Below are 288358 nucleotides of genomic sequence, written 5' to 3'. Positions count from 1 at the left end.
AGTTGTTGACTGTTGTGTCACCACATGCTAAGGTAACTATGGCCATGTGCTCACAATAGGAATGGGCAATGATTTGGGTCCGGTAATGAGGCAGCCTCAGGCGAATCATCAGAGGCAGAGGCCCAATGTAGAGTACTCCACGGAAGAGGGCAGCCAAGCCCAAACGACCCACTGCTGCATGAGTGAGCACCAAGGTGTGGCGTAATGGGTCACATATGGCCACATAGCGATCAAAAGCCATGGCAAGGAAGATTCCTGACTCAACAGTGGCAAAGCAGTGGATGAAGAACATCTGAGCCAAGCAGGCATCCAGGTCAATGTTGTGGGCACCAAACCAGAAGATGGCTAGTAGTTTGGGCATGGTAGACGTTGAAAGGACCAAGTCAATGACAGCCAACATGCACAGGAAGAAGTACATGGGTTGGTGCAGGCTGCGTTCCACCGTTATCACTGCCAGGATAGTCACATTCCCCACTATAGCCATCAGGTACATAGAGCTGAAGGGGATGGAGAGCCAGATGTGCAGGGATTGCAGCCCTGGAATACCAGTAAGCCAGAAAGAACTAGGCACCAAACAGGCATTATTAGACATGAACATGTTTCAGGCAGTGGAGTATCCAGGAGATAGGAGCTCTTGGATTTTTGCTCTTATGAGAGGTATTGTTTCTGGAAACTGTAGACTACTAGATTCTTATTTTCATCCTGTGCAACTGGTGGAACCTATAATAAAGAAGTCTCAAAGTCTGCTTGACATATTACAGATTTTATTAAACTATGCATGAAAACACTCATTGCTACATGTAGAAACAGGCATGCTCATGACTTCTAATGCTAAAATACCCTACTCCACCCTAGAGGTCTCCAACTTCTTTATCACTTTTCAGTATTTTTGCTTTGGGAAACACTTCTTAAAGGAAATGGAAACTACAGAAAAGTTCTATGTGCAATGATTAAATGTAAACCCATGTAGTGTGTTTAGCTCAATGTATATGTACTTTGTATAAATAGCAACATTAATAACATCAATAATACTGATTTCCTATTTGCAATTACTGATTTTATTTTTTTTAAAAAGATTTGAGAGAGAGTATGCAAGAGTGGGGAGACAGGGGTGAGGTAGAGGGAGAGACATCTCCAGCAGACTGCCTGCTCACCATGGAGCCTGACTCAGGGCTTGAGGTCATGACCCTGAGATCATAACCTGAGCAGAAATCAAGAGTCAGATGCTTAACTAACTTAGCTACCCAGGTGTCCCTAAAATTGATTTTATAATGAAAAATTGGAAGTTATGTGTGTTCAAAATAAAGCATTGTTTAAGTTGTAGGACATCCAATGAGTTAGAATTATGTTTATAATATTTTTAGATCTATGTATTTACCTGGGAAAATGTATACATCATGCTACAGTAAATGAGGGGATAGCAGGGGGCAGATTAAACTATGATAGAATTTCATTAAAATACAGGTATGTGTCATAGTTGTAAAAACCCCTTTTTAATTTTCTTTCTGTATTTATGTATATTCTGGCTTTTAAAGTGGACAAGGACTTTAAAAGTAGTCTTAAAACTATTAAAGCCCAAAGACAGAGTGACTATTTACCAAGGAAAATATATCCGTGAGGTACAATTTCTTTTTCTCTGGATTAGTCAGATTGCCAAATCTAACTGGCTTCTTCAAAGAGATTTGGTATAGGATCTTATTTCTCAAAGAAAAGAATCTTTCATTTAAGGTTTCCCAGATTTCATGGTTAAAAGATAAAGAGACAAAGTTCCTTAAAGGTTTACTCTTAGGACAGAGACTATTAAGCTTACTGAGTATCTGGGTATCTATAAGATAGGTAAAAGAAAAAATGCATCTTTCTATAAGTATTTCTCACTCTAAGTTTTGCCCATTACCTGGTGATAATTAAGAAGAATGGATTGAAAGAAAACAGTTGATAGGATTCTTCTTTCTGACCACATCCCTCTTGGTCTCTAAAGAGACAGATAAGCACTAAATCACTGGCCATTACTTGTAAAAGTCTACTTTTTTTTCTGCCCTTCAGGCATCTCTCACTAAGAATTCAAGAGTGGCTCCTGTTGTTTCACATCCCCAGGGTTCAGAACCTAAGAGTACCAAGTTTAATTTGAGTCTTGTCCTGTCTTAGGGTTGCCATCCTGCTGTTTCCCATCAGATTCTCAGCAATAGTCTCAGACTCCCTGTCCTCACAATGGTGACTTTCTTCATACAGCCACATTTTTGCTGAGATGTTTCATCATTTTTTTGTTTTTTACTGGGGCAAATTTCCCCCATTCTTCAAGGCCATCACAGACCATCTCCCTTCTACAAAGCCTTTTTTGGGAGCTCCAGTCTATACCAGAGTGGTTGAGTAGTCGTGAAATTCCTAATTGTCTCAAATGAGCCCAAGAACATTTCAAATACTCTTGTACAAAATATAAACAGCAATTACATTTCTGTGACAAAAAGTATAAGAAATGGACTTATGTAACCTCAGGGATTCCTAACACTAGCTCCCATACAAGTTTTTATAAGTTTGCTTACTTCTTGGTCAGCAGCCATTGATTGGGTGCTAAAAAAATTTTTAAAAAAGTTTTGTGAACTTTAAAGTTTTCCACAGGTGTTCTTGTTACATTAACCTCACCAACTTCAGCAATTATGTGAATCAAGTACTTTAATATGCTAGTAAGTGATCACATGTGAAGTTATTTCCTCAACTCAAAAATGAGCTTTCCTGGATCTATTGTGTAGATCCAAAGGCAGCTCAGAACATGAGCTTTGCTGTCTAATAAACCAAATTTCCCATTCCAAACTTTTATCTTACTCTGTATCTGGGCAAGTAGCCTAATCTCTTTATGTGTCAGGCTTTTTTCCATATAAAATATGGAGAGAATATCAACTGCAAAGGATAATTATAAAGAACAAATGAAATAGCTATGAGGTTCTTGGCACAGGGCAGCAACTTTCTCCCCCTGAATTCTTACTCTTCACTATGGGAAGCAGATCAGAACTTTTAGATTCTGCAAATTGGCATAGTTTCCTATTTGTCTTACATGGGACATCATTGAAGTACTCCCAAAAGTCTAGGAATTACAAAGATGGGACAAGGATATAAGGGGAACACAAATCAATATACAATTTTATCTCACACTGAAGAGAATGTCTGAAGTGTTCTCTAAAAATATTGTGATAGACCACCAATCCAAAGCAGAAAGAGGCCTGATTACTCAATGTAGGGTAAGCTAATTATCACAGAAGGAATTAATGTTCATTTGATAGACTTAAACCCAGATTTCTATCTTTGATTTGTGCGAGACCCAGTTTATCCAATGAAACTGTAACCAAATTTTGAGTTGGGACAAACAGAATATGAATATATTTACAAAAAAAAATCCACCAAGTTGATAACTGGCATATATTTTTTCAAGATTTTATTTATTTATTCATGAGAGACACCGAGAGAGAGGCAGAGACATAGGCAGAAGGAAAAGCAGGCTCCATGCAGGGAGCTCAATGAGGGACTCAGTCCCGGGACTCTGGGATCACGCCCTGAGCCAAAGGCAGATGCTCAACCACTGAGCCATGCAGGGATCCCAATAACTGGTGTCTTAAGCCATGGTTTGAACTAGGTTTAGCTCTGGAATTGTGTCACTTTACCTAGAGTATTCCAGAGAAACATTTTGCAAGTCCTATAAGAAGCATCCTGGTGGGTCTGAGACTCCAAAAGGTTTTGTTATGGTAAAATTAACATAGATTAACAGCAAGATAAGCTTAGGTTCAAATACTAACTCTGCTGTTTCTGGCTGATTTAGGGAATATGTACTCTCTGCCTCTGTTTCCTAGTCTGAAATGAAGGAAGTAATAGCTACCTTCGAGTTGCTTCATATAGTAAATAAACTGTTTATAAATGTGTGCATGAAGAAGCTCAAGTGTTAGGAAGCCTGTATTCCCTCCTTACCTACTCCTCCCCTCTGTTCTTTGCCCTCTTCCAGAGAGCACAGACACAGCATTATTTCCATAGGACCTTGGTGAATCCATATCCTAAGATAAGTAGCTTTAACATGGGAATAGTCACAGTTGAGGAGACCTGCTGATGGTATAAGGATCAACTCAGAAGGTTGTCTGACTGTGCAGCAAGAGACTGTAGGCCTGACAAGGCTAAAATAGTCAATTTTTCGTCTTATGTTCTGATGGACAGTATTATGCAATGAGATTCTTGCCCTGGGGTTTCTTCTTTTTCTTCATAACTTAGGCCAAATTATGCTTTATTTATTCTACTTTTGACTAGACCCAGGAAAAGCGAAGCTCTGGTTGAACCAGAAAACAAATGTTTCTAGAACTTGGAGTTTTCTCCCAATGACTGACTCCCTTCTCTGGAATGTACTTACCCACTGAGAGTGCTGTTCACAGAGCTCTAGGCTGTGTTCTATACAGTGGTCACCTCTTATTTGGATGCTTCGACAAATTTAGAGTCAAGGGGAGGGAGGCCATAGCCCTGATCTTTTTACAATTTTGTCCTGTGTCTTCTTTATCCAGGGCTGAAAATAGCCAGTTATTTCCTAATGGCTGCACAAAGAAGCCTGAACCTTTCCTTCTGAATCTTCAGTTACCCCTCCCTTGGGAGCACTCTTCAACTCTTAATCCCACTCCACTACCAGGACTAGATCATAGACTCAATCTATTCCCTTGAGTGGGGCTCTTGACTGGCCCCAGGTCTCTGACTACCCAACCCTCAAGTCTGAGGTATTTTAAGGACTCCAAGAGGGACACTGGGAAAGAGTTCACAAGAGAAGTGTGGAAAACTACCAGATGCTGATATAATCATATGGATACTTTATTACTTATATTTTAAAAAAATCTAAGCTATGCCTAGATATGTTTTATATACTATGTATATTTCACCTACACTAATTTTGCCTTTTGCTTTTTAGAAGTTCATGTTTATGATTACAAATCTTATTTTTAAGCAAACTGCAATGTGTGTCCAAGTCTGTGGTTACTTTAACTTTCACTTCTCAGTAGTGGACTAGTTTCAGTTTTTATATGCCAAGTGGTACATAGTTATCAATATTTTTTCTGTTCAACCTTAGGATAGGATCCCAAAAGGTAGATTACTGACCATTGGTGCAGGCCTCATGAATCCTGTTGCCAAACAGCTTTCCAAATCATTCTTCCAGTTTGTGTTTAACCCAGTGTCAAATGAGCTCATTTGCTAAATTGCCCTTCAGTAATTTTTAAAATACCCATTATACAGATGAGCAAAGCAAAACCTTGTTTCATTTTTTTTTTATTTCTACGGAGAAGATATTTTTCTGTATTTGAACAATTTGTAACCAATTTTGAAGTTTCTTTTCCCTTTTTTTTTACATAGTATTCTTAAATGAAGGAGAATGATTATTTCAGAATATATGGGAAATATGGAAATGTTATTTAAGTTTTTATTTAAATTCTAGTTGGGGGTAGAGGCAAGATGGTAGAAGAGTAGGGGTCCTCCTTTCATCTGGTCCCCTTAACTTAGCTAGATAACTATAAAATCATCCTGAACACCTATGAATTCACCTGTAGAATGGCTTGAATTCTACAAATAGAAAAGTAACCACTTTTTGCAGGATAGGAAGAGAAGAGAAATGGAGAGGACATATGCATAGACAAGCAGCAAGAGGAAGACGCCTGCATAAGCTGGTTACTGGAAAGCAATATAGCCCTGGAGCTTAAAATTGGGACCTTAGAAATGTGCTCCAGTGAGACTTCCCTGCCTGAAGGTGCTGAGTAGCAAAGCAAGGCAGAATCACAGGTAGGATAGAGAGTGGGGTCTCAAGATCCCCAGATCCCTCAAAGAACAGGGGTGCCTGAGGCAGCGGAGTTCTCAAGCATGGAATGTGGAAACTGGTTTAAGTCAGAGCCAGGGAGAGGACTTGCAGCTTTTTTCCCTATAAACTGAACTTGGAACCATGATCAGGTGACCACTTTCTATGTTGGGTACCTGCAAAGGGCTGGAACACAGCAACCCTCTGCCTTCCCCCTGGGAGAAGCAAAGCAGGCGAGTACTTGACAGGGCAAATGCTCTCTGTGCCAGGGCCCTGTACAAGAACAGAAACAAGGGGACACTCCACTTCCTTTGGGAGGGCCAGAGAGAGTGCATGAATAATAGGGCAAAAGCTCTCCCTGCCCGGGCCCTGCAAAGTACACAAGGCAGCATCTCTCTGCTTTCCCCCAGGACTATCAGAGTGGCTGGGCACCATAAGAGTCTTCAGACTTTGGCATGCACCAGGAGGTTTTAGCTACAGGGCTGGAGATCTCCCTGTGGCCATTTTTATTTTCACCCTCTAAAGAGGTGCAGAAAGTGTTTAGGGAACATAAGCCACGCACAGCAAGCAGCTTACACAGCCTGGTCCCCTGGGCTTACTCTGCCTGGCCACAAACACCTCAGAATCAGCTCTGCAGGCCCCTCTTACAAAAGACCAGCTGGAAGTACAGGTGAACAGCAAGTTCACTGACCAAACAGGACTGCAAAACTCCAGTGTTAGAGGAACATAGTATATAGGACTTGAGGGTTTTTTTCTTAGGATTTATCCTTCAGTTTAAATTTTTTTCCCATTTCAGCTAGTTTTTGAATTTTTTTCCCATTTCAATTAGTTTATTTTTATCAACTATTTACAAATACATGTTATAGATATGTTCTTCATTTTTGACTTCCTTTCACTGTATTCAATTATACATACATACGCACACACTTTATAATTTTGGAATTTAGTATCTTAGCACACAGGCCAAAATACACTTAACCAAGTGGATCACCCTGTTTTGTCCACTCATATTCTCTCTTCCTTCCCCACTCCCATTTCCTTTTCTTTCTTTCTTTTTTTTTTTTTTTTTTTTTTTGGTCTTTTTCTTTTCTGATTTCTGACCTGTTTGGATTGGTCTAGTGTGTATTTTGCTTGGGTCATGGTTGATATTTTTGATTTTGTTCACTTGTTCATCCATTCTTCTCTGGACAAAATGACTCAAAGGAGGAATTCACAAAAGAATGAACCAGAGGTAATGCTCTCTGCCATAGATCTAATTGACATGGATTTAAGTAAAATGTTAGAGATGGAATGAAGGATAACAATTATAAAGTTACTACCTGGGCTTGAAAAAAGCATAAAAGACTCTAGAGAATCTCCTAGGCTAAAGTTAAAAATGCTCTGATATGCAGTCTAAATTGGATGCTCTAATAACTAGGGTAAATGGAGAAGAAAGTGACATAAAAGACAAGTGGATGAAAAGGAAGGAAGTGGAAGAAAGTTAAAACATTGGAGAATCTTGAGGAGAAGCTTTGAGAGAGAAGTGATGCCATGAAAAGAGGCCACATCAGAATTACTGGAGTGCCTGAGGATGAAGAGAAAGAGCACCAGAAGGTGCTCTAACCAGTTAGGCTACCTGAAGAAATGGATGCATTCCTAGAGAGATATAAGCTTCCAAAACTGAAAAGGAAGACATATAAAACCCATATTTGAGCAAATAGTAGCTGAAAAATTCCCTAATCTGGGGAAGTAAATAGGCATTCATAACCAAGAGGTAGAGGATCACTCCCAAAAATAAAATAAAAATAGATACACACCCCAACATAATAGTGAAGCTTGCAAATTTCATAGATAAAGAGAAAATCTTGAAAGCAGCTGAAGACAAGGGATTCCTAACATACAGAGGTAGAAATATTAGATTGACGACAGACCTATCCACAGAGACTGTCAGGCCAGAAAAGGCTGGAAGGATATATTCAGGGGACTAAATGAGAAAAACATGAAGCCCAGAGTACTTTATCCAGAAAGACTATCATTCAGGATGGGAGGAGAGATAAGATTCCAGGACAGACAGAAACTGAAAAAATATGTAACCACCAAGCCAGCCCTGCAAGAGATATTAAGGGGCATCATGTAAGTGAAGAGGGTCCAAGAGTAACATGAACCAGAAAGAAAATCTACAGAAACAAGGACTTTAAAGGTAATACAATGGCACTAAATTAATATTTTTCAATAATTACTCTGAATGTAAATAGGCTAAATGCTCCAATCAGAAGACACAAGGTATCAGATTGAATAAAAAAGCAAGACTCATCCATATGCTGTCTACAAGAGACTCATTTTATACCTAAGATACCTCCAGACTGAAAGTGAGAGGGTAGAGAATAATTTACCAAGCAAATGGACCTCAAAAGAAACCTGGGGTAGCAATCTTCATATCACACAAGTTAGATTTTAAAACAAAGACTATAATAAGGGATGAAGAGGGACACTGTACCATACTTAAAGGGTCTATCCAACAACAAGATCTAACAATTGTAAATATTTATGCTTCCAATTTAGGAGCAGCCAATTATATTTATAAATTAATAACCAAAGTAGAGAAACACAGATTATTAATAGTAAGGGACTTCAATACCCCACTCACAGCAACGGACAGATCTAAGCAGAAGATCAAAAGAAAACAAGGACTTTGACCCACTGGATGAAATGGACTTCAGATACATTCAGAACACTCCATTCTAAAGCAACAGAATACACATTCTTGTCGAGTGCCTATGGAGCATTCTCCAGAATAGATAACATACTGGGTCACAAATCAGGTCTCAACTGATACCAAGATATTGGGATTATTCCTTGAAGTATTTTCAGACCACAATGCTCTGGAACTTGAACTCAATCATAAGAGGACAGTTGGAACTCAAACACTTGGAGGTTAAAGAGGATCCTACTGAAGAATGAATGGGTTAAGGAGAAAATATTAAAAAGATTCATGCAAACTAATGAAAATGAAAGCACAATTGTTCAAAATCTTTGGGATACAGAAAAGGCAGTCCTAAGAGGGAAGTACATTTCAATACAAGACTCTCTCAAATTAGAAAAATCTCAAATACACAAGCTAACTTTATACCTAAAGGAGCTGGAGAAAGAACAGCAAATAAAGCCTAAACTCAGAAGGAAAAGAGAAATAAAGATTAGAGTAGAAATCAATGAAATAGAAACAAGAATAGTAGAATGGATGAAGGAAACTAGAAGCTGGTTCTCTGGAAGAATAAGATTGATAAACCCCTAGACCAGACTTATCAAGAGAAAGGACCCAAATTAATCATGAATGAAAGAGGAGAGATCATGACCAACACCAAGGAAATAATTTAAACATTTTGAGCAACTCTAGGCCAACCAATTAGGCTACCTGAAGAAATGGATGCATTCCTAGAGACATATAAGCTTCTAAAACTGAAACAGGAAGACATAAAACCTGAACAGACCCCTAACCAGTAAGGAAGTTGAGGCAGTCATCAAAATCCTCCCAAAAAACAAGAGTCAAGGGCCAGATGGCTTTCCAGAGGAATTCTAAGTTTTTAAAGGAGGAATTAATAATTATTCTTATAAAGTGGTTTCAAAAAATAGAAATGGAAAGAAAACTTCCAAACTCATTCTATGAGGCCAGCATTACCTTGACCCCTAAACCAGACAAAGACCCCACCAAAAAGGAAATAAAGGCCAATATTCCTGATGAACATGGATGCCAAAGTACTCACCAAGATACTAGCCAATAGGATCGAACAGTACATTAAAAGGATTATTCATTATGACCAAGTGGGATTTATTCCTAGGCTGCAAGGGTGGTTCAACACTCAAATCAGTGTGATATAGTACACTGATAAAAGACAAGAACCATATGATCCTTTCACTTGATGTAGAGAAAGCATTTGACAAAAACACAGCATCATTTCCTTATTAAAATTCTTCACAGTGTAGGAATAGAAGGAACATATTTCAATATCATAAAAGCCATATACAAAAGGCCTACAGTGAATATCATTCTGAATGAGAAAAAACAGCTTTACATCTAAGGTCAGGAACACAACAGGGATGCCCACTCTCACCACTGTTATTCAACATAGTACTAGAAGTCCTAACCTCTGCAATCATACAAAATAAAAAGGCAAACTGTCAAACTCTCATTCTTACCAGATGACATGATAACCAATGTGGAAGACCCCACAGACTCTACCCCAAAATTGCTAAAACACATACAGCAATTCAGCAAGGTGCCAGGATAAGAAAAAAAAAAATCAATGCACAAAAATCCATTGCATTTATATACACTAACAATGAGACTGAAGAAAGAAATTAAAGAACTATTCTCATTTACAATTGTACCAAAAACTGTACAATACATAGGAGTAAACTTAACCAAAGAGGTAAAGGATCTGTACTCTAAAAATTACAGAACAGTTATGGAAGAAATTGAGGAAGACACAGATATGGAAAAACATTCCATGCTCATGGATTAGAAGAATATTGTTAAAATGTCTAGGCTACCCAGAGCAATCTACATATTCAATGTAATCCCTATTAGAGTACCATTAACATTTTTCACAGAGCTGGAACAAATAATCCTAAAAATTGTATGGAACCAGAGAAGACCCTAAGTAGCCAGAGGAATGTTGAAAAAGAAAACCAAAAGTGGGGGCCATCGCAATGTCTGACTTCAAACTATAATACAAAGCTGTGATCATCAAGAGAGCATGTTGTTGATACAGACATAGATCAATGGGATAAAATATAGAACCCATAAATGGAGCCTCAACTCTATGGTCAACTCCTCTTCGACAAAGCAGGAAAGAATATCCAATAGAAAAAAGACAATCTCTTCAATAAATGGTGTTGAGAAAATTGGACAGCCACACGATAAAGAATTAAACTAGACCCTTCTTTCACCATACACAAAGAAACTCAAAATGCATGAAAGATCTAAATGTGAGACAGAAGTCCCTCAAAATTCTAGAGAAGAACACAGGTGGTAACTTTTTGCAAGACACATCTATAAAGGCAAGGAAAACAAAAGCAAAAGTGAACTACTGGGACTTCGAGATAAAAAGCTTCTGTACAGCAAAGGAAAGTCAACAAAACTAAAAGGCAACCTATAGAATGGAGGAAGATATTTGCAAATGACATCTCAGATAAAGGGCTATAAAAAACTTCTCAAACTCAGCACCCACAAAAACCAAGTAATCCAGTCAATAAATGGGCAGAGGACATGAACAGATGTTTCTCAAAGACAACATACAAATGGACAACAGATATGAAAAAATATTCCCCATCACTTGTCATCAGGGAAATACAAATCAAAACCACAATGAGATGCCACTTTATACCAGTTAGAATGGCAAGGTTAACAAGACATGAAACAACAAACGCTGTCAAGGATGTGGAGAAAGGGGAGCCCTCTTACACTGTTGGTGAGAATGCAAGCTGGTGCAGCCACTATGGAAAACAGTGTGGAGGTTCCTCAAGAAGTTAAAAATAGATCTACCCTACAACCCAGCAATTGCACCACTGGGTATTTGCCCCAAAGATACAGATGTTATGAAACAAAAGGGTACCTGCACCTCAATGTTCATAGCAGCAATGTCCACAATAGCCAAACTGTGGAAGGAGCCAAGATGTCATCCAACAGATAAATGGATACAGGAGATGTGGTATAATATATATAATGTATACACACACACACACACACACACACACACGCACACACGCTGGAATATTACTCAGCCATCAGAAAGGATGAATAGCTACCATTGTAAATGGTGGATGGAATTGGAGGGCATTATGTTGAGTAAAATAAGTCAGTTGGAGAAAGAATTTTCATATGGTTTCACCCATATGTGGAATATAAGAAATAGTGAATGGGACTACAAGTGAAAGGAGGGAAACTGAGTGGGGGAAAAACTAGAGGAAGATGAACCATGAGAGATGCCTAACTCTGGGAAACAAAGGGGAAGGGGAATTGGGTGGGGGGATGGGGCAAATGGGTGATGGGCATAAAGGAGGGTGCATGAAATGAGCACGGAGTTCTATATGTTGGCAAATTGAGTTGAATATTTAAAAGATTCTTAAGTAGTTCAGGAGAGGGTAGTAATGTCCTTGAAGTTTCAAATTAAGTAATTGCTAACATCTTAGGCAAATCTGGAAGGATATAAGACTTTGGATGTAAGAGAGGAATCCAATCTGATTTTAAAGCTCTTCCCCTCCCCCTCCTTCCACCAGATTTGAGATATAACTGGCATATTACATTTGTGTGAGTTAAGGTATACAATATGATTATTTGGTACACATGTATTTTCAAATGTTTACCACAGTAAGATTAGTTTACACGTCCACCACCTCACATAATTACCAATTTTTGATGGTGAGAACGTTTAATACCAACATGCTTAACACCCTTCAGGTATAAAATACAGTATTAACTACAGTTACCATGTTGTAGAGGATATTCGCAGAGCCTATTTTTCTTATAACTCCGAGTTTGAACCCTTTGATAAGTATTTCCTTTCCTTCAACCCCCAGCTGCTGACAACCACTGTTCTACTTTTGCTAGGAGTATGGCCTTTTAGATTCCATATGTGAGGGATGCCTGGGTGGCTCAGCAGTTAAGCATCTGCCTTTGGCTCAGGTTGTGATCCCATGATGTAGACTGAGTCTCACATCAGGCTCCTTGCATGGAGCCTGTTTCTCCCTCCACCTAGGTCTCTGCCTCTCTGTCTCTCATTAATAAATAAAATCTTAATAAAAACTTTAAGGCTTCAAAAAATAGATTCCATATGTGAGATCATGTAGTATTTGTCTTTGTCCACCTGATTTATTTCACCTTGCATAAAGCCATAAGGTTCCATCCATGTTGTCAAATGGCAGGATTTCTTTTTTAAGGTTTATACCGTTTTCCCTGGCTGCTATGAGGTATTCATTCTTCAGTCAATCCTGATTGTCAGGACTTATGAGTACTAAATAGCAGAAAGAAACCACTCCTAGGTATATGAAACTACTATCATATGAGCAAAAGTATGGTAAGGCTATTTTCCCAACAAGGGGCAGGGTAGGGAGAGAGAGAGAATGAGAGTGAGCCACCACCATAACACACTGTATGGCTCAGGCACATGTTGTCTTCTCTGTATGAAGTAGCCCCATGGGTGAAAATATGCTATTCCTAGATCAGTTCTCTTATTGATAGATTCCTCATACATGTCTAAAATGATTTATTAGTCCCTATTTTGGATGACACCATTTTAACTATCTTATTGTAGCGTTAGGGAAGGAAGTACTTTTTAAAGATTTTATTTATTCATGAGACACACCAGAGAGAGGCAGAGACATAGGCAGAAGGAGAAGTAGGATTCCTGTGGGTAGCCTGATGTAGGACTTGATCCCAGGATTCTGGGATCTTGCCCTGAGCCAAAGGCAGATGCTCACTGAGCCAGTTCTCTTAGAGCTGAACAAAAATTTTGGTAGGTTATGCATACCACTGCTAAATAATGGGTTACATGATCAGAAGATAGATTGGATGGTGAGATAGCTAGAGCTCTAGAACAGGTTTGTGATAAAAACAACAAAACAGGACACATATTATGGAGGTTCCTGAAATGGCTAAAGATAGACCTACCATATGATCCAGCAATTCTACTTCTGGGTATATATACACAAAGTAAATGAAAACAGGATAGCAGATGTAGGTATTCCCATGTTTACTGCAGCATTATTCACAATTGCCAAGATATAGAGACAAAAAAAGTGCCTATCAATGGATGAATGAATAGAGAGGTGATCACATATATACACAGGATAGTATTCAACCATGAGAAAGGAGAACATCCTGTCATTTAACAGACATTATTCTTAGTTAGGTAAATCAGAAAGAGACCAATACAATATGATATCACTTATATGGTAACTATAAAAAAGCTAAACTCATAAAGAGTACAGTGAAGTTTGATAATTACCAGAGAATGGTGGTTGTGGGGTGGGATGGAGGGGAGAGGTGGAGGAGATAAGATGGGTATTTAAAAGGTACAAATTTTCAATGAGCAGTAGGGTCCTAGATACAATGTCTATATTCCACTACTGTACATTGGGTATTATAATCAAACCTGCTAGGAGACTGCATCTTAATTATTCCAACCACTGAAGAAATTATGTGATGTGATAGAAATAGCTAATTATTACTACAATGACAGTCATAGCAGAGCATATAAATGTATCAACATGTTGTATACCCTATGACAAAACATGTAAACTTCAATTAAAAAATTGTTATCTAAGTGTTTTGTGAAAAAAAAAATCTGTCAACCAAGATACCTTCAGCCAAACTATTCTTTAAATATGGAGAAAAAATACACACATTCCCAGATGAATGGAGAGATTCACTGATAGCAGAGTATAATTATAAAGATTGTCCGTCAGGGCAGCCCAGGTGGCTTGGTGGTTTAGCACCGCCTTCAGCCCGGGGCCTGACCCTGGAGACCCAGGACTGAGTCCCACATCAGGCTCCCTGCATGGAAGCCTGCTTCTCCCTCTGCCTGTGTGTCTGCCTCTCTGTGTCTCTCATGAATAAAATCTTTAAAAAAAAGATTGTCCTTCAGGATGAAAAGAAAAGATACCAGAGGGTAAATCAAGCATATAAGAAAGAATGAAGAACATTAGAAACATTAGAAACCTGGGAGATTTCATGACAACCATTATATCTTCCTCGCTTATTGATCTATTTATGTATATTATATATACATCTAATAGAGTACCAAAAAATAGGGGGAAAAACAGAATTGAAGGGAAAAATAGTTGGAAATTTCAATACCATATTCAGTTTACATAACAATTAGCAAGGATATAGAAAATTTGAACACTATCAACCAAATAAAAATAGTTCAATCACATATGGAATATTCTCTAGGAAAAAACTATGGTATCCCATAAAACAAGTCAATAATTTAAAAAAAAATTCCCCTGGCTATTTGGAGTCTTTTCTGATTCCACACAAATCTTAAAATAATTTGTCCTAACTCTCTGAAGAAAGTCCATGGTATTTTGATAGGGATTGCATTAAACGTGTAAATTGCCCTGGGTAACATTGACATTTTCACAATATTAATTCTGCCAATCCATGAGCATGGAATATTTTTCCATCTCTTTGTGTCTTCCTCGATTTCTTTCAGAAGTGTTCTATAGTTTTAGGGTATAGATCCTTTACCTCTTTGGTGAGGTTTAATCCTAGGTATCTTATGCTTTTGGGTGCAATTGTAAATGGGATTGACTCCTGAATTTCTCTTTCTTCAGTCTCATTGTTAGTGTATAGAAATGCCACTGACTTCTGGGCATTGATTTTGTATCCCGCTACGCTACCAAATTGTTGTATGAGTTCTAGCAATCTTGAGGTGGAGGCTTTTGGGTTTTCTATGTAGAGTATCATGTCATCTGGGAAGAAGGAGAGTTTGACGACTTCTTTGCCAATTTGAATGCCTTTAATGTCTTTTTGTTGTCTGATTGCTGAGGCTAGGACTTCCAGTACTATGTTGAATAGCAGTGGTGAGAGTGGACATCCCTGTCTTGTTCCTGATCTTAGGGGAAAGGCTCTCAGTGCTTCCCCATTGAGAATGATATTTGCTGTGGGCTTTTCGTGGATGGCTTTTAAGATGTCGAGGAATGTTCCCTCTATCCCTACACTCTGAAGAGTTTTGATCAAGAATGGATGCTGTATTTTGTCAAATGCTTTCTCTGCATCTAATGAGAGGATCATATGGTTCTTGGTTTTTCTCTTGCTGATATGATGAATCACATTGATTGTTTTACGGGTGTTGAACCAGCCTTGTGTTCCGGGGATAAATCCTACTTGGTCATGGTGAATAATTTTCTTAATGTATTGTTGGATCCTATTGGCTAGTATCTTGCTGAGAATTTTTGTATCCATGTTCATTAGGGATATTGGTCTGTAATTCTCCTTTTTGGTGGGGTCTTTGTCTGGTTTTGGAATTAAGGTGATGCTGGCCTCATAGAACGAATTTGGATATTTAGGGCTGAAGCTATATAAATATGTTTTCTAATAGAATTTAGAAATCAGATATTCAGAAACTCTCAAATATATGTAAATTAAACTTCCAAATATTCCACAGCTCATAGAAAAAAGTCACGAGTGAAATTAGAAAATATTTTTAACTGAATGAAAACGAAAACATAGCCTATCAAAATCTTTCGGATGGAGCTAAGGCAGTGCTGTGAAGGAAATGTGTAGTTTTAAGTGCCTAAAGTATAGGAAGAGAGATTTAAAATGAAGTGTATAAACTTTCACCTAAAACTATAACTAGAGCAAACAAAACCCAAAGCAGGCCAAAGAAAGGAAATAAGAGTTAGAATGGCTATCAATGCCATTCTTTGCCTTCTATTAAAACAGAAAAGAGGGAAACAAATAAGACCAAAAGCTAGTTCATTAAAAAGAACCATTGACAAGTCTTTAGTTAAGACTGAAATGGTAAAAGAGACAAATACTAAAGTCAGGAATTGAAGATGGCGGGGGGGGCTCATTGCCATCCCTGAATTTTGTGGGTATGGAGAAGGCATGATATTATAAAAGTTATTAAGCTTCTTAGAATTTTGGAAAAATGAGACATAAGATAGGATTGGCATAATTCAACTTGGGAATGTATGTAACTCTTTTAGAACTTCTAATAAAGGACAGACCTAATTACTAGAAAAGGAATCCATTTCCCCCAGACATCTGCTTGAGTAAGACTAGGAAAAATTATGAGATCCTTCTGGATAGAATGCTGTACAATTTATTCTCTCCTGAGTTCTTACCAAGTCTCATCTACTTCCCAGGTATTTTAAGTCATTCTATTTTCCTTCAATCACACTGCTTTCCCTAGATTTGAGCATAGTTCTTCAGGAACCCACAAATGAACAACTTTATCCATCTTTCCCACGTCTAAAGATAAATGATGAGGCTCGTGTAAGATAACTAATGAGGAGGAAAATTATAATTTTGAGGAGAGGAGGTTATCAAATGATCACTGACAAAAATAAGATGAATCAGCCTGCCCTAACAAAATACTGCAGACTGGTTAGATTAATAAAAACTCTCCGTTCTAGGGCCACCTCGGTGGCTCAGTGAGTTAAGCATCTGTGGGGGTGACCACGAACTAGCTGGAGTAACTGAACCAAACCAGGCCCAGACTTGTGTCCCTCATTCACTCAAAAACCTCGAGAGCCTAAAGGGTGAATAGTTGGTAGACGCTTGAGAAAGGGCTTGAGCAATGGTTCTCAGGGCTCGCTTGTACGTGATCGCCCACATAACATAATAGATAGACCCTTATTTACATTTATGACCACGTCAGAATAAGTTGTGTCTGTCCCTGCTGGTCTGTTTACCATACCTAATATTCCTTTGAAGTATGCACATCTGGAGCAACAAGCTTATCTATTTACCAAGGTCTTCTGGCACCCGTGAGTCTGTCTTGCATGCTGAGAAAGGGGAACTTTGGAGGGTTTCACAAACCTGTTAAAAATAAACCCCTTCTTGGCTTTGTTTTGCTCATGCTATAAAATGTAAAACCTTGAATAAAGCTTGCACTGCTTGGACATCATTCACTGTGTCCCTCCTGTCCCCATCTCTTTTCTTTATTTTCCTCATCCCCTTATCCTCGGGACCCTGATCGCCGCAGCGCACAACAATCTGCCTTCAGTTCAGCTCAGGTCATGATCCCTCTGCCACTCCTTCTGCTTGTGTTCAGTCTGTCAAATCTTTAAAAAACTTTCAGTTCTGGAGGCTGGAAGCCTGACAGCATAGTACCAGCATGGTTGATCTGCAGTAAAGGGTCTCCTGGATTTCAGACCACCACTTCTTAGCTATGTTCTCATATGGCCTTTCCTTGATTGTGTGTACGTGAATAAAAAGTAAGAGCTCGGGGATGCCTGGGTGGCTCAGCGGTTTGGCGCCTGCCTTTGGCCCAGGGTGTGAACCTGGAGACCAGGGAACGGGTCCTGCATCGGGCTCCCTGCATGGAGCCTGCTTCTCCCTCTGCCTCTGTCTCTGCCTCTCAATCTCTCTCTCTCTCTCTCTCTCTCTCTCTCACTCTCTCATAAATAAATAAAATCTTTATTTTTTTTTTAAGTAAGAGCTCTCTGGTGTCAAAGGACACTAATTCTATAGGATAAGGGCCATAACCTTACAACATCACTTAATCATAATCGATTCTTAGAGGGTCCAACTGCAAGTAGTCCCATTAGGACTTTAAAATATTTGGGGGTGGTGGTGGACAGATACAATCCACAAATTATCTCATGGATTCCCATGACTTTTTGTCATTTACCCAAAAAAACTATTACCAAAAAAATCATTGCCAATATAGCTGAAAGTTTGCATACATTTGCAGATCTACCCCCTGAACTTTGACTTTCAATGCCATCCCTAAGAATGACCCCAAAAGGAATCCCTTCCTGGGGCCTATTTGGCCTCAGTAAAATTCCTTTATTTATTAATTAATTAATTTATTTTATTTTCTAATGAATTAATTTTTTATTGGTGTTCAATTTACCAACATACAGAATAACACCGAATGCTCATCCCGTCAAATGTCCCCCTCAGTGCCTGTCACCCACTCACCCCCACCCCCCACCCTCCTCCCCTTCCACACCCCTAGTTCATTTCCCAGAGTTAGGAGTCTTTATGTTCTGTCTCCCTTTCTGATATTTCCCACACATCTCTTCTCCCTTCCCTTATATTCCCTTTCACTATTATTTATATTCCCCAAATGAATGAGAACATATAATGTTTGTCCTTCTCTGATTGACTTACTTCACTCAGCATAATACCCTCCAGTTCCATCCACGTTGAAGCAAATGGTGGGTATTTGTCGTTTCTAATGGCTGAGGAATATTCCATTGTATACATAGACCACATCTTCTTTATCCATTCATCTTTCCATGGACACCGAGGCTCCTTCCACAGTTTGGCTATTGTGGACATTGCTGCTAGAAACATCGGGGTGCAGGTGTCCCGGCGTTTCATTGCATCTGAATCTTTGTGGTAAATCCCCAACAGTGCAATTGCTGGGTCTCAGGGCAGGTCTATTTTTAACTCTTGGAGGAACCTCCACACAGTTTTCCAGAGTGGCTACACCAGTTCTATTCCCACCAAGAGTGCAGGAGAGTTCCCCTTTCTCCACATCCTCTCCAACATTTGTGGTTTCCTGCCTTGTTAATTTTCCCCATTCTCACTGGTGTGAGGTGGTATCTCATTGTGCTTTTGATTTGTATTTCCCTGATGGCAAGTGATGCAGAGCATTGTCTCATGTGCATGTTGGCCATGTCTATGTCTTCCTCTGTGAGATTTCTCTTCGTGTCTTTTGCCCATTTCATGATTGGATTGTTTGTTTCTTTGGTGTTGAGTTTAAGAAGTTCTTTATAGATCTTGGAAACTAACCCTTTATCTGATACATCATTTGCAAATATCTTCTCCCATTCTGTAGGTTGTCTTTGAGTTTTGTTGACTGTATCCTTTGCTGTGCAAAAACTTCTTATCTTGATGAAGTCCCAATAGTTCATTTTTGCTTTGTTTCTTTTGCCTTCGTGGATGTATCTTGCAAAAAGTTACTGTGGCCAAGTTCAAAAGGGTGTTGCCTGTGTTCTCCTCTAGGATTTTGATGGAATCCTGTCTCACATTTAGATCTTTCATCCATTTTGAGTTTCTCTTTGTGTATGGTGCAAAAGAGTGGTCTAGTTTCATTCTTCTGCATGTGGATGTCCAATTTTCCCAGCACCATTTATTGAAGAGACTGTCTTTCTTCCAATGGATAGTCTTTCCTCCTTTGTCAAACATTAGTTGACCATAAAGTTCAGGGTCCATTTCTGGGTTCTCTATTCTGTTCCATTGATCTATGTGTCTGTGTTTGTGCCAGTACCACACTGTCTTGATGACCACATTTTGTAGTACAACCTGAAATCTGGCATTGTGATGCCCCCAGATATGGTTTTCTTTTGTAAAATTCCCCTGGCTATTCGGGGTCTTTTCTGCTTCCACACAGATCTTAAAATAATTTGTTCTAACTCTCTTAAGAAACTCCATGGTATTTTGATAGGGATTGCATTAAACGTGTAAATTGCCCTGGATAACATTGACATTCTCACAATATTAGTTCTGCCAATCCAGGAGCATGGAATATTTTTCCATCTCTTTGTGTCTTCCTCGATTTCTTTCAGAAGTGTTCTATAGTTTTTAGGGTATAGATCCTTTACCTCTTTGGTTAGGTTTATTCCTAGGTATCTTATGCTCTTGGGTACAATTGTAAATGGGATTGACTCCTGAATTTCTCTTTCTTCAGTCTCATTGTTAGTGTATAGAAATGCCACTGACTTCTGGGCATTGATTTTGTATCCTGCCATGCTACCAAATTGCTGTATGAGTTCTAGCAATCTTGGGGTGGAGGCTTTTGGGTTTTCTATGTAGAGTATCATGTCATCGGGGAAGAAGGAGAGTTTGACTTCTTCTTTGCCAATTTGAATGCCTTTAATGTCTTTTTGTTGTCGGATTGATGAGGCTAGGACTTCCAATACTATGTTGATTAGCAGTGGTGAGAGTGAACATCCCTGTCTTGGTCCTCATCTTAGGGGAAAGGCTCCCATTGCGTCCCCATTGAGAATGATATTTGCTGTGGGCTTTTCGAATATGGCTTTTAAGATGTCGAGGAATGTTCCCTCTATCCCTGCACTCTGAAGAGTTTTGATCAAGAATGGATGCTGTATTTTGTCAAATGCTTTCTCTGCATCTAATGAGAGGATCATATGGTTCTTGGTTTTTCTCTTGCTGATATGATGAATCACATTGATTGTTTTACGGGTGTTGAACCAGCCTTGTGTCCCAGGGATAAATCCTACTTGGTTATGGTGAATAATTTTCTTAATGTGCTGTTGGATCCTATTGGCTAGTATCTTGTTGAGAATTTTTGCATCCATGTTCATCAGGGATATTGGTCTGTAATTCTCCTTTTTGGCGGGGTCTTTGTCTGGCTTTGGAATTAAGGTGATGCTGGCCTCATAGAACGAATTTGGAAGTACTCCATCTCTTTCTATCTTTCCAAACAGCTTTAGTAGAATAGGTATGATTTCTTCTTTAAACGTTTGATAGAATTCCCCTGGGAAGCCATCTGGCCCTGGACTCTTGTGTCTTGGGAGGTTTTTGATGACTGCTTCAATTTCCTCCCTAGTTATTGGCCTGTTCAGGTTTTCTATTTCTTCCTGTTCCAGTTTTGGTAGTTTGTGGCTTTCCAGGAATGCATCCATTTCTTCTAGATTGCCTAATATATTATGAACAGCTATACGCCAATAGTTTTTAAAATCGTTTGTATTTCCTTGGTGTTGATAGTGATCTCTCCTTTCTCATTTTTGATTTTATTAATTTGAGTCTCCTCTCTCTTCTTTTTAATAAGGCTGGTGAATGGTTTATCTGTCTTATAATTCTTTCAAAGAACCAACTCCAGGTTCTGTTGATCTGTTCCACAGTTCTTCTGATCTCGATTTCGTTGAGTTCTGCTCGCATTTTAATTAACTCTCTTCTTCTGCTGGGCGTGGGGTCCATCTGCTGTTTTTTCTCTAGCTCCTTTATGTGTAAGGTTAGCTTTTGTACTTGAGTTCTTTCCAGTTTTTGAATGGATGCTTGTATTGCGATGTATTTCCCCCTTAGGACTGCTTTTGCTGCATCCCAAAGATTTTGAATGGTTGTATCTTCATTCTCATTAGTTTCCATGAATCTTTTAAATTCTTCCTTAAATTCCTGGTTGACCCTTTCATCTTTTAGCAGGGTGGTCCTTAACCTCCACGTGTTTGAGGTCCTTCCAAACTTCTTGTTGTGATTTAGTTCTAATTTCAAGGCATTATGGTCTGAGAATATGCAGGGGATGATCCCAATCTTTTGGTATCGGTTCAGACCCGATTTGTGACCCAGTATGTGGTCTATTCTGGAGAAAGTTCCTTGTGCACTTGAGAAGAATGTGTATTCAGTTGAGTTTGGATGTGAAGTTCTGTAGATATCTGTGAAATCCATCTGTCCAGTGTATCATTTAAAGCTCTCGTTTCTTTGGAGATGTTGTGCTTAGAAGACCTATCGAGTATAGAAAGAGCTAGATTGAAGTCAGCAAGTATAAGTGTATTATTATCTAAGTATTTCTTCACTTTGGTTATTAATTGGTTTAAATATTTGGCAGCTCCCACATTGGGGGCATATATATTGAGGATTGTTAAGTCCTCTTGTTGGATAGATCCTTTAAGTATGATATAGTGTCCCTCCTCATCTCTCACTACAGTCTTTGGGGTAAATTTTAGTTTATCTGATATAAGGATGGCTACCCCTGCTTTCTTTTGAGGACCATTTGAATGATAAATGGTTCTCCAACCTTTTATTTTCAGGTTGTAGGTGTCCTTCTGCCTAAAATGAGTCTCTTGTAGACAGCAAATAGATGGGTCCTGCTTTTTTATCCAGTCTGAGACCCTGTGCCTTTTGATGGGGTCATTAAGCCCGTTGACGTTCAGAGTTACTATTGACAGATATGAGTTTAGTGTCATCATGATATCTCTTCAGTCCTTGTTTTTGTGGATTGCTGCACTGAACTTCTTCTTAAAGGGGAATTTTAAGAGCCCCCTTAAAATTTCTTGCAGAGCTGGTTTGGAGGTCACATATTCTTTCAGTTCCTGCCGGTCTTGGAAGCTCTTTATCTCTCCTTCCATTTTGAATGAGAGCCTTGCTGGATAAAGTATTCTTGGTTGCATGTTCTTCTCATTTAGGACTCTGAATACATCCTGTCAGCCCTTTCTGGCCTGCCATGTCTCTGTGGAGAGGTCTGCTGTTACCCTAATACTCCTTCCCATAAAAGTCGGGGATTTGTCTCTTGCTGCTTTAAGGATCTTCTCTTTATCTTTGGAATTTGCAAGCTTCACTATTAAATTTCGAGGTGTTGAACAGTTTTTATTGATCTTAGGGGGGAATCTCTCTATTTCCTGGATCTGAATGCCCGTTTCCCTTCCCAGATTAGGATAGTTTTCAGCTATGATTTGTTCAAATACATATTCTGGCCCTCTGTCCCCTTCGGCGCCCTCGGGAACCCCAATTAAACGTAGGTTTTTCTTCCTCAGGCCGTCTTTTATTTCCCTTAATCTGTCTCCATGGTTTTTTATTGTCTCTTTTTTCCTCAGTTTCCCTCTTTGCCGTCAACTTGTCTTCTATGTCACTCACTCGTTCTTCCACCTCGTTAACCCTCGTCGTTAGGACTTCTAGTTTGGATTGCATCTCATTCAATTGATTTTTAATTTCTGCCTGATTGGATCTAAATTCTGCAGTCATGAAGTCTCTTGAGTCCTTTATGCTTTTTTCTAGAGCCACCAGTAGGTGTATAATAGTGCTTCTGAATTGGCTTTCTGACATTGAATTGTAATCCAGATTTTGTAACTCTGTGGGAGAGAGTACTGTTTCTGATTCTTTCTTTTGAGGTGAGGTTTTCCTTTTAGTCATTTTGCCCAGTACAGAGTGGCCAAAAACAAGTTGTATTGGGAAAAGGAGAAAAAGAGAGAGAAGGAAAGAAAGGAGATAAAGAAAAAAGAAAGAAGAAAAAAAAAGGAAAAAAGAAAAAAGAAAGAAAAAGAAAAGTGAAAAATAGGGTGGGGGAAGCAATCAGAAATAAAAAAAAAAAAAACACAACACGGGGGAGTATCTTCTGATTCTTATACTTTAAGTCCTTTGACTTCCCCTGGAACTTGTCTGTCTAGCTGGTCTTCTGGGGGAGGGGCCTGCTGTGCTGATTTTCAGGTGTTAGCACTTGGGGGAGCTGCTCTGCCCCCTGCCTGGTGCAGGGCTCAGTGGGGGTTGTTTACCCCGTTAGGCCCCAGGAGGAACAAACCCAGTGGCTGTGGCAGCTCTGGAAACCTGGATTCAGCCCCCGCAGGAACTACTCCGTCTGCAGGGCCTAGAGGCTCCAGGGCGGGGCCGCTGTTCTGCTCAGCTAGGGCAGGAGCGTCCTTGCTGTCCTGGGCCCTCCCGGCCTCTGCCTGTCCCGGAGGGAGGCCAGATCCTGGGCTCTGTCCCGGCGCCCAGTGCTCCTGGTCTGCGCTGTTGGATTCCCGCTCCCAGCTGCGCAGCCCCCTCCGCGGAGCCGCCGCCAGAGCCCTCTGAGCTGCTCCGGGAGCAGCGCAGCCCCCTCCAGGGAGCCGCTGCCCGAGACCTTCCGAGTTGCTCCCGGGTCAATGTGTGCGCGCTGCAGCCCTTAGGGAGCTTGGCGCACTCTCCTGCCCGCGCTGCAGGTGTCTGTTAGTGTCCCCGGGAGCCCGAGGGCATCCCCGCCCTTCTGGGGTCCTGCTCTAACTCCCTGCGAGTGCCTTTCCGCCGGGAAGGTTGGTGCAGCTCCTGCTTCTCCGGGAGGGAGTTTTCCTGTCCTGGGGACACTCGCCCCGGCCTTAGCCTGCTCCTCGCGGGGCCCCTCCCCCTTGGATGCCTTTTGTTTATTTCTTTTTCCCTCGTCTTCCTACCTTGATAAAAGCACGAACTCTTCTCACTGTAGCGTTTCAGCTGTTCTCTTTAAATCTCAGGCCGAATTCGTAGATTTTCAGGATGATTTGAAGGTTATCTAGGTAATTTGATGGGGACAGGTGATTTGGGGACCCTACTCTTCCACCAACCTTCCCCTCCTCCCCCTAAAATTCCTAAGTATTGGTGGATTGAGAGAAACTTCAGGATTGCTTCAGATATTGAGCAATCACAGAGATCCCATGTCTCCACACTCTGGTTTTGAATTTTAGTAACATTTTAGCTTCTTTAAAGTCGAAATTAAAATTGGTAGCCTATCAATTTATAAGGACCACTTTGGTTAAAAAGAACTACAGAAGTCCTGTTGAATCATGATCTGTACAAATTAGTGTTCTGAAGGAATGCACAGCCTGCAGGCTTGTTATTAAGTAACACAGAGACCATGACCCTGGTACTGTGTCTCTAGTTCAATGACAGACTGTGGTAGTAGGGCAGGAAGAGTTGTTTTATTTCTATAGGTTGTATGTTCAATTTGGTGGAGCTAATGGCTGACAAATTACTTGGAATATGGCAGCTAAAAGTCAGCTACATGTAAAACCAGCAGCGACTACTTTGATCTCTACTCACATTCTCCAACACTATTTTTACACTATTTTTGAATCCAGATTTCTCTCCTTTTGTTATTTCAGTTAGTAAATTTTCATTGCCCTAATTTCATGAGGAATTCATAAGAGAGAGAATCTGGCCTACCCTTCAAATTTTGGACTTGACAGGTCCCTAATGGCTAATTTCATAAGCCAATTCCTTAAAATTGCTCCTACACACACACACACACACACACACACACACACTCACACAAACCCACCCCACCCCACCCCCTCTGGTTCTGTGTTTCTCTGGAAACCCCTAATTCAGTTTTTGGAAACTAGAACAGATCCATAAGGATAGGTTTTCTAAATTGATTTTGGTGTCTAGAATTAGTTCTTTACTCTGATTAGATTTAAGAACACCACTATTGCCAGCAGTAAAGAATGAGCAGTTCATGGCATGATAGGGCAATAGATATGATGTATTACCATTGGATACTTGTAATCAAATACTTATAGGAGGCAAAGTTATGGGTGACCATGGATGATAGCTTCAAACATTTATCAAATTAATGAATAGAATGGACAATGGACAAAGTAGAAGGGAAAAAATTTGAGCTCAGATGTTCAAATTCCCAGCTCAAGAGCTACATAAGTGAACTGAAGGTGTCTATGTGTGCCCTATAGTCACAGAACTGAGACTGCTGGAGGGAAAAAAAAAGATGCAGAATCTTATCCTAGGGCTGGATAAATCACAATGCAAGTTGAACTCAGCCTTGTAGAGTCTCTATGAAAGTACAGGTCTTGATTGAGAAGAAATGGGATCCTAGAAGTTGGAATGGGGATATAGGAGAAGACCCTGAAAGCTGGAGACATTGAGGCCCTTCATTCTTATGAATCTTCTTTGCCAGTTGAAGTGGCCTCTCCAAATGTCTGAAGGGGATTAATCCTGAATTGGCTGAGGAAGCTATTGACTTCTGCTAAGGCAGCTATCATAAAGGACAATGCAGATTCTACTTAGAATCTACTTCCACTCACTTTACTTTTAGGCCCATTACTATACTTAAGTCCCAGCAAGAGCTCTAAAAGTTGGGGAATAAAGTGACCTATTAGAAAGAGCACTACCCTCCAAAAGAACCCCACTTTTCTATTTCATACAAACAAATCCAGAGAATATGTGTGGGAATGGACATAAAGGGTGTTGGGTAATAGTTGAAGGAAGATAAAATCCGATCTGGTCAAGTTTATTGAGGGGAGTCCAATAAGTAGAGTTTCTAGATTTAATATTGCAACTTAGGGAGTTAGAAAAGGTCTCTTAACAGTTTGGTTTTTGGGCTGAAACATGGACCAAATGGTGGCCCACAGAAATTAACTTGAAATGCCAAGTGTGCTTTGGAAAACTGTACAGAAAGGGATTCAGAGACTGGAGATGGAATTTTAAGGTAGATTTGTCACTTAAGGTCTGCTCACATACCCTTAGAGGATCCAAAGAATACACCTTCCACTACAATTATGACGGAAGAGTTTGTGAAGGGAGCTCCAGCATCTTTGAAGTGTTCTGTGATTGCTCTTTTCTGTAGGTCAGACCTTATAGTCTACATGGAATGGTTGTAATTGTTTCCTGCTGTCCCAGTATCCAAGTAGTAGGGTTTAATTGCTAAAGACAAGGTGGGCATGGTTACTGTGATGGACAGCACAAAGTACCAATTAGGATATTCTGGCTAGTATAGACTTAGGCCTTGACTAGTTGATTCTGGTAATTCTAGAACTGAGATAGAAGTCCATTAAATTCTTATTTGATCTGTAGAAGCAGGAAATCCTGGGTGAAGTCTAACCAGAATCTCAAAAGCAGTCTTGGCTCCTCAGTCAATTCCCAGACCTGAACCAATTTACAGACCCACAGCCTCTTGAATGAATCGGAGTCTGGGGCCCTTCAGGGGACAATACATGGTACACGACTGGAAGTTTATACTGTTAATCTTTTGCCCAGTCTTTCCCAATATATCTATTGTTTGTAATTGTGATAATTGTACATGGGGGAAAGTAATCAGACTATAGACACTAACTCTGAGTGGTCACCAGTTCTAGTACACCCCAAATGTCACCGTGGTCCAATCAGAGTAGGGTCTATAGAAGTAATGGGAGTTCTATCCCAAATCCACCTTACACCAGACTAAATGGGTATCCAAATCCATCCTTTGGTTATCTCCCAGTTTCATAATGCATAATGGAAATACACACTCGAGGACCTAGGCAAGATGGCAGAAGAGTAGGGTCCTCAACTCACCTGGCCCCACCAACTTACCTAGATAACTTTTAAAACATCCCGAACATCCATGAATTTGACCTGAGATTTAACGAGAGAACAGCCAGAATACCAAAGAGAAGGGTTTTAGCTTCTAGCAAGGTAGGAAGGCGGAAAAAAAAAAAATAAAGAATCAAGTTGGGGAGCGTCCCCATGAGAAGCTGGGTTAAGGCCGGGCAGCAAAAGCCTCCAGGATAGGAAAGCCCAGCCCCAGAGAAGCAGGAACCTTAAAAATCTGCACCAGATTCTTCCCAGTGGGAAAATTGATCAGCAGGGAAATAGAGCAGAATCGCAGGAGGGGCAATGGAGCCTCCAGTCTCCCAGAGTCACTAACAGAGGAAGTGTGCCCAGGGGAGAGCACACCACACACTGTGGGCCAATCTCTGTAAAGGGCTGGAGCATGCGCCTGGAGGGGCCTTGGGAGAAACCGGTTGGTCAGGTGGGGGCTCTGGGTGGAGGGGGCTGTGCCCTGCTGCCGTTGGGAGCTACAGCCCTGGGAGCACGATTCCAGCAGCACAGGCCCCGGATCCCAGGGCGCCGGGTAGACACAGCCCACAATCTGGGGGGACAGGTGGAAGTGGGGAAGGCACAGGATAGCAAAGACTCTCCTGCCACCGGGTGCCCCCAAGCTGTGCAGATCAGCACACTCAGGGGGCCTGGAATCATCTAGGCCAATGTGGACTGGGAGACTGCATTAGTTACTGTGAGGAGTTGACTCCAGAGCTGGAATTCTGGTCACTGACGTTGTTTTTCCTCCTTGTGTTGCTGTGTCCCTGGGAGAGGTGCGGCTACCAGGGAACAGGGGCCTCATGGGGTAAACAGCTCCCACTGAGCCCAGCACCCAGAAGGGGGCAGGATATCACCCCAGGTACACACACCAAAAAAAAAAAAAAAAATCAGCACAGTGCATGCCTCCCTCAGAAGACCAGCTGGAAGAACTGGGGAAGAGCAAGTTCTAGACCAAACAGTGCTGGAAAGCTCCAGAGGAAGTCGAGGGATTTATAGTGTATAGAACTAGAGAGTACCTACCCCTTTTTCTCCCTTTTCCAGTACAACTCCTTTTTATATCAAACTAAAATTTTCCAGTATTTTTTCCCTTTTCCCGCCTTAACTACAATATTTTACCACCTCTTCATTTTTAAGTTTCTTCCTTTTTTACTTTCGTATTGCTACAATTACAGGTCATAGATATATTTTCCACTTCTAGATTCCCTTCAACATACTCATAAAGGACATACTCCTATGTCTTTTGAGACATAGGTTTTTTTTTTGTTTTCTGTTTTTTATTTTCTCTGCCTTATTTTGTTCTACAATGGCAAAGTTAATACCTTATAAAACATGAACAGCATGGACTTAGAACCAAGTGGCATACCACACTGGTTTATTCTGTAAGATTATATTCTATCTTAGTTGACCACAAAGTTAAGGGTCCACTTCTGGGTTCTCTATTCTGTTCCATTGATCTATGTGTCTGTTTTTGTGCCAGTACCACACTGTCTTGATGACCACAGCTTTGTAGTACAACCTGAAATCTGGCATTATGATGCCCCCAGATATGGTTTTCTTTTTTAAAATTCCCTTGGCTATTCAGGGTCTTTTCTGATTCCACACAAATCTTAAAATAATTTGTCCTAATTCTCTGAAGAAAGTCCATGGTATTTTGATAGGGATTGCATTAAACGTGTAAATTGCCCTGGGTAACATTGACATTCTCACAATATTAGTTCTGCCAATCCATGAGCATGGGATATTTTTCCATCTCTTTGTGTCTTCCTCGATTTCTTTCAGAAGTGTTCTATAGTTTTTAGGGTATAGATCCTTTACCTCTTTGGTTAGGTTTATTCCTAGGTATCTTATGCTCTTGGGTACAATTGTAAATGGGATTGACCCCTGAATTTCTCTTTCTTCAGTCTCATTGTTAGTGTATAGAAATGCCACTGATTTCTGGGCATTGATTTTGTATCCCGCTACGCTACCAAATTGTTGTATGAGTTCTAGCAATCTTGAGGTGGAGGCTTTTGGGTTTTCTATGTAGAGTATCATGTCATCGGCGAAGAGGGAGGGTTTGACTTCTTCTTTGCCAATTTGAATGCCTTTAATGTATTTTTGTTGTCTGATTGCTGAGGCTAGGACTTCCAGTACTATTGAATAGCAGTGGTGAGAGTGGACATCCCTGTCTTGTTCCTGATCTTAGGGGAAAGGCTCCCAGTGCTTCCCCATTGAGAATGATATTTGCTATGGGCTTTTCGTAGATGGCTTTTAAGATGTTGAGGAATGATCCCTCTTATCCCTACACTCTGAAGAGTTTTGATCAGGAATGGATGCCGTATTTTGTTAAATGCTTTCTCTGCATCTAATGAGAGGATCATATGGTTCTTGGTTTTTCTCTTGCTGATATGATGAATCACATTGATTGTTTTACGGGTGTTGAACCAGCCTTGTGTCCCGGGGATAAATCCTACTTGGTCATGGTGAATAATTTTCTTAATGTATTGTTGGATCCTACTGGCTAGTATCTGGTTGAGAATTTTTGCATCCGTGTTCATCAGGGATATTGGTCTATAATTCTCCTTTTTGGTGGGGTCTTTGTCTGGTTTTGGAATTAAGGCAATGCTGGCCGCATAGAATGAATTTGCACGTACTCCACCTCTTTTTATCTTTCCAAATAGCTTTAGTAGAATAGGTATGGTTTCTTCTTTAAATGTTTGATAGAATTCCCCAGAGAAGCCATCTGGCCCTGGACTCTTGTGTCTTGGGAGGTTTTTGATGACTGCTTCAATTTCCTCCCTGGTTATTGGCCTGTTCAGGTTTTCTATTTCTTCCTGTTCGTTTTGGTAGTTTGTGGCTTTCCAAATGCGTCCATTTCTTCTAGATTGCCTAATTTATTGGCGTATAGCTGTTCATAATATGTTTTTAAAATCGTTTGTATTTCCTTGGTGTTGGTAGTGATCTCTCCTTTCTCATTCATGATTGAGTCTTCTCTCTCTTCTTTTTAATAAGGCTGGCTAGTGGTTTATCTATCTTATTAATTCTTTCAAAGAACCAACTCCTGGTTTTGTTGATCTGTTACAGTTTTTCTGGTCTTGATTTCGTATTCAATAAAGGAGGAAAGACCATTCATTGGAAGAAAGACAGTCTCTTCAATAAATGGTGCTGGGAAAATTGGACATCCACATGCAGAAGAATGAAACTAGACCACTCTCTTGCACCATACACAAAGATAAACTCAAAATGGATGAAAGAGCTAAATGTGAGACAAGATTCCATCAAAATCCTAGAGGACAACACAGGCAGCACCCTTTTTGAACTCAGCCACAGTAACTTCTTGCAAGATACATCCACGAAGGCAAAAGAAACAAAAGCAAAAATGAACTAGTGGGACTTCATCAAGATAAGAAGCTTTTGCAAGCAAAGGATACAGTCAACAAAACTAAAAGACAACCTACAGAATGGGAGAAGATATTTGCAAATGACATATCAGATAAAGGGCTAGTTTCCAAGATCTATAAAGAACTTCTTAAACTCAACACCAAAGAAACAAACAATCTAATCATGAAATGGGCAAAAGACATGAACAGAAATCTCACAGAGGAAGACATAGACATGGCCAACACACACATGAGAAAATGCTCTGCATCACTTGCCATCAGGGAAATACAAATCAAAACCACAATGAGATACCACCTCACACCAGGGAGAATGGGGCAAATTAACAAGGCAGGAAACCACAAATGTTGGAGAGGATGCGGAGAAAAGGGAACCCTCTTACACTGTTGGTGGGAATGTGAACTGGTGCAGCCACTCTGGAAAACTGTGTGGAGGTTCCTCCAAGAGTTAAAAATAGACCTGTCCCATGACCCAGCAATTGCACTGTTGGGGATTTACCCCAAAGATGCAGATGCAATGAAACACCGGGACACCTGCACCCCGATGTTTCTAGCAGCAATGTCCACAATAGCTAAACTGCGGAAGGAGCCTTGATGTCCATCGAAAGATGAATGGATAAAGATGTGGTTTATGTATACAATGGAATATTGTACTCAGCCATTAGAAATGACAAATAACCACCCTTTGCTTCAATGTGGATGGAACTGGAGGGTATTATGCTGAGTGAAGTAAGTCAGAGAAGGACAAACATTATATGTTCTCATTCATTTGGGGAATATAAATAGTGAAAGGGAATAGAAGGGAAGGGAGAAGAAATGTGTGGGAAATATCAGAAAAGGAGACAGAATATAAAGACTCCTAACTCTGGGAATCGAACTACGGGTGGTGGAAGGGGTGGAGGGTGGGGGGTGGAGGTGAATGGGTGACGGGCACTGAGGAGGGCACTTTTCGGGATGAGCACTGGGTGTTATTCTCTATGTTGGCAAATTGAACACCAATAAAAAATAAATTTATTATGAAAAAAAGATTATATTCTATCTTCATTCCCATTCTGCCTCCCATTTTATCTTATTTATGTTTTGGTGGTCAATGTTGGGACTTTCTACAAGTATTGCTGTTTTATATAAATTTGGGAGTGAGCATCTGTAACATACAGAACTTAATACACTCAGAACCAAGAGGATCACCCTGTGTGACCACTCAAGGTAGACTACATTCTCCCTCCACTACAACTTCATCACTACCACCATCTCCGAAGTCCCCCCTTTTCTTCTTCTTCTATGTTTTTCCCTCTTTATGTTAGCTTTCTTTTTTTCTTTTTTGGGATTCTTGGCCTTTTACTTTTTAGTATTTTAGATTTGTTTTTCACTTTAGTGGTCCTTTTGTTTTATTTTGTTGTGGTCTTTGTTTTCGTTTTCTGGTCTCTGACCTCAATCATCTAGGATGAAATTTACTTAGGTCATGGATGATATTCTTGACTCAGCCCACTCATACAGCCATTCTGCAATGAGCAAAGTAACTAGAAGGAAGAATTCACCACCAAAGGAACAAGCAGAAGCAGTACTCTCTGCCAAAGAGTTACAGAATTTGGATTACAATTCAATGTCAGAAAGTTAATTCAGAACCACAATTATAAAGCTGGTGGCTCCGGAAAGAAAGCACTAAGGATTCGAGAGACTTCATGACTGCAGAATTTATATATAATCAGGCTGAAATTTAAAAATCAATTAAATGAGATGCAATCCAAACTGGAGGTCCTAAGGAGGGTTAATGAAGTGGAAGAAAGTGAGTGACATAGACAAGTTGATGGCAAGGAAGGAAGCTGATGAAAAAAAGAAACCATTAAGAGACCATGAGGAAAGGTTAAGGGAAATACAGGATAGCCTCAGAAGGAAGAATCTGCATATAATTGGGGTTCTAGAAAACACCGAGAGGGCCAGATGCCAGAAAGCATATTTGAACAAATCATAGCTGAGAACTTCTCTAATTTGGGGAGGGAAACAGGCATTCAGATCAAGGGGGTAGAGAAGTCCCCCCTAAAAAATAAAAAGTGTTTAACATCTCAACATTTAATAGTGAAACCTGCAAATTCCAAAGATAAAGAAAATGCTAAAAGCCAGCAAGAGACAAAAGATTTTTAACTTATAAGAGGAGAAATATTAGATTAACATCTGACCTCTCCAGAGACCTGGCAGGCCAGAAAGGACTGGCAGGATATATTCAGGGTTCTAAATGAGAAGAACATGCAACCAAGAATACTCTATCTAGCAAGGCTCTCATTCAGAATAGGAGAAATAAAGAGCTTCCAAGATAAGCAGAAACTGAGAGATTATGTGACCACCAAACAAGCTCTGCAAGAAATATTAAGGGGGACTCTGTAAAAGAAGGGAAACCCACAGAAATAATCCACAAAACCAGGGACTGAATAGGTATTAAAGTGACACTAAATTCATATCTTTCAATAGTAACTCTGACATTAATGGGCTAAATGATCCCATCAAAAGACACTGGGTTTCAGATTGGATAAAAAAAAGCAAGATCTATTTGCTGTCTACAAGTGACTCATTTGAGACCTAAGGACACCTACAGCCTGAAAATGAAAGGTTATAGAACCATTTATCATTCAAATGGTCCTCAAAAGAAAGCAGGGGTAGCAATCTGCGTCAGAAAAATTAAAGTTTATCTGAAAGACTGTAGTAAAAGAAGAGGGACGCTGTATCATACTTAAAGGGTCTATCCAACAAGAAGACGAACAATCATGAATATTTATACCCTTAATGTGAGAGCTGCCAAGCTTATCAATTAATAACCAAAGTAAAGAATACTTAGATAATACACTAATAGTAGGAGACTGCAACATTGCACTTTCTGCAATGACAGATCTTCTAAGCACAACATCAAAGAAACAAGGGCTTTAAATGATACAGTGGACCAGATGGATTTCACAGATATATACAGAACTTTCCATCTGAATGCAACTGAATACACATTCTTCTCAAGTGCACATAGAACTTTCCCCAGAATAGACCACATACTGGGTCACAAATAAGGTCTTAACCGATACCAAAATATTGGGATTGCCCCTGCATATTTTCAAACTACAATGCTTTGAAACTAGAACTCAATCACAAGAAGAAATCTGGAAGACACTCAAACACATGCAGGTTAAAGAGCATCCTGCTAAAAGGTGAAAGGGTCAACCAGGAAATTAGAAAGGATTAAAGAGATTCATGGAAACTAATGAGAATGAAGATACAACCATTCAAAATCTTTGGGATAGGGAAAAAACAGTCCTGAGGGGGAAAATATATCGCAATACAAGCATCCATCCAAAAACTGGAAAGAACTCAAATACACAAGCTAACCTTGCACCTAAAGGAGCTGGAGAAAGAACAGCAAATGAAACCTACACCAAGCAGAAGAGGGTTAAGATTTGAGCAGAACCAAATGAAATAGAGACTAGAACTATAGAACAGATCAACAAAACCAGGCGTTGGTTCTTTGAAAAAATAAGATAGATAAACCATTAGCCAGCCTTGTTATAAACAAACAAACAAACAAAAGACTCAAATTAATAAAATCACGACTGAAAAAGGAGAGATCACCACCAATACCAAGGAAATAGAAGCGATTTTAAAAACATTATGAGCAGCTATACACCAATAAATTAGGCAACCTAGAAGAAATGATGCATTTCTGGGAAACCACAAACTACCAAAACTGGAACAGGAAGAAATAGAAAACCTGACCAGGCCAATAAACAGGGAGGAAATTAAAGCAGTCATCAAAACCTTCCAAGACACAAAAGTCCAGGACCAGATGGCTTCCCAGAGGAATTCTATCAAATGTTTAAAGAAGAAACCATATCTATTCTAGTAAAGCTGTTCGGAAAGATAGAAAGAGATGGAGTACTTCCAAATTCATTCTATGAGGCCAGCATCGCCTTAATTCCAAAACCAGACAAAGACCCCACCAAAAAGGAGAATTACAGACCAATATCCCTGATGAACACAGATGCAAACATTCTCACCAAGATACTAGCCAATAGGATCCAACAATACATTAAGAAGTTTATTCACCATGACCAAGTGGGATTTATTCCCAGGATGCAAGGCTGGTTTAACACTTGTAAAGCAATCAACACGATAGATCCAACAAGAGAAAAAACAAGAACCACATGATCCTCTCAATAGATGCAGAGAAAGCATTTCACAAAATACAGCATCCATTCCTGATCAAAACTCTTCAGAGTGTAGGGATGGAGGGAACATTCCTCAGCATCTTAAAAGCCATCTATGAAAAGCCCACAGCAAATATCATTCTCAATGGGGAAACACTGGGAGCCTTTCCCCTAAGATCAGGAACACCACAGGGATGTCCACTCTCACCACTGCTATTTAACATAGTACTGGAAGTCCTAGCCTCAGCAATCAGACAACAAAATAAAAGGCATTCAAATTCACAAAGAGTCAAACTGTCCCTCTTTGCAGATGACATGATACTGTTCATAGAAAACCCAAAAGACTCCACCCCAAGATTGCTAGAACTCCTACAGCAATTCAGCAGTGTGAAAGGATACAAAAATCAATGCCCAGAAATCAGTGGCATTTCTATACACTAACAAAGAGACTGAAGAAAGAAATTAAGGAGTCAATCCCATGTACAATTGCACCCAAAAGCCTATGATACCTAGGAATGCACCTAACCAAAGGGATAAAGGATCTATACCTTAAAAACTACAGAACAGTTCTGAAAGAAATTGAGGAAGACACAAAAAGATGGAAAAATATTCCATGTTCAAGGATTGGAAGAATATTGTGAAAGTGTCAATGCTACCCAGGGCAATTTACACATTTAATACAAAATCTATCAAAATACCATTGACTTTCTTCAGAGAGTTGGAACAAATCATCTTAAGATTTGTGTGGAATCAAAGGACCCCAAATAGCCATGGGAATATTGAAAAAGAAAACCACAGCTGCGGGCATCACAATGCTGGATTTCAAATTGTACTACAAAGCTATGATCATCAGGAAAGTGGGATACTGGCACAAAAACAGACATAGATCAATGGAACAGAATAGAGAACCCATAAATAGGCCTTCAACTCTATAGTCAACTAATAGTTGACAAATCAGGACAGACTATCAGAAAAAGGATAGTCTCTTCAATAAATGGTGCTGGTAAAGTTGGACAGCCACATGCAGAAGAATGGAACTGGACCATTCTGTTACACCATACACAAAGATAAACTCAAAATGGATGAGAGATCTAAATGTGAGACAAGTTTCCATCAAAATACTAGAGAACACAGACAACACCCTTTTTGAACTTGGCCCACAGAACTTCTTGCAAGATACATCCATGAAGGCAAGGGAAACAAAAGCAAAAATGAACTATTGGGACTTGGTCAGATAAAAAGCTTCTGCACAGCAAAAGAAACAGCAAACTAAAAGACAACCTTCAGAATGGGAGAAGATATTTGCAAGTGACCTATCAGATAAAGGGCTAGTATCCAAGATCTATAAAGAACTTAATCTCAACAGCAAAGAAACAATCCAATCCTGAAATGGGCAAAAGACATGAACAGAAACTTCACCAAAGAGGACATCCACATGGCCAACAAGCACATGAGAAAATGCTCCGCATCACTGGCCATCAGGGAAATACAAATCAAAACCACAATGAGATACCACCTCATACCAGTGAGAATGGGGAAGATTAACAAGACAGGAAACAACAAATGTTGGAGAGGATGTGGAGAAAGTGGAACCCTCTTGCACTGTTGGTGGGAATGTGAACTGGTACAGCCACTCTGGAAAACTGTGTGGAGGCTCCTCAGAGTTAAAAGTATGACTCAGCAATGGCACTGCTGGGGATTTGTCCCAAGGATACAGCTGCAGTGAAACACTGGGACTCCTGCACCCCAATGTTTATAGCAGCAATGTCCACAATAGCAGAACTGTTGAAGGAGCCTTGGTGTCCATCAAAAGATGAATGGATAAAGAAGATGAGATATATATACACAAACACACACAAAATGGAATATTACTCAGCCATTAGAAACAACAAATACCATTTGCTTGGACATGGATGGAACTGCAGAGTATTATGCTGAGTGAAGTAAGTTAGAGAAGGACAAACATTATATGGTTTCACTCATACGAGGAATATAAAAAATAGTGAAAGGGGGCAGCCCGGGTAGCTCAGTGGTTTAGTGTAGCCTTTCAGCCTGGGGCCTGATCCTGGGGTCCCAGGATTGAGTCCCACATTAGGCTCCCTGCATGGAGCCTGCCTCTCCCTCTACGTGTGTCTCTGCCTCTGTCTCTCATGAATGAATAAATAAAATATTTTAAAAAAATAGTGAAAGGGATTAAAGGGGAAAGGAGAGAAAGTGAGTGGGAAATATCAGAGAGGCTGACAGCCTGAGAGACTGGGAAACAAGGGGTAGTGGAAGGGAAGTTGGGTGGGGGGATGGGGTGACTGGGTGATGGGCACTGAGGGGGGCACTTGACAGGATGAGCACTGGGTGTTATGCTGCATATTGGGAAATCGAATTCCAATAAAAAAAATATATAAAAACCCCAAAAAGATTATGTGCCCCTTTGAGGAAGACGACAGCTTTACAAAGACAATACTGAGTGAAGATTTTATACTATTGGGTGGGATCTGGTCTGATGCATCCAAACCATTGGCCTGGTGAAGAGGGCTATTGAAGGGACTATCTGTAGAGGCCTGGGAAGGGTTAAGGAAACTGACAAGGGGATTATGGAGGACCAACCTTGCACAGCATTACCACAAAATAGAAGATGCTATTGTCAGAAAACAAGAGGGGTCACTCTTCAGGAGCTGGTCCTTTTGTAGGACACTGTGGCTGTGCTATAGGTCTGGTAGGAAGGGAACTGGGGAACAAATTCCTGATCTCTAGTCTGACTTTATCTCCTGCTAGTGTCTCTTATTGGCTAAGACCAACTAGAAAACACAAGAGAGTGGAATCTGGGTGATGCATCCCATAAACATCAGCTTCTAGGGTCCTAGGATGGTGTTTCAGAGGGGAAAATGGAGAATGATTAGCACACAGGGTGAGAAAAAGAAGACAGGTTCCCCTTACCTGAGCTCCCCTCATCACTTCAATCATGGGCTGCTGGTTTCTGTGTGCTTTGTCTTGCTGGGGCTGATAAGGCCCCACTGACTCAGCCTTCTTACCTTCCCTTTTCACTGCTATTGCCACTACTCTGTTCCCATTTGTAATGATCTAGGAGAACCTTGAGATGGAAGGGAAACCCAGCTCATGGAGAGAAATTCTGTGGGATAAAGTCACTACTATAGTTGTCATCCTAGTACCATGGCTTCCTACAGAGACAGATATCCCAAAGTTTCTTTGAATTTTATTGGATGCATTTTTTGACATTATTCAACAATTAAAAAGAGATAATGAATGCTTAGTATTAAAGTGTCAGACATTGTACTCCCCTTTAATACTCATGCCTCCTTTAGGCCACAACTGTAAGTTTGTTGTCAAATGCAGTCGTGTAATTGGTAGGATAATGTCATTTGCCTCAGGTTCCTACAGCCACAATCTGAAGCCAGATTTGGAAAACCACAAAGCCCAGACTGCTGACTATCCTGCTATATTCAACCCAACAAGGCTCATTATGTAGAAAACAAAGCTTATGTGCTTTTCCATGTCCTTGAAATTCCTCTAATATAAATAGGAAACACATCCTAGTATTCTCCTTTAGATCCTGGAAAAGGAGAAAAAACAACCCAGAACTGCTTCTATCTTTTCAAAATATTAATCTCTTAAGCCAGGTTCTAAAATGTTCTAAATAGGACATTTCTTCTCCAGCCAAATACTCATCCTCTAGGCTTCTTGCCACTCAGAGCTGAAAGTGTTTTCCTTCCTAGAGATAACCGTTGCTTCTGCAATCTTATCCTCTATTTAGCCTCCATCAAGGGTGAAGGCCCTTGCAAGGACTTATATCTAAGACACACAAATGGATCTACATTCAGCAGCTTTCACCATTCAGCAGCTTTCACCATTCAGGAATCCCTTTGTTTCCATCCTCCAAAGTCTCTCTTCTTCACTGGCCCATGTCCCTGCTTTGTGATTTTTGCCCTTCAGATTAAATGTTTCAGTTCATCTATTAGCAAATGCTGGCCTCTAGCTTAAATCTTGATTTACTATAGAACCTAGTCAGTCTCAGGACTCTATCATTCTAGCTTTCAGCATCAACAGGTCTCCTTCCAAGGAGCTCTCATTTTGAGACCTCCTAATAGAATCCTGGGAGATATTACATAGCCTACCTGCAGAGTCAAATGACTAAATAGGTACCAGTCTGCCTCAGGTCATTTCATTTATAGATGCAAGAACATTACTCAGAGTCCTATTACAAAGAGATACTCTTACATTCATTCAAATATGTAGTTAGCATGTGCCTGGCAAATTTTTTCAATACCATGAAAGTAATAACATGACACTTCTAGGACTTTGTTCCATAGTTTTTCTAATAAATTTTTTATTGGTGTTCAATTTGCCAACATACAGAATAGCTTCTTCTAAGAAAGTTTACAGCATCTTATCAGTGAGCCTATTCTTTATTGCAGAACTTAAAAATATTCTTTTTTATTTGTAGAAAAGTTTCTACTGCATTTTGGGGCACGAGTGAAGTTCATTTATAAGTCATGCTCACTTCTCATAATGTCTATTCAATACCTAGTCCCTTCCAGCTCACTGGCTAGAGTCCCTATATATCTGGCTTTCCATCCCCCTCAGCTCCATTTACCTGGTTGCTGTGGTGGGGAATGTCACCATTCTGGCTGTGGTAAAGGTGGAGCATAGCCTGCATCAGCCCATGTATTTCTTCCTGTGTGTTTTGGCCGTCATTGACCTGGTTCTGTCTACTATGCCCAAAATGCTGGGAATCTTCTGGTTTGGCGCTGGGAACATTGGCCTGGATGCCTGCCTGGCTCAAGTGTTCCTCATCCACTACTTTGCCACAGTGAGTCCAGCATCTTCCTTGCTGTAACTTTTAACCACTGTGTAGCCATCTGTAACCTACTCTGTTCCACTACAGTATGAGTGAGCACTGTGGTGTGATGTTTGGGGGTGGCTGCCCTCCTCTGGGGTATACTCTACATTAGACCCCTGCCTTTGATAATCCACCTGTGGCTACTCCTTTACAAAGCTCATGTCATCTCCCACGCCTACTGTGAGCACATGGATGTGAGCACCTTGGTTGTGGTGACAGCAGGGTCAACAATGTCTATGGGCTGAGCTTTGGCTTTCTGGTCCTGATCCTGGAACCAACAGCCATTGCTGCCTCTTATATGATGATTTTCTGGGCTGTGGTGGGACTGGCCACACCTGAGGCCAGGCTTAAAACCCTGGGGACATGTGGTTCTCACATCTGTACCATTCTGATCTTTTATGTTCATATTGCCGTTTCTTCTCTCATTCATCGATTTGGTCACCAGGTGCCTCCTCCAATCCACACTCTAGTGGCCAGCTTCTACCTCCTCATTCCTTCAATCCTCAATCCCACTGTCTATGCTGTCTGCATCAAGCAGATCTGAGAGAGGCTTCTCCAAATCCTGAAGATAGAAACTAAGATCAAATGACTGTTACTTCCTTCTTAAGTAAGCACACAGAGAAGGGATTGAAATATGGGGGGCACCTTGCCAAATGGGAACTTCAAGCAGTCTGAGATGTTAGGCCAGTGTTCTCCAGTTTATGTTTCCAATAGAATGCTAAGAATAGACAACTCAATTCTAAGGGTAGTTGACTTTTTTGTTTAACAACTAAAGGATATTTGAGCTGTCAAGGTAAGATCATGAGGACATCAGTAATACAAGTAGCAATTTGCATTCAATTAGCACTTATGTAATTCTTACAGATGTCCTAACATATTAAAAGGTTGGTAGTATTGTTCACATTTTATGCATTGGGAAGAGGACAGGATATATTTTATAAACTGCATAAGGTTTCTAAGGCATGTAGATCAAATGCTTTAGCATTTATAACATTGTGTTATAGGATACACAGAAAATTTATTGAGTAGAAGGTATATTTTAAATAAATTCTAGAAAACTGGATTTCATTAAAATGGCCTTAATAAAGCATTTTTTATTTAAACCTTTATAGGAGATGCTGCTAAAAATATTTGTACTAAGCAAGCATGGAGTGTTCTAGGAGAACATGGCCTGGAAAAAAATGTCAGCTTAATGAGGCAAGACAACCAGTCTCAACATGACCCTGTACTTCTCCTGTAGACCCACTCCCATCAGGTAGCCTGAAGCATGTGACGACTCCATGAAGAGAGCCTCCCCTTCCCACAGGAGCTCTCCCTGGGTCCATCTGTAGGACCCCTGCTCATGATGTGTTATCTTTTTAATAACTACAAAATAGGGTGAAGTTATGAATTCTATCGTGTCTAGGAACATTGACTTTTCTTTCTAAATTATTAGCTCAGTATTTAGAAGTATAAAGCACTTTGCTACTTAAGTAGCTGCTGTTGAATAATTACTAATGTAATTATAACCACACTGTATAGGCAGGCATTTTCCCTGTTTCACATATGATAAAAACTGACATTCCTAGAAGTGATAGAATTGTCCAAGGTGACTCAGTTTACAAGAGGTAAAGTCAAGAATTCAGCAGTTTAAACCTCCAGAGCTTCTAAGTCCTTCTGACCCTCATTTTAGTCAGCCATGGAAAAGCCAAAAAAGCGTCTTCCAAGGTCTGAATGGTTTTGCATTTCATGTTCCTTATACAGCAGATACTAAACTCCTTATTCCCACCTGGGAATGCACAGATCAGTCTCCTCTCCCACGGGTAGAGCTGCATTTCAATCTAAGTTCAATTACAAATCCTTAACTATAACTGGATGGAAGATGTTGAGTATACGAAGCTTCGGGTGTACAACAAATAATCACAGAGCTTAGCATGAAGGGAAATAGTCAAGTACAAGGGAAAGATCATTACATGACAACCAGACAAAAGGACTTCTCAGTTTGCTTTGGCTATTCCAGTTAATTGCCTCACTATTGTGATATCTAGAATGTGTCGTGTGATCATTTAGGGTTCTGATTATATTCATATTTCTTCTAATATATCTAACTTCTATCCCATTCCATACTTCCATCATGGTGTTTAGCTTTCTTGAACCTTATGTCCAAGTTTGGGAAGAAGTCAAGTACTCTTCTCCATATGAATGGAAAAAGCAAATCATAAGCAAAGTCCTATTCTGCCCATCCCCACCATGGATGGTGAGCAAGGAAAGAGGTTTAAAGTTAGTTCTAAGTATGTTATCACTGGCTCTTAGGCCATCTCATTGAAGGAGTCCAAGAAAGGGCAAAGCCCAAAGACTCCACTATTCCTGAAGCTCTAGCATTTAACTACCAGATTAAAAATTGGAGACTAAACAAGAATTCTAACGTTTCTTCAGTGCAGAACATTTAGGTTTTCTGAAGGAAAATATGCTCAAGTGAGTTAGTCATAAACTTGGACCCAATTTATGGCACCTAACCTTCAGAATTTAGCCTAGCACATGAATTTGCCTTTATACTCCAAAGACTGAGTTCTGTCAGACTGGTTATGGAATACTATAGTCTCTCCCTCAATTCTAAGGTCTTACTTAGATTAAGATTTTATTTATTTATTAAGAAAAAGAACACACACATAGGCAGAAGGGGAGAGGGAGAGAATCTCAAGTGAATTCACTGCTGAGCACAGATCCCAACGCAAAGCTCAATCCCATGGCCCCGAGATAATGACCAGAGTGGGGGGGAGGGGGGAATCAAGAGTGGGACACTTAACTTACTGAGCTACCCCGGTGCCCGTGAGGTCTTAGGTATTTTATTATTGTGAAGCCTAGATGTAGCCTAAGAGGCATTAGGTTGGCTACCTAACCAGAAAGACTAAGTGGTTTAGAGAGCAGAAACCATGGAGATTGTTGTGGCAGCTTCTAAATATGCCTCCCAGATTTACAATGGTAGGAGTATGATCGACTGCCTTAGGTTTTGCTATCTAAAATCCATCACCATATTCTGCCAAGGTCACCATTTCCTCACTGTCACCCTCTAAGCCAATAACTAGGCATTACAACTAGGAATGTAAGGTAGGCCCAATTCCAAGATTCAACCCTTCTGATAGGTAACTATGGTTCCAGGTCTCTTTGCTGGCCTTGCTGATGACCATGAAGTCTGATCCTTTTCCTTCCTTAGTCTCCTGCAGTCTTTTACAGAGATCAGACTGGCATTGCATCTGACAGCTTTCCCAGCATCTGGGTCCCTATGCATTTCCCCTCATAGATATAGCTTCCCAATAAATCTCACCTGTCTAATCCTATCTTGTGGTTTGCTTTTTGGAGGACAAAAAGTGTGCAGAGCAAGTAGAAGGTAAGATGGGGATCTGACTGGCTCACTAACTGCCTTGGGAGGTAATGATGCCATCCTACTTTGTGTACGGTATAGGTAGTCCTTCACACAAGATGGTGGCCCAATTGCTAAAGATTTCACTGGTGGCAAACTAAAACAACATCTTAGTACGGGAAAACATTGTTGCAGGCATGATGACAGCATTTGAAAAACCTGAGGATACAGCCTACAAAGACCCTGGTATTTGGTTTTCCTAAGTTGCACTGATACCTTTTAAAATAGTAAGATTGAGGGTTATTAACAAGCAAAATGGATATGAAGCTGGGGATTGTTACTGCAATAGTCAATCTCTTACTCAATTCCCAAAACTGTGCGAATTTGCAGATCTAGAACTCATTAACCTAAGAAGTACCTGGTTCCCAAAGGGAAGGTCTCTGAAAAATCATGATTCTATTCTATGATCCTCTGAGATCTTCTCTAAAGGTAAATATGGCCATTTGTTTAGGCTGTTTTATACCAGGAAGAGAAAATACCCATACATTAGGGATTATTGAACAGTTTGAATTGACATGGATACTGAGGAACTAAAAGCATAGTTGTAGTACCTTCATTAGAACTGGGGCTCTACTCAAGGTTGTAGAGTCCAGTTAGTAAGGGAGTCCTGGAGAAAGTCCAGTTCTCAGTATGCTCTGTTCCACAAACCCACCTGGCAGTCATTTATTCAACCACTTAGGTTACTGATTACAACTACAACACTGGAGTTGGAATAACTACTAGATGGTATGCCTGACTTGTGAGACATGAGTGAGCAGAGGGGAAGGCTGAATGAAAGTCTCCAAAAACTCTAAAGTTTTAAAAATTGCTTTCCAGGTCCATGGTAGAGAATTTGTAAAAAGTAGCAGATATGTTTGTTTTAGGTCCAGTTATAGGGAAAGGCTAAAAACAGTTTCCATTCACATGGAATAGGCAATAATCCCTATTTCCCTCAGGGGCATCTTAACTCTTTCTGTACCATACTATTATCTAAGAGGACTAGACATCCCATAGAACATCAGAATGATCCACCAATGACATGTTGTGTTTATTGGGCAAAGAAGTAGACAATGAGGCCTTAGTAAGATACATACGCTCCAGAGGAGGAGATACTATTATTTAGGAACCTAGCACTTCAGTGAAGGTTTTCAGAGGGTTCAATGGTAAAGAATCCTGCTTAGTCTCATGTACCAGAAGACATGGAAGGCTTCCCGCTTTGAGTGGGCCCAGAGCAGGAAAAGGCTCCATTGCAGGTTTAGGCTGTGGTGCTCACATTGCTGCCACTTAGGCCTTAGGACCTGGCAGACTCAGATGTTCAAAAGTATCAGTAATAAGAAAAACCAAAGTTTATGGAATTACTACCATAACACATGCCCATGGTATTTGAGTCAGGTCGTGTCATAGCACAAAGTTATCTAACTTCTGATAACTCCTGGTAGGTCTCTACCCTGGTCGAGACAGAACCTGACCATAGGACAAATTGATTGTGCATCCAGAACTGCCCATTGTGAGTTGAGTCTGTCAGATCCACAAAGTCAAACTTGGACAAGTCCAGCATCAGTGAGTGATGGAATTGGTTCATCTAGGGTCAAACCTAGAAAGACCAGAAGGCATAAACTGCATGAGCCGGTATTCCAGACTCCTGTCCTCTTTGGCATTTGCATCAGTCCTTCTCCCCCAGATCACATCAGTGGCCATATGAAGGCATTGGTTAAACTGAAAGAGGAAAAAAGCCAGAGATTGGCTTACATTAAGAGTTAGGAAGACATGGGTTCTGCACAAGAGATTTTAATAGCAGTGTTTTATCTTAGAAAAGGAAATAACTTTGTTATAGAAGTCTAATAGAAGGGGAAAGCAATCTAACATAGAAAGTAATAGACAATAAATGAGAATAAGGCAACATTACATCAAATCAGGTACTTAACACCGCTAACCTCATTAGCTGGGGAAGCACCGTGGAAACAGCCAGGCTGGCATCCTGACTGACTAAGAGGTCTGGGCAGAAGCTCAGTGGTTGAATGTCTACCTTTGGCTCAGGTTATGATCCCAGGTCAGGGGATTGAGTCCTATGTTGGGCTCCTGGCGAGGAGCCTGCTTCTCCCTCTGTATCTCTACCTCTCAGTATCTCATAAATAATTAAAAAAAAACAAAACAGAAAATGAGTGGGAAAAATAAGCGAGGGTAACAGAACATGAGAGACTCCTAACTCTGGGGAACAAACAAGGGGTAGCGGAAGGGGAGGTTGGTGGGGTGATGGGGTGATTGGGTGACAGGCACTGAGGGGAGCACTTGATGGGGTGAGCACTGGGTGTTATACTATGCTGGCAAATAGAACTCCAATAAAAAATATACAAAAAAATTAAAAGGGGAGAGGCCTGAGCAGAGAGCCTCCTCCCCTCAGCGGTGTCTTCCAATAGACCATCTTCAAAAGAGCCAAATTTTTAGAGCAAATAGGGTTTGAAATGAAATATCTGTTCACCTATGTGCAATTTTGGAGTGAGCTGCATTTCCACATTACCATGTTTCTATATTTTCAAGGAGCCTGGGGTATGTGGGTCTTCCTCCCTCTCAGATTCCATTCCAGGGGCCCAACTGAGCCTGGAGTAGGAAGAGATGTGAGACAACAGAAGGGCCAGTTCTGACCTGGTTGCTGGATAATATAGTTTGAACAGTTAGGGTCCCAAGGTTATTCACACAGCACAAGTCTCAACAGTCCTTAGCCTGCTTGTGTACATGCAGTTACAGGTGGTCAGTTATGTGGGACAAATCACAAAAGTATCTATCCATACAGCACAGCATAGTTTAAAATGGCAGACACATTAGAGTTATATACAGGAATATCCCTGAGGCTTTGAAGGAGTAGAGGATCAATTTTCCCAACTGGGACAACTTCAGGGTCAATTCATGCTCTGTGAAAGATTCTCCTCTTGAACCACTTGACCTAAGTCTTTAGGCAGGGATCCAGAAAGTAAGAGAGGAGATTTAAGGCAAAGAGGTCTGAGAGGTATAAAGATGGGCATATGGGAGTTAGGCCCAAATGGAAGACTTTTCTATCTGTATAAACACACATCAGAAGAGGCTCTGAACAACTAAGCCATTGATTGTGCCAATTGACATTCAGTGGTTAGCTCAGAACTGGTATGATGGGTTATTAGAGTGGCAGCAATAACAGCAAAGGAGACTGTGTGAGCCTAACCAAGTAGAGGTCCACTGATCAAGGTTGACTAGCTACTGCTGCCTCTGAAGGTCAGCAATAGAGATCAATGCTGAAAACCCAGACATACAATTATTCCTCAAAGAGGCCACTTGATAGCAAGTCTAATACACTGAATGTTTGTATTTCTAGTGAGATGTACTTTTGGGTGTGGCTTTGCCTTTCTTGTCCACAGAGCCTTGGTCAGCACTATTTTGAGGGCTTCATGAATGCCTGATTTACAAGCAGGCAATCCTGCATGACATAGTAACAAGAATGGACATTCTTCACTGAAGGATATGCAGGATAGGGCTCATGGCCATGGGTATCCACGGGAAGAATTAACAATACTTCACCAACCAGGAATAGTTAGCCTCAGAACCCTGGAGCAGTCTTCTAAAGATAGCTAAAAAGCAACTCAGGCAACACTTCACAAAAGTAGAGTACCATACTTTAAGATGCCTATTTGTAGTAAATCACATCTAACTGGTGCTAAGTCCCCAGCAGAATACAGGAGTCCAGGAACAAGAGGGGAGAATCAGGAATATTCTATAGCCTTCGATCTACTAGAGGACTTTCACTTCCTGTCCCAGAAACTCTTGGTTCGGCTGTATTGGAAGTCCTGACCCTCAGAAGTTTACAGCAAGAGTTCTGTTGAACTATAAGTTACAGTTGTCATCAGTCTGTGTTGAACTCTAGTGCTTAGGGACCAACAGGTTAGAAGAGGCATTCCCATACTGACAAGAGTAATTGATCTAATTGAAAAGGCAGCTGCATTATGCAATGCATAAAGGAAGAAACTAAATGAGAAGCTGGGGGATTCATTTGGGCATTTTCTAGTACCCATGCCATATTATAAGCAGGAATGTACATATGCAATGATCCCCAAATGAGAAGAGTATGATTACCAAGGGTTTAGCCTCCTCAGGGATGAAGAATTGTGTTCTTTCATCAGGTAAGCCAAGATTTGCAGTGGTGAAAGCTGAGGGTAAAAGGAATTCCAAATAGACAGTGGGAGGTGAGGGACAGTTGTGGTTCAGATAGGTTTAGAGACTGGAGCTGCAGTTCTCCCTCCAACCTTCCTGTTCTAATTTACCCTCAGCAAGGGCCCATGGGAACAATGGAGATGTTGCTTCCAAAATCTGAAGGGCAGCTGTACAGTACAAGAATGGATTATGGCAGCCATGAAAATGTGCTGCTCAGATCTGACTGCGGAGAGTTTGACTGAAAGCCTCTATCACTATGCTCAGAAATCCATGGTACTGCCTAGGTTCAACTTTCAGCGGTGGCTTCCAATCAATGAATGAGCATAGCACTAAAAGGCAGACCCACTTTTGAAAGACAGTGGACTCCTTATGGATGCCGTTGGCACAAGAATTCCTTATAGCCTTGCCAAGATGTTCTTAGAAATACACAAAGTCTAAGACCTTCCTTTCCTTCTTACCTCCTTCTCAGATCAGACTCGCACTGTAATCTCATGGCTCTAGTCTCAAGTACAAATGACTTTGTACTTTCCTTCACAGGCATTTCCCCCTGAATGAAGCAACCTCTGACACATCTGTTCCATCTTGGCATCTGTTCTTTGGAGAACCTATTCTAATTCAATTATGGGGAATCTCACTGAAAAATCTTCAATTCACATTCCCAAGTCAGTCCTGTGGGAAGAGTTAATACCTCTAAGGAATATAAAGCCTTCTGTGAAAACTGATTTTCCAGAGACTGCTCAGACATTTGAGAATGAAGGCCACATAACCTTTATGATCTTCAGTATGCAGCTCAGCAGTGCCTTTCTTTCTTATTCTAGAACAGAAGATATGGGGGCCATTCTAGTGCCAATGTAAATCTGAAAGACCTAGTGTCAAATGGGTCTTATACCAACTGAGTTCAAAGTGCAGCCTAAAGGCAGAGCCACTCTTGATGTTAATACAGGCACTCCTCACAAATCAGTGACGTTTTATGGGAATGGCAACAGTGCAAGACTAGCCTAAGACTGCTCTAAAGACACGATTGGAACCCAGTTTTCCCAATTTCTCTGTAGCAGCTTGTTTTTATGTGAAGTCTGGTTATGGATAGAGAATTTAGGTTTCTACTCTAAGCTACTTCTCTCTCTCTCCCTCTCAACTCCTGGAATCAGAATAGAAGAGAATATAAGGGATATATTACCAACTGCCTAGCCCTTGCAAGGATAAAATTCTGAACAACTTCGGGTTCTAAGAGTAAGCAGAAAAAGCAATTTTCCTGGAAGAATGGTAGCCACTCAGCTAAGTGTTCATTGTGTAGATCTGAGTTGTTAGGATCTCTTGTGTGGAGGTTCCATTATCCATCTCTGTTCCCCAAAGCTGTCTTCCCCTCAGCTCTCCTCTATACTCACTCTTAAGAGAATGGCAGTTATTTGTTACCTAAAGGGACATTCTCAGCCCCAAACCAAGGATTTACTATTAGAACATTCATAGCTAAGTTTTTCCACAGCCTTTGTGACATACAATGAGATTTCTGTTTCAAATACAATACAAAATAGCTTCCTACTCAGACTCTACCTCTATCCACAGAGTGTTATTGAAAGATTTGTGTTAAGGTTTCAGCGTGGTTGTAGGTAAATATATACACAAGTAAGAATATTTTTCAAAGTTCTGCAACATAGTATCACACGCAAGTACCTCCAACATGAAGTCCTAGAAAAGCCTGTTAGTATCACAAGGGTAATTGTGAAAGACTGTTGAAGATTGATCATCTTTAAAGGTCTTTCCAGATGTGAGGCCACATTGCTCTTTTTTTTTTTCCCCACATTGCTCTTAAACTCAAATGGTACGCAAGTGGAACTGCCGGCTGCCTTCCCCAAGATTGATCTCAAAGGTATCCTCTATGGGTACTCAAAGACGTTGAAACTCTGAGGAACACTGGAAAGGGAAGAGACCAGAAAGTTTGTCAGTAGCTTTGGTCTGAGACAGGACATCCATGCACTGCTGTGGGAAAATGCAATAGATAATGGACTGTAAGAGCTTGGGTCTTGTTTCTGCCCTGCATTGCGTTGGAATAAGCAGTGCCTAGTTAACACTTGTTTGTGTGGAGTTAGTTATTCTCAAGTCCCATCATAGTAGTAGAGAGCTCTGTGCTGATGAAGTTACATGAAAAACAGGGTACAACTTCAAGAAACAGTTCTCCACCCTCTGACATTCTCAAAACTGTCAAGTGACCCAAGGAGATTTTTACCTCTAAATATTCTCTAGGGATCAGAGAAGGTTTTAATTTTTGTGTGGAATGGAAAGATTTGCTATCTATATTTGTTGCCTTGGGCTCTTGTTCTAGGGCTCATATACTTATTGGTGCTGGGAATCTGCAGTGCCATGTGCATCATTTGGTAGTACCCAAGACTATCAGGGAAATGAACTCACAGGGCAGAAGAGGTTTAAGAAACCATTATTTCAGAAGGAAAACAACTCCATGAATTGAAGTCCATTTCAGAAAATGAGTTATTAGAACAGATGAACCACTATTAGCATCAGTTACATGTTTGAATTAATACGTTCATAAGACAAAATAGGTTTTAACCTGGCATAAATTTGACTTTATAGAAGTATATAAGACAGGAAACAGCAGCTTACCATCCTCAATCCCATTATGACATTCTACAACTGCAGCTCCTTGGATCCCTCATCCCACAGAGATGTGAAGGATTGTTAAGAATGCTAAAATGTGTTATAGTCTGTGTTGGTATCTATCATGGCATGGATTTCCTATGGGAGTCCAATTATTTCAACTATAGAAGTCTAAGACCTATGTCCCAATGCTCCAAGCCCAGGAACAGTCTCACAGACCAGCAGACTCTAAGATCCAGGAATAGTTAGCCTCAGAACCCTAAGATCATGAGCTCTTTGTACACAACATTCTCTTAACCCTGTAAGATAACTTACTGAAAAAAAAAAAAAAAGAGGGCAGTTCAATTAGTCTAGCCGGAAAGGAAAAAAAAAAAAAAGAAATCACAGGAGATAACTAGATGCCTACCTTATTCCATATATAAAAGAGGGTATTATGCTGAGTGAAATAAGTCAATCAGAAAAGGACAAACATTATATGGTCTCATTCATTTGGGGAATATAAAAAATAGTGAAAGGGAATAAAGGGGAAAGGAGAAAAAAATGATTGGGAAATATCAGAAAGGGAGACAGAACATGAGAGACTCCTAACTGGGAAACGAACTAGTGGTGGTGGAAGGGGAGGTGGGCGGGGAGTGGGGGTGACGGGCACTGAGGGGGCCACTTGATGGGATGAGCACTTGGGTGTTATTCTATATGTTGGAAAATTGAACACCAATAAAAAAAAATTTATGAAAATATAAAATTCCTCTGAATTAAAAAAATAAACACATTAAGGACTTATATGTGAGAGTTAACGTTTTAATTCTTGGTAATGAAATATGGATGAATACATTTTAGGCCTGGGACAGATGAATTTTTAAAAACAAAATCTTCAAGAAAGTTAGAAATTAGGGAGGGGCAAGATGGTGGAAGAGTAGGGGTCCTCAGCTCACCTGGCCCCACCAGCTTACCTAGATAACTTTCAAAACATCCTGAACACCTACGAATTTGACCTGAGATTTATAGAGAACAGCTGGAACACTACAGAGAAAAGTTTATTTCTAACAAGGTAGGAAGGTGGAAAAAAAAAGTTGGGGAGGGGAACTGCAACTAGCAGGGCTAAAGCAGAGTGGGGAAAGCCTCTGAGGCAGGAAAGCCCAGCCCTGGAGAAGCAGGAACTTTAAAAATCAATGCCAGAGTTTTCTCTGACAGAAAAGTGCTTAGCAGGGAAATGGGACAGAATCACAGGAGGGGCTGTGAAGCCTCAAGATTCCCGGAGTCACTATAAGAGGAGAGGTGCCTGGGGGAAAGCTTACCACAAACCCCCATCTGATATGGGTAAAGGGCTGAAACACTGCAGCCCTCCAGGGCATTTGGGAGAAACCAGTCAGTTACACGGGCTGGCTCCAGATGTAGGTGGCTCTACCCTGTTGCCTTTGGTGGGGGGTTCCTGGGATCATGGGTCCAGCAGCACAGGGCCCTGGATCCCAGGGAACCCAAGCAGACAAGAGTAGCAATCCCAGATTCCCCCTGGGAGAGGCAGAAGTGGGGAGGGCACAGGAAAGCAAGAACTCTCCTGCCACTGGGCACCCAGAAAGCTGTGCAGATCAGTGCACCTGCACCTGTCCCCAGGAGCATCTAGGCCAGTGAGGACTGGGAGACTGGTTAGTTACCTGTGGGGAGCTCGATTCCAGAGCTGGAATCTGGCCACCACCATTGTTATTTTTCCCCTTTGTTTCGAATTGTGCCTGGGAGGCCTCTAGGGAACAAAGGCCTCACAGGATAAACAGCTCAGCACCTGGCAAGGGTTGGGGAATTTCTGCCCAGGCACAGACACCTACGAATCAGCACAGCAGACCCCTCTCCCAGAACTGCTGAAGTACAAGGGAAAAGCAAGTTTACTGAACAAGCAGCACTGGAAATCTCCAGGACTGAGAGAAAATAGTATATAGAACTAGAAGGTCCTTTTCCTTTTCCTCTTTCCTCTAGGACTCTTAGACTAAAAATTCCAATATTTTCCTCTTTTCCCTCCTTAGCTACGATATTTTACCAGCTCTTCATTTTTAAGTTTTTCCTTTTTGACTTTCATGTTCCTATAATTACATGTCTTAGATATATTTTTCACTTCTAGATTCCCTTCCATGTATTCAATTTTGGTAGATATAGGAGATATGAGTTTTTGTTCATTTTTTTCCTGCCCCCCCCCTTTTTTTTTTTTTTTTTACACAATGGTGGAAGTTAGTACCTTCTAAAACACGACCAACATACAGCCAGAACCAAGTGGAACACCGTGGTGGTTCATTCTATGAGATTATATTCTCTCTTCCTTCCCATTCTGCCCCTGTTTTCTATCTTGTTTATGTTTTTGTGGTCAGTGTTGGAGTTTTAAGTAAGTATTGCTGGTTTATATAAATTTGGGGATTGAGCATCTTCTAACATACAGAACAAAATACACACAGAACCAACAGGATCATCCTCTAGGACCCCTAAGGCTAGACTACCTTCACTACTACTTCCTCACCATTACCATCCCCCTTTTCTTTTCCTTCTTTTTACTTTTGTCTTTTTTTCCTGGTCTTTGGCATTTTATTTTCACTACTCTGTTTTAAAGTTTTTCACTTTAGTGGTCCTTTTGTTTTGTTCTGTTCTTTTTCTTTTATTTTCTGGTCTCTGACTTCTTCAGGGTCATCTAGGTTTTATTTTACGAAGGTTGTGGTTGGTTTTTGACTCAGCCCATTCATACAGCCACTCTGCACTGGACAAAATGACAAGAATTATTCACCACAAAGAACCAGAAACAGTACTCTCTGCTACAGAGTTACATACTTTGGACTTCAATATGACATTAGAAATTCAGTTCAGAAGTACAATTAAAGCTACTGGTGGCTCTAGAAAAAAAGCATAAAGAACTCTAGAGACTTCCTTATTGCAGAGTTGAGATCTAATCAGTCCAAAATTAAAATATATTAAATGAAATGCAATCTAAACTGGAAGTTGTAAATGCTAGGGTTAATGAGGTAGAAGAATGAGTGACAAAGAAGACAAAAACAACAACAAAAAAAAACAATTAAGAGCCCATGAGGAAATGCTTAGGGAAATAAATGATAGCTTAAGAATATACATTCTAATTGGTATTTCAGAAGAGGCTGAGAGAAGACCACAAAGTATATTTGAACAAATCATAGCTGAGAACTTCCCAAATCTAGGGAAGGAAACAGTCATTCAGATCTAAGATAGAGAGGACTCCCCGCAATAAAAACCTTAACACCTCGACATTTATTAGTGAAACGAAGAATTTTCTTTTTGAAATTTGCTGATGTGTGAGACAAGAGATTCTTGACTTATATGGGGATAAATATCAGATTAACAGCAGACTTCACAGAGACCTGGCAAGCCAGAAAGGGTTGGCATGATATATACAGGGTACTAAACATGCAAAGAAACTCTATTCTCAATGACAGACTTGCTGGATAAAGAGCTTCCAGGATAGGCAGACTGAAATATGTGATCACCAAATAAGCTCTGCAAGAAATATTAAGGGGTTTTCCTTCTAGTCCTTTTGCTCTGCAAGAAATATTAAGCGGTTTTCCTTCTACTCCTTTTGCCCCAAAGATACAGATGCAATGAAACGCCGGGACACCTGCACCCTGATGTTTATAGCAGCAATGTCCACAATAGCCAAACTGTGGAAGACGCCTCCGTGTCCATCGAAAGATGAATGGATAAAGCAGATGTGGTTTATATATACAATGGAATATTACTCAGCCATTGGAAATGACAAATACCCACCATTTGCTTCAACGTGGATGGAACTGGAGGGTATTATGCTGAGTGAAATGAGTCAGAGAAGGACAAACATTATATGTTCTCATTCATTTGGAGAATATAAATAGTGAAAAGGAATAGAAGGGAAGGGAGAAGAAATGGGTAGGAAATATCAGAAAGGGAGACAGAACATAAAGACTCCTAACTCTGGGAAACGAACTAGGGGTGGTGGAAGGGGAGGAGGGCAGGGGTGGGGGTGAATGGGTGACGGGCACTGAGGGGGGCACTTGACGGGATGAGCATTGGGTGTCATTCTGTATGTTGGCAAATTGAACACCAATAAAAAATAAATTTATTATTAAAAAAAGGAATTAAGGGGGACCCTGTAAAAGAGGGAGCCCCAAAAAACAATCCACAAAAACAGGGATTGAGTAGGTAATACAATGGCATTAAATATCTTTCAATAGTTACTCTGAACATGAATGCGCTAAGTCAAAAGACTCAGGGTTTCAGACTGGATAAAAAGTCAAGATCCATCTTCTGTCTATAAGAGACTCATTTTAGAACTAAGGACAACTCCCATCTGAAAATGAAGGGGTGGAGAACCATTTACCATTCAAATGGTTCAGAAAAAGCTGGAGTAGCAATTCTCACATCAGAAAAATTAAAGTTTATACCAAAGACTGTAGTAAGATATGAAAATGGACACCATCATACTTAAAGGATATATCCAACAAGACCTAACAATCATGAATATTTATGCCCTTAATGTGGGAGCTGCCAAGTATATCAATTAATAACCAAAGTAAAGAGATACTTAGATAATACGTTAATAGGAGAATTCAACCTGGTACTTTTAACAAATGACAATATAAGAATGTCACCAAGAAACAAGGCCCTTAAATGATACACTGGACCAAATAGATTTCAGATATATATGGAACTTTCCATCTGAATGCAACTGAATACATATTCTTAACTGCACATGGGACTTTCTCCAGAAGAGACTACATACTGGATCCACAAATAAACTCTCAACTGATACAAAAAGATTGGGATTGTCCCCTGGATATTTTCAAACCACAATGCTTTGAAACTAGAACTCAATAACAAGAAATTTGGAAGAAACTCAAACACATGGAGGTTAGAGCATCCTACTAGAAGATGAATGGGTCAAACAGGAAACTAAAAAGATTTATCGAAACTAATGAAAATGAAATGCAACCATTCAAAACCTTTGGAATACAGCAAAAGCTGACCTAAGAGGGAAATACATTACAATACAAGCATTCCTCAAGAAATTGGAAAAAACTCAAATACACACACTAACCGCACACCTAAAAGAACTGGAGAAAGAACAGCAAGTAAAACCTACACCAAGCAGAAGAGAAGATTTGATCATAACTCCATGAAATAGAGACCAGGAGAACTGTAGAACAGATCAACAAAACCAGGAATTGGTTCTTTGAAAGAAGTTAGAAATGCCATTAGCCAGCCTTATTAAAAAGAAAAAAAGACTCAAATTAATAAAATCACAAATGAAGGAGAGATCACAACCAATACCAAGGATATAAAAAAGATTTTAAAAACATTATGATATTTCCCACTCATTTTTTCTCCTTTCCTTTATTCCCTGTCACTATTTATCAAAAAGGGAGACAGAACATGAGAGACTCCTAACTCTGGGTAATGAACTAGGTGTGGGGGAAGGGGAGGTGGGCGGAGGTGAGCGGAGGTGACTGGGTGATGGGCACTGAGGGGGGCACTTGATGGGATGAGCACTGGGTGTTATTCTATATGTTGGCAAATTGAACAATAAAAAATAAATTTACAAAAAAATAAAAACATTATGAGCAGCTATATGCTAATAAATTAGGCCTTCTAGAAGAAATGGATGCATTTCTGGAAAACCACAAACTACCAAAACTGGAACAAGAAGAAATAGAAAACCTGAATAGGACAATAACCAGAGAGGAGATTGACACAGTCATCAAAAACCTCCCAAGACTATTGGTCTATAAATCTCCTTTTTGGTGGGGTCTTTGTCTGGTTTTGGAATTATTTGTGTGGAATCAGAAAAGACTCCGAATAGCCACGGGAATTTTAAAAAAGAAAACCATAGCTGGGGGCATCACAATGCCAGATTTCAGGTTGTACTACAAAGCTGTGGTCATCAAGACAGTATGGTACTGGCACAAAAACAGACACATAGATCAATGGAACAGAATAGAATATCCAGAAGTGGACCCTCAACTTTATGGTCAACTATATTCGACCAAGGAGGAAAGAGTATCCACTGGAAAAAAGACAGTCTTCAATAAATGGTGCTGGGAAAATTGGACATCCACATGCAGAAGAATGAAACTAGACCACTCTTCCACCATACAGAGATAAACTCAAAATGGATGAAAGATCTAAATGTGAGACAAGATTCCATCAAAATCCTAGAGAACACAGCCAACACCCTTTTTGAACTCGGCTACAGTAACTTCTTGCAAGATATATCCACGAAGGCAAAGAAACAAATGCAAAGATGAACTATTAGGACTTCAAGATAAGAAGCTTTTGCAAGCAAAGGATACAGTCAACAAAACTAAAAGACAACCTACAGAATGGGAGAGATATTTGCAAATGACGTATCAGATAAAGGGCTAGTATCCAAGATCTATAAAGAACTTATTCAACTCAACACCAAAGAAACAAACAATCCAATCATGAAATGGGCAAAAGACATGAACAGAAATCTCACAGAGGAAGACATAGACATGCCAACAAGTACATGAGGAAATGCTCCATATCACTGGCCATCAGGGAAATGCAAATCAAAACCACAATGAGATACCACCTCACACCAGTGAGAATGGGGAAAATTAGCAAAGCAGGAAACCACAAATGTTGGAGAGGATGCAGAGAAAAGGGAATCCTCCTGCACTGTTGGTGGGAATGTGAACTGGTGCAGCCACTCTGGAAAACTGTGTGGAGGGTCCTCAAAGAGTTAATAGAGCTGCCCTATGACCAGCAATTGCACTGTTGGGGATTGACCCCAATGATACAGATGCAGTGAAACATCGGGACACCTGCACCCTGATGTTTCTAGCAGCAATGTCCACAATAGCCAAACTGTGGAAGGAGTCTTGGTGTCCATCGAAAGATGAATGGATAAAGATGTGGTTTATGTATACAATGGAATATTGCTCAGCCATTAGAAATGACAAATACCCACCATTTGCTTCATCGTGGATAGAACTGGAGAGTATTATGCTGAGTGAAATAAGTCAGAAGGACAAACATTATATGGTCTCATTCATTTGGGGAATATAATTAATAGTGAAAGGGAATAAACATTATATGTTCTCATTCATTTGGGAAATATAAAAAATAGTGAAAGAGAATATAGGGGAAAGGAGAAAAGTAAGTGGGAAATATCAGAAAGGGAGACAGAACATGAAAGACTCCTAACTCTGGGAAATGAACTAGGGGTGGTAGACTGGGAGGTGGGCGGGGGGTGGGGGTGACTAGCTGACGGGCACTGAGGTGGGCACTTCACAGGATGAGCACTAGGTGTTATTCTATATTGACAAATTGAATACCAATAAAAAATTTTATATAAAAATAAATAACTAAAAGGAAGGTGATGAGTTACTAAACAAAAACAAAGAAAAACAAAAAAACCCCAAAATATTAAAAAAGATAAGCCATGGACAGCAAAACAAAACAAAAACAAAAAAACCCCAAAAAACCAAAAAAACAAAAAAACAAAAAACAGTCAACAAAACTAAAAGACAACCTCCAGAATGAGAGAAGATATTTGCAAATGACCGAGCAGATAAAGGCCTAGTATCCAAGATCTATAAAGAATTTATTCAACTCAACACCCAAGAAACAAACAATGCAATCATGAAATGGGCAAAAGACATGAACAGAAATCTCACAGAGGAAGACATAGACATGGCCAACACGCACATGAGGAAATCCTCTGCATCACTGGCCATCAGGGAAATACAAATCAAAACCACAGTGAGATCCTACCTCACACCAGTGAGAATGGGGAAAATTGACAAGGCAGGAAACCAGTAATGTTGGGGAGGATGTGGAGAAAGGGGAATCCTCCTGCACTGTTGGTGGGAATGTGAACTGGTGCAGCCACTCTGGAAAACTGTGTGGAGGTTCCTCAAAGAGTTAAAAATAGATCTGCCCTATGACCCAGCAATTGCACTGCTGGGGATTTATCCCAAAGATACAGATGCAATGAAACGACGGGACACCTGCGCCCCGATGTTTCTAGCAGCAATGTCCACAATAGCCAAACTGTGGAAGGAGCCTCGGTGTCCATCAAAAGATGAATGGATAAAGAAGATGTAGTTTATGTATACAATGGAATATTACTCAGCCATTAGAAATGAAAAATACCCACCATTTGCTTCGACGTGGATGGAACTGGAGGGTATTATGCTGAGTGAAATAAATCAATCGGAGAAGGACAAAAATTATATTGTCTCATTCATTTGGGGAATACATAAAATAGTGAAAGGAAATAAAGGTAAAAGGAGAAAAAATGAGTGGGAAATATCAGGGAGGGTGACAGAACATGAGAGACTCCTAACTCTGAGAAACGAACTAGGGGTGGTGGAAGGGGAGGTGGGCGGGGGTAGGGGTGACTGGGTGACGGGCACTGAGGTGGGGGCATGATGGGATGAGCACTGGGTATTATTCTGTATGCTGACAAGTTGAACACCAATAAAAAATAAATTTATTAAGAAAAAAAATGCTCCGCATCACTGACCATCAGGGAAATAGAAATCAAAGCTACAATGAGATCCCACCTCACACCAGTGAGAATGGGGAAAATTAACAAGACAGGAAACCACAAATGTTGGAGAGGATGTGAAGAAAGGGGAATCCTCTTGCACTGTTAGTGGGAATGTGAACTGGTGCAGACACTCTGGAAAAGTGTGTGGAGGTTCGTCAAAGAGTTAAAAATAGGTCTGCCCTATGACCCAGTAATTTCACTGCTGGGGATTTACCCCAAAGATACAGATGCAGTGAAACGCCGGGACACCTGCGCCTGATGTTTCTAGCAGCAATGTCCACAATAGCCAAACTGTGGAAGGAGCCTCGGTGTCCATCAAAAAATGAATGGATAAAGAAGCTGTGGTCTATGTATACAATGCAATATTCCTCAGCCATTAGAAACGACAAATACCCACCATTTGCTTCAACGTGGATGGAACTGGAGGGTATTATGCTTTGAAGTAAGTCAGTCGGAGAAGGACAAACATATGGTCTCACTCATTTGGGGAATAGAAAAATTAGTGAAAGAATAAGGGGAAAGGAGAGAAAATGAATGAAAATATCAGTGAGGTTGAAAAAACATGAGACACACCTAACTCTGGCAAACAAACAAGAGGTAGTGGAAGGGGATGTGGGCGGGGGTTTGGGGGCACTGGTGATGGGCACTGAGGGGGACACCTGGCGGGATGAACACTGGGTGTTATGCTAGATGTTGGCAAATTGAATTCCAATAAGAAATATTTAAAAATCAATATCTTCCAAGACACAAAAGTTCAGGACAAGATGGCTTCCCAGGGGAATTCTATCAAACTTTTAAAGAACTAATACCTATTCTTAAAGCTGTTCCTAAGGACAGAAGGGGATGGTGTACTTCCAAACTCATTTTATGAGGCCAGCATTACCTTGATTCCAAAACCAAAGACCCCACCAAAAAGGAGAATTCTAGATCAATATCCCTGATGAACATGGATGCAAACATTCTCACCAAGATACTAGCCAATAGGATCCAACAGTACATTAAGAAAATTATTCACCATGACCAAGTGGATTTATCCCTGGGATGCAAGCATGGTTCAACACTCGTAAGTCAATGTGATAGATCAGATCGATGAGAAAAATAAGAACCATATGATCCTCTATATATGCAAAGCAAGCATTTGACAAAATACAGCATCCATTCCTGATCAAAACTCTTCAGAGTGTAGGGATAGAGGGAACATTCCTCAGCATCTTAAAAGCCATATACCAAAAAAACCCACAGCGAATGTTTTCAATGGGGAAACACTGGGAGCCTTTACCCTATGATCAGGAACAAGACAGGGATGTCCACTCTCACCACTGTTATTCAACATAGTACTAGAAGTCCTAGCCTTAGCAATCAGGCAACAAAAAGAAATCAAAGGCATTCGAATTGGCAAAGAAGAGGTCAAACTCTCCCTCCTCTCAGATGAGAGGATACTGTATATAGAAAACCCAAAGGACTCCACCCTCAAGATTGCTAGAACACCTACAGCAATTCAGCAGTGTGGCAGGATACAATTAATGCCCAGATATCAGTGGCATTTTTATATATTAACAATGAGACTGAGGAGAAATTAAGGAATCAATCCCATTTACAATTGCAACCAAAAGCATAAGGTACCAAGGAATGAACCTAACAAAAGAAAGGATCTATACTCTAAAAACTACAGAACACTTCTGAAAGAAATTGAGGAGGACAGAGATAGAAAAACATTCCATGCTTAGGGATTGGAAGAATTAATATTGTGAAAAGGTCTATGCTACTCAGGGCATTTTGCATGTCCAATGCAATCCCTATCAAAATACCATGGACTTTCCTCAGAGTTGGAACAAATCATAAGATTTGTATGGAATCAGAAGGCCCCCAATAGCCAGAGGAATATTGAAAAAGAAAACCAATGCTGGCGGCATCACAATGCTAGATTTCAAGCTGTATTACAAAGCTGTAATCATCAAGACAGTGTGGTAGTGGCACAAAAACAGACACAGATCAATGGAACAGAATAGAGAACCCAGAAGTGGACCCTCAAGTGTATTGGGAACTCTTCAACAAAGCAGGAAAGAATATCCACTGAAAAAAGGACAGTGTCTTCAATAAATGGTGCTGGGAAAATTGGACAGCCACATGAAGAATGAAACTGGACCATTATCTTATACCATACACAAAGAAACCAAAATGGATGAAAGATCTAAATGGGAGACAAGAATCCATCAAAATCCTAGAGGACAACACAGGCAACACTGTTTTTGAACTTGGCCACAAAATTCTTGCAAGTTACATCTATAAAGGCAATGGAAACAAATGCAAAAATGAAGTCTTGGGACTTGATCAGGATAAAAAGCTTCTGCACAGCAAAATCAGTCAACAAAACTAAAAGACAACCTACAGAATGGGAGAAGATAGTTGCAAATGACATGTCAGACAAGGGGCTAGTCTCCAAGATTTATGAAGAACTTATTAAACTCAACACTCAAGAAACAATCCAATCATGAAATGGGCAGAAGACATGAACAGAAATTTCACAGAGGAAGACATAGACATGGCCAACAAGCACATGAGAAAATCCTCCGCATCACTTGCCATCAGGGAAATACAAATCAAAAAACCACAATGAGATACCACCTCACATGAGTGAGAATGGTAAAAATTAACAAGACAGGAAACATTTTGAAGAGGATGTGGAGAATAGGGAACTCTCTTGCACTGTTGTTGGGAATGCAAACTGGTGCAGCCAGTCTGGGAAACAGTGCAGAAGTTCAAGTAGTTAAAAATAGAGCTACCCTATGACCTGGCAATTGTGCTACTGGGTATTTACCTCAAAGGTAGTGATGTAGTGAAATGCTGGGACACCTGTACCTCAATGTTCATAGCAGCAATATTCACAATAGCCAAAATGTGGAAGGATCCTCGATGTCCTTTGACAGATGGATAAAGATGTAGTGTATATACACACAATGGAATATTACTCAGCCATCAGAAAGGACGAATACCCACCATTTGTTTTGACATGGATGGAACTGGAGGGTATTATGCTGAGTGAAATAAGTCAATTCGAAAAGGACAATCATAAGGTTTCACTCATATGGGGAGTATAATAAAGGGATTATAAGGGAAAGGAGGGAGACTGAGTGGGGAAAAAGACAAACCATGAGAGACTCATAACTATGGGAAACAATGGGTTATGGAAGGGGAGGTGGAGGGGGATAGGATAACTGGGTGATGGGCACTGAGGAGGCATTTGATGGGATGAGTACTGGGTGTTATATGTTGGCAAATTGAGCTTCAGCAAAAAGTTTAGAAATTGACTAAATTCTCAGGAAATGCCTTAAATTGAGACGTTATAAATGAAAATGAAAACTCAATATACACAAAGGACTTAAATAGCACTCCTATGTGGAATGTAAGAACAAAACAGGATCATAGGGGAGGGGAGGAAAGAAACCAAACAAAAGGATATCAGAGAGAAAAAACCATAAGAGTCTTAAATACAGGAAACAAATAGCGTTGTTGGGGTGGGGGGAGGTGGGTAGGGGAATGGAGTAATTGTGTGAAAGGCATAAGGAGAGTATTTGATGTGATGAGCACTGGATGTTATATGCAACTGATGAATTACTACATTCTAATTTAGACTAATAATTCACTATGTTAATATGAATATAATTAAAAACTAGAAATAGTGGCAAATATTAGTGTGGAATAGGACCTACATTCCTTTAATGCCCTTTGAAAGACCTGAGTAGAGATGAAAATTGTGATTATTAATACTAGTAATATTTACCTGGACTATGTTATTTAAATGTATACTGCTCCTGACTGAGCCATATGGGTGATAGCTCAAACAGGTGGTCTCATGAGACTTATTGGGAGTCCAAATACAGGTAGGAGTGAGCCTCAAGAATTTCAGCTTGCGGGATCCCTGGGTGGCGCAGCGGTTTAGTGCCTGCCTTTGGCCCAGGGCGTGATCCTGGAGACCCGGGATCGAATCCCACGTCGGGCTCCTGGTGCATGGAGCCTGCTTCTCCCTCTGCCTATATCTCTGCCTCTCTCTCTCTCTGTGACTATCATAAATAAATAAAAATTAAAAAAAAAAAAAAAGAATTTCAGCTTGCTACTTGCTCACTGGTTAACTGCTATGCATCCTGACATGGGGGGTTCATTTTGGGAAATAAATGCTCATGCAATGAACTTTCATGTGGCATGAAACTTCAGAGCCTGCTCATCTCATGTTTACATGGTTAGATAGTCCTACAAACAGAAGGCTGACTTTCACAAGCAAAGCTAGTTGATCAAATAGTTAAGAAAACCCAGCTTTTTGTTCAGCCATCCTCTTTACTTGGGGTGTTTCACCTTGTGTGTGAATAACCCATTTGTTCACATCCTGGGTAGGGGCACTCATTGTTTTGGCTTTACAGCCCATCCATACTCCTTTTTTCTGTCAGGACTCAGTTGTTAATTTAACAAACATTTACTGAGCATTTATTGAGACGTGTGCTCAGTTCTGGTAGAATAGAGGGAAAATAAAGGTCCAGTCCCAGGCTTCATAAAGCTTTCATTCAAGAGGTAGAAACATATTTCCCAAGTAAAAACACATTTGAGATAATCAGACTGATAAGTACATCAGGACAATTAGAAAGGTGATTGGATACAATATAAGTGGATACTGTATATGAAGAATGAACCCTTTAGAAAAAACAGCTCAACGAGAAATATTCTTCTGTAGGAAAAGGTAGTTGGAGAACATTTTAGGCTAAGGGAATAGTCTGTACAAAATTTCAGTGTCAGACGTTGAGAATTTGCCAATATGGCTCCTGGGTTGCAAAGATCTACTTTGGGGACTCTTTCTTTTAACAACGTTGAAAATTTACTTAACCTTTCTAAGCCTCAGTATCCTTATCTTCATTGCAGAAGGATATATTTTAGTAGTGTTATGTAAGTTAGACAAAACACCTAGGCCTCTATCAAATAACAGGTGTTTAGTAACTGATCTTTAATGGTCATAATCCCCATTAGAGAAAAAAAATGGCAAGGAAAGAACTTATTTTACTACCACAAAAAGTTCACCTTAGGCTGAAATATCCTTGACCAATGCCATTTCAGGAGGCAAGAAACCATACTTCTAATGTTCATCTGAGAATGTTCTTGTTTTAGGATTTCTTTAACAGGTTCAAAAACAAGATAGGAGGTGGAAAATTCTCCAGGAGATTGCAAACCAAGTGCTCAACCCAAGGGTTTGGGTATTGCTCTGCCAGCTCTTAAGGTGGAGAGGTTTGCTGCCCATCAAAAAACCTGCTCAAAATGGCTTTGGGTACCTCACTAGGGGGAAAAAAGTCACTAGTAGGCAAGCATAAGCTTGTTGAATTTTCAGGTAAAATGACTACCAATAGAAGGACATTAAAGCAAATCCTGAAGGAATGCCAGTAGCATGCCTGAGAAGACTAAGGGACAGCAATAGAATTTCTGCTTCAGAAGTGTCTGGTATGGTTAATGTTGCCAAATGGACACAAATTGAAGCCTTATATCAGACTGATAAAAAGCTCTGGGACAAAGTGAGGTGGGGATCTGGAGATGGCTGGTTTCTCAAGGCAAGAGAGGCCAGGAGTAGTCACTTCTCACCTAAACCTATCCATGGTCCTACCATTAACCCTCTTGAAACACCATCTGCCTGTGGGTGTTTGTCCACTTGAGCTGAGGATATGGGAAAGGAGAAGGAAGGGGCTAGTTTATGGATATAGAAGGGTGGGCCTTCTATAGACCAAGGAGTTGATTACTTTGAGAATTGAATTGGGCAGAGTCCATATTTAGTCCTCTTTGAGGAGCTTCATAAGGCTCTATAATAAAAGACCAGAGACTGAGTCCCTAGCTTAAAGAGCACAAGTTTTATTATTTTTATTTTTCTTGACCCATAAAGGAGGTCATGGATTATTTATCTCTTCCCAGCCATACAAGGATTAATCTATTTGAGTCGGGATTCTAAGTATCAGTTTTGAATATTATTTCATGAAATAACATCAAGAATTCTGATTTGACTGGATTCAAGGAGGCTGGGAAACTTGAAGTTTAAGGCCTAAGACACAAGAGATATTCAGATATCCCTTTAAGTGTAGTAGATACTGACATGCCACCCAGACTTTCCTTGTGAAGGACATTGCCCCAACTGCGAACAAACCGCCTTTTGCTGTTGGCTATTCCAGGGATTATCTCAGCCTCAGAAACTCCAAGGCCACATCCCTTTTAGGGCAGCACAGTGACTGAGGGGATGAAACACTGAACTTAATGTGGCCCAATTTAGGCTAAAACTGAAAGGCCATTTTAGAAACAGCTCTTAGAGGAGTTGGTCAAGGCTACCATTGGATCTGCATTCTAGCTTGATTTTTTTTTCTCTGCAAACTTTTTCACTCCCTTCCATGGGGGCACTCTTTAAATATCCTTTACAACTCTAGTGTTTGGTACAGGAGAGATTCAAGAAAGTACACACTAAGGGTAAGATGTTAGAGCTGTAACACGTGCTACCTGTCTGTAAATGAAAACCCCATCTCTATTGTAGGACAAGCACAGTTAACTGTTAGCAGTCTGATCATTAAGATTTTAGTGATGGTGTATTGGGATAATGTATTGGTGAATAGTAATACATTTATTGGCATAGTGTAGCAGGCACTTGTCAAAGTTACTCTAATAACATGTGTTCCATATGAGCCTAGATTGAAGACCACAAGAGAACTACTCCATCTGTATGAAAATCAAGATGGTCAGGAGGCTAAGGGCAGTTTACCCAATCAATACTCAATCCTTTGCCTGGTGTGGAGACATAGGATATACTGATTGACTACCTCCCCCTCCTGGGAGGAAAAACTCAGCAGAGCCTTGGGAATGGTGCATGGTGAGGATTCCCCCAGTTGTCTCCCCTAAGGAACCTACACCATTTATTCAGATTATTGCCACTGGATAAAGGATAACCATTAGAGAACGTTGGACATGAGTCCTAGGTAACCTTGATACCTAGAAACCCAAAGATGCATTATGGCCCCTCTTGTCAGAGAGGAGGCATAGGAGAGCCAGATAATAAGTGGATTCCTGAAAAAAAAAAAAAAAGTGGATTCCTGGGCAGTATATCTAGCTTTAGTGGGTCCTCTGGTTTTGGGATGCATCTTATGATCATTCAACTTACCTGAATGTATAGTCAGAAGGGATATACATATCTATCCAGGAGCTTGGCCTCGGAATCAAGAGGTATAGTGGAGAAGGCTCAACAGAAGCCTTTGGAATCTACCCTTTTCTCTGGATCAGAGAGTGACAATACTGTATACTTGAAAGGATGAAGTTAGTGACACTATAAAATGACCTGAAGGATGCAAGGGTGGTAGTTCCCATCACATCCTCATGTAGTGCATCACTATGGCACCCAAAATAGCTAGATCCTGGAGAATAAGCCTGCAGACTCAAATATTAGCCCCAATTTAACCATGTCCTCTGCTAGAGCATATTACCACCCTCAGGTACATGGCACACAGCCACTGATTTGGTGAATGCTTTTCTACAGCCCTGGGAAAGAGGCTCAGATACAGTTTGTTTTCATCCACCTGAAATCAACAGTGGGCACATTTATAGTTTTGCCTGAAGGCTAACTTTCACTTTGTTACAATGTAGTTCAGTCCTAAATCTGTGCTCTTCAGTGTTCTGTGATGGTGAATGGGATCAATAATCTATGCTGTTCAGTTTAGTATCCACTAGCCACACATGGCTTTTGAGTACTTGAAGTGTAGCTTGTCAGAGGCTTTAGATGACACACACACTTTAGAGCATCGGAGATACTAAGAACATACCTAAGTTTGACTCCTAGATCTACTTGGTATTTCAAGCCAAAGATGGATGGCTCCTGCACAGTCATGCCACTCAAAAGTAACCTTGAAAAGTGGAGAGGGTTAAGTCCTCCCATTGGGTAAAGCTACAGCCAATGCTCCTGGTTACCCATTTTATGTAAAGAGACGTCATTGTGAGGTTTAAATACATACAAATATACTAACAGGCAGTGGCAAATGGCTTGACTACTGGTCAGAGGCATGGAAAGAAGAACTGAAGACAAGTTGGTATAGAATAGAGATAGGTGGGTGGGCATATGGGAGTAGATCAAAGAGTTTTATAGAGCCCACTAACATCCATCAGAAAAGATCGAAAAAGACAAGTAGATACTATATGAAGGTCCTGCAATATTTAGCAGTTCTGAAACTGGCATCTCATTTTATATCACTATAGGCCAAAAGAACAATGTTTCCAGAAAGGTTAAGATAGCTGCCACTTACATGAGACCTAAGTCCATGACATTGCTGTTGTGTCTCCAAAGTTTGAGTCACAGAGAAGTCTATAGTAGGCCCATCTAGGAAACAGGAGTGTAAAACTCTATAGATATGAAGATAAACCATAAATTAATATACAACTGCTAGGTTAACCAGAAAGACCATGATTGGCAGAATAAGCATTTCAAAGTTCGACATTCACTCATGATAAACTCCCAACAAAGTGGGTTGGGGCAGGTGGACATGCCTGTACATAATAAAGGCCATATATGAAGAACACAGCTAGCATCTTATTCAATAGTGAAAAACTGCTTGTCCTCTATGATCAGGAATGAGACAAGGAGGTCCACTTTTATCATTTAATCCACACTGTATGCTCTCCAACAAGGACCGAGCGGGTGGGTAGGAAAATGGGATAATTCTGTTTTCTTAGTGGTAAGTTTATCTATACTTTCTCAAAGATGATAGGCAGCTTAATTTCATGCCTTTTACACAATCACTCCATATATATATTATCCCAATACTGGGTTTGTTCGATTTCCAGTCGTTGATCTTCCTTGGACCCTGTAAATTCAAACTTAAATGAAGTTGCCAAGTTCAAGCATCCATAATGGAAAGAGTCTTCCTAACTTATCTCAGTCAAGAGGCTTCGTCCAACAGAAGCCTCCACAATAGGGACACACTGCCCCTGAAGTAGTTCATTCCAAGCCTGGCAAGATTTAGCCAGCGTCTCTAGTAATGTCTAGTAACCCTCTAAAGAGGGTTCCCATAGCATCTGTCACAGATAAAGGTGTGAGAAATGGTAGATTGGAACTGAATGATAAACACTGCCTGGGCACAAATGAGCAAACTACTGGTAGAGGTAAGTAGGGGTCTTATGGGAGACTCTGGGATTTAAAAACTTGAGGTTGGGACATACCTCAAAGCTGCAATTATATAATTCTAGGTTGGAAGACTGCGCTGATCCATAATTAACTAGAAAACAGGATATCCTGGGTTTGTCCCCAGTAATCATCATGAAATAGATACTCAGTGACGTATTACAAGTGGTTTGGTTAACTTTGTGAGGGTTGAAGCTGAAGTATAAGAAATGATCGTTACCTTCCAAGGTAAGAAGAATCTGGAGTAAAAGAAAAGCATTTCCTGGGGTCAGGAACCCCCCTTCAGATGTAAGTATGGGCAGCCATACTTTCCTAGAGCTTTGAGTCCCACATGGGGAGTAGTAGCCTAGAAACTTCAATACAGGTGTCTTAAGGCATTGGCAGATGGCATTTTTGCTAACAGCTTAGTTTTCCTTGTTACTTCTAAGCCAGGATCACATTTTATGTTTAACCATTAAAAAGTTTTAGATGCATTCATCTTTCGATGGACACTGAGGCTCCTTCCACAGTTTGGCTATTGTGGATATTGCTGTTAGAAACATTGGGGTGCAGGTGTCCTAGCGTTTCATTGCATCTGTATCTTAGGATAAAGAAGATGTGGTTTATGTATACAATGGAATATTACTCAGCCATTAGAAATGACAAATACCCACCATTTGCTTCAACGTGGATGGAACTGGAGGGTATTATGCTGAGTGAAATAAGTCCATCGGAGAAGGACAAACATTATATGGTCTCATTCATTTGGGGAATATAAATAATAGTGAAAGGGAATAGGAGGGAAGGGAGAAGAAATGGGTAGGAAATATCAGAAAGGGAGACAGAACATAAAGACTCCTAACTCTGGGAAATGAACTAGGGGTGGTGGAAGGGGAGGAGGGCGGGGGGTGGGGGTGACTGGGTGACGGGCACTGAGGGGGGCACTTGACGGGATGAGCACTGGGTGTTATTCTGTATGTTGGCAAATTGAACACCAATAAAAATAAATTTATCATTAAAAAAAGTTTTAGATGATCTAGAAGTCCATGGTAGGACATCAGAGACTAGTAAGTTTATAGAGCTATGCACAAGTAGGTAGCATTATGTTAGTTGGTCCAAGTTATTTCCTGATTTGAGAAATTTTTAGGAACTAAAGGAATCAAACATTATGTAAAAAGTAACAATGGATGTTTAAGAAGTAGTTCTATAGGTCATGTTAGAACCAGGAGTAATTGTTACAAAGCTGGGCTCCTCCCAAACGAACTAGCATGGAATTACAATTGATATTAAGCTCAACAGTTGAGAAAAATTCAGAGCTTTGGACAGGAGAGCAGGAGGAAATCCCTGTTCCCTGCCTTTCCTGCTTTCTTCCATGAGAATTTGTCTTATTTTCCAGAAATGAACATTTGTTTCTTGGACTTATTCCTTCCCAGGAAGAAAAAAATTGTGTATTAATAAAGCTGATGTTCCATTCTGATCTGGTTCCTCATGCCTGCTCAATTGTTAGTGACAATTTCAGGAAGGGGAAGTTGTTTTGTGTTTTGGGAGGGCTGATAACATCTATTCCCAACTGTTTAGAGAAACAAGTTACTTACTCTGTGCAGCCCTCATGAAGACTGCTCAACTGTTTTCATTTCCTGTTCCTTTCAGGTTATGGAGCACAGTGAGCTTGGAGTAGCAAAGAGGAGACTATGCTTTGCTCCACTCTCAAGTGGCAGGAATCGCAGGATCCTAGGGTAGTCCTTATCAAGGGCCATCACAGCCTGTCTCAGAGGACTTCATTTGAGTTACACTGGATCCCAATCAGTTTGCCAAAGGAAGGTAGCTGCAGGTGAGGACAGTCTAACTAGCCCCAGTAATGGGATTGTGGGGCTAGCTAGGGATTGTTGTTAGGCATTAGTGATTGTTGAGAGGCATTTGTGAGCTGTTGTATTTAAGGATGGAGTGGTTCTCCGATTTCCTACAAGATACAATTATGAATCTTTGGAGTTTGAAGGTGATGACATGGGTAGACCCTCAAACATTCAGGAAGAATTTTTCATGTACCCCAAGGAAAAGTACTTGGGATTTTGTTGTTGAGAACCCATAAACAGATGTGAAGGCTGAGGAGCAGGAGGCCCAAATTTAGGTGCATAAAATTCCTTAACTATTTCATTTCTCCTGATCCAACTTACTGTATCAATTTTATCTAATTAGATCAGTTCTATAAGGTGGCTGGGTTTTCCTACTAAGTGGACTGTAGAGTCACTACTACATTGTTGCTGTTATGATCTGAGTTGCTTCCTGAGGGAAGAAGTTCTTGGGAATATAGGCTTTTAAGATTTCACTACTGCAAACTCTGGACTGCAAGCATAGCCCTTTCCTCAAGGGATAGAGCAGCTATAGCTCAGCCTTTCCTGGGCCTTCCCTGCTAGTCCAAACTCTGCTGCCCAGATATCACATCAAACATGGATCATTCTTGACCTTCTAAATCTAGGTTATCTCTCATTTCTGGTCTTTTGGTGAGACTCTCCTGCACTGGTTTTCACTTAGTCAAGATGTTGAAATATATTTTGCTGATATAATGTTCCAGCTATTGGTCATACAAAGGGGAGCATGTTCTCAATGTAAGTCTAGCAGAAGAAAGGGCCTCAAACATGGTTCAAACAGATTCCTCTGAAGGATAGCTCATAGCTAAGTGACATAGGATATAACTATGCTAAAAAAATCTTCTAGACTAAAATTGGAAGTGTAAAGATATGGAGAACACAGCTTAGTATTTCCCAGGAAATAGAAACTTGGTGTGGTTCAACTGTTGAAGTGCTGGGGTTCAAGTGCAAATTTCTTTCTCCTATAGGTAAACAATTAAGACCTGGGAGCCAAGTCAATATTTTAGTGCCTGCTATCAATTAGCTAACTCTAAGCTCTTTATATTGGTTTACTCCCTTAGTTTTCATGACCACCTGTGGTTTAAGTACTATTATCCTGATTCTCTAGGCACTGAGGAGCAAAGGTTAGTTTGTTTCAAAGGACATACAAATAAGTAGTAGAGCCATGAAACAAGTCCAGGTAGTCGAATATCAGAATCCAGGGTTTTGACAAATATACCCTATCGTCTCACCATAGGAATTGAAGTATTTGTTTGACTTAAACTGGAGTACAGGACCAAGATCCAAAGCCATTCACTACTTGTCCACTTCTCAATCCAAGGGGATAGTTTGATTGGCTGAGCAGATATTAGCCTACTTCATAGAAGTCACTGGTCTTTCACCTACAGGCTACAGATGGCATAGATTAGAGACAACTACTTAGAACAATGCAGGTAATATTTGGCTTTTGTGATCTCTATGAAGCCAATGGATCAATAAACATCCCTTGTGAAAGGGTCAGTGGGAGATGAAGAGTTACAGGGGTTTCTTCCAATGCTGCTCCCTTCATGGGGAGTGTATTGGTCAGACTTCATGGACATGGAGATTAAGTCCCACAAAATGGTCATCTTTTCATTGATCTAACAGACAAGCAGGAATGGGATTCTTAGAGTATACCAGAGTTTTTGGATTCAGAAAATTAGAGACTGTTAAGCAAATTTCCAATTTCAGCAACCAAATCCAAAGTTCTAAAGGAACCTGGATAAGTCTGGAAATTATCTTTGTGGGTAAGGGTAAGAAGCCTTTTTGAACATTAGCCACCAGTGAGGAAGGTGACTGCTTACAAGAGGCACTGTCAGTAGGATGGGTGTTTGTGGCTTGTTATTTGACAATCAATTGAATACACATTAAATCATTGTGGAGGAGATTACAAGTGTGGCCATGGACCAGCAGCTAGGAGGAAAAAAAAAAATCATGTACTACCTTTGTATTAACTGTATGTTCCAATTTACGACCCCACACTTCATGGCTGTTGATGCCACCAGCTCTATAGAAGCTTAGAGTAAGGCAGGCAATCATAATTCTTATAGGAAAAAGGAGAATAGCTTGCATCATTTCTCCCCTATTCTAGTTAAATATAGTCAAAATTAATTGAAGGTGGTAGGAATAGGTTCACAGATCTGTGCAACTGCAGTCATTAGTAAGGACAGGAAATTCAGGTATCCCTTTGCAGAAAGGCCTTTAGTGTAGCTTCGTAAGAGATTCTGGGCTTTCCTGTTCCCAAAAGGGACGCTTCCTATCTCCATCTACAAATGAAATCTTGGTACACAGGCAATATATGCAAACCCTGGAGAAGGCTTTCATGGGGGCTTGAGATGGTCTGTGACAGAACACAACAATGAGGGCTTAAAATGCAGTCACCACAGCATGATCTTTTCTGAGAATGACCAATATCCCTGCTTTGACCTGGACTGCTTTCACAAAACCAAACAGCACAAGTGTAAGTCTGTTCTAAAGCATTCTAAATTGAACTCCACTCAGGAACCATCAGGGAAGAACTATAAACAAAGCTCCCAGGTGATCTGAATAGTCTTCAGCTGAAGACATTACTTAGGTACATAAATCTAGTAAGCCACCACTGAACCATCAACCTTCAGTTATTAAGGGACAAGCGTCCTATGATAAAACTAAAGTAATACTGTTAGCAAAACAGGAAATAGGGAGAACTCCATTGGGATGTAATATTAGGTCTTAAGTGCCAGCTGCTAAGACACAGGTTAGGTTGAGCAGCAACTCCTCCCATAGCAGTGCTGCATTTCCTCAAGGGAATCCCTGAGGCTACTCATAGTTATGATACACTACAAGGGGTACCTTCTCTTGGATCCAGCAGGTCACAACTGTCCCCTGCCCTCATTTTCCCTGATGCAGACAACTTCAAAATTTATTCCAGGTTTTTACCACCTTCTCTTGCCCTAGAGGTCAGCTGCCACTTTCTATTACTCTAATTGACATTGTTAGGAGGTGGTTGGTTTGCTGTATGACCTCTTTTTTTTTAAGATTTATTTATTTATTCATTCAGAGAGAGCAAAGAGAGAGGCAGAGACACAGGCAGAGGGAGAAGCAGGCTCCATGCAGGAAGCCTGATGTGGGACTCGATCCTGGGTCTCCAGGATCACACCCCGGGCTGCAGGTGGTGCTAAACCGCTGCGCCACTGGGGCTGCCCATGTATGACTTCTTTATCTAGATTTAAGGTTCTGTAAGAATTACTAAGAAACAGATCCTAAGATATCCCTATCATGAGGCACAGGACCTGAAGAGTTTTCATTTTACACTGGATCAACATAAGCACTCCAGAGGATGCAGCCACAGGTGAGGCTATCCAACTCTGCTGAGTGGTCTTGTAAGTGATGAACAGCATCTGGGTTTCTGAGTTAAGGACACAGCTCATTCATACAGGAGTAACTGCTTATACACTTCAAGAAAAAAAAAAAAAGCCCTTAAATCCCCTTTAATGGGTAGACAAAGGAGTCCACCTATAGGAAAGAACACTTAGATTTCATCCCTTAATAGGTGCTCAAAGCATTTCATAGCATCATCTGCTTGTATCAGGATTCCTTCCTTGAATATAGAAACATGAGCATGAGAGAATAAGGAAAGTTTTGAGGATCAGCATCACAATCCCATCTACTGGTCCAACTCCATCCCATACAGAATTCCTACACATTCCAGGGATCTTGTCACTTAGATCAGCAGGTTACTCAGGTGGAGCAAGGTCTAAACAGAAAACCCTATGAGAAGATGGGTTCCCAGCAGGGGTTCTTGAAAGAAAGCATCTTTAGGTTCAACATGAGGAAGTAGGAAAGGGAACTCTTGGGTCTAGGATCCCACAAAAAAAAAAAGTTGAAGATTTGGGTATCCCCCAGTAAAAGCCATTACCTTAGAGCTTGCCTCTCAAGATCCAGCAAGACAAAATGAATCCAAACCTAAATGAACAAAGTATTTCTCAGATTTCAAGCTACCTTATTGAGAGGAAGAATAAGAAGTGTTCAACTAAAAGCCCTGGGGTCTTGAAGAAAAGCTTTGTAAAAGATGAATCTCAGACAAAGCAAATATCCTATAAAGCAATCTAGATACTAGGAATCATGCCTCGAAGATTTGAATGAGTTGGAGGCAGAAAGTAGCTATAAAGTAAGCCTACTTAAGTTACCAGGAGGATAATGGGCTACAGACCTAGCTTCTGACATGGATTGAGTTCCAATAGGAAAGATAACAGCCTGTAACCCTATCAAGGATGGGTGCTGTTATCTTTAAGAAGAGATTATACCAAAGTTAGAACCAAGCTTGGGCCAACTAAAGAAAGTCCTTCCTGCAACTTTATATCATAAAAGACACTAAATCCACAAGCTAGAAATACCCTTACTAATGAAAGAGTTAATTTACTCATCCCAACCAGTAGCTAGCACCATCTTGGAGAGTTCCAGTCCTAGGTTTTCCAAAAAGCCCATAACGAAGTAAAGAAAGCCTAGGTAGGAAGAATGAGCTCCACCTGGACTAAGAGATAGTTTCTACTAGTTGATCAGCTCAAAGCCTTTCTCTCAGCTCAGTACCAAGTTTTTCTCTTTTGTTAGTGAAAGGAAACAGTGGAGTTTACTGCCTAAGTCTCAACTAAATTTTGTGATATAGTGAGATAAAGGTAACTAAATCTAGGTGAAGAGGGAGAGGGTGTAGAGAGAGAACAAGAATAGGTTTGATAGCTGCTCCTACTACACAACACCAACCCTTGCTTTAGTCAGCAACATAATGCCCTAGTCCAGCACGAAGTCTCACTTAAATAGAAGGTGAGGGGACATGATTGGTCAGAGTTGGAAGCTGGATATGACTGGTCAGGCTGGAGCCAATGAGCTTTCTGGGCCTTTTAAACCATAAGTTAAGTGGCAGCCCAGGAATGAGGCTGATTTTCTTAAATTGGAGACCCCTGAGTGTGGACACCTCTATGATAATTAACTCTCCAGCATTTATTATCAGGATTCACAAGGGGAAAAAAGTTGCAACTGTCAGAAGTGGGCTAGAATCTGAAGTTTGATAGTAAATAAAATAAACTCAGTACATAGTGATAGGACTCCATTCCCCATTCCCTTTTTTTTTTGAAAGGAAATATTCAATATTTTATTTTTTAATAAATTTATTTTTTATTGGTGTTCAATTTGCCAACATATATAATAACACCCAGTACTCATCCCGTCAAGTGCCCACAGCCAGTCACCCCCACCCCTCACCCACCTCCCCTTCCACCACCCCTAGTTCGTTTCCCAGAGTTAGGAGTCTCTATGTTCTGTCTCCCTTTCTGATATTTCCCACACATTTCTTCTCCCTTCCCTTCTATTCCCTTTCACTATTATTTATATTCCCCAAATGAATGAGAACATATAATGTTTGTACTTCTCCGATTACTTACTTCACTCAGCATAATACCCTCCAGTTCCATCCACGCCGAAGCAAATGGTGGGTATTTGTCGTTTCTAATGGCTGAGTAATATTCCATTGTATACATAGACCACATCTTCTTTATCCATTCATCTTTCCATGGACACCGAGGCTCCTTCCACAGTTTGGCTATTGTGGACATTGCTGCTAGAAACATCGGGGTGCAGGTGTCCCGGCGTTTCATTGCATCTGAATCTTTGGGGTAAATCCCCAGCAGTGCAATTGCTGGGTCTTAGGGCAGGTCTGTTTTTAACTCTTTGAGGAACCTCCACACAGTTTTCCAGAGTGGCTGCACCAGTTCACACTCCCACCAACAGTGCAGCAGGGTTCCCCTTTCTCCACATCCTCTCCAACATTTGTGGTTTCCTGCCTTGTTAATTTTCCCCATTTTCACTGGTGTGAAGTGGTATCTCATTGTGTTTTTTTTTAATAAATTTATTTTTTATTGGTGTTCAATTTGTCAACATACAGGATAACACCCAATCCTCATCCCGTCAAGTGCCCACCCCAGTGCCTACCACCCAGTCACCCCCACCCCCCACCCACCTCCCCTTCCACCACCCCTAGTTCATTTCCCAGAGTTAGGAATCTCTCATGTTCTGTCTCCCTTTCTAATATTTCCTACTCCTTTTTTCTCCTTTCCCCTTTATTCCCTTTCACTATTTTTTATATTCCCCAAATGAATGAGACCATATAATGTTTGTCCTTTTCTGATTGACTTATTTCACTCAGCATAATACCCTCCAGTTCCATCCACGTCGAAGCAAATGGTGGGTATTTGTCGTTTCTAATGGCTGAGTAATATTCCATTATATACATTGTGGTTTTGATTTGTATTTCCCTGATGGCAAGTGATGTGGAGCATTTCCTCCTGTGCTTGCTTGCCATGTCTATGTCTTCCTCTGTGAGATTTTAAATAATATTTCCACCTCCAGCTTCTTTCATTTCATTCTTTCTTTCATCCTTGAAAGACTATTTCCCTTCAATTATGTTACTAGGATTAACACAAAATTAATATTTCTTTAAGTTATTTAACAAATATTTAACTGTCTATTACATGCTAGGAATTTCACTGGGGGAAAAGGGGAAAACCAGAAAGACACAGTACCTGCCTATATAGAGGACTATTCTAGAGTAGAAGCTTAAGAAGTGTCTTTGCCGGGGTTCTTCTGGAAGGAGAGCCTGAGTCATAGCTTATTTACTAGTGCTTTACTAAGGGTCATAATTTCAGAGACACAGGAGAGAGGAAAAGGGGAAATGATTTAGACAACATAGGTAAGTCAGTATAATAGTGTTTTACCAAGCTGGTCACCATTTTGTAATAAGTGTGACTGAATGTTACCATCATGGCACCGTCTTATCATTTTAGAAAACCAATTGAGAGTTGGGAGAGGAGGAGGAGAATTTATCTGATAACTTCCATATCTTGTTAAAAAATAAAGGTTGGTTGCATTAGGAGTTAATTGGTCCTGCTTCTGGGTTGTCCCTGTATAAGCACCAAGTAGATTCAACATGATCTTATGACTCGGTGTCAACAAGAAAAACTAGAGGTGGGAAGTGAGAAATTAGCAGTTTGGGCATGAGGTGAAGGACTGTCTGGTAGTGCCCAAATGAACTTTTTCAGGCTTCATGCAGAGAAGCTGCCACAGCAGTGGTGGAATGAAACAAAGTTCCAGGGGACAGATGAAGATGAGAGGACCCAAAGTGGTATATATAAAGAGTTAGATATATTGCACTCCTTACACCATACATATCTACTCATGCCCCATTATATCTATCTCCTTTACCACAAAACAGCTGTAATAGAAATTCTGAGAACAATTGGAGAAATTTGAAAATGAAGTGATCACTATGGTTATGTAGGAGAATGTCCTTATGTCTAGGAGATGCATATTAAAGTAAAGGTACACTGTCCTTATATGTGTATCAGGTGTATGTATAACACATGGTTTGTATATATAAATATATATACATACATATATACACTCATACATCTATCCATATGTGCATTTAAAACAAATATGGCAAAATGTTAATAATCATTTAATCTAGATGGTGGGTTTACAGATATTCATTGTACTGTTTCAATGTTAATGCATATTTAAAAGATTTTATGGAGTTGAAAAAATTGTCCTACCACTCAGTCAACTTTGTTTTCATGATTTTTGTCTGAGAATGGATGACACTATCTTTAGAAAAGTTAGAACCCTGACCTTAAGAGACTTAATAAACTGATCCAACCCTAATGAGGATTATTCTACTGTTTGGAAAATTCTGCTTCATTTTCTATACAGAGACACTTTTGTGAAGAAGCAACTGAATTCTTGTAGGTTCTTCATTAGGTGGTATTGTGACTGGTTACTCATGGAACAAAATGAAATTCTTCCCTTGGAAGACATACCAGGGTCCTAATTAATATCTCAATCAAGCAGAAAGGCTGTGTGATTGAAATGGGATTGTGTATCCATGCTTATTTGCCTGCATACACATATGCACACAGAAACACTCATGCATATATACATCTTTTGCATACTTATTTGTCCTTATGCCTCAACTGCATGTTCAAATAAAGCTTTGGCCTAATGAATTATAGACAAAATTCCCTAGTTCCTCCAGTATACCTTCTGAGGTTTCAATGCCTGCAGGCAGTGAAGATTTCCACTGCTGCCAAAAATCCACCACCTGTTAACTAAACCCTCTCTTCCTTTCAGTTCTACTTTGTCTAATATGTGTCCTATACTAGTTAAGTGTCAGATTTCCATTTATAAAAAGACTGTGGAATAATATTCTATTGTATATATACCACATTCCTATCCATTCATCTACTGATGACACTTGGGCTGCTTCCTTAGTTTGGCTATTATAAATAATGGTATAATAAACATAGGATTTCCTTTATATTTTTGAATTAGTAATTTAATTTTCTTTAGTTAAATGTCCAGTTGTGATATTACTGGATCATATGACAATTCTATTTTCAATTTATTTTTTTATTTTTTAAATTTTTTAAAAAAATTTTTTATTGGTGGTCAATTTGCCAACATATAGAATAACACCCAGTGCTCATCCTGTCAAGTGTCCACCTCAGTGCCCGTCACCCCCCCACCCCCGCCAACCCACCTCCCCTTCCACCACCCCTAGTTCGTTTCCCAGAGTTAGGAGTCTCTCATGTTCTGTCTCCCTTTCTGATATTTCCCACGCATTTTTCTCCTTTCCCCTTTATTCCCTGTCACTATTTTTTATATTCCCCAAATGAATGAGACCATATAATGTTTGTCCTTTTCTGATTGACTTATTTCACTCAGCATAATACCCTCCAGTTCCATTCACGTCGAAGCAAATGGTGGGTATTTGTTGTTTCTAATGGCTGAGTAATATTCCATTGTATACATAGACCACATACTCTTTATCCATTCATCTTTTGATGGACACTGAGGCTCCTTCCACAGTTTGGCTATTGTGGACATTGCTGCTAGAAACATCGGGGTGCAGGTGTCCCGGTGTTTCATTGCATTCGTATCTTTGGGGTAAATCTATTTTTGATTTTTTGAGGAACCTTCATACTGTTTTCCATAGTGGCTGTACCAGTTTGCACTTTCACCAACAGTGCATGAGTGTTCCTTTTTCCCCACACCCTTGCCAACACTTGCTATTTCTTGTGTTTTTGATTTTAGCCATTTAAAAAAGTTATTAGCTAGAGTATTAGCCTCTAAATTCTCCTTCCTGGCTGTACTCGGATTTAATGCCATACTCCTGGTGTGATTTTTAAAAAAGAAGTGGTCCATACTAGAGCTTCTCAAATGTTAATATGCATGTAAATCACCTGGGAGGTGTTGTTAAAATGCAGACTCTGGTTAAATGAGTCTGAAGTGAAAGATGGAATTTTGCATTTTTAACAAGCTCCCAAGGTGATACTTGTACTACTGGTTTGAGGATCATCCTTTTGAGTAGCAACAATTTAATAGACCCCAATCATTTCATATAGTATATAAACTCTTCGATCTTGAAATTTTGAAACTCTTATTAAACAACTCTGGGTGAAAAGGAAGAACTAAACAAATGCTGTATTTCAAAAAATGGTTTACACTGAAGATACTTCACATCAGAATATATATAATAAAAGCAGAAGTCAGAGAAAAAAACCTTAATTTTTTTAAATTTCCATTTTCCTTAGACAAGAGAGAGGGAAAGAGTCAGGAGGTAGGGGTCGAGGGAGAGGGAGAGAATCTTAAGCAGGCTCCATACCCAGCATGGAGCCTGATGCAAGGCTCAGTCTAATAACTCTGAGATCATGACCTGAGCTGAAATTCAGAGTCGGATGCTTAACCAACTGAGCCACCCAGATGCCCCAAATACCTATTTTAATAAAATAAGAAATAAAACTAAATTTAGAAAAAAACCCAAACTAAACTAAATTTACAAGGTTAGAACAAATTAAGCTAAAATAAAGCAAAAAGGATGAGGATTAGTGAATAAGTAAATAACATATATAATTTAAAAACAACTAATAAATAAAAATTCTGGTTATTTAGTACAATAAACACAGCAGAATAAACTAGCTGAGATAGGGAGACTTAAGGACTCTATAAAAATCTTTTTGCTCCTTTTCCTACTTCTGTTCTTGCTAGGACCTGCACCCCTACTCTATACATATGAGTAATGTATGTCCTTCTTGTAAGGGACAAAGAATTAATAATTTATTTGGAATTTTCCAGCATAATAGATAACATCTAAGGAATGATCATCATATGCATATTCCAGACCAGTGGCACTAGACATCAAGATGTCTAGATTCCCCGGCTCCAAGGAATAAATAACTTATGAAAGACACTTGGACCTTTCTCCTTGTTCTAACTGATTTCTGGATGTCTGAGAAGACACATACAGTAGCAGGCCACCATCCTCAATAAAAACCCCAAGCTCCAAGCAAAGACGAGCTCTCTTTTTCCTTTCTGAGTCTGTATTTGTTTCATTTCTGTCTGTGTCTACACCCTCTCACCTCATATCTTCAGTAAACTGCTCTCACTCCTTCTGGGCTCATGTTTGGTTTCCATCCTCTGTATAGACAGTCTGGCTGGTTCTGTGGGACCCCTCTGGGTATTTGGACCCAGCCTTCCTACATCATAGCTAATCTAACCAAGGATAAAAGGGATAGCCCAAATAAAAAAAAATTTAAAAATGACAAGAGGAAATAACCACTGAAGCTGGTTAAATAAAAATGACTAGAGATCACTTTGCACAAGTCTATGCAAATAAATTAGAAAGCCTAAATGAAATTGATACTGCACAATGCAATGCATTCTACCAAAATTGATCTCAGTAGAAAGCACAAATTTGCACTTAAAAAAAATAAAGTTAAGAATTACTTCTGATACCAAACTGAGCCCTTGGGGTCTATAAACAATAGAAATTGGTAGGAGGCCAAATGGGAGTTTCAAGCAAGGCTTTATTGGGTTTATGCTAGCACACAAGGGAGGCAGCACAAAGGAAAGAATCCTCAGGCAGATTTCCCAAGGAGAGGTCAGGGAGAGTTTTTTAAAGAAATATGATAAAAAGCTTCTGCACAGCAAAAGAAACAGTCAACAAAACTAAAAGACAACCCACAGAATGGGAGAAGATATTTGCAAATGATATATCTGATAAAGGGCTAGTATCCAATATCCATAAAGAACTTCTTAAACACAACAGCAAAGAAGCAAACAATACAATCATGAAATGGGCAAAAGACATGAACGGAAATTTCAAAGAGGAAGACATAGACATGGCTAACAAGCACATGACAAAATGCTCCGCATCACTTGCCATCAGGGAAATACAAATCAAAACCACAATGAGATACCACCTCACACCAGTGAGAATGGGGAAAGTTAACAAGGCAGGAAACCACACATGTTGGAGAGGATGCGGAGAAAGGGGAACCCTCTTACACTGTTGGTGGGAATGTGAACTGGTGCAGCCACTCTGGAAAACTGTGTGGAGGTTCCTCAAAGAGTTAAAAATAGACCTGCCCTACGACCCAGCAATTGCACTGTTGGGGATTTACCCCAAAGATTCAGATGCAATGAAACGCCGGGACACCTGCACCCCGATGTTTCTAGCAGCCATGTCCACAATAGCCAAACTGTGGAAGGAGCTTCGGTGTCCATCGAAAGATGAATGGATAGAGGGGGAGGGGCAAGATGGCAGAAGAGTAGGGTCCCTAAGTCACCTGTCCCCACCAAATTACTTAGATAACCTTAAAACCATCCTGAAAATCTACGAATTCGGACTGAGATTTAAAGAGATAACGGCTGGGATGCTACAGTGAGAAGAGTTCTCGCTTCTATCAAGGTAGGAAGACCTGGGGTGGGTTAGGAGGGGGGGGGGGGAAGAAATAAAGAAACAAAAGGCATCCAAGGGGGAGGGGCCCCGCGAGGAGCCAGGCTAAGGCCGGGGTGAGTGCCCCTAGGACAGGAAAGCACCATCCCGAAGAAGCAGGAGTTAGAGCAGGACCCCAGGAGGGCGGGGATGCCCTCAGGCTCCCTGGGCCACTAACAGACACCTGCACCCCAGGGAGAGTGCGCGAGCTCCCTAAAGGGCTGCAGCGCATGCACACGGCTGGACCCGGGAGCAGCTCGGAGGCGGCTCCGGCAGAGAAAGAGGCTCTGCGCAGAGGGGGCTGCGCGGCCTGGGAGCAGCTCGGTGGCAGCTTGGGCGGAGGCTCCACAGAAAGGGGTCTGCGTCACCGGGAGCACGAATCCAACAGCGCAGGCCCGGGAGCACAGGGCTAAGGGAAACAGCCCAGGATCCGGCCTCCCCCCGGGACAGGTAGAGGCCAGGAGGGCACAGGACAGCAAGGACGTTCCTGCCCCAACCTGAGCAGATCAGTGGCCCCGCCCCCGGAGCATCCAGGCCCCTGCAGACTGAGAGCTCTGTAGTTACTGCGGGAGCTGAAACCAGGGCTCCAGAGCTGGCCTCTGCCACTGTGGTTGTTCCTCCTGGGGCCTCATGGGGTAAACAACCCCCACTGAGCCTCACAGTGGCCTCACCAGATAAACAGGATAAACATTACTCACTGAGCCCTACACCAGGCAGGGGGCAGAGCAGCTCCCCCAAGTGCTAACACCTGAAAATCAGCACAACAGGCCCCTCCTCCAGAAGACCAGCTAGACAGGGGAAAAACAAATTATTAACCAAGCAGCACTGGAAAGTTCCAGGGGAAGTCAAGGGACTTACAGTATACAAATCAGAGGATACTCCCCCGTGCTTTTCCTTTTTTTTCTTTTTCTTTTTGATTTCTGTTTGCTTCCCAACCCCCTTTTTTCCCTTTCTTTTTCTTTCTCTTTTTATTCCTTTTTCTTTTTTTCTTCCTTTTTTCTTTTTCCTTTTTCTCTTTTCTTTCCTTTCTCCTCTCTTTTTCTCCTTTTCCCAATACAACTTGTTTTTGGCCACTCTGCACTGAGCAAAATGACTAGAAGCAAAAACTCACCTCAAAAGAAAGAATGAGAAACAGTCCTCTCTCCCACAGAGTTACAAAATTTGGATTACAATTCAATGTCAGAAAGCCAATTCAGAAGCACTATTATAAAGCTACTGGTGGCTCTAGAAAAAAGCATAAGGGACTCAAGAGACTTCATGAAAGCAGAATTTAGATCTAATCAGGCAGAAATTAAAAATCAATTGAATGAGATGCAATCCAAACTAGAAGTCCTAACGACGAGGGTTAACGAGGTGGAAGAACGAGTGAGTGACATAGAAGACAAGTTGATGGCAAAGAGGGAAACTGAGGAAAAAAGAGACAAACAAAAGACCATGACGATAGATTAAGGGAAATAAATGACAGCCTTAGGAAGAAAACCTACGTTTAATTGGGGTTCCCGAGGGCGCCGAAAGGGACAGAGGTCCAGAATATGTATTTGAACAAATCATAGCTGAAAACTTTCCTAATCTGGGAAGGGAAACAGGCATTCAGATCCAGGAAATAGAGAGATCCCCCCCTAAAATCAATAAAAACCGTTCAACACCTTGACATTTAATAGTGAAGCTTGCAAATTCCAAAGATAAAGAGAAGATCCTTAAAGCAGCAGGAGACAAGAAATCCCTGACTTTTATGGGAAGGAGTATTAGGATAACAGCAGACCTCTCCACAGAGACCTGGCAGGCCAGAAAGGGCTGGCAGGATATATTCAGGGTCCTAAATGAGAAGAACATGCAACCAAGAATCCTTTATCCAGCAAGGCTCTCATTCAGAATAGAAGGAGAGATAAAGAGCTTCCAAGACAGGCAGGAACTGAAAGAATATGTGACCTCCAAATCAGCTCTGCAAGAAATTTTAAGGGGGACTCTCAAAATTCCCCTTTAAGAAGAAGTTCAGTGGAACAATCCACAAAAACAAGGACTGAATAGATATCATGATGACACTAAACTCATATCTTTCAATAGTAACTCTGAACGTGAACGGGCTTAATGATCCCATCAAAAGGTGCAGGGTTTCAGACTGGATAAGAAAGCAGGACCCATCTATTTGCTGTCTACAAGAGACTCATTTTAGACAGAAGGACACCTACAACCTGAAAATAAAAGGTTGGAGAACCATTTACCATTCAAATGGTCCTCAAAAGAAAGCAGGGGTAGCCATCCTTCTATCAGATAAACTAAAATTTACCCCGAAGACTGTAGTGAGAGATGAAGAGGGACACTATATCATACTTAAAGGATCTATCCAACAAGAGGACTTAACAAACATCAATATATATGCCCCGAATGTGGGAGCTGACAAATATATCAATCAATTAATAACCAAAATTAAGACAGACTTAGATAATAATACACTTATACTTGGTGACTTCAATCTAGCGCTTTCTACACCCGATAGGTCTTCTAAACACAACATCTCCAAAGAAATAAGATCTTTAAATGATACACTGGACCAGATGGATTTCACAGATATATACAGAACTTAACATTCAAACTCAACTGAATACACATTCTTCTCAAATGCACATGGAACTTTCTCCAGAATAGACCACATACTGGGTCACAAATTGGGTCTTAACTGACTAACAGAGAGGGGAGAGAGAGAGAGAGAGAGAGAGAGAGAGAGAATTGTAGAGAAAGAAAATTCTTATTTTTTCTTACAAAGGATTACATTGATGGCAATACCTGATAAAAATTGTACAAAAAAGGAAAACTAAAAACGAATTTCCTCGTATCGATATAAAATTCTTTTTTAAGATTTTATTTATTTATTTATTAATGACAGACACAGAGAAAGAGAGAGGCAGAGACACAGGCAGAGGGAGAAGCAGGCTCCATGTAGGGAGCTCAATGTGGGACTCGATCCTGTGTCTCCAGGATCAGGCCCTGGGTTGAAGGCTGCACTAAACCGCTGAGCCACCCGGGCTGCCCATCGATATAAAATTCTAATTAAATGATCATCAACACAGAATTCTTCTACCACATGAGTTCTTCTGCTCTTTTTATTCCTTTTCAGGCTATGTATGACAGCTTTGTTCAATAATTAATTTCACGAAGTGCTGGGTGTTCTTCCATATAATGTAGTCTATGACATTCTGAAAGTAGGGAAAAAAAGATGCCGAAAACTCTTGCTTCTATACAGAATACCTTTCCTTTATCATATTCCATTACCTTGGGTCTTTGCCTTTTGGGGAGTGCTTATTCTCCTTCTTGGAACTCTTCTGCATGGGACTGGGTACAATGAGCTGAAGGCCACCCCTTGTTTGTGGATCCACTACTGCCACTGATGCCTCAGCAGGAGCCATGGTGAATCCCCAGGAAAAGCAGTCCATCTGTCCCCATTGGCACTGTTGCAGCTTGGCTGCCTCATCTCATGTTGGGGCTACTTGCATTATCATCCCTTCTGAAATGCTTCCTGCATTTCACTGCCCGTCCATTTTTCCTACCTATATTCCACATTGCTGTTTAGATTTACATTCTCGCCTGTTCTCTGACTTATCCTGTAGAAAATGGGGACCCACAGGTTTTAGAGTTTAAACTTTTAAGCAGAGCAGACTAGTTCTCTTGCTGGTGTGAAGACTGGACCTTCTAATAGATGCTAAACCTAGTAAATTGAACTTAAACCACCCTACATCATTATTAGGAATATGCTAGGTCAGGCTGAGGAAGGCATGAAGCACCTTTTCCACTGTCAAAGGCAACAGAATGCCTCTCACCATTCACATTACTGAGAACTCTGTCTCTGATGAGGAATTGGGGAGCTGGGAGCATGTAGCATTGTCTCTTGATTTTTTGTATTTCCATATATCTCTGTATCCTTTGCCATTAAAAAAAGAGAAAAATTATAACTTGTGCCTCTTGGCATCTCTTTTTCTTTATTGGCTTCTTTCTTCTCCATCCTGCCTCACGATGATGCCTAGGCAGAAGTCATGGCCTTTAAAACATGGCCCGTTCAGCTATCTAGCTTCATTTATTTTCATTCTCTTTCAAGTACCCTGCACTCTATCTTCTCTGTTTTTTTGTCTGTTTGGAGAATATTTTGTCTTTTCCTATTTTTGTGCTAAGGTCCATGCCCTTCCCCTAGTTTGAAAAGCTTATCTTCCTTGGTCTACTTTATATTCTTTCCCTTCTCTTTTTAAATAAAACTTTATAACACAGTGACATGAGATATATTTAGCCAGTAAAGCCCACCCCAAGACCCCAGGCAGAACTAAGAAACAGTGAAAGGGACTTTAAAAGATTAAGTATTCTATAGCATGAAGAATTCTACAACAAAGTAAAATGAATTATGACTGCTAGAATTTGAATCCTGATCCTCTGGTTTACAAGCTTTATGACCTTCTATGCACTTCAGTGTCATCTATAAAATGTAGATGTGATGATGGCAGCTGCTTTAGAGGATTGTGTAAATGGAACAAGACCATCTTTCTAAGTTTTAAGAAGAGCACTTGGCACAAAGCAGGCTTTCACAAATCTAACTCATTGTGGGCCTTTTGTTTTCTTTTCAGGATTCACTCTGTATTCTCTGAGATATCCTCTGAGCACTTGAAACAAAGACTCTTCATCCACTAAGCATCTGCTTCCTTCTATAATCTGGAAAGCCCCAGAGACCAGAACACAGAGAAAAGAAAAAAAAAAAAAGAGTCTCTGGAGGAGTCGCAGTATTTGGCTGTTGGCAGAGGCTAAGGGAAGCTGGGGTGTCCAGGGGAAAAGCAGGATGATAGAGAATCTAAAGGGGAAAAGAAGACTCCAGTGGGAGGTCTTTGAAAGTGACAACATTTCTCATCGTGACTCTATGTTGTTCATCTTTGATTTTTTTTGCTCTTCCTGCTCTACCTGAAGGGTACTGAATAAATCTCCTTTATTTTGAGTGAAAGAAATGTGGACACATCAGAGGAAGCTGAATAGAGAATGCAACAGGAATGTGGGTAACTGACCGTGCGTTGGGCTGATGGAGTCTCAAGGCCAGGGTCATCCTAGAAAGGAGGATGTAAGTCCTTCATCATACTGTAAAGGGCTAGCCAGGTCTGATGGGTAGTGCTGATAAGATCACCTCTTGGAAATGATGAGAGGACAGAGGGAGAAAGAGGGAACAAAGAACTTCAAAGCTGAGAAAGGAAGAAGTAAGTCTTACCTTTTGATAGAGGAGAGACAGTTTTCAGGGTCCAAAGTGAATTTTGAGAAAAGAAACTGAGCAGTAGAACGGATTTGGAGCAGGTTTATTTGGTTGTAGAGGGGAGGCATAGGATTATCATAAACACAAAGCCTCATAAATAAGGTATGCATTACTGCTTTTACCTTTAAGACAATTTCAATTTGAGTTGTGTATTTTCCACTCTTTAAATAGGAATAAAAAATCCTCACATATCCTCTGATTTAGTTATTAAAGTTGACTTGTGTAAACTTTTCTTTAGTGATTGGCTTCCATGTATTCATTTAAATGTTTGCAGGATTGAAGGAAGAGATAGATTCTGGGCTGGAAATGTCTTAGGAGAGCTTGACCAGAGCTTTCTGAATAGTGCATCTCAACAATCAGGAAGCAATTGTGTCTGTATATTGCTCTGGGTAGTGGCTATGTGGGTGTGTCCATGTGCTAACTTTATAAAAATTTATCAAGATGTATACTTGAATCTATGCATTTTACAATATGTATGTTATACTTCTTCAATAAAAAGTTAGCAAATGAGGAGCATCTGCTTCCTTCTATAATCTGGAAAGTCCCAGAGACCAGAACACAGAGAAAAGAAAAAAAAAAAAAAAAAAGAGTCTCATCTCAAATGAGGAGCAGGCAGTTATGTTAAATGTTTTAGATAGGGCAAGTAAAATAAGAAGGAAAAATCACTGGATTGGCTACACATGATTGATGGGGACCATTGTTGATCTTAGCAAGAAAATTTTCAGTAGCAATAAAAAGTGAAATAAAAGTGAAAAAAGATGACTAAACCTGTCCTTTGAAATACTAATAAAATATATAAACTTCCAACTATGCTAATTAAGGAAAAGATATATAGTAAAACCCTCAAAGGAATGAAGGGTATGACCAGCTACAAGTTGTGAGGGCTAGACAGAGGAGAGATGAGCAGGGTACCAGCTAAGGTTGCCCTCAGAAGAAAGGTGCATTTAAATAGGGCATTGTGCTAGGAGAGGAGGATCCTGGATTAGAGGTGAGTGGCGTGATAGGAGAAGGCATTCTGGTTCCTCAGGCTCTTTGGCTCTTTAAGCAATGAGTTTGTGGCATCCGGAAAAAAACATGACAATCTTAAGGATATGCTGAACTATTAATTTTTCCCATTCTTTGCTACCATTCTACTTCAAAAAGCTTCCCATTGTCTTCTCATTAGACAACGAAGATGACCTACCCAGTGGCTATACAGAGCAAAGTTCTTTTAATCTGACTATGAAGCAGAGCTCAGCACTTTATTCAATCTGTTCCATTACAAGACATTTCTATGTTTAGGGATTTTTGCTGTTGGTGGTGGTGATGATAGTTTGTCTGTTTCAATAAAGATTAGATAGCAATCATCCCAGAAACCTGGATTTTCAGAAAACTTCTGAAGACTCCCATCAAGCTGCTATTGGTGCCTGGGTGTGAAGTCAATTAGTGCTAGATTCTCCAGGGCGGGTAAATGGAAAGAGCAAATGTATGTTCTATGGTTAGGACTGGGAATCAGGTAAGTGTCTACTGCTTGGTTAATAGAGAATATGTCTACTACAGTCTGGGATTCTGGAGCCAGTACTCTCCATCAATCTGACATACCCAATTATTTAGGGATACATCCCTGATGAGAAATTAAAGGGGAAGGTAGAGATCATAAATATTTCCAGTTTATTATCTCCTATGGAAAGTGGTAATACTGTTCTCTCATGGTAAATGGTAATCTCTAAGTGGTAATATTGTTCTGCTTTTTTCCCTGAATCCATCAATCTATTTCTTTAAGGATGCTTCATTTATCTATTGTCAAGGCACTATACTGAGGACACAAAATGTGACATGTGCAATCTTAAGTTCATTGTCTCATTCAATAATTATTAAGTATCAGGAAGTGAACATACAAAGAAGACAAACTCCTCTGTTTTCTCATTCATTCTATGGAAACTGTTTGCTATGAGTACACATATCTTCCTTTTTTTTTTAAGATTTTATTTATTTATGACAGAGAGAGAGAGGCAGAGACACAGGCAGAGGGAGAAGCAGGCTCCATGCAGGGAGCCCGACGTGGGACTCGATCTGGGGTCTCCAGGATCCGGCCCCGGGGTGGAGGCCACGCCAAACTGCTGAGCCACCGGGGCTGCCCCAAATATCTTCCTTTAATGGACCTGTGCACTCTAGCTATGGGTCACACACTTGGTATAAGGCCATGAACAAGACAACATAGTTGACCTCATACAATGAAGTCATAGGTAGAATATTAGGATTGTCAGTTAGGTCTTTCAGAGGTCAACATGGGAGATTCCATGAAAGCTCAGAAAAAAAAAAGATACCTAATTTAGTCTCAGCCTGGGATGGGGAAGGAGGAAGAGAAGACTCCAGAGAGAGGCAGGCCATGAGCTGATACTTTAATAGTAAACATAAATTAATAAGGCAAAGAATACTGAGGAATATGGAAAGTGAAACAGGATAAATTTGACAGATGTCAGTTTCCTGATCCACTGAGCTGAAAATGCCACCAGGTGTTCCTAGCACTATACAGTTGGGAATAAGTCTTATGGGATTGCATACGTTTCTTACATCATTTTGTGTGTTAACAGGAATGCAGTCTCATCTGTAATGTTGGGGATACCTTATAACCACACAATGGAAACCCCTGCCACCTTCTTCCTTGTGGGTATCCCAGGTTTGCAGTCTTCACATCTTTGGCTGGCTATTTCACTGAGTGCAACGTATATCATATCTCTGTTAGGAAACACACTCATAATGACTGTTATCTGGATGGATTTCACTCTACAAGAGCCCATGTATTGCTTTCTGTATGTTTTGGCTGCCGTTGACATTGTTATGGCCTCCTCTGTTGTACCCAAGATGGTAAGCATCTTCTTCTCAGGAGATGGCTCCATCAGCTTTAATGCTTGTTTCACTCAGATGTATTTTGTCCATGCAGCTACATCTGTGGAGACGGGGCTACTGCTAGCCATGGCTTTTGACCGCTATATAGCCATCTGTAAGCCCCTACACTACAAGAGAATTCTCACACCTAAATTGATGCTGGTAATGAGTGTGGCCATCACCATCAGAGCTGTCATATTCATGACTCCATTGAGTTGGATGTTAAGTCATCTGCCTTTTTGTGGCTCCAATGTGGTTCTCCATTCCTACTGTGAACACATAGCTGTGGCCAAGCTGGCATGTGCTGACCCCATGCCCAGTAGTCTCTACAGTGTAATTGGCTCCTCCATTATTGTGGGCTCTGATGTAGCCCTCATTGCTGCCTCTTATCACCTAATTCTCCGGGCAGTATGTGGTCTGGCCTCAAAGAATGCTCAGCTGAAAGCATTAAGCACATGTGGCTCTCATGTGGGGGTTATGGCTCTGTACTATCTACCTGGGATGGCATCAATCTATGTGGCCTGGCTAGGGAGGGATACAGTGCCTCTGCATACTCAAGTACTGTTAGCTGATTTGTATCTGATCATTCCACCCACCTTAAACCCTATCATTTATGGCCTGAGGACCAAACAAATACGGAAGCGAACATGGAACTTGCTGATGAACTGCCTCTTTGACCACTCCAAGCTGGGTTCATAAACACACATTCTATTCGAATCTTGAGCAATCAAGAGGACTCAAGGTCAAGCATTCAGAGATGCCTTAGAAATCTGTAGAGCTGGTTTGGTTTGCCTAGCACCGTAAAGAGTTCTAAGATGAAGTTGTAGTATTCATGTCGAATTTTCCAAATTCTAGCAAAATACATATTAAATGATTTTCTGATAGTATTTTAATGATTTCAATCAACTAATATCTGTATACGAGGTAAGTCTGGGCAGAGAATATAGATTTGCGGATTTTCTTTCCTTGGCTTCTGAATTTTATTTTCAACTTAGTACCTGATCCCCTGCCCCCACTCCACAGAATAAATCAATTTTTTTGTCTCCCAGCTGACACCTGGCTGCTTTTCTCAGAATTATTCATTTACTCATGTGATTATTATGGAAGGAACTATTCTTATCTAACCCTGCCTTCTGGCCCAGTGATGAATCCACTCAACTTGGGTCATGTGCTTATACCCAGACCAAAGTTCTTCTCTAGCCAAATTGGATCCCAGTTTATCTGAGGAGATATAAACTTGGGATCATTGTCTGTGACCATTTTCTAACACATGAATTTATAATGAAATCTGTTCCACAGTGAGATAACCAGATTAGCAAGATGGGATAAAGAAACAAGAGTCTCTGGTTTTCTGATTCCAGTTCATTTTGGACACCCAGGTGCATCCCTGTTATTAAGTTCTGTAAGATACCTCTATGTCCTTTTAATTTATTCCCTATTGTTAAGCTAGTTGGAGGCAGTGTACTCATAATCATCAGCCTTTTGCTTTGAAGCAATAGAAGCTAAAGCAATGTGAGTTTCATTGTGGACATCTTTCTCTTTGCTTCCATTCTGTTCTGCATAACTTAACTGTAAGGCATAAAAGAAAGGGATCAAATATAACATAGGTCTCTGTCTGGACACCACCATGGAACTGTGCTCTAGAATGGGAAAGTTAATATAAAACAGTATCAATAATGAAGCTGCAATGTCCCTATTCTTCTCTAGTTCACCAGATATGTATTTTGTACTTGCTTTTATTTTCCCTTCAGAAAATCTTAAACTGAATAACCAGTATATGTTAAAAGAAAAAATTTCAAATGTAAAAGATACATATATTACATTTGAAATTCTTAATAAAAGATAATTTCCTAATAGTGTTCTTAACAAGTTATTATATCAGAGTCTTACTATTTCCTTGCTACTACTGATGGAGGATACAATGTTAATTCATAGAGGATATTAAAGAAAATAATGAATAGAAACCACATAACACAACATCTGACATAGTCTGTGCTTAAAAATATCCCTCTCAAATTTCTAATTCCATACTTTAAAGGAGTTCTAGGCACTACTGAAAATGTATTCCTGTGTAGGTCAACATTCATGTGATAGTTGTTCAAAACAGTAGGTTAGCAACTTGGCATCCATACCTTTTGCTAGTACTAACATTATTTACCTACCTAGTATGTATTCTATTTCCAAATACAAGTGAAGTAGGAATCAGTTTCAAAAAATCTAATAGTGATGCACTGAGTTCCCAATGAGTAGGAAAAAGAAATCAAGATCGAAAGACTCCTAACTCTGGGAAACAAACTAGGGGTGGTGGAAGGGGAGGTGGGCAGGGGGTGGGGGTGACTGGGTGGCAGGCACTGAGGTGGGCACTTGACAGGATGAGCACTGGGTGTTATTCTGTATGTTGACAAATTGAACACCAATAAAAAATAAATTTATTTTTAAAAAAGAAATCAAGATCATGAGATTTGGTTAAGTGCATTTAGTAAGATTTCCATTTTGGGAAGTCACACTATCCTTTCCCTATAAGCAACCCAAATAATTGACTATGTTCATCAAATACAAGAATATTAGATGTATTAAAGAATCTGATGGGGGAGGAGCAAGATGGCGGAAGAGTAGGGTCTCCAAATCACCTGTCTCCACCAAACTACCTAGAAAACCTTCAAATTATCCTGAAAATCTATGAATTCGGCCTGAGATTTAAAGAGAGACCAGCTGGAATGCTACAGTGAGAAGAGTTCGCGCTTCTATCAAGGTAGGAAGACGGGGAAAAAGAAGTAAAGAAACAAAGGCCTCCGAGGGGGAGGGGCCCCGCGAGGAGCCGGGCTGAGGCCGGGGCGAGTGTCCCCAGGACAGGAGAGCCCCGTCCCGGAGGAGCAGGAGCTGCACCGACCTTCCCGGGCGGAAAGGGGCTCGCGGGGAGGTGGAGCAGGACCCAGGAGGGCGGGGATGCCCTCGGGCTCCCGGGGACACTAGCAGACACCTGCGCCCCGGGAGAGTGCGCCGAGCTCCCTAAGGGCTGCAGCGCGCACGGCGGGACCCGGCGGGACCCGGAGCAGCTGAAGGGGCTCGGGCGGCGGCTCCGCGGAGGGGGCTGCGCGGCCCCGGGAGCAGCTCGGAGGGGCTCGGGCAGAGGAAGAGGCTCCGTGCGGAGGGGGCTGCGCGGTTCCAGGAGCAGCTCGGAGGGGCTCGGGCGGCGGCTCCGCGGAGGGGGCTGCGGGGCCCGGGAGCGCGAATCCAACAGCGCAGGCTCCGGAGCACAGGGCGCCGGGACACAGCCCAGGATCCCGCCTCCCCCGGGCCAGGCAGAGGCCGGGAGGGCCCAGGACAGCGAGGACGCTCCTGCCCCAGCTGAGCAGATCAGCGGCCCCGCCCCGGAGCCTCCAGGCCCTGCAGACGGAGTTCCTGCCGGAGCTGAATCCAGGTTTCCAGAGCTGCCCCGCCACTGGGGCTGTTCCTCCTGCGGCCTCACGGGGTAAACAACCCCCACCGAGCCCTGCACCAGGCAGGGGCACAGCAGCTCCCCCAAGTGCTAACACCTGAAAATCAGCACCACAGGCCCCTCCCCCAGAACACCAGCTAGACGGACAACTTCCAGGAGAAGCCAAGGGACTTAAAGTACACAGAATCAGAAGATACTCCCCGGTGGTTCTTTTTTTGTTTGTTTTTGTTTTTGTTTTTGTTTTTGTTTTGTTTTGCTTTTTGATTTGTTTCCTTCCCCCACCCCCTTTTTTTCTCCTTTCTTTTTCTTTCTTTTTCTTCTTTTTTTTTCTTTTTTCGTTTTTTTTTCTTTTTCTTCCCTTTTTTTTTCTCTTTCTCTTTTCTTTCCTTCTTTCTCTCCTCTCTTTTTCTCTTTTTCCCAATACAACTTGCTTTTGGCCACTCTGCACTGAGCAAAATGACTAGAAGGAAAACCTCACCTCAAAAGAAAGAATCAGAAACAGTCCTCTCTCCCACAGAGTTACAAAATCTGGATTACAATTCAATGTCAGAAAGCCAATTCAGAAGCACTATTATACAGCTACTGGTGGCTCTAGAAAAAAGTATAAAGGACTCAAGAGACTTCATGACTGCAGAATTTAGAGCTAATCAGGCAGAAATTAAAAATCAATTGAATGAGATGCAATCCAAACTAGAAGTCCTAACGACGAGGGTTAACGAGGTGGAAGAACGAGTGAGTGACCTAGAAGACAAGTTGATAGCAAAGAGGGAAACTGAGGAAAAAAGAGACAAACAATTAAAAGACCATGAAGATAGATTAAGGGAAATAAACGACAGCCTGAGGAAGAAAAACCTACGTTTAATTGGGGTTCCCGAGGGCGCCGAAAGGGACAGAGGGCCAGAATATGTATTTGAACAAATTCTAGCTGAAAACTTTCCTAATCTGGGAAGGGAAACAGGCATTCAGATCCAGGAAATAGAGAGATCCCCCCCTAAAATCAATAAAAACCGTTCAACACCTCGACATTTAATTGTGAAGCTTGCAAATTCCAAAGATAAGGAGAAGATCCTTAAAGCAGCAAGAGACAAGAAATCCCTGACTTTTATGGGGAGGAGTATTAGGGTAACAGCAGACCTCTCCACAGAGACCTGGCAGGCCAGAAAGGGCTGGCAGGATATATTCAGGGTCCTAAATGAGAAGAACATGCAACCAAGAATACTTTATCCAGCAAGGCTCTCATTCAAAATGGAAGGAGAGATAAAGAGCTTCCAAGACAGGCAGCAACTAAAAGAATATGTGACCTCCAAACCAGCTCTGCAAGAAATTTTAAGGGGGACTCTTAAAATTCCCCTTTAAGAAGAAGTTCAGTGGAACAGTCCACAAAAACAAAGACTGAATAGATATCATGATGACACTAAACTCATATCTCTCAATAGTAACTCTGAATGTGAACGGGCTTAATGACCCCATCAAAAGGCGCAGGGTTTCAGACTGGATAAAAAAGCAGGACCCATCTATTTGCTGTCTACAAGAGACTCATTTTAGACAGAAGGACACCTACAGCCTGAAAATAAAAGGTTGGAGAACCATTTACCATTCGAATGGTCCTCAAAAGAAAGCAGGGGTAGCCATCCTTATATCAGATAAACTAAAATTTACCCCAAAGACTGTAGTGAGAGATGAAGAGGGACACTATATCATACTTAAAGGATCTATTCAACAAGAGGACTTAACAATCCTCAATATATATGCTCCGAATGTGGGAGCTGCCAAATATATAAATCAATTATTAACCAAAGTGAAGAAATACTTAGATAATAATACACTTATACTTGGTGACTTCAATCTAGCTCTTTCTATACTCGATAGGTCTTCTAAGCAAAACATCTCCAAAGAAACGAGAGCTTTAAATGATACACTGGACCAGATGGATTTCACAGATATCTACAGAACTTTACATCCAAACTCAACTGAATACACATTCTTCTCAAGCGCACACGGAACTTTCTCCAGAATAGACCACATATTGGGTCACAAATCGGGTCTGAACCGATACCAAAAGATTGGGATTGTCCCCTGCATATTCTCGGACCATAATGCCTTGAAATTAGAACTAAATCACAACAAGAAGTTTGGAAGGACCTCAAACACATGGAGGTTAAGGACCATCCTGCTAAAAGATAAAAGGGTCAACCAGGAAATTAAGGAAGAATTAAAAAGATTCATGGAAACTAATGAGAATGAAGATACAACCGTTCAAAATCTTTGGGATGCAGCAAAAGCAGTCCTAAGGGGGAAATACATCGCAATACAAGCATCCATTCAAAAACTGGAAAGAACTCAAATACAAAAGCTAACCTTACACATAAAGGAGCTAGAGAAAAAACAGCAAATAGATCCTACACCCAAGAGAAGAAGGGAGTTAATAAAGATTCGAGCAGAACTCAACGAAATCGAGACCAGAAGAACTGTGGAACAGATCAACAGAACCAGGAGTTGGTTCTTTGAAAGAATTAATAAGATAGATAAACCATTAGCCAGCCTTATTAAAAAGAAGAGAGAGAAGACTCAAATTAATAAAATCATGAATGAGAAAGGAGAGATCACTACCAACACCAAGGAAATACAAACGATTTTAAAAACATATTATGAACAGCTATACGCCAATAAATTAGGCAATCTAGAAGAAATGGACGCATTCCTGGAAAGCCACAAACTACCAAAACTGGAACAGGAAGAAATAGAAAACCTGAACAGGCCAATAACCAGGGAGGAAATTGAAGCAGTCATCAAAAACCTCCCAAGACACAAGAGTCCAGGGCCAGATGGCTTCCCAGGAGAATTTTATCAAACGTTTAAAGAAGAAATCATACCTATTCTCCTAAAGCTGTTTGGAAAGATAGAAAGAGATGGAGTACTTCCAAATTCGTTCTATGAAGCCAGCATCACCTTAATTCCAAAGCCAGACAAAGACCCCGCCAAAAAGGAGAATTACAGACCAATATCCCTGATGAACATGGATGCAAAAATTCTCAACAAGATACTGGCCAATAGGATCCAACAATACATTAAGAAAATTATTCACCATGACCAAGTAGGATTTATCCCTGGGACACAAGGCTGGTTCAACACCCGTAAAACAATCAATGTGATTCATCATATCAGCAAGAGAAAAACCAAGAACCATATGATCCTCTCATTGGATGCAGAGAAAGCATTTGACAAAATACAGCATCCATTCCTGATTAAAACTCTTCAGAGTGTAGGGATAGAGGGAACATTCCTCGACATCTTAAAAGCCATCTATGAAAAGCCCACAGCAAATATCATTCTCAATGGGGAAGCACTGGGAGCCTTTCCCCTAAGATCAGGAACAAGACAGGGATGTCCACTCTCACCACTGCTATTCAACATAGTACTGGAAGTCCTAGCCTCAGCAATCAGACAACAAAAAGACATTAAAGGCATTCAAATTGGCAAAGAAGAAGTCAAACTCTCTCTCTTCGCCGATGACATGATACTCTACATAGAAAACCCAAAAGTCTCCACCCCAAGATTGCTAGAACTCATACAGCAATTCGGTAGCGTGGCAGGATACAAAATCAATGCCCAGAAGTCAGTGGCATTTCTATACACTAACAATGAGACTGAAGAAAGAGAAATTAAGGAGTCAATCCCATTTACAATTGCACCCAAAAGCATAAGATACCTAGGAATAAACCTCACCAAAGATGTAAAGGATCTATACCCTCAAAACTATAGAACACTTCTGAAAGAAATTGAGGAAGACACAAAGAGATGGAAAAATATTCCATGCTCATGGATTGGCAGAATTAATATTGTGAAAATGTCAATGTTACCCAGGGCAATATACACGTTTAATGCAATCCCTATCAAAATACCATGGACTTTCTTCAGAGAGTTAGAACAAATTATTTTAAGATTTGTGTGGAATCAGAAAAGACCCCGAATAGCCAGGGGAATTTTAAAAAAGAAAACCATATCTGGGGGCATCACAATGCCAGATTTCAGGTTGTACTACAAAGCTGTGGTCATCAAGACAGTGTGGTACTGGCACAAAAACAGACACATAGATCAGTGGAACAGAATAGAGAATCCAGAAGTGGACCCTGAACTTTATGGGCAACTAATATTCGATAAAGGAGGAAAGACTATCCATTGGAAGAAAGACAGTCTCTTCAATAAATGGTGCTGGGAAAATTGGACATCCACATGCAGAAGAATGAAACTAGACCACTCTCTTTCACCATACACAAAGATAAACTCAAAATGGATGAAAGATCTAAATGTGAGACAAGATTCCATCAAAATCCTAGAGAAGAACACAGGCAACACCCTTTTTGAACTCGGCCATAGTAACTTCTTGCAAGATACATCCACAAAGGCAAAAGAAACAAAAGCAAAAATGAACTATTGGGACTTCATCAAGATAAGAAGCTTTTGTACAGCAAAGGATACAGTCAACAAAACTCAAAGACAACCTACAGAATGGGAGAAGATATTTGCAAATGACATATCAGATAAAGGGCTAGTTTCCAAGATCTATAAAGAACTTATTAAACTCAACACCAAAGAAACAAACAATCCAATCATGAAATGGGCAAAAGACATGAACAGAAATCTCACAGAGGAAGACATAGACATGGCCAACATGCATATGAGAAAATGCTCTGCATCACTTGCCATCAGGGAAATACAAATCAAAACTACAATGAGATACCACCTCACACCAGTGAGAATGGGGAAAATTAACAAGGCAGGAAACAACAAATGTTGGAGAGGATGCGGAGAAAAGGGAACCCTCTTACACTGTTGGTGGGAATGTGAACTGGTGCAGCCACTCTGGAAAACTGTGTGGAGGTTCCTCAAAGAGTTAAAAATATACCTGCCCTACGACCCAGCAATTGCACTGTTGGGGATTTACCCCAAAGATACAAATGCAATGAAACGCCGGGACACCTGCACCCCGATGTTTCTAGCAGCAATGGCCACTATAGCCAAACTGTGGAAGGAGCCTCGGTGTCCAACGAAAGATGAATGGATAAAGAAGATGTGGTTTATGTATACAATGGAATATTACTCAGCTATTAGGAATGACAAATACCCACCATTTGCTTCAATGTGGATGGAACTGGAGGGTATTATGCTGAGTGAAGTAAGTCAGTCGGAGAAGGACAAACATTATATGTTCTCATTCATTTGGGGAATATAAATAATAGTGAAAGGGAAAATAAGGGAAGGGAGAAGAAATGTGTGGGAAATATCAGAAAGGGAGACAGAACGTAAAGACTGCTAACTCTGGGAAACGAACTAGGGGTGGTAGAAGGGGAGGAGGGCGGGGGGTGGGAGTGAATGGGTGACGGGCACTGGGTATTATTCTGTATGTTAGTAAATTGAACACCAATAAAAAAAAATAAAAAAAAAAAAAAAAGAAAAAAAAAAAAAAAAAAAAAAAAAAAAAAAAAAAAAAAAAAGAATCTGATGTAAAGTAACAAAGGCATAATTCACCCTGCACTCAAAACAGAAATTCCTTCCCAGTATTTCCCTCAGAAATCTGCTCTGCTTTGTGTTTCATTTACACTGGTATTCCCTGAAACTAGCTGGGACCCACTGTTAGCACTCAGATATTGAATTACATACTTCCAAAGTAAACTAGTTTCCTGCCATGGCTATCCCAAGACAGAAAATCCTGTGCCTCTCCCAATAGATCAGATACCACCCCAGTCCTATTACACTAAGTAATATATCCCAGAGTCTGGGACTCACACAGATTCTGTGTTTGGATTTTAGATTAAAATCAATTTTGTTTGAAAAATGGGAGACTGTATTTCCTATGGAGAGTCCAAGAATTTTCCCTGTCTCTCTGCAGGACTATTTATTTTCTCCTTTCACAGTCTTTCACCTCACAGCTCAGGCATTGCACACCTTGTTTTTCTGCTAGTGAAATAAGGATGGGCAAAGCTCATCCCTGCCTTGTAGTAAGTGATCTCACCAAGATGGAGGAGATACCCTAAGTATTCCAGGGAGTGGTGCAGACATTCTACCCTCTGCATGACCACCTGCTTCCTCCCTTTCTGGAACACTTTTGTAATTACCCATTGAATCAGTATTTTATTTTTATTTTTTAAAGATTTTATTTATTTATCCATGAGACACACACACACACACACACACACACACACACACACACAGAGGCAGACACAGGCAGAGGGAGAAGCAGGTTTCACGCTTGTGGGACTCGATCCCGGGTTTCCAGGATCACGCCCTGGGGCTGAAGGCAGGTGCTAAACAGCTGAGCCACCCGGGCTGCCCCTGAATCATTTTTTTTAAACAAAAATATAATTAAGTACCATCCAGTTGTTCATGTCCCTATGAGACAAGAAGAGCTTATTTTTGTTTTGATTCTAGGCATGAGAATGAAAGGTCCCTCACTTAAATATTTATACACACCAGACAAATAAGATTCTTAAAAAGGAAGTATAAGCAACTATTCTAGAGAAACAGATTTCATATACTTAAGAACTTCAAGATTGTTGCCTGGTCCTAAAAATCAGGCAATATGAAATAAACAGTGTTTAACCTTGTACTTCTCACAAGTAATCATAGCACCATCAGCTTATAAATGTAAAACAAAAACAAAAACAAAAAACCCTCCCCAAAAACCTAATAATCCTTTTTCTAAGAGATTCCAGGATTTGTCCTAGTAAAACCATACTAAACACTGATTTGGTCCCTAGCCTCTTCCGCTAAGTGTCCATGGACATAACTGGGAGAACTTCATAAAAGTTGGATTTCTCAGGGCACCTGGGTGGCTCAGTGGTTGAGTGTCTGCCTTTGGCTCAGGTCATCATCCCAGGGTCCTGGGATTTAGTCTCACATCAGGTTCCCCACAGGTAGCCTACTTCTCCCTCTGCCTATGTGTCTGCCTCTCTCTGAGCATCTCTCATGAATAAATAAAATCTTAAAAAAATCGATTTCTCAAGTCTATAAATAATTCCCCAGGGTGTCTCCCCATACAGAGTGGTCCTTTTAATGTAGGTTAGCTCAGCTCAACCTTTTGCCAAGACCAGGTCTGTGACTTACCAGTTCATTCTTCTTGAAGCAGAAAATGGAAACTTCTCCCCCTTTGTTAATGCTTCTCCCCCTTTGTTAATGCAACTTGGAAGGATGGTGGGCAGAATGAATTTATTTCTTCATTTTAGCCTGTTTTATTTCCTCCAAAGATGAACAACCAATACAATTAAAGTAGAAAGACAATTTCTGCTATTCTTTATTACAGGAATTACTTTGCTTCTGCCTGTAGCTGACCTAGTATCTATTTTGCTGCTCAATCCTGACTCCACAGTCACTACCTTCAAGCTTAAACCACATCAGAAGTTGTGTTCCACAGCATCATGGTGACAACACGTGATGTACCCATCATAGCCCCTCGCAACAGGCAAGGCCACTGGTTTCCACATGTTTGCCTTGCAATTTGTCTCCAGGCACAAGCATTCTGACGTCATACTCTTAAATCCTGTAATGAATTATTTTTGGCACACATAACTGTCACTCTTAAGGCCAACAGCCCAGATATAGTTTTAATTCCCTTTCATTATAACGTATGGCTCCTAAGCTGGATTTTTGTGTCTTGTTCTTCTTCTGTCATAGATTTAGAAGAGAGAAAGGCAGAATATTATATAGATACCAGAGCCATGAAGATTTCCTTGGTGACAAAAAGATCCAAAGTTTAGTCCAACTAGCTTGTGGATGAGCCTTCTTTCCAGTGCATCTGTTTTACATTTTCCTTTTTATTATTTCCATTATCTAGCCTGATGTCACAGTCCTCATTCTAATCTAAACACAGACACATATAACAGTTGTACAACATATCACTGTGGCCCAGAGCCTACCACTGGCATGGGCACCTTTCTCTCTAAATGGCTGAGACTGTCCGCAGAAGTTCTAAGAAACAAAGGCACTGCTCTAAATATGCTAGCTCTAAGGTGAGGCAGGAAGGCTACCGCAGGTGAAATCCACAGCCTACCTTCCTTCATCCCTGAGAAAGGGACAAAAGTACAGGATGGATCTGAGATCTTCACAATAATCCTGTGAGGTAGGAGAGTCTGCAATTACTATACCAATTTTCCCACTGAGGACACCTAAAACCCTTCCAGCATGTGGGATGTTTCAGACCCAACCACAATGAATGATACGCAGACAGGGGACCTGAGAAGCAAGTTTGTCCATCCTGTTTCATTTGAATCTTCTTTCAACAGTTTTGTGAGAAGTAACTTACTGCACTAAGGCCACCTCAGTTTCTTCATCCGTAAAATGAACACAACAATAAGACTCATGGGTTTTCTGATCCTGACACTTGGAGAAAAGGGCAAGCCAGAACACAGGTTTCTTAAGAGTCTGAGAGAGAGTGATTTTACCAGCTTCTGTTCAGAGAGAAGATGCACACTGAGGTGGCCTGGGCAATGTTGCAAGGCATTTCTCTAGTTAAGGGGATCAGAGTTGGGTTCAAAAAGGGTTGCTCAATAGCAGCAAACCTCAGGCAGAGCATCCTTTATTGGTATCAGGACAGCAGCCAGCTCTGGACATGAACAGTTCTATCTTTTGGCTTTTCGGTAAGCCTTATGCAAAGGGTCTCCTGTAGGCTGGATCTACTTCAATCGTCTTGACTGACTTCATCATGGCACCCAACAAGGACTGGGCTTAGAGGAGCATGAGCTACAGAAAGGACAGAGTCCTGACTCTTACACCAACATGTTATCTTACCACTGCTCTGATCCTCGCTCTCAGCCCCATTGTGCTTCCCTCCCAGGGATGCCATGCTCATCTGACTGAGCCTCAGCTTTTTCACTTGAGTAATTTAGTGAGAGATCTTGGCCCAGTAGCAGTAGACTATGGGGTCAGGCAGAGGACACCCTGAATCCTAGACTCAGCTCAGTTCAAGGGGATCCTTATTGGTGGCAGGGCCCTCCAAGGCCCTAGTGGGCCAGGCAAAACTTTCACGGCCTCTAGCTAGGATGGTGTCCCTCTTAGTCCTCCCCATCCAAGGGGCAGATGGCCAGAGGAGCCGTGTTGTTTTCTCCAATGCTGTAGCAAGGACTAAAGTAGGGCAGGAGACGTCCAGGGAAGGGATAGTGAGGGAAAGTGAAAATGTGGGAGCCGTTGTCAGTCACATTGTAGAAGGAGATATCATGGGCCTCATAATCCAAGAAGACCCCCACCCGGCGGGGAGGGACTGGCAAGGACAGGAGAGGGTATTCATCGGTGCCTGCTCGGTACTCCTTTCCCTTCCGCAGCCTGATCACCCAGAATCCGTAGTGGGGAGATAAATAGACCACCTCCTTCCGGTCTACATTTTCCTTACACACTCCCAGGCCCCATTCTGACCTGTCTCCCACTTCCACCTCCCAGTAGTGCCGGCCTGAGGAGATGCACTGGCTTCCCAGGACGATATTGTAGCGGTAAAATCTCTCAGGATTGTCTGGTAGATTCTGCTTGGTGTCTCCATAGTGCACACATTTTCTGTCCTCAGACACAACGAGGCGAGAATAGGCGGTGTCTGGATCCAGGCGCACATCAGCTAGGGAAAAAGACCCCGGTTGGTGATACTGACACACAGCAGAGGGCATGGGTGTGTCTTTCTGGTAAACACAGCCACAGGTTTCTCACAGATGAGCAGGACTAGGGAAAGCTGGGGCATCTAAAGGGCACCGAACCATTTTCATTCTCTAGAAGAGGTCCCTCTCACTGCCCACCATAACCTTTCCTAGCTTTCATTACCTGCATATGTCTTCAAAATCTCTCTTAGCCCCAGCACTCGGCAGTCTGTCTTCAGCTCCAGGGAGATTGTTTCTGGCCTCTGCAGACTCCAAGACTTGCTCCTGGCAGAGAAGGGGTAACGTCTTGGGGCCAGAAGTCCTGGTTCTGCCACATGGACCTTCCCTTACTATAGGAATGTCAAGGTTGGCCAGAGAGATAGTTAATGGGGTACCCATCCCTAGCAACACCAGGTAAAGCAGAGATGTGATGACCATCTGACTGTGCCTGAATGGTGTGTGGCACAGTGAGAATACTCACATTCCTGTGCTGGGGGGAGAGTTAGATGTGCATTTGGCAATGGGAGAGGAAATAGTGTGCCACAAAGAAGGCAGGCCATACTCAGCTAGAGCAGGAATGGAAATACCTGTGGCCTTTTTTTCCCTTTCTTGGGCAATCTACTTGAGACTGCACGTTTTATAACTTTACCTGAAATTTTTATGAGTGATACTTGCAATGAATTTGACCAAATACAAAGAAGGAAAAAGATTCATGAACACAGCATCTTTAGCAAATACAATGAAAGATGATGCTTATCCATCAGTAGCCACTCTTCTGTGCATACTGGGTTTATGTTCCCTCCCCATTTCTGCCTCTGGTCAGGCCCCACTATTCCTTATAGGGGTGCGTAGGGGCTATAAGGATGGGAACATACCTGTTTAAGACTTCCTCAATACCCTGGAAGGAGAACAACAACAAAAAGCAGCACATGAGTATTTACCATTCGTCAGAGGGACCAGACAACACTGAGCTCTGGGAAGGTGTTTCTCTGAGGGAAAGAGAGGCACAGAGCAAGGCTGGACTGCTTGACTTCAGGCTTCAGCCTGACTCCCAGGCCAGAGGGGAGGGACTGGTCTTATGCCAGAGCTGCCCGAGTGCCATCTCGTCTACATAAGGCTACAAAAGGCCATGCCAAGGATAGAGCAGAGAGAGCAGGGGGCAGTATATGGGACCATTATCTGGTGGGCAGAGTGCTGACAGACCCCACCAAAGACTAGCTAATCCTCTCCTGAAGTCCCATACCATCTTCAGCTCTCATCCAAGAGTTCTCAGAAAAACACACCATCTACCTGTAGCATCCAGTGGATAGGCCTCTGAGATCTCTCTTCCAGCTCTGCAATCATCTTCCACAGCGCCTGTCTCTGCTGGATGAGCTCATTGTGATTCTGCTCTAGTTTCTGCATGGTCTCCCCCTCTTCCTGCTCCAGGCTGGCCAGAGCTGCAGCTGCTTCTACTTCCAGTTGCCGACCTGGTGGCTGTTTTTTCTTTAGTAATCTCCGGTATTTCTCAAACTCCCATGTAATACTCTGCTTTCGGATTTCTACCTGTATCTGTAGAGCCAGGGCCAGAAATCAGCACTGACACTGTACTTGTAAGAGCCACCCAGGACTGAGTACACTGGCACTTGCTTACACACACACACTCTGGAATGTTTTGGTACCAATCGTGTATCCAGCACCACAGAAGCCAAGAAAAAGATACTGTTTTGCCTACCTCTGTTCCCAGAGCTCCAGTACATACTTCTGGGTCCCTATCACTACTCTTAATGACCCTAGTAAGGCCCAGGATAGTATCTTGGTACTATATGCTCTAGATTATTTTCTATTTTCAGAATCATATATTCTATTGTTAGAACAATGACCAGAAGGATGACACGTAAGCCTCTAAGGCAATGTAACTTAACTACACTGTGAGTTTTGTTCCTTACTGATATCATATCAATTCAATATGCTTAATTAGACTGGCTCTATGTTATCCTCTATGGATCAAAGTCTGATGGTTTGGCAATTATGGTCCTGAAATTTATTACAGAGTTGATTTTCCAATATTTTAATAACTTAACTTTTAGTAAAAATGATCCACCTGGGGAAAGTGAAACAGAAACCACGTTTTACTAAGCATTACCTAAGTGTTACCACTGTGAGCTAATGTATACCTGAATCACATAGTTCTCCTTTCTCATATATGAGGACATAAACCTAGAGGTTATCCCTTTATCATTAAAAAGCAGCTGGAACTGAGAGGGCACATAGCTTCCTAAGGCCATGCACTTGATAGAGAATACTGGCTGGAGAACCTTGGGCTCTCTGACTTCAACACCATATTCTCTCTTACAGAGACAAAGAAGAGGAAGCTACCACAGGCCAGCTCCAGGAGAACACAGGGACCATATAGCCTCCCTCCCCCAGGTGGCAACCTGCCTTCCAGTTGGCAGTTCGTTTCCTCTCATCAACTTCCAGCTTCCAGGCCTCATCTTGCTCTTTCCTCAGATGTTCCAGAGCCTCGTGGAGTTTCCACTGAAAGAAATAAACACCTTGTGAGGACATTTTAGTCAGCCCAGGTTGATGATGAGGCTTCCTAGTGTTGGCAGGCGATGGGAAAACAAGTGTCCCTTGGGCAATGGGTCAGAATGAATGCTGGAAGAAAAAGGAGTGCCACAGAGGAGAGTGATTTCTGCCCAGATGACATCCAGGGCGGCTCTCCACAATCATTTCAACTTCCACAGTTTCTAAGTTTCTGTAAAGTAGAAGAAAAGGTCCATTTCCAATCTTAGATATTCCCATCCATGTTTATTATTATTATTTTTTAAAGATTTTATTTATTTATTAATAGACACACGGCGGGGAGAGGGAGGGAGGGAAAGAGAAAGAGAGAGAGAGAGAGAGAGAGAGAGGCAGAGATACAGGCAGAGGCAGAAGCAAGCTCCATGCAGGGAGCCTGACATGGGACTTGATCCCTGGTCTCCAGGATCAGGCCCTGGGCTGAAGGCGGCACTAAACCGCTGAGCCACCCGGGCTGCCCCTCCACATTTATTTTTATCCTTACCTGCCCTGTTATCTCATGGCCTCTTATACCTTGTTATTCAAAGTGTGGTCCAAGTGAGTGAACAGCATCCATATTACCAGAGAGCTTGCTAGAAATGCAGAACCCCAGCCTCACCCTAGACCTACTGAATGAGAGCCTGAACTTAGCGAGACCCTCCAGTGGTCCACACATGTATTAAAGAAGCACTATCCTAGAATACTACAAGAGTTTATTGCTGGAAAGCATAAAGTGTTCTGATAAAAATATTAACTATTTCATTAAAGAATTACCAGGTGCCACACGTAGCTTTAGCACTAAACTACTACATTTAGTGCTCACAATCCCTTGAGTATTATCCCTATCTTATAGATAAGGAAACTGAGGCTTAGTGAGTGAACTACCCAGTCATTCAGCTAGTTAATGGTTGGACTGGGATTTAACCCAGCTCTCTAACTGCTATACCTATATTTCACTGCCTCCCTATTTTAAAACTTGAAATAAAATAAGTAAATACATCTAAATTTTTAAACATTACTCTTGCATAGGAAAACACCTAATTCAAAGAATTTGTCTTACACTGTGACCTTCTATTCTCAACTTTGAGAAAGAGAATTAAGACCAGTAAGTACTAGATCAGGGGATCACGGAATCACTGGGATAATGAATCTGATAAAGATATTCAGTATGGACATCTGAGAAAAGAGCAAGCTGGAAGCTGATGAGAGTAGCATGAACTCATCCATGGCACTAAGAACCCCAGCTAAACCAAGTTGGTTTCCTTCAAATTCTCAATATGGAAAGCATGTTTGGATTATACATTAAGCCATCCTGGGATCAGGGAAGGGGTGTGAAGTGGGAAAGAAGGAAATGCAAGGAGAGGTGTGGCTCACTGCATCAGGTCCCCAGGATCTGTGGGTATGAGGAGCCAAAGGAATCAGCTCTCATTTATAGTCCCTGGGATTCCTGGTCAAGTCCTTGATTTAGAGATAGCCAAGAACGGGGCAGGGGAGAGACTGGGGTGGCTGGCCTCCATCTCCCACCTTATATTCCCAGGTGACATCCTCCATGGGCACAACACTGTGGGCCTCATGCTCAGAGGACTGGCTGCAGGTCTCACAGATGATCAGGCCATCCTCTTTGCAGAACATCTTCAGCTGTTCCCCGTGGAGCTCACACACATCGCCCTTCAGCCCCATTCCTGGATGTAGCCCCAGCAGATGAACTTTTTCTACAACATTGGCCAACTGCCAATTAGGCCGCAGGTTCCTTGGCTGGACAGGAGCCCGGCAGAGGGGACAGGTATAACCCCAGTTCTGGGATTCTCCTGGGACCTCCCATAGTCCAGAGAGACAGCTGTGGCAGAAGCTGTGGCCACAGTCGATGCTCACAGGCTCCCTTAGAAAGGTCATGCAGATGGGACAGGCCACTTCTTCCACAATGGCTTCCACCAATGCTGCAGGATCCATGGCTCCTTCTTACTCCTTCCTCAAAACATGAATAAAGCCAGGCAGAAGTAGTCAAGGCTGAGAAGAAAACAAAAACAAAAACAAGTAAGATAAAAATGTTCTTCTGTTGAAGAGCAAAGGAATAATTAGTGACTGAAAAAAGCAACTTTCTCCTTTGGATCTTTTACTGACTCTGTTTAATATATGTGTTGGGGATACATGGGTGGCTCAGTGGTTGAGCATCTACCTTTGGCTCAGGTCATGATCTCTGGGTCCTAAGATTGAGTCCTGTATGGGGCTCCCTGTGGGGAGCCTGCCTCTCCCTCTCCCTATGTCTCTGCCTGTCTCCCTGTATCTCTTATGAATAAATAAATAAAATCTTAAAAAAAAAAAAAAGAACTTCAGTTGGGAAGGCCAGCACTTATGTATATATATTTTAAAGATTTTGTTTATTTATTCATGAGAGACATAGGGAGAGAGAGGCAGGCTCCCCACAGGGAGCCTCATACAGGACTCAATCCTAGGACCCAGGGATCATGACCTGAGCCAAAGGTATCCGTTCAACCACTGAGCCACCCAGGTGGCCCCCCAGCTGAAGTTCTGACTGGGTCATATTATTCATACCATTGTAGAGACATCTGGGGATGCTTACATGAGTGGATATTAGGAGTTTTCAGTTTTCATCAACTAGGTTATCTCTGACTGTCCTGAGTTTGCTTACCAGACCATTCCCATGCTACTTTAATCACACTCTCCAAATCAGCATTATTTCTCTTGAGCTTGGGAAACGTCTCACAAAATGTGGTGCTTCAGTATCCAAAATAAGGCCAGGAATACCCCTAGCATTACTCTCTAGTATGCTTATATGTTTATATACTTTAAGGTTCAGAAAAGGTAATATGCCAGAAGTCCATTGCTCATATGCTGTTTGTTTTCTTGTGCTGCACACTTAAGTATATAGTATAAGGGAACTAGCAATACTTCCTCCACATGCTCTAAACCCCTGCCCATTTCCTGGCACTAACATTCACTAAGATGCCAAGACACTCTCCTCAGCCTTCAGTGATATATTCAAAAGCAGAGATGAAATAACACCCATTGGAAAATAAAAACACAGGTCAACTGATCACAGTCAAACCCACATTGATGAAGTCATTACCCCAGCAAGAAACCTGAGATTTTTGCCAGGGACAGACATAATGTGGAACTTGAATGATCAATAGCAGACTCTTGGCTCAGTAGACAATATTTCTTTGTTCACTTTCCAAGTTTGTGTTAAATTGCTAGAATCTATAAAGGGAAGAGCCATATTGGTCTTGGTCACAGAGGCATCCTCTGCACCTAAACAGCGTGCCTGCCACGCTGTTGTTGTCGAATATCTGTTGAATGAATAAACCACCTAAACATAGGAGATAGCTTCTAGACCCAAAATGCTTTTAAAACTTGTTAGGTAACTGACAGCATATTATACAGTAATAACAACAATAGCAAAGATTCCTTAAGCGCTTACATTGTGCAGCAGGCACTATTCTGCGGCCTTAATACAGATTAACTCAGTTTATTTCACAACCCTCAATGGAAACCATTATTGTATTGTTTTCATTTTACAGATTCTTGGTCCTGGGCTTTACCCTTGTATCTTGGGCAAATTACTTAACCTCTCTAGCTTCAAGGTAGAATAAAAATTCAAGAGAGAGAAATCACTGTAATTTAGGGTAATCCAATAGGCTTCCTGAAGAAACTGGAGTAGTATGAAGATTTTGCAGGACTCTGTTACAGGCCAGCAGCAGGTCATTCCTTCTCACTGACCTATCCCCTGATTTTCCACCTCTCACTATCACTGCCAAACTGTGGGATCCAGTGTCCTAAAAAGTAGTTTTGTGAAATGCCTAACCTACTGAGGGCCTCACCTGGTTCTCGCCATCAGTCCAATAGGGAAGCTCTCTCTCTTCAATCCTAAAACAGCAACTGTGCCCAGTTAAGCAAGGAGAGAAACTTCCACACTTTCTTGCAGACCCCACGGCCATTTATTCTACTCCAACCGGGTTCCTGCTGTTTTCACAGGTTGAAATGACTTCTCCGTGATCCTGCTCTTAACATCATTTGAGGCACACACGTTTATTATCTCACTTCCCACTCTGGAAGCTTCATGATAAGGCTATTCTCTTACTTTGTTCACTACTATATCCCTAACATCAAGAAGAAGGGTTCCTTTAGCATTTTTTTTTTGAATATGAAACAATTAAGCATAAACGTTGAGATCTGATAGTAGGTTAGTACAGCAGGGCACCAAGAGCTACCACATAAAGTCGACATGAGAGAAGTTGATATCCGTGATTTAAAGCTACAAACATCAGTAAGGGAATGTGACTAGAAACCGAAAACTGCGAAGACGGTGATAGTAGGGAGGTGAGGTAAAGAAACATTAAAATGATAAATCAGGAAATGCAGCAAAAGCGTATTTTTAGGTTTCTGAGGCAAAGATTTAAACATGAAAAAGTTCAAAGTGGTGGCCTCTGCAAGAAGAACTTAGGGGCTGGTAGCTACTATTGCTATTCCATATAAGACCAGCTTTATTGATTTACTATTATTATACATAAATTACTTTGACAAAACCGTAATTATTAAACGTTTAATTGCTTCGATCTTGCCTTTGCCAGGGTGGGGGGCTCGTCTGGAAAAGACATCTGACGCAGGAGACGGCGTGGGGAAAAGCCTCGAGAGGAGAGACCGCCGCGGAGAGAGGGGCGAGGGAGGCGGTGGCCCCGGGGGTTCGGGGCGCGGGGGGATGGTAACCTCCTCGCCACACGACGGGGAGCAGAAGAGAGTGAGCCTGCACGACCTCCGACTTCAGAACGCACTTCCCGCCTCAGCGGCGGAAACCGAAAGTGGGGACGCCGGGTTCCCACAGCCGAGCGCCCCGGCGGCCTAGACGCCCGGCCAAAACCCCGCAGCGCTTACCGTCTGCCGGAAGGCGAGGGCTCCCCACGGCCGGCTCTTCCGCCTCTCCCTCAGGCCTCCCAGGCCTCGCCCACATGACCGGAGCCAATGAGCAGCGGGCAGGGCGGGGCACTGGCCTCGCCCGCCGGCGTCTTTGAGGGAGCAGCCAATCACAGACAGGGATCAAGACAACCCTAGCCAATCGGAGATTGGCTCTCGGCGTGCCAATACCTTTTCTCTGCTACGTGGGTTTTTCTGGCTCCTTCTGCGGCTCGGAGTCACTGAAGCTGTGAAGGGTCCCGGGACTTAGTCCCACGACAGACGGAAGCGTTTCGGCTCCCCGATGAGCGCTCGAGCCCTGCATTAGGAGAGGCCCTGCTGACTCTTGACCCAAGGGACGCCCTCGGTCTCAGGCTTCCGCTCTGGCTGTCTAAAGACTCTGCAGAGCGAGCCTTGTTCCTTCCAGGGAATAGCCCCGGACCTAATGCTGTTCCTTTGACAGTTTTCTGTGTTAAACTCAGCAGCCTGTGAGGTCAGTCGCGTTTGGTTCTGTGTCCCAGTGTAGCCTCGGGCCTGGGCACACATGCAGTTTCTGTAAGATGAGTGACCTCTCGGCTTCAGGCTGCACGTACTGGGTTCCTTTTTTTTTTTTTTTTTTGTTTAGATTTATTTTTTATTTTTTTTATTGGTGTTCAATTTACTAACATACAGAATAACCCCCAGTGCCCGTCACACATTCACTCCCACCCCCCGCCCTCCTCCCCTTCCAACACCCCTAGTTCGTTTCCCAGAGTTAGCAGTCTTTACGTTCTGTCTCCCTTTCTGATATTTCCCACACATTTCTTCTCCCTTCCCTTATATTCCCTTTCACTATTATTTATATTCCCCAAATGAATGAGAACATATAATGTTTGTCCTTCTCCGACTGGCTTACTTCACTCAGCATAATACCCTCCAGTTCCATCCACGTTGAAGCAAATGGTGGGTATTTGTCATTTCTAATAGCTGAGTAATATTCCATTGTATACATAAACCACATCTTCTTTATCCATTCATCTTTCATTGGACACCGAGGCTCCTTCCACAGTTTGGCTATTGTGGACATTGCTGCTAGAAACATCGGGGTGCAGGTGTCCTGGCGTTTCACTGCATCTGTATCTTTGGGGTAAATCCCCAGCAGTGCAATTGCTGGGTCGTAGGGCAGGTCTATTTTTAACTGTTTGAGGAACCTCCACACAGTTTTCCAGAGTGGCTGCACCAGTTCACATTCCCACCAACAGTGTATGAGGGTTCCCTTTTCTCCACATCCTCTCCAACATTTGTTGTTTCCTGCCTTGTTAATTTTCCCCATTCTCACTGGTGTGAGGTGGTATCTCATTGTGGTTTTGATTTGTATTTCCCTGATGGCAAGTGATGCAGAGCATTTTCTCATGTGCATGTTGGCCATGTCTATGTCTTCCTCTGTGAGATTTCTGTTCATGTCTTTTGCCCATTTCATGATTGGATTGTTTGTTTCTTTGGTGTTGAGTTTAATAAGTTCTTTATAGATCTTGGAAACTAGCCCTTTATCTGATATGTCATTTGCAAATATCTTCTCCCATTCTGTAGGTTGTCTTTGAGTTTTGTTGACTGTATCCTTTGCTGTGCAAAAGCTTCTTATCTTGATGAAGTCCCAATAGTTCATTTTTGCTTTTGTTTCTTTTGCCTTCGTGGATGTATCTTGTAAGAAGTTACTATGGCCGAGTTCAAAAAGGGTGTTGCCTGTGTTCTTCTCTAGGATTTTGATGGAATCTTGTCTCACATTTAGATCTTTCATCCATTTTGAGTTTATCTTTGTGTATGGTGCAAGAGAGTGGTCTAGTTTCATTCTTCTGCATGTGGATGTCCAATTTTCCCAGCACCATTTATTGAAGAGACTGTCTTTCTTCCAATGGATAGTCTTTCCTCCTTTATCGAATATTAGTTGCCCATAAAGTTCAGGGTCCACTTCTGGATTCTCTATTCTGTTCCATTGATCTATGTGTCTGTTTTTGTGCCAGTACCACACTGTCTTGATGACCACAGCTTTGTAGTACAACCTGAAATCTGGCATTGTGATGCCCCCAGCTATGGTTTTCTTTTTTAAAATTCCCCTGGCTATTCGGGGTCTTTTCTGATTCCACACAAATCTTAAAATAATTTGTTCTAACTCTCTGAAGAAAGTCCATGGTATTTTGATAGGGATTGCATTAAACGTGTATATTGCCCTGGGTAACATTGACATTTTCACAATATTAATTCTGCCAATCCATGAGCATGGAATATTTTTCCATCTCTTTGTGTCTTCCTCAATTTCTTTCAGAAGTGTTCTATAGTTTTGAGGGTATAGATCCTTTACATCTTTGGTGAGGTTTATTCCTAGGTATCTTATGCTTTTGGGTGCAATTGTAAATGGGATTGACTCCTTAATTTCTCTTTCTTCAGTCTCATTGTTAGTGTATAGAAATGCCACTGACTTCTGGGCATTGATTTTGTATCCTGCCACGCTACCGAATTGCTGTATGAGTTCTAGCAATCTTGGGGTGGAGAGTTTTGGGTTTTCTATGTAGGGTATCATGTCATCGGCGAAGAGGGAGAGTTTGACTTCTTCTTTGCCAATTTGAATGCCTTTAATGTCTTTTTGTTGTCTGATTGCTGAAGCTAGGACTTCCAGTACTATGTTGAACAGCAGTGGTGAGAGTGGACATCCCTGTCTTGTTCCTGATCTTAGGGGAAAGGCTCCCAGTGCTTCCCCATTGAGAATGATATTTGCTGTGGGCTTTTCATAGATGGCTTTTAAGATGTCGAGGAATGTTCCCCTATCCCTACACTCTGAAGAGTTTTGATCAGGAATGGATGCTGTATTTTGTCAAATGCTTTCTCTGCATCCAATGAGAGGATCATATGGTTCTTGGTTTTTCTCTTGCTGATATGATGAATCACAGTGATTGTTTTACGGGTGTTGAACCAGCCTTGTGTCCCAGGGATAAATCCTACTTGGTCATGGTGAATAATTTTCTTAATGTACTGTTGGATCCTATTGGCCAGTATCTTGTTGAGAATTTTTGCATCCATGTTCATCAGGGATATTGGTCTGTAATTCTCCTTTTTGGTGGGGTCTTTGTCTGGCTTTGGAATTAAGGTGATGCTGGCTTCATAGAACGAATTTGGAAGTACTCCATCTCTTTCTATCTTTCCAAACAGCTTTAGGAGAATAGGTATGATTTCTTCTTTAAACGTTTGATAAAATTCCCCTGGGAAGCCATCTGGCCCTGGACTCTTGTGTCTTGGGAGGTTTTTGATGACTGCTTCAATTTCCTCCCTGGTTATTGGCCTGTTCAGGTTTTCTATTTCTTCCTGTTCCAGTTTTGGTAGTTTGTGGCTTTCCAGGAATGCGTCCATTTCTTCTAGATTGCCTAATTTATTGGCGTATAGCTGTTCATAATATGTTTTTAAAATCGTTTGTATTTCCTTGGTGTTGGTAGTGATCTCTCCTTTCTCATTCATGATTTTATTAATTTGAGTGTTCTCTCTCTTCTTTTTAATAAGGCTGGCTAATGGTTTATCTATCTTATTAATTCTTTCAAAGAACCAACTCCTGGTTCTGTTGATCTGTTCCACAGTTCTTCTGGTCTCGATTTAGTTGAGTTCTGCTCGAATCTTTATTAACTCCCTTCTTCTCTTGGGTGTAGGATCTATTTGCTGTTTTTTCTCTAGCTCCTTTATGTGTAAGGTTAGCTTTTGTATTTGAGTTCTTTCCAGTTTTTGAATGGATGGTTGTATTGCGATGTATTTCCCCCTTAGGACTGCTTTTGCTGCATCCCAAAGATTTTGAACGGTTGTATCTTCATTCTCATTAGTTTCCATGAATCTTTTTAATTCTTCCTTAATTTCCTGGTTGACCCTTTTATCTTTTAGCAGGATAGTCCTTAACCTCCACGTGTTTGAGGTCCTTCCAAACTTCTTGTTGTGATTTAGTTCTAATTTCAAGGCATTATGGTCCGAGAATATGCAGGGGACAATCCCAATCTTTTGGTATCGGTTCAGACCCGATTTGTGTCCCAATATGTGGTCTATTCTGGAGAAAGTTCCATGTGCGCTTGCGAAGAATGTGTATTCAGTTGAGTTTGGATGTAAAGTTCTGTAGATATCTGTGAAATCCATCTGGTCCAGTGTATCATTTAAAGCTCTCGTTTCTTTGGAGATGTTGTGCTTAGAAGACCTATCGAGTATAGAAAGAGCTAGATTGAAGTCACCAAGTATAAGTGTATTATTATCTAAGTATTTCTTCACTTTGGTTAATAATTGATTTATATATTTGGCAGCTCCCACATTCGGAGCATATATATTGAGGATTGTTAAGTCCTCTTGTTGAATAGATCCTTTAAGTATGATATAGTGTCCCTCTTCATCTCTCACTACAGTCTTTGGGGTAAATTTTAGTTTATCTGATATAAGGATGGCTACCCCTGCTTTCTTTTGAGGACCATTCGAATGGTAAATGGTTCTCCAACCTTTTATTTTCAGGCTGTAGGTGTCCTTCTGTCTAAAATGAGTCTCTTGTAGACAGCAAATAGAGGGGTCCTGCTTTTTTATCCAGTCTGAAACCCTGCGCCTTTTGATGGGGTCATTAAGCCCGTTCACATTCAGAGTTACTATTGAGAGATATGAGTTTAGTGTCATCATGATATCTATTCAGTCTTTGTTTTTGTGGACTGTTCCACTGAACTTCTTCTTAAAGGGGAATTTTAAGAGTCCCCCTTAAAATTTCTTGCAGAGCTGGTTTGGAGGTCACATATTCTTTTAGTTGCTGCCTGTCTTGGAAGCTCTTTATCTCTCCTTCCATTTTGAATGAGAGCCTTGCTGGATAAAGTATTCTTGGTTGCATGTTCTTCTCATTTAGGACCCTGAATATATCCTGCCAGCCCTTTCTGGCCTGCCAGGTGTCTGTGGAGAGGTCTGATGTTACCCTAATACTCCTCCCCATAAAAGTCAGGGATTTCTTGTCTCTTGCTGCTTTAAGGATCTTCTCCTTATCTTTGGAATTTGCAAGCTTCACAATTAAATGTCGAGGTGTTGAACGGTTTTTATTGATTTTAGGGGGGGATCTCTCTATTTCCTGGATCTGAATGCCTGTTTCCCTTCCCAGATTAGGAAGGTTTTCAGCTAGAATTTGTTCAAATACATATTCTGGCCCTCTGTCCCTTTCGGCGCCCTCGGGAACCCCAATTAAACGTAGGTTTTTCTTCCTCGGGCTGTCGTTTATTTCCCTTAATCTATCTTCATGGTCTTTTAATTGTTTGTCTCTTTTTCCCTCAGTTTCCCTCTTTGCTATCAACTTGTCTTCTATGTCACTCACTCGTTCTTCCACCTCGTTAACCCTCGTCGTTAGGACTTCTAGTTTGGATTGCATCTCATTCAATTGATTTTTAATTTCTGCCTGATTAGCTCTAAATTCTGCAGTCATGAAGTCTCTTGAGTCCTTTATACTTTTTTCTAGAGCCACCAGTAGCTGTATAATAGTGCTTCTGAATTGGCTTTCTGACATTGAATTGTAATCCAGATTTTGTAACTCTGTGGGAGAGAGGACTGTTTCTGATTCTTTCTTTTGAGGTGAGGTTTTCCTTCTAGTCATTTTGCTCAGTGCAGAGTGGCCAAAAGCAAGTTGTATTGGGAAAAAGAGAAAAAGAGAGGAGAGAAAGAAGGAAAGAAAAGAGAAAGAAAAAAAAGGGAAGAAAAAAAACGAAAAAAAAAAAAAGAAGAAGAAAAAGAAAGGAGAAAAAAAAGGGGGTGGGGGAAGGAAACAAATCAAAAAGCAAAACAAAACAAAACAAAACAAAACAAAAAAAAAGAACCACCGGGGAGTATCTTCTGATTCTGTGTACTTTAAGTCCCTTGGCTCCCCCTGGAAGTTGTCCTTCTAGCTGTGTTCTGGGGGAGGGGCCTGTTGTGCTGGTTTTCAGGTGTTAGCAGTTGGGGGAGCTGCTGTGCCCCTGCCTGGTGCAGGGCTCAGTGGGGGTTGTTTACCCCGTGAGGCCGCAGGAGGAACAGCCCCAGTGGCGGGGCAGCTCTGGAAACCTGGATTCAGCTCCGGCAGGAACTCCGTCTGCAGGGCCTGAGGCTCCGGGCGGGGCCGCTGATCTGCTCAGCTGGGGCAGGAGCGTCCTCGCTGTCCTGGGCCCTCCCGGCCTCTGCCTGTCGCGGGGGAGGCCGGATCCTGGGCTGTGTCCTGGCGCCCTGTGCTCCGGGGCCTGCGCTGGTGGATTCGCGCTCCCGGGCCGCGCAACCCCCTCCGCGGAACCGCCCCTGAGCCCCTCCGAGCTGCTCCTGGAACCGCGCAGCCCCCTCCGCACGGAGCCTCTTCCTCTGCCCGAGCCCCTCCGAGCTGTTCCCGGGGCCGTGTAGCCCCCTCCGCGGAGCCGCCGCCCGAGCCCCTCCGAGCTGCTCCGGGTCCCACCGGGTCCCCGCGTGCGCGCTGCAGCCCTTAGGGAGCTCGGCGCACTCTCCTGGGCGCGCAGTTGCTCTGTTACTGTCCCAGGGAGCCCGAGGGCATCCCCGCCCTCCTGGGTCCTGCTCCACCTCCCCGCGAGCCCCTTTCCGCCCGGGAAGGTCGGTGCAGCTCCTGCTCCTCCGGGACGGGGCTCTCCTGTCCTGGGGACACTCGCCCCGGCCTCAGCCCGGCTCCTCGCGGGCCCCTCCCCCTTGGATGCCTTTTGTTTCTTTACTTCTTTTTCCCCGTCTTCCTACCTTGATAGAAGCGCGAACTCTTCTCACTGTTGCATTCCAGCTGGTCTCTCTTTAATTCTCAGGCCGAATTCATAGATTCTCAGGATGATTGGAAGGTTTTCTAGGTAATTTGGTGGAGACAGGTGATTTGGGGACCCTACTCTTCCGCCATCTTGCTCCTCCCTCCGTACTGGGTTCTTAGGGAAAAAACTCCCCTGCATTTTCCTGGCAAGCTCTTATCCTTTAATACTTAAGCAGGCAGCTTCTCATCACTTATTGCCACAATCCACTTTAAAATTAGAAACAGAAGGGGTCCCTGGGTGCCTCAGCGGTTTAGCGCCTACCTTCAGCCCAGGGCGTGATCCTGGGGACCTGGGATCGAGTCCCACATCGGGCTCCCTGCATGGGGCCTGCTTCTCCCTCTGCCTGCATCTCTGCCTCTATCTGTGTCTCTCATGAATAAATAAATAAAAATCTTTAAAAAAAAATTAGAAACAGTGCACTTTTCCTGAAGAGCACAGGGTGTTGTATGGAAGGGTTGAATCACTATGTTGTGCACTTGAAATAATAACACTGTTAACTAGCTGGAAGTAAAATAAAAACTTTTCAAAAAGGTTAGAAACAGATCCTGAGATATGATAGAGTGGAAGTGGACTGCCTGGTCACAAACTGTCATTAAATACGTATTTTTAAATTTTTAAATGACTGGTACCCCTCCCTAGCCTAAAGACATACGCTTAGTCTTGTGCACACACAAACTGCTACTTAAGGTAGTGATTTGGGTTTTTCTTTGCATTCACAGCACCTTGTGCTTTTTCTAATACTTAGGTGTTTACTGAATAAGCAAAGGCATATCCTGTCCATGTGGAGAAAAACCAGGAAATGCTCCAATTGAAGCCCAGTTCTGAACGATTTCATTGTTGGGACTGATAACTGGATCCTCATGCTAATGTCAGGGCTCAGTCCCTAGTTGAAATTCTGAAGAGTGAGGACCAGAAAATTCTTGCAAAAAATGGGACAGTGAGCAAAGGAAGAAGAAAAGAGGTAACTGCTGTCTCAGTCGGATCAGCTTACTCACCTTGATCAGGGGAAATGGCTGCTGCAACAGAAGAGGGCTAAATGAAAGAAGCCATTTTAAACATTATTTTTGTTGGAATTACAACTATGAGCCATTCGTTCAGTCTCTGCTCGCAAGAACTCAAGATGAAGTTGGTTGTATTCTGGAGCTTCTGTGAAATTAAAATAGTTAATGAGGAGATCATTTTCATTTGTAACTTCCAATTGTCTATGACCATGAGTGACTCTCAAGGGCCCAGACAAAGGAGCAGCTCAGAGTTGCTGGGGAAGAGGGCTCGTGTTCACCAAGGGAAGGCTAGCCAGAAAGCTTTTGAAGGCCTATCAGCCCATCACCTCTGCAGAGAAGCTGTCCTTCCCAGCCTCACGTATGGTGCCTTGTTTGCTGTGAAATGCAGACATGTGTGTGCAGGCGAGGCTCTGTTTTGGAGACATTCCAGGGCAGTAACTGCAGATCACAACCCTCTACCTGAATCCAAGACAGACCAGGACAATGAGGTGAGTGGCTAGCTGTGAGATGATATCTGTGCTGTGGGTGAGGAATGTTACCATAAGAGAAGTAAAGACTGAGAACTGATTAGGGAAGCAGGGAAGAAGGTGAGGGCATAGAAGAAGTAAGGCCAAGGAATGGGTAGGAAGTTGGTACAAACCCTGGGGCCTCACTAAGCTTCATACAAACTTAGGCTTAAACTTTAGAGGGTAGGAGAGAGTTGCCCATGGTAATGGGATAACAGTTGGAAGAAAAATTTGCAAGGCGTGGAGGCTAGGAGGAGTGCAGCTCAGACAATGGGTAGTTACTCCCTCTACCTCAAAGGTCTCTTTACGGACCTTTTATGATAGAATAAGACTTCCTGTTCTTCCAGTATTCTAGATGGTCTTCAGTTTCCAGAAAGCAAGGCTGATATTTCCTCAGAGTCCAAGTAGGGGAAGTTAGGGCCTCCCTCCCCCATCTGCCCAGACTAAGAGGGAAGAAATCTCAGCATAGAACAGCAAAGCCACAGGCCTTTGTTAATTCTCTCACTTAGGCAGGGAAAGAGAGTCAGGGATAGAGGAGCATGGGGAGCCTAGAAGCTAAAACCTAGAATTCTGTCTAGAGGACGTGGAGAGACTTTTTGGAAGTGCTCCTATGTCACTGGAGGCAAGTGAAAGTGACTGGGGAGTCACTGTCCCAAGAGACTGAGAACAGGGAGTAGAGAGAAGGGAGCAAGTTTAGAAGGTTAAGAAAGGAGCAGTAGTAGGAAGAAGATGTACTTCAATGTGGCTTCACTGTGAAATGCCATGGATGGGAATATAGCAGTATGTATACATGGGTGAGATATTTTCAAAACTAAATAAATATGTAGTATATTATTTTTTATTTATAGTTACCAAGATATGTTTATAGCTTTGTGTATTTATATATGAAAATTTAACTATATGTGACAATAGCAAATGTTAATAGTTATATAACTATAACTATAACTATATAAATAGTTATATGTTAACAGAAGGGTATCTGGATGGTTGGGTGAGGAACTGAGCCAGATAAATACTGTTAATTGGTTTTGATATTAAGTGTTATGTTGGATTAAAAAAATAAGAAATAGCTTTACAGTTCATTGTATTGATAGCTATTTAGATTTCTTTCAACTTTTAACCTCTTTCAGTAAGTTATTATCCTCAGAATGTCAATGTTTCTATGATTTATAAAAGTATAAGTATGCAAAGTTGTAAAATTGTGATTTATAATAAGAAATATATATATATTTGGCCTTCTTTCCTGTGTTTGGCACAGAGCTCCTGAAACCCTTGGAATTTCCTATGTGGTGAGAGCTGTGAGGTTGTCTTTTGTTGTGTTCATGAGATCACTTTTGGGCCTCACCTAAGGATGGGAGCTTATGGCCAGGAGAACCCATATTATGATTAGAGGGTTGTAAGTTTCAGTCATACTCTCCCCCTGCCTCTGATATCCAGGGGAGGAGAGATGGGTTGGAGATTGGATCAGTCCCCAATGGCCAGTGATTTAATCAGTCATGCCTATGTAATGAAGCCTCCATAGAAACCCAAGAGGACAGGGTTGGGAAAGCTCTGGATTAGAAACTGTGTGGAGGTGCTGGGAGAGTGAGTGGTACACCTAGAGAGGGCATGGAAGCTCTGCACTCCTTCCTGTATCTCACCCCAAGTATCTCTTTCATAGGGCTGTTCCTGAGTTGTATGCTTTAATAATAAACCAGTAATCTAGTAAGTATGATGTTCCCCTGAATTTTGTGAGCCCCTCTAGCAAATTAAATGAATCCAAAGAGGAACCTCTGGTTTATAGCCAGTAGGTAGAAGTATAGGTAACAACCTGTTGGTGTGTGTGTGGAGGGGTGTGTGTGTGGGGGGGGTGGAGATCGGGGGCAGCAGTCTTGTAGGACTGAATGCTTAACCTGTGGATCTGATGCAATTTTGGGGTAAATAGTGTCAGAATTGAGTTGAAATCTCACTCTGCTAATGTCTGAGAATTGCTTGTTCACCACCCCCACTCCTTCACAGGATAAATTGGGTCCAGAAACCCAAATTAAAAGTATAACTTATTTTTCTCCATTTCTAGGCCTTTTCTTGATTGTGATCTCTAATATTATGTGTTTACCACTATTTTTTTTTCTGAGAGATTTATCTTTATTGCCAAAGGTACTTATTGTTCTATTCAAGGAATCTGTTAATTTATGATTATTTTAATTTGCTTTTTTTTTCCCCCCTGATTTTATCCTCACTGTATTTTTCTTTATTTTACTTTTGGTCATTCTCTTTTTTTCCCCCTTGTTTCTTGCATTACTTTTCAGTTTATTTATTGAGGAGTGTAAAGTTTTCTCTAAATTTATTGTACATTGTAATGGCACTCTTATTGTATTAAATAAGCTGTTTTGAACTTAGTTTTCTCCAGAAGTTGTTGGGTTAGGTTTTGTTTGTTTGTTTGTTTGTTTGTTTTTGTTTTTTTAATGGAGCATAGTTGACACACAATGTTACATTAGTTTCAGGTATATAACATAGTGATTCCACAAGTCTATATGTTATGCCATGGTTACCACAAGTAAAGTTTTAAATATATAAGTACAGGAGACCTTGAACAACACAGATTTGAACTATGCAGGTCCACTTATACACAGACTTTTTTAGAGTACACTATTATAAATGTATTTTCTTTTCCTTATGATTTACTTAATAATCTTTTCTTTGGCTTACTTTATTGTAAGTACAGTATATAATACATATACAAAACACGGGTTGACTGTTTATCAGTAAGGCTTCTGGGTAACAGTAGGGTATTAGTAGTTAAATTTGAGGGGAGTCGAAAGTTAAATGTGGAATTTTGACTGTGCAAGCTGTATGTGCATACAACAACCCTAGAGGGTGGCTAGTGCCCTTAATGCTTACATTGTTAAAGGGTCAACTGTAATTTTTTTAAGGCTTGCTATTATTTTATGACCACAATGCATAAAAATTTATTTTTAAAATACAATTACAATCTTGCTTTGGGAAAATATTTTGTGCTAACTATATAATTATAGGTTTATTCAGTAGGTGATGGAAAAAGGTATATTTCTAGAAAAGATTAAATTAGTATAGTCTCTTTATCAAAGCATGATAGAGTTTAGACATATTTGGCCAAAGTTAGTGCCTTGGACGTGGGTAGCAGAAGACTGAGTCAGGTGCCAGGCAGCCAAAATAATAAGAGTTGAAAATCATAGAGTTGAGATAAGGTATAGAAAAAAGATAAGAAATAAGATAAGAAATAATAATAAGAGTTGAAAATTCTGGAAACGTAGTTTAGTCAGAAAAAGAAACTTATTAAGTAAGAAAAAGGACTTATTAAGGAATATTAGGTAGCTCATGGATGATGCAGGCAGGAACATCATCAAATGACTCTGTAGGTTCATTCTGGTAGAGATATCACTGCTCCCTCCACTGAGCAAGGTCAACTCAGATCTTACTCCCAAACAAGGGCACTAGAAGCTATCACTAGAATCTCTATCTCTACTTTCTCTAGAAGATGGATTCTTCTATTAATGATTTTCACCAGTATGGTTCAATGTGGCATCTGGTTTTTTTTTTTTTTTTTATGTTATTAGCTTCTGAGTCTTCTTCTTGCTGGTTTACCTTATTGATTGCATTTAGATCACATACTTTCACCCATGGTAGTAGATTGGATTATTGTTTCCATCTATTTTCTTGTAAAGGCAATGTCCAGCCTCATCCATGGCCTTATGACTCATAGTGCCTCCCTATAGGTGGAGGATATGTCCCTAGGCCATTAACAGACTTGGCTATGTGACTGCCTTGAATCATCAGAATGGGAGCTAAGGAAGTGTTTCAGTTCCCTACAGAAGATGTGTGAGATGTGCTTGCACCACTTCTTTATATTTTCCCTCTGCCACAGTAAAAACAGATTAGAAAGAGGAGCTCCTCCTTAAGCTAGTGTCCCAGGTGAGAAGACCTGTGGATAAGAGTCACAGCAGTCTACCTGCAGCTAAGAACATGATGTATAAATGAAAAATGTTTGTGGAAAGCCCCTATGATTTTGGAGTTTTTATTACGGTGGAAAAACTGATCAATTAGCCAGGAACTTGAGTTTATGGCTTCTATCTTGGGGAGATGTAGGATCATAAGGAGGGAAGTTCCTCAAACAAGAAGATCAATCCAAATGCTGAATGGCTGCAGTGAATGACAAATACCCACCACATACACTAACTCTATATTCATAAAATTTAGAAAACACACATAAGCTCTCGGAACGAAGTGTGGCTACCACACTGTACAATAGCGTTTCCCTTGTCGAAAAGAAGTTCAAATGCACATTGCCATCACAGGCCATAGTTCTTAAACAGAAATATAATGTCATCTTTGGAGGGGCAAGGAAGGAAAAACAAGGATTGATGGTTTCAAGTTTTTGAAATTGAAAATTTTCTTTGTTCGTTTGTGCCCATTGTTTGTTGTCTAGAGCCAGACTCAAGAGAGTCTCTAAGAAGTTAGGAGTGATGCTATGATTCCTACACAATGTGAGAAAACAAACAAACACAAAACTTATTTATATAAACAATTTTTTTGAGAATGGTTTATGAAAGACTTGTTTTCTCAATTTGGAAATTTCCAATATCCCATTCTTCCCCTAAGTATTATTATGCGTATTCTAAAACCTCTACATTTTCCTTTCCATCTCCTCTTTGTCCCCATACTTTCCAATCATCCCAAATGCAGCATGGAGAGTATACTTTTTCTGAGGATACAACATCTACTTTCTTTCGAGCAGGATGTATAATATTCAACAAAAACAAATTTCAGTCATAGGTTAGGGCTAAACATTTTCCACACTCCTTATTACCTGTTTTTTTTTTCTTTGTGTTTCTCTGTATCTACTGTGGGATTACAAGGACTCCCACTCTTGCCAAAATGGTTATCACAGCTACTTACTGTGCTGGACTTCCTTATATCTGTGAATCTGTTCTTCTTATGAGGTTTCCCATTGTTTTTTAATATTCATGTGCTAGAAAAATCATGATCAGCTCATTCTTGAACCAGATGCTGTTTTATTCCAGAGCTTAAGTCTTCAGGGACCCAGAGTGGCCTATCCTGGTCTAGCTTTGTCTTCCTATATTCTTGCTTCTTCTCGTTGAGCTTTTAAATTTTCTGGGACTTCTATAAATATTGTCACCTTTTCTTGGTTAGTAAGATATGACTCTAACTGACTTTACTATTGCATTTCCTTCTTTCTTTTCCTGTCAGTTCAAGGAGGTACAGCATTTTTAAAAAGCTTCTAACATTAGTTCCATATTTTTTTTACCACTTGTAGAAGCAATACACTTACTGGATCAGAATGTTTTCCAGTGCTCCCTCACTTGCTTTTTCAACTCAACTCCTGAGGCCTCTTTTCCTTCAATTTCTGACATACCCTTAGTTTATTTATTATTACTTTCTCTTTTTTTTTTGTTTATTATTACTTCTAAAGTTCATAGGTATCTCTCTGTCTTGTCATGAATACAAACCATAATAATTTTACGTGGTAAGATGAACGTACAACTGCCACTGTTGTTTCTATGCAGGGAAAAAAAGAAGGCCATTTTGAAATAATGCTAAGGAAAGGTCAAGATTCAACATTGCACTCAGGAGCATTTTGGGAAGTTGGCAACTTAATTTTGATTTCTGCTTTCTAATTTTGTGTGTCCAAAAAATTCAACTAAGAAGATAAAATTTATCAAGAATGTATAATCCTGTCACATAAAAGAGAGCAAAATTTATTAAAGTTTGGAATTAATGTGAATCTGTTGAGAATAAGGTAGAGGGAAAGCTCTCATGAGACCATGTAGGAAGGCCCTCACTTCAAAGCCTCCAGTATTTGGCACCTGTGGAAAGAGCTCTGCCTCATGTCTCTATAGGTCTTAGAGTAGGGGCTGGCCAGCTCATATGCACTATTCCTCATAACCCTTCTAGGAAGAAGCCCAATCGACAATTCATTGAAAAGGCAGAACATTATGAGAACCTAAGTCAGCTAAGAAGAGTAATTTGTCAAACCATAATTCATAACCATGAACAGATCAAAGGAACCTAATAATGTTCCTAATAATGTTCTGAAAAATATCAGAGCTTAAAAAAAGAACAAATATGAGAAATCAAATCAAATGGCCCAGTAAAAAACAGGGAACAAGTGAGAGAACCTTCAAAAACAAATGCATAACATTAGTTAGACTGAAAAAATCCTGTTGTCTTATTTTTTTAAATTTTTATTTATTTATGATAGTCACATCAGAGAGAGAGAGAGAGAGAGAGAGAGAGAGAGAGAGGCAGAGACACAGGCAGAGGGAGAAGCAGGCAGGCTCCATGCACCGGGAGCCCGACGTGGGATTCGATCCCAGGTCTCCAGGATCGCGCCCTGGGCCAAAGGCAGGTACTAAACCGCTGCACCACCCAGGGATCCCAATCCTGTTGTCTTAAAACAAGAAGATGACTACAGAAGAAAAGCAATGTACAAACAATTAGAAATAATAATAACCATAAAGCATAGTGTGCAAATTTTGTGGGCAAAGTTTGGTTGTTTGGAACGAAGAGGGAGAAGAGATAGGAACATTTTCTTGAATCCCTAAAACTCTGAGGTGTAAATTAAAAAAAAAAAAAAAAGAGAGAGAAACTAAATAGGAACAGAGTAGCCATTGTCTTTTAGCACAGTATTCTGGGAAAATCTCTCAAGTTGATCATGCATATAGTTCTTTTTTTTTCAGCAAATACATAGACTTGAGCAAAAAAAAAAAAGACAATACACGTGGAGGGCAAATATAGACATTCCAGAAGAAAGAAAAAGAGGGGTTGGAGTAGATGGAATGAAATCAATAATCAAGGAAATAACTAGGAAAAATTTCCATAAAGACTCAAATCTTAAGATACTCTCTCATTCATAAAATGAAAGTTCTATACTTAATTTCAGATAAAATTTCTGAACTCTAAGAAAAGTAGACTATTTAGCATACATCTAGACAGATATACCTACAAAGTAATGCTAAATCAGAGTAAGTAGTGTTTAAGCTCCACAAAAGCATTTATCTTTTCTGTTCACTGATGTATTTCCATCAATTAGATGAGCTCCTGTCACATATAAATATATTCATGAATGAATTGGCTGGCATTAAGAAATCAATCTTTACCTGATGTCATGAAAATATTCTTTTATATTACTTTGAAAAGTTGAATTGCTTTGCCTTTTATAATTCCATTTATAATCTATAAAGAATTGATACCCGTGAGTGGTATAACCTGAGGGTTCAAATTTAATTTTTTTCATATGAATATTCAGCAATTCCAGTATCATTTATTAAAAATACCATTTCCTCATTGTCCTGTTGTACTACCATTGTCCTGTAACAACTGGTCCTTGGGGTGCCTGGGTGGCGCTGTTGGTTAAGGGTCTGATTCTTGGTTTTGGCTCAGGTCATCATCTCAGGGTTGTGAGATTGAGCTCTGTGTTGGTCTCTACACTCAGTGCAGAGTCTGCTTGAGATTTTCCCTCTTCTTCTGCCTTTCCTACTTGTGGGGTTGCACATGCTCTCTATCTCTTTCAAATAAATGAATTGTAGAAAACAAAAATGAAAACAGAAAAACCCAACTTGTAAATGAGTAGGTGTGCTTCTGGGCTTTTATTTCTGTTCATTGGCCCAATTGTCTACTCTGCACTAGTATCAAACTTTCATAATTACTATAGCTTTAAAGTAAGTCTTGTATTTGATATATCAAGTTTTCCCATTTGGTTGCATTCTTCAAGAGAGTTGTGGCTATTTTCAGCCATTTATATTTTGCAATAAATTTGTAATTAATCTTAACAAATCTTACAAAATGAGCTGTTTAAATATTATTAAGATTGCATTGAATATGTAGAAAAATTTTTGGAGATAATTACTCACATTATTGAATTTTCCTATAAAAGAACATAGTTTTTTTTCTTCCATTTATTCTTCAGTTTCTCTTAAATGCCTTCTGGTTTTCTGTGTAGAAGGTCCTCTGTATCCTTTGCTAGATTTATTCTTAGATACGTGATTTTTCTATACCATTGTACATGTTTTAAAAAATCATGTGTATTTTATAAAGAAATATAGTGTAATTTTATACATTGACTTTGGATTCAGTAACCTTTATATATTATTAATTCAAATTATCAGTGTTCAGCAACCTTTATATACTTCTTATTAATTTAAATTACTTGTCGATGGATTCTTTGGATTTTTATACATATACAACCACTAATCCATAAATAATGATTAATATTTTTTCCTAAATCTCAGCATATATTTCTTTTTCTTGCCTGATTATTGGTTGTTAATGCAAGAAATCATTTTTATATTCAGGTAAAATCATGCTCTCCTTTCATGGTGAGTATTTGTAGCTTTGTATCAACACATCCATCAGTATCTTTTAAGAAAAATGAATGGCTTTATTCATCTACAAATGGAATTTGGATACCCTTGGAAGTAAGAGTACATTTTCTTAAGGAGAGATTTCCTTGTAGAAGCATCACCTAAAATGTAATGGTTGCTACTGAAAATGGTTAGTATATAGAGGAGAGAAACAAAGGGATTGACCTTCCAGACAAAGCTAGAGTTTGAGCGAATGCTTGATAATGGGTGTAAGAAAAGAGAAGTTGCATTTGAGGAACTGAAAGAATGAGAATGCCAGTGCAGGTCCATATTTATGGACAGTTAGAGTGTTATGAGATGGGACTGGGGAAATATTATTGGTGAGTTCCTATCATTTAGGACCTCCTAAGCCAAGAATTTGAGTACTCCTTGGCCAGAGTTCTCCACTATTGGATGGATCTTTTAACACTGTTTTCATTAAATGATTTTTTCTTTATTTCTTGTGAAAAATATAGAAAAAATACAGGGATATGCTATTATTTTAAAAGTCATACCATGGGGATCCCTGGGTGGCGCAGTGGTTTAGCGCCTGCCTTTGGCCCAGGGCACGATCCTGGAGACCCAGGATCAAATCCCACGTCGGGCTCCCTGCATGGAGCCTGCTTCTCCCTCTGCCTGTGTTTCTGCCCCTCTCTCTCTCTCTCTGTGACTATCATGAATAAATAAATAAAATCTTTAAAAAAAAAAGTCATACCATGGCCCACCTTACTAGAAAGATACTATTCTTATTACTGTAACGAGTGAAAAAATGTTTGAAAAGTTCCTGTGAAAAATCTCTATTCTAAAATTGTGCTGGCTTGTTCCTTCATGTTGTTACCAAAAATTAAAGGGGTCTTGCCCATTAAACATGCCTCAGTTGAAGTATAGAGTTGAGAATTATTAATGAACATCAAGAAGAGGACCACTATTACAAGTGAATGAAGAATGACTAAATATTTTCTTAAACATGTGCATCAGTATCCATCCCCCTACAAAGAAAAGGATGATAAGATCTACTCATAAGTATGAAAATAATCTGATAATGCTAAATGCTCTAAGTGAAACAAAGAGAAAAGAGTAAAGTAGTCTCACCAAGGTTAGGGGTCAATAAAAATCTTCCTAAGAAAGGAAGATCTGAAGGCTAAGAGTTCATCAGAACAGGGAGTGGTGTGAGTATTCTTACCATGGGAAAAAAAAAAAAAACACATGAAAGCTGAAGGATGAGAAAAAGCATGGACATTGGAGTGATGACATAATTTCAGTGCATCTGGGACTTGGTAGGCAAAAAATGGAGATAGAGTAGTTGGAGATGGAGATGGTGAGGTGCACTGAGATGGCATGGTGGCATTATGAACTTCATCTTTGCATTCTAATCTCAATGGAAAGGCGCTACAGAGTGATTCATGTTTGGAAGATCGTGCTAGCCACAGTGTGGACAGTAATTGGTAGGAAAGATCTTAAGTGGAGTTGGTCAGTGAAAGTTATTCTGATCATCAAGGTGAGAGATTATCATGGCTTGAACTGGACTGAAGGCAAAGGAGATGGAGAAAGATCATCTGTTTCATAAGCTCTCCTGAAAGTAAAATGAGGACTTGGTAAATGATTGTATGTGGTTAGAGAGGGAGGTATGAGTGTGTGTGTGTGTGTGTGTGTGTGTGAGAGAGAGAGAGAGAGAGAGAGAGAGAGAAGCAAGGAGAGGGAGGGAGAAAGCAGAGATTATGACTTCTAGGTCTTTGGCTTGGGTAACAGTTATTTTGTGACAGGCAACAGAAAACAGATTGGGAGCATAGACTGGGGATCAGAGATAATGAGCTTAGCTTGATGCATTGAGTTTGTAGTGCCTAGGGAGCATCAAAATAGTGATTTCCAATAGACATTACCGTGTCTGCAGTTCAGAATATTGGTTCTGGCCTGTTTTGGAAATAGAAACTAAGAATAGGCAAGATTCCTCATGGTTACTAAATAGAGGCTGAAGGGTCATAGCCTTGAAGACCCCCACCAGGAATGTGGGGAGAACAGGGAGATTCTCTATTAACTCCGTCACATATACTTGTGTTCAATCTCTTGTAGCTCCAAAAAACACACTTAAAAACTCCTGAAAGCTATCAGTTCTTCACATATTGCCCATGTCACTTCTCTTCATATGCAAACTTATTCGGAGTAATCTACATCCACTTTCTCCCTTTCTTCCCAACATGCTGACTCACTTGCTGCATTCAAGATTTTCTTCCCACAAGCCTTTCTCTAGGTAGCAAGTAATCTTTTCTTTTCAGTTCCTGTAGTGCTTGATCCCTCAGCAGCCTCCTGTACTGCTGTCTGCTTTTCCTTCCCAATGTATTTTCTCCCTCTGGCTGCTGTAGCACTATCTCAACTGGATTTCCTATTTCTTTGGGTCTTCCAGTTGTTTCAAGTAATAAAAATGAACACATTCACTGGAGAATTGCTAATATCACATTAAATTGAGGCTGAGGTGGTCATATGATGAACAAGTGTTTGGACTTCAATTTGGAGACCTCTGTTTCTGACAGAGCCCCACATCTAAATAACCACTGTACACTGTCCCATTTCTGGTACTACAACAGCCTTGGGATTAACGGCCCAACGAAGAAAGAGCTGACTTGAGAGGGAAGAAGAGCTAAGGGGCAGTATACTGCAATGGAAGGAGTTCAAATTCAAGACCATGGAGTTAGGTCCAGGAAGAGACAGTCTCAGAGCTAAGGCTCCATTAGCCATGAGACTGCAGTTTCCCAACATGACCACAAGGGGACAAGGTAAAAAAAAAAAGGAGGCTGTTATTTTTATTTTTTTAAGAATGTATTTATTTATTCATGAGAGAGAGAGAGGCAGAGATACAGGTGGAGGGAGAAGCAGGCCCCATGCAGGGAGCCTGACGTGGGCCTTGATCCCAGGTCTCCAGGATCACGCCCTGGGCTGAATGCAGGCACTAAACCGCTGAGCCACCCGGGGATCCCAAAAGAGGCTATTATTGAGCACAGTCTGGATCCCCTTGGATAGCACTGTTGGGGAGTGTGAGCATAAGTATCCTTGGCTGTGCATGTCCACGCCTTTCTTCCAGTGCAGGTAATCCCTCTTCTCTCTGCCTCATGGCATTCACCTTTCCTCTAGTCTTCTGAACCTTAGAATAGTGTGGAGGCCAAGAAAAGACCATTCCACCTCAAGTTTAGCATTAGCACAAGTACAGCCATCTTAGGCCCCTGTGAATAAGACCTGAACTTTACAAGAAAAACTGCAGAATGTCCTTGACAGGGAATCCCATATCAGAAAGACAGCAGAGCTCAGAATGCCCTCGGCAGAGAATCCCATATCAGATCTTAAGAAACTCCCCCACCCTTTCCCCCATATTGGAATGGGAAAAATTCCTCCACCCCTTCTGAAAATCCCCTAGACCAGCCCATAAAAAACCCAGCTGTAACCCACTTCGGGGTCCAAGCCCTTGCTCTGCTGTGTGGAGTATACTTGGACCCAGGCTCGAGCTTGTAAATAAACCCTCGTATGTTTGCATCGGTGTCGGCTCCTTGGTGGTTTCTCTGATACGTAATCATGGGCACAACAATAGTAGTAACAGAGAACAGCCACTTTGGGTAGGGTCAGGGCTCAGCCTTTCTTGGGCACTTGAGTGGAGTGTGGCTACCAGGGAGCTCAGACTAATTTTTTTTTTAATAATAAATTTATTTTTTATTGGTGTTCAATTTGCCAACATACAGAATAACACCCAGTGCTCATCCCGTCAAGTGTCCCCCTCAGTGCCCGTCACCCATTCACCCCCACCCTCCGTCCTCCTCCCCTTTCATCACCCCTAGTTCGTTTCCCAGAGCTAGGAGTCTTCATGTTCTGTCTCCCTTTATGATATTTCCTACCCATTTCTTTTCCCTTCCCTTCTATTCCCTTTCACTAGCTCAGACTAATTTATTCTTCATCATCCCTCACACTCCCTAGGGCCCGGGAGAAGCTATAAACATGTGGGGACCTAGGTCAGAGGCACTATTGTTGAGTGAGCCAGGCTCAGCCCAGGGAGGGGAGGACGGGACGGGAGGGGAGGGGAGGGGAGGGGAGAAGAGGTGTGGCTGGGAGGCTTGCCCCCAGATCCAGCCAGGAATCACTGCAGGAGAAGCCCAGCTTCTGTTCAGCTCACTGGATTGCTTGGAGAGGTCTGTCTGCAGCACACGTCCCAGATTACAGCGGCCTGGATCCCAGACCTTGTTCAGCCATCTACCAAAGTGGAGTTTCTTCAAACATTGTGAGGCCCATTCCAAACTATGTCTTAGAGCCAATAAGGATTCCTCAGTTCCAGCCTCCTACCCTTCACCTAAGAAACAAGGCAAGGGGAATGAATTTATCCAGGGAAATTACACGTGTGGGACAAATACATGTCCGGTGGTGGTAGTGGTGGTGGTGATCGATAATGAAAAAGGAGACTGAGAAACATGTCTAGTTTTGCTGTTGGAAAAGTAAAATCCCAGTGTGGAGTTAAAAGAGCAGAAAAGTCAAGATGAGACTAGCTGCCCTGACCTGGATAACCTGGGTGAATGGGTGGTACCATTTAGAAGGGGTTTTGTTTGGGGCAAGATGAGTGTGAGGTCTATAAGCTATCCAAGTAGAAATATGAAGAGGGAACAGATTATAAGGTTGGATCTCAGAACAGAAACCTAGAACAGAGTGGTATGTGAGACAAAGGAATTTGAGCCTGGTGGTTATGTGATCACTGGGGAGAGTAGTGAGTGGCAGAGGGGGGCAATGCCTTGTGGATACCACACAGCACCAGCAACAGCATAGACTGCTTTTCTTTCCATGTCTTAGCTGTATCTCCTTTCCATGTCATACCCCAGCCCTGCACAATCTGGGACTGACTCTCATGTGGCTCTCCAGAGATCCTGATGAAAAATGCTGTTTATTGAGGGCTGGAAAAGATCATTTTTCTTCACCCCCATCTCCCCACCTCCCAGAACACCAGAACTGCTTTTCACAAATCTCCCTGATTAAAAACAAAAATCACCTGGGGAGAGGGGAATTACTGTTTTTTAATTAGGTTCCTGGACCCTCTACCCTGGAAATTCTGATACTGTGGGCATGGAGTCAGACCTTAGGGATAGTGTTTTCAGTAACTGCTTCAGATGATTCTATCAGGGAAATTTGGGAATGTTCCTCAGGCCTAAACACAAACCTGTCTCTTGAAACCTAATGCCAGACCAAACCCCTGCTTTCTGCCCTAAATCAGATTAGAGTGGGTCTTAGCAACCACAGTCAGAGTCTTATACTCTGGTCCCAAACCAACTTTGAACTCACATGCACTAGAAGAGCTGGGGTCAGTGTGAAACGTTCTGGGCAGGTCCACTGTATTGAAGAAGAAGTTAAGAGCAATGCCCTGATCCACAGCTTCAGTTCTGGAAAAGCAGAGCTATTGTCATACACTGAGATTAATGGGACTTCTAGGAAGTGTGTATAAGGAGAATCAGAGCACAGAGAGGCTGAAGTTCAGAATCACAAATACTTAATTTTCTATTTGCTACTGTCATCATGACTCCAGTGCCTTGTCCTTGTAAGTCCTTTCTCTCTTCTGAGCTGTGACTAAATGGTGTTTCTCCTTTTCCCCTTCATAGACCCTGGACTTGGCATGCAGAAGCCTCAGCTCATGGTTCCTGTCATGGCCACTCCAAATGGAACTCTGGTCCACCCAGCATATTTCCTGCTGGTGGGCATTCCTGGCCTGGGGCCTAACATACACTTTTGGCTAGCTTTTCCACTGTGTTTTATGTATGCCTTGGCCACCCTGGGGAACCTGGCCATTGTCCTTATCATCCGTGTGGAAAGGCGCCTGCATGAGCCCATGTACCTCTTCCTGGCCATGCTTTCTACCATTGACCTAGTCCTGTCTTCTGTCACTATGCCCAAGATGGCCAGCCTCTTCCTGACTGGCATCCAGGAGATAGGATTCAATGTTTGTCTGGCTCAGATGTTCCTTATCCATGCTCTGTCAGCCATGGAGTCAGCTGTCCTGCTGGCCATGGCTTTTGACCGCTTTGTGGCCATCTGCCATCCACTGCGGCATGCTTCTGTGCTCACAGGGCCTACTGTGGCCAAGATTGGACTAGCTGCCCTTACCAGGGGATTTGTTTTCTTCTTCCCACTGCCCTTCATCCTGAAGCGGTTGTCATATTGCCAAACACATACTGTCACACACTCCTTCTGTTTGCACCAAGATATTATGAAGTTGTCCTGTACTGATACCATGGTTAATGTAGTATATGGACTCTTCATTATCCTCTCAGTGATGGGTGTGGACTCCCTCTTCATTGGCCTCTCCTACATCCTCATACTGAAGACTGTATTGGATCTGTCTTCTCGGGGCGCAGCACTCAAGGCTTTTAACACATGCGTCTCCCATCTCTGTGCTGTCCTGGTCTTCTATGTGCCCCTCATTGGGCTCTCAGTGGTGCACAGGCTGGGGGGTCCTACCTCCATGCTCCATGTGGTTATGGCTAATATCTATCTTCTGCTACCACCTGTGGTCAATCCTGTTGTCTATGGAGCCAAGACCAAGGAGATCTGTTCACGGGTCCTCCATATCTTCTCACAGGGTGGTAGGTGAACAGAATAACGTCCCCAATGCCTTCAGTCCCTGCCAGAGCTGAGAGGATTAGGATCTTGTTCAATGTCTTAGTGATTGGAGCATCCAACCCACTGGACTGTTTCCAGATATCTAAATAGATCTTGGATTCCTCTTTCCAGGAATGTGTTAATACAGAAGTATGGTTCTGAGAAGGTTTTGGCCAGGCCAAAGAAGCAGGCCCAAGCAAAAATTTCTCATCAGAAGACTCCTACATTGGCAAGAATGGGTCAGTACTGTCATTAGCAGGGGAGGGGGAGTAGCCTGGGCAAGTGTGGCCTTCCTGCTAATATGGTGGTAGAGCCAGGGAAGCAGCAGCTGGCACTGTCAATCAGCTGTGCTCCCAGCAGCAGGCTCTTGTGAAGGAGATGAACTTCACACCTCCATGGCTGCTACAGCATCTGACCTTAGACATTTCAACCACTTAAGACCTGTGGAATGGGGACTTAGGTATTTTCAGGTATTTTCTGCCTTCAGCCCCTGGGTGTATTTAGTTTAATCTTTAATAGTTTACTGATGTATAATGGACATACAACAAAGGGCACACATTTAAAGTGTAGAGTTTGATAAGTTTTGACATGTACATAACCATAAAATCACATCACAATCAAGATATGAACATATTCATCACCCCTAAAAATTTCCTTATACCCTTTTACAATCTCTCACATCTCTCTCTCCTGGTCACCCCCCACCCCCGCTCCAGTCCCCAGACAACCACTGAAATGCTTTTTGCTACATGAGTTTGCATTTTTTAGAATTTCAAATAAATATAATCATACAATATGTACTCCTTTTCTTGCCTGGCTTATCTTACTCAGCACAATTATTTTGAGATTCATCCATGCTGTAGCATATATAAGTAATTTAATTCTTTTTATTGCTAGATAGCATTCTATTTGTAATTATATCATAATTTGTCTATCTATTCGTCTGTTAATGGACATTTAGGAGGTTTCTGAATTGACTGTTACAAATAAAGCTGCTATGAACATGTAAGTCTTTGTTGGACGTGTGTGTGTGTGTGTGTGTGTGTGTGTGTTTTCCTGCTGTGTAAATACTTATGAATGACATGACTGGATCATACTGGAGGTATGTGTTTAACTTTTTAACTGCCAAACTGTTTTCCACAGTGGTTGTACCATTTTCCAAAGTGGTTGTACTATTTTACATTTCCACTGATATTATATGAGAGTTACAATTTTTTGGCATCTTAGCTTACATTTGGTTGTAGTCTATATTTTTAATTTTAGCCATTTTAATAGGTCTATAGTAGTATCTCATTGTACTTTCAAAATGTACCTAAGTCACATCTGTTCATGTGCTTATTTGCCTGTAAGTCTTTGCCACTTTTCTATTGTTTTTTTGTTATTATTGAGTTTGAATTAAAAAAATATGTTGCATATAACCACTTTATCAGATATATACTTTACATTTCCCACCAGTCTGTGACTTGTCTTTTGCTCCTCTTAATGGTCTTAAAAAAATAAAACATTCTTAATTGATAAAGTCCAGTTTATCAAGTTGTTATTTCATAGCACATGCTGTGTAAAAACTCATCACCACAATCACACACACATAAAAAATCCATGTTTTTTTTCTTCCGCTAGAAGCATTATAGTTTTGGGTTTTACATTTAGCTCTGTGATCTATTTTGTGTTAGTTTTTGTATCTGGCACAAGGTATGGATCAAAGTTAATTTATTTTCATATAGGTATCTAGTTATTTTAATGCTACTGGACTATCCGTGGTCAACTATATTGTTTTTGTGTCTTTGTAGAAAATCAGTTATCTATATATGTGTGGGTTTCATTCTGATTCTTCCTTCAATTTACTGACCTATTTTTCTGTTTTTATGTCAGTAACATTGTCTTGACTACTGTAGCTTTATAAGAAGTCTTGAAATCAGTATTGTCAATCCTTTCACTTTGTTATTCATTTTCAAGGGTGGTTTCAATGTTTGTACTTTCATAGGAATTTTAGTAGCAGTTTTAAAATTTATACAAAATAGTCTTTTGGAATTTTGATTTGAATTGTACTGAATTGATATAGGTTAGTTTAGAAAGAATTAACATCGTTAAGTTTTTCAACTCACAAACAAGGTATATCTCTTCATTTTAGGGTTTCCCTCAATTTCCTTCAGAAATGTTTTTTAGTTTCATTGTACAGGTTTTTCTTTTTTTTTTTTTTAAGATTTTATTTATTTATTTATTCATGAAAGACTGAGAGACAGAGAGAGAGCGCGCGCCAGAGACAAAGGCAGAGGGAGAAGCAGGCTCCATGCACCGGGAGCCCGATGTGGGATTCAATCCCGGGTCTCCAGGATCGCGCCCTGGGCCAAAGGCAGGCGCTAAACCGCTGCGCCACCCAGGGATCCCTGTACAGGTTTTTCATGTCTTTTAGTAGACTTACCTGAATTTCATATTTTGATGATATTATAAATGGTATTATGTATTTGAGAAAGAGATGGGGGTGGGGAGAGAGAGAACATAAATGGGGTGGGGGCAGAGGGAGATGGAGAAGCAGGCTCCCCACTGAACAGGGCTCCATTCTGGGATCCTGGGATCATGACCTGAGCTGAAGGCAGACACTTAACCTACTGAACCCCCCATATGCCCCTGATTTCAATTTTTAAAAATATCTTTCATGTCTCTACTTAACTTTTTAATCTATTTAGTGCTATTATGATTATCATCTTAATATCTATCTTATAGCTCTAATAACCTGTTTTAGTTCTGGATTAATCTTAATTATTCTTTTCATTATGGGTAATTCTTTCTTGCTTCTTTGCATATTTGGCAATTTGATCAACTATGAGACCTTACAGATTTTATTTTGATGCTGCATAGTTTTGCATCCCTCTAGATATTCTTCTGCTTTGTTCAGGGAATCAGTCAAGTTACCTCTACATAGTTAGGTCATTTGGGTCTTGCTTTTAAGATTTGTTAGGTGGAACCAGAGCCATGCTCACTCTAAGGTTAATTATTCTCTGCTACTGAGACAAGATCCTTCTGCATTCTCTAAAGCTATGTGAATCTTGAAGTTTTCCAGTCTGGCTAGTGGAAACAGTCACTGTCCTTGGCCCTGTGTGAGCACTGGATAGTGTTACCTTTCATCTTTTCAGGTGGCCCTTTCCCCAGCTTTAGGTAGCTTGTTCACATGCATGTGTTGATTGGTACCTCAGCTGAAGGAGGGCCCTCTACATCTCTGGAGTTCTCTCTCTCTGTAGATCTCTCATCTTTGATACTCTCTTCAAATCTAGCTGGCTTGATCTTCCTGAACTCTTCATCTTCATGTCCTTAACTTAGGGTGTCTTCTGGACTCTACCTGGACTCTCCTTCCCTGTACTGTAACATGGAAGCTTTCTTAGGACAGTAAGCTGGGAATCCACAAACAAAACTATTTGTTTCCCTTATCTCAGGGCTCACTGTACTTTCTTGCCTGATGCCCACTGTCTTGCATACCATTGTTTATGTATATTGTCCCTTTCTTGGTTCTTTCAGGGGAATTTTACTTCTTGCTACTCCATTTTAGCTGTTTGGAAGGATTAGGGAAACAACAGAGATAGCTCAAGGATGATGGCAGTGAGTGTCAGGCTATACTTCTGCAGGTACCTAGAGCTCCTGTCATCACTATTTTGACATGGTTTGAGATGGAATGGCCTTATCTGACATGGTCTATTTTTGCATAGTTTGAGTTAGTGTGCTCTGGGTTGTAAATACAAAACTTAAGAGTTGTAAAACTGATAAGTAGACAACAAGGAGAAGCCAACTAAAATTCGCTTGCTTTATTTATAGACTTTTAAAAAGCTTACTCAAATACATAAGGGATTTAGTTTTACATTAAAATTGTTCTCTAGCTCTCTAAAATATTCTCTCACTACTTTTTCTCTTAAAAGAGAAACCAGATGGCATTGGTCTTATATGGTTAGTGTTGGAGGCAGGGGAGGGTTAAGGAAACCACATCCTCCTTCCTCAGCCAGAAGTTCAGAAACCCAAGGCCAGAGAGTAGAAGATAGCATGGTCCCCAGGGATCCATGTTATGAGTTAGCTAGACACAGGGCCCAGAGCCTGGGAGACAAAGATAATGCAGCCCTAGAGCTTTGAGGAAAGGCAAATGGGTCCATTGGGATCCAAACTCAGCAAGGACCCAAGCAGAGGACACCAACAGGAAGAAGGCAGAGGACAGAGAAAGCTCCAGGAAGAAGAGGGGCTGGCACTTAATTATGGGGCCTCACTGAAAGGTTATTCTGTTTTTCCTCTGGCTGATTTTAATGAGCCTGGGAAGAAACTTGGAAAAAAGCCCCTCATAAAGTTCATGGTAACACAAATGAATTTCTTCTAGCCTTTCCTTACTCATCCCCCTGTCTAACTTTACACTGGGAACTGGCCAATATCCAGCTTGGCACAGGGCCCATCTTGGGAGGACTCCAGAGACCCTCTCTACCCACTGCCCCCCCTTCCCCATACCCAGCGTATACTTTCCCAGGACACAGAAGCCAAAAAGAACACCAGATCCACAGTTGGCTATTGAGGAGTACCTGCTAATAGACCCTCTGGGCAGTACCTCCACTCCCCCAGAAGGGAGAAGAAGAAGAAGGGAGGAGGTAAGACAGGGAATAAATAATGTTGATCAGGCTGGCCCAAAGGAGGGGGTGGGGACAGAGAGTGCTGTACTTCAGCACAGTCTGCCAAACCTCTTTGGGAAGAGGACTGGAGAAAAAGACACATTCCTTCTAGGCCATTGAGGTGAGTGCAGGAGACCAGGGGGTATGCATAGGTGTGTGGATTTTTTGCAGCTAAGGGATTTCCCGGTAGACCTGCCCAGTGAAGGAAAAACCAGGCTGTGATGAACTAGAAGTATAGGAATGGAGCCAGGGAGCATGAAGAGGCTCCTGACTCAAAGGACAGTGTTAGCAGTTTCTATGTGGAATGAAGGGAAGCATGGACAGTGGTAGAAGCTGCCTATGGGTAGTTTTTAAGCAGCTTTTTAACTATCAGTTTCCTGGGGTGCTCATGTAGGTCTTACAGGAGTTGGCCTAAATGATTAAGGTAAATGGCGACAGAGAACAGACTGGGTTGGGATTGGGTTAGAGTTAGATTAGGGTTTGTGTGTTAACAGGACCAGTTCCAGGTTGTTAGTGTGGTGGAAGCTCAGTTTGTGATTGGGGGATCGTGCTCATTCTGTAACCTATATCAGGCATCAGACTATGGCTGATATTGGAATTTAACAATCCTCTGGGGCTGTGGTCCTGACTCAGTCTGTGCCTAGGATCAGGGTCCAGTTTTCATCCCATATAAAAAGTGGATTCCCACCTACACCATGACTTCCACTGTTGTGCATTCCATTCCCAGCCCCACTGAACTACCTGCAGCTTTCCAAACAAGGTATGTTCTCTCTGGGTCTTCAAATTTGCCAGTGTACACTTTTAACAACAAATAACATCCAGTCTGTTGCTTTACTTCCCCCCACATCACTCAGAATTAAATCAAAGCCCTTCACCATGTCCTATAAGCTATTACATGATCTGGCCTTTGTCCTCCTTTCTGACCTCATCTTCTAAACCTCTCCTGTGCTCTTGATACTCTGGCTATATTGACATTCTTTCTGTTCTGTTAATCCCCAGAACAGAAAACCTCTTCCTTTCGTTGTCTCCTTTGATCTTTCCCTAGATCTCAGAATGGCTGGCATGTTTTTATCATACAGTTGTCAGCTCCTATGTCACCTCCTCAGATAGGCTGTCACTGATTCCTTCTCAAATATGGGTGCCCTCCTTGTCCTTTTCTGACCTCTCACTCCACTTTATCTTCAGTGCACTTATCTTTACCTGATATGCTCTTGCTTATTTATTTGTTTACTTTTTGTTATTTCCCTCCTAGTACATGAGCTCTATGAAAACAGTGATCTTTTCTGTTTCATCCTCTGTTTTAACTCCAATTTTGGGTACTGGTAGGTACTCAATATGTTTTTATAGTCTAACTGAGTGCTGCTGTTCCTGTACTCCCAATCATGCATGGTTAACTGTGATTGGCTCCACAAGTCTTGGTTCAGAGGTCACCTCCTCAGAGAAGCCCTCTGAGCCTGACAACTTGATAAGATATTGTCTTCTTTGCTCTTGAGGCCCATACTTCACCCTGTCCTAGCATTTATCACATGTTGTAATAGCTGCATGTTTTGTCTCAATTTCTCCCCACCCCTGAAATTCTGAGCTGTGCCTTGTTTATTCTGTGTCTTATTATCTCCAGTGCTTAGCACAGGATCTGGCACATGGCAATCACTCAATCAATAATTACTGGAAAAACATCAGTATATCAATCAAAATCCAAGATCACACTTTTTTATTGCACTGCATTTCCCCAGGTGAAGGCAGCAGAGTAGCTCTGATGGGCACTGATTACCAGTTCAAACTTTGCAAGTCTGTGGGACTTTTATTGACTCTGGTCCTATGTGGGAAGTGGAGGGGCAGGGACTTGAATCCCTGGAACTCTGTTTAGGGGTGGTTTTTGGGGGCAGGCTGACTTGAGTGAATAGAGTGGGACAGGGAACCTCACTCTACTTTTTTTGAGTTCGGAAAAGAGAGAATTTCTGTTCTCATTTTGGCTATTCTAAAATGAGTGGCCAAGGCCCTACAAGGGTTCATCTGCTTTATCAAATCCAAACAAGGTAGGGGGGAACTGAGGATGTGGATGATTTGGGGTGGAAGTGATTCTAGGGCTACCACACTCATGAAGTATTTTTAAAAAAAAATTTTTTTTTTATTTATGATAGTCACACACAGAGAGAGAGAGAGAGAGAGGCAGAGGGAGAAGCAGGCTCCATGCACCAGGAGCCCGACGTGGGACTTGATCCTGGGTGTCCAGGATCGCGCCCTGGGCCAAAGGCAGACGCCAAACCGCTGCGCCACCCAGGGATCCCACACTCATGAAGTATTAAGGAAAGCGCCCCCCTCTCATGAACTGAGTGATGAGATTCTATAGTTCTTGTCCACCACAGTATTGGCTTCATTGCCCCTGAAGTCAGCCTTCCCTCTCTGTGCCTGGGAGTAGGAGTCAGAAGCTTCCAGGTATTCCAGGATCCCTCAAAGGATATTCTCTTCTAGATGTTCCCACAGAGGCTGGCAAGGGCACCAGAGATCCCTACACTGCTGCATAATTTGTCTCAATGCATGGTGCATTCTGTGTGTTTAGCCCAGACAATGGCAATAACTATGAATCCCTTCTTCCATTCTATGCTTGTTTACCTTCCCTGCTGCACCTAAACAGGGAGAGCTGGTTAGGTATCCTGAATCCTGGAGAGGCCTTCTCGACTCATAGGTTCTCAGAGTTTAGATTTCTTAGAGATTTACATGAAAATAATCCTTATAAAACATCGGTCCATTCTTAAGGAGACTGGGAAAGGACAGGGCAGTAGCCTGGTCTATTGGAAAGCATATGGATTTGGCATGGAGAGCTCTAATTAGCCCTCAACATCCTTATTAGTCAAATGGGATTAATAATACCTGCCTATCAGATTGATGAGAGACTCATTATATAAGAAGGAAGTACTTGGTAGAGGATAAAGTTTTTTAATATCCACTGTGGGACCTACCCAGAGTCAGCCAGAGGAATTGGGGCTGAAAGGAAAGTTCCCAAGTCCTAGTTCAGGGAGGTCCTTTTTGCTGCCCTCTTGAGTTCCCTTCCAAGCATCTACCAGGGCCAGCTGTCCTACTTACTAAGCTCTTCTACCCTTCCTCTTGGGAAGATTTTATTACTTTCAGAAAGTGCAGCACAATTAAGGGCAGCCCAGAATAGTAGAAAAAGTACAGGTCTTGATGTTAGACAGTCCAGATTAATTTTCCGCTTTACTAGTCAACTGTTAATAACACTCTGGGAATATTATTTAATCCCTTGGGACCCTGTTTTCTGAGCTTTAATATAGAGAATAGAATTCCTATCATGTAGAATTGTTCTTAGTTTAGAGAAAATCTTTTTACAGTGTCCAACATTTTGTAGACATTGAGTTATTTCTGTTATCATAAAAAGCAATAAAATCAGCATTGAGAATGACCTCATTATTATTCTCTTGGATCAGAAGAAGTAGAGTTTGTAGCCCTGGTCAACCTCCCTGACTGCCTTTCCATCAGTCTCTGAGAAGAATGTGAGGATGGACTGGTCATAAGGGCTGAGCTGCCACTGGGGGACAGAGTCCTGGAAGCCAGGAGGAAGGAATGAGGATTGAAGGACTCAAAGTGTATTTTTACCCTGTGTAGCTGACAGCTTCTGCTCCCTCCATCCTCAAGAAAGATCCAAGATGTCCTTCATAGTTCTCCAAGGTATATGGCTGGGACTTGCTGAGATAGTTTAACTTTTTCAGAGAAAATCCCAGGTCTATTCCCTGGGGCTAGGGGAGTGCAAGCTTTCAGGAAAAAAAAAAAAAAAAAAAAAAGGAAGAAAGAGAAAAAAAAGAAAACAAAGAAAGAAAAAAAAACTTTGTTTATTTTCCTTGAGTATTTTTTATTTCAAAATAGAGTGACGTAGTTCCGATTTCTCTCTGAGTGTGTGCAAATGGTTTTAATTACCAACAGCCCATTTATTTTTTTCACACGTTTTATTTATTTTTTTATTGGTGTTCAATTTGCCAACATATAGAATAAGACCCAGTGCTCATCCCATCAAGTGCCCCCCCTCAGTGCCCGTCACCCAGTCACCCCCACTGCCTGCCTACCTCCCCTTCCACCACCCCTTGTTCGTTTCCCAGAGTTAGGAGTTTCTCATGTTCTGTCTCCCTTTCTGATATTTCCCACTCATCTTTTCTCCTTTCCCCTTTATTCCCTTTCACTATCCTTTATATTCCCCAAATGAATGAGACCATACAATGTTTGTCCTTCTCCGATTGACTTGTTTCACTCAGCATAATACTCTCCAGTTCCATCCACGTTGAAGCAAATGGTGGGTATTTGTCGTTTCTAATGGCTGAGGAATATTCCATTGTATACATAAACCACATCTTCTTTATCCATTCATCTTTCGGTGGACACTGAGGCTCCTTCCACAGTTTGGCTATTGTGGACATTGCTGCTAGAAACATCGGGGTGCAGGTGTCCCGGTGTTTCATTGCATCTGTATCTTTGGGGTAAATCCCCAGCAGTGCAATTGCTCGGTCGTAGGGCAGATGTATTTTTAACTCTTTGAAGAACCTCCACACAGCTTCCAGAGTGGCTGCACCAGTTCACATTCCCACCAATAGTGCAGGAGGGTTCCCCTTTCTCCACATCCTCTCCAACATTTGCAGTTTCCTGCCTTGTTAATTTTCCCCATTCGCACTGGTGTGAGGTGGTATCTCATTGTGGTTTTGATTTGTATTTCCCTGATGGCAAGTGATGCGGAGCATTTCCTCATGTGCTTGTTGGCCATGTATAGACATGCTTCCTCTGTGAGATTTCTGTTCATGTCTTTTGCCTATTTCATGATTGGATTGTTTGTTTCTTTGCTGTTGAGTTTAATAAGTTCTTTATAGATCTTGGAAACTAGCCCTTTATCTGATACGTCATTTGCAAATATCTTCTCCCATTCTGTAGGTTGTCTTTTAGTTTTGTTGACTGTTTCTTTTGCTGTGTAAAAGCTTCTTATCTTGATGAAGTCCCAAAAATTCATTTTTGCTTTTGCTTCTCTTGCCTTCATGGATGTATCTTGCAAGAAGTCACTGTGGCCAAGTTCAAAAAGGGTGTTGCCTGTGTTCTCCTCTAGGATTTTGATGGAATCTTGTCTCACATTTAGATCTTTCATCCATTTTGAGTTTATCTTTGTGTATGGTGCAAGAGAGTGGTCTAGTTTCATTCTTCTGCACGTGGCTGTCCAATTTTCCCAGCACCATTTATTGAAGAGACTGTCTTTTTTCCAGTGGATAGTCTTTCCTGCTTTGTCGAATGTTAGTTGACCATAAAGTTGAGGGTCCACTTCTGTATTCTCTCTTCTGTTCCATTGATCTATGTGTCTGTTTTTGTGCCAGTACCACACTGTCTTGATGACCACAGCTTTGTAGTACAACCTGAAATCTGGCATTGTGATTCCCCCAGCTATGGTTTTCTTTTTTAATATTCCTCTGGCTATGTGGGGTCTTTTCTGATTCCACACAAATCTTAAAATAATTTGCTCCAACTCTCTGAAGAAAGTCCATGGTATTTTAATAGGGATTGCATTAAACGTGTAAATTGCCCTGGGTAACATTGACATTTTTACAATATTAATTCTTCCAATCCATAAGCTTGGAATATTTTTCCATCTCTTTGTGTCTTCCTCAATTTCTTTCAGAAGTGTTCTGTAGTTTTTAGGGTATAGATCCTTTAGCTCTTTGGTTAGGTTTATTCCTGGGTATCTTATGCTTTTGGGTACAATCCAACAGCCCATTTAGACTGGATAACATTGGTTTCTTCTGCGTGCCTTCTGGCAGGACTGTCGGAGATTGGGATGCTTCAGGGCTTGTGCCTTCTGGCTGGTCCCCCTACTACTCTTTCATTTTTCTTTTGCTGGAGTGTTCTGTGGCCTAGCCTGATATTTTCCACCAGTAGTAGGAACCCACTTTATAACACTGAAGTGCCTCTCTTCCCAGACAACTGAGTCCTCTTCTTGTTGTCTGATTTCTCCACATCAGTGCTTAGTCTTTGCCATTGTGAGAGATCAACTGCTAGTTACCGTGTGTGTGTGTGTGTGTGTGTGTGTGTGTGTGTGTGTATGAGTATATGCCCAGGGTGGGGTGGCAGTTTAGGTGATGAATAGGAGGAAATGAAGTTTTTGGAAACTTTGTACATACTCAGGGACCTTGTTCCCCATTTTAATGGAAAAAAATGTAAAAAGTGCTTTCTTTGTACATTGTGATACAGTTTTGCAACATCCTTTGACATGCCTTACCACATAATTTTGCATCAGCAATATAAGGTTGTTATTGTCTTCTGCATTTATTCTGAGCTGAGACTTGAATTTCCAGCCTCAGAATTCTGCTAACCACATCACTTGGCCCTGAGAAGTAATAGGGTGGAATATGCCAATCCATGATTCTTTCCCAGTGTTTCCTAAGGTGGCACATAGTGATCCCATTCTACCATGTGTGCTCATGTGAAATTTTTGGATGGTGTAGATATCTGGCCCTCTGGAGTAGCAGAGCATTCTTGCTGATGTCTGCAGAAAAGGGATCCTAGGTCACCCCATATTTCAAGCGTAAACTACACTGCATGTCTACTTTGCAGACACTACTTTGTCTCTATTTATGTAGAGCCAAGGCTTTGTACCTGCCCCATTCTCTGTGTATTCTCTCATGCCTTCTGGCTCCTTGGGTAAGAAAGGCCTTTTCTGTTTGACCCTAAATATTCTTGTTCCAAAATTAAGGCTACTCTGCACTGACCTTCTAAACATTCTTTCATTCTCCAGAGTCTCTATAGGTCATACAACTGGCAGTCCTTCCTACCTCCTTGTCTGTGCCATCCTCATTAGATGTCTGTTGAAGGATTCTTCTTTTGATAAAACTCACTTTTATTTTCAATAAATGTTAACTAAATACTAATTAATAAATATGGTAGGATTCCTGCCATTCAAGAATCCATAATTCAGGGGAAAACAAACATAGTAATGATTATAGTTCAGGAATGTAAATGCTTGAAAAGAGACCTAAAACACATTCTTGGGGAGCACAGGGCAGTAAATATTTAATTATACCCAGGGGTAGAAGGTTAGCAAAACAGCATAGGAGAAAGACAGTAAACCAAGTTGTGAAAGATGAGTAAGATTTTGCTCAGTGGGAAGTGAAGAAAGGGGATTTAGGAATATCTTGAAGGTATGAGAAGTAAAGAGGACAAAAAGACATAGAAGCATGAGACTGAATGCCACCTTCAAGAAACAGCATGCATTCTACTGTGGCTGGAGCACAGAGGCCATGGTCAGCAGTGGCGAGAGAGAAGCCTAGGGCCAGATATTGGAAGACAGAGTTTTTGCAACAATCTTAATCTTTTTTTCTAGAATTAATTTGGAACTTTGAGAGGTATTTTTTTTATACAATAGATAGTGAGCTGATTTCATTTGGTTGGAAGATTGTTGGAATTGTGCAGATGAAGAAGGATGCACTGGAGGCATGACAGACAGAATCAGAGCATCTGAGCTTGTGTGGCTGTTCAGGCCACCCCTACAGAAGAAAGAACATGCTAGAAGAAAACAGTAAACAACATATGTAATTATTGGCACATTTACTGTGTGTCAGGCATTGTGTTAAATGCTTTATAATCATCATCTGACTGAATCCTTACATTGAGCTCTGTTAGGCAGCAACTATTTTCCTCATTTTAATGATGGGGAAACTGAGATTTAGAAAGATTAAATGGTTTTCCCAGATGGCACAGCTAGTGAAATTGTCTACTAGGATATGAATCCAGGATTAATTTCAAAGTTCATAGTCTTAACAACCACATAATACTGCCTCTGGAAGAGTTGTTTTTTGGACAGGGAGAATTTGATGTGTTTGAGAGACAGAAAGGTGATTCCTTTCAGTAAGACTTGGCACATTGTGATCCTGTTCTACCATGTGTGTTCATGTGAAATTTTTGGATGGCATAGATATCTGCCCCTCTGGCGTAGCAGAGCATTCTTGCTGATGTCTGCAGAAAAGGGATCCTAGGTCACCTCACCTTTTGAGCGTAAACTTTACTGCATGTCTACTTTGCATTTATGTAGAGCATAAATTCTGTGATCCAGAATTATGAATCTGGATCACAACAGACAATTCAAAGCTTGCTAACAAATTTGGGAATCAGTAGTTCATATATAACAAATGGATTTATCAAAAGAAACAAGATGGCCAAGGTGGAGGGTATGTAACAAGAGGAGAATGAGGGATAAAATACTGAGAGCATTATTATCTAAAAGTATACTTAAGGGTCAAGGAGAGGAGGCTGAAGATCCATAAAGGAGACTAAGAACTGGTAAAGAGAGAGAGATTAGGAGCAGCAGGAAGAGGAGGGAGAAATTTTTGAGAAGGAGGGAACTGCTCATAGTGTCATAGATTACAGAGAGGTCAGTAGGAAGATTAAGACACTGATGGCTTTGGCTTCTTTGCCTGAAATTCTAGGTTAAATATGGCTCCTTCTACCATCTCTCTCCAGCAGTTTGGATTAAACTTTCACTATCTGTTCTAAAACTCATGTTCCCAGTGCTTTGCTCTCTGGATGGTTTGAGGAGACCTCTGCATAATAGCTCAATAGTGACACAGAGATTACTGACACATCCTAAGCCCAGTGAATGGTATAAATCTTTCCTGATGCTGGCCATAAGTTCTTTTTCACACTTTGCTGCTCTCTGGCAACTTGTCTCAGTATTTCGCTAGTTTTCAGGATTGATTTTAGTGATATTAGTGATTAGGCTGGGCCTTGAGTTATGAATGACATGCGCACAACTGCTCTCTGGCAATTCCCATCCCAGTTGTCAAGATCTTAGGAATCTGACCTTTCTTTTTTCTTCCCAAGATAAGATTATCTTAGATATATCCTAGCAGTAAGTGACATTATATCCATAATGGAAAGAGGAGATATCTTGTTCCCAGATTATTATTTTCATGTATATAATGAGTATAGTATAAATCTATATAATCATAATATAATAAATCATAGAAGTACATGAATATTTATGGATGGAAAAATGGAAAGGAAGAAGTAAGTTAACTCTATAATTATTTCAATAGAGAGAAAGGATCTGAGAAAACTCAAGTCTGATATTTTCCATCTCAACAGTATCTACTTAGATCCATCACTTTTGTAGCCAGATTCAGGGATCTGCTATAGGATTGGTTTTTCCTGCAGTGCTTCTAATGCTACCATCTTTCAGATTTAGTTTCCTGTGTCAGTCCTACTCTTACACTTGGTGGATCCCCTAGAAACAGAGCTTGAGATGGTGATTCTTTTTTAAATGATACAATGACAAATGACTGTCTTGAGAAGAGGAGTGAGAGAAGCAGGATAGAGGAGAGGAAGAAAGCTAAGCAAGGCTGTGGTCTCAGCAAGGTCTGGTTCTTCAGGAAGTTCTGAAGAACACAGTGCAAGATTTGGTCTTACCTAAAGGCAAAGCAGTTGGCCTTTTGGCCCTTTGAGTCAGACAATCACTGACCTCTAGATTTGTCCTAGAGGATAGTATAACTTCTGGGTGAAGTGTCTCTCATTTGATCAAGGATAATTTTGTGGGGAAAGGGAGAACTGTGAGCCTTTATCACTCAAATGGATATATATATATATAGGTTTGGTGATGGGGATTTAGTGGGATACCAGTGGCATCCAGTGCAGCCATTGTTTGTTTTGTGATATAAACTGGGTAGTCTGGACAATGTAAGACTCCAGATGGACATTTGGGCAAGAGTAAAATGTAGAGTTAGAGTTTAGAATAAAGTTAGTATGTCAGTTTAAAACTGTAGATTAGGGTTTATCATAATAAAATAGGTAGTATTAAGTTTTAGATCAAGTTTGAAATAGCTACCAGAATTAAGTGTTAGATTAATGTTCAAGTTAGGGTAAAGGTTAGAATTGGAAACATCATTAATATTAATGATAAAATTAGGTTACAGTGTTGCTCTGTGTTAGTACTGCTACATTTGGATTGGAATTAGTTTTATAGAATTACAGTTGGTATTGAGCATAGAGGAGCATATGGGTAGGAAAGGGTAGAGGAAGTGATGGGATTTGTTATCATCTAAGTCTGATGTATACTCAGTCAGTATAGTCAATAGTCAACAACCATTTTTGGTGAATTAAATGACTTAAAATATACTTAGAATTTTTGTCCTAGTATTTCTGTTGTTTTTAGAATTGACTTTAGAGGTAGGATTAGTAATTAGAACTGGGTCTTGAGTTACAAATGGTGGTTAAATTGAGTTTAGAATAGAATCAGAGTGTGGATAGGCAATGAAGTTAGTTTGGGTCAGAGAATAGGACATCAAGTTGGAGGGGAAAAAGCATGATATTGAGATCCTGGAGCATCTGACAATGGCTTGTTTTTGTATTCCAGTGTCTAATTGCCTGGCACTGGTTGAGGCTCAGCTTCTTCACTATGGTGGACCCCAATGGCAATGAATCCAGTGCCACATATTTTATTTTAATAGGCCTCCCAGGCTTGGAAGAAGCTCAGTTCTGGTTGGCCTTCCCCTTGTGCTCCCTCTACTTTATTGCTGTATTGGGTAACCTGACAATCATCTACATTGTGCGGACTGAGCACAGCCTACATGAACCCATGTATGTTTTTCTTTGCATGCTTTCTGGCCTTGACATCCTTATCTCCACCTCATCTATGCCCAAAATGATGGCCATCTTCTGGTTCAATTCCACTACCATCCAGTTTGATGCTTGTCTACTACAGATGTTTGCCATCCATTCTTTATCTGGCATGGAGTCCACAGTACTGCTGGCCATGGCCTTTGACCGCTATGTGGCCATTTGCCACCCACTACGCCATGCCACTGTACTAACATTGCCTCGTGTTATGAAGATTGGCATGGCTGCTGTGGTACGGGGTACTGCACTTATGGCACCCCTGCCTGTTTTTATCAAACGACTGCCTTTCTGCCACTCCAACATTCTTTCCCATTCCTACTGCCTACACCAAGATGTCATGAAGCTGGCTTGTGCTGACATCCGTGTCAATATCATCTATGGCCTCATTGTCATCATCTCTGCCATTGGCCTGGACTCACTTCTCATCTCCTTGTCATATCTACTTATCCTCAAGACTGTGTTGGGCTTGACACGTGAAGCCCAGGCAAAGGCATTTGGCACTTGTGTCTCTCATGTATGTGCTGTTTTCATATTCTATGTACCTTTCATTGGATTATCTATGGTGCACCGCTTTGGCAAGAGACATGACTCCTTCCTGCCCATCATTATGGCCAACACCTACCTACTTGTACCTCCTGTGCTCAACCCCATTGTTTATGGAGTCAAGACAAAGGAGATCCGGCAGCGTATCCTTCGTCTTTTCCATGTGACCAACCATACTTCAGATCTCTAGGTGTCAATGAAAACTTCCTTTTTACTCAGTTTTTCAATTCAGATTTTAATATCAACATTTTGGAAGACAGTATTAGGAAAAAAATCTTCCCTAGTAGAAACACAACTGATTCTTTTTTTTTTCTTTTTACAACTGATTCTTTAAATATGAAACTGGTTGGAGAATTTCTCTATAGGATAGGGGCAGAACTATATACTACTGATCCCCATTTTAAAATATTATTTTCCCTTTATAATTCTCTCTATATAATTATTAGAACCCTGAGGTAGTTGTAGCTGGAGGGTTATTATTTCCCACTTAACCATTTAGTACAGATCTCTAATTGCTTTCACTGATAGTCCTTAGCATTCTAAGTTGAAGATGGCATTCTAAGATGAAGATGGCACATCTTTGATTTTGATCAAAGGATTAAGCATGGCAAAGTAAAATAAACACAAGAGCATAATACAGTCAGATAATCTGGCTTAAAACTGTTATTTCTTCTTCAGAATGCCTAACCATATTGGATCCTAGGAAAAGAAATATAGCTTGATCTCCTTCTTCAAGATAATCTTCACAGAGAATAAATACTTTCTGTTCTCTTGGGCACCAGCCCTTAAGAGGGGAATTAGAAATGGAACCTTGAAAAGACTAGTTACCTACAAAACTCTGTTTTGAGAGTTTTCACAGCTCATGGACACTTTTCTATGCTTATTTTCCTTATCAACTTTTTGATCTAGGCAGTAATATGTTTAGTATCACTATTATGCTAGTGGGGAAACTGTTAACGGGGATCAGTGGATTATATGAGGTCACAAAGAATTGTCTTTTGATGCTCAATCCCATACTGTGGGGAGGGACTATCAGAGAAATCCATGAGGTAGTAAGTTAGACATTTCCAGAGTCTTGTATTTTTTAGAGGAGGTATTTAATTTCCTTCCTAACTCATTTAGCATTGCATATAGGAATTTCCTGTTATTTTCCACCTACCTGGGTAGCAGCAGCAGAAGTATGTTTGGGTCATTCCCAAAAAGTGGCTAGTTTGGAAAATAGTGTAGTTAGAAGTGGAGGAACTCACTGGATACCTGGAGAGACACTTTATGGAGAAATGCAGTTGAGAACACCTAGAAGCACATGTCAGAAATGGTGGGTCTCTCACAGACCAGGACCAAGAGCAGGAAGCATCATGAGGCTGAGCAAAGCCAGTGGCCCATGTGGCTAGCCAGAAATCAAGATTAGGACAAGCATGGCTCCAAAGAAACTGAGTAGTTCATATAAATGGACACCACATATCTCCTAGGCTCTGAATGGCCTGCCAGGGAAGCCCAAGCATTAGTGCTTGTAAAACAAGACTGTAGGAGAAGTGCTAGCTATACTTAGCATGAATATGGTCCCAGAGGTCTATGTATGAGCCTCATAAGGTAGACACGACACTTCTAGAAGGAAGCAGAATGGTAAGGAGAAGGTATGGGTGCAGTGGGAATAGACGGGGCAGAAATGAGACTACCACCCATGAGGGTGCCATAGCAGGTCCAAAGAGAAGTACATGAGTGTGAGAAGCAGGTAGTATAGTAGAAAGCATAGTACAGAGCCAGCCAGAAATTCCTGGCTATAGCTGGAAGATTGCTTGGTAGAGAGAGTATGGAGAGAACACATCTGATTTCTTGAACTGGAAACTAAAAGATGAGAATTGTGAGCCATATGGAATCTGATATGCTCAGATGTGTGGTGGCCAGCAGGACTAGGAGTATAAACTAGAGTCAGTGCAGACTTTGGCTGTTTTAGATGGAGAAGTAGCCTCTTACCCAGTAGTACCCTGATACTGGGATTGAGAGAAAGAGAATGAAAGAGAAAGAGACAGATCCTCTTTCTTATTAGGAAAGCAGTATATGATCACTGTAAATAAACTTTTATACTCTCAAGATATAAATGTAAACTTATTACATTAAAAGACGAACACTCGGGATCCCTGGGTGGCGCAGCGGTTTGGCGCCAGCCTTTGGCCCAGGGCGCGATCCTGGAGACTCGGGATCGAATCCCATGTCGGGCTCCCGGTGCATGGAGCCTGCTTCTCCCTCTGCCTATGTCTCTGCCTCTCTCTCTCTCTGTGACTATCATAAATAAATAAATAAATAAATAAATAAATAAATAAATAAATAAAATTTAAAAAAAGACAAACACTGTTAGAATTTTGGTGATTATTTGTCCAGATTTTTGTTTTAAGTAGGTTCCATGCCCAGCATGGAGTCCATCATGGAACCCACTCCAGGCCTGAATCCACCACCTCAAGATCAAGACGAGCTGAAATCAACAACTGGATGCCTAATTAACTGAGCTTCTTGAGGCACGCTTCTCCAGATTTTTTATACATGTTTGTATGCATGCTTCTGTATGGACATATGATGAATGAATGTATGCATGCTTCTGTATGGACATATGATGAATACACTCATATGATGAGTGTATCTGTTTTTATATTTGAAAGCCTATTGGAGACGTGGATAATAAACAGATGAATCAGACACATTTTAATTTTTTTCTAAAGATGCAGCCACTAGATTTTAGAAGGGATTTCAAGTTTGTGATAGTTTATATGTTCAGGAAAAGTTTCATGGCTTTGATCTTAAGTGACATAGCCATTTTGTGAGTATAAACACACATACACCACCACCACCACCCCTACCACCACCTTATTTATGTAATTTCTTAATAAATACTAAATGCCAATTATAGAGACAAAACTATAGAAGGGCTCCTTTGGCTTCTTCCTCACTTATTTAATGAATACTCACTGGGTCACCTAGAAGGGCCTAGAGTTAAGGACTAGAATGAGAGGGATTGGCTGCCACTTTTAGGAGATTTGGCTGGAAGTTACGGTATGTTCTGGACAAAGTCCTTCATCATGTGCCTTTCACATGGGTATCTTTTTACCTTACCCATTTCCTTTGTTTGGACATTGCTATTTCTGTCCCTACCATCTCAGCCACTTGGATCTTTGTTAGGTCCTGGAGAAGTCCGAATGATATTAGATCTCAGTCTATAAGTTACCTGTTTTTTAGGTTTATTTAGAAATGTATCATAAACATGTTTGTGTTCTCCATTTTGACAACTAGTGCTCTAGTCCAGACAATTACCTCTTGCTTAGAGGATTGCTATATCTCCACATTTGTCTTCTTGCCTTGAATATCTTTGGCATAGTCCTAAATCCCATGTAGTTTGCTGGAGTTTTTCCAAACACAATTCTGATTATCTTGCTCCCCTACTTAAAATCCACTGAGGATCTTTTATTGCCTACCATATAGCATAACATTTTAGAATGACAGTAGGCCATTCTTTTTCACATTTACACCTGTTCGCATCTTATTTTTTTCAGTGTAATATCTCTAATTTTTCCATATAGTATGTTTTTCAGTTACCAGCGCTTACTGTCAATGATTTCATTCACTTTTAAATCCTCTGTTTCACTATTTCCTTTGAACTACTTTTTGCCATTTTTTCTTTGTTGTAACACCTTAAATTTTTTTAAATCTTTACTTCTTTAATATTTTTTTATTGGAGTTCTATTTGCCAACATATAGCATAACACCTAATGCTCATCCTGTCAAGTGCTCCCCTAGGTGCCCATCACACAGTCACCCCATCCCCCCGCCCACCTCCCCTTCCACTAGCCCCCATTTGTTTCCAGAGTTAGGAATCTCTCATGTTCTGTCATCCTCTCTGACATTTCCCACTCATTTTCTCTCCTTTCCTCTTTAATCCCTTTCACTACTTTTTAATATTCTTATTATTTCAATTGAATTTTATTTATTTAATTTTTTTAATAAATTTATTTTTTATTGGTGTTCAATTTGCCAACATATAGAATAACACCAAGTGCTCATCCCATCAAGTGCCCCTTTCAGTGCCCATCACCCAGTCACCCCCACCTCCTGCACACCTCCCCTTCCACCACCCCTAGTTCTTTCCCAGAGTTAGGAGTCTCTCAATTTCTGTCTCCCTTTCTGATATTTCCCACTCATTTTCTCTCCTTTCCCCTTTATTCCCTTTCACTATTATTTATATTCCCCAAATGAATGAGAACATATAATGTTTGTCCTCCAATTGACTTGTTTCACTCAGCATAATACCCTCCAGTTCCATCCACGTCAAAGCAAATGGTGGGTATTACTCTAAAGGCTGAGTAATATTCCATTGTATACATAGACCACATCTTCTTTATCCATTCATCTTTCCAAGGACACCGAGGCTTCTTCCACAGTTTGGCTATTGTGGACATTGCTGCTAGAAACATCGGGGTGCAGGTGTCCCGGCATTTCATTGCATCTGTATCTTTGGGGTAAATCCCCAGCAGTGCAATTGCTGGGTCGTAGGGAAGATGTATTTTTAACTCTTTGAGGAACCTCCACACAGCTTTCCAGAGTGGCTGCACCAGTTCACATTCCCACCAACAGTGCAGGAGGGTTCCCCTTTCTCCACATCCTCTCCAACACTTGCAGTTTCCTGTCTTGTTAATTTTCCCCATTCTCACTGGTGTGAGGTGGTATCTCATTGTGATTTTGATTTGTATTTCCCTGATGGCAAGTGATGCAGAGCATTTCCTCATGTGCTTGTTGGCCATGTCTATGTCTTCCTCTGTGAGATTTCTGTTCATGTCTTTTGCCCATTTCATGATTGGATTGTTTGTTTCTTTGATGTTGAGTTTAATAAGTTCTTTATAGATCTTGGAAACTAGCCCTTTATCTGATACGTCATTTGCAAATATCTTCTCCCATTCTGTAGGTTGTCTTTTAGTTTTGTTGACTGTATCTTTTGCTGTGTAAAAGCTTCTTATCTTGATGAAGTCCCAAAAATTCATTTTTGCTTTTGCTTCTCTTGCCTTCATGGATGAATCTTGCAAGAAGTTACTGTGGCCAAGTTCAAAAAGGGTGTTGCCTTTGTTCTCCTCTAGGATTTTGATGGAAACTTGTCTCAGCAATCAGACAACAAAAAGAAATAAAAGGCATTCAAATTGGCAAAGAAGAAGTCAAACTCTCCCCCTTTACCAATTACATGATACTCTACATAGAAAACCCAAAAGCCATTGCTGCTATAAACATCGGGGTGCAGGTGTCCCGGCGTTTCACTGCATCTGTATCTTTGGGGTAAATCCCCAATAGTGCAATTGCTGGGTCGTAGGGCAGGTCTATTTTTAACTCTTTGAGGAACCTCCACACAGTTTTCCAGAGTGGCTGCACCAGTTCAAATTCCCACCAACAGTGTAAGAGGGTTCCCTTTTCTCCGCATCCCCTCCAACATGTGTTGTTTCCTGCCTTGTTAATTTGCCCCATTCTCACCGGTGTGAGGTGGTATCTCATTGTGGTTTTGATTTGTATTTCCCTGATGGCAAGTGATGCAGAGCATTTTCTCATATGCATGTTGGCCATGTCTATGTCTTCCTCTGTGAGATTTCTGTTCATGTCTTTTGCCCATTTCGTGATTGGATTGTTTGTTTCTTTGGTGTTGAGTTTAATAAATTGTTTATAGATCTTGGAAACTAACCCTTTATCTGATATGTTTATGTATACAATGGAATATTACTCAGCTATTAGAAATGACAAATACCCACCATTTGCTTCAACGTGGATGGAACTGGAGGGTATTATGCTGAGTGAAGTAAGTCAGTCGGAGAAGGACAAACATTATATGGTCTCATTCATTTGGGGAATATAAATAATAGTGAAAGGGAATATAAGGGAAGGGAGAAGAAATGTGTGGGAAATATCAGAAAGGGAGACAGAACGTAAAGACTGCTAACTCTGGGAAACGAACTAGGGGTGGTAGAAGGGGAGGAGGGTGGGGGGTGGGAGTGAATGGGTGACGGGCACTGGGGGTTATTCTGTATGTTAGTAAATTGAACACCAATAAAAGATTAAAAAAAAAAGAAAACCCAAAAGCCTCCTCCCCAAGTTTTCTAGAACTCATACAACAATTTGGAAGTGTGGCAGGATACAAAGTCAATGCCCAGAAGTTAGTGGCATTTCTATACACTAACAATGTAACTGAGAAAAGAGAAATTAAGAAGTCAATCCCATTTACAATTGCACCCAAAAGCATAAGATACCTAGGAATAAACCTAACCAAAGAGGTAAAGGATCTATACCCTAAAAACTATAGAACACTTCTGAAAGAAATTGAGGAAGACACAAAGAGATGGAAAAAGATTCCATGCTCATGGATTGGCAGAATTAATATTGTGAAAATGTCAATGTTACCCAGGGCAATTTACACGTTTAATGCAATCTCTATTAAAATACCATGGACTTTCTTCAGAGAGTTAGAACAAATTATTTTAAGAGTTGTGTGGAGTCAGAAAACACCCCACATAGCCAGGGGAATATTAAAAAAGAAAACCATATCTGGGGGCATCACAATGCCAGATTTCAGGTTGTACTACAAAGCTGTGTTCATCAAGACAGTGTGGTACTGGCATAAAAACAGACACATAGATCAATGAAACAGAATAGAGGATCCAGAAATGGCCTCTAACTCTAGGGTCAACTAATATTCCACAAAGCAGGAAAGACTATCCACTGGAAAAAGGACAGTCTCTTCAATAAATAGTGCTGCGAAAATTGGACATCCACATGCAGAAGAATGAAACTAGACTCTATTGCACCATACACAAAGATAAACTCAAAATGGATGAAAGATCTTAATGTGAGGCAAGTATCCATTCATCTTTTGATGGACACTGATGCTCTTTCCACAGTTTGACTATTGTGGACATTGCTGCTATAAACATTGGGGTGCAGGTGTCCTGCCATTTCACTGCATCTGTATCTTTGGGGTAAAACCTCAACAGTGCAATTACCGAGTCATAGGGCAGATCTATTTTTAACTCTTGGAGGAACCTCCACACAGTTTTCCAGAGTGGCTGTACCAGTTCACATTCCCACCAACAGTGCAAGAGGGTTCCACTTTCTCCACATCGTCTCCAACATTTGTTGTTTCCTGTCTTGTTAATTTTCACCATTCTCACTGGTGTGAGGTGGTATCTTTTTGTGGTTTTGATTTGTATTTCACCTGGGGCCAGTGATGCGGAACATTTTCTCATGTGTTTGTTGGCCATGTGTGTGTCTTCCTCTGTGAAATTTCTGTTCATGTCTTTTACCCATTTCATGATTGGATTGTTTGTTTCTTTGATGTTGAGTTTAAGAAGTTCTTTATATATCTTGGAAACTAGCCCTTTATCTGATAGGTCATTTGCAAATATCTTCTCCCATTCTGTAGGTTGTCTTTTAGTTTTGTTGACTGTTTCTTTTGTTCTACAGAAGCTTTTTATCTTGATGAAGTCCCAAAAATTCATTTTTGCTTTTGTTTCTCTTGCCTTCATGGATGTATCTTGCAAGAATTTGCTTTGGCCAAGTTCAAAAAAGGTGTTATCTGTGTTGTCCTCTAGGATTTTGATGGAATCTTGTCTCACATTTAGATCCTTCATCCATTTTGAGTTTATCTTTGTGTATGGTGCAAGAGAGTGGTTTAGTTTCATTCTTCTGCATGTGGATGTCAATTTTCGCAGCACCATTTATTGAAGAGACTGTCCTTTTTCCAGTGGATAGTCTTTCCTGCTTTGTGGAATATTAGTTGACCCTAGAGTTAGAGGCCATTTCTGGATCCTCTATTCTGTTTCATTGATCTATGTGTCTGATTTTGTGCCAGTACCACACTGTCTTGATGAACACAGCTTTGTGTACAACCTGAAATCTGGCATTGTGATGCCCCTAGCTTGGGTTTCTTTTTCCATATTCCACTGGCTCTTCAGGGTCTTTTCTGATTCTACACAAATCTTAAGATATTTGTTCCAACTCTGTGAAGAAAGTCCATGGTATTTTAATAGGGATTGCATTAAACATTAAATTGCCCTGGTAACATTGATATTTTCACAATGTTAATTCTTCCAATCCATGATCATGGAATATTTTTCCATCTCTTTGTGTCCTCAATTTCTTTCAGAAGTGTTCTGTAGTTTTTAGGGTATAGATCCTTTAGCTCTTTGGTTAGGTTTATTCCTAGGTATCTTATGCTTTTGGGTGCAATTGTAAATGGGATTGACTTCTTAATTTCTCTTTCCTCAGTTACATTGTTAGTGTATAGAAATGCCACTGATTGATTGATTTTGTTTCCTGCCACACTCCTGAATTGCTGTCTGAGTTCTAGCAATCTTGGGGTGGAGTCTTTTGGGTTTTATATATACAGTATCATGTCATTGGTAAAGAGGGAGAGTTTGAGTTCTTTGCCAATTTGAATACCTTTGATTTCTTTTTGTTGCCTGATTGCTGAAGCTAGGACTTCTAGTACCATGTTGAAGAGCAGTGGTGAGAGTGGACATCCCTGTCGTGTTCCTGATCTTAGGGGAAAGACTCCCAGTGTTTCCCCATTTTCCCCATTTGCTGTGGGCTTTTCTTAGATGGCTTTTAAGATGCTGAGGAATTTCCCCTCTATCCATACACTCTGAAGAGTTTTGATCAGGAATGGATGCTGTATTTTGTCAAATGCCTTCTCTGCATCTAATCAGAGGATCATTGTGTTTTGTCTTGTGATATGATCTATCACATTGATTGCTTTACAAGTGTTGAGCCAGCCTTGCATCCCGGGGATAAATCCCACTTGGTCATGATGAATAATATTTTTAATGTACTGTTGGACCCTGTTGGCTGGCATCTTGTTGAGAATTTTTGCATCTGTGTTCATCAGGGATATTAGTCTCCAATACTCCTTTTTTGTGGAGTCTTTGTCTGGTTTTGGAATTAAGGTGATGCTGGCCTCATAAAATGAGTTTGGAAGTATTCTGTCCCTTTCTATCCCTCGGAAAAGCTTAAGTAGAATAGGTATTGTTTCTTCTTTAAATGTTTGATAGAATTCCCCTGGGAAGCCATCTTGCCCTGGACTTTTGTGTCTTTGGAGGTTTTTGATGACTGCTTCAGTTTCTTCCCTGGTTACTGGCCTGTTCAGGTTTTCTATTTCTTCCTTTTTTTTAAATAATAAATTTATTTTTTATTGGTGTTCAATTTGCTAACATACAGAATAACACCCAGTGTTCATCCTGTCAAGTCCCCCCTCAGTGCCCACCACCCAGTCACCCCCACCCCACGCCCTCCTCCCCTTCCACCACCCCTAGTTTGTTTCCCAGAGTTAGGAGTCTTCCATGTTTTGTCCCCTTTCTGATATTTCCTGTTTCGGTTTTGGTAGTTTTTGGTTTTCCAGAAATGCATCCATTTCTTCTAGATGGCCTAATTTATTGGCATATAGCTACTCATAATATGTTTTTAAAATCATTTGTATTTCCTTGGTATTGGTTGTGATCTCTCCTTTCATTCATGATTTTATTGAGTCTTTTCTCTTTTGTTTTTAATAAGACTGGCTAATGGTTTATCTAATTAATTCTTTTTTAACTAATTAATTCTTTCAAAGCACCAACTCCTCGTTTTGCTGATCTGTTCTACAGTTCTTCTGGTCTCTATTTCATTGAGTTCTGCTCGAATCTTTATTAACCCTCTTCTGCTTGTTGTAGGTTTTATTTGCTGTTCTTTGTCCAGTTCCTTTAGGTGCAAGGGTAGCTTGTGTATTTGAGTTTTTTTCTGATTTTTTGAGGGATGCTTGTATTGTGATGTATTTCCCTTTTAGGACTGCTTTTCTTGTATCCCAATGATTTTAAACCATTGTATCTTCATTTTCATTAGTTTCCATGAATCTTTTTAATTTTTCTCTAATTTCCTGGTTGACCCTTTCATCTTTTAGTGGGATGCTCTTTAACCTCCACGTGTTTGAGTTACTTCCAAATTTCTTCTTGTGATTTACTTAAAATTTCAACGCATTATGATCTGAAAATTTGCAGGGGGCAATCCTAATCTTTTGGTATCCTTTGGGACCTGATTTGTGACCCACTATGTGGTCTATTTTGGAAAAAGTTCCTTGTGCACTTGAGAAAAATGTGTATTCAGTTGAGTTTGGGTGGAAAGTTCTGTAAATATCTGTGAAATCCATCTGGTCCAATGTATCATTTAAAGCTCTAGTTTCTTTGGAACTGTTCTTAGAATATCTGTTATTTGCAGAAAGTGCTGTGTTGAAGTCTCCCAGTATTAGTGTATTATTATCTAAGTATGTCTTTACCTTGGTTATTAATTTATTGATATACTTGGCAGCTCCCACATTACGGGCATAAATATTCATGACTGTTATGTCCTCTTGTTGGATAGATCCTTTAAGTATGATATAGTGTCCTTCTTCCTTTTTACTGCAGTCTTTGGTATAAACTTTAATTTATCTTATATGAGAATTGCTATCCCTGCTTTCTTTTGAAGACCATTTGTATGGTAAATGGTTCTCCAACCTTTAACTTTCAGGCTGGAGGTGTCCTTACTTCTAAAATGAGTCTCTTGTTGACAGCAAATTGATGGGTCTTACTTTTGTGTCCAGTCTGAAACCCTGCATATTTTGATGGGATCATTTAGCCTATTCATGTTCAGAGTTACTATTGAAAGATATGAATTTAGTGTCATCTTAATACCTATTCAGGCCCTATTTTTGTGGATTATTTCTTTGGGCTTCTTCTTTATTTTACAGAGTCCCCCTTAATATTCCTTGCAGAGCTGGTTTGGTGGTCACATATTCTTTCAGTTTCTGCCTATCTTGGAAGCTCTTTATCTCTCCTATTCTGAATGAGAGCCTTGCTGGATAAAGTATTCTTGGATGCATATTCTTCTCATTTAGGACCTTGAATATGTCTTGACATTTATCCTGCCAGCTCTTTCTGGCCTGTGCGGTCTCTTTGGAAAGGTCTGCTGTGAATCTAATATTTCTCCCCATATAAGTTAGGGATCTCTTGTCTTTTGCTGCTTTAAGGATTTTGTCTTTATCTTTGGAATTTACAAGTTTCACTATTAAATGTCGAGGTGTTGAACAGTTTTTATTGTTTTTTTTTGGGGGGGAGGAACCTCTCTATCTCCTGGATCTGAATGCCTATTTCCCTCCCCAAGTTAGGGAAGTTCTCAGCTATGATTTGTTCAAATATGCTTTCTGGTCCTCTGTCCCTTTCGGCACCCTTGGGAACCCCAATTAAACATAGATTTTTCCTTCTGAGACTGTCATTTATTTCCCTTAACCTATCCTCATGGTCTTTTAATTGTTTTTCTTTTTCCTCAGCTTCCTTGCCATCAATTTGTCTTCTGTGTCACTCACTCGTTCTTCTACCTCATTAATCCTCAATCAATTTAATTGATTTTTAATTTTGGCCTCATTAGATCTAATTTCTGCAGTCATGGAGTCTCTTGCATCCTTTATGCTTTTTTCCAGAGCGACCAGTAGCTTTTTTTTTTAATTGGAGTTCAATTTGCCAACATATAGCATTACACTCAGTCCTCATCCCATCAAGTGCCTCCCTCAATGCCCGTCACCCAGTCACCTCCACCCCTTGCCCACCTCCCCTTCCACCACCCCTTGTTCATTTCCCAGAGTTAGGAGTCTCTCATGTTCTGTCTCCCTTTCTGATATTTCCCACTAATTTTTTCTCCTTTCTCCTTTATTCCCTTTCACTATTTTTTATATACCCCAAATGAATGAGAACATATAATGTTTGTCCTTCTCCTATTGACTTGTTTCACTCAGCATAATACCCTCCAGTTCCATCCACATTGAAGCAAATGGTGGGTATTTGTCGTTTCTAATAGCTGAGTAATATTCCGTTGCATACATAGACCACATCTTCTTTATCCATTCATCTTTCGATGGACACCAAGGCGCCTTCCACAGTTTGGCTATTGTGGACATTGCTGCTAGAAACATTGGGGTGCAGGTGTCCTGGCATTTCATTGCATCTGTATCTTTGGGGTAAATCCCCAGCAGTGCAATTGCTGGGTGTTAGGGCAGATCTATTTTTAACTCTTTGAAGAACCTCCACAAGGTTTTCCAGAGTGGCTACACCAGTTCACATTCCCAGCAACAGTGCAGGAGGGTTCGCCTTTCTCCACATCCTCTCCAACATTTGTGGTTTCCTGTCTTGTTAATTTTCCCCATTCACACTGGTGTGAGGTGGTATCTCATTGTGGTTTTGATTTTGTATTTCCCTGATGGCCAGTAATGCGGAACATTTTCTCATGTGCTTGTTGGCCATGTCTATGTCTTCCTCTGTGAAATTTCTGTTCGTGTCTTTTGCCCATTTCATGATTGGATTGTTTGTTTCTTTGCTGTTGAGTTTAATAAGTTCTTTATAGATCTTGGAAACTAGCCCTTTATCTGATACATCATTTGCAAATATCTTCTCCCATTCTGTAGGTCGTCTTTTAGTTTTGTTGACTGTATCCTTTGCTGTGCAAAAGCTTCTTATCTTGATGAAGTCCCAATAGTTCATTTTTGCTTTTGCTTCTTTTGCCTTCGTGGATGTATCTTGCAAGAAGTTACTGTGGCTGAGTTCAAAAAGGGTGTTGCCTGTGTTCTCCTCTAGGATTTTGATGGAATCTTGTCTCACATTTAGATCTTTCATCCATTTTGAGTTTATCTTTGTGTATGGTGCAAGAGAGTGGTCTAGTTTCATGCTTCTGCATGTGGATGTCCAATTTTCCCAGCACCATTTGTGAAGAGACTGTCTTTCTTCTTTCCATTCTTTTATTATCTCTCTTCTTCTTTAGGATTCCTGGCCTTTTATTTTTTACTACTTTGTTTTAAATTTTGTTTTACACGTTTGTGGTCCTTTTTTTTCATTTCTTTCTGATCTAAGTTTCCAATATCTGGCCTCTGACTTGGCAGAATCACCTAGGGTGAAATTTATTTAGGTCGTGGTTGATATTCTTGACACAGCCCACTATACAGCCACTCTGCACTGAGCAAAATGGCTAGAAAGAAGAACTTGCGACAAAAGAAAGAATCATAAACAGTCCTCTCTGTCAAGAGTTACAGAATTTGGATTACAATTCAATGTCAGAAAGACAATTATAAAGCAATGTCCACAATAGCCACTGGAAGGAGCCTCGGTGTCCATTGAAAGATGAATGGATAAAGAAGATGTGGTCTATGTATACAATGGAATATTACTCAGCCATTAGAATCGACAAATACCCACCATTTGCTTCAACGTGGATGGAACTGGAGGGTATTATGCTGAGTGAAGTAAGTCAATCGGAGGACAAACATTATATGCTCTCATTCATTTGGAGAATATAAATAATAGTGAAAGGGAATATAAGGGAAGGGATAAGAAATGTGTGGGAAATATCAGAAAGGGAGACAGAACATAAAGACTCCTAACTCTGGGAAAGGAACTAGTGGTGGTGGAAGGGGAGGAGGGCACGGGGTGGGGGTGACTGGGTGGTGGGCACTGAGGGGGGCACTTGACAGGATGAGCACTGGGTGTTATTCTGTATGTTGGTAAATTGAACACCAATAAAAAATAAATTTATTATTAAAAAATGAGAGAAAAACGGGGGGACTGGGAGGTGATGGTGGTGATTAAGTTGTTGTGGAGGGAGAATGTAGTCTACCTGAGGGGTTCTAGATGGTGATCTTCTTGTTTATGAGTATATGAAGTTCTGTTGGCTATAAGATGCTCAGTCCCAAATTTATATAAGCCAGAAATACTTGTGGAGGGCCTCAACATTGACCACCATAACATAAATGAGATAAAAGAGGGGGCAGGGGATCCCTAGGTGGCTCAGTGGGTTGGTGCCTGCCTTTGGTCCAGGGCGTGATCCTGGAGTCCTGGGATTAAGTCCCACATAGGGCTCCCTGTATGGAGCCTACTTCTCTCTCTCTGTCTTTCATGAATAAATAAATAAAATCTTAAAAAAAGAGGGGGGCAGAATGGGAATGAGGAACCTCACAGAATGAACTAGTACAGTATACCACTTGGTTCTGGGTGCATACTGGTCATGTTTTAGAAGGTATTAACTTCCACCATTGTAGAACAAAAAGAGGCAGAGAAAACAAAAAACAAAAAACAAAAAAACATATTTTGTATATCTCCCAAAATTAAATTGATTATGTTGAAGGGAATCTAGAAGTGGAAAATATATCTAGGACCTGTTATTATAGAAATAGGAAAGTCAAAATGGAAGAATATTAAAAATCAAGAGGTGGTAAAATAATTTAGTTAAGGTGGGAAAAGAGAAAAAAATTGGAAATTTACAGTCTGATATAAAAACGAGTTGTACTGGGAAAACGTAGGTGAAAAAAAGGAGGGGTACCCTCTGGTTCTATATACTGTAAGTCCCTCGACTTTCCCTGGAGCTTTCCAGCACTGCTGGGCCAAGAACTTGCTCTTCCCCTGTTCCTCAGCTGGTCTTCTGGGTGATGGGCCTGCTGGGCTGATTCTCAGGTGTGGGCCCTTGGGGAGCTGCCCTGCCCCCTGCTGATGCTGGGCTCAGTGGGAGCTCTTTTCCCCATGAGGCCTCTGTTCCCTGGCGGCCCCACTCTGTCCCAGGCACAGGGTGACTGACACCAGGAGGAACAACCCCACTGGCAGTGGCCAGGTCTCCATCCCTGGAGTCAGCTCCTGCAATAACTACCGCAGTCTCCCAGTCCTCACTGTCCTGGATGCTCCGAGGGTGGGGGGCACTGACCTGCCCAGCTTGGGGGCGCCCAGCGGCAGGAGAGTCCTTGCTGTCCTGTGCCCTTCCCGCCTCCGCCTGCCCCAGGGGAGCGCAGGATCTTGGGCTGTGTCCCCCATGCCCTGGGATCTGGAGCCTGTGCTGCTGGAATCGCACTCCCCGGCCGTGGCTTCCGAAGGCAGCAGGGCGCAGCCCCCTCCGCCTGGAGCCCCGGCGGACCGACCATCTGCTCCCGAGGCCCTGCTGGTGCGCGCTCCAACCCTTTACCGAGATTGCCCTTGGTGTGTGGTGCGCTCTCCCCAGGGGCGCACTTCTATTAGTGACTCTGGGAGACTAGAGGCTCCGCTGCCCCTCCTGCGATTCTCCTCAATTTCTCTGCTAAGTGCCTTAAAGTCCGGGAAGAATGTTTTAAAGTTCCTGCTTCTCTAGGACTGGGCCTTCTGTCCCTGAGTCGGGCCTTAGCCTGGCTCCTCGCGGGGGGGGGGGGGGGAGGCTCCTCCCCCACTGGATTATTTGATTATCCACCCCCCCCACCTTCCTACCTTGTTAGAAGCAAAAACCCTTCTCTCTGTAGCGTTCCAGCTATTCTCTCTTTAAATCTCAGGTCGAATTCATAGGTTTTCAGGATGATTTTAAAGTAATCTAGGTACATTGGTGGGGCCAGGTGAGTTGAGGCACCCACTCCTCCACCATCTTGCCCTTCAAACCGCATTCTGTAACATGTTATAAAATGAAGCTGTTTATCATTTTTTGGGGCCAAAAGAAGCCTTTTCCCTTCATTGCCCCCAGACCTCTTGGCTCATACTTTAAAACAGGACCATTTACAGTTCAGAAAAGTTTGGGTGAGACTTCTGCATCATACTTGTTCATATTAATAAGATATCCAATATTTAATTTAATTTAATTAAGTTGAGATAAGACTCTCTTGGGTGCAATGAACATACATGTGAAGGTTTAACCCTCTACTTGTTTGTCTTTAAGATAAACAGACCGAATTTAGGAAATGACCATGTTATACCATTGGTTTAGGATCTCAGAGTTGATGTTTATTGTTTATCTCTTAAGGTACAGTAGTCCCCTCTTTATCCACAGGGGATACATTCCAAAACCATCAGTGGTTGCTGGAAACTGCAGATAATATTGAACTTTATATATATATATTGTTCTGTTTTTTCTATATATACATACCTATACATACCTAGGTTTGATTTATAAATTAGGTACCATATGAGATTAGCAACATAATTAATAATAAAATAGAACAATTATAATGTACCATAATAAAAGTTATGTGAATGTGGTGTCTCTTACTCAAAATATCTTATTGTATCATACTCACCTTTATTCTTGTGATGATGTGAGATGATAAAGTGTCTACAAGATGAGATGAAGTGAGGTGATTGATATAGGCATTATAATGTAGAATTAGGCAACTATTGACTTTCTGATGATGTGTCTGAATGTTATGTCTGCTTCCAGACTGTGGTTGACTGCAGATAACTGAAGCTATGGAAAGTGAAACCATGGGTAAGGTGGGGGTAGTAGCTTCTTGTCCATTCCCCTGACATCTCATAACTTTCTTTATGTTAGACTTGATCCAAAGAGAATGAAACTAATGGGGAGTCAGATTGGAGTCTGCCTTTTCCACTCCTGTGGAAGCTAATGGGGGTGTTAGACTTCACCATGGAAACTGGTAGGCAAGGGAGTCTCTTGGAAAAATGGACATTCCTGAGAAAGGTTACAGGAAGAGTTAGTGCTGAGGCAGGTGGCACCATATCACCATGTCATGAGCCAGCATCAACTAATTAACACATTTATGTATTTACTTATTCAGCATAAAGTAAGAATTATTTTTTGGGAGGGGGTGTTTAAAACAATACAGAAGAATAAGACAGAGAACCTGACCTTAGGGAGCTTTCATTTACTACATATTCTCTTAGCAATACCCATGTGGGCTTTTTCTTTGACCCCAAAGTATCCTTTATAATATCTGTCACTTAGAGCAGAATTGAGGTGGATGAGAGAAAGTCCACTTTAAATCATAGGTTCCAGGGTAGTTTGTATAGGAAGTAGATCTGCTTTTCTTCCAGAGTCTTCTTCCCAGACATGTCCAGAGCCCTGATTTACTTCTGAACCCATTTCCTCCTCTTCCTTTTCTTATTCTTCCTTTCATCTTTTTCCCCACCATAATAATAATTATTTTTTAAATTCATTTATTTATTCATGACAGAGAGAGAGATATTGAGAGAAAGGCAGAGACACAGGCAGAGGGAGAAGCAGGCTCTGTGCAGGAAGCCTGACATGGGACTTGATCCCGGGTATCCAGGATCACACCCCAGGCTTAAGGCGGCACTAAACCGCTGAGCCACTGGGGCTGCCTTCCCCCACCATAATTTCTAGGAAATCTGTTCCCTCCCTTTATTTTTAAGCTGTTCTTGTGAGTTATTTTATGTTAAAATATAGACATATAAATTTAGAGAGAAGCCACACTTTCAAAGGTAAGAAGTATGGAATTTGGGAGTAAAAATTGCGTCTAGTGAAAATCACCAGAAAAAGTATCTTTAGAAAAGATGAGTGATGGGAAGGAAGACTCTAAGAAAGAGTGAAAGATGATCCAGACTTAGGATGTTTTAGGTCTTTCAAGAAGTTTTCCATCTCATCTAAGTTGTGAAATTTATTAGCATAATATTTCTCATAATCCTTTTAATATCTGCAGCATCTGTAGTGAGGTCACCACTCTCATTCCTAGTATTGATAATTTGTGTCTTCTCTCTCTTTTTTTCTTTTCTGTTCAGTTTGGCTGGAGGCTTATCAGTCTTAATTCTTTTCTCAATGAAATAGATTTTGAGTTCATTGATTTTCTTTATTGTTTTCTTTTTTGTTGATTTTTCTCTCTTTATTATTTTCTTTCTTCTGCTTATATTGCTTTTAACTTCCTCTTTTTTTCTAGATTCTTAAGGTGGAAGCTGAAGTTACTGGGATATTTTTTCTTATATAGGTCCTGTACTGTTATACATTTCCTTATAAGTACTGCTTCAGCCTGCATATCACAAATTCAATATATTTCATTTTCATTCAGTTCAAAAAATTAGTAATTCCCCATTTCATTTTTGCTTTGACCTATAGTTATTGTAGATTCTGTGTCCAGGAGGTCTGGCATAGGGCTCAGGACGGGCACTGGGTGTTATTCTGTATGTTAGTAAATTGAACACCAATAAAAAATAAATTTAAAAAAAAAAGAAAGCTATAAATTTAAAAACACTCCATAAATGATTCTAATAGTTAGCAAGATTTGGGAGTCACCAGCTAAGATGGGAAGTATGAGATGGCAGATGGAGATAACATTGGCCATTTGAGGATGACTGGTAGCTGATGAGAGATCTTTCAGGACTTCAGTTTATTTGAGGTCTTGTGTGGTATGGAACAAAAAGACAATCTGGCTATAGAAGCATAGGAATCAGCTCTGCTTCTAAGGGTGCTATTTCCAAGGCTTAACAGGTTTTGTCTTCAGTATGATGTGAAAACAGTCTTAACCAAGAAATTCAAATAACAACCTCTGAAACATGATCTTCTATGTGATTCAGATTCATTTTGCTTCTCAATCTTCAGGTTCCCTGATAGGTATTCCCACAACACACTTCCTTTTTCTCTTGTAACACTCATTATGTTTGGGAAATGTTTATTTAATACAATATTTGCTACTGAGTTGTATGTGAATTTATGAGGACACAGTTTCATTGAACCCCTTTATCATTGCATCCTTAGCATTCCACAGTGTACCTGGGCCATAGTAGGTGCTTATGACAGACATTGACTGTTGTTCCCCAGATCTAATTCCTCCCCATCCTGGACACACAGAGAGGCATTTTCCAGCCTCCTGTGAGTTGAGTATGATTGAATTCTAGCCATTATTTTCAATGTGAGTGGAAGTGACATGTGCCTCTTCTAGGCTTGGCTTGAAAACCCTTCTCTATGCATTCTTCCATGTTGGTATCACATGTGACTTGGGAACCCAAGTAAATCACCAGCAGCCTGAGTTACCAAAAAGTTATGTAGAGCCACACCTTTCTCCCACCAACCTATATTTGCACCAGTTTAATAGATGAAAACTGAATGTGTCAAGTCTCTGAACTTATTTTTGTTGTTCTTAGTTTAGCCTTGTAAATACAACACTGAATAAATAGTTATTGAATAAATAGCTTAGAAACTAATGAAAATAAAACCTGGAAAGTGAGGAACTAAGGTTAGATTGCTATTTATCCTGCCAGAGAAGACATTGGAAGTATGACTTTATCAATTTAATGTAAGGAAGCTTAGATTATTGTTCCTCCTCTCTCTTGGTCATTCAAACCTACCATCTCAATCACTTCTCACATTCATTATTCATTATGCTCAAGTCTCTTCCATATTAAAAGCAACAAGTATAAACCTGCCCAGATCCCGGTTCTCTTTTTTTTCTTAGCCAGATCTCTTAGAGAAGTTATCTATAACTTATCTCCATGTATTCATCTTTTATCTAACTCTTTCATTCCTCCAGTATAACTTTAGCCTCAAACTACCAAAGAGCATTTACTATCATCATTAACTATCTCTATGTATCTAATATTTTAAGTCCTTATCTTCCTTGGCTTCTCAACAACATTCAACACAATTAACCGCTCTCTCTTTCTTGATACATTTTCTTCCTTTGGCCTCCATGGCATCACACTAATGGCTTTCCTCTAATATCATTTAGTACTTCCAAGTTTCCTTTGCCGTATACTTTCTACTCTGCCTTATGAGAGAACATGGTATAAGAGATCCTGGAATCAACCCTTTAATTGTTATGCAGTCATACTTGGGTTGATGGATTTCATTGCCATCTGTATTTCATGACTTAAATTTTATCTCTAGACAGACCATTTGGCTAATCTAGAGTACTGGGCTATAAGTCTAATGGCCTATGTAATCTAGTCATTTGGATGCTTTTAAGGGAGTTCAGGCTCAGAGTGTCCATAATTGAGCTCATAATATTCTTTACCCAACTAAGTTTCTCTATTCATGTTTCATATTTCAGTTAATCACACTACCATTTACCCTGAAGTATTCCAAACTAGCAGTCATGCTTGGCCATTCCTTTTTCTTCTCTTACCCTTCATATTTGATCCAAAATCAAGTTATATATTTTCTACTTATATAAATTTGAGCCCATCATTTTTTTCTTTCTTTTTATCTCTATACCACTGGTCCAAGTTTCCACTAAATTTCATCCCAACTATTTCAATAGCCTTCTAACTGATAAATTTGCATGCCTTATCACTTTAATCTGTTCTCTATAGCACAACATAAAATGCTATTTTTAAAATAAATGTGATCATGTTGAAACCACCCTCATCCACGATTAGCACATTAATAATTTCTCATATTTCCGATTGGTTCTCATTTATGTTTTCATACTGGCCTTGAACCATAGGCTCTTTGCTCTTTGACTTCCAGTCACACTGATTTTCATTCCGTTCCTTCACTGTGCCATGCTTACCCTTATACAAACTCTTTGGAGACAGGGGTTTCTTTTTTTTTTTCTTTTTTTTAATTTATTTTTTATTGGTGTTCAATTTACTAACATACAGAATAACCCCCAGTGCCCGTCACCCATTCACTCCCACCCCCCGCCCTCCTCCCCTTCTACCACCCCTAGTTCGTTTCCCAGAGTTAGCAGTCTTTACGTTCTGTCTCCCTTTCTGATATTTCCCACACATTTCTTCTCTCTTCCCTTATATTCCCTTTCACTATTATTTATATTCCCCAAATGAATGAGAACATATATGTTTGTCCTTCTCCGACTGACTGACTTCACTCAGCATAATACCCTCCAGTTCCATCCACGTTGAAGCAAATGGTGGGTATTTGTCATTTCTAATAGCTGAGTAATATTCCATTGTATACATAAACCACATCTTCTTTATCCATTCATCTTTCGTTGGACACCGAGGCTCCTTCCACAGTTTGGCTATCGTGGCCATTGCTGCTATAAACATTGGGGTGCAGGTGTCCCGGCGTTTCACTGCATCTGTATCTTTGGGGTAAATCCCCAACAGTGCAATTGCTGGGTCGTAGGGCAGGTATATTTTTAACTGTTTGAGGAACCTCCACACAGTTTTCGAGAGTGGCTGCACCAGTTCACATTCCCACCAACAGTGTATGAGGGTTCCCTTTTCTCTGCATCCTCTCCAACATTTGTTGTTTCCTGCCTTGTTAATTTTCCCCATTCTCACTGGTGTGAGGTGGTATCTCATTGTGGTTTTGATTTGTATTTCCCTGATGGCAAGTGATGCAGAGCATTTTCTCATATGCATGTTGGCCATGTCTATGTCTTCCTCTGTGAGATTTCTGTTCATGTCTTTTGCCTATTTCATGATTGGATTGTTTGTTTCTTTGCTGTTGAGTTTAATAAGTTCTTTATAGATCTTGGAAACTAGCCCTTTATCTGATATGTCATTTGCAAATATCTTCTCCCATTCTGTAGGTTGTCTTTGAGTTTTGTTGACTGTATCCTTTGCTGTGCAAAAGCTTCTTATCTTGATGAAGCCCCAATAGTTCATTTTTGCTTTTGTTTCTTTTGCTTTCGTGGATGTATCTTGCAAGAAGTTACTATGGCCGAGTTCAAAAAGGGTGTTGCCTGTGTTCTTCTCTAGGATTTTGATGGAATCTTGTCTCACATTTAGATCTTTCATCCATTTTGAGTTTCTCTTTGTGTATGGTGAAAGAGAGTGGTCCAGTTTTATTCTTCTGCATGTGGATGTCCAATTTTCCCAGCACCATTTATTGAAGAGACTGTCTTTCTTCCAATGGATAGTCTTTCGTCCTTTATCGAATATTAGTTGCCCATAAAGTTCAGGGTCCACTTCTGGATTCTCTATTCTGTTCCACTGATCTATGTGTCTGTTTTTGTGCCAGTACCACACTGTCTTGATGACCACAGCTTTGTAGTACAACCTGAAATATGGCATTGTGATGCCCCCAGATATGGTTTTCTTTTTTAAAATTCCCCTGGCTATTCGGGGTCTTTTCTGATTCCACACAAATCTTAAAATAATTTGTTCTAAAAAAAAAAAAATTAAAATAATTTGTTCTAACTCTCTGAAGAAAGTCCATGGTATTTTGATAGGGATTGCATTAAACGTGTATATTGCCCTGGGTAACATTGACATTTTCACAATATTAATTCTGCCAATCCATGAGCATGGAATATTTTTCCATCTCTTTGTGTCTTCCTCAATTTCTTTCAGAAGTGTTCTATAGTTTTGAGGGTATAGATCCTTTACATCTTTGGTTAGGTTTATTCCTAGGTATCTTATGCTTTTGGGTGCAATTGTAAAGGGGATTGACTCCTTAATTTAAAGGGGATTGACTCCTTAATTTCTCTTTCTTCAGTCTCATTGTTAGTGTATAGAAATGCCACTGACTTCTGGGCATTGATTTTGTATCCTGCCACTCTACCGAATTGCTGTATGAGTTCTAGCAATCTTGGGGTGGAGACTTTTGGGTTTTCTCTGTAGAATATCATGTCATCAGCGAAGAGGGAGAGTTTGACTTCTTCTTTGCCAATTTGAATGCCTTTAATGTCTTTTTGTTGTCTGATTGCTGAGGCTAGGACTTCCAGTACTATGTTGAATAGCAGTGGTGAGAGTGGACATCCCTGTCTTGTTCCTGATCTTAGGGGAAAGGCTCCCAGTGCTTCCCCATTGAGAATGATATTTGCTGTGGGCTTTTCATAGATGGCTTTTAAGATGTCGAGGAATGTTCCCTCTATCCCTACACTCTGAAGAGTTTTGATCAGGAATGGATGCTGTATTTTGTCAAATGCTTTCTCTGCATCCAATGAGAGGATCATATGGTTCTTGGTTTTTCTCTTGCTGATATGATGAATCACATTGATTGTTTTACGGGTGTTGAACCAGCCTTGTGTCCCAGGGATAAATCCTACTTGGTCATGGTGAATAATTTTCTTAATGTACTGTTGGATCCTATTGGCCAGTATCTTGTTGAGAATTTTTGCATCCATGTTCATCAGGGATATTGGTCTGTAATTCTCCTTTTTGGTGGGGTCTTTGTCTGGTTTTGGAATTAAGGTGATGCTGGCCTCATAGAATGAATTTGGAAGTACTCCATTCTTTCTATCTTTCCAAACAGCTTTAGGAGAATAGGTATGGTTTCTTCTTTAAACGTTTGATAAAATTCCCCGGGGAAGCCATCTGGCCCTGGACTCTTGTGTCTTGGGAGGTTTTTGATGACTGCTTCAATTTCCTCCCTGGTTATTGGCCTGTTAAGGTTTTCTATTTCTTCCTGTTCCAGTTTTGGTAGTTTGTGGCTTTCCAGGAATGCGTCCATTTCTTCTAGATTGCCTAATTTATTGGTGTATAGCTGTTCATAATATGGTTTTAAAATCGTTTGTATTTCCTTGGTGTTGGTAGTGATCTCTCCTTTCTCATTCATGATTTTATTAATTTGAGTCTTCTCTCTCTTCTTTTTAATAAGGCTGGCTAATGGTTTATCTATCTTATTAATTCTTTCAAAGAACCAACTCCTGGTTCTGTTGATCTGTTCCACAGTTCTTCTGGTCTCGATTTCGTTGAGTTCTGCTCGAATCTTTATTAACTCCCTTCTTCTCTTGGGTGTAGGATCTATTTGCTGTTTTTTCTCTAGCTCCTTTATGTGTAAGGTTAGCTTCTGTATTTGAGTTCTTTCCAGTTTTTGAATGGATGCTTGTATTGCGATGTATTTCCCCCTTAGGACTGCTTTTGCTGTGTCCCAAAGATTTTGAACGGTTGTATCTTCATTCTCATTAGTTTCCATGAATCTTTTTAATTCTTTCTTAATTTCCTGGTTGACCCTTTTATCTTTTAGCAGGATGGTCCTTAACCTCCACGTGTTTGAGGTCCTTCCAAACTTCTTCTTGTGATTTAGTTCTAATTTCAAGGCATTATGGTCTGAGAATATGCAGGGGACAATCCCAATCTTTTGGTATCGGTTCAGACCCGATTTGTGACCCAATATGTGGTCTATTCTGGAGAAAGTTCCATGTGCGCTTGAGAAGAATGTGTATTCAGTTGAGTTTGGATGTAAAGTTCTGTAGATATCTGTGAAATCCATCTGGTCCAGTGTATCATTTAAAGCTCTCGTTTCTTTGGAGATGTGCTTAGAAGACCTATCGAGTATAGAAAGAGCTAGATTGAAGTCACCAAGTATAAGTGTATTATTATCTAAGTATTTCTTCACTTTGGTTAATAATTGATTTATATATTTGGCAGCTCCCAGATTCGGGGCATATATATTGAGGATTGTTAAGTCCTCTTGTTGAATAGATCCTTGAAGTATGATATAGTGTCCCTCTTCATCTCTCACTACAGTCTTTGGGGTAAATTTTAGTTTATCTGATATAAGGATGGCTACCCCTGCTTTCTTTTGAGGACCATTCGAATGGTAAATGGTTCTCCAACCTTTTATTTTCAGGCTGTAGGTGTCCTTCTGTCTAAAATGAGTCTCTTGTAGACAGCAAATAGATGGGTCCTGCTTTTTTATCCAGTCTGAAACCCTGCGCCTTTTGATGGGGTCATTAAGCCCGTTCACATTCAGAGTTACTATTGAGAGATATGAGTTTAGTGTCATCATGATATCTATTCAGTCCTTGTTTTTGTGGACTGTTCCACTGAACTTCTTCTTAAAGGGGAATTTTAAGAGTCCCCCTTAAAATTTCTTGCAGAGCTGGTTTGGAGGTCACATATTCTTTCAGTTCCTGCCTGTCTTGGAAGCTCGTTATCTCTCCTTCTATTCTGAATGAGAGCCTTGCTGGATAAAGGATTCTTGGTTGCATGTTCTTCTCATTTAGGACCCTGAATATATCCTGCCAGCCCTTTCTGGCCTGCCAGGTCTCTGTGGAGAGGTCTGATGTTACCCTAATACTCCTCCCCATAAAAGTCAGGGATTTCTTGTCTCTTGCTGCTTTAAGGATCTTCTGTTTATCGTTGGAATTTGCAAGCTTCACTATTAAATGTCGAGGTGTTGAACGGTTTTTATTGATTTTAGGGGGGGATCTCTCTATTTCCTGGATCTGAATGCCTGTTTCCCTTCCCAGGTTAGGAAAGTTTTCAGCTATGATTTGTTCAAATACATATTCTGGACCTCTGTCCCTTTTGGTGCCCTCGGGAACCCCAATTAAATGTAGGTTTTTCTTCCTCAGGCTGTCATTTATTTCCCTTAATCTATCTTCATTGTTTGTCTCTTTTTTCCTCAGTTTCCCTCTTTGCCATCAACTTGTCTTCTATGTCACTCACTCGTTCTTCTATCTCCTTAACCCTCGTCGTTAGGACTTCTAGTTTGGATTGCATCTCATTTAATTGATTTTTAATTTCTGCCTGATTAGCTCTAAATTCTGCAGTCATGAAGTCTCTTGAGTCCTTTATACTTTTTTCTAGAGCCACCAGTAGCTGTATAATAGTGCTTCTGAATTGGCTTTCTGACATTGAATTGTAATCCAGATTTTGTAACTCTGTGGGAGAGAGGACTGTTTCTGATTCTTTCTTTTGAGGTGAGGTTTTCCTTCTAGTCATTTTGCTCAGTGCAGAGTGGCCAAAAGCAAGATGTATTGGGAAAAAGAGAAAAAGAGAGGAGAGAAAGAAGGAAAGAAAAGAGAAAGAGAAAAAAATGGGAAGAAAAAAAACGAAAAAAAAAAAAAAAGAAAAAGAGAAAGAAAAAGAAAGGAGAAAAAAAGGGGGTGGGGGAAGGAAACAAATTAAAAAGCAAAACAAAACAAAACAAAACAAAAAAAGAACCACGGGGGAGTATCTTCTGATTCTGTGTTCTTTAAGTCCCTTGGCTTCTCCTGGAAGTTGTCCGTCTAGCTGATCTTCTGGGGGAGGGGCCTGTTGTGCTGATTTTCAGGTGTTAGCACTTGGGGGAGCTGCTGTGCCCCTGCCTGGTGCAGGGCTCAGTGGGGGTTGTTTACCCCGTGAGGCCGCAGGAGGAACAGCCCCAGTGGCGGGGCAGCTCTGGAAACCTGGATTCAGCTCCGGCAGGAACTCCGTCTGCAGGGCCTGGAGGCTCCGGGGCGGGGCCGCTGATCTGCTCAGCTCGGGGCAGAAGCTTCCTTGCTGTCCTGGGCCCTCCCGGCCTCTGCCTGTCCCGGGGAGGCCGGATCCTGGGCTGTGTCCTGGCGCCCTGTGCTCCGGAGCCTGCGCTGTTGGATTCGCGCTCCCGGGCCGCGCAGCCCCCTCCGCGGAGCTGCCGCCCAAGCCCCTCCGAGCTGCTCCTGGAACCGCGCAGCCCCCTCCGCACGGAGCCTCTTCCTCTGCCCGAGCCCCTCCGAGCTGCTCCCGGGGCCGCGCAGCCCCCTCCGCGGAGCCGCCCCCCGAGCCCCTCCAGCTGCTCCGGGTCCCGCCGTGCGCGCTGCAGCCCTTAGGGAGCTCGGCGCACTCTCCTGGGCGCGCAGTTGCTGTTACTGTCCCGGGGAGCCCGAGGGCATCCCCGCCCTCCTGGGTCCTGCTCCAACTCCCCGCGAGCCCCTTTCCCCCGGGAAGGTCGGTGCAGCTCCTGCTCCTCCGGGACGGGGCTCTCCTGTCCTGGGGACACTCGCCCCGGCCTCAGCCCGGTTCCTCGCGGCCCCTCCCCCTTGGAGGCCTTTTGTTTCTTTATTTCTTTTCCCCCGTCTTCCTACCTTGATAGAAGCGCGAACTCTTCTCACTGTAGCATTCCAACTGGTCTTCTTTAAATGTCAGGCCGAATTGATAGATTTTCAGGATAATTTGAAGGTTTTCTAGGTAATTTGGTGGAGACAGGTGATTTGGAGACCCTACTCTTCCGCCATCTTGCTCCTCCCCCCGAGACAGAGGTTTCTGTGCCTAATATACCTTTCCCTAAACACTCTCTTTTTTCCTAGTTAACTTCTCTTCAAAATTTGGATATCCCCATAATTACCACTTTTTGAGAAAAGCCAGATACCCTTATTGTGTACTTTCATAGAACTATCCATTAAATAACCCATTTATTTTGTCACTGTGGTCGGCGGAATTTTAACACCCCATGAAAATATCCTGTTCTAGTTCCCAAAACCTTTGAATATGTGAAATATCACTTCTGTGATTGTGTTATTATATGGCATAGCTGACTTTAAGATAGGTGGGCTTGAGCCCACATGGGTCCTTAGAAAAGAAGAGACTTTTCTGCAACTAGCTGGTGACAGAAGAAACAGAGATATTCAAAATACAAGAAGCTGTGATGCATTGTTGATGGTTTGATGATGAAAGGGCTCATATGAGCAGCCTTTAGGAGCTGAGGAAGGGCAATAGATAACAGCTGCACAAACTCAAGGAACTGGCTGGCTTCTACCAACAGCCCAAATGAACATGGAAACAAATTCTTGTCTAGGGCTTCCAAATAAGAACTCAGTTGGCTGACACCTTGATTCTGGCCTATGGGACTCCCAGTTAGAGAACCTAGCCAAGCCCATCCATATTTCTGACCTGCAGAATGTGAAATAAAAAATGGGTGTTGTTTTAGATACTAAATTACATTTATTTGCATCAATACTTACTCTAATTCCCCAAACCATTGAATATGGTAAAATGCCTCTCCTATGATTGTGTTATGTTAAATGGCACAGTTGAGTTTAATATAGGGAATTTATAGTATTCCTTCCATAAGAATAAAGTTTGATTTTGGTACCTCTGTATTCTCATTACCTAGTAGAGTGCCTGGCACATGGGGGTCACTAAAGAAAAAACTTCTTTTTGTTAATACATAAAAGGCAAAATGCTCCCAAGTTAGATAGCTGGTAAATGTAAGAGACAGGTTTGAGAGATTTTGAATAAGATTTCTTTCTTGACTCTAAAGATTGTGTTCTTAACCACTATAACACATGAGCCTTCTTACCCAGTACAGACACTATTATACTAAGATCTTAAAATACTGAACCTCATACTTTTGGGAGGAGTAGGGGGTGGGTAAGAAGAAAGACACATCCCCTTTTATCTTCACTTTGTAATAAGGTACACTCAAGGGGCTCCTGTGTAGCTCAGCCGGTTAAGTGTCTGACTTGTGATTTTAGCTCAGGTCATGATTTCAAGCCCCACATTGGGCTCAGTGGTCAATACATATTTTCTCTGAGAGACTAGAGGCTCCTTGGAGTAAACATCTCCAGGTTATCTCTTAATTAATCTATTGCCCTTTTCCCCATTCAAATTCATGTATACATTCAAAAGAATTATTAAGTAGCTATTATTCCACAGATGCCACTAGAAACTGAATATATTTTGGCACCTTTGCTTGGGGTTTACAGTCTAGTTAAGTAACTGTTAAGTGACTAGTTAAGTGACAGACTATGGAATATTACATATGTGCATATTTCACATAGTGACACAGTTCAGTGAATAATGTGGAAAAGAGAATTGGGCAGGATTTTCTGAGAAATTAGGTTTCTACTTGACTAATGAGAAGTGAAACTGGAAATATAAGGGGGGGAGATGAGAACATTACAGGCAGAGTAAATGGTGTCTGAGTAGACCCTGAGACCAGATAAGAGCTTAAACTAATAAGTCTTTTTGGCTTAAGTCTTGCTTATATGTCAACACACGTCTCTTTTTTAAGATTTTATTTATTTATTTGATAGAGAGAGTGGCACAGGAGCAGTGGGGAAGAGCTGAAGGAGAGGGAGAAGGAGACTCCCTGCTGAGCAGGGAGCCTGACATGGGGCTCAATCCCAGAACCCAGGATCACAACCCGAGCTGAAGGCAGATGCCCAACTGACTGAGCTCCCCAGGTACTCCTGTCAACACACTTCTATCCTGCAATTCATACTCCTAACTTATTTTATAGTAAAAATATTTAAAAATGATTCATATGTTTTTGGACAAACCAAACTACTCAGCATAGTATGTGCAATTCTGTACAATTCTATACAGTTTGTGCAGCCCAAACCATACCACTTTCATTGTTTCATTTTCTTTCTGGCTTTGTCCCATACCACTCCCTCTTCAAACTCTATGTCACAGTCACACCTATACAGATATAACAAGTGGTAGAGATATAAAGAAGTGCAGGAATGCTTATCTTTACACAAACACATTTACTTCTTTGAAACATGGAGTCTTTTTGTTTTCATTTTGCTCTTTCTTCCTAGGTTTTTCTCTTTTTTACTGAATTCCTATTTTGCCTAGAAAAACCCTAACTTTTTTTTTCAAAATTAAGTAAAAAGTATTCTCTCCTTTGTAGAGGTATATCTGATCTTCCCAGGTAAGTTCTGGCAACTACTATTTGCAGTCCCTCTAATAATCAATTACACAGAACTTTATTACGGTACTTGTATTCCAGTTTTGGATTTACCTGCCTTTGTGTGTTTGTGGAGAGAAAGGATCATGTTTAATATATTTTAAATCTTTAATCCTCAGCACTATTTCCAGTACGAAGTAATGGTAAATGTAAGTTTGCAACATGAATAATCCTGATCATCTTCCCACTAGCCTTGACTAGGAATTTTCAGTACTTGCTGAGGTAGCAGATTCCTGAAAGGTACAGGAAGTTTCTTTTATGGTACCCAGACCCTGCTATATTTCATAGTTTCATCAACCTTGGCCTTACCTCTTTAGCATCCTAATCATGGCCTCCCTGATGGGCTTGGATTTCATACTGTAGATGATGGGGTTGAGCACAGGGGGCACCACCAGGTACACATAGGCAACCAGGGCATGTACAACAGTGGGTAGGTGCCTCCCAAAACGGTGGATCATGGACATAGTAATGACTGGGATGAAGAAGACAAAGACAGCCAGGATATGAGAGACACAGGTGTTGAAGGCCCGGATGCGCTCCCTGGGGGAGGCCAGTCCCAGGACTGTGTGTAGGATGAGAGCATAGGAGAGGATGATGAACAGAGAATCTATGCCACCAGTGGACAGTACCACATAGAGCCCATAGAGGATGTTTATGGTGATGTCAGCACAGGCTCTTCTCATCACATCAGGATGGAAACAGAATGAGTGGGACAAGAGAATCTTGTCAGGGCAGAAGTTCAGACGTTTAAGCAGGAAGGGCACTGGGAAGAGAGACAGGGTAGCACGGGCCACAATGGCCAGCCCAATCCTAATAATGACATTATTGGTGAGGATAGCTGCATAGTGAAGAGGGTTAGAGATGGCCACAAAGCGGTCAAATGACATGGCCAGGAGCACTGATGACTCCACCACAGAGAAGGAGTGGAGGAAGAACATTTGGACCAGGCAGGCATTGAAGCCGATTTGCCGATAATCAAACCAGAGCACAGCCAGGGTGGTGGGCAGTGTGGACAGAGTGAGGCCCACATCAGTGAGGGCCAGCATGGACAGGAAGTAGTACATGGGTTGATGCAAGCTGGGAGTTCTCCTCACAGCCAAGAGAATCAAGCAGTTTCCAGTGAGGGCCACAGTGTACATGGAAGAGAAGGGGATGGAGATCCATCCATGAACAGCCTCCAGCCCTGGGATGCCAATCATCAGGAAGGCATGTGGCTAGAAGAAGGAGATGTTGACATAGGAGTGGGAAGGGAGCATCTTTGGAAAGCAGTTGAGGTCTCCAGAAAGATGTGACCTCTTTAGTCTGGACAGACAGAAAGACAATGACAGGACACTTGTTATTAGGAAGACATTTATTTATGCTCTATAGGTCTTTTCATTAATTATTTCCCACTTTCTCAGCTCTCTGTATTATTAACTGTTCCAGGAATGTACATATGTTAGCTAATATGTCCTCAAACAAATGTAGAATGTAGGGGATACTTTAAATTCCTCATGATTACCAGAAAATAAATGACTGAAATGGACTTAGAATTTAGTTGTTTCTAAATGTAAATTCTATACTGTTTCCACCCTAGCGAGCACTGTCTTCATTACATGAAGTGATGTTTGTTAATACTCTTTAATATGTAAAGCACTTTAAGTACTCATCATCATCAATCATTGTCATCATCACCATCTTTATCTAGATGTGTCCTGATCATTATTGTTATCCCATTGATATTGCATTTTGCAGTATTCTAAGTACCTTCACATAATTATCTCATTGTTGTCTCATAATTACCTTGCTGAAAGAGAAGGGAAATATTTTAGCTAAAGTAAAAAAAGAAAAATTCTGAAGTCCATCTAAAGAAGAAAATACTGCAGCTTTCCCCTGAGCCAGTTATTAGAACTCAAGGTCTTTTTGTGTTTGGAGGGTTTGAATATAAATCCTAGGACATACTCTTTTAATTATGTCCCAGTAATGATAAAGTCCCAGGCTGAAAATTAACATAAGTACTAGGAAAGTTTTGGTAAATGAAGAGACATTTCATTTTCCCCAGGTCATTGAAAACACTTAAATATCTGTGGTTCATCTATGCCTTGTCCAGAGTATTCAGCCTGGGTAATTGGATGTCCTTGTAATCCAGGCTACATGTTGCTTTTCAGGAATAATCCCCTAATTCCATTCATTCAGCAGTCTCCACATCCTTTAGAAATCCAGCCAAACATTTTGTTCAGCTCTCAGCACACCCACCTTGAGGTCTTGACTTGTCCTTGAGTGTGCCTTCCTGTAAATCAGTCAGCAGAGAGACCTGACCTAGCTGTGAGGGCCATAGCCCCAGGGAATATGGACCTGAGATACTTTTCCAAGAGTTAGAATATCCATAGACATCAACTGAAAACATGAATCAAAGACATAAATTTAGTCTCCTTTAGTGTTTAGTAGGATCTGTCCTATTAATGTCACTAATTTTAGTATCTAATACTGAACAAATAAATTTACCAATTATTGAATATCTATTATGTTTCAGATGTTAGACCCCTCACTTATTGTTTGTTTGTAAATAATATCTCTTGGTCTCAAAAGAACCATATAAGTTTGGTGCCCCTGGGTCGTACAGTTGGTTGAGTGTCTGACTTTTGGTTTTTGCTCAGGTGGTGACCTCAGGGTCATGAGATCAAGCCCCATATTGGCTCTGTGCTCAGTCAGTGTGGAATCTACTCAAGATTCTCTCTCCCTCTCCCTTTGCCCCTCCTGCTCATGCTCTCTCTCTTTCAAATAAATAAAATCTTAAAAAAGAACCATATAAGTTAAGTATTATATCTTTTTAATAAATAATATAATAATGATAATATCAAAAAAATAAAACTGGAGGGGAGAGGCTTAATGAGTTCTTATAGGCCATTCAGGAAATGAGTCCAAAGTCAGGACTGTTTGGCTTATACACTTTCAGTGGTTTTACATTGCTTGTATTGGCCATGAGTTGTCCTACATGGTGGAGATTTATAAAGTGTGGGGCAGGTTGGACCAGATTATTTGGAAGAGCTTGTTCTCTTCTGATGTTTCATGGTTACATGTTTTGGAGCCCTGCAAATAAAGCACTTTCTTATTTCTCACAAAATCTACAAAATCATTCTTTTACTCCTCATTGTGACCCTTTGTGTCCTTCTTATAAAGCCCTTTGCCTCTTATTTTGCTAATTATTTCTTTATTCCTGCTTTTATTTCTGCTAATCTAAGTCACATTTCTTCAAAATTCTCATTAAGTCTCATTGTTCTGATTTTGATGATTTCAAAGTTAATGTCTTCTTTTCAAATTTTATTTTTAAAAATTTTTCAAGGATAATCAATAAATGAATAAGAAAATGAATAACTGAGTGAAGGTTCCTTAATTTTATAATTCAGTTCTCCTTTACCCAAAACCTTAATACAGCACCTCTTATGTGCATATATTCATAATTTATACTATATGATTTATATATAGTAAAGATACATGACTCCTTTAGATTAATGCAATTAGTATCTACTTTTATACTACTATTTTAGGATCAATCCAGGAAATACTCTTTGTCATTGGTAGCTTAAATCAGAATAGAGGATGAATTCTGTGCTCTCTCTTTAATTTGAAGGAATCTGAGAATTAATTATATCTAAGAATAATATCACCATTCTCTCTCTTGTTTTATCCTGCGTTGATCTATCTAATACTGAGTAAGTGGCAAATCCTCCATTTTATTGTAGAAATTGCCTTGTCTGCTCATTGATATGTGTGGGTCCTATGCTACTCTGGGAATTTATGTGATCTATTGCTCTTGACTGTGGTGGAAGTATCCAAATGCTAAATTAAACAATATTACAAGAAGCCTAGAGCTCACAAGGGAAAATTAGAGGGTACTATTTAAGACAAGTTGCCAAAAATTAAGGACAATACTTAAACAGTCAAGCCAATTTCACCCTTTCTATCCCTTTTCATGTTTTGGGAATATTATAGTTTTATGAAGAGCCTGACATTGAGAAGGGATTCTCTGTGGTGAAAGGACAGATTTTGGCAGCCCAGGTGGCTCAGCAGTTTACCACCACCATCAGCCCAGGGCCTGATCCTGGAGACCTGGAATCGAGTCCTGTGTCAGGCTCCCTGCATAGATCCTACTTCTCCCTCTGCCTGTGTCTCTGCCTCTCTCTCTTTCTCTCTCTCTCTCTGTCTCTCATGAATAAATAAATAAAATCTTAAAAAAAAGGACAGTTTTTTTTTTCCTGCTCATTTTAGTAGCCAGGTTGGATTGACATGTTTTGTGGCTCTCATGAAGTCCAAAAACATTATATTAAATTACTTAAACCTGGAATTCACACTGGGTTTGGTCTTCTGTTATTATCTCCAGGACATCAAAGGGTCAAAGATACTACAAATTATAGCTCTCCCTTAAGGAAATAAATAATTTCTGTTTGAACACTTTGGGATTCTGTGAACTTGTTACTGGGTGTGTCTGGGAAAGTCAAGTTGCCAGAAAACAAAGGGCTGAATCCACCATGCTTTCTTAACCCAAAGCCAAGTCCATTCCTTTTTTTTCCCCCACAAAAAAGAAATGACAATCATGTGATGTGAGGGAGGTGCTATGTAATGCTATGCTGTAATGATTTTGCAATATATACACCTAGTGCTTTTCTAAAAGGCTCTTACTCAGAAGATTTTGAAGGTCAATCTTATAAGGAGAGTTGGGACACCAAGCAAACATTGAGATCACCTGCAGGATGCTCTCTGGGATAGGATTTTAATATACTGTTATGCTGTTGCCCTACTTAGAGAAGCAAAAGGATACAAATCTGCTTGGACACTGAGTCTGGGTTTCTTTTTTCTTTTCTTTTCTTTTCTTTTCTTTTCTTTTCTTTTCTTTTCTTTTCTTTCTTTTCTTTTCTTTTTCTTTTCTTTTCTTTTCTTTTCTTTTCTTTTCTTTTCTTTTCTTTCTTCTTTCTCCTTTCTTTCTTTCTTTCTTTCTTTCTTTCTTTCTTTCTTTCTTCTTTCTTTCTTTTTTAGAAATTTTCTTAGTCCTTTTTTTAAAGATTTTATTTATTTATTCATGAGAGCCATGGAGAGAGAGGCAGAAACATAGGCAGAGGAAGAAGCAGGCTCCCTGCAGGAAGCCTGAAGTGGGACTTTATCCCAGGACCCCAGGATCACACCCTGAGCTGAAGGCAGACACTCAACCACAGAGCCACCCAGGTGCCCCAAGTCTGGGTTTCTGAATAATTATCTGAATCAGGAAATTTCTGTGCTTTAGGAAAATAGCCACTTACATTTTCTTTGCATTATCTAGGGATGTAGATGTGCTGTCTTTGGAAGTCCTGGCCTCCTTCCTTTCTTTCCTGCTTCTGACATCTGTTCACCCGCATCCCATTGACTCCTCCTCTTGGCAGCAGCTGATGAAAGGGGATCTTACACTAATTAACCAGGCCCCTATCCTTCTAAATAGTGTATAAGGGATTGTATCTAGGGCCTAACATACTCACCTTACTTGTTACAGCCTTCTCTACCTCTCCAGATCCTTAAGAAGCCCAGGCAAACTCTGCAAGTAAGATACTCCCTTTATACCACTGGCTAGATGCCTTAGTGAGTTGCTACTCTCCAGGGATGTCCAAGCCACAGCCACAGAGAATAATAGTCTGTGCTTACTTTTTCCCAGGCAATAGAAAATGTATGGGGATATATGTGTTGATAGAGAGTTATAAGGCAAGTGAGATATTTGAGTAACTGAATTGTGGAGGAGAGGTTTAGAATCATCATCATCTCTAGGTTTAGCCATTCTTTACCACAATCTGCAGGAAGTTTTATTTGGCATTTCAATTTTCCCCTTTACTTACTGTGCTCTTTAATGATATTAAACCAGGCATCTGGAGTCACATTGAATGCTTTCTGGCCTCTCCAAGTAGTACCTTTCAGAGACTCAGGGTTCATTGTATCTCCCTCCACTCTGTCTGTGGCCCCTAGGGTTGTTCATGCAGGTTAAGTACCTTTACTTCCTGTCTATTCTTCATGTAACATCATTGTTAAAGCCCCATTCTGTTGCACAGCAAATGTGTATCAAGTGACCTGAGATGATAGATGGGAAATAAATGGCCCAAGGCAGAGAGAGAGAGAGAGAGAGAGAGAGAGAGAGATGAATGGGAGCACCAATGTTTACTGGGAGCTTCTGCATCTCTATTTTTATGTTTTTAAAGATACAGAATGTCTTCCAACCTAGGAAATTTTCTTTGCTATCTTTTTTTCTAATAGAGTGAAGTAAATTGAAAACATGAAGAGGCCACAGATCTGAAATGCAAAAGTATCTGTGTGTATGTATGTGCATAGCTGGTTTATTGAGGTATAATTGATGTGCAAAAAATGGCACTTAATGTATGCAGTTTAATGAATTTGGACATATGCATACATTCATAAATTTATCATTACAATCAAGGTAATAGACATATCCATCAACTCCAAAAGTTTCCTTGTTAAAAATGATAGGATTTCCTTTTTTTTTTAAGGCTAACTACTATTCTACAATATGTATATACTACATTGTCTTTATCATTCATCTTTTGATGAACATTTGGATTGTTGGATCTTGGCTATGGTGAATAATGCTGCAATGAAAATGGGAGCACTGGGTATGTAAGAAGTGTATCTCGACATAAAAAAAGATATACATGACAAACCCACAGCTAACATCATACTCAACAATGAAAAACTAAAAGATTTTTTTCCTTTAAGATCAGGAACAAGGCAATGATACCTATTCTTTCCACTTTTTTAAACACAGAACTAAAAGTCCTAACAAGAACAATTAAACAACAAAAAGAAATAAAAGCATCCAAAAAAAAAAAAAAGAAATAAAAGCATTCAGATTGTAATGTAAGAAGTAAAATTATTCTTCCTTGGAGGCAACATGATCTTATATATAGAAAACTCCCAAAATGCCATTAAAAAACTGTTAGAACTAATAAAACAATTTAGAAATTACAGGAAACAAAATCAATATTCAAAAATCAGTTGTGTTTCTATATACAAACAGTGAACAATCCAAAAAAGAAATTAATAAAACAATCCCATTTACAGTAACATCCAAAAGAATAGTACTTAGATGGGGTGCCTGGGTAGCTCAATTGGTTAAGCCACTAACTTTGGTTTAGGTCATGATCTCAAGGTCCTGGGATTAAGCCCCACATAAAGCCTCATGTTGAGCTCTGTGCTCAGCAGGGAATCTGCTTGTCCCTTTCCCTCTCCCTTTGCCCCTCCCCTGCCCTCCCTCAAATAAATAAATTAAATCTTTAGAAAAAATAAAAGGGGCCTCTAGGTGGTGCAGTCAGTTGAGTGTCTGACACTTGGTTTTAGCTTAGGTTGTGATCTTAGGGTCTTGAGATTGGGCCCCATGATGGGCTCCATGCTCAGTGCAGAGTCTGCTTCAGACTCTCTCTCTCTCTCTGACCCTCCCTGCTGTGTTCTCTCTTTCTCTAAAATTAATCAATAAATCTTAAAAAAAAAAAAAAAGAATAAAATACTTAAGAGTAAACTTAACCAAGGAGGTGAGACTTATACTCAAAAAACTAAATTATTGATGAAAGAAATTAAGACCCAAATAAATGAAAAGACATTGCATGTTCCTGAGTTGAAAGATTTAATATTATCAAAATATTCATCTTACCCAAAGTGATCTGTGAATTCAGTGCAATTCCTATGAAAATCTCAATGGCATTTTTTTATAGAAATAGGAAAAAATAATCCTAAAATTCATATGGAACTACAAGAGACCCAAAATAGTCAAAGCAGTCTGAGATAGAAGAACAAGGGTGGAGGCATCACATTTCCTGATTTCAAAATACTTTGTAAATCTACAGTAATTTAAAACAGTATTGGTACTTGGCACCTGGCTGGCTCAGTTGGTAGAACATGCAACTCTTGATCTCAGGGTCATGAGTTTGAACCTCATGCTAGGTGCAGAGATTATTTTAAAAATTAAAAAAAATCAGTATGGTACTGGTATAAAAACTGATATTTGGGATAGAGAACCCAGAAATTAATGACATACCTACAGTCATCTGATTTTTGATAAGAGTCCCAAAAATATGCAATGGAGAAAAGACAGTTTCCTTAATAAATGCTTGGCAAAACTGGGTATCCTCATGCAAATGAATGATGTCATATTCTTATCTTATACCATATACAAAAAACAGACTTGAAATTATGAAACTCCTAGAAGAAAACAGAGAAGAATCTTGATGACATTGAACTTGGCAATATTTTATTAGATATAGCACCAAAAACACAATCAATAAAGGCAAAATTAGATAAGTATGTCTACATCAAACTAAAAAGTTAATGCGCAGCAAAGGAAACAACAGAGTAAAAAGGCAGAAAGTATTTGTAAACCATGTACCTGCTAGAGGATTAATATAAAAATATATATAAGGAGCTCTTAAAACTCAGTAGCAAAAAACCAAATAACCTGATTAAAAAATGTGCAAAGGAATTGAATACACATTTCTCCAAAAACATAAAAATAGCCAACAGGTATATGAAAGATGTTCAACATCATTAATTATTAGCAAAACGCAAATCAAAAATAACCCAAAGTGATCTCATGGTTTCCAAAACCATGATGAGATACCATCACATAATATTTAAGGTAGTTATCATCCAAAAAAAGAGAAAGAAAAAACAAATGATAACAAATATTGATAAGGATGTGGACAAATTGGAGCCTTTGTGCACTGTTGGCAGTAATGTAAACTGGTATAGCCTCTATGGAAAACAGTATGCAGGTCTTCAAAAAATTAGAAGTAGAACTACTGTATCATCCAGTAATTCAACTTCTGGATGTACATCCAAAAGAATTAATATCAGGATTCAAAGAGATATTTACAGAAGCATCTTAAGAGAACATTTATATTTCCAAACATTGGCCTCCAAATCCTACTTCAACTTGACAACTCCCTCAATTTTCTGCCAGTGTGCCTGCCAGTGAAGAAAGTGCCTGCCTCAGTGGTCCCTTGGGATGACTTTGGAATGAAAGTGTGTCTATCCCAGAGACATTGAAATTTAAGAGCTGAGGCAAAATAGCGATGCATAGCTAAAGCTTAGTCTCTGATATTATAATCTCCGGCAACCAAGAAGGCCAGGGGAAAGCCATTTTTGAGCAAGAAGAAGCCCTTTATGAGCATAGGATGCCCATTTGCTCCACAGCTGTGAAGAACTAAATCTATAGCTTCCATTGCTTGGAGGGTGGTGTGAACTTAGTAACTAGTTATTAAATAAACATCAGGATATTTGTTCAGGAATTTTGATTTATACATAGATTTATTCAAATAATGTCCCTGAAGCAATGTCTGGGCCAGTCCCTTTTATAGGTAATGAAGGCATTCGGTGTGAATGAGTCAATCAGTAATTGCCTTCTAGGAACAGGAATAGATCAGTACAAAAGATGATTTCAATAGCAAGTGATAAATTCTCTGAAAGAGGTGTGTGCCAGCTTCAAAGAGCTTGGAAGAGAGATTAAGGAATAAAACACAGAAGACAGAATCTTTTTTTAAAAGATTTTATTTATTTATTTATTAATGAAAGAGAGAGAAAAAGGCAGAGATACAGGCAGAGGGAGAAGCAGGCTCCGTGCAAGGAGCCCGATGTGGGACTCGATCCTGGGACTCCAGGATCACACCCTGGGCTGAAGGCAGGTGCTAAACTGCTGAGCCACCCAGGGATCCCAGAAGACAGAATCTTTAATCTCTTCCTGGAAGGATAGAGTGTTCCAGTTAAGATGGAGAAAGTAGTATTGACCACTACAGCAGTAGATGAAGCTGGGAGATCCACTCCCCAGGGCTGTATAGTTATACATTCATCCTCTGTTGCCTACATTTGCACGTAAACTGGGGGAGCAGTGCTAGGATCTGCACCCAGAGATCTTTGTTTCTGACCAGACCTATAAGCTTTGTGCTACCTTCCTTTACTATCTTCTTTCCTTCATTCATTCACTAGAACATTATTTATTAAGCAATGTGTTTTTATGTGCCAGGCCTGAGTTAAGCATTGAGAACACAGAAATAGATAGAACATCATCACTGTTCCCTAGCTTCAAGGATTTCAAAGTCTCATATGCAATTATTTATAATTACAGTATAGTGTATTAAGTACTGCAATTGAAGGAAACACAAGGTACTTAGGGATCACTGTGAAAGCAAACTCCTTACTTGGCTTGGGATGGGAATGGGCAAAATCCCAATTCAAGTCTTAGTGGAAGGTATATTCTAACCAAGAAGAAATATAACTATTTTCCTTCCTTTGCATTCTGATTCTGCATTCTTGACACCAACAGATTAGCATGCCCATGCTTAGTTTTAGGATCTCTCTCAGCATTCATTTAATAATTACTTGAGAGACTAAACTATCTTTCTTGAGGTTATAGGATCAGGGGGTTGGGGTTCACTTGCTTTCTCCCTCCACACCGTCTCAGACATGTATGCACACACACACAAACACACACACACCACATAGTTACACACTTTTTCTGCAGAAAAAGTAGATCGTAAACATTATAGTGTTACTCCAATAAAAATATATAAAAAATAAAAAGTAAATATTAACCATTCATCTTCTAAAAATAGGTCCTCCTACATAATCACAAAACTATTTTCAAATCTAAGCAAATTGTGCTAACCTAATAATGTTATCAATATATAATACATATTTAGATTTCACAATTTGTTCCTAATAATGACTGGTTAGTGCTAGTATTTGGTTGTAATGTCCCTTTAATCTCCTTTAATTTAGATTAATTACCCAACACTGTTTTTGTAAAATTGCATTTTTAAAGATACTGGGCCAGTGTGTGTGTGTGTGTGTGTGTGTGTGTGTGTGTGTGTGGTGGTAGCCATATTCAAGATTTTTCTATTACTTTCTCATGATTAGATTCAAGTTGAACATTTTTTAAAAGATTTTATTTATTTATTCATGAGAGACACAGGGAGAGAGAGAGAGAGAGAGAAAGAGAGAGAGAGAGAGAGAGGCAGAGACACAGGCAGAGGGAGAAGCAGGCTCCATGTAGGGAGCCTGACTTGGGACTTGATCCCAGGTCTCTAGGATCAGGCCCTTGGGCTGAAGGCAGCACTAAACCACTGAGCCACCCAGGCTGCCCCAGGTTGAACATTTTGATAAGAATTTTACATATGTGATTTTTGTGTCCTTATTTTCAAATCAGAAAGTACATAAGGTCAAATTCTTATTATTGGTTAAGCTAAATTTGATCATTTGCTTCAGGTGGCAATTGGAGGTCTCTTTATTGTAAAGGCATATTCATCCTTTTCTATTTAGTAAATGGTATGTACAGTGATACTTTCAGACTGTTTGAATATTATTTTCCAATACTTTTAAGGCTTTGTTGGTTATCTTAAAATTACATTAAAAACTACAGAAAAGTAATTTTTTAAATCTATCAATACTTTCTAAAGAAGAGTTCTTTTTTCCTTTTTTCCCTCTTTGTTTAGAATATCACTATGAACTCACACTTTCTTTAAAAATTCAATTTGTTACAACTGTTTGCTGTCAAAATTATTTTTAATGTTCTGTTTGATCCATCTGTAGCCACTAGCCACTGGTAGCCCTTTCAAATGAGATTCTGTGTATTCTTTTTAAGTGAACTTACTGTCTTTGTGTTCTATATTGCTTTGGATCATAAGCTATTCCACTATCATTTTATGTTTTTTCTGGTTCGTACCTAGAATTAGCCATTGCTCAAAGGATTTTAGGTTATTTGTGGTGGGGAATGGTATGTAAAAACCAATACATAGGCCCTAGCTTTGCTCATTGCTTCCAGCACTTTCAGAGGACAGAGAAGAGAAATATAGAGATAAAATTTTAAAGAATACATTTAGTTTTTCCCATTATCGACTTAACTCTAGCTTCCACTCTTTTTTTTTCCCTAGACTCTTAAAAATCTCTTAAATGCTTTCCTTGTATTCTTTTTCTCCACTTTCACCTTTCAAACTTGTAGCACATAGTTAAACCTATGTAACCTTTTACAAAGCAATAGGCTTTCCATGACTGAGTCTTAAATAAGGAATGAGGGCAGATATTTCCATGAGGTCTGAAAGGCCCCTAGAAGCACAAGGAATGTTCATCATTTCTATCTCATCTCCTGTCGATCTCCCTCCAACATACACACTGATTATGCTGAGCCACATCTGCCTGACTGCTCACCTTTCCACAAACACACCAGATAATTCCACATCTTAGTGTTTTGTTTTTGTTTTAAAGATTTATTTATTTATTTTAGAGGAGGGGTGGAAGGGGCAGAGGGTGAGGGAGAAGGAAAGAGAGAATCCCAAGCAGACTCTGCTGGTATGGAACCTACCATGGGCTTGATCTCACGACCCTGAGATCATGACCTGAGCTGAAATCATGAGTTGGATGCTAACTAACTGAGCCACCCAGGTGCCTCACACTTCATTGTTTCTGTTTTTTACATTCTTTTACCTTTATTAAGTTTGCCTTCCCCTTGCCCACCTTTTCTGTGACAAACTCCTACTCACCTTTCAGCCTCCTTCTTCCCTGACTTTTTTCTCATTTCCTCTTGATGAGACAGGAAACCCTCTTCCAGGTTTCTATAGCACTTTGTGTATATCTATCATAATCTCATTACACTTAATTATAATTGTGTATTTAGAAGTTTATGTCCTATAGTGGAGGGACAAGATCATGTATAATTCATTTTACTATCTCTAGTAATGAGCACAGACTCTCTCACACAGGTAAATACTGAATTAAAAAGATGTACATGAGTGCAGGAAAGAATCAAGACTATTTGCCGCTGGGACACCTGGGTGGCTCAGTGGTTGAGCATCTGCCTTTGGCTCAAAGTGTGATCCCAGGACCCTGGGATTGAGTTCCACATAAGACTCCTTGCAGCAAGCCTGCTTCTCCCTCTGCCCATGTCTCTGCCTCTCTCTCTCCATGTCTCTTATGAATAAATAAATAAAATTTTGAAAAAAAAAAAGAAGACTGCCACCCATCAGTCTGAGGGGATCTATTTGCTTGTCATACTCTTGATAATGTGTCTTGGTCAGGTATCTGAGTAAGGGCTTTCTGGACATAAGACTGGCTATGTTTTTCCTCAGATTCTGTGGTTATTTCTTGGTTTCATCAGCCTTTCCTCTTCTTTCTCAGCAGTCTGAGCATAGCCTCCCTAATGGGCTTGGATTTCACACTGTAGATGATGGGGTTGAGCACAGGGGGCACCACCAGGTACACATAGGCAACCAGAGCATGTACAATGTGAGGCAGGTGCCTCCCAAAACGGTGGATCATTGACACTCCTATGACTGGGATGTAGAAAATCAGAACAGCTAATATATGAGACACACATGTGTTGAGGGCTCGGACACGCTCCCTGGGAGAGGCCAGACCCATCACTGTATGAAGAATAAGGGTATAGGACAGGACAATAAACAAAGAGTCTACACCTACTGTGGATAAAACTACATATAGCCCATAAAGGATGTTGACAGTAATGTCAGCACAAGCCCGTTTCATGACATCTGCATGGAAACAGAAGGAATGGGACAGGAGGATCTTGTCAGGGCAAAAGTTCAGTCGCTTCAATAAGAAGGGCCCTGGAAAGAGGGATACAGTGGCTCTAGCCATAATGGCCAGCCCAATCCTAATAATGACATTATTGGTGAGGGTAGCTGCATAGCGAAGAGGGTTAGAGATGGCCACAAAGCGGTCAAATGACATGGCCAGGAGCACTGATGACTCCACCACAGAGAAGGAGTGGAGGAAGAACATCTGAACCAGGCAGGCATTGAAGCCTATGTGCCGATAATCAAACCAGAGCACAGCCAGGGTGGTTGGCAGTGTGGACAGAGTGAGGCCCACATCAGTGAGGGCCAGCATGGACAGGAAGTAGTACATGGGCTGGTGCAAGCTGGGAGTTCTCCTCACAGCCAAGAGAATCAGGCAGTTTCCAGTGAGGGCCACAGTGTACATGAAAGAGAAGGGGATGGAGATCCATCCATGAACAGCCTCCAGCCCTGGGATGCCAATCATCAGGAAGGCATGTGGCTGGAAGAAGGAGATGTTGACATAGGAGTGGGAAAGGAGCATCTTTGGAAAGCAGTTGAGGTCTCCAGAAGGACGTGACCTCTTCAATCTGGGAAGAAAAATAAGGATAAAATCATTGGAAAATATACCAGCTCTGATATTAGGTGACATTGGTTCCTACATATTAGAAAATATGAAATGTGAAGGGATTTAGAAATGTATTCATCTAAAGGCCAATTAGAGAATAACTATAATTTAAATCTGTTGACAAGTGTCATTTTATAGTGTAAAACACTGATTTCTTCATGTATTGAAGAAAGCAGAGCTTTCTTTAAGAATATGTGATGATCCTAAAAGGTCTCATCAGAAATGCTGTAGAAACATGGTCTCATGGAAATAAATTGCAAACATGTGGTGGAAGCCTGAAGGCTTGACAGCATGAGCTTGTTATCTTTATTTTCTTGAATTCACCTTCAAAATTCCCAGATAAACAAGTAAATAAATAAATAACCCTCTAAAGATAGGTCAATAACAAATGACATAAGGGGAAAAGCTACTGAAATACCTTTTAGCAAAGATTAAAAAAAAAACACTAAAAATAAATCTGTGAGCTAAAATGGCTTTTAATATGAACCCTGGGTATACAGTTATGCTATTGCTAGCCAGTAATCAGCTCAATCTGAAGGTAAGAGTGGCCTTTTGTTTCCTTTGGGGGAGGTGAATTGCTTTTAGAATTGGGTTTTTAAAACAGATTGCACATATTCTAGTAGAGTATTTTAAAAGAGAATATAATGAAATAAATTTTTGACAGTGTCAGTTTTGTCATCCTCTATTTCTTCTTTCTCAGACACTATTTTGAACAAATATTAATCTGTGGTAGAGCTCACCACATTCAAAGATGAGTAGCAGAAAAATTCCAACATAGAATTTGTGCAGACATGTTATGTCAAATTAAAAGGGTTAAAACTTGTTATAGATATGTGAAAATACTCTTTGAGATAAGGAATTATTGGGATGTCTGGGTGGCTTAGTGATTGAGGGTCTGCCTTTGGCTCAGGGTGTGATCCGGGGGTCCTGGGATCAAGTCCCACATCAGGCTCTGGGCAGGGAGCCTGCTTCTCCCTCTGCCTATGTCTCTGCCTCTCTCTTTATGTCTGTCATGAATAAGTAAATAAAATCTTTAAAAAGAGAGAGAGATAAGGAATTATTAAGGAAGAAGAGGAAAATTCTGGGTAAAAATTTTGTAAATAAATAAATGAAAGAAATCATGAACCAAACTAAAATTTTTGGTATTAGGGTATAAAAATGACTTGATAATAAAAAGAAAACAAATATCAAAATGGTAAACCAAAGAAAATAACAAGAGAAAAATAATAAAAGCTAGTATAAAATAGAGAATACTTTTATTACAAAAGGACTACTGTTTAAAACACTCAGAGAATAGAACTGAGAATAATGAACTAAAATGAAGACAATGATAAAAGTAATTAGACTATAATAGAGCTGGATGACGGGCACTGAGGAGGGCTCTTGATGGGATGAGCCCTTGGTGTTATACTATATGTTGGCAAATTGAATTTAAATAAAAAGAATAGACATGTAAAACAGTGGAATTTTAAATATAATAGATATTCCCGAAGAAAAGTAAAATAAAAACAAAAACCAGAAAGATCTTAAAATATAAAGTTTTTTTTTCTGAAAAATGAAAGAAAACCTGTCTACATTTAAGTGCTTGTCATATACTAAGAAATAAATACTAATAAGCAAATTTAGAGTATTTAGGTATGATAATTATATTGCAAGGATAAGCAAACCTATACAAGTGTTCTGATAAAAGTAATAAATCTTAAAATGAAAAAAAGTCACTTATTCTAGAATCTTTTAAGACCACTAGACCACAAAAAATGGATCAGTGTGTATGGAGAGTTGCAGAAAACTATAGGGCACATCATTTGAGTCGTTATTTTAATGCATTTGGGAAGCAAAACTTTAAGGGTAGGAATAGAGGATATGTAAATTCAAACAAGTTAGTTAAAATGCTATAATCATAAATTTGAGAGTATCAATTTGGGAATATCAGAATAAACTCAAGAAATATTTCTCCTTTAAATAATACATATCTCTTAGCTTTATTTATAGAAAATACCTACAAACCAGAACAATTCAGTAGCAAGGAACACACCTAATGCTTAGATGTGGTCTCTAAATATCTTTTTCCCCAATTTCAGGTATCCTTTCATAAATGGCTGTTAAGTCTTCCACTGGAAATATACCAAATGACCTTAGATATCTTTTAATAATAGAAAACAGGGAACCAAAGACAACGGAGATTATTTTTAAAAGACAAGTCAACTCAGAGAGGCTTCCACTTTCCAAATATGGGTCAACGAAGCATCAGTGAGAATAATAACTGGTACAGATGGAAACACATTGAGAGAGAGAGAATGTGTGTGTTTGTGTGTGTGTGTGTGTGTAAAAATGAGGTCAGCAAGGCTAGGCATTCAGTATTCAGTATTCAGTATTCTGAAAACTGGCAAATAACCTACTTTTCTATTCAGTATTCAGTATTCAGTATTCTGAAAACTGGCAAATAACCTACTTTTCTTCTACATGAAGTTAAGAAAGGAACTGATGGAGGAAAGTTTCTTTTTACAGAAGTATTCCAACTAGTAAGAAGTAATAGAACTGAAGTGTTACCTTTTAACAAACCCAATGAAATAATGGCAAAAAAAAAAATATCAGGAGCTGATTGCATTACAAATGAGAGAAAACTAGATACTGTATTTTACCAAAATAACAAGCCTGATTCATATCTGACTACCAACTTCTAGAGAATATAGGAGATACCAGGTAAGCAGGTATGTTAAAAGACATAAAGAGATGTGATGAAAAAAAAATCCAAGCTGCAACAAAAACAAAACCTTCCAGGACAAAATTCCAGTTTCTTCCACAAAAAAATTACAAGAAAATAAACAGGAAAGGGTTAAAACCTATAGATTAAGAGAGATTTGACTCATAGCAACTAAATCAATAGACAATAGAGAAACCTTGTTAGGATCTTGTTCTGAACAAATCAAACATACAAAGTGAGCAAACTAGCATTCAGAAATACTTCCATGGGATAACTGGGGAAATATAAATACTGGTTGAGTTCCTGATGATGATCTTTTATTTTGGTGTGATTATGAAACTATGGCTGTATTTTAAGATTTGAAAATATTTGTAAAATAAAGAAGGATCTTATGTTGACTTCAAAATAATTGAGAGAGTGGGGGCCACCTGTGGCTGGAATCGTGTAGAGCCAAGCTGCCAAGAGTGGCTATGAGCGGATGATTTTGGTAGCTGGGTATGGGAATATAGAGATCAAGTTTACCCTTTCTCTAATTTGGAGAGAGGATTTGATTTTTCATAATAAAATATTAATACTTTTACTCTGGAAAAAGTAACAACATTTAATGGGAAGAGTTTTCCAATTAAAAATGGTGAATTGCATACAAGCCTTTATCTCTGCTTTCTCTAAAATCTCATTTAAATGATCTATAAAGAACTTATTAAACTCAACATCAAAGAAACAAGCAATCCAATCATGAAATGGGCAAAAGACATGAACAGAAATCTCACAGAGGAAGACATAGACTTGGCCAACATGCACATGAGAAAATGCTCTGCATCACTTGCCATCAGGGAAATACAAATCAAAACCACAATGAGATACCACCTCACACCAGTGAGAATGGGGAAAATTAACAAGACAGGAAACCACAAATGTTGGAGAGGATGTGGAGAAAAGGGAACCCTCTTACACTGTTGGTGGGAATGCGAAATGGTGCAGCCACTCTGGAAAACTGTGTGGAGGTTCCTCAAAGAGTTAAAAATAGAACTGCTCTAAGACCCAGCCATTGCACTGCTAGGGATTTACCCCAAAGATACAGATGCAATGAAACGCCGGGACACCTGCACCCCGATTTTTCTAGCAGCAATGTCCACAATAGCCAGACTGTGGAAGGAGCCTCAGTGTCCATCGAAAGATGAATGGATAAAGAAGATGTGGTTTATGTATACAATGGAATATTACTCAGCCATTAGAATCGACAAATACCCACCATTTGCTTCGACGTGGATGGAACTGGAGGGTATTATGCTGAGTGAAGTAAGTCAACTGGAGAAGGACAAACATTATATGGTCTCATTCATTTGGGGAATATAAATAATAGTGAAAGGGAATAGAGGGGAAGGGAGAAGAAATGGGTAGGAAATATCAGAAAGGGAGACAGAACATGGAAGACTCCTAACTCTGGGAAACGAACTAGGGGTGGTGGAAGGGGAGGAGGGCAGGGAGTGGGGGTGTCTGGGTGGCGGGCACTGAGGGGGGCACTTGACGGGATGAGCACTGCGTGTTGTTCTGTATGTTGGCAAATTGAACACCAATAAAAAATAAATTTATTATTAAAAAAATAAATGATAGTAAAAATAAAATAAATTATCTCAGTAATCATAGGAAGAGTGGAAAGAAACAGGCAGAAATAGAAAGTTAAGTTCTTAGAGAGAAGGTTATGCCACATATCCACTTCAAAAAACTAAGGAGTTAGAGTTGATAAAGGTAAGACTAAGCAATGGGGATTGAAAACAATGACTTTTTTAGGGAGCAGCTCTAGATTTCTTCTCCTGTCCCCTGCATTCTTGCAGAAGACAGATTACTTTCTGGAAAAATTGTCCCAGCAAGGCTCTGGATTCAGAGATGCTAGACAGAAATGAAAGATGGCCAGTACTGTAAACAAATGAATTGAGGAAAGGTAGACGTCCCAGCTCTCTTTTGCCACTTGGTTCCCAGAGTCCTCGTAATCAAGATTACTCTGTACCACCATAGGGCCACTGTGGGAAGCCAGGCCAGTGTGACAAAGAATGCCTATGGAGAAATGCCAGTCTGGATAAGGAGAATGATAGCTGAGATGCTGAACCAGAGCTCAGATGACCTCAGAATGCCAGAGGAGAAGAGAACTTAGCACATTTTCTCATCCACTCTCTGGAGAGACTATGAGGGACATCTTTCCCTGAAATGTGGTCTGGGATTCCAGTTCATCTCTGAGCTTTAAACTCCCTGAACCTCAGGCAGGCAGCCCCCTTCAGGTCCTCTTCTCCAAGCAGGAGATGGGACTAGTACCTTGCATAGTCCATGACTGATTACTTCTCTATCTTCTGTGATATTTTCAGACCTTCCACCGATATCTCCATCGGAGGCTAAGGTGCTGGCAATCACCCATCTGGGGAAGCAGAGAAGGGGATGTGTTGGGGCTCCAAGTACTCACCCTGGCTATTGTTCCAGCCTGCTCTGCCACTCCACATCCTACAAGAGCCCAAGATGTCTTTATGGCAGGGGGATTGAGTTTTATCCCATTACATGGGATGTCTTGGCAACAGTGCCTATCTCCAGGGGAGGCCAGGCTTGGCCCACAGTGGAGTCACTATGCTCGAGTCCCTGGGGAATAGAAAAGTCGAGGCTAGCCTGGAATCAAGGGAAGTGTTTGAGGAACTAAATAATAAAAGGGCAAGGGAGAAACACAATCATGGAATCTATAATATCCCAACACATTTAGATGGTTATATTCAGAGACTATCAGCTTCACTTGCCCATCTGCATTTGAGATCTTTCCAAGACAATATTCCTGAATCCTCCTCTTCACCAGGCTCCAGGATAAGTCCTATGGAAGCTCTTAGTTTTTGCAGAGGGAAGAGATATGGAGCCTCGAAATCATGGCCTAATCCAGCCTGAGGAAGTTGGGGAAGGCTTCCTGGAGGAGAGGGAGTGGACTTCTGAAAGGCCTACAGACCCTGTTACAAACTCTTGGCACTCATTCTGAGACAGACACTAGGACTTTTGGCTTGCAGCTCCAGACTGGGGCTGACACATATTCTTCCCACACTTAGCCTGGAACTGACCTACTGAATTAATGTTCAAAAAGGAGGGAACTTGGACAATGGAAAGAACATACACCACAGAGCTAGGCAGGCCAGGATTTGAATTCTTGCTTTGTTTTCCTCACTACATATAAGCTCTCTCTCTATTCTTTCTCACTTTCTGGAAAGTTCTGCCACAAAATTACCTCAGCTCCTGCCTCAATCGGTTTGGATTGTGGTCATTCACCTGGAGCTGCTTTCTAGGGATACACTGACTTTTCTGTTTTGATTTTGTCTGTACTTGCCCATCTGAACTGGGCCCAGCCTGTCTACTTTTCTCCCCCTGAGATGATACATAAACTGGGGGGGAAATCACACACCTTTGAAATCTTCTTTTTTAAAAGATTTTATTTATTTATTCATGAGACACACACACACACACACACACACACACACACACACACACACACAGAGGCAGAGACACAGGCAGAGGGAGAAGCAGGCTCCATGCAGGGAGCCTGATGTGGGACTCGATCCCTGGTCTCTAGGATCACGCCCTGGACTGGAGGTGGAGCTAAACTGCTAAGCCCCCCCGGGCTGCCCCTGAAATCTTGTATCAAAAGAAATTCATGGCTATTAATCTGAGCAGAGATTTTTGCATCCCCCTGTAATTTCTTTCAGTTTTTAAATTATCACCATTCTTTTCAAGCTTTTCACTCAACCTGCTGATCTTCTCCTAGCAGCTAATTTGACATTCCTCCTGACTTCCCATGGGAAATGGAGGCTGTCATGTGTGCTTTCTCTAAGGTTCTTGCCCATCCCATCTACTCTCTTACCCGCTTCCACTCCAACATCCACATCCTGCCAGAGAGACCATTTGATGACATTTCATGTCAGCGCCCTCTCCATCCTCTAACCACTTCATTTTGGGGGAACCCATCACTTACAGCCAAAAGAAAAAAATTCCAAATGCCATAGCATGTAACCTAAGACACTTTAAGATATTTTTCATTACTTATTTATTAAGGTTTTTAAGTTTTTATGTTAATTCCAGTTAGTTAACATACAGTGTTATATTAGTTTCAAGTGTACAGTATAGTGATTCATCACTTCCATATAACACCTGGTGCTCATCACATCAAATGCACTGTTTAATCCTGATCACCTGTTTCACCCATCCACCCCACCTCCCCTTTGGTGACCATCAATTTGTTCTCTATAATTAAGAATCTGTTTCTTGATTTCTCTCTCTCTCTGTCCATTGTTTCTTTGTTTTGTTTATTAAATTCCACACAGGAGTGAAATCATTTGTTATTTACCTTTCTCTGACTTATTTTGCTTAGCATTATACTCTCTACATCCTTCTGTGTTGCTGCAAATGGCAAGATTTCATTCTTTTTTTAAATAATAAATTTATTTTTTATTGGTGTTCAATTTGCCAACATACAGAACAACACCCAGTGCTCATCCCGTCAAGTGCCCCCTCAGTGCCCGCCACCCAGTCACCCCCACCCCCATCCTCCTCCCCTTCCACCACCCCTAGTTTGTTTCCCAGAGTTAGGAGTCTTCCATGTTCTGTCTCCCTTTCTGATATTTCCCACTTATTTTTTCTCCTTTCCCCTTTATTCCCTTTCACTATTTTTTATAATCCCCAAATGAATGAGACCATATAATGTTTGTCCTTCGATTGACTTATTTCACTCGGCATAATACCCTTCAGTTCCATCCATGTCGAAGCAAATGGTGGGTATTTGTCATTTCTAATGGCTGAGGAATATTCCATTGTATACATAGACCACATCTTCTTTATCCATTCATCTTTCGATGGACACCGAGGCTCCTTCCACAGTTTGGCTATTGTGGATGTTGCTGCTATGAACATTGGGTGCAGGTGTCCTGGTGTTTCACTGCATCTGTATCTTTGGGGTAAATCCCCAGCAGTGCAATTGCTGGGTTGTAGGGCAGGTCTATTTTTAACTCTTTGAGGAACCTACACACAGTTTTCCAGAGTGGCGGCACCAGTTCATATTCCCACCAACAGTGCAAGAGGGTTCCCCTTTCTCCACATCCTCTCCAACATTTGTGGTTTCCTGCCTTGTTAATTTGCCCCATTCTCACTGGTGTGAGGCGGTATCTCATTGTGCTTTTGATTCGTATTTCCCTGATGGCAAGGGATGCAGAGCATTTTCTCATGTGCATGTTGGCCATGTCTATGTCTTCCTCTGTGAGATTTCTGTTCATGTCTTTTGCCCATTTCGTGATTGGATTGTTTGTTTCTTTGCGGTTGAGTTTAATAAGTTCTTTATAGATCTTGGATACAAGCCCTTTATCTGATAGGTCGTTTGCAAATATCTTCTCCCATTCTGTAGGTTGTCTTTTAGTTTTGTTGACTGTTTCTTTTGCTGTACAAAAGCTTCTTATCTTGATGAAGTCCCAATAGTTCATTTTTGCTTTTGTTTCTCTTGCGTTCATGGATGTATCTTGCAAGAAGTTACTGTGGCCAAGTTCAAAAAGGGTGTTGCGTGTGTTGTCCTCTAGGATTTTGATGGAATCTTGTCTCACATTTAGATCTTTCATCCATTTTGAGTTTATCTTTGTGTGTGGTGTAAGAGAGTGGTCTAGTTTCATTCTTCTGCATGTGGATGTCCAATTTTCCCAGCACCATTTATTGAAGAGACCATCTTTTTTCCAGTGGATAGTCTTTCCTGCTTTGTGAATATTAGCTGACCATAAAGTTGAGGGTCCACTTCTGGCTTCTCTATTCTGTTCCATTGACCTATGTGTCTGTTTTTGTGCCAGTACCACACTGTCTTGATGACCACAGCTTTGTAGTACAACCTGAAATCTGGCATTGTGATGCCCCCAACTATGGTTTTCTTTTTTAAAATTCCCCTGGCTATTTGGGGTCTTTTCTGATTTCACACAAATCTTAAAATAATTTGTTCTAAATCTCTGAAGAAAGTCCATGGTATTTTGATAGGGATTGCATTAAACGTGTAAATTGCCCTGGGTAACATTGACATTTTCACAATATTAATTCTGCTAATCCATGAGCATGGAATATTTTTCCATCTCTTTGTGTCTTCCTCAATTTCTTTCAGAAGTGTTCTATAGTTTTTAGGGTATAGATCCTTCTTTACAGATGAGTAATATTTCAATATATATATGTGTATATATACATATATATACACATATATATATGTATATATATATAGCCACCACATTGTCTTTATCCATTCATCAGTCAGTGGACACTTGGGCTACTTCCTTATCTTGGCTATTGTAAATAATGCTGGCATAAACATCTGGTGCATATCCCTTTGAATTAGTGTTTTTTGTATTCTTTGGGTGAACACCCAGTAGTATGATTATTGCTGGATAATAGAGTAGTTCTATTTTTAACTTTTTGAGGAACCTCCGTATTGTTTTCCACAGTGGCTGCACCAGTTTGCGTTCTCACCAATGGGGCAAGAGGGTTCCTTTTTCTCTACATCCTTGCAATCACCTGTTGTTTCTTGTATTTTTTTTATTTTAGCCATTCTCACAGGTGTGAGGTGATATTGCAGTTTTGATTTGCACTTCCCTGATGATAAGTGGTGATGAGCATCTTTTCATGTGTCTGTTGACCATCTGGATGTCTTCTTTGGAAGACATCTTTTGGATGTCTGTTCATGTCTTCTGCTTATTTTTTTAATTGGATCTTTTTTTGGGTGTTGGGTTTTGTAAGTTCTTTATAAATTTTGGATACTAACCCTTTATCAGATACGTCATTTGCAAATTCTTCCATTCTGTAGGTTGCCTTTTAGTTTTGTTGATTGTTTCCCTCCCTGTGTAAAAGATTTTTATGAAGTCTCAATAGTTAGTTTTTCTTCTGTTTACCTTGCTTCAAGAGACCTATCTATAAAATGTTGCTATATGTGGAGGTTCCTCAAAAAGTTAATAATAGATCTGCCCTACGACCCAGCAATTGCACTGCTGGGGATTTACCCCAAAGATACAGATGCAATGAAATGCCGGGACACCTGCACCCCGATGTTTCTAGCAGCAATGTCCACAATAGCCAAACTGTGGAAGGAGCCCTGGTGTCCATTGAAAGATGAATGGATAAAGAAGACGTGGTTTATGTATACAATGGAATATTACTCAGCCATTAGAAATGACAAATACCCACCATTTGCTTCGACGTGGATGGAATGGGGGGTATTATGCTGAGTGAAATAAGTTAATCAGAGAAGGATAAACATTATATGGTCTCATTCATTTGGGGAATATAAATAATAGTGAAAGGAAATAGAGAGGAAGGGAGAAGAAATGGGTAGGAAATATCAGAAAGAGAGACAGAACATGGAAGACTCCTAACTCTGGGAAACGAACTAGGGGTGGTGGAAGGGGAGGAGGGCAGGGGGTGGGGGTGTCTGGGTGGCGGGCACTGAGGGGGGCACTTGATGGGATGAGCACTGGGTGTTATTCTGTATGTTGGCAAATTGAACACCAATAAAAAATAAATTTATTATTTAAAAAAAGAAAAATGTTGCTATGGCCAATGTCAGAGAAATTACTGCCTGTGCTCTCTCTTCTAGGATTTTTATGTTTTCACGTCTCATATTTAGGTCTTTAATCCATTTTGAATTCATTTTCATGTATCATGTAAGAAAGTGGTCCAGTTTCATTCTCTTGCATATTGCTATCCAGTTTTCCCAACACCATTTGTTGTAGAGACTTTTTCCCATTGGATATTCTTTCCTGATTTGTTGAGGATTAATTGGCCATATAGTGGGTTTATTTCTGGGTTTTCTATTCTATCCCATTGATCTATGTGTCTGTTTTTGCACTATACCATGCCGTTTTGATTACTACAACTTTATAATGTAATTTGAGGTCTGGAATTTTGATGCTTCCACCTTTGATTTTCTTTTTCAAGATTGCTTTGTCTATATGGGGTCTTCTGTGGTTCCATGCAAATTTTGGGAATTGTTTTTTCTAGTTCTGTGAAAAATTCTGGTGGTATTTTGATAATAATTGCAGTAAATGTAAATGTGTAGATTGTTTTAGGTAGTATAGACACTTTAATAATATTCATTCTTCTAATCCATGAGCATGGAATGTCTTTCCATGTCTTTGTGTCATCTTCAATTTCTTTCATCAATGTTTTATAGTTTTCAGAGAACAGGTCTTTCACCTCTTTGGTGAGGTTTATTCCTAGGTATCTTATTATTTTGCTTGCCATTGTAAATGGGATTGTTTTCTTAATTTTTCTTTTTTGCTGCTTCATTATTGGTGTATAGAAATGCAACAGATTTCTATATTGATTTTGTATCCTGCAACTTTACTAAATTAGTTTATCAGTTCTAGCAGTTGTTTTGGTGGAATCTTTTGGGATTTTCTATATAGAATATGATGTCATCTGCAACTAGTAAAAGTTTTACTTCTTCCTTATTGATTAGGATGCCTTTTATTTCTTTTTGTTGTTTGATTGCTGTGGCTAGGACTTCTAGTACTATGTTGAATGGAAGTAGTGAAAATGGACACCCTTGCCTTATTCCTGACCTTAGGGGGAAAGCTCTTAGTTTTTCTCTATTGAGGATGATGTTAGCTGTGGGTTTTTCACATATAGCCTTTATTAAGTTGAAGTATGTTTTCTCTAAACCTATTTTATAATCATTTTGACAGATGCAGAAAAAGCATTTGACAAAGTACAACATCCATTCATGATAAAACTCAACTGTTTTATGTATCTGGGTACTCCCATGTTGGGTACATAAATATTTACAATTGTTATATCTTCTTTTTTTAAAAATATTTTTAAAAGATTTTATTTTTTATCTACTTATTCATGGGAGACAGAGAGAGAGAGAGAGAGAGACAGAGACAGAGAGAGGCAGAGGGAGAAGCAAGCTCCATGCAGGGAGCCCGATGCAGGACTTGATCCCGGGACTCCAGGATCAGGCCCTGGGCTGAAGGCGGTGCTAAACAGCTAGAGCGACCCGGGCTGCCAAAATTGTTCTATCTTCTTGATAGATCTGCTATCATAAAGAAGAGGTCCTGTAGTCCCCTGCAGTTTAGTGCTCCTTATTCCCCAGAGTCTGGTACTTCTGGGAGTGTCTCCAATGTGTGCTGCATGTGCTCTGCTGTTGTGCCCTGACCCCTTTATCCTTCAGGCCAGTCATTTGCAGAGGCTCTCTTTGCCTGTTGTGGCCAGTGTTGGGTCCCTGGCCTGAATGTGGTGCATTTTAACTTAAGTGTATTCTTTTTAAGTTTTTATTTATTCTTGAGAGAGAGAGAGAGAGAGAGTCTCAGAGACACAGGCAGAGGGAGAAGCAGGCCCACCACTCTGGGACTGAGGCAAGTGTGACAGGGAGGGGCACTTCTGCTGGACTGCAGGTGGGGCTTGGTCTAAGCAAGTATTCTGTCAGCATGGCATTGGTTCCCACTGGTGGCCCTATACTTATGCTGAGGGGCAGGGGAGGGAAATGGTGCTGACCAGTTCCTTTTTTTCCTGCTGGGGTCTCCCCAAGATTGCTGTCTCTCTGGGCTATGATCTGAGAAGAGCAAATAACCTCCCCACTGTGCGCCCTAGGTGCTTTTCAGATCCCTGTTTCCATGCTGTCTGTGGGCTGTTTGCCTGCTTCATCTATAAGAGCACCCCCAGTGCCCTCCAGGCTCCTCCTAAGCCAAACATACTCACCATTAAAACTCCTGGTTCTAAACCATTCTGGTTGTAAGAACTCCTTAAATTTGGCCCCTCTGTCAATCTCTAAGCCAACCGCTACGAGAATTCATTTTCCCCCTGTGTGCACCTCTTGTGCTAGTCTGTCTCTTGCCCTTCTCTGTGACTGCAGCTCCCTTCCGCCTGCATTAGCCATGAGGGAGCTTGTTCCACCAGTCTTCAGGTTGATTCCTGCGGTATTTAGGATGAGTTAATAGTTATCTAGTTGTTGGTGGGATGAGGTGCATCTAGGGTCCTACTTCGACACCTTATAAATTCTTTTTTTAATAAATATTTTGTTTATTTATTCATGAGATGCAGAGCCATAGATCGACGGAGAAGCAGGCTCCCCATAGGGAGCCCGATGAGAGACTTGATTCTAGGGCCCCGGGATCAGCATCTGAGCCAAAGGCAAACACTCATCCACTGAGCCATCCAGGTGTCCCTTATGGGCTCTTCAAGATTTTTTAAAGCTTTTTATTTTGAGATGTTTGTAGATTTGCATGCACTTACAAGATTTAATACAGAGATCCCATGTACCCTTCACTCAATTCCTCCTTGCAAAACAGTAGTACAGTATCAAAATAAAGATATAAACATTACTACAGTGAAGATACAGAACACTTCCAGAACCACAAGATTCCCTCATGTTGTCCTTTTATAGTTTCATCAACTTTTCTCCCTCTCATCCTCCTTTTAGTCTTTGACAATCACTAATGTATTTTATATCTCTTTAATTTTGTCAATTCAAAAACATCATGTAAATGAAATCATATAATATGTAATCTTTTGGGATTTTTTTTTTCCTCACTGCATCATTCTCTGGAGATTTATCCAACTTATTCTGTGTGTGAAGAGTTCATTCCTTTTATGTGCTATAGGCATAGCTATACCACAGTTTGTTTAAGCATTCTCCTGTTGAAGAACACCTGTGTTTCCAGTTTGGGGCTATTATGAATAAAGCTGCTAGAAACATTTGTGTGCAAGCTTTTGTGAACATAGCTCTTCATTTATCTGGAGTAAATGCCCAGGAGTACAAATGCTCAGCCATATGTTAGTTGTATGTTTAGTATTTTTAGAAACTGCCAAAATGTTTTCTAGAGTGGCTAGCTATATCATTTTACATTTCAACCAGCAGTGTATAAGTGATCCACTTTCTCCATATCCTTGCCACCATTTGATGTTTTCACTTAAAAAAAAAAGCCATTCTGGGGGTGCCTGGGTGGCTCAGTCAGTTGAGCCTTCAGTTCAAGTCATGATCCTGGGGTCCTGGGATCAAGCCCTGCATAGGGCTGTCTACCCAGTGGGGAGTCGCTTCTCCCCCTCTCTCTCCCTCTATGCTTCTCTCACTGTTGCTCTCAAGTAAATAAATAAAATCTTTAAAAAATTACATTAAAAGTTTTCAAAAGCCATTCTGATAGATATATAGTGATATTTACTGTAGTTTTAATTTTTATTTCCTTCCAGCTAATAACTTTTAACATTTTATATATTTGTTTGCATCTGTTTCTTTTTCTATGAAATGTCTTGTCATGTCTTTTACTATTTCTAATTAGATATTTTTCTAGTTGAGTTTTCAGAGTTCTTTATTCTAGATACTAGGCCTTGGATAGATATGTAATTTGCAAATATATTCTCCCACTCTGTAGGTTGTTTTTTTTTTTTTTTTGTCCTTTCAACTGAATCTTTGACACAAAAGCAGTTTTTAATTTTAATAAGTTTAATTTATCAAATTTTCCTTGAGGGAATCATGCTTTTGGTGACAAGACTAAGAACACTTTGCTCTAGATCCTGAAGACTTTCTCCTTAGTTTTAAAAAAAGTCTTAGATTTATGCTTACATTGATTTTTTTTACATTCAAGTCGGTGGTCAATTTTTAGTTTACATATGTATTGAGGTACATTTAACAAATAAATTTGTAATATATTTGAAGGCTATAATGTGATGATTTGGTATCTATATACACTGTGAAAGGATTCCCACCATTGAGTTAATTAACACATCCATCATCTCACATATTTATCCTTCCTTCCTTCCTTCCTTCCTTCCTTCCTTCTTTCCTTCCTTCCTTCTGTCCTTCCACCCTTCCTTCCTTTCTTCCTTTCCTTCTTTCTGCTAAGAACACTTAAGTTCTACCCTCTCAGAAAATTTTAATATTATCAACTATAGTGTTCATGTTATACTTAGATCTTCACAATTCAATTTTCTTATAATTGAAATTTTATATTCTTTTACCAACTTTCCTGTTTCCCCATCCACAACCTCTGGCAACAACCGTTCTACTTTCTGTTTCTATAAGTTTCACTTGTTTTCTTCTTGATTACACATATAAGTGGTACTATGCTGTATTTGTCTTTTTCTGTCTTGCATATTTTGTGTAACATCATGCCCTTTAGATTCCTCTATCTTGTTGCAAATGGCAGGATTTCCTTCTTTTTTAAGGCTGAATATTCCATGCCTTTTCTTGTTTCCATGCCTTGGCTATAGTGAATAATACTGTAATGAATATAGGAATAAAGATATTTCCTTGAGATAATGATTTCAGTTCCTTTGGATATATATCCAGACAGAAGTGGAATTGCTGAATCATATATGGTAGTTCTATTTTTAATTTATTAAGTAAACTCTATGCTGTTTTTCATAGAGACTGCACCAATTTACATTCCCACCAAAAGGTGTACAAGTGTTTCCTTTTCTTCACATCCTTGTCAATGCTTGATATCTCTTGTATTTTGGATAATATCTGACACCCACTGTAATATCTTCTATTGTTTATTTTGTATTCCTTTCACCTCTTACAGGGCCTGGAACATTGTAAATGATTCTTGAACATTTAACATTGAATGATATAAAAAAATGAACATTGAGGATGAATTTTGTCATGGGCTGGGAGTACTGGTCGTGATCATCATCGGAAAGAATCTCAGATATGTGATGCTGGTAATCTCTGCTGGTAAATATGTATTGACAGTAAATCTTTTCTTCTAATGACAAAAAAAGCTTGGGGAAATCTCTGTCCCAGAAACATATTTATGTTCTATCTTTATTTCTTGTCAGCCTATCTGGAGTAAATGATTTGCTGCTCAGAGATGAGGGCTAAATGAAATTACTGGAGGTGGGAGCTGTCCTGCTTATTGGGCAACCTCCGACTCTGGCTCTCAAGGGGAATTGGCTACCTAAACTAGTGCCTTCCATTGACCAGGCCAACATAAACATGACTGGGAACAGGGCAGTGTTTTTATGATCCTCAGTCCCTGGAGACCCTTGTTCACTGGGAAAGATACTCTCACTTCGTGACTACTTGTCTGAGACCCAGAGGCCTCTCACAGCAGGGACTGCCTGGGACTACCTCTGTGAGTTGACTCACCTCACCAAGTACCCAGAGGGCCTCCTCCTTGAAGCTCTTCCAGATCAATGGGAGCCACAAGGCAAACACTCTCCCAGAACTGTGTCCTATGTGAACAAGGAATGGCCATAACACCCCCTTTTTAGTTTGTCACCTACTAGAATGAAATCACATTTTACTGAGATAGCTTTGAAAACTATGGCCTTCTGTTGTTTTTCCTCCTTTTGTGCAGAAGATCAGTCATTTCCATCCCATGTGAATTCCAGTTGAATCCTACTTCCCCCATTTACCACACTTAGTCCTAATGTAGGTGAGAGAGAAAGACAGACCCAGTTCTTAGACTCCAGGCTTCCAAGTTGATGTGACTAGATGAATATTTAAGACAAATCTGTAGCTTATTTGCCATGGTCAGAAACTCACATCTCTATCCCCTCAATATCACTATGAGGCAGGGATTATCGCCTGCTATCCCCTCCATGGTAATAATGAGTATTTATTGAGTTTGTACCATGTACTAAAAATTCTGTGCTAAGCATTATGTGTGGATTATTGTATATAATTCTCACAAAACCCTGAGGGGCAAACAATGTTATCATCCATCCCTAATAAACACATGAGGTAAACAAGCCTCACAGAGGGTGAATTGATTGTTTGCTATTTCTGTTGGATTGAGCTTCCTTTTAGAGAGTTTGTGAACATTTTTTTGGGGGGAAAATCCCCATTTTTGAGAGTAGTTTTGGGTTTTAGAAGATCCTTAATTGCAGAATCAGGGGTAGGAGAGCAAGTTGATAAATACTGTGTTTGGGCAGATGGCCAATGTGGCCTCAGGGAAGGGGCTTGGCTTTCATGTGTGGCAGAAGGCAGTTTCCAGGAGTTCCTGTGGGGTTCCAGCCTTGAAAACCTTTAGGATTGTTCGAGGCTTCTCAATGTTCAGAGCACATAATATTCAGAATGGAATGGAATTTGGAGATTATCTAATTTAATCACCACATTTTGTAGAGTTAATTCAGAGAGATTATGTTTATTAGACAGGTCACCCACCTAGAGGCAGAATAGGAACTATAGCTCAGAGCTCATAAATCCCATCCTAGGGCTCTTTCCTTCCCTTAAATTTGGGTACTTTTATAAAAGGGTATTTACTTTTATCGAATATATCCAAAATATAACCATTTCAAGATTTTTAAAAAGATTTTATTTATTTATTCAAGAGAGACACACAGAGAGAGGCAGAGACACAGAGGGAGAAGCAGGCTCCTCCCTGGGAGCCTGATGTGGGACTCAATCCCCGGACCTGGGATCATGCCCTGAGCCAAAGGCAAATGCTTAACCACTGAGCCACCTAGGCATTCCCAACATATCTTTTTTTAAGTTTGTTTATTTATTTATTTAGAGTATGAGCTGGGGGAGGAACAGAGGGGGAGGGAGGAGGAGGGGGAAAGAATCTTAAGCAGACTCTGCGCTGAGTGCTGCAGGCGACACAGGGCTTGATCTCGCAGCCCTGATATCATGACCTGAGCTGAAATCAGGAGTCAGATGATGCTTAATTGACTGAGCTACCCAGCTGGTCCTCAACATGTTCTTGATAAAAGAATTGATAATGATAATAATAATTTTACCTTTTTACTTTGGTGATTATTTATTGTGGTAAAATAAACATAACATGAAATTTACCATTTTTTTTACCATTTTAATTGTACAATTTAGTGATATTAAATTAGTCCCACATTGTTGTGCAACCCTCACCACTATTTCTAGAACTTTCTCATCAGTCCAAATTGAAACTATATACTCATTAAATAACACTTCATCCTACCCCGGCCCCAGCCCCTGGTAACCTCTATTGTACTTTTTATCTCTCTGAATTTGCCTGCCCTACATATTTCAAATAAGTGGAATCACATACAATTTGCCCTTTTGTATGTAGCTTGCTTCACTTAGCATAATATCTCAGAGTTTATCTATATTGTCAAATGTATCTAAATTTTATTACTTTTTATGTCAGAATAATATTCTGTTGTATGTATATACCACCTTTTGTTTATGTTTATCTGTTGATGAACACTTGGGTCATTTCCACTTTTTGGCATTGTGAATATAGTGTTGCTATGGATATTGACAAACAGTTCTCTGGACTCCTTTTCTTTTAAGATTTTATTCATTTATTTGAGAGAGATAAAGAGAGGGAGAGAAAGAGAAGAGAGCAGAAGGGGAGGGAGAGGGATGAGCAGACATGGGCTGGATCCCAGGACCCTAAGATTATGACTTGAGCTGAAACCAAGAGTGGGTTGTTTAACCAACTGAGCTACCCAGGTGCCCCTGAACTACTTTTAAAAAATGAAAATCTTATTTCACTTAGCATAAATCAATCAGAGAAACACAAATACCATGATTTCACTCATATGTGGAATTTACAAAACAAAACAAATGAACAAAGGGAAAAAAGAGGGAGGGTCAAGCCAAGAAACAAACTCTTAACTATAGAGAACAAACTGATGGTTACAAGAGGAAAGGTGGGTGGGGGATGGGTGAAACAGATATTAGGGATTAAGGAGTGCACTTGTGATGATGAGCACTGGGTGGTATATGGAATTGTTGAATCACAACATTGTACACTTGAAATCAATATTACACTGTATGTTAACTAGAGTTACTATACTGAGTGAAATAAGTCAATCAGAGAAGGACAAACATTATATGGTCTTATTCATTTGGGGAATAAAAAAATAGTGAAAGGGAATAAAGGGGAAAGGAGAAAAAATGAGTGGGAAATATCAGAAAGGGAGACAGAACATGAAAGACTACTAACTCTGGGAAACAAACTAGGGGTGGTGGAAGGGGAGTTGGGCAGGGGGTGGGGGTGACTGGGTGATGGGCACTGAGGGGGGCACTTGATGGGATGAGCACTGGGTGTTATTCTATATGTTGGCAAATTGAACACCAATAAAAAAATAAATTTATTAAATAAATAAATCAGTAAATAAATAACTTAAAAATGAGGTTTAAAAGAAAAAAATGAAAATCTTAGGGCACAGGGAAAGGTGGGGGAAATGGCAATAGAATATGAACAAGTTGGGCTACAGTGGGATACTGTAAGATTTGAAAGGAAAAGATACATGCTTTGTTAAATTGTTGATCTGGCTATGCTTTTAGACATGGAGGTAGGCAGGAGCATGTGATTTAAGGTTAAGTAATGCACAGAAGATAGAAGAAGATGGAGGTTGTGGGAAGAGATATATTGAGGTTCAGTTTCATAAAATGAGACTCTAGACCTCATTATTTGGGTAGTCCTAATACCCGGATCTCTATTTTTGCAGAATATAGGCATCTCTTTGTTTCTTTAAGGAAATCACCTATTTCCTACATTCTGTCTCTTTCTCTCAGCCTTAGTTTATGTGTGTTGATTTGCTCCAACTTTGGAAGCCACTTTACTACCTCTGAGCAGGGAATCACAATTGAATGTTCACAGATACATATCCTAGGAGGACACTTCTCCAGGGGAAAGGTTAAGTGTCTGAGGTTTACTTTCCTAAGAAGAGCCCACAGGTTGGAGAGTCTTCCCCATGGTTTATCTACTCAAGTCCTCCACCAATATTTGTTCAGTGAAACTACTAAAGGAACACAATGACTTTAGCTTCTCATGAGATCTGATTTCAACTGTACAATGGAGATAGCTCACCTTGACATATTAAGCGTCTTTGCAAAGCTATAAACAATAGCTGGGGTGGAAAAGTAGCTACAGGACCTTCTGTATTTTAAAATCTGAGTTTATAGGATTTTATAAATATAAAAGCAGTAGGCATAACACTTAGCAAAATTTAAAATAAAAATTTATTATATCTTATACCTAAGTTAAAACCCAGACATTCAAAATGTTTGACAGGTACAGAATATACTTAAAAAAAGAAGATATGATTGAGAAGATGTAAGAGATAAATAGGCAAAAATATTCTTTCTTAATCTGGAAAGAAGCAGGCTGTAGAACATGAAAGGTGACTATAAAACATAAAGAGTAATCAGGGTTTGTTGCCCATGAGGGCAGGGTTATCTCTCAACACAAATATAGTCATTCATCTTTCAAGGCACACTTTAGAGAGAAAACAGAGAATTTGCACAGGCTGAGGAAATAAATGGCAGATGTTAAACAGGAAGCAATATAACGTGGAAATTCAGTAACTGTATTTGATTATCAAGTTCAATTTCAAATCTTGGCACCGCACCCACAAATTGTATGGATTAGTTACCTTGTTAATGAAAGCTTCATTTCTCTCACTTGTAATGGAGGACAAAAGTGGTACCTACTCCAAAAAATTGTTGTGAAGATCAGATAAAACCTCTAAAGCACATAACATAGTGCCTAGAACATGGTAAGCACTCAACACATGTTCCATGGCATTATGTGCAAGGACGTAGATAAATTCCCAGATAATGAATAATAAACCAACAGTGAGGTCTGTGACAAGCTTCATTTTATGTAAATTATCTATTTCATTTCTTCATTTTGAAGGTCACACATCAGCTAAACAAGATCATAATAAATAAATTTAGAAAGTAAAAACAAAAATGAGTCACTACTAACTTGAGCACATTTCCCTCAAGGCATAGGTGCTTTTCAAGTTAGTTCCAATCATGTGTCCTTATTGTTTTATTTTTAACATTATATGCATGTTTCATTTTATAGCAGATTCTTTAAAGGTCACATAATATTCCTTTTATATAGATTATTCCACATAACATTCCATTACATAAGTGAACCATACTTGAGTTTACTATTCCTTACTTTTGTATATTATATCTTAGGATTTTTAATATATGATTTCTCTAAATGATTATGTAACAACATATTTTATGAAAAACCTGCTTTCGGCACTTAGGGATATTTTGTTAGGATAAATTTCCAAAAGTGAGAATATAGCATTAAAGCATGTAACTTTCAAAAAGTTCTTGCTACACATTGCCAATTACACCATTAGCTGTGGTGGTCAAGAATTTATATTTCAACGTTATGAATTTTCATTAATAAAAACTGCTAATAGACAAAAATGCTGCCTAATTATTATTTTAATAAATGGTTTCTCAGATTACTAGTCAGGTAGAATAACTTTTCCCTTGTTAAAAAGTCAGTTGTATTTTTGTCACTCTTCTTTATGTTCTTTTTACTACATATCGGGGCATTGATGGATTTTCTAATTTAACCTTTTTGTACAATAATAATATCAATAACATTTTGACCTATGGAAATCATGATCGCTTCCAAACTTTCACCCCAAGCAGAGGTAGACTTTGGAGGCCACAGCAGAGAAAATCATTGATATGATAGGCAACTAGAATTAAGCTAGCATTAGGAAACCATTATGTGAAGGCATTAAAGATAAGGTAAAGTAGAATGGTAAGGATCATCTGCTCCCCACAGCCTGAGGGTCCTTGTCACAGCTGATCTTGAACATAGCTAGCACCCGAGTTCTGATCTGTTTGGTCTTGGCACCGTAGATGATGGGATTGATCACAGGAGGCAGAAGTAGATAGACATCACCCATGAGAACATGCACAATGGGATCAAGGCTGTTTCCAAAACGGTGTACCACTGAGAGGCCAATGAGAGGAACATAGAAGGCTAATACCACACCGATGTGTGACACACAGGTTCCAAAAGCCTTGGCCCGCTCTGACTTGGAAGGCAGTTGTAGAACTGTTCGTATAATCAGAAAATAGGACAAGGAGATGAAGAGGACATCCACACCCATAACCAACAGAATGGCTGTAAGACCATAGATCACATTGGGCAATGTATCTGCATAGGCCAACTTCATCATATCCTGGTGCACACAATAGGAGTGTGACAGCACATTGGAATGGCAGAAGGCCAGCCGCTTGATGAGCAGAGGCAGTGGGATAAAGAAGAGTGATCCACGGGCCACGGCCACCATGCCAATCTGGGCTGTTACTGTATTGTTGAGCACTGCTGCATGGCGCAGTGGGTGACAGATGGCTATATAACGGTCAAAGGCCATGGCCAGCAGGATAGTGGACTCAATAGCTGAAAGAGCATGAATAAAAAACATCTGGGCAATGCAGGCATCAAAAGTAATCTCCCGGGAATCAAACCAGAAGAGGGCGAGGATCTTGGGCATGGTGGATGTGGACAAGGCCAAGTCAATGGCTGCCAACATGCAGAGAAAGAGGTACATGGGAGCGTGTAGGCTGCGCTCTGTCCTTACGATGAAGACAACGATGCAGTTTCCAAAGAGTGCCACGGCATACATTGAAAGCAGGGGGAAGCCGATCCAGAAATGGGCTTCTTCTAATCCTGGGATACCAATAAGTACAAAGGTGGTATGTGTGAAGTTGCAGGAACTCATAGCTGGCATCGAGAAGGGGGTGCTGGTGAGGGTGAGGTCACCCTGGCAGCCTGCTAGCCTGCTAGGACATGGAGCACAATCAGAGAGGCCAGCCCTGGAAACCTAGGAACTGGATGAACCTTAGATCTCCCCCTCCTACTCTCTCTTTCCACTCTTGTAAGCCATTTAAGCTCTTTCATAAACTCTGAAGCCCTCTTCCAAAGGGAAAATGATAGCTCAAATTCATTTATCAATTGCTACTCTCAAGATCTATCTCATTTAAAAATTTTTTTATATTTGTTTGAGAGAGAGAGAGAGAGAGCTTATATGGGGGGAGGACCAGAGGAGAGGGAGAAGCAGACTCTGCCCTGAGCATAGAACCTAACTCGGGGCTCAATCTTAGGATCCCAAGATCATGACCTGTGCCAAAACCAAGAGTTGCATACGCAACCAACTGAGCCACCCAGGTACCCCTTGCCATTTACATTTTTAAAAGGGAACCTGGGGAGAATAGTGCTTATCCGAAAAATGTATCCTTTCCAAATTCCTTCAGACTCCGCCTGGCCTGCACCTTCATTACCTGGATATTGGGTGGTGCTTTTCTCAGATAGGTATTAAGAGATACCCTATTGAAAACCCTTTCCAGGTATGTTTCCTTTCTTTCCTCCAATTATTAATTCATTTTATAAGCATTTACTTATATGATCTATGTACAAGGCTATTTGTTAGGGCGAGGATCTTGGGCATGGTGGATGTGGACAAGGCCAAGTCATTGGCTGCCATTTTATAAGTATTTACTTATATGATCTATGATACAGAGATAAAAGACACATCTTTTGCCCTTCAGATGCCCTACCTGTGGTGGAAGATAGACAAATAACCAAATTCTTTGAGTTTTGGGATAAGTGTTAGCTTAAGGAGTGCATTTAATGCATGGGACAGGGAGAGGCATGATCAGAGGAATCTTCTTGACAGAAATGATTTTTTGTTCAGTCTTCAAACATGAGTAGGAATTAGAGAAAGGGAAAATGGGTATACTGAGCCAGTGGGGCTAGGGAGTTTTGTTTTGTTTTGTTTCCTTCAGATTTTCAGGATTCTAGGTCTCCAGGCCTAGCAAGGGGAGAAAGAAACACAAAACAACAATTTTTAAAAGAGGAAAAAAAACTAATAAAAAAAGCGACAAGTCAATCTATTAAGTGAAAAAAAGAAACTCTTTTGGGGTCCTCTGAGGAAAGAGAGTAGATCTCTCCAGTGACTTATCCAGAGATGAAGGTGCTGGCAGGGTGTGTGGCCTCCAGCAGATCCTACTTGCATTGTATGGTCCCTTGTGAAGGCTCTTCTCTCTGCTCCTGATGTTTCTCCACACTTGAAATCTGCCTCCAAGCCCACACTCCTTACCCCAAAGAGAACTTGGGTCGAGTCCTGATACTCCCAGGGCTTTCTCTTTTCTGGATTCTCTGGCAACAAGCCATTCATGTTAGGGAAAGCTTTTTGTTTTTGGAAGCCCAGCATTACTCTGCTCCCATCCTCCCACCCAAACACTTAGGCTTTGACTTCATCAAACACTTTCCCTGCTAGGCTCCTTAAGCGCTCTGGTCTCTAGAGCTAATTGTCTCTAAAGAGCCAAAGGCTTGGCTTTAATAAGAAGGACCTCTGAATCTTGGAAATAAATCTGCATGTGTCTTCATTACTGGTGGTACGGTAAACCTGTTCAACTCCCCAGGATTCTTCTTTACTACTAATCTGGGTCCTTACTGCAACTAGAAGATGCTCTTTCATTTGACTTTAGAGGGGGGAGGGGTTGGAGACCAGCAGTCTTAAAATATAGTGTGATAAAATGGGAACTAAGAGATTTGACTTGGACTATCCCCATCATGGATAAGCAAGGAAGAATAAATCTAAGATTCAAAGGTAACAAAATTCACACCTTTGACCACTCTTTGCTCTTCTCCCTATCCTCAGATCTTATGCAAAGAAAATAGCTACTCTCCTTGACAAATATGATATCACAAATTTCCCCCCAAGTTGCCATCAGAGAATGAAAAACCCTTTTCATAGGCAGATAATTGCATCCTTCAGTGAGATAAAAATAACTTATGTCTTGCATCCATCCAACCATCTATGTATCTATCATAGGTAGCTTGAGGAGAGTCAGAAATCTAAGCAAGTCAGGATGAAAGGTATGAGTAATGCTAAGGAAACTTCCCCGGAGGGAGGCCAGCTCACTGGATCTCTGTGTCCAAGAGAAATGGGGCCCGGAATGAAGGAAAAGACGTGGGGAGGGGTGTTACAGGGAGAGCACAGTAATGTATTCCCCCTTTCCCAAAGCCTCTCACCCATTATATTGTATGAGTACCCACAGATATAAGAGTCTCTTTTGGCCACAGAGTTGGACTCTTTCCCCACTTCTCTTTCTGCAAAGCACCTTTTTCTGCTTTGCTGGTAGCAGTCTAAGATTTTGGGCCATTATCTTGTCTCCCCAGTCACCTATCCCAGAAGAACTCAACTCTCTATCCCATGTTGTCCAGCCTTCTACCTAAAGTAACTCTTGGCCAGACCAAATTTCAGCTTCTCTTTGGGTCTAAATGTGGCTATTGCATTCATTCTAACTTGCCTTTCTGGACTGTCCACTAGTACTCTGGGACATTTCTTCTCAGCCCATGAAGATGTGTGTGGGACACAAGGGGGCTTCTCCCTCCTACCATGAGACAGTTGTGGGGTCCTCAAGGTCTCTTACGATGGCAGGGATTTGCCTTTCCCAACCCTAGGTGAAGTTGTACTCACTTGCAAACCATGCAGTCCTACTGAGAGAGAGCAGCTGGAGCTGGCTTATCCTTTCAAGCACAGGCCTATTTATAACACTGCCTAGGAGGCCCCTGGAAACAAGCTATGGACTGAGGCCCCTGGGGCTTGGCAGGCAAGGAACAGCATCTCTATGTTCACTTGTGTGTCACTCCTACAGGCTTCTCACTATTTCTGTCTGGTATATGTGTTGTAGAGGGGTGATTATGATGATCTATCCCCACTCTTAAATATAACTCAAACTCCCCAGGTAGCAACAGTGATTAGAGCTTTTCATCATTAGCCACTTTGCATGACAGACATCATGGAAGTATAGTTATGTCCTTGAGCTCTAGAAGTTCACATCCTTTTTAAAAATCAAGATAGGTGGGCAGCCCCAGTGGCACAGCGGTTTAGTGCCATCTGTAGTCCGGCGTGATCCTGGAGACCCAGGATCGAGTCCCACGTCGGGCTCCCTGCATAGAGCCCGCTTCTCCCTCTGCCTGTGTCTCTGCCCTCCTCTCTCTCTCTCTCTCTCTCTCTCTCTCTGTGTGTGTCTATGAATAAATAAAATCTTAAGAAAAAAACAAGATAGGTACACAAAACCAGTAATTCCCAGAACTCAGAAAAAGGGCAGGCACTTCTTCAGTTTCTCATTCTTGGCTTTACTTTCCATTGATGAAATAGACTTTGAGGTAGGAAAGCCACTCTCTGTAACCTGTGTTACAGATAAGGAATGGATAACATGAAGGCTCTTTGCCTCAGTTACAGAGTTATTAGTGATAATATTGGTTGGAGAACTAGGTATTCTGATTCTATATTTATTAACATTTAACAAATATTATTAGGGACCTACAGTGTAATAAAATATGCAATTTTTTTAAAAGCTCACCCTCATAGATTATACATCCTGGTGAGAGGAACACACAGTCCATGATTAACATGAGAAACAATAGTTTCTCCTTATGACTACCTAAGGAGAAAAATAGAGGTAAGAAGAGAACAACTAAATCCTGGGGTGGGTGGTTGAAATTTTAAATGAACTTGCCAGGTTTATCTTTGTGTATGGTGAAAGAGAGTGGTCTAGTTTCATTCTTCTGCATGTGGATGTCCAATTTTCCCAGCACCATTTATTGAAGAGACTGTCTTTCTTCCAATGGATAGTCTTTCCTCCTTTATCGAATATTAGTTGCCCATAAAGTTCAGGGTCCACTTCTGGATTCTCTATTCTGTTCCACTGATCTATGTGTCTGTTTTTGTGCCAGTACCACACTGTCTTGATGACCACAGCTTTGTAGTACAACCTGAAATCTGGCATTGTGATGCCCCCAGATATGGTTTTCTTTTTTAAAATTCCCCTGGCTATTCGGGGTCTTTTCTGATTCCACACAAATCTTAAAATAATTTGTTCTAACTCTCTGAAGAAAGTCCATGGTATTTTGATAGGGATTGCATTAAACGTGTATATTGCCCTGGGTAACATTGACATTTTCACAATATTAATTCTGCCAATCCATGAGCATGGAATATTTTTCCATCTCTTTGTGTCTTCCTCAATTTCTAGCAGCAATGGCCACTATAGCCAAACTGTGGAAGGAGCCTCGGTGTCCAACGAAAGATGAATGGATAAAGAAGATGTGGTTTATGTATACAATGGAATATTACTCAGCTATTAGAAATGACAAATACCCACCATTTGCTTTAACGTGGATGGAACTGGAGGGTATTATGCTGAGTGAAGTAAGTCAGTCGGAGAAGGACAAACATTATATGTTCTCATTCATTTGGGGAATATAAATAATAGTGAAAGGGAAAATAAGGGAAGGGAGAAGAAATGTGTGGGAAATATCAGAAAGGGAGACAGAACGTAAAGACTGCTAACTCTGGGAAACGAACTAGGGGTGGTAGAAGGGGAGGAGGGCGGGGGGTGGGAGTGAATGGGTGACGGGCACTGGGTGTTATTCTGTATGTTAGTAAATTGAACACCAATAAAAAAAAAATAATTAAAAAAAAAAAAAATAAATGAACTTGCCAGGGAATGCCTCACATAATGGAGACATTTGAGAGCCCTACAGGGAGTAACAAATATATCCATGTGATCACTGAGGAAGACAATTCAAGGAAAGAAGAACAGAAACTACAAATCTTCTGAGAAGGGATGTATCTGGATGTTTAGAATAACAAGGAGGCCAGTGTGCCTGAGTAGAGAGAACAAAGGGATGAGTAATATATAGAGAGAATCAGATACATAATAGGGAATTGGATCATATAGGGCTTTATGGGACTTTATACAGGACAGTTAAGGATTTACTTAGAGTCTGCATTCAGGTAGCTATAAGAGCAGCCATGTTTCTACTACTGCTCTGGCTTTCAGGAAAGTCTCCAAGGCATTGCAAGCTTGTCCACCTTGGTGAGAGGTGACGTCCATCCTGCAAACCACCCATTCCAAAATTGTCCAAAATACCCACTCCCTCATGAGGAAAGCTTGCATATTTTCAGGATAGTGGGGCCACCCATAGGTTAGGATGTGTGTAGGGGGTGGTGAGGTAGGAGAGAAACATCTGTAGAAGTAGTATGAACATCTTGGCTGTCTGGTTCTTTAGTCTAAAGTTCCTTCTTATTCTGATTTTTAGGACTCTGTTCCCCAACATTTTTCTCTATGTTTATCCTTCTCTCCCACAAATAAACAAATATTTAGACTGTAAATCTACAGCATCTTAACTTTTCACTTCTTTCCAACAGTGAATGAATGAGTCATAGACATTCCCTGATCCTGGGAATAAGAGTCTATGGTGAGGAAACAGTTACAGGAGAATCTGAAATGGGATGTCCTGAGAAAAAAGCACTAGGTACTGCAGAAGCACTTGGAAAGGAGTGAGAAGCCAGGAGATGTTTCTGAGAGAAAGTCATTTCTATTCTGAGTCAGGAGAAGGGAGATAGTGAGCGTGCTGAAGAGGGAGGTGATCCAGAGCAATCACAGCTAAGAAATGCAAGTGGTTAGTTGTGTCTGGAGAACTGAACAGAGGGCAAGCAATGAGGCTTGAGAGGTACAGAGAGCCAGCTCATTCAGGGTTGTTATTATTTTATTATGTGGCAGACCCCAGTTTGGGGTCTGGAAGACAGTATGAATGAAACAAAATTATTCCCAAAGAACTTATCTGGTAATGGGGAAACTAGGGAAGAAATAATGGGTATGTAATATTTTGATGGGAAAAGGGAGTGCCAAATATTAAAAATGAGACAGGTAAGGAAGACAGTGAATGCAGACAGAAATTGAAGGAGAGGTGTTGTTATTTTTAAGTCAAGGGCCCTGAAATAAGGTAACACTTAGGCAGAGACCTGCATAAGGTGAAGGAGTAAGTCACGAGGGTGTCTGGGGGAAGAACATCAAAGTAAGGCGGACAGAAAGTGTGAGGTTTGATGATGAAGCATGGTTTAGTGAGTTTAAGTAAATATTTGGAGGCTGGTGCAGGTATAGTAGAATGAATAAAGAGGACAGAAGTAGGAGATGAAGTTGGGATGATAGAGGGGAGTTAAATCATGTAGATCATTGTGAGATATTATAATGACTGTGAATTTTCCTTGGGCAAGACAGAGACACTGGAACATGTTGAACAAATGACGTGGCATGATCTGTTTTATGTATTAAAATAATCATTCTAACTGCCATGGGGAAAGTAAAGCAAAAGTAGATGAAGGAAATCTGCCAGGAGACTATTAGATTTCATATTCAAGATGATGATGGCTTGACACATGGTGGTAGCAGCAGAGGTGATAGAAAGTTAAATTCTAGGTATCAATATCTGGAATATCTGAAAGAAAGAGTCATCAGGATTTGCTGATAGGTTGAATGTGGAGTGGGAGAGACAGACAGGTGTGTAATGACTCCAAAAGTTCTATCTCAGCAACATGAAAAATAGAGTTTCAGAGTTAGGGAAGACATGGTTGATATGAATATTGGGATATGTATGTATGTATGTATGTATGTATGTATTTATTTATTTATTTATTTATGATAGTCACAGAGAGAGAGAGAGGCAGAGACATAGGCAGAGGGAGAAGCAGGCTCCATGCACTGGGAGCCCAACGTGGGATTCGATCCCAGGTCTCCAGGATCGCGCCCTGGGCCAAAGGCAGGCGCCAAACCACTGCGCTACCCAGGGATCCCTGGGATATGTTTTTGGATATGATGAGTCTGAGATGACTATTAAACATTCGAGTAGGATTACTGATACATAATATATTAATCTGGACTATGAATATTAGTTTGGGATTTACCAGCACGTAGATGAGATTTAAATCTATGATGCTAGATGAGATAATGAAAAATGAGAATATAATGAAGAAAAAACAGGTCTGAGAACAAAATTGTGGAACATTCCAACATACAAAGATCAGGGAAATGAAGACCAACTATTGTATTGAGACGAAAATGTTATTGTCAAGCAAACTGAGAATTTTGATGTCATCCTGGTTACTAAATAGTTAGTACTATTGTCACTTAATAAACTTCCTGTAGATATGACTGACTACTACTCCTTCCTTGCTGGATCTGATACCACCTATAGGGCCCATCTTTACTGAATGATATCAGTATGTCATTGAAATACGTACTTTAAATATTTGAGAGTTAATGGACATACCCAGGTGGGAAAAAAATAATTTACTTGCTGGATTAAGCCATTATCTGAAGCATATGCCACAGATTAAATATTTGCAAGTAAATGACATGAGGTGAAATTCATTTGCAATTCTCAATCATTTTTTAGTTTCTGCTAGGACAGAAAGTTCATGGAAGGCAGAGAGAAATTCTAGAATATGTTTAGTTGGGAGAGAACATCAGGTAGAAATACACTTGTATTTTCAGGTCTGAAAATTCTGTTTTGGGCTTTTTCTCCATAATTTGGTCAAAAATTTCTAGAGGATAGAGTTGTGGGTTTTTTTTGTTTATTTATTTGTTTTGCTTCTTTATATTCCCTAGTACAAATTACATGACCCATATATATGTATATATACAAATTATATTCATGTATAATTATACATAGTTTATATTATAGATAGCAATATAGCTAAAGTTAAGAGTGTTGGGGGACCCTGGAGTCAGTTTGCGTGCATGTGAAATACGGCTCTGTTGTTTATGAGCTATTTAAGCAAGTAACTTAACATTTTTGTCCTCAATTTTCTCATTTATCAAAGAAGAAGCTACCTTACAATGTTGTTTTAGATATGTTAATACATGTAAAAAACACTAAGAACCATGGCTAGTCAAAGGAAGTAATACATGCTAGAAAAAATAATTATTGCAGCTAGAAAAATACTAACTGCACTAACTAAAGGAGTGGCTTTCTCATAATGTGTCATTCTAACTGATCTAAAGTGGACAAAGTCAGGAGATACAGTTTGTTGGCAGGATAAATAACAGTTTAGAATAAACAGTGATGAGTGAGATAAATGCTAGATTTGGGGCTTTATACTATTCATCCTTCTATTCTTATGTCTTCATCTCTTCTATTCATCCCTTCTTTTTTTAATTAATTTTTTATTGGAGTTCAATTTGCCAACATCCCACCAAGTGCCCCCCTCAGTGCCTGTCACCCAGTCACCCCAACCCCCCGCCCACCTCCCTTTCCACTACCCCTTGTTTGTTTCCCAGTTAGGTGTCTCTCATGTTTTGTCATCCTCACTGATATTTTCACTCATTTTCTCTCCTTTTCCCTTTATTCCCTTTCACTCTTTTTTAATATTCCCCAAATTCTATTCTATTCTTATGTCTCTATCTCATCTGTAAAATGTCAAGCTAACTGATGTTCTAAATATATGCCAGCTTTAATTTAAAATTTTTGTTTTATGTCACCAGTTTTATTTTTAAATTGATAACGTAGGCCATCTCTAGAATTCTCTGATTCTACATGTCTTTGGAATAGAGAATTTTTATCACAGCTCTGCGTATCTGTTTTGTCTTCACGCTGTAGATGATGGGGTTCATTACAGGAGGGATCAAGAGGTAAGTGTTAGCAATCATTGTATGAACATAGGCTGGAGCTCGTTTTCCAAATCTGTGAACAAAGGACAGACTGATCAATGGAAAATAGAAAATAGCAACAGCCCCAATATGGGAGATACATGTGCTGAAGGCTTTCTTCCTCTCTTCTGGGGATGCAATGCTGAGGACAGTCTTAATAATCAAAATGTAAGAAAGGAGGATGAGGATTGAGTCCACACCAACAGTAGAGATCATGGCTGTCAGCCCAACTGCATTGTTGATCCTGGTGTCTGTGCACGAGAGCTTCATCACATCAGGGTGGAAGCAGTAGGAGTGGTGGAGCACGTGGCTGCGGCAGAAGGACAGTCTTTTAAGAAGTGCTACCATTGGTGTCAGCATTAGTGTTCCCCTGATGACAATTGTCACTCCAATTTGAGCTATTCTGGAATCGGTTAAAATGGTGGCATACCTGAGTGGATTAGAGATGGCCACAAAACGATCAAAGGCCATGGCCAACAGCACCGAGGATTCCATGACAGTGAAGAGTTTAATAAAGAACATCTGTGACAAGCAAGCATTAAAGCTGATCTCCCTGGCATTGAACCAGAATATACCCAACATGGTGACCAGGGTGGATATGGATAGGCCGAGGTCAGTGGTAGACAGCATGGAAAGGAAATAATACATGGGTTCGTGGAGGCTGGGCTGAGTGACAATGGCAAAGAGGATCAGGCTGTTTCCTGAGAGGGCGGTTATGTAGAGAAAGCAGAAGGGAATGGAGATCCAGGTGTGGAAGGCTTCCAGCCCGGGAACACCAGTTAGCAGGAAAATGATGGAAGTAGATGTGGTATTCTGGAAGTTTGGCATGCTGGATTAAAAATATAGAGTTCCAAGATGAAACTCTGGAACAACAACAAAACTATATTTTTTGTATTAATCCAATTATGAATAATTTTATTCAACTAAAAACTGACCAAAGATAAATATTTATATGCTATGTAAAAATGAATTGCTCATTTAAATTGATAAAGGAATTGTAAGTTTTCAACTGCCGTAGTAGGTACCATTCCTTCTTTTTTTTTTAAGATTTTATTTATTTGTTTATTCATGAGAGACACAGAGAGAGGGAGAGAGAGAGAGAGAGAGGGGCAGAGAGAGAAGCAGGCTCCATGCAGGGAGCCTGATGTGGGACTCGATCCCAGGACTCCAGGATCACGCCCTAGGCTGAAGGCAGGCGCTTAACCGCTAAGCCACCCAGGCGTTCCAACCATTCCTTCTTATATGTGCCCCAGCCCATCATTTTTTTTTTTTCTGTGACCCCTTGCTGGTAGTTATGTTTATACTATGTGACCTTTCCTTCCACTTCTCTAGCCAGAGATGACTGGACAAAGTGAAAACACTTTACCTGAGATTGGACAATTATATTTCATCCTTTCCGGATTTTCAAATTGTGATAAGGAGGTAGTAGGTTATTTTTTTCCGTATGGTTGGCATCAGAGAAAAATAAACTGGGACTGTGGAACAGCAATATTACATCAGCCTCAAGTATAGAAAGCAGAGAAGCTTACAAACAAGTTGGGAAGCCAGAAAATATTGAGAAAGGGATACTTATAATACAATGTAACACATATGAAATGCTAATAGATGGCCTAGGCACCAGTACAGTCATGTGCAGATGTGTAAGGTATCTAACCTTGAAAGTGACACCTGCAATGTAGCATCTAGTGTCTCATTTAGGAGGTGGAGTTAGAACACAGACCTATTGCCTCAGGGATAGAGGCCTCTGCCTGCCATATGATATAGCATACTGCCATATTCAGTTAGAGTTCGCTCTTCATCTGCCTAAAGAATAGTTGTTCTCTGTGTTGTGAAGACATACTTCTCAGGAGATATTTAATAGAATTTTACTATTTTGCCTTGGAGAGAAAGATACCTTTTCTGGGAACATCACACTTTGTTTTTTATTGAGTACAGAATTACAGACTATTCAGATGGGTATGTATGAGTTGGAAGAGGGAGTCTTGGAAAAACAGACATTGGGGCTGTGACTGGAGAGGTTCAGTCAGCAAAGTAACTATTCCTCAGGAGAACCTAAGTATTTTCCAGACCACTCAAATTCACCCAGATAAAGTGCCTCAAGGATTCACTAAAGAAATCTTAGTTTAAAAAATTGGGAAATTTTAAATTGAAATCAATGAAAAATTAGAGGGAAAAGATGTTCAAAGTTACATGAATTGACCCAATAAGTAAACCATAACTTTAGACTCTATAGTTTAGAGTCTTGAGAATGTCCTCAGGGAACCAATTAAATTACTATCAGAAATGTTTAATCAAACCTCCTAATGGGAGTAAGAGTTGACAGAAAGGAACCATTAAGAAAGGGCACATTTTGGGGCACCTGGGTGGCACAGTGGGTTAAGCCCCACCTTGGGCTCCCTGCTCAGTGAGGAGACTGCTTCTCCCTCTCTTTGTGTGTGCTGGCTCTCGCTCTCCTTAAAATAAATAAGTCTTAAAAAAAAGGGGAATATTTTCTTGTGGTCACTGTTTCTAGTGACTATTGATTGTCATGAATACAACTGACATTATGCTGAAATGAATTCGATACAGACTTGCTCAAATGGCATGCATTTCAGTTAATTATGAAAGTTTGAGAGTTGATAAGTTTAACAAATCTGATGTTTAACAAGTTCTGTTAGCCCTTTTCATAAATATATTGATTTCTGAAAAATATTTTTAGTAACTATATTTAGTTTTAAAAATACATATTGATCAGAAGTGCAAATTAAAACTCTACTTATTAAATTAATAGTACTTATAATACTTAAAAATGGATTCACCTCTCAAATGAATGGATTCATCTCTCCACAAGTCTTTTTTTAAAAGATTTTATTTATTTATTTATTTTAAAGATTTATTTATTTATTCATTCAGAGAGAGTGAGAGAGAGGCAGAGACACAGGCAGTGAAAGAAGCAGGCTCCATGCAGGGAGCTCGACGTGGGACTCGATCCCAGGTCTCCAGGATCACATCCTGGGCTGAAGGCAGGCACTAAACCACTGAGCCACCCAGGGATCCCCCTCTATAAGTTTTTTTATTTTTATTTTTATTTTTTTATAAATTTATTTTTTATTGGTGTTCAATTTGCCAACATATAGAATAACACCAAGTGCTCATCCCATCAAGTGTCCCCCTTGTCTTTGATCTGTTTATTTACTGTTAATTTCCAGAACCTGGGTCTCAGCTTTTGAAGTTAACAACTTCCTGGATTCCATGGCAGCTAGAGTATTTATGAAAAAGGGAACAGTTCAATTGTGTGTTAAAAGGGTTGAGGTATCTTTTTAGAGAAACTAGTACTTGAAAGATTGCTATGTTTTGTGTAAATAGAAATAAATTATTCCAAGGCTTCTAGAATGGTATAGTGAAAGTATTGAGCCAGAATGAACCTGTAATATATATCCCTTCCTTTGTTCTTGCCTTATACGCTCAGAAACTTTAACTGAGCACCTACTTTGGGCATAGTGTTGTGTTAGAAGCTAAGGCATATGCCAACAAAACCCTTCTTAGTTTAAAATCAAGTGAGGGAGAAAGAATTATAAATAGTTATTTATAAATAACTTTAACATCTAGTATACAGTGGTGAATGACAAAAAGGGTTATTAGGGGTACAGAGTGCCTCCATATGTGTCACTTAAGTCTGGCTATCGTGAAGACTTTCACAATGCTTATCACTATGACATGCACTGATTGAGTTGTAACTTTTGTTATTGAGTGCTAGGAAATTTTATAAAGAAATATTTTTTTAAGTTGCTATCAGAACAATTTCTCTTTCATCCTGACTTCTTCATGGCTCCCTTATTATTTTAAGAAATTTATTCATTACACATTTTCATTCTTGTCAGTTTTTTCCCTTCCCTTTCTTGTTGAGAGAGATCAGAAGAAAAACAATTGTAGGCTGAACTGATCTGAGTCTGGCAGAAGAGAATTCCCTCAAATTCCCTCCTTTCCATTGCTGTACAACTGAGTCTTCCTGTACCCTCTCCTCATCCATGCTGGGTGCAGATGTAGAATATTCCTTATTCCTTTTCCATAGCTAGTAACTCTATCTAAGCTCTTGATCATCCATCATCAACACTTAGTTCATTTCATCATCAAACTGGGAGCTGATTGGGTATTGTGTCAGCACTAAGGATATGAAGCAAATAAAATAACAGTGGTTTGGTGCTTGAGAAACCAAAGTGTTGTCAACACTTCATCTTTTTAAGACTGAAAACTTTATCTCTAATAAGAGCCCAGTGATTCCTATGAAAACGAAAAGTTACCAGTTTGGAACACCTACTACATGCTAGGCACTGCATATAAGAGGAATCAAAGATAAAGAAATACCACTAGCTATAAAAGTACATCAGATAAAGTTTTTCTAAGTTAAAAAGACAGAATAGTGTGGAATGACAGATTCTGAGTATGTGTATACATGAATGTGCCTGTGTGTCAAGAGGAATTAGTTCCAAGAACTCTTACTTGAATAAATGAATTAGAACTGTGTAATGTTTTGATGGGTGGATATAAGTTTATAAGGATGAAAAGCAGAAAAAGGATGTTCTTGACATAAATAAAAAAGTGAGCAGAAACCAAATGAAGTAATAACATGGTTTGTTAGCTACAATAAAATTTAAATACTGGAGCCTTAAATATGATGCTGGGTGACATGGGAGATGATCTAGAGAAATCAGCAGAGCCAGGACATGAACATCTTGCATTCAATGGAAAGGAGAAGGAACTTCAATTTTAGCTGCAGAGCATCAAGAGCTAGGCATTTCAAAAATATTTTATGAATAAGTAAACAAATCATTCTTCATTTCTTTTCCCTTAACTCTAACAAAATTCCTTTCCTTCTTTAGTATCTTAGATAGTACCAGTGGCTCCCTTTCTGCAGCTTCAATTCTCAGGTTTTGCCCCAAACCATTAATGAAAACTTCCCACAAATTTATACAGATGTTTTCAACACATTCAATTCAACCAAGATATATTGACCATCTTTCTTAATTGGTCCCTGGGCTTTGCTAGTAAGGAAAATAAGAGACGAACCATTTTTTCTCCCTCAATTTCCTGCCTTCTCTTTTGTAACAACAACAACAAATATTCTTTGAAGGACAGTCTGCCTGTGTTTATTATTCCTTCACCTTCGGTAATAATCTGGGTTCTTGCTCTAATGACTCTCAGGAAATTCTCCAACTTAGGTCACCAATGACTTTCTAAATACCAAGCCTTAAAGTTTATCTTTAGATTTGTTTTCCTCTCCTTCATTTCAAATTTTTGCAGTTTTTAGGCACCGTTTCTTTGAAACTTTCTCCTTCATTAATTTCAATGATGGTTATTTTATGTTTTTTTTTAAATTTATTTTTCTGTCTTTCAGTTGTGGTATTCTTTAAGAGTCTTTTTCTTTCAAGAAGCCCCTGGTTTTTGTTTTTGATGTTTTGTTTTGTTGTTTTTGCTCTCTGATATACTCTCCTTGGGATATCTTAGTTTTTCCCATGGCTTTAAATAGCACTTATATTCAGATGACAGCAAATCTGAAATCTAATTATAGATTCTCCTTGGTTCTATATTTTTTAAGTTAACAGGATCTTTGAAGCCATGGCAAAATGTCTGGCATGAAACTTGAAGGCAGTAATGAATCCTGGAACTAGAGTGAGGTGATCAAATAGACAATTTGGAAAGCTAATAGGCAGCACTTTGGAGAACAGGACAAAGTTCTCTGCTTAGTGCCAGTGAACAAAAGGTGAATAAACTACTTTATCTACCCCTGAGGGATACTCCCACCCATAATCCATCAGACAGCTCAGCCTCAATATGAGCCAGACAGAACTCATTCCTTCTCCCATTCCAAACCTGGCTCTCTCTCCTATGCCTCATTTTCCAGTAAATTACATCGAACTAACAAATCATCTAACACAGTTACTGCCTTCATGCACACACATACACTCTTCTTCTCTCTCATCTACTACATGCAAATGTTCATAAAATATTTTTTTAATTTACTTCTAAAGTGTCAAAAACTGGAAAATCAGGAGGTTTCTATTTGAGGAATAGCAATGTGATTCAGAGTGGGTGTTTGAAGTTGTACTTTATTGTCTTTCTCTTAATTGAAAACAAAAATACCCACTCATATCAAAGAATAAAGAAAGGCTAATGGATTTATCAGGGAGAGGTACTAAAATTCCCCAAACTACTCTTTGTGCTACCATCACCCTGGAATCTGTTTAATCCATCCTTTCCAATCTGTGTACAACCTTTCTTCTCTCTTGTGAGATATAAGGTATAGTCTCCTAATTAATTTTCCTGTCCTCTCAGATCACAACAATGCTCTTGTTTCGTTGCACTGTTATGAGCTATAGTTCATGGCTATGTCTTTTACTGCTGAACAGATTATACACCATTATCAATATTGTCCAAACCATTGCTAATGGCATCACTGTAATGTCTGACTGATCTGGGTTCAGATCCTTGTTCAACCACTAACCAGTTTTGAGACTTTTTACAGCAATAATAATCAAAAAATATTAGTCATAATAACAGCTACCAATTATTGGAATTTGTTCTGTGAACATTACAGAGCTAAGATTTGAGAAACATTCTTTTAATTCTCACACGGGGACGTCTGGGTAGCTCAGCGGTTGAGTGCCTGCCCTTGGCCCAAGGTATGATCCTGGAGCCCTGGGATCGAGTCCCACATGGGCCTCCCTGCGAGGAGTCTGCTTCTCCCTCTGCTTGTGTCTCTGCCTCTCTCTCTGTGTGTCTCTCATGAGTAAATAAATAAAATCTTAAAAAAATTCTCACTACAACATCATTTGGAAAGTATTATTAAATTCATTTTGATTCCCTTTTTCTGATAAACTGAGTGTCAGAGAGATTATGAAACATATTGAGAATCACACACAGCTAGTGAATGTCAGATTTTAAACCCAACTTAAAAAAAATTCCCACATTCATAATCCCCAAAACTATGGTTTCATGTATAAGTAGTATAAACTTTCTTTGATCCAGTTTCCTTATCTATAAGGTAGATTATATTCTGCACCTAATACAGTTCCTGGCATGCAGTAGGTGTTCAAAATTTGTATTTTTTAAATTTTTAGTAAGAATAATTGGGATTAGAAATGAGATCTTTGGCTCCTGTTAACCTCTTTGGTTTTCTTAAGCACCAAGCCACTATTATAAGTTACATAGCAGCCTGAGTCATTTTCTTAACAAACCATAAGCTATCCAACCCACACTGGGCAGAATAACATGCCCTTTTCTGCAGGTTTCCTGAGAACAAATAATTCTACAAATTCTGCCTCCCACCTCAGCCCACCATCCCGTGGTATCTATCCTAATTCTGCACATTGTGAGGAAAGTCTTCCTGTGAATAAGAAAGTTCAGCTCACCTAGAGTCAAGCCTTTTCACTGAATAAAAGTTTTACTTACAGAGTTTGTACAGCAGTTCTGCTTGTCACTCTCAGGCTACTCAGAAGGCTGAGGAGACTTTAGATTCCAGGAGAGGACTGAGCTTATGAGGAGACTTAGTCCAGCCTGAATGGAGACAGGCACAGAGCTGAGAGACCCGTTCCTGGTGGTGGTTTCACTCACTGTGCCTCCAGGGGTATGCTGGTTCCCAGAGGACTTCTTTTGCCTTATACAGTCTTTGTCTGTCTGTTCCATTACGCAATTACTTATTGTAGCAAAGTGCTTTATAGGCTGATGTATTTTTTTTTGTCCTTGTGCCCTTTTATTGAAGTGTGTTTTGTAAAAACAGTTTTGAGACATAATTCACATATCATAAAATTCACCCATTTAAAATGTACAATTCAATAATTTGTAGTAAATTCACCAAGTTGTACAAGCATCATCATGGTTTACTTTTAAAAAATTTTTATTACCATAAAAAGAAATCTCATGCCCGTGAGCAGTCACTCTGAAGATGATTTTTAAAAATGAAATTCTATGCTAAATTGGTAAAAGGCATTTCCTTTGTTGTATGTAAATCATACTCTACTCCATAGATCCTTAGCATCTATTACTATTCATAACTGTCCTATTTCGTTAACCTACCTATGCTTCTTAGCAGCTTGTCTCTTTCAACTCTTGCATAAGAGTATCCTGTATTCCTTTTTTTTTTTTTTTTTTTTTGAGTATCCTGTATTCCAAACATCATCCTAAGTGCTGGACATTTAAAAAAAAGGGGGGGGGGGAACTGGAGGGTGTTTTGCTGAGTGAAATAAGTCAATCAGAGAAGGACAAATATTATATGGTCTCATTCATTTGGGGAATATAAAAAATAATGACAGGGAATAATGACAGGAGGAAACGAGAAAAAAATGAGTGGGAAATATCAGAAAGGGAGACAGAACATGAAAGACCCCTAACTCTGGGAAACGAACTAGGGGTGGTGGAAGGGGAGGTGGGTGGGGGGTGGGGGTGACTGAGTGACGGGCACTGAGGGGGGCATTTTATGGGATGAGCACGGGGTGTTATTCTGTATGTTGGCAAATTGAACACCAATAAAAAATAAATTTACAAAAAAATAAAATAAAATAAAAAGGGGGGGGATACAACATAGTTTTTACTGTCCAGGGTTTCTTAGTTTAGTTTAGAAACACACTGTTAGCTGATAATTACCAATACTGATAATCAATGATAATGTTTTCTAGCGGCATGAACCAAGTACTTGGAGAACATCATAGTTAAAAATCTCAGTCTACAGTTAGGTGTGCAGAAAATACATTTTTAATTACTTTTTCATAGTTTAACCTGTTTTCTGTTTTGAGTCCAAGCCTACTAGCTGGGAGGAAACTAACAACAATAATTTGGGATTCTCTCCACTTGTGTTTAAATTTTGAGGATCTTGCATTGTACCAAGGGCTTTAAGTATGTGGATGATGGATCTGGCCAGTGTTGCAAGCTAAACAGGTGACAGTTGTTCCCCCTAGTCTTGAGAAAATAGAGTACCCACAGATTGCTATAGACTGTCCATATTCTCTACTTATGGACTCTTTAGGTCCTCAGATGTTTTACCATTTCTGGACTACTCTAGAGCATATGAGTCTTGGAGTCTACCCTTGATTTCTGACTCTTATACTCTTATATAAGCCTGCAGATCTTAATATCTTTGAAACTATAACTGAAATGTAATTATTCTTCATCACCCCCAAGAGTGCCTCCCTTTTCCAAGGATCCATTATCTCTCACTTGGATAGTTTCAGTGGCTTCCTAACTATTCTCCCTGATTCCATCCTTCTCTCTCCCTATTACCCAGTCTGTTTCACCACAGAAAATATCTTGGCCTGAAATATTTTATTCTTTTTTTATTTATCAGAGTTATTTTATTCTTTTTTTTAAATAATAAATTTATTTTTTTTATTGGTGTTCAATTTGCCAACATACAGAATAACACTCAGTGCTCATCCCATCAAGTACCCACCTCAGTGCCCGTCACCCATTCACCCCCACTCCCTGCCCACCTCCCCTTCTACCACCCCTAGTTGGTTTCCCAGAGTTAGGAGTCTCTCATGTTCTGTCTCCCTTTCTGATATTAATGAAAAAATAATTGTAATGATAAGTAATAACAATAAACATTAATAATTGCTTTTTTAAAAAAGATTTTTGCTTATTTATTTGAGAGACAGAGCACAGGCAGGGGGACAGAAGGCAGAGGGAGAGGGAAAAGCAGGCTCCTTGCTCAGCAGAGAGCCTGACATGGGGCTGGATCCCGGGACCCTGAGATCGTGACCCTGAAGGCAGACACTCAACTGACTGAGCCACCCAGGTGCCCCAATATTAACAATTGTTAATAACCTATTATGAGTGAGCACAAACTAAACTGTGGTGACTTTTCTATGGATTGATACTGAGTCACTTTGTTTATTACAAAAAGTAAATGTATGAAGTGGATATAATTATTTTCCCCATGTAAAAATGAAGAAATGGAAGTGAAGTGGTTACATAATTAGCCTAAGGTCATACGTTTGGTGACAGAGCTGAGCTTTGGAGCCTGGCTATCTGGTTCTAAATACTTTGATTTTAACTAATGTTTGTCAACTCTACATGTTGGAAACATCTCTTTGAATTTTCAGTACATTTTTTTTTTCCCATTGAGTCTCAGTCATTTCATGGCAGACTTATCCAGCGCTATGAAGATGTCTGCCCCATCTGTTGAAGCGCCTTCTGTGGGAACACTGTGTTTCTCTTAATTCTGAAGATATCTAAATTGATAGCATATTTATCAGGCTTTTTTTTTTTCAGGCTTTTGATGAACTCCTGGAAAGAACTGTGTCTTCCCAGGCTTTCCTGGGATCTAGAATCTTGTGACAGAAGGAAAAAAAATTAAACAGGATGGAGATCCCTGGGTGGCTCAGCAGTTTAGCTCCTGCCTTCGGCCCAGGGCATGATCCTGGAGTTCCGGGATCAAGTCCCACATCGGGCTCTCTGCATGGAGCCTGCTTATCCCTCTGCCTGTGTGTCTCTCATGGATAAATAAATAAAATCTTTTAAAAAATTTAAACAGGACAGCTAAGGCCTGAAGTATGTTTAATTAGTTATTGTTCTTGAAACTACCAGCCCTCGCAATTTGCCACTAATTGTCAAAGGCTATATTAATGGCCAAAGGCTGAAGGCCACTTATGAGTATCCACAGTTTTAACAGAAGCTATCTGTCAAACATATTTAATGTCTCCACCACAGAGGTGATTGGATTAGTGTCAATTTTAGAACAGTTATCAGAGCAGCCTCGTGCCTTTGTAAGCTTGCAAGGGACATACAAAGGACTCACAAAGCTTTGTAGTCTTTTTAATTGCTTCTTTTAATAGAAATGACAAATACCCACCATTTGCTTCAACGTGGATGGAACTGGAGGGTATTACGCTGAGTGAAGTAAGTCAATCGGAGAAGGACAAACATTGTATGTTCTCATTCATTTGGGGAATATAAATAATAGTGAAAGGGAATATAAGGGAAGGGAGAAGAAATGTGTGGGAAATATCAGAAAGGGAGACAGAACATGAGAGACTCCTAACTCTGGGAAATGAACTAGGGGTGGTGGAATGGGAGGAGGGCGAGGGGTGGGGGTGAATGGGTGACGGGCACTGAGGGGGGCAACTTGATGGGATGAGCACTGGGTGTTATTCTGTATGTTGGTAAATTGAACACCAATAAAAAAATAAACAAAAAATAAATAAAAAAATTTTTAATAGACTATTCTCTAGAGAAGTTTAGATTCACAGCAAATTGACTGGAAGGGACAGAGATTTCCCATATATCTCCTGTGCCCACATATCGATAGCCTTCCCCATTACCAACATCCTTAATTAGAGTGGTTCATTTCTTACAATTGATGAACCTTCACTGACACATCATTACCACTTGAAGTTCATAGTTTACATAGGGTTCACTCTTGGTGTTGTGCATTCTATTAGTTTGGATGAATTTATAATGACTATATTATTCAACATCATAGTATCATATAGAGTATTTTCGCTGCCCTAAAAATCCTTAACATTCCACCTATTAATTCTTCACTCTTCCCTAGCCCCTGGCAAGCCACTTATTTTTTATTGTCTGCATAGTTTGCATTTTCTAGAATGTCACATAGTTGGAATTACACAGTGTATTGCCTCTTCTGACTGGCTTCTTTCACTTGGTAATATGTGTTTAAGTTTCCTTCATGCCTTTTCATGGCTTAGCACCTAATTTCTTCTTAGCACCTAAAATATTCCATTGTGTAAATGTATCATACTTTATTTATCCACACTTATTCAAGGACACCTTGGTTGCTCCCAAGTTCTGAATAAAAGCTGCTATAAATATCCATGTGCAATTTTGTGTACATATAAGTTTCCAGCTCCTTTGGTTATATAAGGGATGCAATTGCTAGATTGGTAAGAATATATGTTTAGTTTTATAAAAAACTGCCAAATTGTCTTCTAAAGTGTCTCTACCATTTTGCATTTCCACCAGCAATGAATGGGAGTTCTTATTGCTCCACTTCCTTGCCAGGATTTGGTGTTGTCAGTGTTCTGGATTTGGGCCATTCTAGTCATTATTGTTTTAATTTGCATTACCCTGATGACATATGATTCACAGCATCTTTCATATTCTTGTTTGCTGCATCACTTTCTTTTAAGTTAATATTTTGTATGCCAGCGTAAAAGTTAGCAACAGCTCCCAAGATATTCAGAATGCCCAGGAACAGTCATGGGCTCTGAACCAGATACTATTACACTAGCCTCAGTGAATACAGTTATTCAGCAATGCTTTTCCTACCTGGTTCAATGTCTTATGATTGCTGTGATATTGGTGAATGACTGGTGATCCATTAATACTACTTCTCCCTTACTTTTACCCTGTGGAAAGCTTTGACTTATAGCTAGCTGTTCAGGGGTCAGAAAGCTCTTCAATGAGAACTGGACTCCTGGAATCTCCAGGATTTTATTTTGGTCCTGTAAGAGTGAAGCTAGACTGCAAAGAAATTGCCCCTCTTGGTCTGTCTTTCATAGAACAAAGGGTTAGTGGGACACAGGTGCCTAGAGTTCTCTCTTAGGAATTTGATTTTCCATTGGGAAAATGGCTCTTGCCAGGCAGCTGCTGGGCCCCTTATATAGGCTTCTTTTTTGAGATCTGATACCTAAATAGTCTTTGTGAGTTCTCTTGGCAAAAGAGAACCTCTTTGGAGATAGTTTAAGGGGGCAGGACTGATGGGGAGTGTTTCCCTAGCCTTAGGACAGAAGGATCTTTCTGCCCGTAAGTTTGAAATTGAGATAATCTCTCTACCTTTGGCTTTAAAAGACTCTGCTGCTGGCTGAGATGACTCTTCAAAGAGCAGGGGGTAGGAGCAAATGACCTCCCTTTCCAGACTCAAGATTTCTTCTTTACATGAGGTCAGTGTTTTAGTGCATTGAAAACTTTTCTGAATACATCAAGGACTGTTCAATCTTCAGATAGTTTATGAAACCAACAGAGAAAATTGGTAAACTTAGTTGTATATATTCAACAAATTCATATACTATGTATATTCATGCATTATATAAATTTAAAGACAATTGATATAATACGCTATACATTAAAGTCATAAAGCCATCACAATGTGTTCATTCAACATATTTTAAAAATTCAGTTCCTTTTAAAATAGTAGTGGTAAATCCTGGCATTTGAAGTCAGAGAGAACAAAGTTTAATTCTTGGATCCACCATTGTCATGTTAGATAAATGTGAAAAAGTAATATGATTCTTCTGAGCCTTGGTTTTCTAACCTTAGCTTCAATTTTCCCATTTGTTAAAAGGAACTCATAATACCAGTGCATGTTGTGATAGTGATGGATGGAAAGCTTTATAGTGGGAGCAGTCTATATATTCTTGGTTGTCTGGTTACAAGGTTGTGTAAGTCATAGACCTTTTCTTAGAATTCTCCATTGGGGAGAAAGAGAAATTTAAGTATATCTTTCCATGGATAGTTATTTAATATTGCTTGTAGTTTTAGTGCAAGAAGACCCAAGGGGGTTAAGAATCATAGAATTTAAAAAAAAGGAATTTAAAAAAAGGTATTCTTTTCCCATAAGCTTTACTAATGGAGTTTCCTGCATTAGAATAGTTCTACTCAGTTTCCCTTTGATTGAAAAAAGAGACCATTAGAAGCATGCAAAGCAGTGGAAAGAGGATTCGGCAAAGGAGATATAAGTAAATTGTTACATAGTAGGCATTTAATACATTATCACTATTATTAAATAGAAGGCTAGTTTGTATACTTAAATATCCATTGGGATCTCTTAATTTATTTAACTATGATAAAAAGAGCATTAACTTGAGAGCCTGCTTTCTCATCTTTAAAGAGGATATGATTTAAAGGTCCTTACAACTTCACATAGAAACATTTATTTTTGTCACCAAGTCTATCTTTGAGCAAAGTCCTAGTATCAAGAATGAATACCAGATTAATCAGAAAAATGTTAGCTGATCTCCTACTTTAATATATGGCAATATTGTCATGAACTTTATTCATCATTTGAAGGAGCTGTCTATTGGGAATCACAATATATGGCTGAAGTTAAGTGTCTAGGGTCTATCACTGCTGTCAGATACAATGAGTTAATTCACTCAACAGATATTCTTAGACAATGTTGTGCCAGACTTTTTCTTGGCTCTGAGATCAGAGGTCTGAGAAAAACTGATGAGGGCCTTGTGTTTTTCTGGGAGTTATTTTCACCTTAGTAGCAGGCCTATGCCATCTCATCACTAGGTGCCTCTTCTGTATTTTTTGAAAATACTACTATTCCCTAGTGCTCTTTCCTCTGACCTTTTCACTGCTCCTGTGACTTTAACCAGCCATCAGTTAGACAAGTCATAAGCCTTACTGTCGAGGCAGGAGTCTCTTTGTTAGGAAAGCAAAGATAAATATATATTCCAATCATTGCATGTAAGTAACAGGTGAAAAAGTAAGGTTTGTTTTCCAACTGAGGTCCAAGCATTGAAACAAAACTCATGAATTTAATTTTGTTATCCATTGCTCCTCAATTCAGATTTTCCAGTCATTAATTTTTTTGTGTCTTTGAGTTCTCAAGAGGTGTCCTATATTGAACATTTTTTTCTTTTCTTCTTTTCATGGGCTGTGTTTTATCTTCATCATACTTCATGTAATGAATTATTTCTACTCTAGCCAAAGCTACTGCTTGTTCATATAGTGGTTAGAATGAAACTCACCAAGTTGACTTACACTTAGATATTTTCTTTCCCAGAGTTACAGACAGATCTTCTTGGTGTACCAGATCTAATTCTTTTTTATTTTTTATTTTTTTAAAAATTTTTATTGGTGTTCAATTTGCCAACATATAGAATAACAGTGCTCATCCCATCAAGTGCCCACCTCAGTGCCCGTTACCCAGTCACCCCACCCTTCGTCCACCCTCCCTTCCACCACCCCTTGTTCGTTTCCCAGAGTTAGGAGTCTCTCATGTTCTATTTCCCACTCACTTTTTCTCCTTTCCCCTTTATTCCCTGTCACTATTTTTTATATTCCCCAAATGAATGAGACCATATAATGTTTGTCCTTCTCTGATTGACTTATTTCACTCAGCATAATACCCTCCAGTTCCATCCACGTCGAAGCAAATGGTGGGTATTTGTCGTTTCTAATGACTGAGTAATATTCCATTCTATACATAAACCGCATCTTCTTTATCCATTCATCTTTCGATGGACACTGAGGCTCTTTCCACACTTTGGCTATTGTGGACATTGCTGCTATAAACATCGGGGTGCAGGTGTCCTGGCGTTTCATTGCAACCAGATCTAATTCTAATTCTGTTCACTGCACATATTGGCATTTTGTAGATGTTCAAATATTTGTTGAGTGAATGCATGCATGAATGAATAGAAAAGGAGCACATACCTTAAAAACCAAGCATTATTTCTATATACAAAAATAGGGGGTGTCAGGAAACTTAGAATAAGAATCAGTACAGAAAAGCTACTTTAATCCTACAGATGTCTTGATCTGGGTGACCACATGCTCATATCCTCAGAGAGAAGATGGTTCATAGTCATCATCCTCCAGCTGAACAGAAATGAATCCAGACTCATGAGGGTTTCTGAAGGGACAACACCCCCAAACCCTCCACTCATTTTCTTATCTTTTTGCAATAATGGAATATTAAGAATCTTAATCAGATAATCCTGCCCAGTTATTAACTGTTCGTTCATTGCAATGAATAGTTCCTTTGTTCTTAAGGTTAACCTTTCCTTTAAAGGGGATTTGGGGATCCCTGGGTGGCTCAGCAGTTTAGCACCTGCCTTCATCCCAGGGCATGATCCTGGAGTCCTGGGATCGGGTCCCACGTCAGGCTCCCTGCATGGAGCCTGCTTCTCCCCCTGCCTGTATCTCTGCCTCTCTCTCTCTCTGCATCTCTCTCATGAATAATAATAATAATAATAATAATAATAATAAAAGTATCAGATTTGTAACTACTACTTGCATAATGAAACACTTTACCAACTGTCACCCATTATAGTCTATTTGCCAGATTGAACTTGTTCTTTTATATTTCTTTTATAATATTTAGTTTTATGAATAGTAATTTTATGAATTAATTTAATGAGTGGTGTTTTTCTAGAAAATATTTAATATTTATGATCCTATTTTCATTGGGTGCATAAGGCCTTATAAGTCTTAAAGGGCTCTTAAGGGCAACTGAGAAGTAAAGAAAAGCAGGATGAGTTGGCAGGGTTGCACAGAAGAGTCCTGTCTGTCCATGTACAAGGAATCATAGAACTGGAAAATATGTTACCATTATCTATTCTAACCTTCTGTTTTATACATTTATATGAGACTATACTGAAGCCTAGATATAGCATGTTACTTTTGCTAAACCCAAGTGTCCTCATACAATTAAATATTGTACAATTGTACAATTGTCCTCATACAATTTAATATTCTGTCTCTTTTCCTAGTTCACTATGATCAATTCTACATCTAAGAAAAGGACTTACTGGGCCTGCATTTCCATGGAAGACAAGACAAGGCTCCCTAGTGATACTAAATTATATGATATGTAGAAGAGAGTGAAAACGTCTTTTTTGCCTATTTTACAGGACATGGTCCTTTTTCTCCTGGGAAGTTGGCTCCCTTTACTCATTATGCCATTTTTCAATCAAAGCATTTTCCACCCTGCAGTCTTCCTTCTTACTGGCATCCCTGGTTTTGAAAGTTACCATGCCTGGCTCTCCATCCCTTTCTGTTGTCTCTATGCCATTGCCATCTCTGGGAATGGTATGATCTTGTTTGTCATCCTCACTGAGTCAAGCCTTCATGAACCCATGTACTATTTCCTCTCCATGCTCTCCTTCACGGACCTAGGGCTGTGCCTTTCCACATTGGTCACCATGCTGCGTATTTTCTGGTTCAATGCTCAAGAAATCAGTTTTGATGCCTGCATTAGCCAAATGTTCTTTATCCATGGTTTCACATTCATGGAGTCCTCTGTACTTCTGGTGATGGCCTTTGACCGCTTCATTGCCATCTGTAACCCACTGAGATATGCCACAATCTTAACCAATTCAAGGATCATCAAAGTGGGCTTTGCCATTGTTATTAGAGGGACAACGGCTCTAGTACCTTTACTCCTGCTCTTAAAGCGTCTATCCTTCTGCCGTAGCCATGTTCTGCACCATTCATATTGTTTCCACCCTGATGTGATGAAGCTTTCATGCACAGATACCAAGATCAACAGTGCATTTGGTTTGGCTATTGTTATCTCTACTGCTGGCATAGACTCTGTCTTGATCCTCCTCTCCTATGTTCTGATCATCCACTCTGTGCTCAGCATTGCCTCCCCAAAGGAGCGGAAAAAGGCCTTTGGTACTTGTGTCTCACACATAAGTGCCGTTGCCATCTTCTACATCCCCATGATCAGCTTGTCACTGGTACACAGATTTGGGAAGCATGCCCCTCCCCTTGTGCACACCCTTATTGCCAATGTTTACCTGCTCATCCCTCCTGTGATGAATCCCATAATCTATAGTGTGAAGACCAAGCAAATTCGTAAGGCTGTGCTCAAAATTTTCCTTTCTAAGCTGATTTAGGAAATTTTCAGTACATTCTTCTTTATATAGTCTTTCTCACTCATTTTGATTTTCTACTAGTGTGAGTTACAACTATACCATGAGAAAGCATGTTTATACAGGATTTCACTCTTTTCTGATAGTCCAGTAATTTATGACTCATACAAAAAAATTAAAAAAAATTTATGACTCATACAGTTCTAGAGTGTGAACATTTTGAGAGCAGAGATCATGTCTTATGTAATTCTAGCACTCCCACAAATACTGCTTTTGGCTTAGAATAAGGCCATAGGTAAAATATGCCTACATGCGTAGATAAATGAGGTCTTTCCTTGGAGCTCTAGAGTATGTACCTACCCAAGGAATGTCTGATGTAATTTAAAGATTTTCTTTATCTATTTAGAGAGAGCATGAGCGAGGATGGGCAGAAAGGGAGTGAAAGGGAGAAAGAATGTGAAGCCGACTCCCCACTGATCCGGAGCCTGATTTGGGGCTTGATCTAATGACCTTGAGATCAAGAGCCTAGCAGAAACCAAGAGTCAGAAGCTCAGCTGACTAAACCTCCCAGGCTCAGTCATCACTGATATAATTTAGATCAGTAGCAAATTCTAGGCTTCGTAAATATCTATTTTGGGGAATAATTTCAAGGTCCTGGGATCAAGCCCCAAATCAGACTCTGAGCTCAGTGGGGAGTCTGCTTCAGATTCTTTTTCTCTCTCCCTCCCTGTCTGCCCTTCCACTCATGAACTCTCTCTCTCTCAAATATATAGATAAATAATAAAATATTTATATCAGACATTCCTTGGATAGCTACACACGCTAGAGATGGTAAAACTGTCTAAATCCCAAAGAAAGACATCACTTGTCTATGCATGTAGGCATATTTTACCCATGGCCTTATTCTAAGCCAGGTGCAGTTATTTGTGGGAGTGCCATAATGATAACTATCCCCCAAAATAGATGATTCAAGGCTGAGGAACATGAATAAGCACAATAAATAAGAAATGTGAATGAAAAGGGTACTTTCTTAATTCTTTAAAGAGTCCTACAGATTAGTTTGGTAAATGTATTATTTTATTATCCAATATCTATTGATTCATAATCTAGATATATGTCTAAAAGGGGAAAATGGGCAGGAATGCAGAGTTGTATTATGATGTTCAATATATCATTATACATTGTAATGAAAATTTGGAAACTGCTTAAACAATTTTTAGGATATTGGTTAAATAAGATATAAACTATCATGCAAAAAAACTAAAACTGATATAAATATACATGATAAATGATTAAGAGATAGATTAGTATACAGAGTACTTTATACTGTTTGTATATAAATTTCATGTGAATACACACATACACACACACACACACACACACACACACACACACATTAAAAAGTATGGTCTAAGGATGCCTGGGTTGCTCAGAAGTTGAACATCTGCCTTTGGCTCAGGTCGTGATCCCAGAGTCCTGGGATTGAGTCACACATCAGGCTCCCTGTAGGGAGCCTGCTTCTACCTCTGCCTATGTCTCTGCCTCTCTCTGTGTGTCTTTCATGAATAAATAAATAAAATATTTTTTAAAAAAATTATAGTCTACCACAGGCTAGCAGTCTGTGGAAAACTGGAAACTCAGTTTGGGCTCACAGATTCCATAGTTCTGCATGTTGGTCAACACAGAGAAAACGGATGAAAAAAATTAGCTGTCAGCTTCCTCTTGGGGAATGAAAGTGTAGAGCCATGCATACAGCACTGCAGTTTCCCCAAGAGGCCTTCCAGAGTACTGGCCTCTGTCTTGCCACTCTTGGAACCTGAATGTGTTGACCACAGCCTGATAACCTGGGGGGAGAATGGAGAGAGCATCTTGGGCTCGAAGACACCATAGCCCAGATCCTTCTCATCACAGAATGAGCGGATAAAAAAGGGACCTCTCAGCATTCTTCTGGGTTGGGGAAGAGTTGAGCTGTATGTACAGTGTCCAAGCTTCTCTAAGGGGATCCTCCACAGGACTGCCCTCTGTCCTGTCAGTCTTAGGACTCAGATGGGTTTTGCAGAGTCTAATAGCATGGGGGAGAAGGAAGCCATAAGGTTGGGCTCTTAGAGGCCATAGCTCCACCTCCTGGTTCCCCACAGAGTGACATGAAAAGTCCCCCAGCCACCTGCTCCTCCCTAGAGAGGGAGAGCTGATAGGACCCCAGACTCGTTCCCTAGGCATATTGGTGGAGGTTGTCTCCTCTATAAGGCCAGTCTGTGAGGACGGGGAAAGAAGTCTGCTTTATCTAATGCGCAAATATCAAGGAAAAAGGAAAATCAGCCAAAGAAATTTCAAACAAAGGAACAAGAAAAAATCTTCAGAAACTGACCAAAATGAAATGGACCTATATGATTTACCTGACAAAGAATTCAAAATACATGTCATAAAAAGGCTTACTGAGATCTAGAGAATAATGCATGAATAAACTGAGAATTTCATCAGAGATAGAACTATAAGAAATACCAAACAGATATGTAGACAACACTGTATTTTTTAATAATAAATTTATTTTTATTGGTGTTCAATTTGCCAACATACAGAATAACACCCAGTGCTCATCCCCTCAAGTGCCCCCCTCAGTGCCCGCCACCCAGTCACCCCCACCCCCCGCCCTCCTCCCCTTCCACTACCCCTACTTTTTTTTATTAGTTCTAACAGTTTTGTGATTTTGAGGGGTTTTCTTTTTTCTTTTTTATTTTTTTTTATTTTTTTTTATAAATTTGTTTTTATTGGTGTTCAATTTGCCAGCATATAGAATAACACCCAGTGCTCATCCCGTCAAGTGCCCACCTCAGTGAGGGGTTTTCTATACAAAAGATCATGTTATCTGCAAACAGATAATTTTACTTCTTCCTTTACAATTTGGATGACTTATACAAAAGGGAATACTATTTAGCTTTAAAAAAGGAAATTCTGCAATATATGACAACATGGTTGGACCTTGAGGACATTATGTTAAATTTAGCAAGCCAGACACAGAAGGACAACTACTGTATGACTCCACTTATATGAGGTGTCTGAAATAGTCACGTTCATAAAGTCAAAGACTGGAATGCTGGTTACCAGGAGCTGATGGGTAGTAGGGGGGGAAAGGAATTATTAATCAATAGGCAGAAAGTTTCAGTATAAATAAGATGAATAAAACTCTATACATAGATTTGTGCTACAACATTGTATCTGTAGTCCACAGTAATGTGTGCTTGGAATTTGTTGAGTATGGATCTCATGTTAAGTGTTTTTATCATATACAAAAAAAGATAAATAACATAAACCAAATGTTAAAAGCATTTATCTTTTAATAGATATTGGTTTACTTATATTTTTATTTTATTTTATTATTTTATTTTATTTTATTTTATTTTATTTTATTTATTTTATTCCTGAGACACACACAGAGGCAGAGACATAGGCAGAGGGAGAAGCAGGCTCCCCTTTGGGAGCCTTATGTGGGACTTGATCCTGGTACCCTGAGATCATGACCTGAGCCAAAGGCAGATGCTCAACCGTTGAGCCACCCAGGAGTCCCACTTATATTTTCTTTATACTTTGCTGTAGTTTAAAAATAATAATGTCTCTTAAATAATGTCTTTAAAGAAAAGCTCGATAATGTCTTAAATTGTTTTTCAGATATTGAAATAATTTCCATTTAATAACCCCCTCAATTCCCCAACACAGCTTTTCTCCCCCACCCCCAGCTTTGTTTTGCTCTTCACCTTCCTCAAGATCTTCATTTCTTTGAGTCTTCATGCTACCTTCTTTCCATTTTTATCCATCACTGGTCTCAGTGTGGTCCAGCACCAGTACATCCAAATTGGTATTTTTTTAAAAAAATATGTATTTATTTATTTGAGAGGAAGAGAGAGAAAGAGAAAGAACACAAGAGCAGGGGAGGGAGAAGCAGACTCCCCACTGAACAGAGACCTGAATGCAGGGCTCAATTCCAGGACCCTAGGATCATCACCTGAGCTGAAGGCAGATGCTTAACTGACTGAGCCACCCAGGCACCTCAGCTGGTAATTTTTTTTTAAGATTTTATTTATTTATTTATTCATGAGACACACACAGAGAGAGAGAGAGGCAGAGACACAGGCAGAGAGAGAAGCAGGCTCCATGCAGGGAGCCTGACATGGGACTCGATCCGATCCGGAGTCTCCAGGATCACGCCCTTGGCTGAAGGCGGCGCTAAACCGCTGAGCCACCTGGACTTCCCCAATTTTTTTTTTTTTCTTAAGCACAGATTCCTCAACTTCATCCCAGAACTGCTTAATCAGAAACTCTTTAGGTGGAACCCAGGAATTTGAATTTTAACAAGCTACCTACAGATTGTACAGATTAGAGTAACACTCTTCTGGGGTCTAGGCTAAGACCTACATTTGAAAAACACCATGAATATCTTGCCGAGTCTTTTATCATTTTGCCCTCTCTAACTGAAATATCTACCTGTTTTGTTGTTGTTGTTGTTTTAGCACTGGGTGTTATTCTGTATGTTGGCAAATTGAACACCAATAAAAAATAAATTTATTATCTACCTGTTTTTTTCTCTTCTGTTATTTGCTTTCATTTCACTAGGAGTCCTTAGTGAATCTTTTATTGTAGGCTCTTAGTTTCCTACTGACTTGAAACTTTCTGTAAACTCACTGTAGTGTTTTCGGGAGATTGGTATATCTTGCAGAGACCCAAGAACTGTGCTTTATTAATAATAGCTAACTTAATATATGCTTATTGAATTAACTGTGTTTACATAATTTTGCAGATATTCTTAAATATTTGAGCATCTTCATTTTGGCAAACACTGTCAGAGGTACTTGGGGATGAAAGAGTGAACAATGATGACATAGATTCTATTCTTAAAAGTAGTAACAATCTGACAAAACACATCTAAATTGACATATTTTGCAGTTGTTTCTTTTGAATAAGAGTCAATAAAACACTGTGGCAGATACTAAAAGGAGTCATAGATGGTGATTTCTCACTTTTCCAGGCAAAGCTTGAACTAAAGGGAAAATCATCAACCTAAAAAATTCATAGCCTGGTGAGAATAATATAGCTTCTAGAAATTTACTGTTTAACAGAGGAGGTTGGACAGCCCCAGCGGCTCAGTAGTTTAGCGCCACCTTCCGCCGGGCGTATGATCCTAGAGACCCGGGATCGAGTCCCACGTCGGGTTCCCTGCATAGAGCCTGCTTCTGCTTCTGCTTGTGTGTGTCTCTGCCTCTCTCTCTCTCTCTCTCTCTCTCTCTCTCTCTCTCTCTCTGTGTGTGTGTGTTTGTGTGTGTGTCTGTCTTGAATAAATAAAATCTTTAAAAAAATAACAGAGGAGGTATAATACACATAAGCAATACAAACAAAACATGATTCCAATTTCATGAATGTGCAGGAATTGTTTTGAAAAAGGAGGGTTTTGAGGATGGGGCGACTATCTTTTGGGATATGCTTTAAAATAAATATATAACAAATATTCTTATGAAAGCTACACCTCTGACTTTTGGTGCAGTAAGAAAGATGATTCATGAAGTGTCACTTACATACAATTTTGCATAGTATAGCCACATATACACTAATAAAAGCCATTTTAAAATACATCCTTTTTCCTTCTTTATAAAGTGATATTATTTACAGAAAGTACATAAGCAATTTTTTTTTAAATCTTACAAGCTATATTTTTTACTTCTCCTCACTAGCTGTGTTACACTGTAAATTCAACACCATCCATTATGGAGGTTGCTTCATGCTGGTCTGAACCTGTCAATAACCAACATATGGATAAACTGGTTTTTATTATGATTGCAAGGCATCCTTCAGTGAAGGCCATCAGGAAACTTAGAAAGTGAGAGGGTTTATTACTTACAAATCTTGGAAAGTACATGGCACATCTGGGGTCACACAGTGAGATTACAGAGAGAAAGTAGGGGCCTGGGGTTCTGCTTTTATTGAGGTCAGGGGTGAGGGCCTAGGGTTTTGTGGGTTCACTTTTTATTGGTGAATTTAAAACATAAGTTTAAGAACTAAAGCACAGAAAGAAAAGAAAAAAGTAGCTAAATATTCAATTGTTTAAATCAATTGATCTCTAAAGCAAAGGAAATATGGGGGTGGAGAGGGTGGCCTGGCTCTTTATCTAGTCCTGTGGCTGGCAATGTGTTTATTTTTTATTTTTTATTTAAATTCAATTTAATTAACATATACTGTATTATTAGTTTCAGGGATAGAACTTATTGATTCATCAGTTGCATATAACACTCAGTGCTGATTCCATCATGGGCCCTCCTTAATGCCCATCACCCCGTTACTCCATCCCCCTTTCTACCTCCCCTCTAGCAACCCTTAGTTTGTTCCCTATAGTTAAGAGTCTCTTAGGGTTTGTCTCCCTCTCTGTTCTTATCTTATTTTATTTTTCCTTCCCTTGACCTATGTTCATCTAGAGGGTATTATGCTAAGTGAAATAAGTCAGTCAGAGGAGGACATATACCATATGATTTCACTCATATGTGGAATTTAAGAAACAAAACAGATGGCAATGTGTTTTTAAATTTTTTTCTGAAATACTCTCTTGAAGTGGATGATGCCTCAGTGATCAAAGCTTAAATCAGGCACTTACATAACAAGAAGAAAAAACAGCTGTCAAGACTTCTACTACAGAAGTCTATATATTTTTACATTTTTAAAGATATCTAGACCTATGAAACAATGCTTAAGACTGTCTGAGCTAATGCTGAAAATAAATCTGGCCAATCTGATGTAGAATTTGGAAGGGTAGGTAATAGAGTATCTGCTAAGACCTTACTAGTACATCAAGATTCTGTTTGAGAGCGTTTTCTGCATTGATATTTTTGTATAATCAGTGTATTGTGGCTGAGAGGAAAATACATTTGCTATTATTAATATTCAGGCTTATATTGATGCCAAGTAAGGAATCACAATAGCTTATGGGCCCTCAAATAAGGTTCCCAACTCCCTCAGTTGCTTCACAAGAAGCTGCAGAAATGTGTGTTTCTAAGAAAGGAGAAAGATTAAATTCCATGCTGAGCAATCTCTGTTGTTATTTAGATTCATTTGTCTTTGAATGCCAGTACTTGGGTACATGGATCTGTTTAGCTTCATCATCACTTGCCACTTGCACCCAGGATTCCAGGCAAGCTGAATATATTATTAGTCTCCGTTCCTTATATGCTCTGTGCTCCCTTGTTTCTTGGTGCTAATCTTTCTACAGGATAAATACATGCCCTTACATAAATATGACCTGTTTTAATCACTGAGTTTTATGAGTGTTTCTTTAGTGGATTTTGAGTGACTATTCTATTTTCTGTAATATCATTGCAAAACCCTTGGAATGTGATCAATGATCAAAGTGTTTTATGAAAGAATCAATGAACCTTTTTGGGGGGCATCAATGAAAATATTTCTTTAAAAAGTACAAAATTCTGAATGCCTGGGTAGCTCAGTCGGTTAAACGCCTGCCTTTGGCTAGAGTCATGATCCTAGGGTACTAGGATGAGCCCCACATCAGGCTCCCTGCTTGGTGGGGAGCCTGCTTCTCCCCCTCCCTCTGCTGCTCCCCCTGCTTGTGCTTGCTCTCTCTTTTTCTGTCTCTGTCAAATTAATAAAATATTTTTTAAAAAATAAAAGGTACAAAATTCATCATAATGTTGGTGGAAGATAGAATTGCCAGCTGGCTTGAGGTAGTGTGGGGATGAGGAATGAGCTCATGCATAGAGCAGGTGTTTTTATCTGGAATTATATACCTACAAATTTACTTTTAACAAAATTTAATCAAGATATAAGATTAATGAGTGGGGTGCCCAGATGGCTCAGCGGTTGAGCATCTGCCTTCAGCTCAGGGCGTGATCCCGGGTCCAGGGATCGGTCCTGTATCAGGCTCTCTGCAGGGAGCCTGCTTCTCCCTCTGCCTATGTCTCTGCCTCTCTCTCTCTCAGTCTCTCATGAATAAGTGAATAAAATCTTAAGAAAAGAGATATAAGATCAGTGAGCTATGGCATCAGTCCCTACAAAAGTAAGTGCAGTGAAAAAGGGAAGGAATCATGAAGTAGAATGAACCCTTCAGAAACTTCATACTCTGGGGACCACAAAAACATCCACTAGGAGTTTTCTGATGTACAGATTTTATGCAGCCTCGGTCTTGGCTCCTTTATATATGCTACATATCCCTGAGTAAAAAAATCTCCCCAGCTCCTCAGTCCCTTCCTGGCAAACAGGGCAAGAAAGAACACATCTCCATGTTTTGTAAGTAATAATGCTGCATTCAGGGAAAACATCAAGCTTTACACACATCTGGTTTCTTTTGAGAACGAGGAAGATTTATTAACTGCAAAAAGCCCAAGGAAAATTGTGGAAATCTCTTTCCTGAAATCTATTTCTGTGAACATTCTATTATAATTGATGTGATACAGTTGATCTATGGGCCATACGTCTTGCAGCTTGGACAGGTTGTTAGCATACTTATGCAATGAATTGGATATGGGTTTTAGCTATGCTACATTTCAAACTGTTGCTTAAGGTCAGCTGGCATACTACTACTGCCCACCGCCACTATCATCCTCATTCTCATCCTTATTTACCATTATTAAATGCTGCCTATGTAACAGCATTTACATAACAAATGCTTTAAAAATGATATATCATTTAACCTGTATAAATTAATGGTATTGGTGAGCTACTAATTTCACAGAAGTAGAATCTAATGTAAAATTATTATTTGAGAACTCTAGCTGTTAATGACAGATCTAGCATTTGAAACTAGTTTTGCTGGACCTTATAACTATGCTGGTGAATTTCCATAATCAGAGGAGAGAGGTGACTCTGTGTAGAGTCCCACACAGAACCTGCAAATGCTCTTAGTGCAGTTAGAATATCATAAGGAGAAAACTACTATCAAAGAATGTGTGTGTGGGGATGGGCATACAAACATTTACTCTACAATAAAAAGACACAGTGTTCTGTCAAACTACAATAAACTTCCCAATTTAACATGCACTCACATGGACACATACACAGGCACAAACACAGATATTACTCAGTCTGTGGGAATGAGGGAGAGCTCAGTAAGATAATTCCAACAGTTATATTGTAATTTCAGGAAACACAGCATGCTTTAAATGGACAAAACTAGGTAATGATATATTTCCAAATCCATGATTTACAACTCATAGATTTAATTTATACCTGTAAGTATATATTATTGTTTCCCACTATACAGAAAATAATACAGAGCATTTGGAATATAATGATGACTGAGCAGTGATTCACTTGCTAGTAGCTGATTTCAGTTGGAGAGGCATGTTTTTGGATTACTTATGACCATGCAATGGCATTAACACTCTTCTAGATGTATAAATTAAAAAGAATGTGACTCCAGAGGAAGAAGTAATTCCTTCTGACTTGACATGGAGAAGGAAATGCCACAAAATTTTTAATAGAGAAAATAAATTAATGTTGAATGTATAAATGGATCCATGGAGCAAACAATAAGTCTAAAGAATGTAGCCTCATTCAAAGAAGAGTGGGAAGCACATGAATTAATAAGCAAAGCACAGCACAGTGAAAGAACTTGCTATCTTTGATAGTTTGGTGAGGTAGGAAAGGTCCAGGCTGATCATATCAAAAGGTCCCTGGCAAAAGGTCCCTGGGGTAGGTGATTGGGCAGCAAGAACAGTAGATTTTTGTCAGATTGGGAAGATCCTTGACTGCTATAATAAAGAGGGAAAGAATTTTTAGTTCATGCTGAAGGCAATGAAGAGTTCTGTGTGAGGAGGGCCATGAAGTGGTATTTTTGAGAGCTCATGCTAGCATACATATGGAGAAAGTGTGTAAACATTTGAAACTCAGGGCAGGGAAATTACTTATGAGAAGATTGCTGTAGTTCCTGCAAAAAACTAATGTTATATAAAATAGAGGTGATACAAGTGGAGGGTAAGGATGGTCAGTCAAAAGATACTTTAGAAGTCAAACCATAAAGGTTTGTAAATTTGCTGACCTAGACAGCTGTGGTAGGCAGCATTCTAAAAGGGCCCTCAGGATTGCTGTCCCCTATGAGCACAGTACAGTATGAAACCCAAGCCTGGAGTGAGTGGACTTATGAATGTGATGGGATATGTTGCATTGTATGTATGGCAGAGAGAGTTTGCAGATATCAGTAGGGTTTGTGATGATTGACTTTGAGTTAATCAAAAGGGAGAGTATGCTAGGTAGACCTGTTCCAATCATGTGAGCTTTTAAATGAGACAAGGAGCAACAGAGAGATTCCTCTGTTGGATTGGAAGATGTCATGTGTCATGTTGTGAGAGGTCCATGTGACTGGGTAGAGGACAGTCTCCAGGAGCTGAGAGCAATGTCCAGTCTACCGCCAGCCAGAAAGCGGAGACCTCACTTCTATGGTGCAAGCAACACAATGCTGCTAACAACCTGTTTGGGTTTGGAAGGGACTGACCTCTGGCTGAGCGCACAGTCCTGGCTGAAATGCTGATTTTAGCCTCGTGAGATCTTGAGTTACGATCCTGCTATTGCCATGCTCAGACATCTGACTTGCTGAAATATGAGATACAGTCTTTTTTTGAACCATGAATTTGTGCTAGTTTTTTATGCAGAAGTATACAATTAATGCAACCGAGTATGCTTCAGACCAAGAAGTAAATTTCAGTGATAGTTGTGAACCATTTACGAGGGAAATGAGAACAGACAAATTTTTAGTAAGTTGTTGGTGAAATGAAGGAGATATGTGCATCAAGAAGGGGGCAGTGTTATGTTTAGGTTGAGAAAGAAGTTGAAATACTTATAGACGGTGGTTATGGTACAAATGAAAATGTCTAAATTTTAATAAAGAAGGAAAATCGAAAAAAAAGAAGGAAAATCATTGGTATTATTTCACAGTATAGAAAAATATCTATGTATTCTCTATTTTTTCAGTGTTTAGAAAACATCCAAATTCCTTACCCTTTGATGGTGATAAAATAATTCTATAATGGATTCCTGTTACCTTTAAACACTCTTAGCACTTTGTATTATCTCAGATCTTCAGTGGCAAAATATCTGAAACAATATATCTTGGATATGCTTAGAGTATCTTCATGGTGATTTTTACCTATCTTTCCCTGATCAAGAAAATTTCTTCCTGTGCTCATGGAAGCCCTTCTTGACCTTTCCCCCTACATGACTTTCTAGTATAGTCCACCTGTATTTTAAACACAAGCTCATTATTGTATATATAAGATTGCATTTTATTTGCTTGTTTACATGTTTGATTTCCTAAATATTTTATCCTTTCCTGAATATATTTGAGGGTGGGTACCATGTTTAACTTGGTTCTGTATCCTTGTAGTATTACAGCATGCACTCAGTAATTTAATGTTAAACTAAACAAATATCCATAATTGATTTAGAAGCTGCATTGTCTTTGGAAGTGAGCATGAGTTCTTCTTCTGAATCAGGAAAGAATAAAGAAGAAAATCAGCTGTGGTGGAAGAAGGGACCACATGAAGAAGTTATTAACCAGTAGTCATTGCCCAAATCATACTTAGATCATATTTTCATCTTTTGCCTTAACTCAGACAGTAAGACCTGTGAATTAGAAGATGGGATGCAAATAGATATGGGAAAGGAAGGAAAAGAAATTATTATATTTTAAATTTATTTTTAAACATATAATAGCTAGTACTTAGTGACCTTCATATACATTAACTAATTTAATCCTTATAGTAATTCTATGGGCTTTATATGTCATTATTACTTTAGAGATGGAGAAGTTCAGGGCACACATAATTTAGGAACTTATCATGTGGGTAACTTAGCCAATAAATATATCAGTCCATGCTTGAATGCATCAGCATGTAGAACATGCAATCCTAAAAAAATTGATTTGAGATGCCAAATAAAAATTTATAACATCAAAATATCCATATTTACTTTTGAGGCCCTTTATGCTCAAATAGTTCTGTTTGTAATTGTCTTGATGGCTTACTCGTTATGTGGTATGAAAGTTACATAGATACAGTTCAAGTTATGACACTACAAATAAACTGTATCCATACAAGATATTAACACAGCTACTAAGAGTAGGCGCTCAGCAAATGTAGGTTATTTATTATGCCTGGAGATATTCAACCTGCTTGAATGGAGGTGTCCAGGAAAAGAGGAGAGCATTGTTTTTGGGCCTCCAAAGCTAGTTTACTTTACTGATATAGTTATCAGAATCTCTGCATATAGTTTGTTTGTTGTTCATCTATGATTTCATACAACTCAATATACACATTTCAAAAAATATTTATTGACTGCCTACTATGTAAAGTGAGGAAATGAAGGGTGCAAGCTACTTAAAAATGAATTAAAATAAAATGGTCATTGTTAGATTTGTTTATATATAAATTCTGTACCCTCACATAATTGTTCAAACTTCATAATTGTTCCTGTTTTCTTCTTTATTAGATGTGATTTTAGTTTTCTTTATTTTTTAACCAATATTCATAAACTCTATCTATATTACAGAGGTTGGTTTTTATAAATAGTTACCTAGTGAAATAATTACTTTCAGGTTGAATTCATTATAAAGAAATATAGTGGGTTACCTGGGTGGCTCAGTGGTTAAGCATCTGCCTTCGGCTCAGGGCATGATCCTGGAGTCCTGGGATCGAGTCCCACATCAGGCTTCCTGCATGGAACCTGGTTCTCCCTCTGCCTGTGTCTCTGCCTCTCTCTCTCTCTGTATCTCTCATGAATAAATAAATAAAATATTTTTAAAAATAAAGTTTATCATTGCAGGATATTGAGTTTAAGATTCAGCAGTTTGAGTTCAACATGCCAAACTTTCAGAATATCATATCATATCATATCATATCATATCATATCATATCATATCCTCTTCCATCATTTTCCTGCTAACTGGTGTTCCCAGCCTGGAAGCCTTCCACATCTGGATCTCCATTCCCTCCTGCTTTCTCTACATAACCACCCTCTCGAGAAACAGTCTGATCCTCTTTGCCATTGTCACTCAGCCCAGCCTCCATGAACCCATGTATGATTTCCTCTCCATGCTGTCTACCCCTTGGCCTATCCATATCCACCCTGGTCACTATGTTGGGTATATTGTGGTTTGATGCCAGGGAGATCAGCTTTAATGCCTGCTTGTCACAGATATTTTTCATTCAACACTTCACTGTCATGGAATCCTCAGTGCTGTTGATCATGGCCTTTGATCATTTTGTGGCCATCTCTAGTCCTCTTAAATATCCTTCTATCTTAACTGACCTTAAAATAGCACAGGTTGGAGTAGCAGTCATCACCAGGGGGACACTAATACTGACTCCTATGGTGTTGCTTCTCAAATGATTGTCCTTCTGCCACAGCCACGTACTCCACCACTCCTACTGCTTCCACCCTGATATGATGAAGCTCTCATGCACAGATGCCAGGATCAATAGCGTAGTTGGGTTGACAGCCCTGAAGTTCACACCATTGCTGGAGTGAACTCCATCTTCTTTATTTTTTCTTATGTTTTAATCTTTAAGGATGTCCTCAGCATTGCATCTCCAGAAGAGAGGAAGAAAGCCTTCAGCATATGCATCTCACATATTGAGGTTGTTGCTGTATTCTGTATTCCATTGATTAGACTGCCCTTTGTTCACAGGTTTGGGAAATGGGCCCCACCTTATGTATGTACTCTTATTGCCTGCACTTACCTGCTAATCCCCCTGTGTTGAACTCCATCCTCTATAGCATGAAGACCAACAGATACGCAGAGCTGTGTTCAAAGTTCTCCATCCCAGTACAACAAAGAAATAGATGGAGTCTACTTTTAAAAGCTTGAAATTTGTTTTGGATTTAAAGTAGATTGAATTTTGGACTAGAAATTTGAATTTTCCAATTCTGGTCACTGTGTAGGTAAGTACAATGCCATCCAGAGAAGTTAAAATGTTGACTCATGCTTGAGCTGAAAGAATTCCAAAAGATCATTTTAGCTTTAAGTATAAGCTATGAGTTCTCTCTCTCTCTCTCTTGCTCTCTCTCTCTTTCCTCAATAGCCACAATATTATTAACATTTACACATTTAGGATAAAATATTTTCAGTGACCTAGACACCAGTGAGCCAGTTTCAGTTTCATATGTGGAATTTTTTTTTTTTGAAGAAGGGAATAAAAAGTGTATTGATTGCAAATCACTGAATTTTATCATCTAAATTTGCACATTCTCTATGGTTTTAGGATTGTTCCAGATATTCTTAATTTTCCTCTTGGCCTTCTGCTCTCCCTGACCTTTAATATAATTGGTAGTAGCATCATCAATACATGTTGTACTGCTTTGTCATCAACCTAACCCTTTTTGGTCAGATATACTTACTTTCCCCCAACTCTTCAGGGAAGATTTATAGCACAAGCATTTTGTGAAAAATGATTCTGCTTAATTCAACTCCAATCTGTATGTTTTTTTTCAGAAGTACTAATGTCATGCTTAACACTTATTAAGTCTGCTTTTGGTTTTGGTAAATATCAACTCAAAATAGTTTTTCTTTGAAGATTCAAGAGTACCAGGAACCAAATGCAGAGATATTTTAATCTGGTTGGATATGCAATGCTTTATTTGGACTTTCTCTTCAAGGAATGTTAAAGTCGGTATGTTAATCGTCTCTAGATAGGAAGACAAATCATACCAGTGGTTAACACTGGGAGGATTTAATCCAAGGAATCTGATAAAGTCTAGGTGAACTGATGGCACAAATGGAATGCAGAAATAATAGAGATAATAACTACAGGATGTCACTTCCACCTGTATGTCTGTGGGAACGAAGAGAGGAGTTTGATGTTATGAAAATCTAGAAACTTGGTGGAAGCTCTTCCCAGAGCTGACACTCATACCTATAATGAGGGGGTGCTATCCTACTGGTTGTAGTACCTAAGGAGTGAGAAAATGGACCACAGGGATCCAAGCTCCAAATCTCAGGGAAAGGGCACTTTGTAGCTGGAGCTCATGCCACTGGAGCACAGAGGAGGACTGCTCATGGACCTGAAAGTCAGACCCCTGAAAAAGCACCCCACTGGTGTGTGGTTCTGTTTTTTCCAAGGGAGCATGATGAAAATTTCCTGGGAGTGTTGGAAAAAATAAAAGTAGAAAGTGGAACCAGTAATGTTGGCATGGTTATGTGGCAATGACAGGAATAGCAAGCAAACATGCTGGGATACTTATCCTTCCAGTAGCTTCCAGTTTCCTTCTCGAATATTTCAGTTAACACAGCTGGCAGAGGATAATTGTGTTTCCTGATTCCCAGCTTACTTATCAAAACAGAGTAGAGAATATTGATTTTAGAGCTGAGGTTCAGTATTTTCATAGCCAGCACAGTTGGGTAACATGCATGTTACACAGTTAAGTTTTATATAGCCATTACAAGGACTTTCTTAGTTGCTCTAATCTAGACTGTTGATCATAGCAACAGTGTCTAGTAAATAAAAGCTATACAAGTGCTTCCACAATTCACCAAGTATTTCTACATTCAATCTTCTGAAAGACTGATAGGTGACAAAGGGGGGATGCTTTTGCTCCTTTAAAAAAAAAAACAAATTTCTAGTTCTTCTAGGACCACCCAGGTGTTTGTTCAATGACGAACAGTAGAGTTCCAGGCTTTGCCTGTGTCAGCTTCTAATTTGGTTTGCTGGCTACTCATGGAGTTTTCTGCAAAATTTTACATGCTCTTTGTTTTTAGGACACTTGTCATCTTTTCCCAGTTACTTTCACTTCTGTTAACTTTGGATAATTTCTGAAGACTGAGCATATGCCATATCTATTCTCATTGATAGATTTTGATTGGAAACCTGTGCTCATTATTCTCACTTCCCTTCCCGGTGTCATAGATCTGCTCATTCTTCTGTGCTTTTCTTGATGCTCTAGATGTTGACTTAAATGTGCTGATATGGTCCAGTTTCTCTTATATACTGACTTCTAATTGGGTTATAAAATGGAGGGCATGAAGAGAAGAAGGAAGGGTGAGAGGAGAGGTCCTACTTTGATAAATATCTTTTATCCTGTTGGCTCCTGGGCTAGTAATGTTTTCTCACTCTCCCTGGTCTCTAGATCTCTCAGCATCCCCTGTTTGTCTCCTTAACCCCGTCTTCCTTTCTGTAATTAAAACTTTCATTAAAGTCTCTTCATTTAAGTTATCCACGTAGTTTTTGTTTCCTGGTGGTTCTGTAACTGATATGTAGTCTTTAATGAGCGAAGATAATGGCTCCTTGATCTGTCTGGATATACTGCTTCTATTTGAACTTCATTTATAAGTCAGTTTTGAGTATGAGATGCATGAGATGGGTACTAATTAATCTTTTTGTCACCTGAGGCATAAAGTAATGCCTTTTTCTGAGCCTCTCATTCCAGGTCTTAGTACCAAGAGCCTTGCTTCAGACACATAGAAGAAACCAAGTCCAGTCCCACCATGGTGATTCCTAGACATAGAGGGTAATATAGGATTTTCCTCTACATCCTCTCAGGGTCTGGACCAGAAAGTTGGATGGAGTAGACATCTGACATCTTGGCTGGCTGGTCTGTGGGAATCTGGGTACACAACCTGGTATATTTTCTCTAGTGCAAAATATATAGATTGCTGTCTGACAGCCAGAATTCCAGACTGGGAAGGGGGAGAGAAGCTTTGATTATTTCCCAAAATTCCTTCTTTGGACTTTACTATCATAAAATTATAAAGTTGAAAGAATATACTCATTGTTTAGTTTGTGCTTAACCTTCTAGAATCCAAAGTTTATAAGATAAATAGCTATTAAGGATGTAATGTATATAATGATAACTATAGTTAGTATTGCTGTATGGTATATATGAAAGGATTTAAAAGTGAATCCTAGGAGATTTTTTGGTATATATTTTTGTTGGAAGTCAATTTGCCAATATATAGCATAACACCCCGTGCTCATCCCCTCAAATGCCCTCCTCAGTGCCCGTCACCTAATCACCCTAACCCCCTGCCCACCCTCCTTTCCACCACCCCTTGTTCGTTTCCCAGAGTTAGGTGTCTCTCATGTTCTGTCACCCTCACTGATATTTCCCACTCATTTTCTCTCCTTTCCCCCTTATTCCCTTTCACTATTTTTTATATTCCCCAAATGAATGAGACCATATAATGTTTGTCCTTCTACGATTGACTTACTTCACTCAGCATAATACCCTCCAGTTCAATCCACGTTAAAGCAAATGGTCGGTATTTGTCCATTCTGATGGTTGAATAATATTCCACTGTATACATAAATCACATCTTCTTTATCCATTCATCTTTCAGTAGACCGTAGCTCTTTCCACAGTTTGGATATTGTGGACATTGTTGCTATAAACATTGGGGTACAGGTGTCCTGCAGTTTCACTTCATCTATATGTTTGGGATAAATCTCCAGCAGTGCAATTGCTGGGTCGTAGAGCAGTTCTATTTTTAACTCTTTAAGGAACCTCCACACAGTTTTCCAGAGTGGCTGCACCAATTCACATTCCCACCAACAGTGCAAGAGGGTTTCCCTTCCTCCACGTCCTCTCCAATATTTGTTGTTTCCTATCTTGTTAATTTTCACCATTCTCACTGGGGTGAGATGGTCTCTCATTGTGGCTTTGATTTGTATTTCCCTGATGACAAGTGACGCGGAGCATTTTCTCATGTGCTTCTTGGCCATGTCTATGTCTTCCTTTGTGAGATTTCTGTTCATGCCTTTTGCCCATTTCATGATTGGATTGTTTGTTTCTTGGGTGTTGAGTTTAATAAGTTCTTTATAGATCTTGATACTAGCCCTTTATCTTGATATGTCATTTGCAAATATCTTCTCCCATTTTGTAGGTTGTCTTTTAGTTTTCTGCACTGTTTCTTTTGCTGTGCAGAAGCTTTTTATCTTGATTAAGTCCCAATATTATTGTTGCTTTTGTTTCCTTTGACTTCATGGATGGATCTTGCAAGAAATTGCGGTCACCAAGTTCAAAAAGGGTGTTGCCTGTGTTCTACTCTAGGATTTTGATGGATTCTTGTCTCACATTTAGATCTTTCATCCATTTTGAGTTTATCTTTGTGTGTGGTGTAAGAGAATAGTCCAGTTTCACTCTTCTGCACGTGGCTGTCCAGTTTTCCCAGCACCATTTATTGAAGAGATTGTCCTTTTTCCATTCGATAGTCTTTCCTGCTTTGTCGAATATTAGTTGACCATAGAGTTGAGGAGGGCATTTCTGGGTTCTCTAATCTGTTTCATTGATCTATGTGTCTGCTTTTGTGCCAGTACCACACTGTCCTGATGATCACAGCTTCGTAGCACAATCTTAAATCTGACATTGTGATGCCCCTGGGTCTGGTTTTCTTTTTTAATATTCCCCTGGCTATTCGGGGTCTTTTCTGATTCCACACAAATCTTAAGATGATTTGTTCCACTCTCTGAAGAAAGACCATGGTATATTGATAGAGATTGCATTAAATGTGTATATTGCCCTGGGTAGCATTGACATTTTCACAATATTAATTCTTCCAATCCATGAGCATGGAATATTTTTCCATCTCTTTGTGTCTTCCTCAATTTCTTTCAGAACTGTTCTGTTCAGTCTCTTCAATAAATGGTGCTGAGAATATTGGACATCCACATGCGGAAGCATGAAACTAGACCACTCTCTTGCACCATACACAAAGATAAACTCAAAATGGATGAAAGACCTAAATGTGAGACAAGATTCCATCAAAATCCTGGAGGAGAACACTGGCAACAACCTTTTTGAACTTGGCCACAGTAACTTCTTGCAACATACATCCATGAAGGCAAGAGAAACAAAAGCAAAAATGAACTATTGAGACTTCATCAAGATAAGAAGCTTTTGCACAGCAAAAGATACAGTCAACAAAACTAAAAGACAACCTACAGAAAGGGAGAAGACCTTTGCAAATGACGTATCAGATAAAGAGCTAGTATCCAAGATCTATAAAGAACTTATAAAACTCAACACCCAAGAAACAATCCAATCATGAAATGGGCAACAGACATGAACAGAAATCTCACAGAGGAAGACATAGACGTGGCCAAGAAGCACATGAGAAAATGCTCTGCATCACTTGCCATCAGGGAAATGCAAATCAAAACCACAATGAGATAGATACCACCTCCCACCAGTGAGAATGGGGAAAATTAACAAGGCAGGAAACCACAAATGTTGGAGAGGATGTGGAGAAAGAGGAATCCTCTTGCACGGTTGGTGTGAATGTGAACTGGTGCAGCCACTCTGGAAAACTGTGTGGAGGTTCCTCAAAGAGTTAAAAATAGATCTGCCCTACGACCCAGCAATTGCACTGCTGGGTATTTACCCCAAAGATACAGATGCAATGAAATGCCGGGACACCTGCACCCTGATGTTTACAGCAGCAATGTCCACAATAGCCACACTGTGGAAGGAGCCTCGGTGTCCATCAAAAGATGAATGGATAAAGAAGATGTGGTCTATGTATACAATGGAATATTACTTATCCATTAGAAATGACAAATACCCACCATTTGCTTTGACGTGGATGGAACTGGAGGGTATTATGCTGATTGAAATAAGTCAATCAGAGAAGGACAAACATACATGGCCTCATTCATTTGGGGAATATAAAAAATAGTGAAAGGGAATAAAGGGGAAAGGAGAAAAAATGAGTGGGAAATATCAGAAAGGGAGACAGAACATGAAAGACTCCTAACTCTGGGAAACGAAGTAGGGGTGGTGGAAGGGGAGGTGGGCGGGGGGTGGGGGTGACTGTGTGACGGGCACTGAGGGGGGCATTTGAGGGGATGACCACTGGGTGTTATTCTGTATGTTGGCAAATTGAACACCAATAAAAAAATAAATTTATTTAAAAAAAGAACTGTTTTGTTGTTTTTAGGGTATAGATACTTAACCTCTTTGGTTAGGTTTATTGCTAGGTATCTTAGGCTTTTGGGTGCAATTGTAAATGGGATTGACTCCTTAATTTCTCTTTCTTCAGTCTCATTGTTAGTGTATAGAAATGTCACTGATTTCTGGGCATTGATTTTGTATCCTGCCACACTGCCGAATTGCTGTATGAGTTCTAGCAATCTTGGGGTGGTCTTTTGGGTTTCCTATGAACAGTATCATGTCATCTGCAAAGAGTGAGAGTTTGACTTCTTTGCCAATTTGAATGCCTTTGATATCTTTTGTTGCCTGATTGCTGAGGCTAGGACTTCTAGTTCGATGTTGAATAGCAGTGGTGAGAGGGGACATCCCTGTCTTGTTCCTGATCTTAGGGGAATGGCTCCCAGTGTTTCCCCATTGAGAATGATATTTGTTGTGGGCTTTTTGTAGAGGGCTTTTAAGATGCTGAGGAATGTTTCCTCTATCCCTACTCTCTGAGGAGTTTTGATCAGGAATGGATGCTGTATTTTGTCAAATGCTTTCTCTCCATCTATTGAGAGGATTCTATGATTCTTGTTTTTTTCTCTTGTTGATAGGATCTATCACGTTGATTGCTTTATGAGTGTTGAACCAGCCTTTCATCCCAGGGATAAATCCCACTTGGTCATGGTGAATAATATTCTTAATGTACTGTTGGATCCTATTGGCTAGTATGTTGGTGAGAATTTTTGCATCTGTGTTCATCAGGGATGTTTGTCTATAACTCTCCTCTCTGGTGGGGCCCATGTCTGGTTTTGGAATTAAGACTATTCTGGCCTCATAAAATGAGTTTGGAAGTATTTCATCCCTTTCTATCTTTCGGAACAGCTTTAGTAGAATAGGTATTGTTTCTTTAGATGTTTGATAGAATTTCCTTGGGAAGCCATCTGGGCCTGGACTTTTTTGTCTTGGGAGGTTTTTGATGACTGCTTCAATTTCCTCACTGGTTATTGGCCAGCTCAGGTTTTCTGTCTTCCTGTTCTAGTTTTGGTAGTTTGTGGTTTTCCAGAAATGCGTCCATTTCTTCTAGATTGCCTAATTTATTGGTGTTTAGCTGCTCATGATATGTTTTTAAAATTGTTTGTATTTCCTTGGTATTGGTGGTGATCTCTCCTTTTTCATTCATGATTTTATTAATTAGAGTCTTTTCTCTTTTGTTTTTAATAAGGCTCGCTAATGGTTTATCTATCTTATTAATTCTTTCAAAGAACCAACTCCTCATTTTGTTGATCTGTTCCACAGTTCTTCTGGTCTCTATTTAATTGAGTTCTGCTCGAATCTTTATTAACTCTCTTCTTCTGCTTGGTGTAGGTTTTATTTGCTGTTCTTTGTCCAGTTCCTTTAGGTGCAAGGTTAGCTTGTGTATTTGAGTTGTTTCCAGTTTTTTGAGGTATGCTTGTATTGCCATGTATTTCCCTCAGGACTGCTTTTGCTGTATCCCAAAGATTTTGAATGGTTGTATCTTCATTCTCATTAGTTTCCATGAATCTTTTTAATTCTTCCTTAATTTCCTGGTTGACCCTTTCATCTTTTAGTGGGATGCTCTTTAACCTCCACGTGTTTGAATTTCTTCCAAATTTCATCTTGTGATTTAGTTCTAGTTTCAAAACATTATGGTCTGAAAATTGCAGGGGACAATCCCAATCTTTTTGTATCTGTTGAGACCTGATTTGTGACTCAGTATGTGATCTATTTTGGAGAAAGTTCCATGTGCACTTGAGAAGAATGTGTATTCAGTTGCATTTGGATGTAAAGTTTTGTAAATATCTGTGAAATCCATCTAGTCCAGTGTAGCATTTACAGCCCACGTTTCTTTGGAGATGTTGTGCCTAGAACATCTTTCATTTGTAGAAATCACTGTGCTAAAGTCTCCCAGTATAAGTGTATTATTAAGTATGTCTTAACTTCCATTATTAATTGATTGATATACTTGGCAGCTCCCATATTAGGAGCATAAATATTCATTATTGTTAGGTCCTCTTGTTGGATAGATCCTTTAAGTATGATATAGTGTCCCTCTTCATCTCTTACTACAGTCTTTGGGATAAACTTAATTTATCTGATATGAGGATGGCTACTCCTGCTTTCTTTTGAAGACCATTTGAATGGTAAATGGTTCTCCAACCTTTCATTTTCAGGCTGTAGTGTCCTTACTTCTAAAATGAGTCTCTTGTAGACAACAAATAGATGGGTTTTGCTTTTTTTTTTTTTTTTTTTTTTTTTTTTTACTTTCATTTTTTTTTATTGGTGTTCAATTTACTAACATACAGAATAACACCCAGTGCCCGTCACCCATTCACTCCCACCCCCCGCCCTCCTCCCCTTCTACCGCCCCTAGTTCGTTTCCCAGAGTTAGCAGTCTTTACGTTCTGTCTCCCTTTCTGATATTTCCCACACATTTCTTCTCCCTTCCCTTATTTTCCCTTTCACTATTATTTATATTCCCCAAATGAATGAGAACATATAATGTTTGTTCTTCTCCGACTGACTTACTTCACTCAGCATAATACCCTCCAGTTCCATCCACGTTGAAGCAAATGGTGGGTATTTGTCATTTCTAATAGCTGAGTAATATTCCATTGTATACATAAACCACATCTTCTTTATCCATTCATCTTTCGTTGGACACCGAGGTTCCTTCCACAGTTTGGCTATCGTGGCCATTGCTGCTAGAAACATCGGGGTGCAGGTGTCCCGGCGTTTCATTGCATTTGTATCTTTGGGGTAAATCCCCAACAGTGCAATTGCTGGGTCGTAGGGCAGGTCTATTTTTAACTGTTTGAGGAACCTCCACACAGTTTTCCAGAGTGGCTGCACCAGTTCACATTCCCACCAACAGTGTAAGAGGGTTCCCTTTTCTCCGCATCCTCTCCAACATTTGTTGTTTCCTGCCTTGTTAATTTTCCCCATTCTCACTGGTGTGAGGTGGTATCTCATTGTAGTTTTGATTTGTATTTCCCTGATGGCAAGTGATGCAGAGCATTTTCTCATATGCATGTTGGCCATGTCTATGTCTTCCTCTGTGAGATTTCTGTTCATGTCTTTTGCCCATTTCATGATTGGATTGTTTGTTTCTTTGGTGTTGAGTTTAATAAGTTCTTTATAGATCTTGGAAACTAGCCCTTTATCTGATATGTCATTTGCAAATATCTTCTCCCATTCTGTAGGTTGTCTTTGAGTTTTGTTGACTGTATCCTTTGCTGTGCAAAAGCTTCTTATCTTGATGAAGTCCCAATAGTTCATTTTTGCTTTTGTTTCTTTTGCCTTCGTGGATGTATCTTGCAAGAAGTTACTATGGCCGAGTTCAAAAAGGGTGTTGCCTGTGTTCTTCTCTAGGATTTTGATGGAATCTTGTCTCACATTTAGATCTTTCATCCATTTTGAGTTTATCTTTGTGTATGGTGAAAGAGAGTGATCTAGTTTCATTCTTCTGCATGTGGATGTCCAATTTTCCCAGCACCATTTATTGAAGAGACTGTCTTTCTTCCAATGGATAGTCTTTCCTCCTTTATCGAATATTAGTTGCCCATAAAGTTCAGGGTCCACTTCTGGATTCTCTATTCTGTTCCACTGATCTATGTGTCTGTTTTTGTGCCAGTACCACACTGTCTTGATGACCACAGCTTTGTAGTACAACCTGAAATCTGGCATTGTGATGCCCCCAGATATGGTTTTCTTTTTTAAAATTCCCCTGGCTATTCGGGGTCTTTTCTGATTCCACACAAATCTTAAAATAATTTGTTCTAACTCTCTGAAGAAAGTCCATGGTATTTTGATAGGGATTGCATTAAACGTGTATATTGCCCTGGGTAACATTGACATTTTCACAATATTAATTCTGCCAATCCATGAGCATGGAATATTTTTCCATCTCTTTGTGTCTTCCTCAATTTCTTTCAGAAGTGTTCTATAGTTTTGAGGGTATAGATCCTTTACATCTTTGGTGAGGTTTATTCCTAGGTATCTTATGCTTTTGGGTGCAATTGTAAATGGGATTGACTCCTTAATTTCTCTTTCTTCAGTCTCATTGTTAGTGTATAGAAATGCCACTGACTTCTGGGCATTGATTTTGTATCCTGCCACGCTACCGAATTGCTGTATGAGTTCTAGCAATCTTGGGGTGGAGACTTTTGGGTTTTCTATGTAGAGTATCATGTCATCGGCGAAGAGGGAGAGTTTGACTTCTTCTTTGCCAATTTGAATGCCTTTAATGTCTTTTTGTTGTCTGATTGCTGAGGCTAGGACTTCCAGTACTATGTTGAATAGCAGTGGTGAGAGTGGACATCCCTGTCTTGTTCCTGATCTTAGGGGAAAGGCTCCCAGTGCTTCCCCATTGAGAATGATATTTGCTGTGGGCTTTTCATAGATGGCTTTTAAGATGTCGAGGAATGTTCCCTCTATCCCTACACTCTGAAGAGTTTTGATCAGGAATGGATGCTGTATTTTGTCAAATGCTTTCTCTGCATCCAATGAGAGGATCATATGGTTCTTGGTTTTTCTCTTGCTGATATGATGAATCACATTGATTGTTTTACGGGTGTTGAACCAGCCTTGTGTCCCAGGGATAAATCCTACTTGGTCATGGTGAATAATTTTCTTAATGTACTGTTGGATCCTATTGGCCAGTATCTTGTTGAGAATTTTTGCATCCATGTTCATCAGGGATATTGGTCTGTAATTCTCCTTTTTGGCGGGGTCTTTGTCTGGCTTTGGAATTAAGGTGATGCTCGCTTCATAGAACGAATTTGGAAGTACTCCATCTCTTTCTATCTTTCCAAACAGCTTTAGGAGAATAGGTATGATTTCTTCTTTAAACGTTTGATAAAATTCTCCTGGGAAGCCATCTGGCCCTGGACTCTTGTGTCTTGGGAGGTTTTTGATGACTGCTTCAATTTCCTCCCTGGTTATTGGCCTGTTCAGGTTTTCTATTTCTTCCTGTTCCAGTTTTGGTAGTTTGTGGCTTTCCAGGAATGCGTCCATTTCTTCTAGATTGCCTAATTTATTGGTGTATAGCTGTTCATAATATGGTTTTAAAATCGTTTGTATTTCCTTGGTGTTGGTAGTGATCTCTCCTTTCTCATTCATGATTTTATTAATTTGAGTCTTCTCTCTCTTCTTTTTAATAAGGCTGGCTAATGGTTTATCTATCTTATTAATTCTTTCAAAGAACCAACTCCTGGTTCTGTTGATCTGTTCCACAGTTCTTCTGGTCTCGATTTCGTTGAGTTCTGCTCGAATCTTTATTAGCTCCCTTCTTCTCTTGGGTGTAGGATCTATTTGCTGTTTTTTCTCTAGCTCCTTTATGTGTAAGGTTAGCTTTTGTATTTGAGTTCTTTCCAGTTTTTGAATGGATGCTTGTATTGCGATGTATTTCCCCCTTAGGACTGCTTTTGCTGCATCCCAAAGATTTTGAACGGTTGTATCTTCATTCTCATTAGTTTCCATGAATCTTTTTAATTCTTCCTTAATTTCCTGGTTGACCCTTTTATCTTTTAGCAGGATGGTCCTTAACCTCCATGTGTTTGAGGTCCTTCCAAACTTCTTGTTGTGATTTAGTTCTAATTTCAAGGCATTATGGTCCGAGAATATGCAGGGGACAATCCCAATCTTTTGGTATCGGTTCAGACCCGATTTGTGACCCAATATGTGGTCTATTCTGGAGAAAGTTCCATGTGCGCTTGAGAAGAATGTGTATTCAGTTGAGTTTGGATGTAAAGTTCTGTAGATATCTGTGAAATCCATCTGGTCCAGTGTATCATTTAAAGCTCTCGTTTCTTTGGAGATGTTTTGCTGAGAAGACCTATCGAGTATAGAAAGAGCTAGATTGAAGTCACCAAGTATAAGTGTATTATTATCTAAGTATTTCTTCACTTTGGTTAATAATTGATTTATATATTTGGCAGCTCCCACATTCGGAGCATATATATTGAGGATTGTTAAGTCCTCTTGTTGAATAGATCCTTTAAGTATGATATAGTGTCCCTCTTCATCTCTCACTACAGTCTTTGGGGTAAATTTTAGTTTATCTGATATAAGGATGGCTACCCCTGCTTTCTTTTGAAGACCATTCGAATGGTAAATGGTTCTCCAACCTTTTATTTTCAGGCTGTAGGTGTCCTTCTGTCTAAAATGAGTCTCTTGTAGACAGCAAATAGATGGGTCCTGCTTTTTTATCCAGTCTGAAACCCTGCGCCTTTTGATGGGGTCATTAAGCCCGTTCACATTCAGAGTTACTATTGACAGATATGAGTTTAGTGTCATCATGATATCTATTCAGTCTTTGTTTTTGTGGACTGTTCCACTGAACTTCTTCTTAAAGGGGAATTTTAAGAGGCCCCCTTAAAATTTCTTGCAGAGCTGGTTTGGAGGTCACATATTCTTTTAGTTGCTGCCTGTCTTGGAAGCTCTTTATCTCTCCTTCCATTTTGAATGAGAGCCTTGCTGGATAAAGTATTCTTGGTTGCATGTTCTTCTCATTTAGGACCCTGAATATATCCTGCCAGCCCTTTCTGGCCTGCCAGGTCTCTGTGGAGAGGTCTGCTGTTACCCTAATACTCCTCCCCATAAAAGTCAGGGATTTCTTGTCTCTTGCTGCTTTAAGGATCTTCTCCTTATCTTTGGAATTTGCAAGCTTCACAATTAAATGTCGAGGTGTTGAACGGTTTTTATTGATTTTAGGGGGGGATCTCTCTATTTCCTGGATCTGAATGCCTGTTTCCCTTCCCAGATTAGGAAAGTTTTCAGCTAGAATTTGTTCAAATACATATTCTGGCCCTCTGTCCCTTTCGGCGCCCTCGGGAACCCCAATTAAACGTAGGTTTTTCTTCCTCAGGCTGTCGTTTATTTCCCTTAATCTATCTTCATGGTCTTTTAATTGTTTGTCTCTTTTTTCCTCAGTTTCCCTCTTTGCTATCAACTTGTCTTCTAGGTCACTCACTCGTTCTTCCACCTCGTTAACCCTCGTCGTTAGGACTTCTAGTTTGGATTGCATCTCATTCAATTGATTTTTAATTTCTGCCTGATTAGCTCTAAATTCTGCAGTCATGAAGTCTCTTGAGTCCTTTATACTTTTTTCTAGAGCCACCAGTAGCTGTATAATAGTGCTTCTGAATTGGCTTTCTGACATTGAATTGTAATCCAGATTTTGTAACTCTGTGGGAGAGAGGACTGTTTCTGATTCTTTCTTTTGAGGTGAGGTTTTCCTTCTAGTCATTTTGCTCAGTGCAGAGTGGCCAAAAGCAAGTTGTATTGGGAAAAAGAGAAAAAGAGAGGAGAGAAAGAAGGAAAGAAAAGAGAAAGAGAAAAAAAAGGGGAAGAAAAAAAAGAAAAAAAAAAACAAAAAAAAAAAAAGAAGAAAAAGAGAAAGAAAAAGGAGAAAAAAAGAGGGTGGGGGAAGGAAACAAATCAAAAAGCAAAACAAATCAAAAAGCAAAACAAAACAAAAACAAAAACAAAAACAAACAAACAAAAAAAGAACCACCGGGGAGTATCTTCTGATTCTGTGTTCTTTAAGTCCCTTGGCTTCTCCTGGAAGTTGTCAGTCTAGCTGGTCTTCTGGGGGAGGGGCCTGTTGTGCTGATTTTCAGGTGTTAGCAGTTGGGGGAGCTGCTGTGCCCCTGCCGGGTGCAGGGCTCAGGGGGGGTTGTTTACCCCGTGAGGCCGCAGGAGGAACAGCCCCAGTGGCGGGGCAGCTCTGGAAACCTGGATTCAGCTCCGGCAGGAACTCCGTCTGCAGGGCCTGGAGGCTCCGGGGCGGGGCCGCGGATCTGCTCAGCTGGGGCAGGAGCGTCCTTGGTGTCCTGGGCCCTCCCGGCCTCTGCCTGTCCCGGGGGAGGCGGGATCCTGGACTGTGTCCCGGCGCCCTGTGCTCCGGAGCCTGCGCTGTTGGATTCGCGCTCCCGGGCCGCGCAGCCCCCTCCGCGGAGCCGCCGCCCGAGCCCCTCCGAGCTGCTCCTGGAACCGCGCAGCCCCCTCCGCACGGAGCCTCTTCCTCTGCCCGAGCCCGGCCGAGCTGCTCCGGGTCCCGCCGTGCGCGCTGCAGCCCTTAGGGAGCTCGGCGCACTCTCCTGGGCGCGCAGTTGCTGTTACTGTCCCGGGGAACCCGAGGGCATCCTCGCTCTCCTGGGTCCTGCTCCAACTCCCCGCGAGCCCCTTTCCGCCCGGGAAGGTCGGTGCAGCTCCTGCGTCTCCGGGACGGGGCTCTCCTGTCCTGGGGACACTCGCCCCGGCCTCAGCCCGGCTCCTCGCAGGGCCCCTCCCCCTTGGAGGCCTTTGTTCCTTTATTTCTTTTTCCCCGTCTTCCTACCTTGATAGATGCGCGAACTCTTCTCACTGTAGCATTCCAGCTGGTCTCTCTTTAAATCTCAGGCCGAATTCATAGATTTTCAGGATAATTTGAAGGTTTTCTAGGTAGTTTGGTGGAGACAGGTGATTTGGAGACCCTACTCTTCCGCCATCTTGCTCCTCCCCCCGGGTTTTGCTTTTTTATCCAGTCTCAATCCCTGTGTCTTTTGATGGGATCATTAAGCCCATTCACATTCAGAGTTACTATTGAAAGATATGAATTTAGTGTCATCATAATACCTATTTAGTCCATGTTTTTGTGGTTATTTCTTTGTGTGTCCTCTTTCTTTTATAGAGTCCCCCTTAATATTTCTTGCAGAGCTGGTTTGGTGGTCATATATTCTTTCAGTTTCTGCCTATCTTGGAAGCTCTTTATCTCTCCTTCTATTCTGAATGAGAGCCTTGCTGGATAGAGTATTCTTGGCTGCAGGTTCTTCTCATTTAGGACCCTGAATATATCCTGCCAGCCCTTTCTGGCCTGCCAGGTCTCTGTGGAGAGGTCTGCTGTTAGCCTAATATTTCTCCCCATATAAGTTAGGGATCTCTTTTCTCTTGCTGCTTTAAGATCTTCTCTTTATCTTTGGAATTTGGAAGTTTCAGTATTAGGTGTCGAGGTGTTGAACAGTTTTTATGGATTTTAAGGGGAGGATCTCTCTATCTCCTGGACCTGAATGCTTGTTTCCCTCCCTGGGTTAGGGATGTTCTCAGCTATGATTTGTTCAAATACACTTTCTGGTCCTCTGTCCCTTTCGGTGCCTTCTGGAACCCCAATTAAATGTAGATTTTTTTCCTTCTGAGGCTGTCATTTATTTCCCTTAACCTTTCCTCATGGTCTTTTAATTGTTTTTCTCTTTTTTTCCTCAGCTTCCTTCTTTGCCATCAACTTGTCTTATATGTCACTCACTTGTTCAATCTCATTAACCCTCGTCGTTAGGTACTCCAGTTTGGATTGCATCTCATTTAATTGATGTTTCATTTCAGCCTGATTAGATCTAAATTCTGCAGTCATGAAGTCTCTTGAATCCTTTATGCTTTTTTCCAGAGCCACCAGTAGCTTTATAATTGTGCTTATGAATTGGCTTTCTGCCATTGAATTGTAATCCAAATTCTGTTACTCTATGGGAGAGAGGATGTTTCTGATTCTTTCTTTGGTGGTGTTTTCTTCTTTCTAGTCATTTTGCTCAGTTCAGAGTGGCTAAAAATGAGTTGTACTGGAAAAAGGAAGAAAAAAAGGAGAAAAACAAACAAACAAAGAAGGAGGGGTATCCTCTGATTCTATATACTGTAAATCCCTTGACTTCCCCTTGAGTTTTCTAGTACTTCTTGGTCAAGCACATGCTTTTCCCCTGTCCTTCCAGCTGGTCTTCTGAGGGAGGGGCCTGATGTCCTGATTCTCAGGTGTGTGCACCTGGGGGTGCTGCCCAGCCCCCTGCCAGGTGCACAGCTCAGTGGGAGCTGTTTATCCTGTGAGGCCTCTGTTCCCTGGTGGCCCACTCTGTTCCAGGCAGAGGGTGACACAAGGAGGAAGAACAACAGTGCTGGAAGCCAGGTCTCCAGCCCTGGAGTCAGCTCTCGCAGTAAATACCGCAGGTCCCATTCCGCACTGGCCTGGATGCTCTGGGGGCGGGGGGTGGGGCGCTGATCTGCACAGCTCGGGGCCGCTGGGCGCTGGAGCGTCCTGGTTGTCCTGTGCCCTCCCTGCCTCCACCTGTCCCAAAGGCAGCGCCGGATTCTGGTATGTGTCCCCTGGGATCCGGGGCCTGTGCTGCTGGAATCGTGCTCCCAGAGTGTGCAGCCCCCTCTGGCCGGAGCTGCCACCTGAGCTTCTCCCAAGGTCCCGTGGGACACTCGCTCCAGCCCTTCAGCCTGCTCCGCGGGTGTGTGGCGCGTTCCCCTCCGGGGCGCACTTCCTCTGTTAGTGACCCTGGGAATCTGGAGGCTCCACTGCCCCTCCTGGGATCCTGCCCAAGTTCCCTGTGAATGCCTTTCCCTCCTGTAAGAATCTCGTGTGGATTTTTAAAAGTTCCTGCTTCTCTGGGACTGGGCTTTCCAGTCCTGGAGGCTTTTGCCACCTGGCTTTAGCCGGGCTCCTCGCAGGGCCCCTCCCCCACTTGATTCTTTTTCTTTCTTTTCTTTTCTTTTCTTTTCTTTTCTTTTCTTTTCTTTCTTTCTTTCTTTCTTTCTTTTTTTTCTTTCTTTCTTTTTCTTTCTTACGTCTTTCTTGTTAGAAGCACAAACTTTTCTCTCTGTAGCATTCCAGCTGTTTTCTCTTTAAATCCCAGGCTGAATTAGTAGGTTTTCAGGACGATTTGAAAGTTATCTAGGTAAGTTGGTGGGAACAGGTGACTTGGGGACCCTACTCCTCCACCATTTTGCCCTGCCCACCTATCTGTAAGGCTTTTTTAATTAGGGAATTTAGAAGCTTGTGACAGCCTATATTTATATTTATTTATATCTTTATATAGTCAAAAGTACATAAAGGGGAAAAAAGGATCTTGGCAAAACAGTATAAAGGACAAAATATGGGACACCTGGGTGGCTCAGAAGGTTAAAGATTTGCCTTCAGCTTAGGTCGTAATCTCAGTTTCCTGGGATCAAGCCCTGCATCAGACTCCTTGCTCAGCAGGGAGTCTCCTCCTCCCTCTTCCTCTTCCTTCCCCCCACCCCCCACTCATGCTCTATCAAATGAATAAATAAAATCTCTTTTTTTAAAAAAGACAAAATATGAAAGGAGAGGTCAAGTGTCATTGGGGAAATCATGAAAAATTTAATGAAGAGGATATTTAAAGACAAGACTTGACATATAAGTAGAATTTCAAGGTGGAAAGTGGGTGTCATGGTTGAAGTGTAGTCAACAGTGAAGCTTGCTTTTAGGATAGCTGCATGTTCATGAAGGAATAGGTAGAAGACTGGTTTTCTTAGACTGTGGAGTATATGAAAAGAAAAAGAGGTAGATTAAGTTTTAAAGGAAAGTTGAATCCAAGTTGTGGAGGACATTGTCAGAGATAGGAATGGTTACTTCATGTAGTTGGTGTATGAGAAATAAACATGGAAGAGATGCTTATTGATTTGTGATTAAATTTTATTTGTGCTGGATATTTGGAAAATTAATTCAAAGTGAGTTATGTGTGGTTTTAGGTAGAAACAGTAGAAAGACAGGAAGTCAGTCATCTATAGGAATAGGATAACAGAGGTACTGAAAATCTGAATTAGTATTTTGGTGGGAGAAAAGGTAAGGTTGCCTTAGGTAGGACTCATAGAATTGGATGGCACCTAATTTAACCCAACTCTAAAATTGCATGGGTTATAACTCCAATTTATGATCAACTGTCAGACTTTGAAATAGGTCTTTATGGGTCAGGAATTGTTAAATATGAGTTCCCTTGGAACATACAAGTTTGAGCACAGCTTTTTGAATCTGCTTTGTTTTCACACTATAGATGATGGGATTCATCACAGGGGGAATGAGCAAGTAAATATTAGCAATCAGTGTGGGCACATATGGTGGAGAATGTTTTCCAAATCTATGAACAAAAGACAGGCTGATTAAAGGGATGTAGAATATGGCCACGGCCAGGATATGAGAAATGCAGGTGCTAAAGGCCTTTTTCCTTTCCTCCGGGGATGCAATGTTGAGAACTGAGCGAATGATCAGGACATAGGAAAGTAGGATAAAGATAGAGTCCACTCCAGCAGTAGAGATAATCGCTGTTAGTCCGAATGCACTGTTGATCTTTGTGTCTGAACACGAGAGCTTCATTACATCAGGATGGAAGCAGTAGGAATGATGGAGCACATAACTTCGGCAGAATGATAGACGCTTAAGAAGCAAGACTAGTGGTGTCAGAATGACAGTCCCCCTGATAATGACTGCCAAACCAATCTGTGTGATCCTTGCATGAGTTAGAATGGTAGCATATCTCAAGGGGTTGGAAATGGCCACAAAACGGTCAAAAGCCATAGCCAGGAGCACTGAAGATTCCATGAACGTGAAGAGGTGAATGAAGAACATTTGTGATAAGCAAGCATTAAAGCTGATCTCCCGGGCATTGAGCCAGAATATTCCTAGTACTGTCACCAGTGTAGAGATGCATAAGCCAATGTCAGTGGTGGACAACATGGAGAGGAAATAGTACATGGGCTCATGGAGGCTTGGCTCAGTGAGGACTACAAACAGGATCAGGGTATTCCCAGAAAGAGCAGTTAAATAGAGGCAACAGAAGGGGATTGAGATCCAGGCATGGGCCCACTCAAGTCCAGGGACCCCAGTCAAGAGGAAAGTAGGAAAAGTAGAATTATAGAAAATTGGCATTATGATCTGCAGAAGCTGAATTCTCTTGTAATATCTTGATTTTCTAAATTTAGAATTTTAAAATTACTTTTAAAGTTTAGTACACATTTAGTAAAGTGCTCAAAACTTTAGAATACAGCTTAATTAGTACAGCTTAATGTATCTGTGTGCACTCGTATAACCACTTTCAAGATAACTGATAGAACATTACCAGCAACCCAGGCTTCCTAATGCCTCATCCTCATCAATATCCTCTGCTGTTATAATCATTAGTCTGACTTCGATTACCATAATTACTTTTCCCTGTTCTTGATCTTGATATAAACAGAATCATGCAGTATGTACTAATTTCATCTGGCTCCTTTCACTCAATATTATGTCTGTAGGATTCATCACTGAAATAAGATATTTAATTAAGTTCAATTTAATTTCATACTTAGCTAAATTTGTTGTTTATCACTAATTTGGACTCTTATCAGTATTTTTTGTTAAATTTTTATCCTTCAACTGGATTATGAATTTATACTTATTAATATGGTCTTATGAGAATAAGAGTTTATTTTTAGCTAATCTTTGCTTAGTAGAATTATTTACTCATAGAAGGTAGTAAATATGTTTTTGCTAATTTCTGTTTTATTTGCTTTTCCTTAAATACTCTAATGATGAGTAGGTCCAATCCTAAAAAAGTAATTAGTTTTGTCTTGGAATTTTAGAATTATTAAACTCAATTTTCTAAATGAAAATTTATTTTAACTTAGCCAGAAAACATCTCTTTTCATGGATAACCTAAAAATCCACATTAGATAATGCCAGTTCATGCTGTCTCACCCTCATTACTAGAGGGAAGTGAAGGAAGTTGCTTCAGTTTCTATGGATCTGAAGCTTAATACTCTTCTTAATTAGTAAACTAAAATACTGGCTTGTTTACCATAATGTAACCTGCCTCTGTTGTGGTAAATATCAATGAGGAAAATGATAATCTTTTGTATACCCTGGTCTTTAATCTGACTTTTGATTTCTTATTGGGTTATCTGAATATATATTATGTGAAAAAAAATATATATTATGTGAATGATAAGATGTTCCATATAATGTTCTAAGTATTTTGCTAGATAATTCATTTGACTCTTGGAAAACCTAAGGGAGAAGTATTTTTATTTGTTATAGATGTATAAGGTGAAGTTTAGAAGTTTGGTTAAATAGCTGAAGATCATAAAATTTGAAGGTACTGATGTTGGGAATCAGAGAAAATAAGACTTTAGAACCTGTGCTATTAGCAACTACACTGCACTTTTCAATAATAATAATGATATAGTAACAATAATAATGATATAATTCTACTTCTATTTCTACTATAATAATTATAATACCCTATCAATAAATAAGGAAAATGTGTTAGAGATATCTATGTTTGCAATAAATAAGGAAAATGTGTTAGAGATATCTATGTTTGCAAATCTCCTAATTATTTAACATTTCTATGGTTCAGAGTCAAAACAATTTTATTTCAGAATAGCATACATATTGCATGATACATAAATAAACTAATGAGACTTAATTTTAGCAAATTGTAAGTTCTTAAGGATATTATCAGATGCTAATTTAAATTAATCCATTGGATGCTATAATTTACATTAACCCATGGTGGGGGTGCCTGGGTAGCTCAGTCAGTTAAACGTCCAACTCTTGGTTTCAGCTCACATCATTATCTCAGGGTTGTGAGATTTAGCCCCACCTTGGGCTTCATACTCAGCATGAGATCTACTTGAGATTCTCTCTCCCTCTCCCTCTGTCCTTCCCACTTATGTTCTCTCTCTTTCTCAAATAAATAAATCCTTAAAAAAAAAACCTCTTAAGGATCTCCATTGTTCCTTTAGAAGCCATCCATGATAATTTCTATTAAGTATGCCCACTTATCTACAATTTTATGATCTAATTGGCTACATAACTCACTTATGGATATAGATAAAAATTAGTTTGACTATTTCAATAAACATATTGTCTATTTCTGCATTCTTTCAATTCCGTAGGCATTCTATGTACAATGTTTTTATTCATTTATTTTCCTAATTTAGTATACTTCTATTTATCCCAGGCTAATCCCTTAAATATTAGATCCATGTATCTCTTTGATTTTTCTGCTTATATCTTTTTTTAAAAGATTTTATTTATTTGTTTGTTTATTTATTTATTTATTTATTTATTCATAAGACACAGAGCGAGAGAGAGGCAGAGACATAGGCAGAGGGAGAAGCCGGCTCCATGCAGGGAGCCCGACATGGAACCCGATCCCGGGACTCCAGGATTGTGCCCTGGGCCGAAGGCAGGCACCAAACCTCTGAGCCACCCAGGGATCCCCTTTGCTTAAATAGCTTAATGTCAACTTGAGCACAACATGACTGTGTCTGAATTAGCCCCCAGAACCCCCACAACTTGTATGTTCTGTTTTCCTCATTTCAATAGAAGAGCTATAGATCTGTGATAGCATGATTTTTCAGATTGTCTGACCCAGAAATCTAAATGTGCTTTCACCTCACATTTGTTAATCATCAATTTCTGTCTGTACTGCAATTGTTTGTAATTTATACAGCACATTTATTTCAGAATTTTCTTTCAAAGATTTAAGATACACTTCCATTTTAAAGTAATTTTAGCCAGTATTACCTGAAACAGTTTTCCCCAACTTTCTGTACATTTTTGATAAAGATAAAAGATAAAAGACCAAAGAAGTAAAAATGCTAAAACTGAAGTCCTATATCCAAGATATTTTGAGGGTGATTAACTCATAACTGAGGAATATGGAGATCTATTGAGTCAAAATGCAGGACAGCACTTAAGCAATCAAGGAAAAGTAAAACACCTCTATTCTTTTAGGAAGGAAAATTACAGTCTGATTTTCTAGAGTACTAGTCATTTCATATAAAGAAAAGTTTGGAGTTATATCCTGCTGCTGAGGAAAATCAGTTACCATCACATGATGGTCTGTCAAAAACAATGAATAACAATACAATATCCCTAGAAAGGCAAAATGCTTTGCCATCATTGAAAATGCCTGGATTCAGTTAATTTACTTATCCATTCAGAGAACCATTTGAGAGAGTCCTTCATTGTATCTTTCTGAATTTAGGAATGTTACAAAGTTAACCACTTACACAGAGAGTAAGCAGTTCCTGTATCCTGTGAACATGCTGACCTGAGAGGTATTGTAGTCTCCATGTCCAGAGCCTGGGCTGAAATATGCTCTAAGTGAAAGGTTGGAAGACCAGTGAGAGGGTAGCCCTAGTAGTATTCTTAGTGAGAAGAGAAAATACTGAACCAGGTTCTCTGCCTGTTGTTGCTGTAGTTCCATAGCACCATTAATAGGCTATAACTAACATTCTCAGCTTTTTGGTGAGAAGACTTTGGTTCAGAGTGAAGGTTCCCCTAGACAGGATAATAGGGCCTATGTGTTAATCCAGGTCTGTCTGATTCTCTAAGTATACTCATTTCACCATGTCATACTGCTTCTGGTGTCTAGTCAAAATTAAAAAGAAACAAATCAGATTGCTGCAGATTTGAGAAACTGAGTAGAATAGTCATGTTATAGTTAAGTGTAAACCAATTAGAAATATAAGTAAAACAATAGATATACCAGTGATTTTGGGCTTTGGTTATTATATGTGTCAGAAAATATATACATTAGAAGAAGCTCAGTTTTGCTATGATTAGCTAAACAGATGAGGACAAAATGTCTTTATGGAATTTGTAATTTCTGAATATGTATCAGTCAGGTTCCTGGAAATGAGCCAAACATTGGAGAGTAAATGTAATCAGTGGCTCTGAGGGTTTGGAGATCAGAGGCCAGGGGTAAGTGGGGAGAGTCTTACCTTCAAGATGTGGAAAATTAGAAAGGATTCAAATAAGATGTTGAAGGAGCAATGCCAGAGACTAAATGAATTATTGTCTTTAACTTCACTTCCAAGAAATCTTTCCTTATATTTATCTAAGCTAAATTACTCATGATGGAGCTGAAAGTCCTCAGATATTTTATTATAGACACAATGAAGTACTGGTTCTGATCCGAGCAGCTGCTTGACTTGGCCTTTAGACAAGGAAAGGAGCTTCTCTTACTCTTATATAGAGTGGGGCATATTAAGGTCACCTATTTACCTCTATGTATGGAAAATTTTTATAAAGAACGTTAATGGTGTAATAATTTACCCAACTAGGATAAATATACCCTTGGGGGATTTCAGTGCCATTCTATTATGCTTCACCTCTCTGCCGCCAAGTTATTTAACTGGCACCAGGGACTGTGGATGCTCCAACAGGCAAAGAACCAAAGAAAAATAAACATTGACATGGTAACTCTGTGTTTATGTGTTTTAATTAAAAAATGAAATTGAATCATTACTTTGAACATGGATACAACATTTAAGATGAGGATCCAATATTTCTTCTTGACTTTTATTCTATGTTTCTTGAAAATAGTCTATTATATAGATTATTGTGTACAACTAAGTGGAATAACAAATACTTTGAAAGTATCTCCAGATAATAGCATAGTGCCAAGTACATAGTACATATGAATGAAGTATTTGTTAAAACGAGTAAATGGATTCCTACCATTCAGAAACCAACAGTAAAATAGAATTGCAAAGTCAAGGGGTTCCATGAAGGTTACCCTTTCAATAGAAGGAAGATTTGTCAGCATAACCACTCAAATGGAAGCAACTCCATTTGAGGAAAAAAAAAAGGTAGATTGGCTCTTCTTCAGGGATTATGTTAATTAACATCTGTATAGTGATTGATTTTTCCGAGTAATTTCAGGTACGTTATCTTATTTAGTCTTAGTTGTTCAGTCTAAAACAAACATTTGTAATTTATCTGACAAATACTGATAAACATAGTACTTGACACAAAATCAGTGGTCAATAGTGTTTATCAAATTAATTTATCCCTCACTCTTGCAGATCCATTTCACAGTCTAGGAAAAAGAATCATAAATAAGCAAAATAGAAGCCATGTTATTCAACTCTATTTTGATTGATGATTAGGCTAATTAGCTAATAAAGTTGGTTAAATATAGGAATCATAAAAGTAATTTTAAAGTACGTTAAACATTTTATTTTAACCTGAGTCTTAAATGTGTAATTTATTCATCATTGTTTATGTAGAGTTAGGGCCTTTCAATGTAGTTTTGCAAATTGCAATTTTATATTACTTGCTAATTGGAGAAAGAGCTATGAGTGTTCAACTGGCTACTAGCATTACTCAGTATGTTCTATAGAGGGAATACATATTGCTGTATGATTTAGCAATCTTATTCAGTAGAACTTTTGTGGAAATCTTTTTTTTAAACCATTTTATTGAGGTTTGATTGACATATAGAAAGCTGTATATATTTAATATGTATAACTTGATGGATTTGGGAATAAGTATACAACCATGAAACCATTATCATCATAAAGGCCATAAAAATATGTTACCTCCAAAAGTTTTCTCCCACCCCTTTTAGTATTATTTTGTGTATGTATGTATGTGGTAAAACATTTACCACAATACCTACCTTTTCACATAATACCTTTTCACAACAGGTGGGTGAAAAGATGCTTGACATTAATAATCATCAAACAAATCAAAATCACAATAAGATATCATCTAACACTTATTAGGATGCCTACCATTGGGGAAAAAAGCAGCAAAAAATAAAAGATAACAAATGTTGGTGAATATGTGGAGAAAAGGGAATGCTGGTACACTATTGGTGGGAATTTAAATTGGCACAGCCACTATAGAAGATAGTATGGAGGATTCTCAAAAAAACTTAAAAAGAACTAGTATATGATCCAACAATTCCATTTCTGGGTATTTATCCAAAGGAATTGAAATCAGGATCTCAAAGTGAGATTTGCTCTCCCATAATTATTGCATAGAAATCTTTATATTTAAAATTTTTTGTACATTTTTAGAAAAGTGGAAACACAGGGGGAAAAAGAAACTCATCAAATATGGCAGGCAAATAGTTGAAGCATCTCCATTTTTGAGAGAAGCAGGGTAGTAGAGTTCTAAAACTCCTATATTATGCAACCAGAAAACTTTGCTCTGCTAATAATGAAAAAAAAAAAAACCACACCATAGAATGATGAACTAGATTATCTTTGAAAATTTTAAAGAAAAGTACCCAGGAATAGAATATAATGTTTTTCTGGTTGGCAGAATTCATGTACAACTTGGACAGCAAGAGAAGCTATTGAAGTTTTTTTTTTTAATTTTTATTTATTTATGATAGTCACACAGAGAGAGAGAGAGGCAGAGACACAGGCAGAGGGAGAAGCAGGCTCCATGCACCGGGAGCCCGACGTGGGATTCGATCCCGGGTCTCCAGGATCGTGCCCTGGGCCAAAGGCAGGCGCCAAACCACTGCGCCACCCAGGGATCCCGCTATTGAAGATTTTAAGCAATGTTGTGATTCTATTATAAGATTGATCTGATATTTGCATAGAAGGTAAATTAGAATCAAGGGAGATTGAAAGTGGGGCCACCTGGTAGAGTGTGCTTATAGTACGGCAGATTCTGAAGATACTGAATAGTGGAGTTGGAAATGAGAAAAGTATACTAAGTGCAGCAGCAAAGAAGTTACATTTATGTTATGTTACCACTTTCAGTGTGGAAAGACATGTTGCCAAGGGTGGGAGGAGGCTGGTAGGGTTTTTGCAAAGTAAAACTTTTAATCACTTTACATTCTTCACTATCAAGTATGATTTCACTCATCAACAGAAGGATCAGATCGTAAATGAAACAAAATAAATTTGGCTTTGGACTTGCTAAATTTTAGATACTGAAAGGACTCATGGATCAGTTTGGTAGGAAATGTTTCATGAGGGACACCTGGGTGGCTCAGTGGTTGAGCCTCTGCCTTTGGCTCAGGTGGTGATCACAGGGTCCTGGGATTGAGTCCCACATCAGGCTCTCCAGGGGAGCCTATGTCTCTGCCTTTTGTGTCTCTCATAAATGAATAAGCAAACAAACAAACAAACTTTAAAAAAAAGAAATGTTTAATGAGAGTATATGTCCTTGGAGATCATGTTTTATTTGTTCTTACATGTAGTAGGTGTTGATAAATATTCATTGAATTAATAATGAACAAATTACAATTTTGTGGAAATTAGTTTTGCGTAATGGATTTTTCTGTCTGCTTCATGTAGGGCAATGAGTACAGAAACATAGAGTTAAGATGCTATGGACATTTGGTAATTGTTTTTGCATATTTTCTTCAATTTTCATAAATTTTCCCAGACTAAGAATTATGCTTTCTTTTATTTTTAAAGATTTTATTTATTTATTCATGAGAGACACAGAGACAGAGGTAGAGACCCAGGCAGAGGGAGAAACAAGCTCCATGCAGGGAGCCAGATGTGGGACTCAATCCTGGGACTCCGGGATCACGTCCTGAGCCAAAGGCAGTTGCTCAACCACTGAGCAACCCAGGTGTCCCTAAGAATTATGTTTTCTTAAGGTTTAATGGTATATAGTATTATTTATTATTAATAGCAAAGCATCTGGCATTATATTGAATTTATAAAACACTAATTGTCAGAATAAGTAATTCTTTAATATAGTAAACATGAAAATTTCATGAAGAATCTAAATGTAGACACGAGGGACATTTTATTGTTTCTGTGTCTAACAAAGTAGATTTTTAATCTTGATCATTTTTTAATTATTGCTTCAGAATATCTGAATGTGTCTCTTCTGCCCTGAAGGAAAGATATGACATGCTAATATATGTACTTACATTTTATAAATTTACATAACTGTCTTGTTATTCATCTAATCGGTGATTTTGTAATCCTTGGTACTTTTGCCTTGAGGAGTTTTGCTAAAGGGAAATTTTCACATTTAAAATATCAGAAAGGGAGTCAGAACATGGAAGACTCCTAACTCTGGGAAACGAACGACCTAGGGGTGGTGGAAGGGGAGAAGGGCAGGGGGTGGAGGTGACTGGTTGGCGGGCACTGAGGGGGCACTTGATGGGATGAGCACTGGGTGTTATTCTGTATGTTGGCAAATTGAACACCAATAAAAAACAAATTTATTATTAAAAAAAAACCCACAATGAGATACCACCTCACACCAGTGCGAATGGGGAAAATTAACAAGGCAGGAAACCACAAATGTTGGAGAGGATGCGGAGGAAAGGGAACCCTCTTGCACTGTTGGTGGGAATGTGAACTGGTGCAGCCACTCTGGAAAACTGTGTGGAGGTTCCTCAAAGAATTAAAAATAGATTTGCCCTACGACCCAGCAATTGCACTTCTGGGGATTTACCCCAAAGATACAGATGCAATGAAACGCCGGGACACCTGCACCCCGATGTTTCTAGCAGCAATGTCCACAATAGCCAAACTGTGGAAGGAGCCTCGGTGTCCATCAAAAGATGAATGGATGAAGAAAATGTAGTTTATGTATACAATGGAATATTACTCAGCCATTAGAAATGACAAATACCCATCATTTGCTTCGACGTGGATGGAACTGGAGGGTATTATTCTGAGTGAAGGAAGTCAGTCAGAGAAGGACAAACATTATATGTTCTCATTCATTTGGGGAATATAAAAAATAGTGAAAGGGAATAAAGGGGAAAGGAGAAAAAATAAGTGGAAATTATCAGAAAGGGAGATAGAACATGGAAGACTCCTAACTCTGGGAAACGAACTAGGGATGGTGGAAGGGGAGGAGGATGGGAGGTGGGGGTGACTGGGTGGCGGGCACTGAGGTGGGCACTTGACGGGATGAGCACTGGGTGTTATTCTGTATGTTGGCAAATTGAACACTAATAAAAAATAAATTAAAAAAAATAAAATATTCTTCTGCTTAGTCAACCATTTAATTCTTAGGATATTTGTCATTAATCAAATGTTCTTAATGCACTATTTTGGATAAAAGGCAGGTATTTGAGTGGTGTTGGGTAGTTCTTTGGTAAAATATTTTCCCTTTTCTGGTAGACCCAAACATAGAAGTAGGCCCAATATAGTCCTGTACACATGAACCTGATTAAGTAATACTAGGGACTTAGATACCTGACTCAAGAAGGGTCAATCAAATATTTTCTCATGAGAATTTTTAATTTTTTATTTTATATAGAGAGATAGTGCACAAGCAGGGGTTGGGTAGGGCCAGAGTGAGGGGGAGAGAGAATCTTGAGCAGGCTCCATGCCCAGCAAGGAGGCCAACATGGGGCTTGATCTCATGACCTTGAGATCATGATATGAGTCAAAATCAAGAGTCAAATGCTTAACTGACTGAGCCACCCAGGCATGCCTTCTTATGAGAATTTTTAACAGTGAATTTCAAAATAATTTCTGGGTTATAGAAAAGCTGCAAAAACAATACTAAAATTTTCATATCCTTCACTTTGGTATTCAATTTTCTGAGTATTTGAAACTTCAAGGGAAGCCCATGATCCTGAGAAATGGCAGACTGTTAAACTTCTCCTGAGCAGCCCAGAGCTGCTCTGGCTTCTCTGTCTCAAGGTGTGATTCTTTGGCTCCTTGTATTGCCCTACATAGTTTCCTCTTAATTTAATAGATATGGTTATTGTTAAATGTGCCCTTCAAATTTCTGATTAACTCAGTGGTCCTAGTTTTCATCTCTTAATTCATCATCACATTCCCCAGAGGTCACATTTCCATGAACTGCTTTCAGCTAATGACTGAATGTAGTCGGGAAACTAGGGCAGGCCCATTCATAGAAGGTGCAGGACACTTCTGATAGATGACTTTGACTTGAGGATAGCCAACGGCCTTGAATAACTGTTTAGAACTGCCTGACAATCTCAGATGTTTCTTTGTACCAAAACCTCTTTCCTTATTTTCTCCCTAACTCAAGGTGAAGTTTATATCAATGTATGACAGTTCTTCTTATCCATTCTTGTCTCCTTGTTACCTAGCACCTTGTTGGCTCTTTGTCTATTTTGCTTCAGGGATGTCATGCTCTATTAACCATACTCATAACTGCTTGAAGTTTAAACTCTCTTGCATGCCCTTTGGGTCTTGTTTGTTTGTATGATAACTGCAGTCCTCCAGTGTTTGGTGGTTACATAACCTCTGTTATGTCCAGACCTCATCACATGTATGGATACTAATAAGCTTGGCTCAGTGACTGCATCTCTTGTTGTCCCTGTCAGCAGAGAAGAGCCACTTTTCAACTCTCAGTGATGCTAGTATCATTTTTGCAGCTCATTCCTAATTAGCTTTATGACCACTGTATCCTCTAGGCTTCTTATGGAATGCCATCTAGGATAGGTCTTCTGACCTTGTATGATTTATCCATCCCAATGTGCTCACTTTCCTCAGCTACTTTATAATTCTAAAGAATTATTCATAAAAGTAGAATCATGAATACAATGTGGATTAAAAGAAAAAGTGGAAGGAATGTGGTATTTTAGCGTGGGAAGAAGCATGATTTAACTTGAAGTTAAATTTGACGAATGGTAAGAATACAAGTCAGTTGGAATACCTGGCTAATGAAGTAGATAAGCAAGCATGTTTTACTTCAAAACTGAGAGACTTGATCCATCCTTCTGAAGGAAATATTTTTATTCCATTTTTTCCATAATTGAACAGATGACAGTTTACTGGATGGACCAAATGAAGAGAAAAAAAGGCAAGGAACACAGTAGATGTACACAAATGAAAGAATCAGGACATATACAGTGTATACAGTGTATGGAAAAACATAATGAAAATAATCAAATGCCTTCACATGCAGAGGACTTGTTTTTTTCTTTCTTGCCAGTCGCTTTTGTTTCTACATGTAACCTATAGGATGACCTATTCAGATCCTCAATACTTTCCTGGGAAAATCTCTTTTTAAAAGATTGATTGATTGATTGATTGATTGACTGATTGATTTTAGAGAGAGAGAGAGGGAGTGGAAGAGAGAGGCAGAGAGAGGGAGAGAGAAACCCAGGCAGACTTGATGTTGAGCCTGACTCGGGGCTCAATCTTACGACCCTGAGATCATAATCTGAGCCAAAACCAAGAGTCAGTGCTCAACCAACTGCAGCACTGAGGCATCCCATCCTATGAGAATCTTTTTAATAGTTCCCCTTTGAACTACTGAACTTTATTAGAATGTTAATTTAATAAATTTACCTAAATCCCACTCTATACACTAAGCCAAGCACTAGTTTATCCTCTTTAATGAATTACACTAAGTTACATGTATATGTAGTATCCTAGACATTTTGGAGATCAACAGTACAACTCAAACTAAATAAGATTATCCAATGTTTTGCTTGGACCTCATAAAGTTCCCCCAAAATGTGTCCCTTTTGCTATTACCTTGTTCTCTTACTCAATTGCAGGTAGGTTTCCAGAGATATCTAGAGTCTTTTCTTGGGCAGACTGTTAGGAGTAAGCTTTGTAATATTGTAGCCCTTTGAATATTTCAATATGTAAGTCCCTCAACTTTAATATTATCATGTATTCTATCTTTCTGAAGCTCTAAGCACCTAACAGGCATGTGGAATTACCAGAACAGAAGTCCCCCATACATTCAGGTAGCACATCCAAATTTCTAAACCAAATCTACAAATCAACTCCTTCATAAAATAGTATTGTTTAAGCAAAAGATGTTCTTTTAGCAACTAATAAAAACTGCAGTCTAAATTCACTTAAAAGAATCTGATGGATAGAGAAGAGAGAGGAAAAAAGGAAGTAAAGTTTTGTGTTTTTATATTCTTCAACACTATATCCAGATTGGACTAATGAATTTGAAACTCAGAAGAATATTCTCCTGTGAAGAGTAAAATGGTGATAAAGTACTTCTCACATTCTTCTACAGAACAGAGTTGCTTCCGAAATGCACATCTCCTCTATTTACCTTTGGGAACATTTTCAACTTAGATGACAACAAAAACAAGGGGTATAATTTTGTATTACCAAACATCACAACACTTAATACATTACTTTATAATTTTTTTGTCTATGTCATTGCTTCATACACTAGACTTTAAGCTTCTAGTGCAGGGGGAATATGTTTTTTTGAACTTTTAATTTCTGTTGCTTCTCACAAAGCCAAACATAAAGTTGACTCCCAGTCACTGGTATGCTGGTAAACTGAATCTCTGAAAAGTAAAAATTCCCCATTTGTAGCATTTGTCAGTTCCCAAGTATAAATGGTGATTTCAGGCTGCCAATATGACATTATTGAACATAAGAATTGAGATGAGATGCACAGTATGGCTACTTGCAAAGCTGATATGTGCTGGCTATAGCACATTGCTGCCTCCAGTGTTTGTGGGATTTGTGAAATATCCCTCCTTTTGATTACTTTTCCAACTGCAAAATAATTGATGTGATTACCATCAGCTTTCCACCTCCACTTTCTTTTCCTTTTTTTAAAGATTTTATTTATTTATTTATTCATGAGAGACAGAGAGAGGAAGAGACATAGGCAGAGGGAGAAGCAGGCTCCCTGGAGGGAGCCCGATGTGGGACTTGATCCTAGCTCTCCAGGACCATGCCCTGGGCCAAAGGCAGGAGCTCAGCCACTGAGCCACCCAGGTGTCCACAACCTCCACTTTCTAATGCTTTTTTTTTTTTTTTACCGTTTTATACGGTAAAAAAAGTTTTAAGTTTGAGTTTTAAGCTTCTGCTTGCTTCTTAATTTGATTTGGTTTTAAGTTTTAAGTTTTAAGTTTGAGTTTTAAGCTTCTGCTTGCTTCTTAATTTGATTTGGTTACCAAAAAATTATTTTCTTAAGGAACCATATTTTAGGTACCACTAAGTATAGCCATTTATAGGCTGAGCATTATGAATTATTTAACTTTGTTCTTTGGTTGGTTAAGATAGCTATAGTAGGTCCTCTGTGGCATTTGTGAAACCTCTGAAATTTTAAGGAAAATATAAATGTATTTATTTATTTTTTTATAAATTTATTTTTATTGGTGTTCAATTTGCCAACATATAGAATAACACCCAGTGCTCATACCATCAAGTGCCCCTGTCAGTGCCCGTCACCCCCACCCCTCGCCCACCTCCCCTTCTACCACCCCTAGTTCCTTTCCCAGAGTTAGGAGTCTCTCATGTTCTGTCTCCCTCCCTGATATTTCACACTCATTTTTTCTCCTTTCCTCTTTATTCCCTTTCACTATTTTAATACCCACATTTGCTTCGACGTGGTTGGAACTGGAGGGTATTATGCTGAGTGAAATAAGTCAATTGGAGAAGGACAAACATTAAATGTGTTTATATGTGATTTTTCTGTGGAGAAGGGCTAATAGATTTCATTAGATTCCAAGGGAACTGTTATGCTTAAAAGGGGTTAAGAAGCTCTGCTTCAAACTTTTTCCAGTGCTCCAAAGTTCCCATTTCCTATAATAAATTAGCAAATGCCCCTAATCACTGAAGCCATGCTATTGACTATCCAATAGTAGATACTGATCTGTGGCTTACATGGCATGACATATCTATTTCTACCTTTTGAAATATTAACTGTGAATGAAGAAACAAGCTGAAGTATTCTCTAGGAAGACAACACACTTTTTCAAAAGGCATGATGTATGAACAAGACTCAGTTCTTATTTTTGATCTCATAACATTTTTCCTAGATGCTTTTGGAGCATTAGAGTATTAGTACACTAGTGAAGAGCATGGCATCTAACATGCAGAAAGCCTGGATTCAGATGAATGTTAGATGTCTGGTTGATGGCCTACATGTCCTTAGGCCTCAGTTTCTTCATCTCCAAAATGTAATTAATATTATTATTAATTAATATTAATATTATTATATATCAATTGGGTTGTGGGGTTTTTTTGTATACTTTTCTATTGGGGTTCGATTTGCCAACATATAGTATAACACCCAGTGCTCATCGTGTCAAGTACCCCCCTCAGTGCCTGTCATCCAGTCACCCCAACCCCCTGCCCACCTCCCTTTCCACCACTCCTTGTTCGTTTCCCAGAGTTAGGAGTCTCTCATGTTCTGTCACCCTCACTGATATTTCCCACTCATTTTCTCTCCTTTCCTCTTTAATCCCTTCCACTATTTTTTATATTCCCCAAATGAACAAAGCCATATAATGTTTGTCCTTCTCTGATTAACTTACTTCACTCAGCATAATACCTTCTAGTTCTATCCACGTTGAAGCAAATGGTGGGTATTTCTCATTTCTAATGGCTGAGTAATAGTCCGTTGTATACATAGACCACATCTTCTTTATCCATTCATCTTTCCATGGACACCGAGGCTCCTTCCACAGTGTGGCTATTGTGGACATTGCTGCTATAAACATTGGGGTGCAGGTGTCTTGGTTTTGCACTGCATCTGTATCTTTGGGGTAAATCCCCAGTAGTGAAATTGCTGGGTCGTAAAACAGTTCTATTTTTAACTCTTTGAGGAACCTCCACACAGTTTTCACAACACGGAGTGGTTGTACCAGATTATTCACCATGATCAAGTGGGATTTATCTCTGGGATGCAAGGCTGGTTCAACACCCATAAAGCAATCAACGTGATAGATCATATCAACAAGAGAAAAAACAAGAACCATAAGGTCCTCTCAATAGATGCAGAGAAAGCATTTGACAAAATGAACAGCATCCATTCCTGATCCAAACTCTTCAGAGACTAGGGATTGAGGGAACATTTCTCAGCATCTTAAAAGCCATCTACGAAAAGCCCACAGCAAATATCCTTCTCAATGGGGAAACACTGGGAGGGTTTCTCCTAAGATCAGGAACACAACAGGGATGTCCACTCTCACCACTGCTATTCAACATCGAACTAGAAGTCCTAACCTCAGCAATCAGGCAACAAAAATAAATCAAAGGCATTCAAACTGGCAAAGAAGAAGTCACTCTCCCTCTTTGCAGATGACATGATACTGTACATAGAAAAGCCAAAAGACTCCACCCAAGATTGCTAGAACTCATACAGCAGTTTGGGAGTGCGGCAGGATACAAAATCAATACACGGAAATCAGTGGCATTTCTATATACTGAGACTGAACAAAGAGAAATTAAGGAGTCAATCCCATTTACAATTGCAGCCAAAAGTATAAGATACCTAGGAATAAACCTATCCAAAGAGGTAAAGGATCTATACCCTAA

The 288358-nt window shown here is 40.1% G+C and overlaps 10 protein-coding genes, 1 long non-coding RNA gene and 2 pseudogenes across 17 annotated transcripts in view; 6 read left to right on the top strand and 7 right to left on the bottom strand.

Moving 5' to 3' along the window:
• LOC140615559 (olfactory receptor 52M1-like) overlaps positions 1-598 on the bottom strand; it is a 954-nt gene extending 356 nt beyond the window's left edge. Inside the window, exon 1 of the mRNA XM_072795420.1 lies at positions 1-598. This exon is cut by the window's left edge and continues 356 nt beyond it. Coding sequence (XP_072651521.1) covers positions 1-598 — 598 coding nt within the window.
• Positions 599-39302: 38704 nt separating this feature from the next.
• LOC140615558 (olfactory receptor 52M1-like) lies at positions 39303-40238 on the top strand (annotated as a pseudogene).
• Positions 40239-88855: 48617 nt separating this feature from the next.
• On the top strand, positions 88856-90056 carry LOC140614921 (olfactory receptor 52I2-like). The gene has a single exon (XM_072794353.1). It carries the CDS (start codon positions 89082-89084, stop codon positions 90054-90056), a length of 975 nt encoding a protein of 324 aa, XP_072650454.1. The 5' UTR covers positions 88856-89081.
• A 9945-nt stretch (positions 90057-100001) lies between these two features.
• TRIM68 (tripartite motif containing 68) lies at positions 100002-109956 on the bottom strand. 3 transcript variants are annotated; one of them, XM_072794348.1, is made up of 8 exons: positions 109842-109956; positions 106476-106958; positions 104832-104927; positions 103701-103961; positions 103286-103308; positions 102595-102695; positions 102202-102394; positions 100002-100905 (listed from the first exon to the last, which is right to left on the bottom strand). In XM_072794348.1, exons 2-8 carry the CDS (start codon positions 106899-106901, stop codon positions 100689-100691), a joined length of 1317 nt encoding a protein of 438 aa, XP_072650449.1. In that variant the 5' UTR covers positions 106902-106958; positions 109842-109956; the 3' UTR covers positions 100002-100688. The 3 variants fall into 3 exon arrangements, with proteins under 3 accessions (XP_072650449.1, XP_072650447.1, XP_072650448.1); XM_072794346.1 differs by having other exon boundaries at positions 100002-102394; XM_072794347.1 differs by having other exon boundaries at positions 100002-102394; positions 109532-109851.
• A 121-nt stretch (positions 109957-110077) lies between these two features.
• LOC140614920 (uncharacterized) lies at positions 110078-207591 on the top strand. The gene is made up of 3 exons (XR_012015634.1): positions 110078-110352; positions 117393-118136; positions 207466-207591. It is a non-coding gene; the product is annotated as an uncharacterized lncRNA (long non-coding RNA).
• Positions 131975-134341, top strand: LOC140615557 (olfactory receptor 51D1). Its single transcript, XM_072795419.1, has one exon. The coding sequence runs from the start codon at positions 132123-132125 to the stop codon at positions 133137-133139; it is 1017 nt and encodes a 338-aa protein (XP_072651520.1). The 5' UTR covers positions 131975-132122; the 3' UTR covers positions 133140-134341.
• LOC140615556 (olfactory receptor 51E1) lies at positions 147206-151244 on the top strand. Its single transcript, XM_072795418.1, has one exon. It carries the CDS (start codon positions 148211-148213, stop codon positions 149162-149164), a length of 954 nt encoding a protein of 317 aa, XP_072651519.1. The 5' UTR covers positions 147206-148210; the 3' UTR covers positions 149165-151244.
• Positions 178326-179276, bottom strand: LOC140615554 (olfactory receptor 51I2-like; annotated as a pseudogene).
• Positions 191164-192126, bottom strand: LOC140615553 (olfactory receptor 51I2-like). Its single transcript, XM_072795417.1, has one exon. The coding sequence runs from the start codon at positions 192124-192126 to the stop codon at positions 191164-191166; it is 963 nt and encodes a 320-aa protein (XP_072651518.1).
• Positions 207592-211820: 4229 nt separating the features above from the next.
• Positions 211821-230813, bottom strand: LOC140614918 (olfactory receptor 51E2). Of its 2 annotated transcripts, none has more exons than XM_072794350.1 (2): positions 230577-230813; positions 211821-215455 (listed from the first exon to the last, which is right to left on the bottom strand). In XM_072794350.1, exon 2 carries the CDS (start codon positions 214373-214375, stop codon positions 213404-213406), a length of 972 nt encoding a protein of 323 aa, XP_072650451.1. In that variant the 5' UTR covers positions 214376-215455; positions 230577-230813; the 3' UTR covers positions 211821-213403. The 2 variants fall into 2 exon arrangements, with proteins under 2 accessions (XP_072650451.1, XP_072650450.1); XM_072794349.1 differs by having other exon boundaries at positions 211821-214424; positions 230577-230758.
• On the bottom strand, positions 222964-230813 carry LOC140614919 (olfactory receptor OR51C1). Of its 2 annotated transcripts, none has more exons than XM_072794351.1 (2): positions 230577-230813; positions 222964-223977 (listed from the first exon to the last, which is right to left on the bottom strand). In XM_072794351.1, the coding sequence occupies exon 2, from the start codon at positions 223974-223976 to the stop codon at positions 223032-223034; it is 945 nt and encodes a 314-aa protein (XP_072650452.1). In that variant the 5' UTR covers position 223977; positions 230577-230813; the 3' UTR covers positions 222964-223031. The 2 variants fall into 2 exon arrangements, with proteins under 2 accessions (XP_072650452.1, XP_072650453.1); XM_072794352.1 differs by having other exon boundaries at positions 222964-224011; positions 230577-230758.
• A 3065-nt stretch (positions 230814-233878) lies between these two features.
• LOC140614915 (olfactory receptor OR51C1-like) lies at positions 233879-260341 on the top strand. Of its 3 annotated transcripts, XM_072794344.1 has the most exons (3): positions 233879-234017; positions 235929-236020; positions 239582-240888. In XM_072794344.1, the coding sequence occupies exon 3, from the start codon at positions 239726-239728 to the stop codon at positions 240710-240712; it is 987 nt and encodes a 328-aa protein (XP_072650445.1). In that variant the 5' UTR covers positions 233879-234017; positions 235929-236020; positions 239582-239725; the 3' UTR covers positions 240713-240888. The 3 variants fall into 3 exon arrangements, 2 of the variants coding, with proteins under 2 accessions (XP_072650445.1, XP_072650446.1); XR_012015632.1 differs by lacking the exons at positions 235929-236020; positions 239582-240888 and adding an exon at positions 259277-260341; XM_072794345.1 differs by lacking the exon at positions 235929-236020 and having other exon boundaries at positions 233890-234017; positions 239582-242267.
• An 11995-nt stretch (positions 260342-272336) lies between these two features.
• LOC140615321 (olfactory receptor OR51C1-like) lies at positions 272337-276368 on the bottom strand. The gene is made up of 2 exons (XM_072795226.1): positions 276319-276368; positions 272337-273249 (listed from the first exon to the last, which is right to left on the bottom strand). The coding sequence occupies exons 1-2, from the start codon at positions 276366-276368 to the stop codon at positions 272337-272339; spliced, it is 963 nt and encodes a 320-aa protein (XP_072651327.1).
• Positions 276369-288358: the final 11990 nt, after the last annotated feature.

The sequence above is a fragment of the Canis lupus genome, chromosome 23 (assembly GCF_048164855.1).
Source record: "Canis lupus baileyi chromosome 23, mCanLup2.hap1, whole genome shotgun sequence".
Lineage (NCBI taxonomy): Eukaryota > Metazoa > Chordata > Mammalia > Carnivora > Canidae > Canis > Canis lupus.
Note: the sequence above shows the minus strand (reverse complement) of the source record. Positions and strands in the feature narration are given on the sequence as shown.

Excerpts from the sequence above, each read along its gene's own strand:
- LOC140615321 (XM_072795226.1), bottom strand. The coding sequence starts at position 276,368 with ATGAAGGACTCTCTCAAATGGTTCTCTGAATGGATAAGTAAATTAACT. Across the intron at positions 273,250-276,318 it reads TGGATAAGTAAATTAACTGA|TTTCCTCTTGACTGGGGTCC; the intron begins ATCCAGGCATTT and ends TACTTTTCCTAC.
- TRIM68 (XM_072794346.1), bottom strand. The coding sequence starts at position 106,901 with ATGGATCCTGCAGCATTGGTGGAAGCCATTGTGGAAGAAGTGGCCTGT. Across the intron at positions 102,696-103,285 it reads ATTGAGGAAGTCTTAAACAG|GAGCAAGTCTTGGAGTCTGC; the intron begins GTATGTTCCCAT and ends CTTCTCTGCCAG. Across the intron at positions 102,395-102,594 it reads GATTTTGAAGACATATGCAG|CTGATGTGCGCCTGGATCCA; the intron begins GTAATGAAAGCT and ends CTTTTTCCCTAG.
- LOC140615553 (XM_072795417.1), bottom strand. The coding sequence starts at position 192,126 with ATGCTCCTTTCCCACTCCTATGTCAACATCTCCTTCTTCCAGCCACAT.
- LOC140614921 (XM_072794353.1), top strand. The coding sequence starts at position 89,082 with ATGTTGGGGATACCTTATAACCACACAATGGAAACCCCTGCCACCTTC.
- LOC140614919 (XM_072794351.1), bottom strand. The coding sequence starts at position 223,976 with ATGCCAAACTTCCAGAATACCACATCTACTTCCATCATTTTCCTGCTA.
- LOC140615557 (XM_072795419.1), top strand. The coding sequence starts at position 132,123 with ATGGTGTTTCTCCTTTTCCCCTTCATAGACCCTGGACTTGGCATGCAG.
- LOC140614915 (XM_072794345.1), top strand. The coding sequence starts at position 239,726 with ATGGTCCTTTTTCTCCTGGGAAGTTGGCTCCCTTTACTCATTATGCCA.
- LOC140615556 (XM_072795418.1), top strand. The coding sequence starts at position 148,211 with ATGGTGGACCCCAATGGCAATGAATCCAGTGCCACATATTTTATTTTA.
- LOC140614918 (XM_072794350.1), bottom strand. The coding sequence starts at position 214,375 with ATGCCAGCTATGAGTTCCTGCAACTTCACACATACCACCTTTGTACTT.